This window comes from Pimephales promelas, chromosome 4 (assembly GCF_988280905.1).
Source record: "Pimephales promelas chromosome 4, fPimPro1.hap1.1, whole genome shotgun sequence".
In the NCBI taxonomy this organism is placed as follows: Eukaryota; Metazoa; Chordata; class Actinopteri; order Cypriniformes; family Leuciscidae; genus Pimephales; species Pimephales promelas.
The window spans coordinates 15,742,234-15,986,026 of NC_142772.1; the positions used below are offsets into that span (position 1 = coordinate 15,742,234).

At 42.1% G+C, this 243,793-nt stretch overlaps 5 protein-coding genes and 1 pseudogene across 8 annotated transcripts in view; 5 read left to right on the forward strand and 1 right to left on the reverse strand.

Moving 5' to 3' along the window:
* abr (ABR activator of RhoGEF and GTPase) overlaps positions 1–50,420 on the forward strand; it is a 490,118-nt gene extending 439,698 nt beyond the window's left edge. For all 3 annotated transcript variants that reach the window (XM_039662200.2, XM_039662201.2, XM_039662202.2), the window contains 7 exons: positions 20,176–20,235; positions 20,514–20,623; positions 37,977–38,116; positions 38,926–39,060; positions 39,213–39,318; positions 42,105–42,255; positions 48,930–50,420. In XM_039662200.2, coding sequence (XP_039518134.2) covers positions 20,176–20,235; positions 20,514–20,623; positions 37,977–38,116; positions 38,926–39,060; positions 39,213–39,318; positions 42,105–42,255; positions 48,930–49,019 — 792 coding nt within the window. In that variant the 3' untranslated portion in view covers positions 49,020–50,420. The remainder of the gene's footprint in view (positions 1–20,175; positions 20,236–20,513; positions 20,624–37,976; positions 38,117–38,925; positions 39,061–39,212; positions 39,319–42,104; positions 42,256–48,929) is intronic.
* LOC148981667 (uncharacterized) lies at positions 26,062–29,094 on the reverse strand. Its single transcript, XM_089130001.1, has one exon. The coding sequence runs from the start codon at positions 28,444–28,446 to the stop codon at positions 26,332–26,334; it is 2,115 nt and encodes a 704-aa protein (XP_088986127.1). The 5' UTR covers positions 28,447–29,094; the 3' UTR covers positions 26,062–26,331.
* Positions 50,421–58,434: 8,014 nt separating the features above from the next.
* On the forward strand, positions 58,435–59,062 carry LOC120472182 (uncharacterized; annotated as a pseudogene).
* Positions 59,063–59,610: 548 nt separating this feature from the next.
* On the forward strand, positions 59,611–68,768 carry LOC148981668 (uncharacterized). Its single transcript, XM_089129749.1, is given in 11 exon segments — positions 59,611–59,635; positions 59,638–59,994; positions 60,226–60,320; positions 60,402–60,988; positions 63,207–63,780; positions 63,866–63,981; positions 64,100–64,714; positions 64,785–65,016; positions 65,101–65,388; positions 67,602–68,331; positions 68,470–68,768. Coding segments are annotated over 11 exon segments (3,918 nt in total).
* A 58,663-nt stretch (positions 68,769–127,431) lies between these two features.
* zswim7 (zinc finger, SWIM-type containing 7) lies at positions 127,432–242,200 on the forward strand. Of its 2 annotated transcripts, XR_016168259.1 has the most exons (9): positions 127,432–127,577; positions 127,687–127,816; positions 131,979–132,084; positions 132,608–132,697; positions 144,595–144,616; positions 176,521–176,623; positions 226,465–226,569; positions 231,201–231,368; positions 237,283–242,200. XR_016168259.1 is itself a non-coding variant. In XM_039662214.2 (8 exons), the coding sequence occupies exons 3-8, from the start codon at positions 132,000–132,002 to the stop codon at positions 231,315–231,317; spliced, it is 522 nt and encodes a 173-aa protein (XP_039518148.2). In that variant the 5' UTR covers positions 127,432–127,577; positions 127,687–127,816; positions 131,979–131,999; the 3' UTR covers positions 231,318–231,548. The 2 variants fall into 2 exon arrangements, 1 of the variants encoding a protein (XP_039518148.2); XM_039662214.2 differs by lacking the exon at positions 237,283–242,200 and having other exon boundaries at positions 231,201–231,548.
* LOC148981669 (uncharacterized) lies at positions 170,951–174,170 on the forward strand. Its single transcript, XM_089129996.1, has one exon. The coding sequence runs from the start codon at positions 171,103–171,105 to the stop codon at positions 173,215–173,217; it is 2,115 nt and encodes a 704-aa protein (XP_088986122.1). The 5' UTR covers positions 170,951–171,102; the 3' UTR covers positions 173,218–174,170.
* Positions 242,201–243,793: the final 1,593 nt, after the last annotated feature.

Here is a 243,793-nt window from a genome sequence, read left to right on the forward strand (position 1 = left end):
TTAACTAAATCAAATCAATAGGTGTTTAGTACCCTTTACGTTTAAAACAGCTTTTGTCCAGGTATTGCACATAGTTTTTAGTTTTGCAGGTTTTTTCAAGCGTCTTTGGAAACGTTGCTGCAGTTCTTCTGGTCTTAGTCTCTGTTTTTTCTGTTTCTTCATATAATTTCAGATGCACTCGATGATGGTGAGATCCGACCTCCGTGTGGAGCATTGGCTGTTGTCAGAATACTTGTCCATTCAAAAATTTCACTGGATTATTACAATTAATGCCACAATTAATGTAACTGATATTTCCTACTGAGACACTACAACAAAATATATAAATAATGGCTTAAAACCATTTCTTTGAGGCGAAAATACTAGTGTGCCTAAGACTTCTGCACAGTACTGTGTGTATATATGTATATATATATATATATATATATATACACACAGTATATATATATATATATATATATATATATATATATGAGTAATATACATTTTTATAGTATGAGAAATACTACCTTTTAATTTTCTCTAAACCTTTGTGAAATTGCATGCCACAAACCTCTGGAGACAGAGAGAAAGAGAGGTAGAAAGCTCAAGCTGCCGAGAGCAGCCAATGCATCTTAATTGGTAATTATATCACTGACGTTGCAGTCGTTTCAATCCTTCTGTCTCCTTTTGGCCCATTAAAACTTCTTCCATGAAGCCCTGAGGCCAAAGCCATGCCCTCAGATTGGAGGCTATTTAGTATGCTCTACATTGGTCTTTATCTGAAGTCAGACATACAAATTCTTCAAAGTGTTTCCTGGTTTTCGTCAGGTCCATGGCTGGTTAACACACCTCTGACATAGTTGTGGTGCTCAAATGGGAAATTGAAGTTTGAATTTCCATGATTGAGTTGGTCAAAGCCCATTGGTCTTTAGCTTTTGCTAGATCAGGTCTTTTAAGCTACCGTAAAGACCCCCAAAATTTAATGATGACCTAAAATATACATAGATACATATAAATATAATATAAAGATATTATATAATAAATATAATATAAATATATAAATATATTTAATAAATATAATATAGCTTGGCTGTGCAGTTTCGTTGAGGCTAGCAATAACAAGCTAGCTTTGAAAGCATAAAAAGGGAAAAGATCCCACTGTCCCTTCAAGAGCTCTTTCCAAAGCCACACCTCTTCCAAAACACATGAACGTGCACACAGCCAGAGCGGAGTCTGCAAAGCAGCTTAGTCAACATTAATAGTAGCTGCTGTTCTGTTTTCATATTGCTGCTCTCCTTCTAGTCACTTCTGAACTTGACACAACTGAACGTCTCTTGATTAAAGTTCAGGGTGACAGATATCACTAAGACCCCATTTACACCTGTTATTAAAATGTGATCTGTGTTCAGATGAGTTATCCGGATAATAAGTACCTATTCCATTTACACCTGGCCACATAAATGTGTTTTTGCAAAACGGATATAAATCCGATCTTCAACTCCCGCGTTATATGCAGATTTAATGGATTGCACGCCATCAAAAGCAACAGATATGAACTGCATTTTATTGATCATCAGCTAATTTCCAAATCAAAGACATTAATAAGAGACAGTGGCAACAGCCCTGGTAAGATAATTTCGTTTCTTTACTTAAAGATGAATGTGTGTTAAGCGTCTGTGACTTACTTTCACTTTTATTTGCGATGTTTGCACATTGGCTTGATGAATAGACGCTCAGCTGCTCATCTGCGGTGATGCATGTCGCAGTAGCGCCTTCATATCTGACTATAACATGACATATAGTCTATATAACACGCTCTCACTCGTTTATTTTTTAGCATTTTTGGGAGGAGTAAAATATACATATGTGGTTTCAACAACCAGATTGCGTTTACACCTGTAAAGATCCGAACACAATGCGAGCCAGCCTACCACCAGATGTGGTCAGGCAGATCTGATCACAATCCGATCACAACGCATTTACACCTTGCATTAACATGAATTTTTTATTATCCGGATAACTTATCTGGATACAGATCGCATTTTAATTCCAGGTGTAAATGGGGTCTAAAAGAGCAAAATAAGCCCCTTAAAAACGCAGTATAATAAGCAGACATGGCAACAACAAAAAAATGTACCAGGGAACACATTTAAACATAATATATTATAGGCTAGTATTGCAAATATTATCCTACCAAATTAAAAGGAAATAGCTAATTTATTATGAATAGAATAGTTCAAAATAAAATTTTTAGATATTATAAACTGATTGATAAGGTAAATGCTGATTCCATGGGGGCCTGAAAAGTATGTTCAGATGACTTCTGGGAAACTGGATGTGCTTAGGTGCATGGTGCAGCACTAGTACCACTTTTTTTTTATTGTTCCTTGCATACGCCAGGCACAGTTCCTGCAGCGCCCGTGCGGTTTTCACAAAGAACTAGTAAAACAGTGTTTTTTCCCGGTCTTATGCAATGAGATTTGGAGAAAAGGTGGTATGAGGACAAATGGAAAGAAAGAGAAGAAAAATTACCTGGTAGACAGTATTGTGTGCAGCTCCGGAGACTAAGCACAAGGACAGAAGTAGAACAATCCCACTCCTGCTTACATAATCAACACACAGTCACCTAAAAGATTAGGAACACCTGTTCAATTTCTCATTAATGGAATTATCTAATCAACCAATCACATGGCAGTTGCTTTTAGGGGTGTGGTCCTGGTCAAGACAATCTCCTGAACTCCAAACTGAATGTCAGAATGGGAAAAAAAAGGTGATTTAGGCAATTTTGAGCGTGGCATGGTTGTTGGTAGCAGACAGGCTGGTCTGAGTATTTCACAATCTGCTCAGTTGCTGGGATTTTCATGCACAACCATTTCTAGGGTTTACAAAGAATGGTGTGAAAAGGGAAAAACATCCAGTATGCGGCAGTCCTGTGGGGGAAAATGCCTTGCTGATGCTAGAGGTCAGAGGAGAATGGGCCGACTGATTCAAGCTGATAGAAGAGCAACTTTGACTGAAATAATCACTCGTTACAACCAAGGTAGCAAAGCATTTGTGAAGTCACAACACGCACAACCTTGAGGCGGATGGGCTACAACAGCAGGAGACCCCACCAGGTACCACTGATCTCCACTACAAATAATAAATAGTGGCTACAATTTGCAAGAGCTCACCAAAATTGGACAGTTGAAGACTGGAAAAATGTTGCCTGATCTGATGAGTCTTGATTACTATTAAGACATTCAGATGGAGTCAGAATTTGACTTAAACAGAATGAGAACATGGATCCATCATGCCTTGTTACCACTGTGCAGGCTGGTGGTGGTGGGGGTGTAATGGTGTGGGGGATGTTTTCTTGGCACACTTTAGGCCCCTTAATGCCAATTTGGCGTCGTTTAAATGCCACAGTCTACCTGAGCATTGCTTCTGACCATGTCCATCCCTTTATGGCCACCATGTACCCATCCTCTGATGGCTACTTTCAGCAGGATAATGCACCATGTCACAAAGCTTGAATCATTTCAAATTGGTTTCTTGAACATGACAATTCAGTTCACTGTACTAAAATGCCCCCCACAGTCACCATATCTCAACCCAATAGAGCATCTTTGGGATGTGGTGGAACGTGAGCTTCGTGCCCTGGATGTGCATCCTACAAATCTCCATCAACTGCAAGATGCTATCCTATCAATATGGGCCAACATTTCTAAAGAATGCTTTCAGCACTTAGTTGAATCAATGCCACGTAGAATTAAGGCAGTTCTGAAGGGGGTCAAACACAGTATTAGTATGGTGTTCCTAATAATCCTTTAGGTGAGTGTATATACAGTGCACCAACACCCACAAGACACAGCCGCCCCAGGCTCCCAATGACACACACTGCTGAGATTACAGAAGCAGAGAATGTGCTCTGTAACAATAGTTTCAAATGATGAAATTCTCTTCTTTTAAATGAAGTAATTTATATAAAAAACAAATATTCTCAGTTAATGTAATTTGTATGAAAAGAGAGAGATGGCAGCTAATTATAGCGTATAATAGCGTTTGTTCCAATGCAAGCTAGGCTATATCAAAATAATGAATCCTTAGAATTGATTATTATTATCAGTGTTGAAAACAGTTGTTCTGATAGTTCTGTGTAAAACATACATTTAAAGGAAGAGTCTTTACTCGAAATAAAATATTTTGTTTATTTATCTGATCTAATTGTGGGAGATGTGCTAATTTGTTATAAAAATATTCTTCAAATAGGCTTTATTTTCTTTATGGATTTTTTTTTTCTTTAAATAATAGTCCTTTCTTTTGATTTGGGGTAAAATGTTCTGATGATACTGAGGTAACTCAGCACACAAGGACGTTACTCCTTTATGGCTCTGTCTTCCTATCCTTCCGTCGCACATCTGGAGACTTAAAAACTGCTTTGTGATAGAATCAGCTCACTCTCTCTCTCTCCCTCCCTCCCTCTCTCCTTTCCTCCTCCCACTCTTTCTTCCTCTCACTCTCTGTTTTCTGGGGATCATATGTTGAGGAGAGCACAGCAGGAGAGACATGCAGGCGGAGGAGAGCGTTACTGAAGGATCTATAGTTCAAATATTAAGCTTGAGAAAAGCCAAAAATATGGTAATGTTTGCCTACCTCCAGAAATGAGCCCTTTATTTCACAGGGTTAATTTTTCTGTCGATTTTTTTTTTTTATCATTTTTTTAATCACTCTGTCCTCAAAGGGGAATTACCACAAGAAGTGAAAATTGGGATCTCCAAGTAAAGGCACAAGGAAAAAAAAGCATTTTTATATTATTTAAAATTTTTTTTAGAAAATAGTTTTTTATCGTTTAGCTGTGAAGCATTTGGGAAGAGTTTGATTTTACCTTGGGAATCGTTGTATTGGTGTTCCGGGGCTCAGCGCCCCTCTCTCTTTCTCTGTGCGTGGCTGCGAGAAGAACAAAGTCAGGATGACAGAGATCGTGGTGACGGACTGTAATCTAAACTCAGTGTGTGAACGCGTGGAGCAGCAGTGCTGTGTGGATGATCATTCAGCCATCAAAAAACACACCAACAGCGGCGCCAAACTGTGGGGCCGTGTGCGCAGTAAACTGCTCCGGCAAAAGGTCACTCGCTCTTTCATTCTTTCTCTGACTGTTACACCCTCTCTCTGCAGCTTCTGGTCTAATTTTTTTTAATTAGTTTTCTATCTGTTTCCTGGCCTTTAACTCACTGAAAGTCACTGCAACCTGCAATTTTCCATGCTGTCTGTGTCGCAATGCAGAAAGTTGATCCTATAAATAGTTGTTCACTCTTGTTTTGAATTTTTTAACTACTATATTCTAACATTTAAATGAATGTGTTAAGTGTAACTGTGTGTGCGTGTGCGTGTGTGTGTGTGTGTGTATGTGTATATATATATATATATATATATATATATATATATATATATATATATATAAAGAATAGTAAGTGTTAGTATTAATGGGTCAAATGTTGGAGAAAAGCTTGGGTTGAGTTAGGCAGGTCATTCCACCAGCTTGGAACAGTCAAGATAAAGATTAGAGAAAGTGATTGTGAATATGTGTCTGTGGAAATGAAAATTTTGGTCATTTACATTTATTAATTTATTTGTGATAAACACTTGAAGTGGGCTATTGAATTATTGAATTATGCTCTTTAAAACATGTGCGCAGAAAGCAAGTTGTTCAAGACAACACCGCTTTTTTCGGTGTTCATTTTTATTTCCTGTTGCCCTTCAGGCTCTTTTATTGTATATGACAGTAAACCGGTATAGACCCAACCTAAAACATCTGTGTGCCTCTGTCTTCATCTGATCTGTATTAAATTTCAGAAGATTATTACGTATTACATCTTAACTGTACATTAAATATACTTTTTTTTTTTTTTTTCGTTTGTGTGTGTGTGTTTCTGGCTGCAGTTAGAGGTTAATAATCACTTTAACCTGCTGTCCTCAAAGCTGGTGGAATGAGCGGGTATCACCCACCCTCTGATGAAGATCAGTTAATCACACCTTTGTGATGACACAAAATTCTCATGCATTTGCAAAGGCTCTTATAGCCCAGAGAATGATTTATAAATTAATCTATGAATTTTTATTCACTGATGCAAAATCCATTTTTTTTTTCTCAGACAGTGTGAGGTTTTGATGATGGACCATTTGTGTTATTATGATAGAAATCCCATTTGAAAATAGAAATTATTTAAGAATTAATTAATTTCAAATTAAATGTGTAACAAAAAAACTTATTATTAAAACAAAACGATTATTAGTATTGATTATTTATTTAACATTATTCATATATTTTTTTAATAATTATTAATTGAATTTACTTAAAATATCAGGGTGTGTTTTGGGTTCTGTAAGAACTCTCCCATGCTCCCATGCATGTCTCCAAAACACACACACACACACACACACACACAAAAACTGGAAACCAGTGATAATGTGAAATATTATTAAATGGTAAATGGACCACATTTATACATCGCTTTCACAGACCCAATGGCCACCAAAGTGCTTTACATTTTGCCTCTCATTCACCCATTCACTCACTCATTCATACACCGATGGCGGTGTCAGCCATGCAAGGCGCCATCCAGCTCGTTGAGAGCAGCTAGGGTTAGGTGTCTTGCTCATGGACACCTCGACACATTACAATTTTACACATTACACCTCGATACTATTACAATTTTAAAAAATTGTTTTCTATTTTTATATATTTTAAAGATGTATTTATTCCTGTGATGGCAAATCGGAATTTTCATCAACCATTACTCCAGTCTTAAGTGTCACATGATCCTTCAGAAATCATTCTAATAATATGCTGATTTGATGCTCAAGAAACATTTCTTATTATCAATGTTTAAAATTGTTGTGCTGCTTAAGTCTTTTGTTTTGATTAATAGAAAGTTCAAAAGAAAAGTATTTATTTGATATTCATTTTGAACACAAAAAAAAGTTAGTAACTGCATCTCTTTAACTGTCCCTTTTGATTAGTTTTTATCAATGAGTAATTATTGATTTTTTTTTAAAAAAAAAAACATTAATAAATCTTACTGACCTACTTTAGAGGGAAGGAATGTGTGTCTTTTTGATTATAACTATAACAGTATTATATAACATTGATGGTATTGCACTGGTGAATGGCACATGATCCAATTAATTCTACTGTAGCTCTGCATTCACTGTTTCTGAATGATCGTCCTGTGATGAGATCAGTGCCTTCAGACTCTGCATGTAAATTGTGGAAGTAGGTGTGCAGTGTGTGTGTGTGTGTGTGTGTGTGTGTGTGTGTGTGTGTGTGTGTGTGTGTGTGTGTGTGTGTGAGAGAGAGAGAGAGAGAGAGAGAGAGAGAGAGAGAGAAATGTAGGTGTCTCCACATGGGGTATCTGCCCTGCCAGCACTTTGAGCAGTAATTTATGTGCATAGCCTTTCTGGCTGTAAAAACAAAACTTTTCTCTGCTGTACTTATTTGTGTCTTCTGCCCAGTTGGGTTAATCCTCTTCCTGATCCACTGACCCAGGACTGACCATAGAGACAGACAGATTACAGACAAAGACCCCTTGGTTATGATCCTGTAGCTGTAACATCATTTTTTTCACTATACACTCTTAAAAATAAAGGTTCTTTTTTTGCCATATATGGTTCCATGAAGAACTGTTGACATTCATGTAACCTTTCCTTTACACAAAAGGTTCTATGGATTAAAATGTTTTCAAGAATAAGATAAAACGGTTATTCTATGGCATCACTGCAAAAACCCTTTTCTAAGCCTTCATTTTTAAGAGTGTAGGATAGTGAATCACTTTTGGTAGTAATACACAACAAAGCACTCACTTCTCTTTCCATGTGCTGAGCCCAAGCTCTTTTGAAGTTCTCTACCTCTTTTCTTTTTTCCTCCTGTCAGTTTTTCTCTGACTACTTCTTCTTCTGTTGATTCTCCAACATCATTCTGTATTGTTTTGTTCTAGTAGCATATTCCTTTATATAGAGGAATTCTGCCTGTAAATCACATACATGTACATGTTGACACACCCTGCCTTTGTGTTCTCACAGGTACTGACACATAAAGACTGCGTGTCAAGGGTAGACAAAGACATATACTCATATAAACTCATAATCAGACACAGGTGTAATAGATACACACATAATTGCCACTTACTGCCAATTACATTTATAAACCAAACTCATTTTGCAGCGCTTGGAAACACATTTGTGAAATCTCTCACAGATGGCCAGTCTCATTGACTGAATATTGAATGAGTCTTTGTGACCAAGAGTGTGTGTGTGTGTGTGTGTGTGTGTGTGTGTGTGTGTGTGTGTGTGTGTGTGTGTGTGTGTGTGTGTGTGTGTGTGTGTGTGTGTGTGTGTGTGTGTGTGTGTGTGTGTTTATCTGTGTGAGTGTGTTCCTTTGATATGGTCATGAAGGATCCCAGTGTTGTCTCATGACCTTCTCATAATGTCTGACCTCCACAAATGCGCTTTTATTTGATAAACATAAACCTTATCAGAACACGCCGCCACTTTAACCCCTCAGACCAGAAACAGTCTGTCTGAAAGCACCCCCTATACCCTTATATAAGTGCACTATTTTGGGACAACCATTTGTAGAGGTGTTCAAACCACATGAGCACACATTATTGAGCGTGCTTATTCACACAATGGACTACAATAACGAGTGTACAATATACTCTCAAATGCGCTGAATGAATTCCCACTTCTCTTCATATGACGTCCGCAGCCCTTCTGATGCACTCAATGTCTGAATTCGCTAATTTTTTTTCACTACTTATGCAATGAAGTAATGTGGGGAATGTGTATTAAAGGGTGTGTGGAGTGATTTCAGATAAAGCCATACTCAATACAGCAAAGGTTCTGAACTGAATGGATTGTAGGTTTGTGGGTCTGTTTGGGGCAGCATGGGTAAAAGCAACGCATTCTCACCCCAAGGCGTCACCTTTGACCATGCTTCAATATTTGACGTTTTAGGCGCCCTTTAGCGTCACTTGCATGACGCGATCCTACGGCGTCATCTAACTGACGCTAAAGGAAAGCGTCAGTTAGAGGACGCGGTTAGGTTTAGGTGTGGGGTGGGGGTAGGGTACACGCGATCCTAGGGCGTCATCTAACTGACGCTAAAGGGCGCCTAAAGCGTCAGATATTGAAGCATGTCCAAATGCTTCCCAAGGCGTCAGTTAAGTGACGCCTTGGGGGTGAGAATGGGCTGGTAAAAGTGCTAAATGCTGTTCATATTTTTGCTACTGTGTTTGGTCACCACTCAAGGTCCAATGTAAAATCTTAGTCCTAAAGCAAAACCAGTCGAGTATCACTGCTCTTTATGCAAGCACAGATGCAAATACTTTGCTAACCTAATGCTAGTGTGATTCATTTGTACAGTATTTTGTGAGCACTTTTTTCCTTAATGTGACATTAAAGGGATAGTCCACCCAGAATTAAACATTCAGTCATTTACTGTATGACTTTCTTTGTTCTGCGAAACAAAAACAAAAAAAGTTGGGTCAAAACAACATTGGACCCCATTGAATTTCATTGACTTCTTTTATAAGAAGAAAATCTATACAGTTTTGGAACAAATTGGGGGTGAGGAACTTTTAACAGAATTTTTGTTTTGGGGTGAAATCTCCCTTTAATAAAACTCAGTACTCAAAGAGTGTGTGCTGTTGTACTGAATTTGCTAAATTGTTGCCACACAAAAGAGAAAACTGACTGTAGAAGAACGGAGTTTACACTAATGCTTGTTATAGTGACCCTTGTGGCAATTGTTCCTCTTTTGAAAAGAGAGAAAGAACAGAAGGAGGAAGGGTCTGTTTGAAAGAGATGTATTATGCACAAGAAGAAGAATATGTCCCCAGAGAGGTACCCCATCCTCTGTATCTTCCTTCCAGCCTATACTGTCTCACAAATGGTGCTCCAGGTCGTGCTAATGACTGAAGCACTGATGAACCTTGCTCCTCTTTAAATGCCAGTTATATGCTAATAGATGCTTGTATCACCCACATAAATCTTCTGCTGCCAAATTGCCAATGTTAGGGCACCAAAAATTTTTGAGGGGCTGCTGAACTGAAGGCCTTGCTTATTGGGCTAATAAAGTGGAGGAGGTCGATGGTGGTGTCTGAGACTGGACACAACGAACATTGACCTGCTTTTATTTCTTTTTATAATACAGTGCTTAGTCAGTACTGTGGTTCAGTGATGAGAACTATATATATTAAAATTGAATTTTATATATATATATATATATATATATATATATAATATTGTGTTTTTGTATGTAGCTGCTGTTGTGCGTTTCTAAATCATTTCTGCATTTCTTCAATGTTATATAAAATTTTAGAGGACTAACAGGCTAGAGTAGGCGCCCTCATGGAGAAGGCGAGCGGGGTAATATCGCGAGCGGGCGGGGGCGCCGTGAGCGCTGAGCGAGCAGGTGCGAGTAGTGAGTTGTCATCGAAAAAGATGGATAAAACAAAATGCTGTGGGGCTAAAAGTAGAAAAAGAAAGAGAGAAAAGGCATGTCAATTGATGCGACAGCAGCTAAATAAGTGCATGCTGAAAGCCAAGAGGTAGGATTTAAAGTGTGACATCCAGGCATGTAGGCTATTTATCTCTGTGGCCATCGGGACTACCAGGAGATTCCCGGTGGGCCGACGTGCTTTTTCGACGTGCTTTTTCATCTCATCCTTTTTTTTTTTTTTTTTTTTTTGTCTTAACGGCCCATAAAACTCATACGTCGGTGGCCCATTCATTTTTTTTTTTTTTTTTTTTTTTTTTGCTTAATTGGCAGCGCTGGGTTAGTGCCGATGTAATGCATTGGTCGAAAAAAGTCAGCGTTAGTTTTTTTTTTTTTTTTTCTGACACACCGGCCCATGAAACATGTCATTATGTTCTTAAATCTTTCAAGTAAAGAAATTAGTACAAAACTAATTATGAAAGTTTTCTTTATTTTTCAGTGCATTTGTTTTACAATAGCCTAAATGGCTATCATGGAATTAATATTATAACAGTTAGTATTATTTTGTAGTAGTGTAATGTAGACAGACACTTACTAAAAGAGGTTTGAATTTTTCTTTGTTTCATTTGCACCCTGAATGTGGGTTGTAGCTTTTAATTTTGAACTCTCAAAGTGCATTAGACTGCTGGATTTAACATTAAAGAACACAACATTTTTAAAATGCAAACATTGTTGCTGCATACCCCTCTGACACTGGATAGTTGCACCCCTGACTTACATTACAACTTACTTTGATAAATATCATGGCACTGGATGATTCGGCAACACTTTATTTTATTTTCCTTGTTACATTGTTTTTACATGTACTTTCTATAGTAATAAGTAGACTTAAGTAATTAAAGCATAATTACAAGCCTAAACCCTAACCCTATATTTAGTAGATGTTGTTAATTAACACCTTGCATTCAAGTTCTTATATTCCTATGCAGTGGCATTTACTCCATGGTACATCAAAAATTTCCACTGTAGCATGTTAAAAATACATAGTAATGCTGGTAGTTCTGTGTACATACTATGTACTTATTATAGTAATTACAATAACTGGGTAATAACTAGGCACTAACCCTGAACCTTAGGTAAGTGCCCTGTAAGTGCACGTTCTGTAAAATAAAGAGCAACCGTGATACGTTTTGGAATTCTTTAACTGGGATTCAATGGCAATTCAATCCTTCTTCCATGTTTTGTCTTATGATTTGTGCATTTTACAGAATGGGTCCATGAGGAGTTATTAATATTATTCATGGTTCTCTTTGAGCAGATGTTTAGCTTGATTTATGATGCTGTCCTCTTTTAGTTTAACTGGTTTGCATATTAGCACCAGAGACATTAGCATCTAATGGTAACTGCCATAATAAACGTCTGTTTAAAATATATCTTATGCTCCATAACTATCTGGGTATTTACGATAGTTTCTCGACTCCTGGGATTGTTGTTTTTAGTTGCTTTAGTTCTATTTTTAGTAGTCACACAAACAAAATCTATTTTATCATGTTTTTTGGACTTCTACAATCATGTTCTTTGAAGAACCTTCCCATAGAAAAACGTACTCTGGCAGTTATACATGCCCATGGCACTTTGATATTCATGAACCATGGTACTTAAATGGTACTCTATACTTCCAATGATACCATACAACATTCAAAGAAATAAAAGTAACAGTGCTTTTTACACACTTTTTTTTTTTTTTTTACAGTTAACATATGATATTCATTCAATATCATGGTGTATATCAAAGTTCTATTGTGATCTGACACCATGGTACTACCACAGTACACAGTGGCGGTTCTACTTTGAATTACACCCAGTGCGAGACCACCTTCGAGCGGTCACATACCGTTCAAAGACACAGTTAATAGAATCCAGTAATTTTGCTAGATTAATCTAATTAATCTAACTTTCAAGGGAGGAACCATTAGCACATTGGTTACTGCCTTGAATTATATGCATGGCACACTTTTAGTTATGACATGTTAAACTATGCTTTGTCACGAAATGGAGTTTTTAAAAGTGAAAGGGTCAGAGAGATACTTATGTAGTAACACAATACTTAGGCTATCTCTTAAATAATTTCGAACAACTCTCATATTAACAACTATCCAAACTGTTATAGACAGCTTTTGTAGCCCTATGCCACTTTTAAAATGTCAGAGAAAAGGATCAGAATTCACACAAAAACAGAAAGATCAGAAAAAAAATCAGAGATTATTTAGAAAATAGAACATTGTACTTTGCATATAGGCTACTATAAAAAAACACATAATTAAAGTTGATTTTAGTTGATCATTATGAAAATTGCATTTCATGAATATAGTGACCAAAATGATCACAAACATAGAATCTTGTTCAAAAAGCCTAATACACAATGAAATCAATTCACCAAGTTAATAACATTTAAAGATTTGTTTTAAAGGAGTGTCTTTTATCTTACCTAAACTTAAAAAAAGGTTAACACAAAAAAAGGTTTTATAAAAAGATAAACGTCATATTTCAGCATTTAAATCATCTCTATAAAAAAGAATGAGTCAATCAAGATACATTCCTGACATTTATAATGCACAGTAGCTTATCTTTTATTATTAATAGTAAAATTCGGTCTGACTTCCCCATGGCTGTCGTTGCTATACAACCATGCACTGCGCTCTCCACAACGACAGAGAAGTTTTAGTAGCTAATGTATTTCCACCTCAGAAAAACGCTTGCTGTAGCTCTGCTAAAAGATTTATTTATGGAGAAGAGAAAAACACCCGAATGTTTGGGTGCACGTGCTAAAAAGTTTATGAGCGCGCTTCCCGTGAGCGCATAATGAGCGCGCTTCCCGTTATTGCGCCTATTTGAAATAACGACCTCGAGCGCGCAAAAGACGCGATACGTGAACTAATCAAGAGACCCTCTTGACATCGCTTCTGTGAACGGCTCCTTCTCAGCAAGCAGGGGCGCCATTGCTAATAATTGAATCGAAATGATAAAAAATAGAAAACCTTCGCGGCACAGAGGATTTATTTAACTGCTCGTGCCGCCCCCCAGAAATGCCGCCCCAGGTGACTGCCCGGTTCACCCGTGTCTAAAACCGCTACTGACAGTACAGTATGGTCAAGTGTTGTGTTTACCTTATATGGAAGAGCTTTAAATATGCTATACAACAAAATGTGTACAATGATGGTGAAAGATGTGAGAATATCATTGATGACCATTGTTTATGAGTCAGCAGATTATTGACATTTCCTGTGTGATTAAGTTACATTTACTGAAAGAGGCCCAGCAGGCCTAGTCTGTGACATCAGCCTAGTGAATCAGAACACTAAAGCAAACATCAGCCTGACCTCCACGCCAAACTCTGAATACCACAGTAATTACAGCTTTTCCCTACACCACTCACTGAACAAACACACTCTCCTGCAAATGCCAAAATGTTTCCAAAGTGAGAGTTGTAACTACTGGTCTCATGTTAAAGAGAGATTTGTGTAGAGTAACTTTGGGTGTCTGGCTTGAGCATGTCATCTAAATAGGATGGTCAGGACATTATGAAACAGCTTGATATTTTACTAAGAGCTTTAGATTTACAATTTAATTTACAATTTAGGTTGAATATTTATTTAGCATTGAACGGTTGCCTGTCTGCCTATATTTCATATTTCAACATGTTTGCGTCAACACATTTTAGTCCGCCACTAGTTCAACTAGTAAAATGTGTACAAGTTTATGTAAAAATAACACGTTAACTAATGTAAGTTGGAATAAATTACTTACCTCCACTGGATCAATCGAGTTCTTCTTCTTCTGAGGTAAATTCCAGACTTATTCCTCACAGTGCATCTTCCGAACTGTGGTTCATGTGGATGATTAGCATGTACTGTAAAAGGATTTCCAGATTGTTGGTGTGGTCACATTAAAGATAATTAGCAGACCCTTTAAAACTGTACCTCTCATTGGTTTCATACCTGTACAGATTATATAAACAGAGAATAATTGTTTTCGATATGACTTCAATTTAAAAGTGGCAAGTATTAGCTGAGTTTCAGTTCATTTCACCCTGTTTGTTTGCTTTATTTTAAGTTTTGTTGCTATTGTGAGTGTACTCAAATAAAAGTAGACACTTAACAGTTTAGAATGATGTATAACATATGATTTTTTATACATTTTTGTCATACAGATACAGTATAACACAAGGCAGTGTGTGTGCAGCATGCACCTGCTGTATTTGTAACAAATAAACTGATATCATGTTCTTCCTCCCATTGTTCTCTGTAAGGATCCTCAATGCACAGTTTCTTTGAGTCTAGAGAGAGCAGAGAGAAGCCGGCCAGAGAACACTGTGTTCCTGCTCTGTACAGCAGTAGGCTGGCAGTACAGAATGACAAGGGGTGGGCAGGGGGATGGACACGCCGAATGAGAAAGAATGAGAGGAAAGAAGAGAACATAATCTGTATCTCCAAAGTTCAGTCTATGCGCTCTATACTAGTTGTTATAATGTTGTTTTTAGATTTATTTTTTGGTAATACTATGGTTTCTGAATATTTACGATGGTAATATCATGTTTATGTCCTGTGGTAATATCATGTTTTGGACATGTACTATGGGATTATGTTCTTTTTATATTTATTCTGATGATACTATGTTTTCTGTAAATTAATGCCATGTTGTTTTGCCCATGGATCATGTTGGTACCTTGGATGTTTGCACTATTGGCATTACCATCATCATTTTAAATCATGTAAATACCATGGTGTTCTCATCTGATACCGTCACTGCACCTACCACAATACTTTTTTTGGTTACACTTTATTTTAATGTGTTCTTGTTACAGTGTAATTACATTTGGTTTATAGTTAATTACTTGTAATTATGCATACTTTACTATTAGTACTATAAGTATGTGTAACATGTAACAAGAACACTGTTAAATAATGTTTTACCTTTTTTTCTTACCATATATTTCTGTAATCACTCACATATTCAAGATAAATCTCCTGATATTAGAGGGATTGTTCAAGGTTATGATGGACCAGAACTCCTCAGAAACTCGTTGATCAGGAAACATAAACCTCATGTTCATGTCAGCACAGGTCTGTCTTAAATTTAAACCAATTCAGAGGAGAGAAGCTCCCGTCTTTGTTTTGTATGTATAATCCCTGAACGATTAAATGAGGACATTGAAGATACTACTGACTAGTGTAATATCTTGAAGATATTACTTCGTGCAGAGAGTGATGAGAACAAGAGTTTCGTCTCTGACCTTCACCCCACCTCCATCTTGATATCCAGGCTGGCTTATAGGGAATCAATTGTGTACGCTGTTGAAATAATCCCATAGTATAGATATTCAGTTTGGACTCTTTCATCCCAAAATTTCCCAGAGGAAACTGAAAAGTGGTGTTGGTGTGGTGATCCCCCGGGACTTTTAATTTTTTGTAGGAAAGCACTTGGGAAGATGAGGCGAACCTTTGAGTGGGTAAGTCGTTTAGCGGTATGAACATTTTTTCTAGACATATCATGGAAAATTTCATTCCATATATTTTTAATAAAGTACTGTAGGAGGTGCCAGAAGGTTAGAGAAAGGCTCAAACAAGGTCACGTGTAGCATGTGAATGTGGGTGATGTTAGGCTACATTCACGGAAGAATATGGCTTTCAGAAATGTTTGGAGTGATAAAAATGGTTATGTTCATTAACAGTTCATGAAGCAGAGTGACATCCACATGTAATTGATGCGTTTATCAGTGGGTCAGTGAGAGGACTCTCACCTTTTTGTCCTGATTATTTTAGTTATTTAAAAAAGGGTTTTAAATACAGCTCCTCTATGATGAACATGTTTTCAATTTCTAAATGAAAAAAAAAACATTTAGATTTTTTTATTGAGGCATACAGTCAAAAATGAACTGAAAAAAAAATGAATTAAAAGAATGAATTTTATGAGAATTTTCAAACTTTTGTCCATCAAACTAGCTGTATCCGCTAGCTTTGAGCTAGCTGTATCCTCCCTATGTTGCCACTGATGGTCTTAAAATACCAATTACTCCATTGCTCTGCTAATTTGATTGGTGTAAACATGTCATATTGGTTTAGTAGGATATTAACAAGGCTCCAACATTCCATTAATATCCAATAATAATCTCACAATAGCCCTAATATGTGTATATAAATAGCATCAGTAATGATGATTGCCCATTAATTGCATTAATGGAACTTATTTTAGTAATACAAGCTAATGCAGTTTTATGTGCTTGACAGACTTTATTAGACATTCTCATAAAAAGCTATTCAACCTGGCATGTTTTCCTAAAAAATTTAATTTTATGGGAGTTTTGTCAGCATTTGTGTTATTTGTGTTCCCTTATGTTCTTACTTCCCATTGCTTGTTAGAGAAGTTTTATTAAATGCAATACTATTTCTAACAGTGATCAGTGGTAGAGAACTGGTTTGAGACATGGTCAAGACTGTCAGGTTGTTTATTATTGTGACTTTCACTTTTGTGTTTGATTGACAGGTTTGAGAGTAGGGAGGTTCTTCCCTAAAGAGCCATCCATCTTGTCTGTGGCATGTAGCTTGGGAAACTTGTGGAAGAGCTATGTGTGTGAGAGAGAGTGTGTGACTAAGTTTCTTCTCCTCAGAGAATTGTTTGTTAATGGAAACAGCACAGATTTTGCCCAGAGTAGTTCTCCTTATATGTTCACAGGACAGTAAAAGCACCTAAATATCGTAGTGCGAGTTCTTGTGAATTATGCATAATAGTAAACACACTCTGGAGTATATGACATTAATGGCTTAATCTTCTAATCTAACCAATTTGTGACTGTTACAAGTTTATTGCGGTAGTGACTTTTATTTCTTGCTTTGTTGATTCATATTGTGTTTATAGTGCTGTGTTACTGTGTTCATTATAGACCATTTCACAAGATGTAAACAACACTGGTCCAGAAACACTTCCTGTTTCAGTTTGTAACTGTTTTCTTTATTTCACATGTAAAGAAAACATCTTAAAGATGTTTTTTTTTTTTTACTTTTTGATTCAGTTTTAAATGTGCTGTTGGTTGTATTTTATCCCAGCTTTTATGTAGTGTTAACAAACTAAAACAGGAACTGCTTCTGGACCAGTGTTGTTTACATCTTGTGAAATGGTTTATAGAGTGTTCAGGTTTTTCATCCATGCTGGACTCTTATTCAGCAGTGTAGTAGAGTTAACTTGATCACATTTACGGTCTGAATATATTATATAACTAGGGGTAAAACTACTGTCCGTTTCCCAGGGTTTTTTATAGAAAGGACTGCCTGGGAATTTTTTTATTTTCTTTATCAAAAGAAACACACACACACACACACACACACAAAGAAAGCAAGAGAGGAAATAGAATAGAAAAAAATAAGGCTCTGTTGTATGTTTAAAATGGTTGCCTGGTGAAGATAATCAGTAAAAAATAATCTTCGGAAATACTACCGTTTCTCTGTTCATGCTCCACTTTATCTGCAAAAGAACTTGACGCTCGTATTAGCTCTGCCGCAGTCATTTTTTCAACACCTCAAAACACGTAACATAACACGTAAACTCGAGCCCCGCCTTGATGCAGTGATTGACAGGGACATTTCATGAAAAGGCAATCGCAAGTGTCTTGACTGTGAGTGTAAAGGCAATTAAGAAATTTTGCCACAGTTTTAGCTTGAACATGTTATACATATCTAATCATTTCTGTAATGCATTTTCATTTTGCCACTTATAAAGAGTTTATGTATATGCATATTAAAACTAGTGTATGAAATGGCAAATGTGAATTATGTAATTTCATTTTCATTTTGCACCAAACATTGCTAGAATGGTATTGTAAAATGTAAATTTAAATACAGAATGCAATGCCATTTTACATATTGCATTGACATTTTGCATATTACATTTCAAATTGAATATTGCTACCCATGTGCTTCCATACTGTCCATCATGGCCTACTAATCATCCCCATATATACTAATTCAGCTTTGGCTAAGCCACGCCCTAGAATGTAGATTGACTTTTTCACAGCGCTCCATTGACTTTCAACACAGGCGTCTCATATTTTTGGTCTCGGCAGGCCATCGTAGTTTTATCCAAAATATGGTTAAACGTTGTGCCTCGGGCATTTGTAACACAGATACACGTTTCCCAGAGAGGTTGAAGGGGATTGTCCGTTTTTTCCCTTCCCAAAACCGAAGTAAAATCCTGACAAGTGTCGTCTTTGGAAACTGTGTGGATGTCCTCAGTCAGCTAAACCCCGCAAAGATCAACAAGTACATTTTTTTTTTACTTCTAACCTTACTGTGAGTGTGAAGTTATACTAGTTAGACCGTTTTATAATGTTTAAGGTTATGATTTCGGTTCTCATACCGGTTGTTGATACGCTAGCATACGCTGCTAATAAATACAACGTTATACTCGTGTAGTCTGTTTGCTTTGTAATAACGATTGTAGAAGTGAATAGAGACCTATTGCATGAACAGTGTTGCTCCCTGATATTGTTAGTCCCAGCCTCCGTCTCGATTAGTAGGAAATGCGGTGGTTCATTTTTTGACTGTGACCGGTAACGTTATGCTTTTGCCTCTATTTTGGATGCCTTGTTTCTTGCGTTTCACCTGTATGTCTTGAATATAGCCTTCGAACGCATATTGCAGCCCCTTTTGCCTACTTCTATCGGACACTTTATTTGCTGCTTTTAGTGCTTTATAAAAGTTTGATAACATTTCAGCAGGAAGAGCTGTTACAGCATAAGCCCTGCAGAGCGCAGATGAAGTTTGACGGATGTAGCAACAGTAACTAAGGGGGGCGGGGCTTAGCCAAAGGTGAATTGGCTCTATCACTCTGTCTTGTCTCCACAAGTAAGCTGGTGTGTGGTGGCCTACTAATGGTACAATATGACGGCCATTGCATCATCCAGGTGGATGCTGCACATCGGTGGTGGTTGAGGAGATTCCCCCTTCAATATAAAGGGCAGAGAAAACAGTGCAGAGAAAAGCGCTATATTAATTTAATGAATTATTATTATTGTTATTAATGCGAACCAAAACTGTTTGGTGCCAACAATCTTCAAAAATATCTTCTTTTTCTCTTTTTTCTTTTTTTTTAATGACAAAGTCATAAAAACACTTAAGAAAGAGAGAGGAAATAGATGTGTAGAAAAAATAAGGCTCTGTTGTAGGTTTAAAATGGTTGCCTGAAGAGTATGGGTATCGGCTTCATCTGGAACAACATGAGAGTGAATAAATGATGAAAGTATTTTTATTTTTCATTTCATTTTATTTATAAAGCACAAATAAACACAACAGAAGTTGACCACTGTGCTGTACAAATGAAGAAGTAACAAACCACACACAATACAGTAATAACAGAAAATAAAACACTAGTTTAGGGTTTAGAGAAACCAAAATTATAAATGAAATGCAAGAGTAAAAAGAAAAGACTGTAGCTTAGATTTAAATTCATGTACAGACGTTGCAGGGTGGACTATGCATTTAATTTAATAATCCATCAACACTCATGGTCCACTCTGGTCTCCTCAGCACTAACCTTTGACCTATGACAGTATTCTGTGAGGCCATTGTGTTTGCCTTACATTGAGCAGCAATAATTGCATCATATATTTTTGGTGCTTAATGATGAAGCAATCCTCACTCTCATTTCTCTTTGTCTCTTTACAGCTGGACCCACAGACCGTGCAGTCCAAAAACTGGCATATGGACGTCATAGAAATGAATGGGGTACTAATATCTTTCTCATTAAACATATTGATACTTTTTGCATTATTGCATTGCATACACTCTAAAAAATGCTGGGTTGTTTTAGCCCAATTTTGGGTAAAATATGGACAAACCCAGCCATTGGGTAACATTTTTAAATGATAATTTTAACCCAATAGTTGGGTTTGTCCATATTTTACCCAAAATTGGGCTAAAACAACCCAGCATTTTTTAGAGTGTATAGTTTTCTGTGACTTATGTGGGATTTATCTCATTCATTACTCCTTATTATTCCTTAGATTAAAGTGGAGTTTTCCATGAAGTTTACAAGTCGGGACTTAAGTTTGAAGCGGACACCATCAAAGAAACAGAGTGGTGTGTTTGGGGTGAAAATCAGCGTGGTAACAAAGTAAGTGAAATGTCAAGCCTTATTGTGATCATACATGGGGCAACTTTTTGAGCAATGTTGCTGGGCAATGTTGCCGTCAACAGGTAACGAGGTGAGACAACAGGGCCCATAACCAATCTAAAGTATTCAGATAGAAAATTTGTTGCCCGATCTCAAGGGAATATATACATATACATATATACAAATACAACAGGAAACTTAGTAATACAAATTACAGTATAATAAAAAAAATTAAAATATAACAAATATGAGAATAAAAGTATCACAGTTGGGTTTATTCAGGATAAGCATTTACAGATTATGAGCGTATTTACAGTGTTTTTTAAATATTATAAATTATCTACATGTAAATACCACCTGAGTTTAAGATATTGCATTAAACAGTGGGAGTATTGCACTTAAGGCATATGTCTTGGGAAGTGTGTTTTACTGTTCAGGAGGGAAATGGCCTGTGGGAAGAAACTGTTCCTGTGCTAAAGACCACAAGTGGAACCAAAGTGCTGTACAAAAGGAATACAATAGAAAGTAAAATAAAGACATAAAAACAATGCAAGCTCATGACATATGACATAAAGACTTACAAAGCATTATCAAATGCTAAAGAGAACAAGTAAGTTTTAAGCGCACTCTGAAAAACACCCAAAGAAGGACAAGATTTTACAGACAGGGGAAGGTCATTCCAGAGCCTAGGAGCTGCAACAGAGAAAGCCAGATCACCTTTACATTTCAAACGGGATCGCGGAACCATGAGAAGCAATTGATCATTTGAGCGCAGAGATCTACTGGATTGAGAGCGGCTGATTAAATCAGTAACATACTCAGGTGCTAGGCCATTCAGAGACTTAAAGACATACAACAATGCTTTGTATTGAATTCTGTATCTTATGGGTAACCAGTGTAATTTAATTTAAACCGGAGTAATGTGCTCTCTCTTCTTAGTACCCGTTAAAAGTCTGGCAGCTGAGTTCTGAACGAGTTGTAAACGGGAGAGAGAAGCTTGACTCACACCCAGATACAACACATTACAGTAATCCAAACGGGATGACACAAAGGCATGAACAACCTTCTCCATATCGTCAAATCTTTCTCTGTTTTTAGGGTGACTGTGTAACATTCTGTCAAGGGTCTACGGATGAAAAATAGCCTCTTGGGCTAATTCTGGCACGTTTACACTTGTTTATTAATGTGCATTGACCCTGTAAATAAATGTAAAAAAAAAAAAAAACGACAGCATTGATTTGCCGGTCAAATTTAAGCTCAGAGTCAAAAATGACACCAAGGTTCCTCACACTAGACAGCTTTTTCCCAGGAAACAACCCCAGGCAGCCATCATACTCACACCCCTTATCTCCAAATAAAATCATCTCGGTCTTTTCCTCATTTAATTGGAGAAAGTTATTCGCAAGCGAACTTCGGCCAAACATGCATGCAGAGACTGGCACATTTATGCCCATGTTTCAATGGTAAATAAATTTGAGAATCATCCGCATACAGATGATAATGAATCCCAAATTTCTCAAAAATCGAGCCTAGAGGGAGCATATAAAGGGAAAATAAAATTGGTCCCAGTATAGATCCCTGTGGAACCCCACACACAAGAGGGGCAACAGATGAAAAATATTCCCCTAAACTGACTGAAAAGGTCCTATCCTTCAAATAGGAAGCGAACCATTTCAGGGCTAAGCCCTGAATACCAACCTGATTCCTAAGACGATCAATGAGAATGTTATGATCAACTGTATCAAAAGCTGCTGTAAGATCTAACAAAAGCAAAACAACATGGTTTCCAGAATCAACACCTCGTAGGATATCATTAGAGACCCTCAAAAGAGCAGATTCTGGACTATGACCAGCTCTAAAACCTGACTGGAATCTATCAGCGATATTATTCCTCATTAAATAGTCATTAAGCTGTGCATGCACAATTTTTTTCCAGTCTCTTCGAAATAAAAGGTAATTTTGAAATTGGACGAAAACTACTCATGTCAGAGGAGTCTAAGCCATTTTTTTCAAAAGGGGCTGAATAACCGCATGCTTAAAACTAACCGGAACAACACCAGATGACAAACTAGTAATCATAATAGACAGAATGGTTGGGCCAATTGAATCAAGTACCTTCTTAAACAGAGAAGAAGGGAGCACATCACCAGGAGACCTGGTGGGCTTCATATGAGCAGTTATATCACTTATCTGCTGCAAAGAAACAGGCATAAAACTGGTTAATTGGTTTGTAGGGTCAACATGAGTGATAAAATCATTGTCAACAGATGAAATCTGAGATCTAATTCCTTCAACCTTACCAATAAAAAAGTTTAAGAACTCTTCACATATCTTAGCAGAAGGAGTGAATGAAGGAGTAGCAGTAGGATGAAGAACAGCATTTATAGTAGAAAAAAGTACTCTAGAATTATTGCCGTTTCTCGAGATGATGTCAGAAAAATAATTTGATCTAGCCAATTTAACAGCTCTTTGATACTCATTCAAACGGTTCTTCAAAATCTCATAAGAGACTTGTAATTTATCTTTACCCCATTTGCGTTCAGACCTCCTACACTCCTGCCTAAGAGTACGGGTAGTACTATTCAACCAGGGCTAAGATTTGACTTTTTTCCCCCTGACTTTGACAGGAGCCACAACATCTAAAATCTCTAAACAAGAAGAGTTTAACTGATCAACAGTGTGACTCAATCAATGAAAAAAGAAGAGACATTAAAAGCAGCTGAAAAACTACTAGCTGTGCATGGATTGAGTATGCGAGATGAAACCAAGGCCGAAGCAATATTACACGGCGCACCACAAGGAAAGCTAGAATTTAAAATTACAGTCTTATGGTAATAAAAAACAGTATCGACAATTTTCACACTCTCAACAAAGAATCCCTTAGATAATACATGGTCAAGCGTATGACCACGTTCATGAGTTGGACCCAAAACACATTGCAAAAAATCAAACGACTCTAATAAATTAAAAAATTCTTTGACCAGGGGCTTTGAAGGGCAGCACACATGAATGTATATTAAAGTCCCCCAAAATTAAAATATTGTCAAAAGAAGGGACAATTCCAGATAATAGTTCAGAGAACTCCTGAATAAAATCCCCATGAAAGTTTGGGGGTCTGTAAATCAATACACATAACACAGATTTAAAAGAATTCAGCGTTATTAGCTGAGATTTAAAAGTGCTATAGGACTCAGAGGGCTCTATCTTGCACCCGGCGCAAATGACTTTATACACAAACGCATGTGTCATTCCTATTTTGCACACGCGCAAAGCGGGATTTTTCCCTCCACAGACGCACGTCGGTAAACTAGGAAATGAACTTGCGCTCCCTGGGAGGATCGCCGCAAAAAGGAGGCGTGTTCCAGAAAACAATTGCGCCACTGACCAGAAAAAACCTGGTCTAAAGTCAGTGGCGCATTGCGCATTGTTCATAATGTTATTTTAAGCGTGCATGCTTGCCTATAATGTAACGGGTACACAACGCGCATACACTGATTCTCTCATCAACACAGATGCAGTAGTTTTTAATTTTGCAAATCATACATTATAACAAGGAAAAATATTAACACATGAGGGAAATCATTGTGGTTTACATGAAGATGAAAAAACCTAATTACCCATAATTGTAGTACTGAAGGATCAGACCTGTTTGCCCAATAGTGGCAAGAAACATACTTTATAATGTTTAAACTGATGTGCGAGGGTTTCTCCCATCCCCGTACACCGTCACCTCTCTGTCTTTCACTGTCCTGACAAGAACGTCGGTCTCATCTGCTGTGAACGCTCCTGGCGCACGCCTGGTAAACTCGCCGTTATAATAACAATCCGTCCTGCAACATGCGCACCTGTTCTTAAAGGGTATGTTGGATGGCGCTCGGATTGGTTTATTTCACGTTACGCCCAAACCACACCTATGAAAAATGAAGCTACTTCAGACCAACCCCTTTTAGATTTGTGCCAGGCGCAAGAGGCATTTATCCCGCCGGGAAAATAGCAACACCGCCGGGATCCACCCACAAAGTTACTTGCACCATGCGCTTTGACACTTGCGTTTCAGATCATTAAAATAGGGCCCAGAAGGTGAAAGAACTTGTCTTTGTAAACAACTGCAAGACCCCCAACCCGGCCAACAGACCTAGGGGTACTAAAAAAACTGCAACCAGGAGGAGAAAGTTCAGAGAGAGAAGTCATCTCACCAGCATTAAGCCAGGTCTCAGTGACAAATAAAAAATCAATTTCTTGAGAAAGAAAAAGATCGTTCAAAATAAAGGTATTTTTTGCCAGAGATCTCGCGAAAGGTATTTTTTGCCAAAGAACACCATTGTCAATGGAGTGGGATCGGAAGAGGATTTCAGAAAGGAATCACAAAATGTTACTGGACTCCCGTCACGTAGTAGAGAATGAAGATTCCGATGATTAGCTCCTCGATCTGCAGACTTCCGCCTTACATACACCATCCGCGAAGACTGGGGCATCAACGCCGAAGACGGGAAGACGGGCACAATGTGTGAACAACTCACGACCACGGCCTCCGCCATCGAAGAAGCAGGTACGATGACTGGAAACTTCCCGATCCTCTTCGATCTCACAAGGACTCCAGCACGCTTCCCATGCCTCTTTCGCCGTTTCCTCCGCATGCACAGACATCCCGGCAGGTATTCCTTAATGTGACTGGCACAAAATAAGAGTGCAGATGCCAATCATCTCTGAGATCACAAAATAAACAATCGGACACAGCCGATCGAATATTCAATAGCGTCATGCGATCATATTGTAGATTTAAAATCTTCGTTTCCCCTTGTTATTTAATTTAATGAAAAGACACCAGTCATTCTGCCAATATATGTTATTTATTTTACCAATTTATATAAGACATAAGGGAGAGAGAGTATAATGGACCAGCTTCTCTGTATTTTCTCCCCTCTCTCTCTAAAACAAAGAACTTACACAGTACATATAGCTGCTAACATCTGCTCTCAATCAATCATTTAAATGTATATTCTGCTCCACGGAAAGAAACATAATACACTCAACTTCCCCCCAAGGTCCCCAAACTCTAAAAGTCTTCCACATACAGAATTCAGAAAAGTTTGATTCATAAAAATGTAGATTATAAATGATTATGAATATATATGAAAAGTATAAAAAATGTATATGAAAAGTGTAAATCACATGTATAATACTAATGATTATAATTATTAATAAAAACAATAAAAAACTAAAACAACATTAAAATGATGAGATTGTGAATCTTCAGTCCCTCCTCTGGAACTACGGCCGTCAGTTCCACACCATCATCTCCAGGTGGCCAACCTATTGAAGTGATAGTGCTGAGGAGAAATAGTAGACCAAGACATAGACATAGAAGACAAAAGAATTGAAACAGAAAAGGAAAGAAATAACAAACAAAAACCCAACCCATGTTATGTCCCCGTATGCTATGTGTTATTTAACATCTATGTGTAAGCATTTAAAATGAACCCCAATCATCTAAGAAAAGAAAAACTAAAAAAGTCTTCTGCCCGTGCCTGGACTCATTAATTAATTAACTCGTTAACTAATTAAATCCCCCAGTTCCGAGCCAAAATAAGAAATTAAAATAAACGTTGATGTTAAAAGGGTCCTATCCCTTGGGGTTGTAAATCAGTAAGCGGGTGTTCATTGTTTGTGAGGTTGTGTTTTGTAAGTAGTGTAGTGTATGAAATCTCCTATCTCACTCCGAATTTTCCATTCTCGGTTTTATCCATTTTGTCAGTAATAACCAATCTAAAAGGTTTGGTACTTCTCTTTCTTATCACATATATAATAAGTTTTATTACTAACAGAAACACAAAAACTCCTACCATAGTCAAAACTATCCATTCCAACCATGTTAAATTCCCTGGAATTCGAGCTAATTTCCTCTCAGACATCAATTTAGCTACTCCATTCGCTACGATAACATGACCCATTGCTTGAATTCCCTCCTCTTGAGCTGCCTTAACGCTTGCTTTAACTCTCTTGACCATTTCAAAGAGTTCATAATTCCTCTCTTCCACCAAATCATTATTCCACCACTGTGGATCTAACTGCAACAATTGTACATGTGGAACATGAATTCCACCCAATTGAAGAGGATAGAGAATCTCGACGCAAAATGGATCAGAAGGAATTGGACATAGCTTTCCTCCGTATATCATATTTTCATTTATTCCGTCATGTAATATACACCACTGTGCTTCTGACACCTGCCATGCACCTGTGGCTTGATCTAAAGGAACTACTTCCCAAACTGCAGATCCATTAAGAGACAGACTAAACATTGTAGAACATGAGCAAATTACCCACTCATGTTCCTCAATACAACAGTCTGTAGTAGAAATCATTGGTGTTTCACCTTCAGCCCAATATCCATTCCTTCCCAATCTAATTACTGAATTTCCTTGTCTAACCCCCATTGATTGGAATCGTCTAACTGTCATAATATTGCGTTTCCCATATTGAGGCCAGACCATAATCAAAGGTAATGTTCCAGAACCTGACAACGAATCTTCATTGATTGCGATTTTAACTAATGGAGCATGTTTAGCAGAAGTCAAATTAAGTTGTTTTCCAAAAACCCATAACAAAGATTCCGCTATTCGCTCAGGAACTTGCCCCATTCGAATAACCTGAATATCCTCTACCATTTGATCCTTCAAATTCTGAGCCAAAAATAAACACGCTGCACGATGTGTCTCAAAATTAGACGATTTCACTAATGCATCTGCCAATTCCCTCGCTGCGTCATTAAGATGCTGACCCGCTGCTATAATATGTAGAGAACCTTGAAGAGTCTCAGTAAGTCCTTTGCCGGTCATTGTTCCCACCCACTGAGAGTACTCACTTAATTGGTTCAGCTGAGCAGTATTACTAATTGAATTGACAGAGCCAAATACCCCCGCTATGTCTCCCCATATACTTCGAGGTTTGCGATTTCGACTTCCAAGAGGATCCTTAGAGGTATAATATTTAATTTCTTTTTCCAACCAGCTCCTAATTTTTGTGAAATTTCCACAATAGGACTGATCGTAAACAGTAAGTAGAGACATCAAGTTATAATTAATGCGTTGTCGCACCATATGAGCTTCGTTTATCAAGGTTTTGGTTTCCTTTGCTAACAATATACCATGAGCTGGTGCAATAGTTGTACTTGGGCATGTTTTAGCTTTGTTTGTCTTTCCCGCAGAAAGATAAAAACACCGTCCAATTTCCCCAGTTTCTAATTCAGTCTCACAATATTCATTCGCATCTTCCGAATGCCAAACTCGTATGTAATTTCCCTTGAATCTAGTTGTCCTGGAGGTAGCATCCCATAGAAACCCCTCGCATGGTAACACTATGGGATAGATACAGCCTAGGGCTAATGAATCCCATATTGTAAGCATGTGGGTACGATTCAAAATGAAATTAATTTCCACATCAGTAGATGTTATGAGGTTTAACCCCACAATTTCACATTGTTCTTTTGAACAAATTTCTCGTCTTTGAGCACTACCGGTATACCCCCCATCTTTCACCGGCCAAATTACTCTGCTTTTGTAACATTGGTGGTGAAAGTTACATCCACCGTAGATGCCCACTCGATATTTAGCAAGGTCTTTATCATTACGTGGCACCCAATCCCATAATCCCCATCTGGAAATAAAGGGTAGAGTAAAACGTTGGCCAGATTTCAGGGTTGCATTCCGAGTAATTTCTTGAACTCGAGGAGTCCATAAAGCTTGGCTTCCTTGGTAAATGCCAAGTAAAATTAAAAACAAGCATACCATTGTCGTTGTGTATCGAGAATAACTTGCGACCATCTCTAATCAATGTCAATGGAATTGATTCCTGAAATGGAAGCAGAAAAATAATTAATCATCACTCCTTTTTCCCAAAGTTAATGAGTGAACAGTGCTCAATCTCAGGTCCTAAGCCTTCATCATTTTGTTCATTCACTAAGCAAGGTTTAACTTGTGACCAATGATACCATCTATCTGTTCCTACACCCTTCCCTTTTAGGCAGACACTTGTATCTGTTGTTAAGAGTACCTCATATGGCCCCTTCCACCTAGGTTCTAAACCTTTCCTGGGAATACGTTTGACCATAACAAAACTGCCTAACTCAGGAATGTGTGGAATGTCAGTAGTGGTATGTTTTTCATCCCATTGCTGTTGAGCTTCTCGCACTTTCTTATTATTGTCTTTGATTGCTTTGTCCAGCATTGTAAGATAGCGTCGTAGCTTCTCTTGGAACAAAGTAGAGTCTCCTCCTGTTCCCGCAGGTGGCGGAGCATCAGGAGGCAGAACCATTGCTCTTCCAGTCATCAGTTCAAAAGGAGTCAGTCCCGTCACTCTGTTCGGGGTTGCTCTCAGATTCCACAAAATTGCGGGTAACAACTTATGCCATCCTTGGCCAGTTTGCAGAATGGCCTTGGTAAGAGCGGTTTTCAACGATCTGTTCATGCGTTCCACCAGGCCTGAACTCTGAGGTCTGTACGGAACTTCTGTTTAATCCCCATCAATTTCATTGCTTCCTTCATCAGTTTTCCAGTGAAGTGAGTTCCATTGTCAGAATCAAGTTCATATGGAAGACCCCAGCGAGGAAAGACTTCTTCAACCATCACTCGTGCGGCTGCTTCAGCAGTGCAGGTTTTTGTTGGGAATGCTTCCACCCATCTAGTAAATCTGTCCATGATTACTAGAATGTATTGGTACCCTCCACTGGGTGACAAAGGTCCTGTGAAATCGATTTGGAGATGTGTCCATGGACCTGTTGGTCTGGGTGCATGTGACATCCGCACCTTTACAGATTTTCCAACATTTGCTTTCAGACAGATCAAGCATCTTCTACAGTAATCATCAATGTCTCTCATCATTCGTGGCCACCACCACGTCTCGCTGATTTGAGCTTTCATTGCTTTTGCTCCAGCTTGTACTTTTCCATGATACAGCTGCATTAGTTCCCTTCTTGTTCCGATAGGCATCACCACTTGTCCTGTTGGAATTCTCCAGATACCTTGATCATCCTCTTTCGCTCCCGCTTTTATCCATTGTTCTTTCTCTTCATCTGTCTCAGTTTGATATGACAGAAGGCGGAGCTCAGGATTATCTTCGGTGTTTTCCTTTACCAAGGTAACAGGAGTAAGAGGAAGTAATGCTGCTTCTCTGGCCACTGCATCTGCTGCCGTGTTTCCTTGACTTTCTTTGGACTTGTCAGATTGATGTGATTTTACTTTGATCACGGCTACTTCTCTGGGTAGGTGACATGCTGCAATCAAACGACGAATTATGGAAGCATGTTGTATTTCGCTCCCATTGCTGGTGATAAGTCCACGTTTTTTCCACAGGGCAAGGTAGTCATGGACCACTCCAAAAGCATAACGACTATCTGTGTAGATGTTGACTCGTTGTCCTTCCGATAATTCGAAAGCTTCTGCAAGTGCTATGAGCTCAGCTACTTGTGCTGAAAAATGCCCAGAAAGAGCTCCTTTCTTCACGACATTTCCATCAGCTTCCACTACAGCCCATCCAGTATGTCGTTTTCCATCAACATAGTAACTGGATCCATCGACCCATAACTCCTTGTCTGGATTTTCAAGAGGTGTTGGACTAACAGGACCAAGACTTTCTTCTTCTACTTGTTTTTCACACTCATGTGGTGTTCCCTCGTGTGGTTCGATCATCATCGTTGCAGGGTTAAGGGATGTGTCTCTGATGATTTCCACTCTCAAATCCTTGTTCAACAAAGTTGCTTCCCATTTTGCTCTCCTTGCATCAGTAATGGTCTTGATGTTTGTGTTGTTCAGCAACGTCACTATACTGTGTGGAGTATGCAATATGATTGTTTGTGCTCCTATCAAATTTTCCACAGCATCCACTGCCCATGTGGCACCATCGAGAGCTTGTATACATCGTGGTTGACCAATCATTGTAACAGGAATCTTTGTGGAAAAGTATCCAACTGGTTTGTATCGATCACCTGGTTTTTGACACAGTACTGCTGAGTACGTCTCATCTCCCACCCTGGTCCACAAATGAAACGGCAATCGTCCATCAGGAAGTCCCAAGGCTGGGGCTGAAGTCAGTTTTTCTTTCATTGAAGTAAATGCTTCCTCAGCTTCCGGTGTCCAGTTTATCTGTTCCATTCCAGGCTTTCCTCCCTTGTACAAGTCAATGAGGGGGCTGGTGATGCTGGCAAAATCAGGAATATACTGACGACAATAGTTGAAAAGTCCCATCACTTTCCTCATTCCTGTAACTGTTAGAGGTTTTGGAAGTTGCCGTAATGCCTCCACACGCTCTGTTGTCAGTCTCCTTCCCTCGACAGATATTTCTTGGCCCAAGTAGATAACCTTGGTTTTGGCCAGCTGTGCTTTGTCGGGGTTGACTTTGAATCCTCCTTTCTTAAGGGCTTGTAGGACAATATTCAGAGCAAATATGTGGCTGTTTTCATCTGAGCTTGCAATTAACAAGTCATCCACGTATTGGAGGCAAACACTTCCTGAACTCTCAATTTCAGCTTTTTGCTCCATTAAGAACTGATCCAAAGTTCTGTGAAATACCACAGGAGAAATATTGAGTCCTTGTGGGAGTCTGTTCCAGACATACTGTTTTGCACCCACTGTGAAGGCAAGTTTCTCTTGAGATTTTTCGTCAATAGGTATAGACCAGAAAGCAGACAGTACATCTAGTACTGTGAAAATTCTTGCATTTCCTGGAATATCATTCAGAATGGTGGCAGGATTGGCCACAATAGGATGCGGTTTTGGTGTTACACTGTTGAGTCTTGTGTAATCAATGGTTAATCTCCATGAGTTATCCGATTTCTTGACAGGCCAGACAGGACTATTAGTGGTTGATGAAGTTTGTCTGATAATCCCTTCAGCTTCCAAGTCTGCCACTATCTCTTCCACGGCCCGTCTTGCTTCAGGTCGGATAGGGTATTGTTTATGAGGGGCATGTGTCGGCCCTTCAATAACAACAGGGTCAATGTTGGCTTTGCCACAATCAAATTTGTGTTTAGCCCAAACTTCTGGATGTAAACTGCACAGAAGACCCCACACACCGTCTTTGGTCCAGTCTCTGATAATTGGTTTTGCTGCACCAACTGAACTCAAATTACATGTGCGATCTTCGTGTGGTATTATCCCAGCTGTTGTAGCGATTTGACGACTGTCAGTGAAGATGATCATATTCAACAATGGAAGTATGTCCATGCCAATGAGGCTTCCTTGTGAATTCGGTCCCACCCAGAAAGATGTCCATACGACTTCATCTTCATGTATTTGTAGTGGAACTTGGATACTTTTATGAAATGTTGTGATACCTCCTCCAACTCCTTCAACTTCCATAGTTTCATCTGTTGTAGGTAGGTTCAGATCTGTTATTGAAATTGAGGCTCCTGTGTCAACCAGGATATCACATGGGTGGCCCCCTATTAATGCATTGATGAAAAGGCGATTGTCTCTTTTCTTACTAATACAGGGGGCCGCTGATTCCTATTGCGGACGCATAATTCCCTCTATGAGTTGACGGACTTGTGCTTCTGTCCATGTCTTCCCTTGAGAGGTTTCATCATGATTTTTCGCAGTGACTTGTTTAAATGATGGACCTTGACCTTCTGCTCCACCACCTTTAGCCCAGCAGTCTTTTCTTGAGTGGCCACGCTTTCCACAATTGCCGCAAACAACAATCTTATTCTTTGTATCCATGTTGTATTGAGCTGTCGCCACTCCTTTTCGATTTGTCTTGTTTCCTTCTTCCTTGTTTGATCTCATCGCCATCTCTAGACGGCCAGCCCATTGCATAATTTGGTCATATGTTTCGCCTGGATTGACTCCAAGTGATAACGCTTGTTGGTATTTAGAGCTAAACCCATCCACAAGTGTGTCAGTGAATTGTTCATCATCTCTGTCAGGTTGTTTCTTAGCGCAGAGAGCCCATCTCTCATAAGTGTTCCACTTACGCAGAGCATATTCGTCTGGAGATTCATCATCCTTTTGCTTAATCAATGTCACTGAAGTGAATGGAATTTTACCGCTTCCCAAGATTTCTTGGATTTCCTTTCGGAATACATCTAATGTTTGCCAAAGACCCAGGGGTCGTCCTTGGCCATCAACCCACAAGTCTACCCATTGGGCTGTTGTTATCGACGCTGGCAGGCGTTCCCATCGGTCTCTTGGGATTTTAGCTTTCACAATGGTGTGAATGTCTTTTAGTGTCATTTGATGTGCTTCAACCAGAGAGTCTAATTCTCGCCAAAACTCTGTGTTTGGATCTTGTCTCTTCAGAGGAGGCAAGGCTGAGAGAATGGCTTGTCGTTCTCCCGGAGTAAATGGTCTTTCTTCGGTCATCATCTCAGGTTGCGACTCTTCCCTTTTAATCACAGGTGAAGAAAATTCAGGACCGATTTTGTCAATTGTAATCACGTCATCATCTCTTGTCTCATCACCCCAGTCAGATCCATAATTATGAGCTGGTGTACATCTCATCATGTCTCTGCTTGGCTGGGCTGATTTAGATCTTGTTATTATTGGAGCTGCTTGTGCAGATGCAATATACATTTTGTCAACTGGACCTCTGTTTGATCTTGAAGCTTGAGGCTGCGTCAGAGGTTTAGATGAACTTGTATATTGTTCAGGCAAAGGTGGATAAATTGGTTTGTAAGGTGGAGGCGTTACTGTTGTCGCGGATTTCACTGGTGCTTGTGAATATTTCCTTTCAGCTTCAGTTATTATATTTGTCCAATCTGGATCAAATAGATCACCGGTTGTGTTTTCCTTCTCTGGACATGTGATGATTTACTATGTGCGTCTATGTTCAGAAACTGCAGCCTATGTGATGCGTCTGTGTGTGTGCTCAGAGCTGCAGGCTGTCTGTATATGTATGTGTGTGTGCTCAGAGCTGCAGGGCAATTCTGAAGGGAGGGGCTGCTTCGCTCTCTTTCTCCCTCACTCACAGAACAAAAGAAAAATTTAAAGAAAAGTTAACTCTAATGCTTTTCAGTATTTTAGTTTTCTTTTTAAAACTCAAAACGGTTCCTTTTTTTTTTCCTTTCTTTTCAAATACTTTGGATTTTATCTCAGATTAGTTTTTTTGGTATTTATTTATTTATTTATTTTTTAAAGTTAACTCGGATCAGTCTCCTCAAATATTTGAACAGCTTTACGGTCAGGTTCAGAATGCCCACGATCCTAGCTAGTTACAAGGGCGCCTTTTATACTTGTATAACTCTAGCGTGTTACAATGTTTTAGGGATTACCCTGCCATCGTTTTAAACAGTCCCGCCACATTTAACCGCTTTGGTCAATCAAGTATCGCTCGTGTTAAACTTTCCTCGTTTCCTTCTGAGAACGAATCTTCGGTGTGCTGGATGTTTTAGGGATTACTCTGCCTTCTTTAAACAGTCCCGCCACTATCCAACCACGTCGCAGTTATAACCAAGCAAATTTACTAGCTTAACCGATTTACAGCTAATTCCAAATTTCTGACTAGATGGTCTTTTTTCTAAAAAAGATCCACCTCTATCCCAGCATTTCAAATATTATTTGAGGTTTACTTTTCAGAGAACTTAAATAAGCCAAACTCAATTCAAATGACTTAATTTTTATTCATTTTGGTATTTATATTAATTTTACTATGTCTTATATTCATTGGCAAAACAACTGGTACCCAAAATCACACAGTTCTTTTCAGCAGTTTCAGTCACTGTCTCTAATCATCAGGCAGACTTAGAACTTTTTATGAAGCAAAAAGTCTTACCTGCAATGATTGAGACGAATGCCTGGACATGCATCCTGTTCCCGTGACGCCAAAAATGTAGATTTAAAATCTTCGTTTCCCCTTGTTATTTAATTTAATGAAAAGACACCAGTCATTCTGCCAATATATGTTATTTATTTTACCAATTTATATAAGACATAAGGGAGAGAGAGTATAATGGACCAGCTTCTCTGTATTTTCTCCCCTCTCTCTCTAAAACAAAGAACTTACACAGTACATATAGCTGCTAACATCTGCTCTCAATCAATCATTTAAATGTATATTCTGCTCCACGGAAAGAAACATAATACACTCAACTTCCCCCCAAGGTCCCCAAACTCTAAAAGTCTTCCACATACAGAATTCAGAAAAGTTTGATTCATAAAAATGTAGATTATAAATGATTATGAATATATATGAAAAGTATAAAAAATGTATATGAAAAGTGTAAATCACATGTATAATACTAATGATTATAATTATTAATAAAAACAATAAAAAACTAAAACAACATTAAAATGATGAGATTGTGAATCTTCAATATACCAGAGGAGAGCAAACAGAGCGTGTGATAAAACAAACAAGAAACATTAAAAATAAAAGAGACAAGGACAGACTGTGGCAAGCAGGCAAACATCCTGGCACTATCTTGTCAAAGTTTTGTGAGTCACGAATGGGCATGGATAAATCAATCTCTCAAGCAACTCTGCTCTGATTGGCCAGATGGCCCAGTCTGTAGTTATTGGTCTACTGCTTACAGCACATTTCCCATTACCATAACTTAGAGGCTTTCTAAAGCTCACTGATTGTAGTACACACTGTAAAGACAGTAACAATGACTTTGATTTTACAATATCAATCCAAGCACAAGTCTAGTGATGAAACAATTGTTTGTTAGTTATTTAACCCTAACCTCGCCATCGCAAGGATGACTTGAGCAGCATGTTTCTCTGTTATACACTACTCAGTTTGAGGTACATTATCAGATGTTGCAACTGTAATTTCTCACAACAGTATTAACAATGTCCATCAACAAACTGATGTGTATATTTCTAATTTATTGAGGTGCACGTGTGGGAACTGTATCAATAACAGTGCATACAAACGTTGTAACAAACGTTTGTAAAAAAAAAAAAAAATTGCTCCATCCTTTATCTTTACTCAAAGTTGTAAGAACGACAGACAATCTGCATTAATAGACACAGTTTTAGGTAATAGTGGCCCACAGCTGATTAGCAGAAGTATTTCAGTAAGACAGTAATAACGTGAGTTAGCTGGTTAGCCGGAAACATACACAATATAAAACACACAACTACGTATCAGGAACACCCGGTTGAAAATATATAAATCAATAATTATTCATACTTACAGGTTGTGATTGTGAGGAGCAAGCTGGTCCAAATAAACTGGGTACTGTTGAACTCTGTTTTGAACTCTGAGATTTGAGAAGCTAATTTTGAGGCAACTGAAATTGTTATTTAAGGCAACTGAAATAGACTGCGCCATTGACCAACAAAAATCTGATCTAAAGTCAATGGAGCAATTTATTTATTTTTTTGTTGTTGTTGTTATTTAAAGTTAGTAATGTGCGCCTATAGTCGGGTCCACAACGTGCGTACACTCTGCTTATTACACACACACACAGGAATAGCAGCACACAAACATGCCAAATATTAAAAGGATTACAATACAATAGGCAAGGCAAGGCAAGGCAAGTTTATTTATATAGCACATTTCATACACAATGGCAATTCAAAGTGCTTTACATAGAAGAAATTAAAATAATCAAAAGAAATCAGAATAATTAAAACAGTTTAGAATAAAAAAATAAGAAATAATGAAAAATAAAAATTATGATAAAAATAAAATACAGTAAATTAAAACAATTTAGAATAAAATGAAGTGCAGTAACAGTCGGACGAACAGTGGCACAGTGCTCATTCAGTAAATGCACAGCTAAACAGATGTGTTTTGAGTCTTGATTTGAATGTGACTACTGTAGGAGCACACCTGATCTCTTCTGGAAGCTGGTTCCAGCTGCGGCTGGCATAATAGCTAAAAGCAGACTCTCCATGCTTAGAGTGAACCCTTGGTATTTCTAGCTGATGTGATCCTAATGATCTGAGTGATCTGTTGGGTTTATATTCAGTGAGCATATCTGCAATATATTGAGGTCCTAACCCATTAAATGATTTATATACCAGTAATAATACTTTAAAATCAATCCTAAATGTAACTGGGAGCCAGTGTAAAGACCTGAGGACTGGTGTGATATGTTCATATTTTCTGGTCCTGCTCAGAATCCTGGCAGCAGCGTTCTGTATGAGCTGCAACTGTCTTATGGTCTTTTTTGGAAGGCCAGTGAGGAGGCCATTACAGTAATCCACCCTGCTGGTGATGAAAGCATGCACAAGTTTCTCTAAGTCTTGACTGGAAACAAAGCATCTAATTCTTGAAATATTTTTCAGATGATAGTATGCTGATTTAGTTATTGCTTTGACATGACTATTGAAACTAAGGTCTGACTCTAGTGACACACCAAGATTCCTGACTTGATTTTTAGTTGTTAGACCCCTAGCGTCAAGGTATGCATTCACCTTGAGAACTTCATCTTTGTTTCCAAATGCAATAACTTCAGTTTTGTCTTTGTTTAACTGCAGAAAGTTTTGACACATCCAACCGTTTACTTCATCAATGCATTGGCACAGGGAGTTACCCCTCCCTGTGCCAGTTACCCCAATACATAAATATATGGTAGAATCCGGCTTGTCGCCTAGATGGTCTGCTTGCACGCTTTAACCTCGCGTACGAGCAGATCCGTTGGTGGTGGTTGAGGTTAAATTCACGCTTTAACCTCACTCACGAGCAGATCCGTCCGCTCTGGAGACACGTTCAGTCTGGCATGGCGCAAGCGCAAATAGCTTTTAAAGGGAATGGGTGATGAGTCTCTGGTTGGTTTATTTCACGTTATGCCTAAAACATACCCATTACTCATTAAGAGAATAGAGATGACCCTTTTAGACCATGCCAAAACTGTGCGCAGACAGTTTTTCCCGTCGTTAAACTAGCAAAAGTGGATTCGGACTCGTCCTAAGTGCACTTGCGCCCTGCTCTTTAGACCATGCGCTTAGATCGTTAAAATAGGGCCCAATAACTTTATCTTTCGTGCACTTTCGACTTTACAACTTTGCAGAACGTTTACATTCACAGACAGCTAAATTACACACTGCCTGAAAGTGAGTATTCAAAAAAACATAATAGGGGGCACTTTAAATTACCATGCATATGAAACTGCAAACAGCAAATACTCCAATAGTGTAACGAAGTGGCACTACCCAATGCAAAAGTGTGACGAAGCGGCGCTTCAAACCTGAATGAATTTCTTTCTTAAGCCCTATAACCCAGCAAAACATTCACTTGGTAACTTGTGGGCAAGATGGGCTGGATTTGTCCAGGGCTGAATTATCCCCAGTCCAGCCCTGCTGAACCAGCAATATTTGTCATTCATAAAAAAGCCTGCATAGTTGTTCTCTGTATGTTTAGATTGTTTACATCTTGTAGATTGATTTTGCCTGTTGTTGTTCCACAGGCGCGAACGATCCAAGGTGCCTTACATTGTGCGGCAGTGCATTGAAGAGGTGGAGAAGAGAGGTATTGATGAAGTTGGCATTTACAGGATCTCTGGAGTGGCCACAGACATCCAGGCTCTCAAAGCTGCGTTTGACGCCAGTAAGAGACTCTTAGCCAATAACACTTCACACGCTCAAACTAGGATATGACAACTACTAGCAGAAGTACAAAATGAGCCTTAAAATCTAGTTTTTAATGTTGTTTATATGTCTATGGGATGTTTTTAATATGATTTAAGACACACCATGTGCAAATTCAACAGTCAACACCATTGCTGTGTGCTTTCTTCTGGTATCATTTGGCAATATAGCGGGTGAATTGTATGTATATAATGTATCACAGTGTTATGATGAAATATATCCCTTTGTCCACTGATGTTCTAAGTTGTTCAAAGCGTTTCTTAGGATGTTGATTTTTAGAAGGAAGCTGCCTGACTCAGATGGCGAATTGGAACATGGTTTGTGTAACATTAGCAACACATTATTAACTGTTTGTTAATGTAGTCAAGCCAAATGCTAATCATATCAATTAACGTTATGTGTCCGACATAGAGAGCGATAAAAAAAAAACGCAATAATTTGCTCTTCCTCTTCTTTTCTGTGTATTGAGTCTAAAAGCAGCAACAGTGTTGTGGGAAAGGCCATGCAGAGGTCTGACCCCCTCCAGCTGTCAGCTGGCTCAATAAACACACAAAGAGTCTGCAGGAAGTATCCAAGAGCCGTACCTTTAGCTAACATACATGTGTTACTCACTACTATGTCATATATATGTCAGGAGCTTTTTGCTCAGCCTGCATTTGTTATGGTGGCAAATCATTTACTCTTTCTTTCTCTCTTTCTTTCTTTCTCTCTCTTTCTTTCTCTCTCTCTCTCTCTCTCTCTCTCTCTCTCTCTCCCTCCCTTACTCAGATACCAAAGATATCCTGATGATGTTAAGTGATATGGACATTAATGCTATAGCAGGGACACTGAAATTGTATTTCAGAGAGCTGCCAGAACCTCTTCTCACAGACCGGCTGTACCCGGCCTTCATGGAGGGCATTGGTATGACTTTTCATCTTTGATCTTTCACATTTATTGTTTCAACATCTTAAGAGTATTAAAACATAATTGCAATGTGATATGTAGCAAATAGGGTCATTTCGAATGCATGTGATTGTGAAGTAATAACATCATCACACTCCTCTTCATCACAGCTTTATCAGATCCTGCAGCAAAAGAAAACTGCATGATGCATCTGCTGCGGTCACTACCAGACCCAAATCTCATCACTTTCCTCTCCCTACTGGAACACCTGAAGAGGTAAGAGTGCACATACAGTGTTTCTTGAGAACATACAATGATTTCTGAATTGATACTGAATCATAATAAGTAATATAAGATAAGATATTACATAATAATATAAGATTATAATATAACATAATAATATAAGATTGGACACATTGAGGCATTTATCCTGAAACGAACTTTGCCTTTGCCTGTTCTGTAAGTTAAAACACATCATCAGGCAGGCTATCCAACACTTTTTTACACCTTTATATTGTCCTAAACTATCCCTCCAAATCCCCCATATCTATTAGGAGCGTCTGAGGCTGACTAAAAACAAAGAGAATCACGCAAGAACATTTCAAGGTGTACTAATGCTAGGCGATCTGAACCGTGGCCAAGCACGTTTGACCCAAGCGGCAACATTCTAATCTGAAAGATGAAGCCTACCCGGAAGTGCGATAAACTGCAATCTCAAATCCGCTAGAGGCCGGTCCCAAAAGGAAGCAAATATCCATAGACGTCATGTTATAATGTCCGTTTTCACAGCATATATTCAATATGCTTCAATATGTTCCGCTTGCCTGACAACTGTGAGGGGGGTGAATTTTTTTCTAACTCGTTAGTTTAGATCATATTTAGATATAAAATGTATGACAAATAAGGGCGGTAAACTTCGATTGACAGCTGATAACGGGCTGCGCCGAGTGAATTTGACGTCTCGGCCATGATCTAACGCAACACATCATACCACCTCTGTATCCTTTCTGAAATTTTGTATTTTGTATTTTCCAAGATTTTCCAGTATGGCGCCACCCATACCCCCCATAAACAGCCTCAAACCCGTTCTTCAGAGAGTCTATGGGTGACGTCACAGACGCTTTGTCCATATTTTTTACAGTCTATGGTTTGACCCCGAAATTCTGGTTGGTTTGACTAGTGTGATCATGTGGAGTCTTGCCCAGCGTGAATAGATTGTATATCGCTATAATGTATTGTGGTTTGGTGTAGTGGTGCAACGGATCATCAATGATCCGTGATTCGTTCGGATCAATGTCTTCGGTTCGGCACACACGTGATCCGCGGATTGATTATGAAAAAAAAAAAATGTGCGCATGTTGTTCAGTCAACACACAGCTTCGTCATAGTGAGCGGAGGAACGGAGAAGCTTGAACGCCCCGCGTCATTTACATCACCTGTATGGGACCATTTTGGATTTCCCATCAAATATAACATTACGGAAAGAGGTTAGTAGATAAAACCAAGACGTACCATTTAAGCAGCCCCTAGTTGCATAATCAGACCGGGCTAAAGCCATCACAAATGCTATCGGTGTGTTTATAGCTGCAGACATGTGGCCATATTCGGTTGTGCAAAACAAGGGCTTTAAACACATGCTGAAAGTACTTGAGCCACGTTACGACATCAACTGTTGTGGATGAACTATCCCGAGCATCTGTTGCGCTCACGACAGACGGGTGGACTTCTAGGAGAACGGAGCTATGTGACGATAACCGTTATCGTCACATAGCTCTCACCACTCACAATTTAAAAGTGTTAATAATCAAAAAGACAAAACCTATATTTATTTGTCTTGTCTTTTATTTATTTTTTTATTTTTTTGCTGATCCGAAAAATGATCCGATCCGTGACTCTGATCCGAGAAACGATCCGATCCGTGAGTTTTTTGATCCGTTGCACCCCTAGTTTGGTGTGTTTAACAGTTTGAAGATGCACATCAGTGCTCTGCTTATAGATTTCAGTGTATCATTATTACAGTGGAACTGATGTGGTCTGTGAGCATGCGTTACCTGTTCAAATTCATTAGTGAATTAGGCTTAATTAGCTTTCACGAGTTCACACTTACAAATAAGTTAGATAGAATAAATGCATATTTGGCGTGCTGTCTGAGGAGAGGGCTCCGGGCTCGGTATGCGGCCCGAACACAGATTCTGATAGTGTTTAGGCCAGCAGAGAAGGCCTTGCTGGCCCTGACGGCCCACCACTGATATGTATATATGCTTCCTCTCGTGTTGATAGGGTAGACATGTAATTGTTTGGTGACGAGTTGATTGGAATGATTTATTTGAACATGCTCCTCCCGAACCTTGTTTATAAAACATCATTAAATGTAGTTTTGAACGTTTTGTATGACAAAGTAAATAAATCAATGTGTTAGTAAACTATAGCTCTGTTCCATCAGTCACATGTGACAGGGTTGTATTTAACGTTGTGAATAGGCATTTTGGGTGACTACCTACTGTAAATGCAGTCTGAGCAAGTATAAGAGAATTATTTCAAAAACATTAAAGAATCTTCCCGACCCCAAACTTCTTATCACAGTGCATTAAGCACAGCAATATTCAACAAATTTACTACATGAGGTCAAACCAAAAGAGGTCTGGATTAAATGTTGTTTACATGACGCTTTAAAGCCCGACACCTTATCTCAACATCAGTTCAGTCACCAAGATAAATTCACAGGGTTCTGTTTTATTTTAGTACGTGTGAAACTGCTGTCGCAATTCACACAAATCTCTCTAAAAACGTCAGGAATTAGCAAGCAACGCCTCGGGTTTATAAACACTGTCACAAATAATCTCTCTAGGGACGTTATTGCCAACTGTAACTGCCGCCAATTAACACATCACAGTCACTGAACATTATAAACACTGCTCATTGTAGACGCCTGCTGGCCAACTCTGTACATCAAACTTGAGTTACAGTGCATGTGTTGAGTCATCATAAACTGTGAAACATTCAACTTAATGATTGTTTAATGAGATGTGACAGTATTGATATTTGGTTTCCTCTCATTTTAGGGTGGCAGAGAAGGAGCCGGTTAATAAGATGTCTCTGCATAATTTGGCCACAGTGTTTGGCCCAACTCTGCTGAGACCCTCGGAGTCAGAGAGCAGTAAGGCCCACATTACGCTGGCCTCCGACATCTGGTCACATGATGTCATGGCACAGGTCAGTCCTGACTTATACAGTGAATCCTCAACGGCAAGAGTTTTACAGTGTATGGAAAGGACTTTTGTGGAGTCTTGCCCAGCGTGGATAGATTGTATATCATTTTGGGTTGTGGTTTGGTGTGTTTAACAGTTTGAAGATGCACATCGGGCATAGGCGACGCTAGGGAGGGGCTAGCAGGTGCTTCAGCACCCCCAAGAAAGACCAAAGCACCCCAATAGCACCCCCAACCCCAAAAATAATATCTGGAAGCAATTATATTTTGGCTGTATAGAAAACAGTTTACTAATAAAAATCAATGTTTTCGTATATACTAATTAATAAATTATAAAATAGTTTAAGACAAACATTTTACTCATTACACATATGCGACGTCCAACGTCAGGTCACATAAATTGCAATGTATTAGAATTATTTAGAAAGATGGAGCATTACCTTCTGCCAAGTAAGCAAACTCGTAATTCTAATTTAGTTTGTGAAAATTAGTAGCCTACATAAATTTACCTCAGCCCGAGGTTGACAACGTTTCAGAATCGGATTTTAACTGTACGGAGTCTGACAAAGAGTCCGTTAATGCGTTTGCCTCAGATGCAGAAACGGCAAAAGTTAAGGCGTTTCAAATGCACCTTCTTTGCGTAGGTCTGTGCTCTTTAAATGCTGTAATAACCTAAAATAAATCACTGACAAACATGCACATGCTCTGATTATAATCATATAGCCTATAGATCATTTTAGATTATGTTTTGTATGCTTTATTTTAGCAGCTTGCAAATTATTTATGCTATCTATGTTGGGGGAAAGTTATAGGCTTTTGCGGCTCGCGCTTCAATCTATCGCCGTAGCGATTGCATGTGTACAGGCCACCAGATAGTGTTGCTAAGAAGTTGAACTTGCAATAGCCTATATAAATATCAGACCGGCCCTCGCGGCCTCGAAACACTCGTGGCTCACCGGGAAAAGTCCCGACTTGGATTGCCACTCCGCTACTGACCGGCGGCCAAAGTATCACTTGTGCTCACGCATGTCTCATGAAGCTGCCGCTTCTTTGCTGCGTGCGTGAGGAGAAACACAGACCATAGGGAGGGACTGGAAGCGTGCGTTGCACGCACGATACGTCTCTTACAAATCTGGAATGCGGTTATTCATAAAAGTATCAATTCTAATAAATTTAGGTATCGTTAGGTTTTTTAATTTCCGAGTATCGTGATAGCCTACTTTTGAAGTAGGCTTATCGGTGCATCGTGCAACAATAGCCTATATATATAAATATATATATATATATATATATAATTGCGCAGCTCCCCCTGTAAATGATCTAGCACCCCCTCAGCACCTGCTTTAAAATTTTTCTGGCGCCGCCCCTGACATCGGGGCTCTGCTTAGCTTTCAGTGTATCATTATTACAGTGAAACTGATGTGGTCTGTGATTAATTCATTATACGGGTTTCCGTATTGTCATAACACACTGACCCCCCAGGCCATCTTCAGTTCACTCGTTTATTCATGCATTCATGTGTCAATTAAATCAGCGTGTTTACTCTAGACTAGACGGATTTCAGAAAAATGGCCTTCTATAAGAAGTGAGGAGCATTTATGGGTACAAGTTGGGAACCGGCTTACCTTACATATTTCAAGAGTCCAAAAAAGTGGTACCCAAGCGAAATTTTTTGTTTTTTACCTTCTAATTTGCATATCAAAATGGCCGCCAAATTGCCTATCTTGCTCAGTCGTTGGACCATTTTCCTCTATCGTTTTTTTGTAAGTAAGCAATCAAGATGAGGAAATTAAGTTTCTAGCTCGATAGTCAAGGGTCAGAGCAAAGATATATTGGAGGCTCACTGCCTTTTTTATGTATATATATTTGCAAACTACCAACATTTAAGGCGAGACGCTAGGTGAATAGGGTAAAAAAATTTAATAATAGATATCACCATGAAACTTCCTCAGTTGATTACTTACACAAGTATATTAAAAAAAATATATATATTTTTTTTAAGTTTTTGCAATTTGTATGTTTAATTATGCAAATTGGGCAGTGTCCCATTAAATATGCAGAATTTGCATATATTTTCGGTGGATCGATCTAACATATGATAAAGCCAGGTCCAAAATTCTTTTTTTTTTTTTTTTTTTCATTTTGTTTACAAGGCTTGGTGCTGAATCCTTTGGCAGTTTGTTAAAAACAGCATCAATGGGTATATATTGTGGCAGACAACAGCCAGAGTTTTTTACATGCTACGTGCGGTAAATGGGAAACCAGAATCAGAAGCACATCAGTGTTCCTATGACTGCCATATTGATGAATAAGTATGCTGGCCTTAAAAAATGACACAAATAATGCTTGATTTCACCTTAAGGCGAGACGCGGCAGGCAGAAACATCGATTTTTCATGCAGTGATCAGTTTTGAGATTTTGGGCTAGTTTACTCCTTCAATATGTGTTCAAGCTGCTATAAAGAAAATGTTGAAAATATACATTAAGATGTTTATTTTATTACATTTAGTTTACTTGCGGCAGTAAATTTCGCCCGAATTTACCAAGAAGTTAGCATTCCAGCGCGTCATGCCGCGTTCTGTCTGAAGTCTGTCATGACCGGTATCGTTGTAAAGCTCTCAGTCTCCTGCACAACGCCGTGTAACCCAAATATGGCCTTTCCCTTTCTATCAGTAACCAATCGTGAATGTCCAAAGGGTGATTTAAAGCTAATGACAAAATCGAATTGGCTACTGCTGGTATCTGCTAACGTAACTTGCTCAGACACATCATGCGGTGTACTCTGCCAATGTTCATACATTGATTTACTGCAGTTGTAGGCCTTATATGCCTGCCATGTTATTAAATAATCTGTTTTCATAAGCTTGAAATATTATATATTATTACTAAGGGCCTGAGCATTTATTCTGTTTTTGAGCATTTTTTTTTTCAATATCCATCCATCTTCTTCTGCTTATCCGGGGCCGGGTCGCGGGAGCAGCAGACTAAGCAGAGATGCCCAGACTTCCCTCTCCCTAGACACTTCCTCCAGATCTTCCAGAGGGACACCAAGGCGTTCCCAGGCCAGCCGGGAGACATAGTCCCTCCACCGTGTCATGGGTCTTACCCGGGGTCTCCTCCCAGTGGGACATGCCCGTAACACTTTCCCCGCAAAGGCGTCCAGGAGGCATCCGGAACAGATGCCCGAGCCATCTCAGCTGACCCTGCTCGATGTGGAGGAGCAGCGGTACTGGTCTGAAGGGGCCAACACGACAACATCATCCGCAAAGAGCAGAGACGAAATCACATGGTCCACAAACTTGACACCCTCCGGCCCCTGGCTGCGCCTAGAAATTCTGTCCATGAAAATGATGAACAGAACCAGCGACAAAGGGCAGCCCTGTCATGCACTGGGAAAAAGTCTGACTTACTGCCGGCAATGCAAACCAAGCTCCTGCTTCAGTCATACAAGGACTGGACAGCCCTTAGCAAAGGACCCCGGACCCCATACTCCCGGAGCACTCTCCACAGGCTGCCGGGAGGGACACCAAATCCACAAAGCACATGTGGATTGGTTGGGCAAACTTCCATGAACCCTCCAGCACCCTGTAGAGGGTGTAGAGCTGGTCCAGTGTTCCACGGCCCGGACGAAAACCACACTGTTCCTCCTGAATCTAAAGTTCCATTATCGGCCGTATTTTCCTCTCCAGTACCCTGGCATTGATTTTCCCAGGGAGGCTGAGAAGTGTGATCCCCCTGTAGTTAGAACACACCCTCCGGTCCCCCTTCTTAAAAAGAGGGACCACCGTGGTGGTCGGGGACAGTGCCTCTGGGATGGCAGTGTCCCCGACCGCCACAGGATGCTGCAGAGGTGTGTCAGCCAAGACAGCCACACAACATCTAGAAACTTGAGGTACTCAGGGCAGATCTCATCCAGAGTTTCTTGACTAGGGTGATGGGTGAGTCCACCTCTGAGCCCTCAGCCTCTGCTTCCTTGATGGAAGACGTGATGGTGGGATTGAGGAGATCCTCAAAATATTTCTTCCACCATCCGACGACATTCCCAGTTGAGGTCAACAGCCGCCCACCTCCACTGTAAACAGCATTGGTAGGGTACTGCTTTCCTCTCTCAGGCGCCGGACTGTTTGCTAGAACCTCTTAGAGGCCAGCCGATAGTCCTTGTCCATGGCCTCACCAAACACTTTCCAGGCCCGACATTTTGCCTCCACAACCACCCGGGCTGCAGTCCGCTTGAACTGCCGGTACCTTTCAGCTGCCTCAGGAGTCCCACAAGCCAACCAGGCCCAATAGGGCTCCTTCTTCAGCTTGACAGCATCCTTTACTTCCAGTGTCCACCACCGGGTTTGGGGATTGCTGCCTCGACAGGCACCGGAGACCTGCCGGCCACAGCTCCGAGCAGCTCCATACCGGTGACATCACGGTCCTTGTTTTTTCTTCACTCGTATGGTTTTTTGAACCGTTCTAAGTCTGACGTATCGCCTAGGACCTGTTTGCCTTGGGAGACCCTACCAGGGGCATATAGCGAATATATCGGGGGGTTTTTTTAGGGTATGGACAGTATATTTTGATTTCCTAGGTAATGAAAGCATATATCCTGAAATAACTCTGAACTTTTTTTGTTCATCTTGTGTGTAAACAAAATGAAAAAATAATTTTGCACCTGGCTTTATCATCTGTTCAGATCTATCTACCAAAAATATATGCACAATTTTGCATATTTAATGATGCATATTTAATGAGATAATGCATAATTTGCATCATTAAATATACAAATTTCAAAAACTTATAATACATTTTTTAATGTACTTGTGTAAGTAATCAACTGAGGAAGTTTCATGGTGAAATCTATTATTTTTTTTTTATTTTTTTTATAATTTTACCCTATTCACCTATTCACCTCCCCTTAAAAGTTGGTAGTTTGCAAATATATACATACATAAAAAATGCAGTGACGAGCCTCCAATATATCTTTGCTCTGACCCTTGACTATCGATCTTAGAAATTTAATTTCCTCATCTTGATTGCCTAGTTACAAAAAAACTAGGGGAAAATGGTCCAACGACTGAGCAAGATAGGCAATTTGGCGGCCATTTTTATATGCAAATTAGAAGGTAAAAAACTCAAAATTTCGCTTGGGTACCTTTTTTTGGACTCAGCATCCTTGAAATATGTAAGGTAGGCCGGTTCCCGACTTGTACCCATAAATGCTCCTCACTTTCACTTTTTGGGTACATGCCATCTGTCAGTGGAACTGAAGAGGCACTTTGACTGTTTTGCCCTTTGGTTTGTTAATGACATATTTTAAACTGAGCAATAATACTTATAATAATACTTCGCAAAAATACTTATTATTATCATATTTTAATTATAAATAGAAGTTATGCAAAAAAATAAATAAAAAAATTCATTCCATTAAGCTTGTCTAACTTGTATTAATTCATAAACTTTGAGAAATAAGGGCCCTATCTTGCACCCAGTGCAATTGACTTTATACACCATATCTGTACATGTATCATTCCTATTTTCCACCCGACACACAGCAAACTTTTGCCTCCACAGACGCACGTCTGTAAAATAGAGAATGAACTTGCGCTCCCGGGGGCGGTTCAGCAAAAAGAGGTGTTTTCCAGCGCAAAAGTTCCCTGGTGCTATTTTATACTTTCAGGAAAAAAAGTTTAAAGTCAGTGGCGCGTTATTCAGATGCTATTTTAAAGGGTGCATGCTTAGCCATAATGTATCATGTGCACAATACACTTTGCTTCTTTCATCTACACAGATGCAGCATTTCCCATTTTTTCAATCCATACATATTGGATTGGACACAAGGAAAAATATTACCACACGAGGGAAATCATTGTGGTGTCCATGAAGATGTGAAAATAATAGGCATACATCTAGCTTACACATTTACCCAAATTATTACACACCTGTTTAAACCCATCCCCATACACTTCTCTGTCTATTACGGCCCTGACGAGGACATCGGTCTCCTCAGCTGTGAACTGCTTCTGGTGTGCGTCTGGCAAATCGGCCATAGCTTAAACTTTTTAATTTATTTTTGAAATGACCGATCGTTTCGCTAGATATGATCCTTATTCATCATCTGGTAGCGTTTGAAGCTTTTTTTTTAAAGTGAACTAATCCTTTAATTAGAATCGTATAAGAAGTTTATGCCCTCTTTCTATTTGCTCTTTAATGCACTGAAAGTTTTAGGGCTTTGTTAATTTTCCCATGTCCTGCACTTTTTATTTTTACCATTTTGTTTTATTAGTATATTTTTATTTATCGGTTTACTTGTTTTTTAGAATTTGAAAGTGAGATCTCTGATTGTAGTTCTTGAAAGCCCTTATTGTTATTACTATAAATATTGTGGCCTCTTGTTATGTCTGGTTGGAACATATTGTACTCATTCCCTCTCCTTTCAGTCAGTACTGGTTCTAAACTGATTCTAAATAGATCTAGCATGTTTTATACTAAAAGGTAGTAGTTTCTAGTTTTTTATCAGTTTATTCAGAATAAAAGTCAAAATCAAAGTGGTGTTCATGCAGGAGTTGGAGCACCATCTAGTGGTACAGGTGAATAATGCTGATAGTTTTACATATGGTTGAGAATGTTAGAGTCAGGATAGTATAATCATTGCATCACTTTAGTCATCCTCTCTTTCCCCCCTCTGTCACAGGTTCAGGTATTGCTGTACTACCTGCAGCATCCACCAATATCCTTCGCTGAGCTGAAGAAGAATACACTATATTTCTCAACTGACGTCTAACCCACAACTTCTGTACAAAGCCAATGATCCAGCGGGGGGACACTGGGAGACTGTGCCCGCTCTCCCCTGCATTTGTTGTCTCCAGTCATGTTCATGTGTAAAGGGGGCTTAAGCTTCACTGCAGCATGGAGAAGAACTGCAGCGAGAGGACGGTGATCTGGAGCGAGCCCGGTATCACCTTATAGAAATGTACTTATCACACAGGGGTCCTCACAAACACACTTCCTACCACTTTAAACACCCTGTTTACCGTCCCATCTGAAGATTAGTGTCCTGGGATGTTGGTTAGTCAGAGTTGCAGATGGATGCTGGGATGTCTGCATCAGTTGTGACTGCTCCTCTAAAGCCCAGTTCAGTGAACCTGAGGCTGGAAGTGAACTGCAATTGCTTTCTTCCCCAAGAGACATTCCAATAAACATCAGCATTTCCATGTTTTATAAATATTATTGTTTTTTTGTTTTGTTTCATAAGCTTTTTTGCATTTGATACAAGGGCAGTGAGCTGTGTGTGTGTGTGTTTGTGTGTGTGTGTGTGTGTGTGTGTGTGTGTGTGTGTGAGAGAGAGAGAGAGAGAGAGAGAGAGAGAGAGAGAGAGAGAGAGAGAGAGCAAATGCATTTGTTCAAAATAAAATCTGCTGCAATTTTTTCCTTATGGGCAAAACATTGAAAATCCCAGACCTTCCTTGTCCAAGTACATCCAGGCCAAAAAATTGCCATATTTATTATGAATATACACTTTTAATTGTGCCTGTACAGTCTTGTACACTTTGAGACTCTATAGAGTCCTTCATTTGCAATTTTGGCCGTTTTTTGATTCATTTTATCTGATGGTATAGACTTGATTAAACTTTACAAGAGAGAAAATAACAGTTAAATTAGCCATCTTTTGGGACAAGTCATGATATGCAATGACTTGAACAGATTATACTTGGAAAATTCTAAACTTTGTCTTGATTTGAGGAAACATTGTCAGGTAACATTGTTAATGTCACTTTTGCAATTTGAAGTGTCTGGTGATGCTTCAGTGTATTCTGTAGAAAGATCTGTTAATGCCCTTTTTTGCATGTTCAGCTTGTCAGATAAAAAGTGGGCAGGAAAACACAAAGGTTCATTTTTGTATTATGATTTTATTTAATTATCATTATTATTATTATTACTCCACTGCTGAAGGACACTGGCAGAGCAGAGGGAAAAACAAAAAATCTGGTGACGTACTTCATAAGCACTGTTAGATTGCAAACTATCTGATATTTTAATATAAGATTAAAAGGAAATTAAGAACTGGTGTATTGTATTTCTGTTGGAAAGATATTGAGTATACTGTATTAACAAGGGTAAATGTTGATGTGACTTTTTTTTCCCCCGTTTTTAGTAAAATAAATAAAATTGTACCTTGAGCACAGCATGTCTTTTGTTTTATTAAACGGTCTTAAATCAAAAATCTTAAATAAATAAATATATTTCCCATTCATTTCCTATGGTCGGTCATTTTTGACCGAAGAGCACAAGTGTGACTATTTTTTACGACCACTTAGCCTGCTCGGATCATGACCTCATTTTTTTTTTTCTGTTCACATACCCAATCCCATAAAAGTCACCAAGTTTCGTAACATTCTGATGAAGCTGTGATTTTTAAAATTTCAAAATAGAAAATTTTTCGGTCAGAAATGACCGAAGAGCACCTGAGGGTTAAAAGCAATTCATTTCAGAAATATGAAGAAAATGGGTCATAAGCCAATTAATTAGTCAACAAAATATACATATAATTATAATAAATTAACAAACAGAGAATTAATCGAATTAATAAAGTCACCTCCAAACAGCCTGTGCAGCATGTGTCTCATTCTGCCACGCCAAGCTTTGGCTGTGCAAAGAACTTTGTACATAAAGTAAAATTATGTGAAAATCCTATCATTGTGCAACAGACACATTTTGCAGGCTGCCTTTTTCTGTAAAGGATGCTGTGTCTGTGGAGCTGAACCATCTGTTAGTGGCAGACATTATGGAAAGAGTAGATGCCTCGCCTTATTGCCTGATCAACTTATCGCCCATTGTAGTAAACATATCAGAATGTGTGAATCTCATGGAACCCAACAAAGCAATCGTCGTGGACTGCTCGTCATGGCTGCTGATACTGAAGGAGCTTATGTATGTATACAGTGATTGGCGTCGTATTCCTATAGGTAGACGTGGATCTGCTGAGAGTCAGCTGATGCGAGCTTGACTAACGTGACCTCCCAGAACTGACGCTACGCTTGATACCTAAATTACGTCTTATGCTCTCAATTAAAAATGCAGAACAATTAGTTCCATGCGTTCATGACATCAAGGATAGATTATTGTAATGCTCTTATGGGTGGTTGCCCTGCACGCTTAATAAATAAACTACAGCTGATCCAAAATGCAGCAGCTCGAGTTCTTACCAGAATCAGGAAGTATGACCATATTAGCCCGGTTCTGTCAACACTGCTTTGGCTCCCTATTAAACATTGTATACATTTTAAAATATTGCTGATTACTTACAAAGCACTAAATGGTTTAGCTCCCCAGTAGTTGAGCGAGCTCTTAACGCATTATAGTCCTTCACGTCTATTGCAATCTCAAAACTCTGGCCAGTTGATAATACCTAGAATATCAAAATCGACTGCTATTGGTAGATCCTTTTCCTATTTAGCACCAAAACTTTGGAACCATCTTCCTTCATAACACATTATAGACTTCTATAATTCAATGTTAGGCTGCATAGATCAGCCGGAACCAGGAACACTTCCCATAAATCCTGATGTACTTGTTACATCATAAGAAGGATGGCGTCTACGCTAATAATAGTCTCTCTGTTTATCCTGAGGTTCACCACAGTCCGCCGGATCCAGGACTTATCCAGATCCGATAAAGGACCATCGCCTTGACACGATGACAATGCAGTCCTGAATTGTCAACTAGTCTCTGCCCTAGGCCTCCCTACCTTTAACTCTTTAACAGATTAAACATTATCGGGATAATTCTGGTTCGCGTAGCTATGCAGACGCAACAAATATTATGTATTATCACCATTTTTAAGACCAGACAAGTAGTTGATTTGGGTTGATTTGTGAAGATGGACTACACGCCTGCGCCTGCGCACATATATATTAAAATGTGCATCCCTATGGACTGAACACGTGATGCACATGTGCACGCCGTCTGCGTTTTCGCGGGTTTGCATTTTGCGCAGGTTTGCGCAGAGATAAAGGATAATTGTTTGCACCTTCGAACCTATTTCAGGGAGTGCGTTCTCGAGACACTACACTCTTAGAAGAAAAGGTTCTATATAGAACCTTAAAAGGGTTCTATATAGAACCTTAAAAGGTTCTATCAGCGCTACGTATTTGGAACCCCTAAAAGGTTCTATACAGAACCTTTTTTAAGGGTTCAATAATAAGAACCCTTTAGGGTTCTTTGTAACCAGGAAAAAGGTTCTATATGGAACATTTTGGTTTCATTCATTATCATTTGTTTTGTCCTTTCTGGATTAAATATTTCATATTATTGACAAACATCAAGACCCTAAAATTTATTTATGAATGCATGTTAATGATCACAAAATTAAAGATATGGGGGTTAGAAAATGTATATATTTATATAATTTGATGTAAATCAATATCACACGAAGAGTTTCAGTTTTTCTCCTCCAAAAATCAGTATGATAAAAATGTGATATTAAGTTACTACAACAGTTATAATAAACAATAATTTAATTACAACTACAAAATGTTGCAGAATAATGTAATATATGAATGAACAATAGCCTATAAAGAACCTTTGTGCCAAAAGGGTTCTTTCTTGTCATTATGGAACCTTTTTAGCATACAAGGTTCTTTGGAGGCACTGTTTTGTGCGGATGGGCGGCCAGAGCGCTTTAAGAGTTTTACTGTTAGAGCGGTGTTGTGTTATAGCAGTGCCTAAGTTAATAACTTCATAACGGTCTTCCCAACGGAAGTGAATCAATCAAAACTTTAGCTGGACAAAAACTTTATGCTAATGCAGTTGTAAAGCCTAAACAATCTGTTACGGTAATAGCTATTATAACTGTTAACCTGCTTTGAAACAATCCATACTGTTAAAAACACTTTATAAATGAAGGTGACTTGACTTGACATTTCAAAAACTGATGTCTACAATTCTCAGAGATGTTTCAGGTGTCCATTTTTATCTGGATGATATAATTGTTATGATGCCCACCACAAAACAGTGCTGCACAAACTGCAAGAAGCAGGTTTGCATCTAAATGAAGAGACATTCGGTACTTTTTTTTACCGAGTTCGGTACTTTTTAGGTACCGACCGAATTGCCTCGGTACTACCGAGTATCGAAACATGTCTTGTTTTTCGATACCAAATATCGGTACCTAAGTGGTTAATCTCGTCAATGTCAGTGAAACAATAAGCACGCAGCATGATAGGCTGTGGCGGAAAACACTAGTTTATGCGGCTGCTCAGAGACGTAGCTCGTCGCACGTGAGTGTGTGTGTGCGTGCGTGTAAGCGTCCCAACCCAGATGGATAGAAAATATGTGGAAATGATCCAAAGTGTACCTGTGTGCCAGACTCGATACCAGAAGCATGCGATGCAATATTTTCGACAGGATAATTGCCGCCAAGACCAGTAAATCTGATAAGCGCACAGACACTTGTTGAGAGTACCGTCTTCCACTGCAAGAACTGGAGTGCGTCTCAGATGAACTGACACTCAGCATATGGGATACTTGCTTCATAGACATGAGAAATAGGCCTATAGTCGGTCAAAATATGTCTACTTTTAAACAAAACAATTAGAAAGGAATAGTTTGATTACCTGATCCATATACGTTAGGCGCGTGCATTAACTGCTGCAGGAATGACGAGTCAGCATTGCCATAATCATATTTGCTGCCAGCAGACTTAATAAACACTTGTTCATTAATAAATTAATAAATCATTAAAAATATATCCTTGCTGTTGTTTCCCGACACATCCATAATCATTAGGCTTCTGTTGTTAGTGCGTTGCGCAAGCTTCACGTGTGCTGAGCGCGAGGCATATATCCCGCCCCCCAGAAGCCTATATTTAATTCACATTTATTACATTTATTACATATAGCATTTTTCACAATACATATCTTTTCAAAGCAGCTCGACAGAAAATGCATGTTTCTGTCACATGAGGTTGAATCAGACGAGGTAGTAGGATCCATTTGCAGATTTACTTTATTTATACCACTCAAACTATACAAAGACATACTCAAGAATCAAGAAACAGTAATCAGGAACAGTAAAACCAGCAAACAACATTAAGGACCCACAAAGACTGAACTAGACATACAGGCTTAAATACAAGAGAAAACGAGCTAACAAGAGAGTGTGGCTAATAGGAAACACCTGTGACAGACTAATAAACATAACGGGGAACTACTTAACATGAAACAATACAGAAACAGACTAGACTTGTGACATGCATGAAACCTTACAGAAACAGACTAGACTGTGACAAACATTAAACTAGGCAGAAACACAGACTAGCCTTGTGACATAACCTCCCCTTTAAAGAGCGTATACCAGACGCTCTTCAAATTATTGTCCAGAGTGTTAGTGAAACGGAGGCATTCTTGGGGCAGGTGGGAGTGCCAGGTCAATGGAGCAAACTGTGCCGGCGGCCAAGGCGGTGCACGCCGCATTTGCGACCAGGGTGGACCAAATAGTTCAGGAACAGCCTCGGGAGCTCCCTCCTGGGCAGCCTTGGAGTGATGCGCAGGTTCGGCTGGACTGACGTGAAGCGACTCGGGCTCGGCTGGACTGACGTGAAGCGACTCGGGCTCGGCTGGACTGACGTGAAGCGACTCGGGCTCGGCTGGACTGACGTGAAGCGGCTCGGGCTCGGCTGGACTGACGTGAAGCGGCTCGGGCTCGGCTGGACTGACGTGAAGCGGCTCGGGCTCGGCTGGACTGACGTGAAGAGAGACAGGGTCGGCAGACACGACGTGTACAGTCTCAGGGTCGATGGCCCTGATATGCTTCTGGACCAACTCAGAAGCGCCCACCGTGGCCTTGGGACAGGTTAGGCTGAGGTTGGGGCTCAGCTTGATGAGGTTCGACGCAGCCTCCAGTGTGGTACCCTTTTCCTGAGGGTCCCGTGGTGGCTGTGGAGGTTTGCATTTTATTGATTCTCAGGTGCAGCATGAATGTCAAGTGTCAGGGCGTGGTTGATTACCGTAGAGGTACCAGACGCAGAAGGGGAGGAGCAGGGAGCGGGGGACTCGTGGCCATGGACGCTCGAGGCGGGGCGCTGGGATGAGTTGCCAGTGGGACGCCCGAGCTCGCCGCCGACCGCCTGGAAAATGGAGGGGCGGCTGCTGTTCGGGAGGGAGAGGAGGAGTCACCGCCGCTTGCCGTGGGCCGGAGCCTGCTGCCATCCGCCAGTGAAGGGGAGGAGCAGGGAGCAGGGAGCGGGGGACTCCTGCCGTCTGCCCAAGGCACCCGAGGAGCCGTCGCCGTCCACCGGGGTCGGGGGAGCATCGAGGCGTTCCCCGAGGGCCATCCAGCGTCGCCGCCGGGCACCGCGGAGGAGATCGCCCAGCTGGTGAGGGACAAGATGGCAGCGCGTTGTGGGAGCCGGACCAATTTTTTTATTTTTTTTCTCCTCTCTCCCCTCTCTCGTGTCCGTCGCTCCTCGTGCTTCCGTCTCCGTCTCCCTCGGCTCGTCGATCCATACCCCCTAGGGATCGCCGCCGCCGGGGGGGGAGTAGGCACAGTCTCGGGTGTACCCCCCGGCCTGTGAGGGGTGATGGGTTATGTGGTGAGCAGGACGGTCGAGGGACGTGAGAGAAAGTCGCAAGGCCGGTGGTGCGATTGCTAATTAGCAGCACCTGTGAAGCACACCGGTCTCGCATCTCTCACGAAGGAGCGGAGCCACAAAAGGGGGAGCGACGGAGTGGATGATCGAGAGAGGAACAGGCCTGCTTTTATCTGTATTTTATATTTTATTTGGTAAGCCAGCAGTCGTCCGTGAGGGGCTGCTGGCCGGTATTTATGTTTTATTTTGGGTAGCCAGCAGTCGTCTGCGAGGGGCGAGGATATAGCTACGTGTAAGTGCAGTAAAGTCATTTCTGCCTCACGCACCCGTGAAACATAGCGAGGATATAGCTACGTGTAAGTGCAGTAAAGTCATTTCTGCCTCACGCACCCGTGAAACATAGCACGCAAAATCCGCCTGGATTTTAACTATTGCATGCATTCAAATTTTGCGCGCGCCCTAGAAGGGACAGTGAAGTGGTTCTGATTGTAATTGTACTCCCCAACGCAAGAGCGCAGCCTAGCGCCTCAGAGTTTCAAATTACTGTCAGACCCCTTTTCATCGACGTGAGCAAAATAGCGCCATCGCGTGGACATTTTTGAATAGGTCTTGTTTTCCTGAATTTCCCTTCCCAGTCATTGTTAACTTTCACAGTTGAAGCGATCACGACGCTCGCCTCTCCTCGCGTTCTGTTTGAGATTTCAGTCTATTTTCAGTTGGGCTCATTCTGTGTCAACTTACAAGCTGATTGGCATTGAGAGTGATACCCATCTGTTAATTTTCATAATCTCATTCAGATTTGGTTTTGAGAAAACGTAAGAAGATAAACCTGAATTAAATTCTCATTTAATCTCATGCATTGTGTTATGGGCATTTCCACTTAAATTTCGTTTCCCTCCAAATAAGGTTATTGATTTCTCCCTCGGGTAGATCAATAAGTCTTATTAATAAATTACTTTTTCTCCTTTTTGATAAATTGTTTGGTTTGTTAATTCGTCTCAAGGAATTGATAACTTGTGTTGATTTGTTTTCAATAGATCAATAACTGTTATTAGTTTTGTGAATTGATAACGCTTATTAATTTTTCTTTAATAATTTTTTTTTATTAATTAATTTTTTTTTTTAAATTTTTTTTTAATTAAGTTTAACTTTTATTCATTTGTTTTCTCCCTTTTCCTTTTCTTCCCTTCAGCCTGTGATACCCTATCACATTGCCTTAGGGATTACGTAACATCCCTGCACACGCTTATTTGAATTTAATTTAAAACCTTTGAATTGCAATTTCAATTAAGTTTGTCTTTTCTACCAGGCTGACCACAGAGAACACGCCCTCTGGTGGCCCAAACCCGCCACTGCGCCTGTGTACTCCTGTGTCTCCTGCCCCACTCTCTGACTCTCTCTCTAGGGTATTCTAATAGTTAACAACATTGTCATAATTCCCTTTTTGTGTTTTCTTCTTTGCCCTTAGGTAGCAAGACTTTGTACTTTATACCCCACAAATACTCAATTTGGTTTAAACAAGGTCAACTTTAATTAATTTTAGAGCCCTTTTTCTGCCACATTTCAGTATTTTACAGGGAACATTCTCTTGTGTGTGGTGATCTGATCTTCATCCCTGGTTGGTCTCCAGTGGACGGATTTTCCTACCGGCGTAACCAGCGCTAGCTGTGGGTGAGTCTCGGAACCTCCTGTCTCTGTCCATTGGTGCGGCACGCAACAAGACATCAGCAATCTGGTAAATTCCACAAAGAGGGGTCACTCACGCTGCGACACAAGGCAATTTCGGAACGTCCTCACAAACCGGGGCCTAAAGAGGGGCCACCCCGAAAGGGAGGTTCTGGGGGGACACCCCTTTTGCAGTGTCGTAAGCAGGTGACATCCTCGGAATTGCCAGGTCGTGTTAAAAGTCGAAGTTGTTTGAGCGGGCGCACCGTGGTAGACGCACAGGAAAGGCCCGCGGACACCTCAGTTAAGTGTCTGGAGCGACGGGGGAATTTCCCTCACCATTGGCTCCAGCCAGGAGTGATTTCGGGTCACCCCAGGCAAGCTGAAATAAGGTAAAGAAATACAGATCATTCACTTAGCATAGGCCACAAGAATATTAGATATTCTCCCTTGTAATCTAAGTGCTACCCATCCGTGCCTCAGAAAACACACATAGCCGGCACAAGCCCTCTTAGTCCCCGTAACACTTTCTAAACTGTTATCCTTCTCTGTATTCACAGACCCATTAGTCCTAGTGCCTAACCTTTAAGTTCTCGTACCTTGCTGTTTTTCTTCTGCTCTCTCTGTTCTGTGTGAACTGTGCCTTTCAGGTCACCCAGAGACACAGCCTACAGAGACACCCCAGGAAAGCTAAATAACAGACTGACAGACGAGCCGTCAGTGGCAGCAGTGACCCACTGGCTCCGGCCCTGTCAAATCTTTATTTAGGCCCCGCGCTGACCTAAACAATTTGTCTCTCTCTCACCGTCTAACTGTCTCCATCAGTTAGCCAAAATTCCCGTAAACGGCATCGTCCGTATCAAAGGGATAGCGCCTAAATTGTTGAACAAACTTGCATTTGGTCTTTGTGTGTGTGTTGTGCTCCTCTCGCCTACAGTAAGCCAGTATGTCCCAGTCTCCCCACCCGGCAGCCCACTGGGACAGCCTCGAGACATGGCTGACCGCCATGACCGCCGCGTTCCTGCCCAAGGAGGACTGCGACGCTGAGCCCCGGAGCCAGGAACAGCTGGACGCCGAACTGGACACGCTGATGAGGCAGGACCCAACGCAGAGCTACAGCCACAAAGAATGGGCCCGAATCGTGGGAAAGCTGGCCCATATGCTGGTCGCACAAGCCCGCCTTCACGAGAGAACTGCCACCGACCTGGAACAGGAGACGGCAACTCTACGGCTCCAAACGGAGGAGGCCCAGCGCAACCAAGCAGAAACCCAGAGTCGTCTAGACCAGCTACTACGCAACGACGAGGAACAGAGCGAGGAGGAAACGGACCCAGACCTGCAAAAGGAAGTGCAAAGACTTCAAGAGGCCCTGGAACACCTCCGGCTGGACACCGACCAAAAGGACTTAAAGGAAAAGAAAGCCAGAGAGACGCTCACCGAAAAACTGGAACGTGGTGACGCTCTCCTTGCCAGAGCCAAGGCTGAATTGAAAGACAGAGACGCTAAAGCTAAGGCCTGTGAAAAACACTTGAAAACAGCCCAAGCTGAAATTGATAAGCTTTCCCAACAACTAGATCTCTATAAAGACGAGCTTGACGCCGTCCACCAAGAACTAAAACACTCCTATAAACTGCAGAGTGACCGAGTCAGGGAAACACACACTACAAAGTTTTCCCTGACCAGTCGACCCGCACACTTCAGTCAAGACTCCAGAACTGTGATGGAGGACGGACGTCCACCGTCTCAGACATCTGCGGACAGCCTGCCAGGGTCCCCGCCCTCTGGAAAAGGGGGGGCTTCCCCGTCAATCCCTGCCACTCACCACGGCATGGGCTTCAAAGAACTTGACAAGTTGGCAAGAAACATTCCTACCTTCACACCAAACCCTGCAGGAGGCCACAATGTTCATGCCTACCTGAAGGACATTTACTTTCATTTGAACACTGTTCCCCATGTCACCCCGTGGGACAGGTTGTATCTGGTCAGAATTATGTCCAGTCGGGACGTACGCAGCTTCCTGGATCGTCAACCAGACGCTGTCAAAACGGATTACCAGCAACTGCGACAAGCTTTCATCCGGGAATTCTCTGATCCAGAAATTGATCAAGGACTAATCACCACGATGAACCTCAAGCAGGGACGACTGGAACTTTGCAGGCCTATTATACTCGCCTCAGGCAAGCCTACTTCGGCGCACGGAACGAGCCTGGAATGGAAGAGGACTTTAACTTCCGAACTTTGTTCCTCCGAAATCTGCATCCCACTGTGAGCCATCACTTAGGGGTCCTGGCGTGCCCTCAAACCATGACAACCCAACAACTGCGAGATTTGGCCCACAAAGCTTTCATCAAACAGAAAATGGTTTCTGAAAAGACTGTTAGAACTCCCTCTATCTGCCCCATCACGGATCACCACTCAGAGCTGGCACTAGAGGGCGCCCAACAGCATCACACTAACAGATTGTTTAACAACGACTCCAGAACGTTTCAGGCCAGCAGAGGGCAACGCAACCGTGAGGGTGCACGCCCCAAGCAGCAAAGCCGACGCCCTGAGTCCTATGGAAACCCACGGCCTCCCCACAACCAAAGGGGTGGAGCCACGTGGGAAGCCAGCCAACAGTCAAGAACCAGCCGAGCTCCATCAGCAAGAACGCCTAGCCCAGAGGAGTGACAAAGAAAACCTTCACGGCAGGCCCCAAGCAAGTCCAAGTCCAAATCCGAGCCTGCCACAAAGACAAACAGTAAGTCTGTGTCGGAGACCGCAGAGATCCTGAAAGTTCTGAAAGAGCTTCTTCACAAGAAAGCTGACAAAGAGGACAAGCCAGACTCCTCATGACTAAGGGTGAGGACTGGAAACCTTCCTGACAGCTTTCCTACTGAACTAAGCGCCCCGAACACTGCTCTCCTGAAACAGACCGCAGAACCAGCTGTCACAACACCAAGCACGCACCAAGCACATTGTGCTCTATGGGCAGACAACTCTGCCATTAGCCTGTCACTTTTCACTGAACTGATTAAAGTCACACCTGATCTTCCTTCTGCAAGCAAGCGCACACGCTTCCCTTTGAATTCATGTCCATCAAACATGGTGACTGCAAAAGGTATCTGTGCTTTGAACTTGAACTGGAATAACAGGTGCCTCACTCATTACTTCCTGGTCCTACCGGACCCGCCTCACAACGTCTACATTGGAGCAGACATCCTGATTCGCCTCCAAGCACATGTGGACATTATCAAAGAGGTATTGTGGGCCCCGTTGACTTTACAGCCAGCTGTTGTTCCCACACACACTGACAACCTCATGTCAGGCCAGACCATCCCAGAGGTCTGCACCTTGATTAGCGAACAGGAAACTGTAGTACCTGCTAACACCAAAGGGGTCGCTGTTCGACTCAACATTCGACGAGGCCAAACTCTAAACCACACATTGGGTTTCTTTCAACAGTCACCTGAATGCATTGAACTTGGACTAACACTGGAAGCCACGCCCCTCACTGAACTGTCATCGCGTGCAGTCTACATCCTGTTCAACAATTGCATCGCAGTGGAGATCACAATCCCAAAAGCCTATCGGCTGGGATGGCTAGTGAGCCATGATTTCCCCGACTTTGAACTAACTTTACCATTCGTGGGACCCCTTCCTGTCGCCATGCTACCCAACGGGCACACAGGCGACACACTGCGCACAGCCCCTTTCAAAATCATCTCCCTTGCCTCAGTCATGCCAATGGACAAAGCTCAAGTATGCAGAACGGAACTGACGGAGGACCGACACCTCGCTGTCTACGCAGTCTCCAAACAGCCTACCTGCGAGACTGATGAAACCTCTGCACCTACGCTTGTCAACGCAACTGGTGACTCACCCACAGAAGAGCCCTATCCGGGATTTGAATCTCAAGTTCAACAAATCCTATCCGACGCTGATGCAATCCAGGACTATGCAGACCGATAAAAAGACTCAGACAAGTCCTTTACAAATTCAAAGCGTCATTTGCCAAAGACTCTTTAGACTGTGGTCTCACCCACCTTCACACCATGCGTATCCCAACGCACCCTGAAGTGCCCCCTACCTATGTGAAACAATATAAAATCCCAATTGCGTCACACGAACCGGTGCAAGAGATCATTGACTCCATGCTTGGAGAAAGGTGTAATTCGTCCATGCAACAGCACCTATTCTGCTCCCATCTGGCCGGTAATCAAACCGAACGGCAAGTGGCGACCAACGATCGACTACAGGAAACTGAACCAACAGGTGCCTCTGTCACAATGGCCCATGACCCAGCTGGAGCAAGAAATACCCCAAATCAGAGGAGCCACCATCTTCTCTACGCTCGACGTGGCCTCTGGATTCTGGACCATCCCAGTACATCCAGAAGACCAGCACAAGCTTGATTTCACTTTTGGCAACAGACAATTCACTTTCACCAGGTGTCCATTCGGCTATGCTAACTCACCTGCTGAGTTCAACATCTTCCTGAACAAAGCATGCCCCGATGCAAGAATGAGAGGAAATCTCATCTATGTGGACGACGTGCTGATGAAAAGTACCACAGTAGCCGATCACCTGAAAGAAATAGACTATGTTTTGAACCAGTTAACAACTGCAGGTGCCAAGATCGCCCTCCACAAAGGACAATGGTGTCGAACCAAGGTCAACTACGTGGGACTACTGATCGGGTCACAGGGCATCGAACCACAAACAAGTCGCATACAAGCTGTTCAAAACATCAAACCCCCCACCAACGTCTCAGAACTTCGAAGTTTTCTGGGGGTGTGCAATTACTCATTGCAGTTCATAGAGAACTATTCAGACATTGCAAAGCCTTTAACTGCCCTGCTGAAAAAAGACTGCCCGTTTGTCTGGACAACCGTCCAGGACAACGCCATGAAAGAGCTGAAACGTCACCTGTGTAAAGCTCCATGCCTGGCTTACCCTGACCCACTAAGAGAATTCTACTTGGAAGCTGGATTCTCCCAACACTGTCTCAGCGCTGGTCTGTACCAACGACATGACCAAGACAAGAGAGTAGTTGCGTATGCCAGCAAGACACTTCTTCCACCAGAGACTAAATTCTCAGACTGTTAAAAGGCGTTGCTTTGCACCGTGTGGGCCATACAAAGATTCTCCAACTACATTGGAGCGCAGAAAGTTATCATAGAGACTTGTCATTAGCCTGTCATGTTCCTCAACAGCCAACGCATCCGTGATGGTGTGGTCACAAACTCCCTCATCGCCACGTGGTTAATGGCCCTCCAGGGTCGCAATGTTGAAGCAAGATACGCACAAAACCACAAGTCAGCCCTAGGCAACGGCCTGGCGGCCTGCCAAAGCTGCTCCGACAATGTCCCACCTGCAACAGCCCACGTGGAAGAAACACAACCACTGACCTGTCACAGGTACTTTGAGGACAATGTGTGCCAAGGTATGCCAACAGCCTACGTCGACGGATGCTCCTACAACCAAGAGGGCACTCGTCAAGCAGGTGCTGGTGTGTTATGGGTAAATGATCTGCCTTGCCCACCGCAACACTTCAAGCTGGGACCCCAGTCATCACAATATGCTGAAGTGGCAGCCATTCTCATAACTCTACAAATAGCCTCGGCCCACAACATCAGAGAACTCCTTATCTGCACAGACTCGAACTATGCCAGACTAAGTTTCACATGCCACCTTCCAAGCTGGAAACAAAATGGCTTTAAGACCTCAAACGGCAAGCCTGTCACACATTTTGTCACAAAATTTGTTTCAAGCATGTGATAACCTGACTAGACAACACGACATGATTGTCTACTGGAAAAAGGTGAAAGGTCACTCCAAACAACCAGGCCTCGACAAGGACCTAAACGACCAAACCGATGCCCTTGCCAAGGCTGGTGCACTGCACGGTACTCCATGGGCACCTCCTGCCCAACCACAAGCCTTTGACGTGGCAGTGCTAACCCGCAGCAAACAAACTTTCCCTGCTGCACTGCCCACCTCGCAGCCTCACACCCTGACTCCGCAGATCTCAAACAACGACATAGCGGACATGCAAAACTCTGACACAGCAATAAAGACTTTTCTGCACCACCTCTCAGACCCCACCAACCACCCACTCACGTTGGATGACCTCACGGCCAACCCTTGTCTAAAGCGCCTGCACGCCATCAAGCACATGCTGCGTGTAATAGACAACATCTTGTGGTATAAACCTGATGACACCACAATGCCACGGCTTGTCATCCCACAGTCTTTAAGGGGGGTGATGCTGATGTTTGCCCACGACGCACCATGTGCCGGACATCACGGCGTCAGAGCCACTTAAAACAAGTGGCATATTGGCCATGCATGCAAAAACACGTGGCGGAGTACATCAAAGAATGTCTGATTTGCAGCCAGTTTCAACCAGCAAATCCACACCACAGAGCTCCGTTGCAATGCAGGAAAGTCACATTCCCGTGGTCAGACCTGCAAATCGACTGGGTAGGGCCTCTACCCCGATCAACAAGAGGCAACAAGTACTTTCTCACAGTCGTGTGCCAGTTCACAAAATGAGTAGAGTGTCTCCCAGCACCCAACGACACCGCCCAGACCACGGCATACCCCCTGATGAACCACATATTCTCCAGGTTCGGATTGCCAATGAGTGTCAACTCAGACAAAGGTACTCACTTCACAGCTGAGATAATGCAGCAGATATGGAAACTCTTGGGTGTCCACGTTCAACTGCACATTAGTCACCAGCCCAGCTCATCAGGCCAAGTTGAACGGTCAAATCGGACTGTGGTCAGTATGCTGAAAAAGTATGTGGCCGCCAACCAGAAAGACTGTGACGTGAAACTCCCAGTTTCACTGCTAATGGCCCTCAGAGCTACTCCACAAGACTCAACTCAAGTGTCTCCCTTCGAACTAATGACTGGACGACAGATGACACTGCACCTGTTGTACCAGCCAGGGGACTCAAGTCTCGTCACAGCCTGCACCACTCACCAGTACCTCGAAGAGCTACACCGGCATCTGAAATCAACCTTCGCCTTCGCTCAGCAACAGCTTCAAAAGAGCGCCGAGGGTCAGAAAGCGTACTACGACCGGAAAGCGTCACACCAGGAACTGGCTGTGGGTGACAGGGTCTGGTACTATAGCTTCGCACAGCCACTACAAACAGCCTCCCACCGGCTGTCAAAGAAATTCCTGCCACGCTGGACAGGACCTCACGAAATTGTTGACAAACTTTCACCAGTAGCGTACCGAATCCAACTAAGCCGGGGACAGAAAGACCCTGTGCTCAAATGGGTCCACTGCAACCAAATTAAGAGACATTCGGCTGCTGGCAGGGAGAGGCGGGGAGGGGCCAATGCAAACTAACTTGTTTCTCATCCTAGGAGCGAAAGACTGTCCTGCAAAACCATGGACAACTCCCGCTGACACACTGCCTCTCTCTCTCTCCCCCTCTCTTTCACCCCTCTCCTCTGTTACTGCTACTAGGATGCTGCTGTGGTTTACCATCCTGTGCCTTCAAGCGATCAGAGGGCAACCGCCACCCGACGTCATCTCACCAGGCCCAGCGTCAGGCATCGTGCTGAGGGAGCAACCAGGTCTCTTGATCACCAACTGTCGGACCCGCACCCAGAAAGTGTACGTCCGACTAGATCCCTGAAATGTCTACAGAGCACACTACCCCCGCACAGTAATCCAGTACAGCTGGGCTGGTGCCCGCTGGACAGAAGACTCCCTCTCCCATGCCGATGCTGACATCAGGCACATGCTGAACCAACTTGAAAAGATGACCGTCACCCAAGCGGAATTAAGCGGACACAACTGCCGCCCCAAACGGTTCCTTGGAGCCCTGCTTGGAGCCGCAGCTGCCGTGGGAACCCTGTTCAACATTGGTATGTCCAGCGTCAACGCAGTCAACCTAGCCACGGTAAGGCGACACGTGGCCGAGATTCAAACAGAGATCCCACAGTTAAGAGAGCAGCTCACCACGCAGAGTGCTTACCTGCAGACCATCGGAAAGACTTTAAAGGGAACTGTGGTCAGTAGCGGTTCTAGGCACGGGCGAACCGGGGCAGTCGCCCGGGGCGGCATTTCTTCATGTCACATGGGGGGCGGCACGAGCAGTTAAAAAAATACTCTGTGCGCAAAGTTTTTCTATTTTTTATCATTTCGATTCAATTATTGGCAATGGCGCCCTGCTTGCTGAGAAGGTGCCGTGCGCAGAAGCGATGTCAAGGGAATCTCCTGATTAGTTCACGTATCATGTCTTTTGCGCGCTCGAGGTCGTTATTTCAAATCCTCTATGTTTCAAATAGGCGCGCTCATTATGCGCTCACGGGACGCGCTTATAAACTTTTCAGTATGGGAGTGCACGTGCACCCAAACACTTGGGTGTTTTTTCTGTTCTCCGTAAATACATCTTTTAGCAGAGCTACAGCAAGCGTTTTTCTGTGGTGGAAATACATTAGCTACTAAAACTCCTTTGTCGTTGTGGAGAGCCTAGTGTAATGAGTGCATGGTTCTATAGCAACGACAGCCATGGGAAAATCGGTACGAATTTTACTATTAATAATAAAAGATAAGCTACTGTGCATTATAACTGTCAGGAATGTATCTTTATTGACTCATTCTTTTTATAGAGATGATTTAAATGCTGAAATATGAGGTTTATCTTAATATAAAACCTTTTTTTTGTGTTAACCTTTTTTTAAGTTTAGTAAGATGAAAGACACTCCTTTAAAACAAACCTTTAAAGCCACAATATGTATTTTTTCTGCATTAAAAATAGCACAAATAATTGTATCTATGTTATATATTTCTGTTAGATGTGTACTTACATTATCCCGACAGTTTCCACCAAATTTCAAATACGGAGAAATTTATAGTTTAATTCGAAGACACGGGACGTTTCTTTATTTCCGTTTCGTCGCCCGTCTATGGCGTCATATAACCTTTGACTCCTCTATTTTCTCTAACTTCCTTGCGGAACCCGGCGAAACCGCCAAACACAAAGGGGGACACTGGACTACCGCCAATAAAGAAAAGAAAATGACGAAGAAAAAAAAGTAGTACGTATTTTTATGTGTGTAAATCACGTGCCCGCTCACGAGCGCTCACTCTTAACAGACACACTGTCCCCGGTGCTGCTCGCGCATAAAGCGCTCCCCGTTCACAGTAACCATGTCGTCTCATTCAAAACAGCCAACTGTTGCTGTTAGCGAGCCTCGCACATTGAATACTCATATGAGTCAGGCTGCGAATGTATGTGCCCGCTTCAGCTCTCTCATGCTTACTAAATAAACGCCTCACCTCACCGCGCACTTACTACATTCCCTTTAGCCTTTAGCACATAGTGGATGAATAACGCAAACCCAGTCAAACGTTTGACTGCAGTATCTTATGTGCTTTATAATCCGGTGCGCTCTATATTTGAAAAATGTTCTAAAATAGGTCATTCATTGAAGTAGCGTAATATTTAATATTCGTCTGTATTATAGTTATGGACCACGATTACGCTTTGCCTGCACGTTCTGCTGCTACAGCCAGCTCATTAGCTAAAGCTCAAACATACCTGAAAAATATGACCCGGGAAGGGTTTGGGACAGGAGAAGCATGACACAGGTAAACATTGGGGTTGCATTTAAAGCTTCTTGACAAGCTAAATCTACAGAGAGATGCCATATATCCGTATATTTTGTGAAACGATGATGTCATGTCATGAGCTGAGCTGGTTGTCATTGACAGCGACAACAACTCCCGTGAGCCCACGCTCTTTCCCGACGTCATCAAAGTACGTCTTTTGTTATTATTCTAAACGAGTGACCCCTGGTGGCCAAAAATCGCATACTGTACGTTTAATATTATTAACTTGGTGAATTGATTTCATTGTCTATTAGGTATTTTGAACAAGATTCTGTGTGTGATCATTTTGGTCACCATATTATCTAATACTTTAATGATCAACTAAAATCAACTTTAATTATGAGTTTTTACAGTAGTCTATATGCAAAGTTTTTTTTTTTTTTGGGGGGGGGGGGGGGGGGCTCGAAGGGGGTCTCGCCCTGGGTGTAATTCAAAGTAGAACCGCCACTGACTGTGGTAATTCTCAATACCCACAGTGTCCTCCTGAACCAGACTGTGAACTCCATGAAGCAGCTGTTCACTGATTTTCAAACTGACTTTGCCCAAACGCAGCTTGTCACCGCCCTCATGACAGACATGCTGCGGGAGGTGAGCTCCTCCATCGACAGCCTAGCTATGGGCCGCATTACACCCTATCTCATACCTTTGAGCCTGGTCCAAAATGTGCTGGCTTCCGCCATCACCACGCCAGCCGACCCGCTCCAAGTCCACCTGGCCTACTCTCTGGGCAGCGCCATCCCACTCTACGTCGACCCCGAGCAGAGGGAAGTGGGATTCCTCCTGAACCTGCCCATCATAGAGTCAAGCCGAATCTACAGACTTAAGGACATTGTCAATGTGGGGTTTTGGAAAGGTAACACGCACATCAAGGTCCGCACCCCCGATGCGGTAGCCTACCACGACAGCGATCCACAACTGTACCTGGCTCCAAACCTGCACATGTGCACCTTGACCAAAGACATTCATTATCTATGCCCAAGCAAACCCTTCCTCAGAGACAACACTGATGGAATCTGTGGATTGCAACCCATGTCCAGTGACAACCGGTGCCCTGCTGAGGCCAGACCTCACATGCAAGTCCGCGAGACACGAGCAGAAATCATGGTTGACCGCTGGCTCGTAAACACCGCGGTGCTCACGGCTACTCTCATCTATGACCAACATGACACTGCCACTCGGGTCAGCCTGCTTAACCAGAGCATGTGGATTCAAGTACCTAAAGGTGCCATCCTCCACGTCGATGATCTGGCATTGTATCATCTCCCGAGCAGTGAATATGAATCCGAACTGGAAATCCCCTCCTTCTTCAAGGACCACAACTTCACCCTGGGTCCAGAACTGGAACTGGGAATTGAGACAGGGGGGTCACAGTTAATTGACATTGCTCCTCTCGACTCTGCTCTGCAAGCTTTGTCTCGACAACCTCCCTTGACTACCTCACCTGTCATCCGAGCCTGGAGCGCAGCCGACACAGCGCTGTGCATCTCCATGGTAGTCAGCCACCTCTTAACATTGGGCTTGGCCTTCATCCTATACAGGAGACTCAATGAGGTGCGATCATCTACCGTCAAGCTCACTAAAGCTGTACGAAACCCTCGAAAAGAAGCTCCCGCGCTGGAAGTTGCCAGCGATCTCATTGAGTTAAGCCCCCAGCCCTGATGATCCCCTGCTAACAACTTCATGATTCACCTTCCATCCTCCCATGAGTGATCGGCAGAGGACCTCTCCGCCGGGACGTCATCTTCCGATCAGGGGGGAATGTAGAGATTCTGAAAGGACAATCATTAACCAGTTTGCATGAAATCACTCAGAGAGTGGTTGGCAGAGAAGCTTTTAACACATTCCTACACCATATGTGTTTTAATTCAACTTTGACTTTTACTGCAGTCAGGCGCCCGAGTGTCTGGGGTTACCTGACTAAGTGTGATTTAGGACGAACACGGAGACATCGTGGGCCAGCGCCACCCGCCCGCAACGCAGTTAATCTGATTGCAATCAGAGCCAGCTCTCTCTCCTCTTTTGATCCTTTGACACCTTCGAAAGCGAGGGAATTCTGGAGACAAACCAGACTTTGTTTGTTCTATCGCAATATACATGTGGCCCGCTGACCCACACCTACGTGCAACAACGGTCACACACACACACACACGCACACACATCAACGCGTCCGCGCGCTAAACATTCCTGCACGCACACAAAAACGGACATCTCTGAAAAGCTTGTAAAAGAGTTACAAAAAATATCTAGTAGGCTGAAATACATGTAAAAGAACTGTAATTCACCAACCTAACTTCAAGTGTACTCACGAGTGACAAAGAAGTTGAAATACCTGTAATACAAGGCTTTAAAATGTAACTCAACGATGCTGTCAAAATAATTCAATGTGTTTGATGTTTTTGTAATCCTCACAGCATGATCTGTCTTTTAAACTGTATATCGATATTGTGAAATGTATACCATTATGTATAAGTTTGTTTTCAAAGTTAGCAGAACTTTTCCTTTGTCTTAAGAACCAAGATTAACGACGTGGTATGTTAATCAAGTGGGCGCGCGCTCCTTCATTTGTGCGACGCTCAATGGCCATCTGAGTTTTAAGGGGAGTCCCGTAACACCCTTGAAAAACTTGCGCCACAGAATTCTCTCTCTCTTACACTCTTGATCTCTTACACTCTTGATCTCTTAGGTCTTATTCTCTTACATCATCTCGCGCTTACACTTCGGTTCTCTTACACCTTACCTCCTTCCGGAATCTCCTTGGACCCTCTCGTCGTCTTCTGAAGCTTTTTAAAGTTATCAGTTTTCGTTACTTTTACTTCGTTTACTTTTGCGAATAGCCAGTTAAAGTTCGTAAGTGTGTCTTCTCCAACAAGAAGACAACATCCAGCACGGACTCGCTTTGAACTCCCGGGAAACACACCCACGTGGGGAGAACAAAGGAATCCGGTTCCAGCCTCCCAGACAACCGCACGCTTCCAGCATACAAAGGTCTGAAAAGCAATTTGTTCAATCAAATTTGAGACTCAAGATATAATCCTGTGGTTGTCTCTGAAGGTTTAAAGCTGTGCTAGTAACTGTAATTTTCTTTGTATTTCCATTTTTTTTAGTTTCACTTTCATTTTGTGTATATACATATATCGTGTGATTTTTGTAGTGTAACTTAGTCGTGTGCTTTTATTTAACTCATTTATACATTATTTGCCATTGTTTGTATTAATCACATAACAAAGCCTCTTAAATATTAGATCCTAACGCTACAATCTGATTTTGTTGAGTGCACAAAACATTGTCAGAAAATTAAGCTAAACAGACCAAGTGATTGATAGTTTTACAGATCTGCACGCTGGCGCGCTGACTGAGAAAGCTGTGTAATCCTTTGTTGTGTTTAAAGGTCAAACAGCCCCGATCTGTGGAAAATATATGCTCCAAATTAATCATAATTCGTTGTGTTTAATTTCGTCATATATACCTGAAGCAGACGTGTGTTGTGAAACACCCCTCGTTGGGTGATTTAATTTATGTGAGAAACTCGGTTTAACGAATATTCTATAAGTTGCTGATCCAGATCATTAATTTGGAATATTCTTCCCCTGAATTCAAATTGAGCTATAAACCTTAAGCCGAGATTCTTTACATATATTTGTATTGCAGATAGGATTTATTTTTTGCAGTGTAAACAATTGTAAGACAAACTGACAATTTTTTTTAAACAAACATATTTTACCATTTCCTACTGTCTGTTTGTGCGCGAAACAACTGATCCTGCGCCAAGCACTCCTGTGGTTAAAACATTAAAACATGTCAGAGGAAAAGTGCTCAAAAGCAGTGCATTAACTAAAATAAGTACTTACTACGTGTAAGTATTTTGTGAGGTTGATATCTGAAGAAAACGAATCGGTTACCTAACGTAACCTCGGTTCTCTCTAGATGAGGGAACGAGTATTGCGTAAGCTAGCTTACGCTACGGGAAAGATTCATCTTTGCTGAGAAGTTGAAGCCAAAAAATTATTCCATAATTTTGTAATCATTGTCAACGCAGTCTCTTCTGAGGCAGACCATGAGCGGGCTAGCTAGCGGCTCATTGGTTCGCTCAGAGAGAATGCACGAACCTATGGGAGAGCGGCGCTGAGTCCGCGGCCAATGAGCGGACGGCGCTCGCTCACTGCGTCACAGCCTGCCAAAAGGGGCGTGGCTACAGTGTATAAAGGTCGCTCTCCCAGCTCGTTCATTGATTCTGTAGCATGAAGCGAAACGCTAGTGGCGCAAGCACGGCCGGGAACGCAATACTCGTTCCCTCATCTAGAGAGAACCGAGGTTACGTTAGGTAACCGATTCGTTCTCTTACGAGAGGTTCTCTCGTATTGCGTAAGCTAGCTTACGCTACGGGAACACCTGGTCAACGCCGTGCGCGCTAAGTAACCACTAAGCATCCCAGGGGGAAAACACCGGGGGAATCTATAAGTGGATGAAGATAATACGGCGGCCAGCATAGCGGCCGTTATCATCTAGAGCAAAAACGCCCAAAGGCGGCCGGCGAAGCGGGCCGTGATGTGTAGGCTAATGCATAAGCACATAGGGGAACACAAGGGGTGAGCCGGTTGTGATGGAACTCCCGATAGTGCGGCTTCTATAGGAGGGCTGTGAGTACTAGACCGCCAGAATTTTAGCCTGTAAGGCTGGAACTTCCAAGTTATAAAATCTGACAAAAGTGGAGGGGGAGGCCCAGCCCGCAGCCACACAAATGTCGTGAATGGAAATCCCGCAGGACCATGCCCACGATGATGCCCATGCCTCTGGTGGAATGAGCCCTGATGCCCAGAGGGCAAGGCAGGTCTTTAGCGGCATAAGCAGAGGCAATCGCGTCTACTATCCACCTGGATAGGGTCTGTTTCGAGGCGGCTAGTCCCTTGGTGCGGCCACCGAACGACACAAACAGCTGCTCCGAGCGTCTGAACGCGGCAACGCGTGTAGTGTACACTCTGATAGCCCGAACCGGGCAGAGGCGGTCAGCGTCACGTTCGCTATCGGATGCAGGCAGCGCCGATAGAGAGATCACTTGCGCCCTGAAAGGGGTACCAATCGCGTTTGGAACATAACCGTGTCTAGGCTTTAGAATGACTATGGAGTCATTCGGTCCAAACTCTAGGCACGCGGCGCCCGAAGACAGCGCGTGAATGTCCCCCACACGTTTTACTGAGGCGAGAGCCGTCAGAAGAACGGTTTTTAACGAGAGGTATTTTAGCTCCACGGACTCAAGTGGTTCAAACGGTGGGGCTTTCAGAGCTTCTAGAACTATAGAAAGATCCCAGACCGGCACCGTAGGGGGGCGAGGGGGGTTCATCCTTCTGGCTCCCCTGAGGAAGCGGATGATTAGCTCGTCTTTGCCCAGAGACTGGGCGCGCCGGGGTTCAACGAACGCCGCGACGGCTGCCACGTAAACCTTAAGAGTGGATGGGGACCTGCCCTTATCCAGCATCTCCTGAAGGAACACTAGCAAAGACGAAACCTCGCACGTCCGTGGGTCCAAATTCTTGTCGGTGCACCATTTGGAGAACACAGACCATTTTGCAGCATAGAGCTTTCTGGTAGAATCCGCTCTGGCGTGTTTGATCGTGTTCAAAACCCCTTCTGGCAATTCGACGCGTAGTCGTTGGTCACCCATGCATGAAGCGCCCAGCGCTGTGGATGGGGATGCCAGATCGAGCCGCGGGCTTGAGTGAGGAGATCTGCTCTGATTGGAATGGGCCACGGGGCTGTCTGTGACAGCCGCGTTAGCTCCGGGAACCAAATCTGATTCTCCCAGCGCAGGGCTATGAGGAGCACCGAGTGGCGTGAGTCCCTGATTCTCTGAATGACCTGCGGTAGCAGAGAAATCGGGGAAAAAGCATAGAGCGGGCGGCGGGGCCAATCCTGGGCTAGCGCGTCCTCGCTCTTTGAAAAGAATATTGGGCAGTGAGCGTTCTCTTCTGACGCGAAAAGATCTATCTCCGCTCTGCCGAATAGGCGCCACAGCGTATGGACTGTTTGAGAGTGCAGGGACCATTCTCCGGGGGAGACCAGGTTCCTGGACAGCCTGTCTGGACCGTCGTTCAGATGGCCCGGTACGTGCGTCGCTCTGAGCGAGAGCAGGTGACTCTGGGACCACAATAGGATGCGGCGTGTCAGATGAAAGAGATTCTTGGATCTGACGCCGCCCTGACGGTTGATGTATGATACCATGGCCATATTGTCGGAGCGAATCAGGACGTGGTGACCGTTTATGCGCGGGAGGAAACACAGCAGCGCGTTCTCGACCGCGATCATTTCCAGACAGTTTATGTGTAGGGAACTCTCGTGGCTCGACCACTGGCCGGCGGCCGGTGAGCCCTCGCAAACCGCTCCCCAACCCGAGTTGGATGCGTCTGTCGAGATAACTTTCCGGCGAGAAAAGGTTCCCATGGTAACGCCCCTCTGAAACCACTCGCTTACTGACCATGGCTGCAGTGCAGTGATACATGTCTGAGTAATCTTGATCATCTGGCGGCCCGTCGTCCACTCGTGGTGGGATACGCGGCTCTTTCTTTAACCAGAGTTGAAGGGGGCGCATGTGCAGAAGACCCAGCTGTAGCACAGCGGAGGCTGAAGCCATATGACCCAGCATCCTCTGAAGCGATTTCAGGGATGTATGGGTACCCATCTGAAACGAGGCGGCTAGGCGCTGAACACGGCGCGCGCGCTGTGTGGATAAGCGAGCCGTCATAGTGATAGAGTTCAAATCTATTCCAAGGAACGAAATAGTTTGACTGGGCTGGAGAGAGCTCTTTGTCCAGTTGACAGAGAGTCCCAGTGCTTCCAGATGGTTGAGGAGAACTGTGCGGTGCGACAGCAGCTCCGTCTGGGAATCTGCTAGAATCAGCCAGTCGTCCAGATAATTCAGTATGCGCAGCCCCTGACTTCGCAGGGGGGCGAGCGCTGTATCCATGCACTTCGTGAACGTACGGGGTGCTAAGGATAGGCCGAACGGGAGAACGGCATACTGGTAAACTTTGGCCCTCGAAGGCGAAACGTAGGAATGGCCTGTGATGAGGGTTTATCTGGATCTGAAAATAGCCGTCTTTCAGGTCTAGAGAGATGAACCAGTCCCCCTGGCGGACGTGCGCGAGGAGTTTCCTGACTGTGAGCATTTTGAACGGTCTCTTCATGAGCGCTTTGTTCAAAGCCCTGAGATCTAAGATCGGCCTGAGGCCGCCGTCTTTCTTGGGAACCAGAAAATAACGGCCATAAAACCCCGACTCGTCATAGATGGCGGGACTCTCTCTATAGCGCCCTCTGCAGTAGCTTGGCTATTTCTAAGCGAAGCGTGTTCATAGCAGCCGGGCTGACAGTGGATTCGAGCCGCACACGCGAGCGTGGCGGGCGGCGACGAAACTGTAATCGATACCCATTCTTTATTATGCTTAAAACCCACGGGGAGATGCCGGGGATGGCTTCCCACGCTTCGTAGCATGCGGCTAGTGGTTGAATGGTGATTTCGCCCTGATTGCTGCACATAGCGGGCTGGACACTGGGTGTGGGCACGCTTATAATGTGGATGGCAACGGGACTTACACTCAGAGAGGAGTTTATGGGCCGTGTGACAGAGCGGGCAGAGGGGGGACACGCGCACGGGCTCGTGGGCGTGCTTATGTTCTCTGCTACTGGAGCGGATAGTGCACGCTCCGTGAGAATGGGCTCTGTGAGAGACCCTGGGCATAAAGTGCTTGTGTGTGTACGTGAGCACATGCTTGTGGGCACATTTTTTACACTTGAGGCTTTTATGCTCTTTTTGTGAACTCTCTGGGTAGCCGTGAAAACGGCTTTTAGTCGCTCGCAAGCGGGCAGGGAAACCGGCTTGTTTGTGGCGGTAAACACTACTGCAGTCAGCGGTGAGATGGGGACTAACAGTGGGCGAAGCTTTGACGGCGGTCCGGCCGCAGCGGGAGAAAGCCGTCTTTTTCTCAGCTGTGCTAGGCAGACTTCTGTTGATCGGGCTTCAGCGCGATCTTGGGTCGAGGCCCCCGGGGAGGAGGCTGTCTGCGGCGGCTGTCTGAGCGAGAGCGAGGGCGGCCGCCCTGTCTACGCTGGGGCTGCTGAGCTTGCTGAGGCGGGCGCTGCTGTGGGGTTCTGGCAGGCGGCTCGTGAGAGCGGCCCGTCGAAGAGCTCGAGCGGCGGGGCAGGAACAAGTTCATGGCCTGAGTCGCTTTTTGTACCTCGGAGAAGCGGTCAACAATGCCCGTGACGGCAGATCCGAAGAGCCCGGTAGGAGAAATAGGCGCGTTGAGGAACACGGCGCGTTCTGACTCTCCCATGTCGGTAAGCGTGAGCCATAAGTGTCTCTCGGCGACACAGAGCATCTCCATGCATCTCCCCAGAGCTTGTGCGGCGGCTTTAGTGGCGCGAAGGGAAAGATCCGTAGCGCTTCTCAGATCCGAAAGGACGGGCGGTTGCCTCCCGCTGCTCGCCATTTCGCACAAGATGTCGCTCTGGAGCACCTGGAGGACAGACATCGAATGCAGCGCTGAAGCGGCCTGACCGGCGGCGGAATAGGCGCGGGCATGGAAGTTAGAGGTCGCCCTGCACGCTTTAGAGGGAAGCGTATGAGAAGACCGCCATCTAGCAGAGGGCGGGCAGAGATGAGCGGCGACCGAGTCCTCGACGGGCGGCATGGCAGTATAACCCTTCTCGGCGGCTCCGTCCACTGAGCGCAGCGAAGCGGACACATCAGAGCGATTACGAGCCGAAAGAGGAGCATTCCAGGATTTCGTGAGCTCGCTGTGAAGCTCAGGCAGGAATGGTGCAGCCCGGCTGCAGGCGGGGGCCGGGCGCCGGTGCAGGAACTTCCCATCCATGCGGTTCGGTGGTTGCTCAGGGGGAGGAGACCACTCGAGACCCAGGCGGCTAACGGCCTGTGAAAGGAGGCGCGTTAGTTCCTCTTCGATGCCGGCGCGGGTCCCCGCAGACTCTCTCGTCGATGAGCCGATCGACGACCAATCCTCGCTGTCCGAAGCGTGCAGCGAACAAGAGTCCTTCTCATCCGCGGTGTCATCGGAGGCGACAGAGCGGCCACTCGGCGGCAACTGTAAGTCCGGCAGGGGCGGAGAGGGAGAGCGGTCGGTGGGCGGCGGCGGCGGCCCACATGGATCCGCAGGGGGCTCCGGCGGCCTCTGGGAGCGGCGTTTCTTTTTCCGCGGCGAAGTGAGAGGCGGCGCTGGAGCGGTTTTGACCGCCTGTAGTCGAGCCCGCAGGGTTGACAGCGGCAGGTCCTCGCAGTGGTCGCATCCTCCGTTGGCGAGGGCGAGCTCTACGTGTTCCACTCCGAGACAGAGAGCGCAGATGGGGTGGCGGTCTCCTTCGTCGAGTGGAGAGCGGCATGAGCCGCAGGAAATACGGCTCTTTTAGGAATATGGAATAGTAAAGGATACGCGTCGGATGGCGCTAGCTTGCTGGGCGGCTGAAGGTGGCAGACGGCCGGCTTCCTCAGACTCCGGAGCTCGCTAGAAGGTGCCTTCTCGACGACGGCGGCTTCTTCCCAGGACAGCGGATGCGTGTAGCTCGCTGAATGAAAAAGAATCAACGAACGAGCTGGGAGAGCGACCTTTATACACTGTAGCCACGCCCCTTTTGGCGGGCTGTGACGCAGTGAGCGAGCGCCGTCCGCTCATTGGCCGCGGACTCAGCGCCGCTCTCCCATAGGTTCGTGCATTCTCTCTGAGCGAACCAATGAGCCGCTAGCTAGCCCGCTCATGGTCTGCCTCAGAAGAGACTGCGTTGACAATGATTACAAAATTATGGAATAATTTTTTGGCTTCAACTTCTCAGCAAAGATGAATCTTTCCCGTAGCGTAAGCTAGCTTACGCAATACGAGAGAACCTCTCGTAAGAGAACGCTGTTATAGCCAGTGGTGTAGTCTACGTGATACGCAGGTATACGCCGTATACCCACTAGAAAATGTCAAGGATTTCCGTATACCCACTAGGAAATGTCAAAGATCTCCGTATGCTCACTTTAAAAAGCGTGAGGATTCGTAACAACATCATTTTGTGAAATAAATTTCCTACGGATCAGCCCCCCTTAATGTAGGCGACAGAATTTTGTGTTGCCTTAAGTTCTGTTATAGACCCTTTTACAGTTGTTAAACATGGTGAAATTTTTTTGTGGGCGGAGCTTAGGTGGAGGCAGAAAGATCCATCTGGCCGCTTCACTAACGATAGTTAGCAAGGATTGTTAGCTTGTTTTTTAACAATGACTGGAGAAAATCCGATATTATCTTAATGTGTAAGGTCACTCAGTGTCCAGGACCGTGATTGTTTTTTTCAAAAGTTATTTTTAACGGACAGAACCAGATTGGCCGACCCGTAGCCGCCTACACGCTCACTCAATGCATGGATGATCTGACAGGATTAACGTACGTTACCTCGGTTGAGGCTTTAGAATGACTATGGAGTCATTCGGTCCAAACTCTAGGCACGCGGCGCCCGAAGACAGCGCGTGAATGTCCCCCACACGTTTTACTGAGGCGAGAGCCGTCAGAAGAACGGTTTTTAACGAGAGGTATTTTAGCTCCACGGACTCAAGTGGTTCAAACGGTGGGGCTTTCAGAGCTTCTAGAACTATAGAAAGATCCCAGACCGGCACCGTAGGGGGGCGAGGGGGGTTCATCCTTCTGGCTCCCCTGAGGAAGCGGATGATTAGCTCGTCTTTGCCCAGAGACTGGGCGCGCCGGGGTTCAACGAACGCCGCGACGGCTGCCACGTAAACCTTAAGAGTGGATGGGGACCTGCCCTTATCCAGCATCTCCTGAAGGAACACTAGCAAAGACGAAACCTCGCACGTCCGTGGGTCCAAATTCTTGTCGGTGCACCATTTGGAGAACACAGACCATTTTGCAGCATAGAGCTTTCTGGTAGAATCCGCTCTGGCGTGTTTGATCGTGTTCAAAACCCCTTCTGGCAATTCGACGCGTAGTCGTTGGTCACCCATGCATGAAGCGCCCAGCGCTGTGGATGGGGATGCCAGATCGAGCCGCGGGCTTGAGTGAGGAGATCTGCTCTGATTGGAATGGGCCACGGGGCTGTCTGTGACAGCCGCGTTAGCTCCGGGAACCAAATCTGATTCTCCCAGCGCAGGGCTATGAGGAGCACCGAGTGGCGTGAGTCCCTGATTCTCTGAATGACCTGCGGTAGCAGAGAAATCGGGGAAAAAGCATAGAGCGGGCGGCGGGGCCAATCCTGGGCTAGCGCGTCCTCGCTCTTTGAAAAGAATATTGGGCAGTGAGCGTTCTCTTCTGACGCGAAAAGATCTATCTCCGCTCTGCCGAATAGGCGCCACAGCGTATGGACTGTTTGAGAGTGCAGGGACCATTCTCCGGGGGAGACCAGGTTCCTGGACAGCCTGTCTGGACCGTCGTTCAGATGGCCCGGTACGTGCGTCGCTCTGAGCGAGAGCAGGTGACTCTGGGACCACAATAGGATGCGGCGTGTCAGATGAAAGAGATTCTTGGATCTGACGCCGCCCTGACGGTTGATGTATGATACCATGGCCATATTGTCGGAGCGAATCAGGACGTGGTGACCGTTTATGCGCGGGAGGAAACACAGCAGCGCGTTCTCGACCGCGATCATTTCCAGACAGTTTATGTGTAGGGAACTCTCGTGGCTCGACCACTGGCCGGCGGCCGGTGAGCCCTCGCAAACCGCTCCCCAACCCGAGTTGGATGCGTCTGTCGAGATAACTTTCCGGCGAGAAAAGGTTCCCATGGTAACGCCCCTCTGAAACCACTCGCTTACTGACCATGGCTGCAGTGCAGTGATACATGTCTGAGTAATCTTGATCATCTGGCGGCCCGTCGTCCACTCGTGGTGGGATACGCGGCTCTTTCTTTAACCAGAGTTGAAGGGGGCGCATGTGCAGAAGACCCAGCTGTAGCACAGCGGAGGCTGAAGCCATATGACCCAGCATCCTCTGAAGCGATTTCAGGGATGTATGGGTACCCATCTGAAACGAGGCGGCTAGGCGCTGAACACGGCGCGCGCGCTGTGTGGATAAGCGAGCCGTCATAGTGATAGAGTTCAAATCTATTCCAAGGAACGAAATAGTTTGACTGGGCTGGAGAGAGCTCTTTGTCCAGTTGACAGAGAGTCCCAGTGCTTCCAGATGGTTGAGGAGAACTGTGCGGTGCGACAGCAGCTCCGTCTGGGAATCTGCTAGAATCAGCCAGTCGTCCAGATAATTCAGTATGCGCAGCCCCTGACTTCGCAGGGGGGCGAGCGCTGTATCCATGCACTTCGTGAACGTACGGGGTGCTAAGGATAGGCCGAACGGGAGAACGGCATACTGGTAAACTTTGGCCCTCGAAGGCGAAACGTAGGAATGGCCTGTGATGAGGGTTTATCTGGATCTGAAAATAGCCGTCTTTCAGGTCTAGAGAGATGAACCAGTCCCCCTGGCGGACGTGCGCGAGGAGTTTCCTGACTGTGAGCATTTTGAACGGTCTCTTCATGAGCGCTTTGTTCAAAGCCCTGAGATCTAAGATCGGCCTGAGGCCGCCGTCTTTCTTGGGAACCAGAAAATAACGGCCATAAAACCCCGACTCGTCATAGATGGCGGGACTCTCTCTATAGCGCCCTCTGCAGTAGCTTGGCTATTTCTAAGCGAAGCGTGTTCATAGCAGCCGGGCTGACAGTGGATTCGAGCCGCACACGCGAGCGTGGCGGGCGGCGACGAAACTGTAATCGATACCCATTCTTTATTATGCTTAAAACCCACGGGGAGATGCCGGGGATGGCTTCCCACGCTTCGTAGCATGCGGCTAGTGGTTGAATGGCGATTTCGCCCTGATTGCTGCACATAGCGGGCTGGACACTGGGTGTGGGCACGCTTATAATGTGGATGGCAACGGGACTTACACTCAGAGAGGAGTTTATGGGCCGTGTGACAGAGCGGGCAGAGGGGGGACACGCGCACGGGCTCGTGGGCGTGCTTATGTTCTCTGCTACTGGAGCGGATAGTGCACGCTCCGTGAGAATGGGCTCTGTGAGAGACCCTGGGCATAAAGTGCTTGTGTGTGTACGTGAGCACATGCTTGTGGGCACATTTTTTACACTTGAGGCTTTTATGCTCTTTTTGTGAACTCTCTGGGTAGCCGTGAAAACGGCTTTTAGTCGCTCGCAAGCGGGCAGGGAAACCGGCTTGTTTGTGGCGGTAAACACTACTGCAGTCAGCGGTGAGATGGGGACTAACAGTGGGCGAAGCTTTGACGGCGGTCCGGCCGCAGCGGGAGAAAGCCGTCTTTTTCTCAGCTGTGCTAGGCAGACTTCTGTTGATCGGGCTTCAGCGCGATCTTGGGTCGAGGCCCCCGGGGAGGAGGCTGTCTGCGGCGGCTGTCTGAGCGAGAGCGAGGGCGGCCGCCCTGTCTACGCTGGGGCTGCTGAGCTTGCTGAGGCGGGCGCTGCTGTGGGGTTCTGGCAGGCGGCTCGTGAGAGCGGCCCGTCGAAGAGCTCGAGCGGCGGGGCAGGAACAAGTTCATGGCCTGAGTCGCTTTTTGTACCTCGGAGAAGCGGTCAACAATGCCCGTGACGGCAGATCCGAAGAGCCCGGTAGGAGAAATAGGCGCGTTGAGGAACACGGCGCGTTCTGACTCTCCCATGTCAGTAAGCGTGAGCCATAAGTGTCTCTCGGCGACACAGAGCATCTCCATGCATCTCCCCAGAGCTTGTGCGGCGGCTTTAGTGGCGCGAAGGGAAAGATCCGTAGCGCTTCTCAGATCCGAAAGGACGGGCGGTTGCCTCCCGCTGCTCGCCATTTCGCACAAGATGTCGCTCTGGAGCACCTGGAGGACAGACATCGAATGCAGCGCTGAAGCGGCCTGACCGGCGGCGGAATAGGCGCGGGCATGGAAGTTAGAGGTCGCCCTGCACGCTTTAGAGGGAAGCGTATGAGAAGACCGCCATCTAGCAGAGGGCGGGCAGAGATGAGCGGCGACCGAGTCCTCGACGGGCGGCATGGCAGTATAACCCTTCTCGGCGGCTCCGTCCACTGAGCGCAGCGAAGCGGACACATCAGAGCGATTACGAGCCGAAAGAGGAGCATTCCAGGATTTCGTGAGCTCGCTGTGAAGCTCAGGCAGGAATGGTGCAGCCCGGCTGCAGGCGGGGGCCGGGCGCCGGTGCAGGAACTTCCCATCCATGCGGTTCGGTGGTTGCTCAGGGGGAGGAGACCACTCGAGACCCAGGCGGCTAACGGCCTGTGAAAGGAGGCGCGTTAGTTCCTCTTCGATGCCGGCGCGGGTCCCCGCAGACTCTCTCGTCGATGAGCCGATCGACGACCAATCCTCGCTGTCCGAAGCGTGCAGCGAACAAGAGTCCTTCTCATCCGCGGTGTCATCGGAGGCGACAGAGCGGCCACTCGGCGGCAACTGTAAGTCCGGCAGGGGCGGAGAGGGAGAGCGGTCGGTGGGCGGCGGCGGCGGCCCACATGGATCCGCAGGGGGCTCCGGCGGCCTCTGGGAGCGGCGTTTCTTTTTCCGCGGCGAAGTGAGAGGCGGCGCTGGAGCGGTTTTGACCGCCTGTAGTCGAGCCCGCAGGGTTGACAGCGGCAGGTCCTCGCAGTGGTCGCATCCTCCGTTGGCGAGGGCGAGCTCTACGTGTTCCACTCCGAGACAGAGAGCGCAGATGGGGTGGCGGTCTCCTTCGTCGAGTGGAGAGCGGCATGAGCCGCAGGAAATACGAGGCATCTTTAAAAAGACGCTCGGCTCTTTTAGGAATATGGAATAGTAAAGGATACGCGTCGGATGGCGCTAGCTTGCTGGGCGGCTGAAGGTGGCAGACGGCCGGCTTCCTCAGACTCCGGAGCTCGCTAGAAGGTGCCTTCTCGACGACGGCGGCTTCTTCCCAGGACAGCGGATGCGTGTAGCTCGCTGAATGAAAAAGAATCAACGAACGAGCTGGGAGAGCGACCTTTATACACTGTAGCCACGCCCCTTTTGGCGGGCTGTGACGCAGTGAGCGAGCGCCGTCCGCTCATTGGCCGCGGACTCAGCACCGCTCTCCCATAGGTTCGTGCATTCTCTCTGAGCGAACCAATGAGCCGCTAGCTAGCCCGCTCATGGTCTGCCTCAGAAGAGACTGCGTTGACAATGATTACAAAATTATGGAATAATTTTTTGGCTTCAACTTCTCAGCAAAGATGAATCTTTCCCGTAGCGTAAGCTAGCTTACGCAATACGAGAGAACCTCTCGTAAGAGAACGCTGTTATAGCCAGTGGTGTAGTCTACGTGATACGCAGGTATACGCCGTATACCCACTAGAAAATGTCAAGGATTTCCGTATACCCACTAGGAAATGTCAAAGATCTCCGTATGCTCACTTTAAAAAGCGTGAGGATTCGTAACAACATCATTTTGTGAAATAAATTTCCTACGGATCAGCCCCCCTTAATGTAGGCGACAGAATTTTGTGTTGCCTTAAGTTCTGTTATAGACCCTTTTACAGTTGTTAAACATGGTGAAATTTTTTTGTGGGCGGAGCTTAGGTGGAGGCAGAAAGATCCATCTGGCCGCTTCACTAACGATAGTTAGCAAGGATTGTTAGCTTGTTTTTTAACAATGACTGGAGAAAATCCGATATTATCTTAATGTGTAAGGTCACTCAGTGTCCAGGACCGTGATTGTTTTTTTCAAAAGTTATTTTTAACGGACAGAACCAGATTGGCCGACCCGTAGCCGCCTACACGCTCACTCAATGCATGGATGATCTGACAGGATTAACGTACGTTACCTCGGTTGAGTGGCCTGACTTCTACACCTACCTTATAGAGAAACCGATCGTAAAGAGAAACTGAGGGCGTATAAATCTTTAGATGCCTATATGGTCCTGTACAAGACTTGTGTGTACGATCCGCAGTTCTGCCGAGCCAGCGCCGAGACCACGACAATGTAAAGAGTGACATTACGGTGCGATTTTAATGATGTGAATATTTTCTAGAAATAAAAGTTCTAGATGGCATATTCATTTTTCATCAATTCTTGAACCAAACAACACAACAAGATGACATTTAATAATAGTAACAATTATTTAAGCTCCTTATTATGAAGCCGAATCTGTGCTGTTTTGTATTGGCCGCCTCCAGTTTTCACTTTGTTTTGCCTCCAGCTAGCGCCATGATGTAACTGTGACGTCAGCGCAAAAGGTCTACAATCAGATTTTTTTTTTTTTATTAAGAACAATCTTAGTACAGACATTTATGTATACATCAAAATTAACATATATTTAGATATTACAGATATTACAAAGTCTTTCATACTAGGGGGGTATTGTAAACTTATATGAAGATATTATAATATTTGCATATTTTCAATGTTTTAATTGCTTTTTGTTTCATAGAAAACCGGAGTGAATCAATATAAAGCTCAATTTCTTTTCGAAATAAAATAAAATTAGTTTTTTTACAGGAGAATTTGCATTTATGAATATAAAATTTTGCCATTAATAAAATTAGTAACCAAACTCCATCGCACACCTGCAGGTGATAGGTGCGTCAGATAATAAGACCAGCTAGTCATTCAAGCAGATAAGGAACTCCCGCACACTATCATTACTTGCACTTTTTAATCAAGTTTATTCACACACAACGTTTCGGTCACACGACCTTCGTCAGGAGTATACAAAATGTTCTATAACATCTCTTTTTAAATGTGTACATGACCACTCCACAGAACTCCATCTGTAAACAATTAAGCTCATTAGGAGTACATAATTAGCCCCACATCACAGACAACTACAAATTGTAATAGATAACAAAATTAGTTAAAGTCACCCCGTAGACAAAAAAAAAAAAAAAAAAAAAAAAAAAAAAAAAAAAGAAAATTCACTATAACATTACATTAAACAATGCTTCGTCATTCATACCCTTAGGTGATAAAGTTTGAAGAGTGTAGATCCAGAACAACTCACGTCTCTGTAGAAGTAATTCTATGTCGCCCCCTCTAGGTGGCAAAGTCACTTTCTCAATCCCACAAAACCGCAAAGAAGCAACATCGTGATTCAAAGTCACAAAATGTGCCGCAACTGGATAGTTCATATCTTTTCTTCTGATCGAACTTTTATGTTCGCTAATTCTTTGTTTCAATTGTCGTGACGTTTTCCCCACATAGCCGATACCACACGGACAACGAATCAAATAAACCACATGAGTGGAAACACAAGTGATCACAGATTTAATGCTATACTTTCTGCCAGTTCTAGGGTGACAGAAAAATGATGTTTTGAAAGTATTGTTACACTGGGCGCAATTACCACAACGATAGTTGCCCTTCTGTATAGGGCTTAGTAGGCTCTGAGATGTACGAGGACTAGTACTCTGAAAACGAGCATGTACTAAGCTGTCTTTTAAATTCCTAGCCCGTTTGTATACAATCAAAGGAGGATGTTTAAAGATATCACTCAACTCCGGGTCAGATGACAGCAAATGCCAGTGTTTTTTAAAAATTGATTTAATCATAAAGGACTTAGGTGAATGTGTTGTAATACAGGAAAAAGAGTACTTTTTAGATTTTTTTGTCTTCTTTCTTAACAGTTCAGAGCGTGTCTTTTTAAAGGCTGTATCGAATGCTTCCTCAACCCAATCTAAAGGGTAACCTCTGCTCAAAAAATTATTTTTCATGATTTTCGATTTCTCTACAAAATCGGAGTCAGAATGACAAATTCTCCTCAATCTGTAGAACTGACTCTTAGGCAGTCCTTTTTTCAGAAAAATAGGATGAAAACTGGTAGCGAGTAACAGTGTGTTACGATCAGTCTCTTTAGTAAACAGAGTAGTAATCAAACAACCACTGGCATTTACGCAAGAAGATGCGGATAAGATCCTTTTCCCAGAGAAGAACGTGGACTTTAACCTATCACAGGATGAACACCGGGTGCAACTTGAAAGACTGTACCATAACGAAATGCGGTTAAAAATGCATGGTTCTACACTGAGCGAATATTGGAGGAACAAGAGAATCCCACGCGGTCTGAGAATTCTAAAACCTCCTACATTGTGCAAACAGAACAAACTGTTTTTAAAGAGATGGAGCGAGATTCTTAATAAGTGTTCTATGGATTTGATGCTTCTGATTGTGGAACAAGTATCTGCTGATGTACATGAAACCCATGAAAAAATCGTCCTACTTGAAGAAAAGATTAAATCCAATTCCCACATTGACTTCGATTCCTTTCTTTCCTCCATCAAGTCGTCCACTGAGAAATACAGAGATTACTTGAAAGATATTAAGCTGAAGAAGTATAAACGAGATACAGAGGATTACCTTCGGAATGAAGTTTATCCATGGGATAAGAGACCAGCTACCGTGCCTGAAATGAGAGACAGCGCGACCCGAGAGACCAACGCACCAGTCCGTGGATCATCTTTTCGCAATCGGACGAGGAGAAATGGAGCACCCTTTTTTAATGGACAGAGTGACTCTACTGAAAGTGAGTTTACCATCGACAGTGATTCAAGTGCACATACTTCGACCTCTTTTTTGGACAGACGAGTCCATCCACGGAGACCGCAAAGAAGAAATGTCGAAGAGGTTCAAGAGCCTCAAAGAAGTTCACGACCGTGGACCCGCAGCTACTCAAAGAGACGGTAATCAATATTTCTCAAAAAGAACTATCTGATGACCAAATAGGGATTTTATCGAAAGGACTATCTTTTGTGCCTACTGTTGGTGTTAATTGTTTTGGGCTAAAAGTGGATCTGTTCAAATGTTTTAGACAAATGAAACTACGGTACTTTTTCTCTAAATCAGAGTCTGGTGCATCTAGGACACCCTTTAGACCTAAAAGTAATTTCTGCCCTAATGTGTCTAATCACACCATTCATACCTTTTGTCGTTTGGTCGAACAAGATGTGATGGGAACTTGTTCTTCTAGTAATAATATCTCCCATAATCTTTCATTGAATGAGAAAAAAGCTTTGACCGAATTGACAAGTGACCCAAGTATCATTATAAAACCAGCAGATAAAGGAGGGGCAATTGTAGTCCAAGATTCGGAAAAATACCAACATGAAATTCTTGCACAATTACAGAATATTAAGTTTTATAAAAAACTCCCTGGGGATCCTACCAATACCTATCGATTAGAGATATTGTCATTTTTAACAAATGCTAAAACGGAGGGTTGGATATCTCAATCGGATTTTAAATTCTTGTATTGTCAACATCCGATTAGACCAGTTTTTTACACTCTTCCTAAAATTCATAAGAGACTTATTGACCCTCCAGGTCGTCCGATTGTGGCACAGACCAATTCTCTCTTATCCCCTTTATCGCAGTACGTTGATTTTTTTATAAAACCTTTTGTTCATTCGTTACCATCTTACATTCGAGACTCTACCGATTTTATCAATAAGATCTCTGAGTTACATGATTTATCAGATGCCTCTGTATTGTTAACTTTAGACATAACAAGTTTATATACTAACATTTCGCATGAAAAAGGACTTATTGCCCTTAGACATTATCTTTCGTTACGTGAGGACTCTAGCCCTCCCTCGGACTTTATTATCCAGATGGCTTCCTACCTTTTGAAATATAATTATTTTAGTTTTGATAATGATTTTTTTCTTCAGATAAGTGGGACAGCAATGGGCTCAAACTTTGCCCCTAACTATGCCAATCTATTTATGGGTTTTTTTGAAGAAAGCTATATATTTAATACAGAGAAGAATCCTTTTCATTCACAGATCATCAAATGGTACAGATACATCGACGACATATTTTGTATTTTTTTGGGTGACCACGAAGAAGCTCGAGAATTTGTTACATTTTTGAACAACTTGGTTGATGATTTGGAATTCACCTCTGAAATCAATTCTGTTAAAGTACACTTCCTTGATATGTGGGTACAGAAGAACGAAGGTTGTTTGATTACTACTCTGTTTACTAAAGAGACTGATCGTAACACACTGTTACTCGCTACCAGTTTTCATCCTATTTTTCTGAAAAAAGGACTGCCTAAGAGTCAGTTCTACAGATTGAGGAGAATTTGTCATTCTGACTCCGATTTTGTAGAGAAATCGAAAATCATGAAAAATAATTTTTTGAGCAGAGGTTACCCTTTAGATTGGGTTGAGGAAGCATTCGATACAGCCTTTAAAAAGACACGCTCTGAACTGTTAAGAAAGAAGACAAAAAAATCTAAAAAGTACTCTTTTTCCTGTATTACAACACATTCACCTAAGTCCTTTATGATTAAATCAATTTTTAAAAAACACTGGCATTTGCTGTCATCTGACCCGGAGTTGAGTGATATCTTTAAACATCCTCCTTTGATTGTATACAAACGGGCTAGGAATTTAAAAGACAGCTTAGTACATGCTCGTTTTCAGAGTACTAGTCCTCGTACATCTCAGAGCCTACTAAGCCCTATACAGAAGGGCAACTATCGTTGTGGTAATTGCGCCCAGTGTAACAATACTTTCAAAACATCATTTTTCTGTCACCCTAGAACTGGCAGAAAGTATAGCATTAAATCTGTGATCACTTGTGTTTCCACTCATGTGGTTTATTTGATTCGTTGTCCGTGTGGTATCGGCTATGTGGGGAAAACGTCACGACAATTGAAACAAAGAATTAGCGAACATAAAAGTTCGATCAGAAGAAAAGATATGAACTATCCAGTTGCGGCACATTTTGTGACTTTGAATCACGATGTTGCTTCTTTGCGGTTTTGTGGGATTGAGAAAGTGACTTTGCCACCTAGAGGGGGCGACATAGAATTACTTCTACAGAGACGTGAGTTGTTCTGGATCTACACTCTTCAAACTTTATCACCTAAGGGTATGAATGACGAAGCATTGTTTAATGTAATGTTATAGTGAATTTTCTTTTTTTTTTTTTTTTTTTTTTTTTTTTTTTTTTTTGTCTACGGGGTGACTTTAACTAATTTTGTTATCTATTACATTTGTAGTTGTCTGTGATGTGGGGCTAATTATGTACTCCTAATGAGCTTAATTGTTTACAGATGGAGTTCTGTGGAGTGGTCATGTACACATTTAAAAAGAGATGTTATAGAACATTTTGTATACTCCTGACGAAGGTCGTGTGACCGAAACGTTGTGTGTGAATAAACTTGATTAAAAAGTGCAAGTAATGATAGTGTGCGGGAGTTCCTTATCTGCCATTAATAAAATGAAATTAATTAAATAATTCTGATTGTGCTTAATTCTACTGTTCTCCCAAACACCAAATAAAATATGTTTCCAAAACAACATAAATTGGTCATCAATGTTTTTTGTGATAAAATCACAGACACTTTGCCAAAATGGTCTTACAAATAGGCAATGCCAAAATAAATGAACCACAGTTTCAGGGCAACTGTCACAAAAGGTACAATTAACATCAATATCACATTTAAATTTTACAAAGTACTGTTTTACAGGATATATTCTATGTATCAATTTGTATGATACCTCCTTAACTTTGTTTGTAATTAAATATTGATTAGGTATAAGCCAAACCTTTTTCCACACAATACCTTCTGTAAAACGATTCCAGTATGAGTAAATATAAGGCAAAGACACATAATTTCTTTGAAATAATTCTCTTATAGTTATGTTCCTTGCGTTAAGGGAAGAACAAATATTACCTACATAAGTACTATAGAAGGTGGGGACAATTGTTGAGTATTAATTCTTTTTTGAAATTTAAACAGCACACAAATTTCAGGAGAGATTGCTCCAAACACTTTTACATATTCCCCTGGTGTTACAGGAATCTTATATTGGGCCAAAAACTCTGTGTAAGTAAAAAGAAAACCCTTTGAATTAAATAACTGATCTACTAATATGATGCCATTATCAAACCAATGTTTCAAAAATAACGATTTGCACTTATATAATATATCCCTGTTGTTCCATATATAATACTTATGTGGTGAAAAATTGTTTTTGAAAATCAATGACCATGATAAAAAGGCCTGGCGATGAAATTCTGAAAGCTTTACTGGTACTATCAATATTATAATTACAGCTAAGAAAGAAATGTATATTACCAAGATTAGAAAAAATATGTGAGGGTATAAAGTTCCAAATTGAATAAGGATTTCTTACAATCTGTCGAAGCCAATTAACTTTAAATGTATTATTTAACTTTTCAAAATCCAAAACATTTAGGCCACCATTTTCATATAGATTAGTTATAACTGTTTTCTTTATGTAATGTATTTTGTTCTTTATGTAATGTATTTTGGATGCTGGCATTCTTTAGCATTCAAAGGATTGATGTTCTCTTGAACATCATGCGCATGCGATCGGTTGTTTGTGTTTGTAGCTCCGGAGAATTTCTTCACTAATCCTTGATTTTCTTCTTTACCACTTATTTATAAACAATAACTTTCTATTTTATATTATGTGAACTTATCCTCGATACTATTCCTTATAAAAAACAATTGGATTGCTTTGATATCGCTACTTATATCCAACCTTCCGAATCCCGGCTACTAGCCTTTAGCCCGCTAGCATATCACGCGTGGCCTCTCGCCTATTGGCCGTCTCATTTTAGACCCGTTTCACTGAAACCTGGTTATTCTGGCATTTCAGTCCTAAATTAGTAGTGATAGTTGTAGTATCACTACTAATTTACTGTTCATCTGTTATAATGGCGAACATATCAGATGCGTGTCTAACATTACCTTTGAGTGCAGGTGAGGACACATTCGAGCTCTTCACGGTGAAGCAGGAGCTGGAATACGTTGAGAAACAGATCCGCGGTCTGCTGGTGAAGCAAGCCGAGCTGTTGGATCGGCGCTCAACGCTTGAAGCATCACGCCCCGACGCTCACAAATCAGTGGTTAGTAACGTTAACTCTTTGACTCCGACTTCGTCTACTCCGTATGTTACTCTGCCCAGGAGGACGCGATCATCTCGGGCTTCATTCACTCCGGCACCGAGACAACAACATGGACCATGGATAACACCGCGGAAGACACGAGCCAGGACCAAAGCTGCCTCTCCCCCCCTCCCGGTCTTCGAGATCTCCACCCGGAACCGCTTCTCCCCTCTTCGCGAGCTGGAACGCGACGACGCTGTGATCATCGGCACATCCATGGTTCGCCATGTCCGCGCTAATTCGGATAAAGGTAAGGTGTGCACTCACTGCTTTCCTGGTGCTCGTGTTCTTGATGTCGCTGGACAGGTTCCCGAGATCCTGAACGGGGACGAACGCGTCGGAGCTGTTGTGCTGCACGCGGGAGCGAACGACATCAGGCTGCGGCAGACGGAGGTTCTGAAGAAGGACTACAGGAGCCTGATCGAGACGGTACGCAGCACAGCGCCTAAAGCAACGATCATCGTGTCTGGACCGCTTCCCACGTACAGACAAGGACAGGAAAGGTTCAGTAGACTATTTGCATTAAATGAATGGTTAATGTCATTGTGTAATGAACAGAGGCTGCTCTTTGTAAATAACTGGCATCTGTTTTGGGAGAGACCCAGGCTGTACAGTGCAGATGGACTCCACCCCAGCCGAATCGGAGCGGCTGTGCTGTCGGACAAAATCTCCAAGACGTTACGCACCAGATGACTAATAAGTCAAACTCCAAATCACAGCCTTTGCGGTCCAAACTTAACTAATATGCATAGTGTGGAACACTATATAGAAACTGTGTCTATTCCTCATTTAGTGAAGCCAAACAATAAATCTAGTGCAGGATCTAGCAAAAATCTTATTGTAATTAAACCAGAAAATCTAAATATCAGTGAACAAAAACAATTTCTAAAGCTAGGTCTTCTAAACATTAGATCGCTCACACCTAAGGCGGTTATTGTAAATGAAATGGTCACAGATAATAACTTTGATGTTCTGTGCCTTACTGAAACCTGGCTTAAACCATATGAGTATTTCGGTCTAAACGAATCTACTCCGCCAGGATACTGTTATAAACATGAGCCTCCCCTGATCGGCCGTGGCGGCGGTGTTGCAACAATCTATAAAGATATTTTTAATATTACTCAGAAAACAGGTCACAGGTTTAATTCATTTGAAGTACTTGTGCTAAATGTTACGCTCTTAGATGTAAGAAGGAAATCCATATTATCTCTAGCCCTGGCTACTGTATATAGACCTCCAGGGCCATATGCTGAATTCCTAAAAGAGTTCGCAGACTTTCTCTCGGATCTAATGGTGAATGACGATAAAGCAATAATTGCTGGAGATTTTAACATACACGTAGATAATACAAATGATGCTTTAGGGGCTGGGTTTACAGACTTATTGAACTCCTTTGGGGTCAAACAAAACGTCAGTGGTCCCACTCATCGTCTAAATCATACACTAGATTTAATTATATCATATGTAGGGTTGGGAATCGTGAGAAATTTTCCGGTTCCGGTTCCGATTCCGGTTCCACCAAACGATTCCGGTTCCGATTCCGGTTCCCATTCAATTAAAAATATTAGTAAGAGAAAAATCCACAATCCTTTTTGTGTTTATTTCTTATAGTACTTGACAAATTAGTTTAACAGACTGGTAATGTAAACAAACTCAAAATATTATTAAAAAAAATTGTATATATATATATATATATATATATATAAAGGAAATAAAAAAATTCTGCATTCTCTATAATAATTTAGACCTCTCCTTTATTGTATCTCCAACAGTGAAGAATACCCTCTCAGAAGGAGTAGAATATGCTTTAACACACATATGTGTGTAGAACAGATTATTTTTTAAAACGGTTTGAATGATTGATTCATTAAGACTTTACTTATTTCATTACTGGATAAATCGGCGCTCTAGCAGTTAATAAACAGAACTGCATGCGTCTTGCGGAAGAACATTGTTGCCGGAGCTACTTCTCTCTGTTTATGTCCATGACGAGTCACGCAGGCATTGGGCTACTCCGCAGCAGCTGCGATCCGCCGGCCAGTCTAAACAAGAAGTCCGAGTATTAACGCTTATTACAGGCTTTACGTAGTGATTCAAGATAAGACAAAAACACGGTTTGAAAAAAAACAACATTATGATGCACTCGCTCATTGTATATATTTTGTAAATTCTGAACACAAAAAATATACGGACTGCATCTGTTTTGACCACTACCGTCAATGTTTACTCAAACTATAATCTCACTAATTCTGTAACGGAAATCATTTGAATATGTGAAACAAATAAATATTGAGACTGTGATTGTAAAGCAGTTTCATATCGACAACTGCTCTCTCTCTCTCTCAGCGCAAACAGATTTGAATGTAGGCTAGAGAGTGACTCGGCGGTCGGCGCGCCAGCGTGCCTGTGTCTGTGTGTGACAAATGCAGCGCGTGTGAGAGCAAATCGCAACTTCAGTGGTGAAGTTTTTGTCATTTAGGAATAAGACGGCGTCTTCTACTCCCAGCACTTCGCCCACATGATGATATCGCATCGGCATCAGAACCGTTTTCGGAACCGAAACTTAGGAAGTTTGCACGGTTCCGGTATTTTTTCAAAAACACAACCGGTTCTGGAAAAGAACCGGTTCTCGGTTCCCAACCCTAATCATATGGAACCGTTCCAACTGATATAGATATTATACCGCAAAGCGATGATGTCACTGATCATTACATGGTGACTTGCATAATACGTACTGCTGAAATGTCATGTTGCGCCACGTTATAGACCAGGCAGAACAATCCTTCCAACCACTATAGATAGATTCTCAAATAGCTTACCTGATCTATCTAAGCTGCTAAGTGAACCCAAACAAACAGATGAATTAGAGGAAATGACTAGCAGTTTAAGCACCATTTTTACTAGTACATTAGATATTGTTGCACCAATTAGATTAAAAAAGGTTAGAAAGAAAACTAAAGCACCATGGTACAACAGTGCTACGCATGCTATCAAGAGAGAAACTCGCAACTTGGAGCGTAAATGGAAACAAACTAATTTTGAGGTCTTTAGAATCGCGTGGAAAGACAGCATGTCACGTTATAAAAAGACACTAAAAACAGCCAGGGCTGAGCATCTCCGCAAACTAATTGAAAATAACCAAAATAATCCAAGGTTTTTATTTAACACCGTGGCTAGACTAACAAATAAACAGACATCACCAGAGCAAAATATACCGTTACAGTTTAGTAGTAATGATTTTATGAATTACTTCAATGAGAAATTAGAAAGCATCCGAAACACAATTATAAATGTACAATCCTCTATGGTGTCTTCTGATTCAGCTTCAATTATGGCCCCTCTAGAACAACTACACCGCTTTACAACGATAGGACAGGAGGAGCTAAATAAACTTATCATTGCATCTAAACCAACAACATTGTAGGAGCCATTTAATGGGAAAGTCATGTGACCAAATGATAATGGGTGTGTCGTTTATTACGTGTGGTTAAAACACCTGTTGTTTGTGTGTGTTAATATGGAAGAACGGGGGTGAGTGCTGGAGCACAAATCTTTGTTGACCGTGTAAAGCGTGCAAGCCTGTAAAAATAAAACATCATGCAAGCTGTACAAAGAAACGCGTCACAGAAGTTATTCCAGTCACTTAGTTCCTTAGCGGTCTTTGGTTCGTTTGTATGAGCCGCTACAAGTTAGTCAACAAAGCGTGTTTGTTTGAGAACGTGAACGTGTCGACTTTGGACGAACGAAGAGGCCTTCACACTTTTACAGGATTAAGAGCAGCAATGACTGACGGAGATTCGCCCTGCTCTCGCTTGTTTTAATGAAAAGGATTGCACATTGGACTTTCAACACAATAGGACCGACATTGGATATGTTTGCTGCTAACAACAATCATTGCACACTGGGACGTTCAAAGCAACAGGACAGATGTCTTTGGATACGTATGCTGCTGTTGAACTGGTAGGACATTGGGTTCTTACGTCTTTGAAGCTTGAGTTCGCGGATGATTTGAAATGGTCCGGCGGTTTGTTTACGATTGATGCAGCGCTGTTGGTGTGTTTGATTGATCGTTGTTAGACTGCTGGGCTTTGCGGATCTATTGATGTTGTGAGACATATCCGATGCGTTGTTTTGGATTGTGTTCGCTTGTTTGCCGTGGCCTGTTTAATTGCGCTGAGGTGTGCTTCAACTATGAGTGGGATGGAAACGGGTGCGGATGTTGAACCTGAAAAGGATGCATGTAAAAGAAAAGTTCAACTCACAGCAAAGGCTTTGGCTTATAAACTTGAGCAGCTTCAGAAAGAACGAAAAAGAAACGTAAATGTGATTAAAAGTTCAATACCAGCTATCAAAGAACTCATGCTGAAAAATGAGAACGTTTCAGCGGTACAGTCTGAACTTGAAACTTTGCTGCAAATTTTTGAAGAGACCGTCAAGCTTCATGATTCAGTGATCCCATTATTGCCTACTGACGAGCAAATTAAACAAAATGAGTGGTTCTCCAACATTTACAAGCACTGTGAGGAATTTATAAAAGAGACAAAGCAATGGATACATGGAATTGAGAAGTCAATTGACGATAACCAGGATCAACAGTTGACAACAGTCGAATGCCCTTTGGAAGATCCAAAAGATCAGAATATGTCACAAATTTCCAGCCATCAGGATGATATAAAGCCAAGTGACAGTATTTCCAATGTTGGAAGTAAAGGATTAAGTCAAGGATCAAGTCAACGCAGCTCAAGACGTTCAACTTCAACTTCGGCCCGCATTAATGCAGAGGCTGAAATTGCAGCTTTGTTGGTACGCCAAAATTTAATGAAGGAAAAACATGCAATCGAAGAAAAGGAACAGAACTTAAGGAAACAGAAAGAGGGTTTTGAGTTGCGTATGAAGATTGCTGCAACAATTGCAAAAGTGAAAGTGCTTAACTCTTTCCCCGCCAGCGTTTTAAAAAAAAGTTGCCAGCCACCGCCAGGGTTTTTGACGATTTTCGCTAAATTTGAATGCCCCGCTGAATATTTTCTTCCATGAATATATGAAGATGATATATATAAAAATAAAGATCTGAGCCTCTGCTTTTAGGCAAAAAAAACGTTTTTATTTTATCTTCATCTGTTCTTTTTTTATTGCCTCTTGAACAGAGGTAGGTTTTGTCAAAAACACAACATTTTGGACAAAAAACTGAGAAAAAGGTATTTTTATCAAACAAGTGCATTTAAAAGCAGAATACATTCAGATGTTGTTTCCTTCATATATAAAACTTTCCAAAATAAATTAAAAACATAAAATAAATGTAAAATATATCAAATTTCCCAGGATGTAAGGGAAATGTAACTTTTGCAATAAAACTTCTGCCTCTGCCTCTCTGTGTTCTACCTGTGAATAATGAATAATTGGAATTACAATAAACAGGCCTAGACACACACACACACACACACACACACACACACACAAATACATATTACAATGTGGTAAATGTGCACAAAGAGAGAAATAATTTGACAATTAACGTTACACCTTCATATTTAGACAGCCACACATAAATGCCTGCACACACACATACATATTATAGTGTCATAATATTATACGATCTATCTGCGGCACGTCCATGGCTAGAACTTTCTGTGACAACATGTGCATCTCTCTCACTGACTACTTTCGTCCCGATCAGATTCAGAATTATCAAATAAAGAGTGATCGGACTCCGAGTCCATTAACCTCCAGTACTTCAGCCATATACCTCTGCATTGTCTGTCTGATACATTCTCACTACTCCACTGTTTGAGACGATTGCAATCTGTTTCTCTGATCAAAGAGTTGCGCACTCATTCAGGACATGCGCGCGGGTCTTCCTTACCGTATACCACCTAAAACACGGATACCCGGAAAATTCCGTGTTTGGCGCAGATGCGTTTTTTCATTAAACCCGGAAAATTCCGTGTTTGGCGGGGAAAGAGTTAAAGGTTCTAGTGTGCATTATGTTAAAAGTGATGTGACTCATCGGTCTGATGGAATGAATTCCTATTTTGATAGAGGACAACAGGCAACACAGACTCTCAACGTTGATGCAATTTCATTTACTCCTACAGCTCGAACACCTCAAATTGTTTCTTCTAAGGATGGTGGTAATGCAGGTGTCAAGGCAAACAAAGGGAATGTTTCTCAGACAATTTATTCCCAGAACATCTCAAAGTTGAGTCAAACAATTCCAAGCGGAACTGTGAATGCTGGTCCAGGAAATACAGATCAAGTTCTTCATATTATGGATAAACAAAATGAAATTACATCTTTATTGATTCAACAACAGTGTTTGTCATCTTTGCCTAAAAGAGAAATTCAAGTGTTCGATGGAAACCCACTACAATATCATGCCTTCATGAAATCCTTTGAAAGTGGTGTGGAGCGTAAAACTGAAAGCTCGAGTGACCGCTTATACTTTCTGGAACAGTATACCAGGGGTCTTTCAAAAGAGATTATAAAAAGTTGCCAGCATATGCCTGCCGACCGTGGGTATTTAAGAGCCAAAGGTTTACTTGAAGAGCACTTTGGTGACCAGTATATATACCTATATGGAAAAGGCTCTTTCATGGTCAAATATCAAAAGTGAAGATGTCAAAGCTTTACAGGATTATAGTCTGTTCTTAAGAAGTTGTTGTAACTCCATGGAAGATATTCAGTATTTTCATGAGTTGGATACGCCCTCTAATATGTTGACTGTAGTAAAGAAATTACCATACAAATTGAGGGAAAAATGGAGATCTGAAGTCTGTGAATTGCAGGAAGCTGTCAATCAAAGAGCTACCTTGAGCGACATTGTTAACTTTGTTGAAAGACAAGTAAAAATAATGAGTGATCCAGTTTTTGGAGACATACAGGATAGTCCAGTATTAACAGGAAGAACAAAGGCAAACCTCAGTCTTATCTCAAATCTAAAAGAAGCAGTTTTGCTACTACCGTTACAGCAATGGAAACTAAATCAGAAATTGGAACCAGCAAAAAGGAAATCGTTTCACCTAGCAACAAGAGTTGTTTGTTTTGTAGACGTGGACATGCTCTGGAATGGTGCCTCTATTGGAAAAGAGGAGTCACGGGGAGAAGATTGCGTTCTTAAAAGAGAATGGCGTTTGTTTTGGCTGTATGTGCACAGGGCACATCAGTAGAGATTGTAGAAATCGCCTTTCATGTAAAGTGTGTAATCTTAAGCATCCAAGTATACTTCACATCTATCCTAAAGAAAAGGAGATCGATTCAAACCCCGTCAGGAGACAAATGGACACTGTAATGGGCAGTGTTTCGGGATCTGTTGAGTCCAGTGGATTTATTGGGGCTGGTGAATTTGAATGTAAACTTTCAGTGGTTCCTGTACAAGTGAAATCTAAAAAAGGAAATAAGACTGTTGTTACTTACGCTTTTCTGGATCAAGGTAGCACTGCAGTATTTTGTACACCTGCATTGATGAACAGACTTGGTCTTTCAGGTAAAAAGACTAACATTCTCTTGCGTACTATGGGACAGGAGAAAGTCACAACTACCCATGTGGTTTCTGGATTAGAAGTGGCAGGTTTGAACAAAGACGACTTTTGGGAGTTGCCTGATGCCTATACACAAAATACCATGCCTGTGCATAGCGGAAACATCCCAAGACAAAAGGATCTAAAGAGATGGCCTCATCTGAAACACGTGACTCTACCTGAAATTGACTCTGAGGTTGAGTTACTCATAGGAATCAATGCCCCAAGGGTTATGGAGCCAATTCAAGTGATCTGCAGTGTCAATAATGGACCATATGCAATTAAAACCAGGTTGGGATGGACAGTAAATGGACCACTAAGAGGAGATGATGGGGACCAGTCTGGCTTTGAGTATCCTGATGTTACAGTTAACAGGATTTCAGTTTCAAACTTGGGAGAGCTTTGGCAACAACAATTCAAGGTCGATTTTCCTGAATGTAAGAAAAACGAACAAGTTGGGTTTTCAAGAGAAGATCACAAGTTCATTGAGATGGTAACAGACTCATTAAAGCTTGTAGATGGGCATTATTCTATTGGCTTACCTTTGAGGAAGAAAAATGTTTGTATGCCAAACAACAGGTCGATTGTTGAACAGCGTGCTCTAAACCTAAAGAAAAGGTTGAAAAAGGATGTTTTGTTTCATTCAGAATATTCAGTTTTCATGAAGGACCTTATTTCTAAAGGTTATGCTGAGAGAGTGCCAATGGAAGATTTAAGACGCAACGATGGGAAGGTATGGTACATACCCCATCATGGCGTCCATCACCCACGAAAAGGAAAGCTCCGGGTTGTATTTGATTGTGGTGCCACATTTCGAGGGATATCGTTGAATACCCAACTGTTACAGGGTCCAGATCTCACCAGTTTATTGATTGGAGTGATATCCAGATTCAGGAAGGAAAGAGTTGTGATTACATCAGATATCGAAGCCATGTTTCATCAGGTGAGGGTGCCAAAAGATGATGCAGATATAATGAGATTTTTTTGGTGGCCTGACTGTGACCTTACTCAAACCCTGGTTGAGTATCGGATGGTTGTGCATCTTTTTGGAGCTACTTCATCACCCAGTTGTGCAAATTTTGCCCTCGGAAGGTGTGCTGAAGACAACAAATACTTCAGCAAGGAAGTAATTGAAGCAATCCTGCACTGTTTTTATGTGGATGACTGTCTGTTGTCAGTAAATTCAGAGGAAAAAGCTGTTTCTCTGTATCACGACCTTGTCGCTATTTGCGCGAAAGGAGGTTTTTCACTGTCGAAATGGATGAGTAACAATCGAAATGTTTTGACAAACATTCCAGAGGAATTAAGAGCAAAAAATGTGAAGGACTTGGATTTGGACCAGGATCCACTACCGGTGGAAAGAGTGCTGGGAGTACAATGGTGCATACAGTCCGATGCCTTCAAGTTCAAGATTGTGTTGCAGCAAAGACCTTTGACCAAATCCTGGCTACCATGAGTTCTGTCTATGATCCTTTAGGAATTCTGTCTCCTGTGATTTTATATGCAAAAAAGATCTTGCAAGATCTGTGCAGGAAGAAACTAGGCTGGGATGAAATTATTCCTGCTTCAAATGCTCAGGATTGGATCAAGTGGTTGGACGGATTACGTGAATTGGAAAACTTCAAAATTTATAGATGCTTCAAACCAATGGGTTTCGGAGAGGTGAGCACAGCACAATTACACCACTTTTCTGACGCAAGTGAAGATGGTTATGGAGTAGTTTCTTATCTGCTTTTGCATAACGTTGACTCACAATCGTACGTTGCTTTCGTAATGGGGAAAGCTAGAGTAGCTCCTTTGAAGCTTGTGTCTATCCCTCGAATGGAACTTACTGCTGCAACACTGGCAAGTCGAATGGATTCAATGTGGAGATTAGAACTGTGCATGGACTTTCAGGACTCTGTCTTCTGGACCGATAGCACTTCCGTACTTAAATACATCAAAAACGAAGTTTCTAGGTACAAAACTTTCGTTGCCAACAGAGTTTCAGAAATCCTTAAGGTCTCTCGATCATCACAATGGCGGTATGTGAACACTGCAATTAATCCAGCAGATATAGCTTCTAGAGGGTTGAGTGTGAAATCATTCTTGAAGAACAAGAATTGGGTGTTTGGACCTCAGTTCCTTCTTTTGCCTGAACAGGAATGGCCAGTTAATCCTATTGACCTGGGGGAATGTTCACCAGATGATCCAGAGATAAAAACAACTGTTACAGTCAATGCTGTACAAATAGAAGAGAATGTGGATGTTACAACATACTTCATCCAGTATTTCTCTTCTTGGACTCTTTTGAAGCAGTCAGTGGCTTGGATCCTCAGATTCAGGCAATTACTCTTCAATCTAAGTCAGAAGAGGAAATCACTGCGTATGTCTTTAACACAATCTTGCATTGACAAAACCCAACAAACTCAACATATGCAAGAGGAAATGGAGAAAATCAAGGCACAATGTTGCAAAAATGATCTTTCTGTGGTTGAGCTAAAGAAAGCTGAATTAGAGGTAATTCGTTACTGCCAAAGAAAAAGATACTCTAATGAAATCTCAAGCTTGTGTAGTGGGACCTCTCTCTTCGGAGGTAAAGCAACTATAGAAATGCCACCACCGGCTGAAACGTGACTACGCCACCCTGTTTACCAGGGAAATATTAACACTATAGGTTTACTGTCTCACACCCGGAGACACGCAGGAACGTGATTGTCAAAGGAGGGTCAGAGACGTGGATACAAAATATGCAAAAATTTTATTTAAATATTCACACCATTAAAAACATCAAGAAAGAAATAAGTCATTAGCATTCCCCACAAAAGAAACACAATAGCTAAAAGGGAACCGAGGCTTAATGGCAGACACCTCTCAGGGCGCACCAGGCTTCTATATAACTCTCAACACCTTGTGTACCACAGCAATGCACACACATCGCAATCCAGTCCAGCACAGCACTCTGTGACGAGCCCACCACCACACGTAAGGGTCTGATAGAGGACTGCCCTAAAGCCTCGGCTCCTGCAATGAGAATGAGAATTACCACCAGTCTCAATACTCACAAAACACTTACACCAAGTATACATACACAATTACATAAAAATAACAAAAAAAATAAAAGTCAAGGTTTGCCGTCTCCGCTGTGTTCCTATTAACTCACTGGCTTGCTACCAGCACATTAGAAGGACAACAGACCTCAACAGATATTTGCAAAACACCACCAAGCACAATAACAAAAAATAGAAAATACTCAAAAGAGAATGAAGGCAGTAAACAAACAACGATTTGAAAAAAACTAATGAAACCTCCAGCCGTACGGTGACTCGGGCTGGAAGCAGGTGACACACAAAATACTTAAACTCGGCACACACGTGTTGAAGGGGTTGTTATAAAAATCTGGAGGTAAGCAGCAGCGTCAACCAGCGTTTCCCACCAGGTCTTATTAATCCTAAAATACAAACAAACATATTTGCGATACAATACAGGATTGGCGCTACACAAAAATGGACGTGTCACATACCTTTTGTTCATAAGCCGACGCCCACCTACACCACGCCGGACATCATCATCCAATACACAAAAATGGACGTGTCACATACCTTTTGTTCATAAGCCGACGCCCACCTACACCACGCCGGACATCATCATCCACAAAGCACGGGAATGCGAGAGGGACATGCACAGGGAGCGCGGCCGCCGCCCGCAGCCCACACGACGAGCTATTCCCACCACTAAACCCCGCACAGTTATTATTAAAACACATCGCAATCAAGGTGTCGACTAATTAGCCAACACACACATACATTACCTCAAGTATCGGAGAGACGGGACTGCCAAAGAGACAGCAAGAGAGGCATGCAACCGGAAAGCTGGGGCCGCCAACAGCCGCGAATTATCCTGAAGCTATAAACGACACAATCGGTTATCCCAAATCCTGCACCTGTGTTCACTAAACGAGACAGGTAGCACATACCTCAAAGCGGAAACAACACCGAAAGCTGGAAGGGGCGGTCCCCGAGCAATGACGCAACTCAGACGGCACACGCACACAAGGGTGAACGATTCCTTTTTATATTGTGCCTCCTCCTGGTAATTGGCCCTCACTACCCCCAGCGCATCAATTTAATTATAGAGCCACAGAGCCCCACTAAGTCCACTACAATCTACCCCCCCAACCTCGGATCGTCGCCCAGACGGTCCCAGTCAACTCTACTTAATCCCATGGCCTAAAAATGCGTGTTATACCTTGCATTTGCTGAAGGGAGACCCCGCCCATCTCTCCCACCGGGCGGGGAAGATGATGTCGATTTGGATGTAGGCCTGCAGTTAAACGGCTTGTTCGGCGCAAGACAACCCCATCAGCCCTAGGCAGGCCCTCAGGCTGGGGTCCCCGGGTACTGGCCCTACTTCTTTCTGGATCCAGTTGTCCTGGCTCTATCATAAGAACTGGTTCTGTAGGTTCCATCCCCCCCTGTGGGCCCGGTTCCGCTTCAGGTGCCAGCCCTCTCAGTTGTAGTTTAACTGCGAATCGGTCAGGCTCCTGTACCACAGCCAGCAGATCCCCCTCATCCTCGTATTCACCTACTGGGTGTGTGTCCCCAACTGGGTCACAGAAGGGACTACTGCAGTCTGCGGCCTCAGTATCTTTACAGACTCGACTCTTTACCAGTGAACGTTGCACGTTCCTAGTCTTGGTAAGGTCGTCCACAGGCGCAATTGTGTACACGACACCACCCTCCTTCGGTGCCCTCGTCACTTGATAGACCACTGGGCTCCACAGGTCCTGGATTTTGTGACGGCCCCTTACCCCATAATCCCGGAGGTACACCAGCTGACCCTCCACCAGCGGTTCATCTCGGACATGTTGATCGTGATGGGCCTTGCGTCTGTCGGCCATCACCTGCAACCGTTCGCGTGCTCCTGCAAAGGCCACCTGTAGTCTGGTTTGGTGTTCCAAAACCCAATCATGCACACTACCCTCAATAGGCTGTGGCTCTCTTCCCAACAGAAAATCCACGGGCAATCGCGGCTCCTGCCCGAACATCAGGAAGTGAGGTGATTCCCCTGTGGACTGATGGGGGGTGCTATTATAGCTGAACACTACCTGGGGAAGACACGCTACCCAGTCACGTTTCCTGGACACTGGCAGTGTGCGCAACAGATTGTGTAATGTGCGATTAAAGCGCTCACACTGGCCGTTGCCAGCCGGGTGATATGGGGTCGTACGAGACTTCTCCACACCATAGAGGTTACATAGTTGACGGATTAACAAGGACTCAAAATTTCGACCCTGGTCAGAATGGACGCGGCCCGGAACGCCAAACCTATAAAACCATTCCGTCACCAGTACTTGAGCCACTGTCTCGGCTCGCTGATCCCTTGTTGGAACAGCCAGGGTATATTTACTAAACACGTCAGTCATTACTAAGACGCTATCAATGCCAGAGTGCGTAGGCTCCAGAACGGTAAAGTCCACAGCGAGGATGTCGTTTGGCCTAGACGACATTAACCTCCCCATAAATCCCTGGGCGAGTGGCTGGGTGTCCTTGGCTGACTGGCACCGCTCGCACTCCTGACACCAGCTTGCCACCTCAGAGGACAATCCCGGCCAATAGCACCGCTGTCTCACTAGCTCCAGTGTGCGCTCTCTGCCCTGATGACCATGTTGCTGATGCAACTGTCGCAAAACCTCGGGCTTCAAGACCGCAGGCAATACCAATTGCAACATCTCTTCTTTACCCTCGGGGCAGTAAACTCTTCGATAAAGCATACCGTCCCGCTCAACCAGACGGTCCCACTGACGGAGCAACGTTAGGGCTGCCTTAGTCAGCAGGCGTCGTTCCTCATGGCTCGGGCGAGTACCACGTCTCCAGAATCGCAACACTTCCCGGATAACAGAGTCGGCTTCTTGCAGTGAACCCAACTCACCAACTGAGTAACCGGGAAGCGTAGAGATCACGCATTGGGTCAGTACTCCAGCTGAGTCCAACCCGACCATTGGCCGCAATGACTCAGGAATTGCAGAGCCGGGGACCAGCCCGTCTAAAACCCCAGGATCCACGGGGTCCCGCCGTGAAAGTGCATCTGCGTTTCTGTTACTCTTACCCGAACGGTACTTGATGTCAAAATCAAAGGCCGCCAATTGAGAAGCCCAACGCTGCTCCGTTGCTCCAAGTTTTGCGGAGGCCAGGTGGCTAAGGGGGTTGTTATCTGTAAATACCACAACCTTACTACCCAACAAGTACTCGCGGAATTTCTCTGTCATGGCCCACTTGAGCGCAACAAACTCCAGCTTCATAGAGCTATAATTGGACATGTTGCGCTCCGTGGGCCGTAGACTACGGCTGGCATATGCCACTGGTCTTACCTTACCTTCATATTCCTGGGAGAGGACTGCCCCCAACCCCTGATAGCTGGCATCCACCTCCAAGATGAAGGGTTTAGAAAAATCCGCATACGCAAGAACAGGAGCGGTAGTAAGCTTCTCCTTCAACTCCTCAAAGCTCACCTGACATCTTTCACTCCAGGCCTCCTCAAAGTTCCTTCCTGTCTGTTTACCCTTTACACCAGCAAACTCCCCTACCAGCTTATGCAGAGGGGCAGCCACCTTGGCAAACTCCGCTACAAACCGCCGGTAGTAGCTGGAGAACCCCAGAAAGGACCGTAACTCTGTGACACTAGATGGACGAGGCCACTGGGCCACAGCCTCTATCTTACTTGGGTCGGTGGCTACTCCCTTGGAAGAAATGACATGACCCAAATATCTCACCTCCCGCTGGAGAAAAGCGCACTTATCCAACCGAGCCTTTAAGCCTTCCCGCTCCAGCCGGTCCAAAACTAGCCCCAACCTCTCCAAATGTTGAGCAATAGAGGTGGAAAACACCACAATATCGTCTAGATATAAAAGTAACGATTGGCACTGTTGGTCCCCGAATATCCTCTCCATAAGTCGCTGGAAGGTAGAGGGGGCATTGCACAACCCGAACGGCATGCGGTTCCATTCGAACAACCCAAAAGGTGTGCAAAAAGCGGTCTTGGGCTTGTCCCCCTCTGTGACCGGGACCTGGTTGTACCCACTAGCTAGATCCATGGTAGAGAACCAACAGGCCCCCGTCAACGCATCCAGCGACTCCTCAATACGGGGTAAGGGAAATGCGTCTCGTCTAGTCTTGGCGTTTAACTGGCGGTAGTCCACGCACAGGCGAAGACTACCGTCTTTCTTTTTAACCAACACAATTGGCGAGGCATAAGGGCTGCAACTCTCCCTGATTACCTGAGACTCCAACAGCTGGTTAATGTGGGCTCTAACCACCTCATACTCAGAAGGGGGGACACGGCGATGTCGCTGCCGAACGGGAATGTCATCCAGCACTGGGATATCGTGTGAGATGAGACTGGTGCACCCCAAATCGCCATCATGTTCCGAAAACACCGTCTGATACCTACTAAGCAAAGCTCTTACCTTTTCTTGTTCTACCTCTGGCAATGCAGATAAGTTCAGCGCGGCAATCTGCTCCGGAACAGTAGAACTGGCTACCTGAGTACCCTGGGAATAGGCACTAGCGGTACAAGGTCTGACTTCCGTAATACCCATGGGTAAACTAACAACATGCACCCTAACGAGGGTACCCAGTACTCGACGGCGAAAAAGCAGGACATCGGAATTGCCCATATTAACCACTGGCACATACACTGAACCTCCAATCACTCGCACCAAAGCGGGGGAGGCTAACAACCCCTCTGGTAACCCTGACTCAGAGGGCTCAAACAGCACTGTACTACCTGCCAGCTGTTCTGCACAAGTCGCTGCAACAAACTTAATGGTACCACCTGAGACGCGACATACCCGAGGACCGCGCACCCTCACCTTAGTCATATCAACCGATGACTGCTCCCTACCTTGATGGCAGTGTTGCAGAGCCTGGAAAACTGACGGGGGCGCGCAAGAAACTGGGGGAAAATTAAACAAAGCAGGGCCATGGTGTCCAAAGAGCTCCCGGTAGCATCGCCCGAGAACGTTCATCCCCAACACACCAGGGACTCGAGAGCGCAGGCCACCAGGAGGATCCCTGACCACCAGCACCCCGCAACGTGTCACCATCCTACCACAGAGCTCGATGTCCAACTCCATATAACCAATATATGGGATGGAAAGACCGTTGGCGGCCCTCAGTTGTAACCATGAACATGACCTCAATTGCTCTTGACCCCGCGACTCAAAATACTGAATGAAACAACTTTCCGTAGTAGTTGACACCATCGAACCTGTATCGATTAAACAAGGGATTAACACACCGCCAATTAAAACATCCAAATGGGGACAGGGGGACATTAAATTTGGACTAGAATTAAACTTGTTACCGTCTGAGTCTGCCTTTTCCCCAACCGAGCTGTGACTCTTCAGCACGGCGGGAATTAGTTTTCCGACGCAGCAGACCGCGACTGCCTCCCTTCCCCACCTGCTGCATCAACGTGAGGACGCAAAGGCGACTGGGACATGACGCGTTCCCCCCCACATTCCCGTGCAAAGTGGCCTGGTTTTTGACACCGCCTACATATAACGGGCCCACCCCGAAAAGGCTGGGTGCGGGAATGGGGGCCCTGTAACCGGGCAAAACTCTGTGTGAGCTGATTTAACTGCTCCTGTTGTAATTTTAGCATTTCTCTCAACTCTTGCATTTCAGATTTTTTAGGCAGACTACCATCCCCGTGTACTTCGAACTGAAAGCCATGTGCCGCCGGGACGGAAAGACTTCGACCCCTTGCCCCACCCGGCATTCCCTCCCTCTCCCATCGGATTGCTTCGCTCCGCACCTCTAAGAGGGTGGAATTGGGCTGGCGACGGACGAACTGTTTTAGTTCACGGCGAAGGGAAACGTCACAAACATATTCTACAAATTGATCCCTCAATAAAACCTCTGTATTTAACATGGTGGTAGGGGATTTCTGTTTAACTTTCTCTAGGAGCCCCATCAGGGCCAGGGAAAATTCTAGCAAAGTCTCCCCATCCCGCTGTCTCCTAGAGAAAAAGGCCTCCTGTAGGGCAACATGAGACTGGGAGCAACCATACAGCTCTTGTAAAATGAAATAAATTTTCTCTGGATCTCCGCGCTCAGCCGCAGGGCGATGCCGAATTTCCTCACGTGCCTCTCCTGTTAAGTGATCAAATAGAAAAAACGCTTGATCAGCCACAGACAGATGACGTGTTCTTATACAGGCTTTCGCCTCCTCTATCCAATCATTTATGCCAATACCCGGCCTACCGTCAAATATTGGACATTTTCGATCCCTTGGGATAAACACGAGCCGCTCAGTTAATGAAGCACCACCACTCGCTGATTGATCAGCAGGGGGTACAGACGACTCTCTAGAGGGACCGGCCATTGGACTCAAAGGAGCAGCTCGGCTCTGGTCTTGACGCAATTTCTCATTTTCGGCCCTCAGCTGAGCAACAAGATCCCTCAATTCCCGCATTTCCTCCTCCATTTTTATTTATTTTTTTTAAACTTACCAGAGCAACCTCTGTAAGCAAGTAGCACCAATACGGAATGCTCCCGATCTCCTGAGATGACGCTGCTGATTTGTCACCAACACTATACTTGAAAATACAAAAAAAAAAAAAAGAGAAAAGAAAGAAACAAACAAACAAACAAAACAAAACACTAATGCATTCATAAAATATACACAGTCAACAATTACCCAGATAACAATCAGTATCCACGTCTCAGCCCAACAAAAAAATTCTACAACCCTGCCGACTGCGCCAGAATGTAGTGGGACCTCTCTCTTCGGAGGTAAAGCAACTATAGAAATGCCACCATCGGCTGAAACGTGACTACGCCACCCTGTTTACCAGGGAAATATTAACACTATAGGTTTACTGTCTCACACCCGGAGACACGCAGGAACGTGATTGTCAAAGGAGGGTCAGAGACGTGGATACAAAATATGCAAAAGTTTTATTTAAATATTCACACCATTAAAAACATCAAGAAAGAAATAAGTCATTAGCATTCCCCACAAAAGAAACACAATAGCTAAAAGGGAACCGAGGCTTAAAGGCAGACACCTCTCAGGGCGCACCAGGCTTCTATATAACTCTCAACACCCTGTGTACCACAGCAATGCACACACATCACAATCCAGTCCAGCACAGCACTCTGTGACGAGCCCACCACCACACGTAAGGGTCTGATAGAGGACTGCCCTAAAGCCTCGGCTCCTGCAATGAGAATGAGAATTACCACCAGTCTCAATACTCACAAAACACTTACACCAAGTATACATACACAATTACATAAAAATAACAAAAAAAATAAAAGTCAAGGTTTGCCGTCTCCGCTGTGTTCCTATTAACTCACTGGCTTGCTACCAGCACATTAGAAGGACAACAGACCTCAACAGATATTTGCAAAACACCACCAAGCACAATAACAAAAAATAAAATAGAAAATACTCAAAAGAGAATGAAGGCAGTAAACAAACAACGATTTGAAAAAAACTAATGAAACCTCCAGCCGTACGGTGACTCGGGCTGGAAGCAGGTGACACACAAAATACTTAAACTCGGCACACACGTGTTGAAGGAGTTGTTATAAAAATCTGGAGGTAAGCAGCGTCAACCAGCGTTTCCCACCAGGTCTTATTAATCCTAAAATACAAACAAACATATTTGCGATACAATACAGGATTGGCGCTACACAAAAATGGACGTGTCACATACCTTTTGTTCATAAGCCGACGCCCACCTACACCACGCCGGACATCATCATCCACAAAGCACGGGAATGCGAGAGGGACATGCACAGGGAGCGCGGCCGCCGCCCGCAGCCCACACGACGAGCTATTCCCACCACTAAACCCCGCACAGTTATTATTAAAACACATCGCAATCAAGGTGTCGACTAATTAGCCAACACACACATACATTACCTCAAGTATCGGAGAGACGGGACTGCCAAAGAGACAGCAAGAGAGGCATGCAACCGGAAAGCTGGGGCCGCCAACAGCCGCGAATTATCCTGAAGCTATAAACGACACAATCGGTTATCCCAAATCCTGCACCTGTGTTCACTAAACGAGACAGGTAGCACATACCTCAAAGCGGAAACAACACCGAAAGCTGGAAGGGGCGGTCCCCGAGCAATGACGCAACTCAGACGGCACACGCACACAAGGGTGAACGATTCCTTTTTATATTGTGCCTCCTCCTGGTAATTGGCCCTCACTACCCCCAGCGCATCAATTTAATTATAGAGCCACAGAGCCCCACTAAGTCCACTACACTTGCAAAAGGGAGAAAATGTGAAAAAGAACAGTCACATTTATAAGCTCAATCCTATCCTAGAAGATGGTGTTATAAGAGTCGGCGGACGTTTGAGTAGGGCAGTTATGCCTGAAGAGACGAAACATCCAGCTATACTTGCTAAGGATTTTCACATCTCAAACATCATACTTAAACATATACATCAAGAGGTGGGTCATGGTGGTCGAAACTATATGCTATCAAGGTTGCATCAGAGATATTGGATACCCGGCGCCAGTGTAGCCATAAGGAAGATATTGTCCAAGTGTGTGATCTGCAAGCGTTTGCAAGCATCCCCAGGGCATCAACAGATGGCAAACCTACCTCTGAATAGAGTTTCTGAGGATAAACCTCCATTTACATACGTCGGAGTCGACTGTTTTGGACCCTTTGAAATTAAGAACAGAAGAAGTATTGTGAAGAGATACGGAGTTATCTTCACATGTCTAGCCATTCGTGCTATTCACATTGAAGTGGTGCAGTCATTGGATACTGATTCCTTTATTAATGCACTGCGACGATTTATCGCACGACGTGGACAAGTCTTGGAAATGCAATCTGACAATGGTACAAATTTTCGTGGAGCGGAATGTGAGTTAAGGCAAGCTATTGAACGTTGGAACCAATCTCGGATCAACAACATGCTTCTGCAGAAGGGAATAAAGTGGATTTTTAATCCCCCCACTGGTTCACATCACAGAGGCATATGGGAAAGAATGATTAGGTCTGTAAGAAAAGTACTCAATGCCACCTTAAGAACACAAAACCTTGATGAAGAAGGTCTTCATACAGTTCTATGTGAAGTTGAGGCAATTATTAATGGACGTCCCATTACTAAGGAATCTACTGATGCCAATGATTTGGAAGCACTGACACCCAATCATTTGCTGCTGTTAAAGACTACCCCATCATTGCCACCAGGAGTCTTTCAAAAGGAGGATCTATATGCTCGGCGTCGATGGAAACAGGTAGAGGCCTGCATTTCAGCCCGAGCCCGACGGGCCCCGACTTATTTACACTCCTCGGGCCGGGCTTCGGGCCAATTTTACCGTCATAGTTCACACGCGGGCCGGGCCTCGGGCCTGTTTTAGGCTTATCTTTTTTATAGCCTATTTTAGATATTACTTAAAATAAAATATGAGAAGATGACTATTGAAAAGCAAACATAGAAAGACGTTTTATAACCTATCATACTGACATATATGACTGGCAGTCTGCTCACGGCACGCACACGCGCACACAGGTTTCCCGGCAACGCGATCCGCGTGACCGGCTCGTTCTCTGTTTAGTGTCCCGCCAGCAGCAGAAGTAGTGAGCGTGACTTCAGCGCAGCTGGAAAAAGTACGACTGGATTAAAACTTTCCACGGTGGATGGTGCTTTTTCTGCACAATGCTCTGTAAGAGACTGTTTAGGAGGTTGTCTTGTTGTTTTTTGTTTGATTGGACTTTAGTTTCATGAGTCTGTTGGAAACTTTTGGAAATACGAATGGCCATGTTCTGTAGTGAAGACTTGATTTTTGAGGTAAGATAACCTGCATGTTTGTTTTTAATGTAGGGCCTAATTTATTTGATTTGTTTAGATTGCATTCTCTGTATTGTTTTGTATTGTATTGTAAATTGTATTGTACGAGCGCTGTTGCGAACTGTGGTCAAGTGGGCCGCGAGCAGCGGAGCAGTTTGCCTCAGCTTTTTAAAAATGACAATAAACGTTTAACAAACGTTTAAACTAACTTTAACTGTCTGTGTGAATATGTTTAAGTTGTTTTATATCTATGGATTTTATTGTAGCCAAGTAAAGTGTTGATTTGAGAAGCTATAAATGGATCAAACATGTTTAACTCGCTGTCGGCTGCTTGGTCGTCATAAAAAAAAAAATAAAAAGAAACATTTGTCTTAATTAACTTTATAAAGAAATGAAAATAATCTAAACGGTAACTACTTTGCCATTGAGGACAAAACATATCTGTTTAAATGACTGCTGCAACAGGGCAGGCTGTGTAAGGTGTTTTTTTTTTTTTGTTTTTTTTAAATAACGGGCTCGGGTCGGACTCGGGCTGATCATTCTGATGAGCTGTCGGACACGGGCCGGGCTAGGGCCTGGACGTCTCGGGCCAGGGCCGGGCTAGGGCCTAGATTTGAGGCCCGTGCAGGGCTCTAGAAACAGGCACAATATATATCAGATCTGTTCTGGAAACGATGGACAAAGGAATACTTGCCTCAACTGCAAGAGCGACAAAAATGGTCAGCTCCATCTCGTAACTTCGTTCCAGGTGATATCGTGCTTTTGGTTGATGACTCAGCACCACGTAATTCATGGATAACTGGAAAAGTGATTCAGGCGTTTCCAGATAGCCAAGGCTTTGTTCGTCAAGTGAGACTTAAGACCAAGACAAACTGTTTGATCAGACCAGTGACAAAAATCTGCCTTCTGCAAGAGGTGGATATGTGACATTTTTCCTTGAAAGGGAATTGACTTTTTAACACAGACATGGACTTATCACACTTAATCACATTGACACACTACATACTTCTCACTTCACATCGATGGTGAATTCACCTGGTGTTGATACTGTGTTATGAGCTTTACAAGGACTCGGTACTGAATAATTGATGTGCAAACATTTATGATTGTTAAAAAAAAAAAGTGTATTGTCAGATCTTGTATTTATAAATGTCTCCTATGTATATTTAAAATAATTATCGATTTATAATAATTATAGGGGCTGGTATGTAGGAGCCATTTAATGGGAAAGTCATGTGACCAAATGATAATGGGTGTGTCGTTTATTACGTGTGGTTAAAACACCTGTTGTTTGTGTGTGTTAATATGGAAGAACGGGGTGAGCTGGAGCACAAATCTTTGTTGACCGTGTAAAGCGTGCAAGCCTGTAAAAATAAAACATCATGCAAGCTGTACAAAGAAACGCGTCACAGAAGTTATTCCAGTCACTCAGTTCCTTAGCGGTCTTTGGTTCATTTGTATGAGCCGCTACAAACATGTTTATTAGATCCAATACCCACTAAACTACTGAAAGAACTATTACCTGGAAGAGCCTCTCCTCAATATTATTAACTCGTCTTTATCTTTAGGTCATGTTCCAAAAATATTCAAGCTGGCAGTAATAAAACCTCTCATTCGCCTTATTCACTTGGCGGCCATTTTGAAAATGGAACGCCGCTGAGGGGTACACTCACCCGGAGGGATGCATGCGACGCAGCAGCACCAGCAATGAAAACTCGCAGTGTGGACCACCAATCTTTCCTGTCTGCCCGAATTAACGATGCAAAATGTGAAGCAAAGTGCCAGTCACTGAAACATCCCCCGGGCTGTGTTAAATAAGGGATACAGTACCTGTAGGTTTTATCCACGACATTGAACGTAAGCATGGACGTCAATTTACCTCAGTTTCTGCAAGCTTGTAGGAAGTTGACTGTGTACTATTAGAATCTATACAAATCCATACCATCATTATTTTTATTCTTTATGAATCTATACATATATGTGAACTTGTATTGTCACCATAGCAGCTTATCATTGTCAGTGTGTAACAGGATCAGTCCCTGTCAGACCTTAAAATCACTTCTCCTCTTTCCTTTTACATACCTGTGAGTGATTTGATTGTTTTACATGCATGTGTGTGTATGTAAGCTACTGGATGTGTATCTATCTAAACAATAAAGTACAATTGTATTACACATGGATGATTTCCTTCATAACTTTATAATTTAATATACCGGAACCAGAACAAGTATAAGAAAACATCAAAAAAACATTAATAGGCACACTGGTAAAGGTTTGTAAAAGTAACTTTGTATATAGAAGTTGGTACAGGGGAATAATGTAAAATGGCCTGCTTGTACTGTAAGCTTGGAAAAGGAACATCAGAAAACAATTCAAATCAACTGCACGTTAAAAAAACAATGATAGGCAGAATAGTCTAGGTTTGTAAAGGTAACCTTGTACATAGAAGTATGGAAAAACAACCGGAAAAGCTCAGAACATTGGAAATTGCATTAGGAACAAACCATTTAAAAACATTAACAAAAGAGAACTAAATACATAAACAGATTATCAGTGATGTCTTGCTTGTTGTTGGGGGGACAGATGTGTAGCCCATCTTGGCAAAGTGAGCGAGAGTGTAGAGCAGCCTGATGAGATGGTTGCACTGTCCCAAGCCAGCTTTGCAGTTGCACTGCATCTGCCTTATAAATGACTGCTCAAGTGACAGCTCCACCTAAAAACATAATCAAACTTTAGATACTTGACACTTCAGAGTTGCTATTAACAAATATATGATGTATATATATATGATTGTGACACACACGATTGTGCCGCTAAGAATTAGGTACATCTGGCATTTAAATTAAAATACTGGCCATGAAAATATTACAGGTACATGCTGGTAATGGTAGGTTGTTTACAGCTGTGATGCTTGATAGTTATACTTCTCATTACACTATCATTGTCAACAAGCAATTGCAACATGCACCTAGCCCTGTCTGGCTTTGCTAATTTTAAACAATAATATTTTAGTAGATATCAATGAGGCTTATTTGATATTATATTAACTACAGATAACATGTTAATGAGATCAAATCAATATGTTATTTTCAGTCAGGCAGGGAAAGGTACATTGTTGATATGAAGTCACAATGAACTCTTAGCTCCTGTATGTTGTGGTGCCTCATTTTTCAGCACCGAGGGAAAATACCTATAGCCCTCACAAATATGTGAAGCTCCTAATAACTGTCGATTAAAGACATGTTAACTGTTAAATAAAATCTAACATAGTAACTTACACAGTCAACAACTCCAAATTACAGCTTAGCTTACTAACGTTAAGTTACCTCTGGCTGCTGCAAGCTCGCAGAAACTGGCAAATTGGCGTCCATTCCTACGTTCAATGTCGTGGATAAAACCTCCGATACAGGTACTGTATCCCTTAATTAACACAGCCCGGGGGGATGTTTCAGTCACTGGCACTTTGCTTCACATTTTGCATCGTTAATTCGGGCAGACAAGAATGATTGGTGGTCCGCATTGCGAGTTTTCATTGCTGGTACTGCTGCGTCGCATGCATCCCTCCGGGTGAGTGTACCCTTCAGCGGCGTTCCATTTTCAAAATGGCCGCCAAGTGAATAAGGCGAATTAAGAAACCGCAATTAGATCCAAATAACTTGGCAAATTACAGACCCATTTCAAATCTTCCATTTATGTCCAAAATACTAGAAAAAGTAGTGTCCGCTCAATTGTGCTCTTTTTTGCAAGAAAATGATATCTATGAAAAATTCCAGTCAGGATTCAGACCGTATCATAGTACAGAAACTGCGCTAGTTAAAATTACAAATGATTTACTTTTAGCTTCTGACCAAGGCTGTATCTCAATACTAGTCCTACTTGATCTTAGCGCTGCGTTCGACACTATAGATCATAAAATACTCTTGGATCGACTACAAAACTACACTGGTGTCCAGGGACAGGCATTAAGCTGGTTTAGATCGTACTTATCGGACCGTTATCATTTTGTCTGTTTAAATGGGAAAAAAATCAAAGATAACGTCAGTAGACTATGTAGTACCGCAAGGATCGGAAAGACCCTCTGCTATAGACGAATCCGGCGAAACTACCGGAAGTCAGCGGGGCGCCATTACTGAGCCATTACTGAGCTGTTGCTGGGTAGCGTTGCGCCATTGCAATCTATTGTTTTAGTTGCAACTTGCGTCCACTGGAATAAACAGCCCGTGATTTACGACTGTCACTAACGTTACAACGTTATCCCTTGTATAATGTCGAGTGGGTAAACAGTTTCCGTTATAAAATGTTTCAATGGTGGCAGTAAAATTTCAATTTTGAAGAGAAAACACTGTGAATACCGTACTGGTGCCGTACGGTTTACAGATTTCCTGGGCGAGTACAAGACGTGGACATTCGCGTATAATAACAATTATTTAATGACATAAGTAAAAAAAATATAATAAATATGTGATATAGTGATCAGCAAAATCTCCTCTCTTGCTATTTTTTCTATTAAATTTACATGCTATGGTCATTAAATGGCTTTCCTGAGCTAAATGTAACGTTATGTGACATAATTGTTCTCCTGCTGTTATATTGACCTCTTTCCATGGTTTAAAAACACTAATTGGTCGATATTATGTATACTTTCTAGCTGTAACGTTACCTTACCCTTGCCTGTTGCAATGTGAAAATGAGATAAATAATGGACACAAATGAAAAACATGAATTTGTTTATTTGATTTCATTCATTTATTTATTTATTGTTGCCAAATGGACAGAACTTTTTATAGTTTCCTCGTTAGCAAATGTTAGCCTAGCTAGCTTGCCAAGCTATTTTCATAAATAACGTTAATCTGTAAGATCGTTTGTACCTTCATCTGTGACTGGAGGCCACTGCAGTCACAGATCAACCCAACAAGTCATTCTGCCTGGCTGTAGCTGTCATCGAGGGTGAGTTCGCGTTATCACCGAGGTTTGTTTACATACCGGTGCATATGTCTATATGCCTGTGTAACAGCTCAGTAATGGCGTCGCCACAAGATGGCAGCCTACACAGAACGCTCGTCGGATTCGTCTATTCTCAATATATATGCTGCCACTTGGTAATATTATAAGAAAACATGGAATTAATTTCCAATGTTACGCTGACGACACTCAATTATATATTTCATCACGACCAGATGAAAACACTAACTCATCTAAAATGACAGAGTGTCTCAAGATATAAAATGCTGCATGACGCGTAATTTCCTGCTATTAAATTCAGATAAAACGGAGGTATTACTTATTGGTCCAAAAAACTACTCACAAAACCTCTTACAATACAACTTTAATATAGACGGATGTCCTGTTACTTTATCCACTACAGTAAAAGACCTGGGTGTTATACTAGACCGCAACTTGTCTTTCGAAAATCATATTTCATATGTTACAAGAACAGCCTTTTTCCACCTTAGAAACATTGCTAAGCTGGAATAGCCTTCCCGATACGGTCCGAGGCTCTGACTCGCTGACACAGTTTAAAACTAGATTAAAGACGCATCTCTTTAGTCAAGCATTCACATAATGCTTACCTATTAGTCCTCTGTTATGCCATACGGAACCGTTTGCTACTGAAACTGCTCAACGCACCAGTGGGGTTCGACAGCCTTTTAGACAAACTTGGTCGGCGCTTATGGTTGGGTTGCGGAGAGTTTGGGTTGCGGAGAGTTTGTGAGATAGTGGTTTTCTAACACCGACTCCCGTATAATGGAAATCATTATGAACATCAGCTATGCTTATTATTTCCCATCTGCCTTTCTACTGTTAAGCGTCCCGAGAAAAATGGCGTTCGTCAGGTCCAGTTTTGTGTCCAGCCTCTCACGGGGATTCGGATGCCCCAACGCCCATGATGAGAGGAACAACGCCTGTGAAGAGACGACTCAACGCCTGCGATATGTTATGGCTCCGTTTTATACATAAACAATATTTATATTTAATATTTATATATAAACAATATGAATGTAAGCCAGAGGAGAACTGGCCCCCGACTGAGCCTGGGTTCTCCCAAGGTTTTTTCTCCATCCAATCTGATGGAGTTTTGGTTCCTTGCCACTGTCGCCTTGCTTTTGGCTTGCTTTGAGCTTGCTCAGTTGGGGTTATTTAGTGTTTAGCAATGTTGTTGATCTGTGTTGTACTACTGTCATGTTATCACTGTGAAGCTGCTTTGATACAATCTGTATTGTGAAAAGCGCTATATAAATAAATGTGACTTGACTTGACTTTTTCCAGTTAAAGTCAAATAGTATTTTATCTATTTCTTTGCATATTTTTTTATTAAGATGCAAAGCCATTGCTGCATAAGTCAGTCTAGAAATTCCCTCTGCCTTTGTAAGTAAAACTCTGCCCCTTAAAGAGAGATCTCTTATAAGCCAGTGGTTTAATTTCCTTTTAGTCTTTTCAATAATAGGATTAAAGTTTAATAAACACCTTCTGTTCTGATCTTTAGTAATGCTTATTCCCAAATACGGAACCTCAGATTTTAAGGGAATACCATTATAAGATGCTTCAGAACATTCCTTAATGGCCATAAGCTCACATTTAGCCACGTTCAAGTAGACACCAGATGCCCTTGAAAATTCACATATTAATTCAGTAGCCACTACGATCTGGTCTTTGTTTTGAATGAAGAGCGTTTTGTCATGTGCCAATTGGGTTATTTTGATCTCTCTATCAAATACAGTGATACCTTTCATTGGACTTGATTTAATGTGAGAAGAAAGAAGTTGACTCACTAATAGAAAGGGGTATGGAGAGACAGGGCACCCTTGCCTAATTCCTCTAGTAATATCGAATCTGGGGGAAGTACCATTTAATAATTTGATAGAACAGTTCCCTTTGTTATAAAGGGTTTTAATTGATGTAGAAAAAAAAGTACCAAAATCAAATTTCTTAAGCGTGTCAAAGATGAACTGATGCTCTACCGAGTCGAATGCTTTATAAAAGTCTAAGAATATAAACCCATTATCCTTAATCAGTTCTGGATAGTCCAGGATATCCATCACTAATCTTACATTATTCGTTATATGTCGATTTTTCATGAATCCCGATTGTGATTAATCATTTACGGAATCCAAAACTTTTTTTAATCTTCTAGCTAAAATTAGGGCTAGCAATTTATAATCATTGTTTAATAAATGATGTTTTATTAACAAAGTTCGGGAGGAGCACGTTCAGATAATTAAACACATGTGGAGCACATTCAGGTTATCAAGCCTAATTAGACATGAGTGGAGCACACTCTGTTAATCAACCCAATCAACAAGTTAGAGGTGTATATATACACAACAAACTTACCTCAATTCATTGACAGTTTAACAGCATTTGGCGCCACAGTACCTTCCTAACATGTCCGAATCTAGCTCTTCTCGTTTGATGAAGAATCTTTTTTCCTTCTGAATTAGGAATCTTTGCTGTAATCCTCTGCTATTATCTTGTGAGCGTCAGGCCAACCAAACGGGTCTTTACCCAGGGGCGAAATATTTGTAATCTGCTTCCGAGAATTTCTTTAAACCGGACCATTAAATAATTCCTGCCATAGAGAAATGGACGACAAGGCTATGCTGTCCTCTTGACGCGAAGGAACAGGCCTTTCTCTAGCGCCAGGCCGCCGCAGCAGGCCCTAAGTAAGCCGCGCTGCAGATTCAGTCTCGGCCAGTCAACACTCTCAACTGCTGCCGGGTCAGCTCTGAGCTCTGTTTCTCTGGCAAATTTCCTGCACTGCCCCAACAGTGACGTCTCCTCGGCTCCCACAAGCGCTCTATTTCTCTGGCTAATTTTCTCCACTGCCACAGCAGTGATGTCTCCTCTGCTCCTGCAGGAGCTCCGTTTCTCCAGGTAAGTTTCTCAACTGCTGCAGCAGTGATGTCTTCTCTCCAGTACCTCACTTTTCAGAATTAATATATGCCTGTTAAAACTCCTAATTGATGATTTTCACTGTCCAGCGAGCATTGGTCTCCCAGCGGACGTTTCATGCATCTGTTTCCTCTTTCTCTGTCCAGCGAGCATTGGTCTCCCAGCGGACGTTTCATGCATCTATGTTTCTTCTTTCTCTGTCCAGCGAGCATTGGTCTCCCAGCGGACGTTGCATGCATCTATGTTTCTTCTTTCTCTGTCCAGCGAGCATTGGTCTCCCAGCGGACGTTTCATGCATCTGTTTCTTCTTTCTCTGTCCAGCGAGCATTGGTCTCCCAGCGGACGTTGCATGCATCTATGTTTCTTCTTTCTCTGTCCAGCGAGCATTGGTCTCCCAGCGGACGTTGCATGCATCTATGTTTCTTTTTTCTCTGTCCAGCGAGCATTGGTCTTCCAGCGGACGTTGCATGCATCTGTTTCCTCTTTCTCTGTCCAGCGAGCATTGGTCTCCCAGCGGACGTTGCATGCATCTATGTTTCTTCTTTCTCTGTCCAGCGAGCATTGGTCTCCCAGCGGACGTTGCATGCATCTATGTTTCTTCTTTCTCTGTCCAGCGAGCATTGGTCTCCCAGCGGACGTTGCATGCATCTATGTTTCTTCTTTCTCTGTCCAGCGAGCATTGGTCTCCCAGCGGACGTTGCATGCATCTATGTTTCTTCTTTCTCTGTCCAGCGAGCATTGGTCTCCCAGCGGACGTTGCATGCATCTGTTTCCTCTTTCTCTGTCCAGCGAGCATTGGTCTCCCAGCGGACGTTTCATGCATCTGTTTCCTCTTTCTCTGTCCAGCGAGCATTGGTCTCCCAGCGGACGTTGCATGCATCTATGTTCCTTCTTTCTCTGTCCAGCGAGCATTGGTCTCCCAGCGGACGTTGCATGCATCTATGTTTCTTATTTCTCTGTCCAGCGAGCATTGGTCTCCCAGCGGCCGTTGCATGCATCTGTTTCTTCTTTCTCTGTCCAGCGAGCATTGGTCTCCCAGCAGACGTTGCATGCATCTATGTTTCTTCTTTCTCTGTCCAGCGAGCATTGGTCTCCCAGCGGACGTTGCATGCATCTATGTTTCTTTTTTCTCTGTCCAGCGAGCATTGGTCTCCCAGCGGACGTTGCATGCATCTATGTTTCTTCTTTCTCTGTCCAGCGAGCATTGGTCTCCCAGCGGACGTTGCATGCATCTATGTTTCTTCTTTCTCTGTCCAGCGAGCATTGGTCTCCCAGCGGACGTTGCATGCATCTATGTTTCTTCTTTCTCTGTCCAGCGAGCATTGGTCTCCCAGCGGACGTTGCATGCATCTATGTTTCTTCTTTCTCTGTCCAGCGAGCATTGGTCTCCCAGCGGACGTAGCATTCTTCTATTTCCTCATCCCATCCAACATGTATCGATTTGCCAGCGGACACATAAAGAAATCTCCAGTCTGGGTTTTCAAAAAACGCACCACTCTGCCGTAGGCCAGAAGGGCCCACCAGCCCGACGCCGTGAGCTGCTCCCGGCGGAAGCTACACGGGCCCTCCTGGTCAGGCATTGCCAGATCTTGCTGCCCCTCATTCGTCAGCTAGTAGGGCCCGTCCGCCCAGCGCAGTGACCTGCTCCCGCCAGAGGCAACACGGGCCCTCCTGGTCAGGCAATATAAATCACGCTGTTCCTCATCCATAGGCTGGTAGGGCTCGCCCATCCGACGCAGTGAGCTGCTCTCGTCAAGAACGGTACGAGCCCCCGCCTCTCTCTCAAAACGCCAGCCCGCCAAATTTCTGCGTTTTGGGGGGTCTTTAGTGTGGCGGCTGTCCTTTGCTCTTTTGCTTTTGGGGGAGCACTCTGGGTTCGGGCAGAAATCCGAGCATCGGAGCCCTCCCCCCGGACAGCACGCCAAATACGCATAATCTTTTCTCTGTTTAATTGATGTAAGTGTGAACTCGTGAAATGATGTTTTATTAACAAAGTTCGGGAGGAGCACGTTCAGATAATTAAACACATGTGGAGCACATTCAGGTTATCAAGCCTAATTAGACATGAGTGGAGCACACTCTGTTAATCAACCCAATCAACAAGTTAGAGGTGTATATATACACAACAAACTTACCTCAATTCATTGACAGTTTAACAGCATCCCTCCACCACCCCATCTCCTCACTTCTTGTCATAAATACTCTTACAACAACGGGGGGAGCACTCTGGGTTCGGGCAGAAATCCGAGCTCGGAGCCCTCCCCCCGGACAGCACGCCAAATACGCATAATCTTTTCTCTGTTTAATTGATGTAAGTGTGAACTCGTGAAACAAATCTGGCGCCAATTATCAATATATAGCTTGTCTTTTTTTGGTTTAAGGAGCAGTGTAATTAAACCTTGTGTTAGAGTTGGTGGAAGAAACTGTCTCTCAATGCTTTCAGCAAATACTTCTACAAGAAAAGGAGCCAATTCTTTGGAGAATAATTTATATAATTCAGAAGTCAAACCATCAGTACCTGGTGATTTGGAATTTTTCAGATGACTAATTGCTTCCAACAATTCAGATATTGTAATAGGTTTATCACAAGATTCCCTTTCATGTTTCTCAATGGGTTTAATTTGCAATGAATTTAAGAAGGCATCAGCGGTCACCTGAGAGTAACTAGAGGTATATAAATTGTTAAAAAATTCACTTAAAAATACTGAGAAATTACTGTATGATCATCCGTTGTAAACCCATCAATGTTTAACTTATTAATAGTGTTACTAACAAAATTCCGCCTTTCTAAACTAAAAAAATAATGCGAGTTTTGTTCCCCTTCCTCAAGCCACTTTCTTTTAGAATGAATAAAGGCACCCTCTACTTTTTTCTTATACACATCATCTAATTTACTTGTTAAGTCAGAGCCATTTCTAATTTTTCATCCTCTAGAAGAGAATCTGGATGTTTCTGAGACAAATTTGTTATTTTTTGTTTCTTCAGATCTTTTACTTTTGGCCACAAAAGAACCATATTTTCTTATATATTTGCCAATTATACATTTTTAAAAGTTCCCAATTTGTACTGAAGGCATTTTCCATCTTGGCTTTTGTTCAATGACTAGAAATTAAATCTTTAACTTTCTTTTGGACCTCCTTATGCAGCAGAAGGGAATTATTAAGTTTCCAATATGAAGAATTAAAATTATATATTTTATGAGACAGCTTCACTTTTATATAAATAGCTCTGTGATCTGTTAATTGGAGTAGGTAAAATATCTACATCGATCCCATCTTTGTCAAGACTTTCAGAAACTAACCAATAGTCTATTCTGGACTGATTTGTGTCACAGAACAGAAGGACACAGGCTGGTGAGTATGAACAGAGTTTATTGAATAAGGAGAATAATGGTAAGTAGCGTGGTAGTTGAAGTTGCAGATGGATATAAACAGTCTGATGAAGGTTCTCTTATCTGATAAGGAGCGGGATGCAGTTGAGCAGATGGGAGCAGTGGAGGCGGAATCGGGGCTGAAGGCAGGAGCAGGCTGGAGACAGACGGGGACCAAGGACTGGAACAGACGGAAGGCTGACGGGCTGGAGTATCAAGCAGGTGAGTAACAACAGGAACGTGAAGTAGCGATAGGGAGTCTGTAGTCGTGGCAAAGACGAGACCAGACAGTGAGTGACTGAATGAGGTGAGTATGGAGTGAATGATAGTCCGGATAAGTGATGGCAGGTGGTGAGGGCAGGTGATGATGATTAGTAGTCAGGAGAACCGGAACGAGTAGGCGGGGTGACGGTATCTGGTGCTGACGCCGATGGATCCGTGACAGTACCCCCCCCCCCCCCCACGGCCAGCTCCAGCTGGCGGGCGGGACCGACGACGGGGACGGCCACGGCCCCTGGGTGCTGGGCGATCTGGATGGGCTGAATGGAAGTCCTGGAGTAGGGTGGGATCCAGAATGTCCTCCCGATAGACCCAGCACCTCTCCTCCACACAAAATCCTTCCCAGTCCACAAGGTATTCCAAAAGGCCGCCCCGTTGCCGGGAATCGAGGATTTCGTGCACTCGGTAAATGTTGTCATCCTCCGGATCCGTAGGAGGAGGGGGCACGTCCGCAGCACCAGACCCTGGGGAGGAAGGAGTGAGAGGATTAGTATATGGCTTGAGAAGGGAAACATGGAAGGTAGGTGCAATGCGGTAATGAGCGGGAAGTGATAGTTGATAGGTGACGGGGTTGATCTGCCTCTGTATGGCGAACGGACCTATGTATCTGGGACTCAGCTTACGACAGGGCTGTCGGAGACGGATGTCCCGGGTGGAGAGCCAGACCAATTGTCCAGGATGGTATTGGGGATTAGAGGTACGTCGAGTGTCGGCCTCGCTCTTGTCAGTCCCTCCAGGATTTCGCGATGTCGCGATCGCAACTATTAACGCAACTTCAACAAATCCACGTGAATTCAGTGCGCCTTGCAATTTTGAAAAATCACCGCAACTTTTCTGCAACTTTGACGAATCATCGCGCCGCGGTCTCCTGCAAAGCGTCGTCATACGTCAGCAAACTCACTTGTTTTGTTCAGAAGACGCAGCAGATGTGGACTGCCAACGTCTCACATTTAGGCTACCTACAAAAATAAAAGAAAAGGCCAATGTTGCCAACTTAGTCTTTGTCGCTATATTTAGTGATATAAAAAAGCGACTAGAGAAAAATCTAGCGGCTTTTTGGACAAACCTCAGTAACCAAATGTTGCCAGCACAATCCTGCGAGCGCGAGGTTTGCTTTCTCCCTGCCGTCACACCTCTCTCTGCGTCCCTGTTCAGTGAACGGCTGCAGTAGAGGAGCAGCACGGCAGCTGACAGACGCGAATGAGCAGTGTTGTTTCCACGGACTTATCACTTATCTGCTTCTCTTTTGTTTTATATTTAACGAATTGAGTTTGACCATTTTATTTTCCTTTCTTTTCTTGTGTTTATCACTTGTAATAGGCTACTCACTATCACAGTGCATTAGTTCACCCAGTTCCCGAACTCTCTCAATTCAGAAAATTTTACACATAAAAAATAGCTAGCCGACTCGTTCTATTATCTGACAAAAAAAAAAAAAAGCAAATGAGAACAGCTTTATTGGATATGCGGCTATATTATATTATATTAGCTATATTAAAATACATTATCAAACATTTGGTTTTTCCACCATTTAACTTTAGTGGCTATTCCTAAAACTGTATTTTGCACTTTATTAGTATTGGCATCTTTCAACATAAATGCTGCTTAATGTTTGTGAGGTTCTGCACATTGACTTTTTTGCAGGTGCAGATCTTGTTTAAAAAAAAAAAAAAGAAGCTTAGGTTTTGCTGTGTCTTTAAATCGTTTGTTTTGCCTTTTATGTTTACTAATGGTTAGTTAGTTTGTTCGTGTGTTACAAAGAGTGTGACTTTGTCGCTTAAGTCAATTCTGGACTACAATAGAGCAGATGCAGATGATGAACAGTGTTTTCTGTGGGACAGTCCCTTTGGGGTGGACTTTGGACTTTTCTCTCTTAGTAAACCTATAACAAGCACAAAAAAATATAACAACACAATAAAGGAAAGGGGAAAAGCCAAAAATCATAATATGGGCATTTTAAGTAAAAATCTATCTATCTTTGCCGTTTTAACCTATAAAAACATGCAGAAGAACATCGCAACTTTTATCGCAACTTTTTAAAAAAGCGGCCGCAACATCAGGCATTTTAGGCCGCAACAATCACAAAAAAGGCCCGCGAAATCCTGGAGGGACTGTCTTGTGTCTCCGAACAGCCCGCTGGAGGTGAGTATGGGCTGAGTCCTAGACCCTCTCGCTCGTCTGGAACCAGTGATGGACTGCTGGAACGTCGGATGGTTCTCCGGACCAGGGAAACAGAGGAGGTTGGTAGCCGAGTATTCACTGGAAGGGGATGAGTCCTGTGGTGGATTGACGGAGAGAATTTTGTGCATACTCGGCCCACGGCAGATAGCGACTCAGCAGTCCTGGTGGTCGTGGCAGTATGACCGTAGATATCTCCCGATTTCCTGGATCTTCCGCTCAGTCTGGCCGTTGGACTGGGGGTGGTACCCCGATGTTAGACTGACGGTGACGCCCAGGAGATTAAAGAAGGCCTTCCACACTCGGGAGATAAATCACACAACATCCCCAGGATTCCAAAATTCCAGAAGACGTGGTGGAATAAGGCTTCGGCGGTCTCAAAGGCTGTGGGTAACCCGGGGAGAGGAATCAGCTTACATGCCTTGGAGAAGTGGTCGACTACAACAAGAATACAGGTGTGAGTATTGGAACTGGGAAGATCGGTGACGAAGTCGACCCCCGGATGGGACCAGGGTCGAGTGGGTATGGGTAGAGGGATAAGTTTGCCTTCGGGGAGATTGACGAGGAACCTTGGCCATGGCACAGACTGAGCATCCCTTGATGTATCGGGAGACATCCTGGGCCATACCCGGCCACCAATAACGTTGTTGGACGAGCGAGAGAGTTTATTGGCTGCCTGGGTGTCCAGAGCCCAGGGAGGTGTGTACGCCATGTCCATGAGGGACAGGCGCAGGCGGGTCGGGACATAGACCCATCCCTCTGGACCTCCCGGCGGAGCAGGTTCGGTTTGTGTGGCTTCGGCGATGTGGTCGTCCATACTCCATTGAATGGGGCTTACGACTACGGCTGGAGGAAGGATGGTCTCGGGACTGAGAGGAGGATAACTGGGCTGGAACTGTCGTGATAGAGCGTCTGCTTTTACATTCTTGTGTCCTGGACGGTAGGTGACGGAGAAGTTGAAGCGGGTGAAGAAGAGGGACCAGCGGGCTTGACGGGGGTTGAGTCTTCTAGCCTCACGGAGATATTCAAGGTTCCGGTGATCGGTGATGACGGTGAAAGGGTGTTGAGCTCCCTCCAGCCAGTGCCTCCATTCTTCTAATGCCAGTTTGATCGCGAGCAGCTCTCGATTGCCGATGTCATAATTCTGCTCCGCCGGGGACAGTTTTTTGGAGTAGAAGGCACATGGATGGAGTTGCAATGGAGTCCCCTGTCGCTGGGAAAGAACCGCTCCTACCCCGGAGGTAGAGGCATCCACTTCAACGACGAATGGCAGAGCTGGATCGGGAAGGGAGAGGGTAGGAGCGGAACTGAAGGCCCGTTTCAAGCTTTCAAACGCTCGTGTGGCGTTGGTGTTCAAGGACAGAGACTTGGCCCCGCCCTTGAGGAGGTTTGTGAGAGGAGAACAGGTCTGACTGAAGTTTTGGATGAAACGACGGTAGAAATTAGCAAACCCAAGGAACCGTTGGAGGTCCTTCCGGGAGGTGGGTTGTGGCCAGTTGTTAACGGCGTCCACCTTCCTCTGGTCCATGGTTATGCCACGGGGAGTGATGAGGTATCCCAGGAACTGAATGGTGTCTTGATGGATGGGTCGATCGCACAGTACTCCTCCATGGCCTTCTGCTCAGGGATGGACAGAGGATAGATCTTACCTCGCGGTAGCACTGCCCCAGGCAGCAGGTCGATCGCACAGTCCCATGGCCGGTGTGGTGGTAAGGTGGTTGCCAGCTGTTTATCAAAGACATCCTGGAGTGCCCGGTAAGGAAGGGGGATTTCAGGTAGAAACTCGGTGGGGGGACTCTCCACGGAGGTGGCGGACAGAGGGATTTTCTTAGTCGGAGCGAAAGGGCGGCTAGATGGTTTGGGAATGATAGGCAGGCAACGATGATGGCATTCTTCACCCCACTGTAAGATCTCCCTAGAGGATCATTGGATATGCGGTGAGTGGAGTTCTAACCAAGGGCGTCACAGGATGATCTCGGCAGTCGAATCCCCCAGCACCAGAAAGGAAATTGTCTCCTTGTGAAGCCAGCCGATCTCCAACCCTAGATCTGGGCTGCGGTGTCCGATCCGACCACGGCCAAGGGGTTTTCCCACGATGGACTGGACTTGAAGGGTGTGAGGGATGGTACGTTGCCTGGTTTGGAGCCGATGAAGTGTGGAGAGTGAGATGAAGTTACCGGCGGATCCTGAATCGATTAGCACTTGAACTGGAAGGGAACGGTTCATATAAGTGATAGTAGCAGATGTATACTTCAGATTAGAAATGGGTAGGGGTAGTTGAACTGTACTCACAGCAGGTCGTGGTGGACGGATGGGACAGGTGGATAGCATGTGCCCCGCAGCTCCACAATACAAACATAAGCCGTTGGTGATGCGGCGATTTCGTTCGGAGATGGGAAGGCGGGCTGACCCAATCTCCATCGGCTCTGATGCTGGAGGGCTGTGAGTGGCTGATTGACGAGGAGGCGGAGGTGCAGGGCTATCCAGCTGACAGGCAGTGCGGCGTTGATCGATGCGGATTGATCGCTGGATGATGTTCTCGATACCCACTGAGTCGTCGTAGATGGCCAACTGAAGGCGAATGTCGGGATTCAGACCATGACGGTATACGGTAACGAGGGCTGATTCATTCCATCCCAGCGTGGCGGCGAGAGTCCGAAACTGCAGAGCATATGAAGCTACTGACGATCTTCCTTGTTTCAAACGGAACAGCTGATCTTGAACCGAGATAGAATAAACAGACTGGGAAAACACTTCGAGGAAATGACTGGAGAAAGTGGCGAATGTCCGGGTTACGGGCCCTCGATCCTTCCACAGGGCATGAGCCCACTGTAGAGCCCGACCACGGAGAAGGGAAATGAAGAAGGCCACTGTAACAAAGTTCAGGGAAGAAGGAGGCAGGAACCGGATCATAATAATAAAATAAACCTTTATTTAAATAAAATAAACAAACAAATTACCTGCCAGCAGCCCCTCGCGGACGACTGCTGGCTACCCAAAATAAAACATAAATACCGTCCAGCAGCCCCTCACGGACGACTGCTGGCTTACCAAATAAAATATAAAATACAAACAAAAGCAGGCCTGTTCCTCTCTCGATCATCCACTCCGTCGCTCCCCCTTTATGGCTCCGCTCCTTCGTGAGAGATGCGAGACCGGTGTGCTTCACAGGTGCTGCTCATTAGCAATCGCACCACCGGCCTCGCGACTTTCTCTCACGTCCCTCGGCCGTCCTGCTCACCACAGCCACTTTTGATTGTTCAGTGGGGAACAAGAATGGAATCATCTCCATGTAGAGCTCGCACTGCAGAAGAAAGCCACTGCACTCCTCCTCCTCGCCAGAGAAGGGCGCTGGTTGGGCCATGGGACATACAGAGGCAGAGGCAGAAGAAAAGGCTACGGTGGAAGTAGCGAGCGCAGATGCACTGGTCCGGGGAATGGGTGATGTCGGTAGGGGACTCGTCGTCGAGGTGGTAGTGGGCGGAGGTTGTAGCATTTTGTTGGTCTGGTCTTCTGTCACAGAACAGAAGAACACAGGCTGGTGAGTATGAACAGAGTTTATTGAATTAGGAGAATAATGGCAAGTAGCGTGGTAGTTGAAGTTGCAGATGGATATAAACAGTCTGATGAAGGTTCTCTTATCTGATAAGGAGCGGGATGCAGGTGAGCAGATGGGAGCAGTGGAGACGGAATCGGGGCTGAAGGCAGGAGCGGGCTGGAGACAGACGGGGACCAAGGACTGGAACAGACGGAAGGCTGACGGGCTGGAGTATCAAGCAGGTGAGTAACAACAGGAACGTGAAGTAGCGATAGGGAGTCTGTAGTCATGGCAAAGACGAGATCAGACAGTGAGTGACTGAATGAGGTGAGTATATATGGAGTGAATGATAGTCCGGATAAGTGATGGCAGGTGGTGAGGGCAGGTGATGATGATTAGTAGTCAGGGGAACTGGAACGAGTAGGCGGGGTGACGGTATCTGGTGCTGACACCGATGGATCTGTGACAATTTGAACCTGATTTGTTACTCCATGTAAAGACTATATTATTAGGACATTTAAACCTCCAAACATCTATCAGATTAAATGCATCCATGCAGTTTTTAAGATTAGTGTTTGTAGATTTAGGACGTCCTGGTGGCCATTTATCAACAGCATAATCCTGCACAATGTTAAAATCCCCTCCAATTATAATATAAGCATTTGGAAATTTCTCTAACCAACTTTTTAATGTATTCTCTAAAACCCCTAAAAGATTGTCATTTTCTGACTTCCTATTGTACCCATAGATATTACCTGTAATAATATATATTTCATTACAATTAAGTAGCAAACAAACAAAGTGACCTTCTGAATCACATAATGACTGCACAACTTCACCATTAAATCTATTCTTAAGTGTTATTACCCCTTCTGAATGTTCAGAACCATGGGAAAACCATATTGAAGACCCCCATTGACCACTCCAAAATTTGACATCATCATTAACCGAATGAGCTTCTTGTATATAACAGAAATCAGCTCTGTATTGCCTAGCAAACAAAAATAATGCTTTTCTTTTAATATTGTTACGCAACCCCCTAGCGTTAAAAGATATAAGAGATAAATCCAACAGACTTAACAGAACAAGTTGAACATACAAAATATAGTGAATGAAAACTTTAGAAAAATATAAGGTAACGAAAATCAAGATCAGCACCCATTAAAACAGGTAATTTGGGATACTTCCATTAGGAACTTTCTTCACTTTCGAATTTAAAGCATAACAGATAGCCCAATCAACAACACATGAAAGTTTTGGGGTTTTTTTTGCTCGCCACTTATCTTGAACCTCAGCACAAACCTTGCGTCTCGGATGGATTGTAGCATAACGTTTGTCTATTACTCATGTTATTTCCACGCCATCAACAAAGCCTCGACCTCCAACGAAGTATGCCGACTTGCCATCCTCTCTTGCCTTTTTAATCAATGGCCACAGTTTCTGCCTTGATTCCCTATCTTCCTTCGTTAAGTCTTCAGTGAAGTGCAAGCCATGATTCTGAAGGAATGGATTGTTTTTTGCAGCTTTCCACACTGCCTCCCTATATCTCCTCACAACGAAGCGAATGATGACAGCTCGCGGTCTCGATTCGTTCGGACGCTTGGAACCCACAAGGTGCGCGATATCTATCGCCGCTGGCAGCTGATCCCTATCTTGAGGAAACACTTCTTGGCAGATGCGAATCACTTCCTCACGAATATTTTCCTTCACTGCCTCTGGGATGCCGTGTAGTTTTATGTTCCATCTTCTGCCGTATCGCTCCAGATCAGTCACACGATTCATGCAAGTCAGGGTAGATTGTTTGCTCTTCTCCACACGTCTTTCAATACTGCACATCTTTTCTTTTAAATCCTTGATTTCTGTGCGTGTAGCTTTGACCATCTCTTCTAGAGCATCGCTTCTGGTGTTAATGAGATTAGCCAGTTTAGCAACGATTTCGTCAGACTTCAAGTCCGCACTGGTTTGTGAGAGCGTCGGTTTTTTGGCTAATGGAGGTTTACTGGGTGTTATGGCAAGTGGAGGAAATTCGTCTTTGTTGTTCAGGTCGTGAATCATTCCATCTTTGTAATCGTGATCAGTGATAACTTCAACGTCGTCAATGTTTGCTGCTTTGCTAAGAGCATTTGGGCGTTTCTGTGCCGATTTAGGCATTTTACATTAACAAAATGAAGCAACAAAGAGAAAAAAACCTTCAAAATGATATTCAGGTTTGCTCAACTCGAAACCTCTTTCCAAAATTCGAGTCTATCCTTCCTAACTAAAGTTGGTGCTGAGAGCTCGAAAATTCAGTCCATTCACACCGCCATCTTGGTCGGCCCCCCAGTCAGATTCAGCGCGCGGCGCGAGCAGAGAGCACGTCAAAACAGAGGACAGGGTGTGTGTATGTAGCTACAGTATGTGTGTGTGTGTGTGTGTGTTCGTGTTCATCTGAGCTCATTGGTCTGTCACTGCTCGTCAATGTCAGAATATTTGAGATGACAAATCAAAGCAAAGTAGGCGGGCTTTATTTCAAAGACGCTGCTGAGCGAAACTTAATATAAGTCTTCTCTGTTATATGCACAATGCTCTATTTAAAAACAATCCAAAATCTTTTGTAGACAAACTGGTTTTTAGTGGGTATTGTCACAGACATGTTACGCGTCAGGTGAGCTCAGGTGTGTTAGTGGTTCCATCTGCAAGGTCCAATTCTATGGCAAGAACTGTTTTATCTAGAGCATCATCTGCTTGGAATAAATTGGATTTAAAAACGAGCCATATATCAAACATATATAATTTTAAGAAGACTCTAAAACAGATTACAATTAATAGTATTACATCAGTTAATTTGTGACTGTTTATATGTACTGATATTATCAAATGCTGTATGATTGTGTATATGCGGATAAATGTATACATGTGGTAATGTTTATATGAATGTTATATTTATGTATGTTATATTTGTGTATTTTAATTGGACATAAGTTTCAGTACTCTTATGGGCCCCAGGAACCACATTGTGGAAGCTAATGGGGATCCAAATAAATAAAATAAATACATTTCTTATCCTTTTTTGGTCTTCAAACGTCTTGAAATGCACATATCAGAGAAATGAAAAAAACTGACGCACCAACCTCAAATTCAGGACCTCTTTGATTATAAAGCCCTGTCTACGGCCCTGTTTTAGGCATGAGAATGAGATCAATAATGAATGTGTAGCTTACATGTTTTGAATGCATTTAATAAACTTAATTACCCAGCTTTAGTAGCTTTCAGTGAATAAACGCGTCTGAGAAAAATTATTCATAGGCAAAATCAGTTGACCTTATGTTTACTTTCTTCACTGACAGACAAATCAAAAGCCTATATCAGTCAAAGCTCAGCTTTAGGAGGGGAAGATACAGGGCAAGATAAAAAACAAAGAGAAAAAGAGGATGATGCTGATGAGGAGAGAAAAATAATCAGCTGCCCACTGACATGGTTTTAAAGTTGCTATCTAATTTTTTTGGCCTTCAACACATGCTAAAATGCACATGTGTAAATCAGAAAAATCAAAATTTTCTGAAGGAAACCCTGAACCCCCTAACCTACCTCACATTCAGGACAACAGTGATTATAAAACCCTACCTTATCATGTCATGAAACTGGTTAATAGTGAGCATTAGATCCTAAACTTTTTTTAAATTTGTTTTTAGAAAAAAATCCTAAGTGATGATCAAAATTCAGTGATGCCACTGCTTCATGCAACCTGTCAAAATCAAAGTTTTGTATAACTTGAAGAAAATATAAAGAAATATATTACTATTGCACAGTAGAGTATACTTCAAGTACGCCTAATAATAATAATAATAATAGTTTATTAAAACACAAAATCTCAAATGTCTTTAATTTACAACCCACCAAAATAAAAGTTTATAGAGATAAATAAAGTAACTCAAGGAAATTATGAAAGAAATTGCATAGTAAAATGTACTTTTTAAAATAATAAATCTATTAAAAATAATTTTAAAGGAATATCACCCAAGTTTTTAAAAACTAGACTATACCACTGGTTATAGTTCAGAGAAATAAAGCACAAACCTGAGAAATATTTCTATTTAAATGAATAGCCTACCAAATATGATTTAATTATTAATAATAATGATTTCATGACATTTCAGTGCTTAACTCCATTAATGAGAGTGACGAGTGACATATTTAATTTTGTGCATATGCAACATTTTTAGGCTACATCAGGCACCAGAACATTTTCAGTGAGACATTTTACAGAGGAAATTATCATATTAAATAATTTAATTTGAACGAGAAACTTTTTCTCCTCAATGGTTTGTTTTATTATTTATATTTTTTAGTAGTTATTAATATTAAAATAATATTTTCTTTTTTAAAGGGTTTAAATAAATTGTCCATGCTGTCCAAATTCCATAGGTGGCGGTAAAAACCAACAGTATGTTTTACGTCTTACAAACTACTGAAGAAGAAGAAGAACGTCAAACGAGTGCTGCGGGAAACATATGCGGGAAACGCGAACTCGGTAAGTTAAATATCCTGTCTGTAAATATCAGTAACTAAACGCTGCACGTTAAATCTATATTCTGTAGATCCATCGGAGCTTCTCGAAGTTTTTGTTTAAGATACAATGTCTAGATGTTGATTTTATTGGTTGGTTTATTTCAGGCAGTAGTTTAGATAATTTAAGATCATTTTCCTGTGCTTCTCAAACCTTCCCCATCACTGCACATTTTGTACAGTCCACTCACCAGCTCATTAGAGCAAAATATGCTGCGGTGGAGACCCCAAGTTAGGAGAGGTTTGAGAAGCAGAGATGACATACTAAATATGATCAATTCTAGTAACGTTAGCTGTAACTCCTGTAACAGTTAATTAACTCCACATTAACGTTAAAGTTTTACAAGAGAAAAAGGATACTAAAGACAAGTCATTACATAGTATACTAACGTTATATAATATAAATAATTACAGATCCCAATGAAAAAATGTAAAAAAATAAAATAATTTACAGGCGTTATTATACAATGACAAATGAAACGTTTTAGTTTTCAGGTACATTATGGACTCATCTCTGCTTTCTGTTGCTGAGCAGCTTTTGAAAGACCTTCAGAGAACTTACTCAGAGACGAATAAAGGTAAGTTTTATGCTCAAGCTATTGACTGATGAAACATAGCCTATAGAGTTACAGAAACATTTGCAGTTCACTAGAAAACTAGTTGACATACACAGTACTACACATATTGCAGGTCATACACACAGTGTACAGAAGTCTTTGATCGCAAATGTACATGTGCATACATTGTGATTTTTTTTCTTATAATAATAATTTTTCTTTCTTTATAAATGATTATATCAAAGTAAATTGTGTAACAGGTTGAGGGGATGATTTTCAGTTCATTAATACAATACAAATATGAGTTTACACTATTTGGATAGTAGGTTTAGTATTTGGTATGACAATTATTTGCTCAGCACGATTTGATATGGTTCCAAAGAGCAACTTGTGCTTCACTTTTGACCTAAAACTAGACCCTAGACCCTAAAATTTTTGTTTATTTTTAGGTAAAAGATTTTCAATGTGGTCTCAGACATAAACGTAGCTTAGGCCTAATAATAAATATGTATCAAGTGAACAGTGAAGTTAGTGAACTTTAACAATAACATTTTGATTCTTTAGAAGACGAGAACTAAATAACTAAAGTTCTAAAAAGAACTAAATTACAGCAATAGCTGCAATTCCTAATACTGACACAGGGGAGCGCACTAATACCATGATCTATCTTTCAAGCACTGCTTGCAGTTCACAACTGCTTAAAACAGCAAACATGTACTGTGGGGTTGTTTTAATGTGTTTCTTATGGCCTATGGCATTGAGGGTTCCTTTATTATAGCATTCAAAATATAGGGACTTCAGTGAAAATATGTCCTTAATGGACATATTTTCTTGTTTTAATGAAAATATGTCCTTATCATGTTCCTCAGAACCTAATGACAATGATTTGAATCCTTGTATTAAATGTGTCAGAATGTCAATAAGTTCATAAGAGTTTTTGTGAAACCTTTATGTGTGTGCAGACAAGACCTAATGCAGAACATCTGGTAGTAATGAGTAATGAGAGTATTCTGCCGGAATTTTGATGTCAAGCATTGCCAGAGAGAAATATCTAGGGAGAATGATTTGAGGAAAAATAATCGCTGGAGTATGTTTGAGATTGAGATGTCGTTTCAATTTGTATTTGTTTGGGTCTCCAGAGAACATTGGTGAATGGTGACCAAAATAAACAACCAAATTAGGATGTTTTGGATGACTGATAATTAGTTATTATTACTATGTTTAACATGTACTTAACTATTAAAGGGTTAGTTCACCCAAAAAAGAAAATTATGTCATTAATGACTCACCCTTATGTCGTTCCAAGCTTGTAAGACCTCCGTTCATCTTCGGAGCACAGTTTACGATCTTTTAGATTTAGCTCAGAGTTTTCTGTCCCTCCGTTTGAAAATGTATAGACCATTTTGTAAGATGTAAACAACACTGGTCCAGAAACACTTCCTGTTTCAGTTTGTAATGGTTTTCTTTATTTCATATGTAAAGAAAAAATCTTAAAGATGTTTGTTTAACTTTTTCATTCAGTTTTATATGTTCTGTTGGTTGTATTTTATCCCAGCTTTTATGTAGTGTTAAAAAACTGAAACAGGAAGTGCTTCTGGACCAGTTTTGTTTACATCTTGCAAAATGGTCTATAGGCTACATGGTATACTGTCCTTGTCCAGAAAGGAAATACAGACATCATCAAAGTAGTTCATGTGACATCAGTGGGTTAGTTAGAATGTTTTGAAGCATTCATTGAAAGACAATACAACGTTTAATAAAATCATAGTTTTTGTTATCTTTGGACCAAAATGTATTTTCGATGCTTCAAAACATTATAACTAACCCCCACTGATGTCACATGGACTACTTTGATAATTTCTTTATTTCCTTTCTGGATAAATGCAGCCTTGGTGAGCAGAAGTGACTATCTAGTCTAAGAGACTAATCTAAATTATTCCAAACTTTTGACCACCTGTGTCTGTGCATGTTGCTTTTGTACTTAAATCACGCTTGGTGCTTTTACATTTTTCAGGTTTATAGAACGAATCGGTTACCTAACGTAACCTCGGTTCTCTCTAGATGAGGGAACGAGTATTGCGGAAGCTAGCTTACGCTACGGGAAAGATTCATCTTTGCTGAGAAGTTGAAGCCAAAAAATTATTCCATAATTTGTAATCATTGTCAACGCAGTTCCTCTGAGGCAGACCATGAGCGGGCTAACTAGGAGCTCATTGGTTCGTTCAAATGCACGAGTCTGTGGGAGAGGCGCTGAACCCGCACCCAGTGAGCGGCAGGCGCTCGCTCATTACGTCAGAGCCCGCTGAAAGGGGCGTGGCTATAGTGTATAAAAAGGCTCTCCCTAGGCTGTAAGTTGATTTCTTTCAGCGTGAAGCGAAACGCTAGTGGTGCAAGCACGGCCGGGAACGCAATACTCGTTCCCTCATCTAGAGAGAACCGAGGTTACGTTAGGTAACCGATTCGTTCTCTTATGAGAGGTTCTCTCGTATTGCGTAAGCTAGCTTACGCTACGGGAACACCTGCTCAACGCCGTGCGCGCTATGTAACCACTAAGCATTCCAGGGGGGAAAAACCGGGGGAATCCTAAAGGTGGACTGAGAAAATAAGGCAGCTAGCATAGCGGCCGTTATAGTCTAATGCATACGCCCATAAGGCGGCCGGCATAGCGGGCCGTTATCGTATAATGCGTAAGCACCAGTGATGCGCGGGTTGATCCGAAATGAGTGGGTGCCTGCGGTTACCCGCAGTTGCGGGTCATCCAAAAATGTTTTTAATGATATTCGGGTCGCGGTCGGTCGGGTCGTTTGAAAGAAGATGCCAATTAAACCTTTGTATTTATATAGTTGGCTACTAGACACAATTTTCGATGAAATATACAGGCCTACACATTATTGGCTGAATAACTGGCACGAAGATAACACACAAGCTCAGTCTAAAACAGTTCTCGGTTCTGTACTGGTGATTCGAGAACCGCTGTCCCTGTGCATTCGGTAGTACACAGTATCTATGCGCAGTATCAGCTGCTCGTGCTCATCACTTTTCTCAGCAGTGGCACCAACATGTCTCGGTTCAGTGAACTGTTGGAGTTACTGGAGTAAAACATAATTCAGGATATTGATTTATTTCGATTCGGAGGGACTGTCAGGCATGCCTGAAAGTGAGTAACTTTAGTAACTTGTGGATCATCAGCAATGACGCAAAACGCGAACTGTTTCGAACGATTCAGTTCTGTTTAGTGTACTGGTTCGACCGGTTCACTAAAAAGAACCGGTTCAAAAGAACGATTCGTTCACGAACCGCCCATGTCTATGATCACTACAGTCTGCAGAGAGATGGAGGCGGCAAGAGAAAAGGTGAAGACTGGGGAGTGGAAGCTCCGCAAATACACAAATAGAAAGAGTAAAAGTGTGGAAGACATTTGCTGAAATAATGAAAAATGATAACCAAAGTGCTGGCTTTGTTATGTGTAGACCTACGTCTTCTTGCGATGCTGTGTTGTTACACGTCTATGGCCCAATGACGCTACGATGATCATTTACTACTTTTAGTAAAGTAGTAAATTTCTCAGGAAGCGGGTCGGGTACAATATATTTTTTTTTACTTTTTTTTGCGGTCCAAGTTGCGGGCGGGTTGTTGAAAACGTCGGTCGGTTGCGGGTTGTTTATACATTGACCCACGCATCACTGATAAGCACATAGGGGAAGCACAAGGGGCGAACCGGTTGTGATAGAACTCCCAATTAGTGTTGTTTTTGGCGGCCTGTTTTAATTTTAGTTTTAGTCTAGTCTTTGTGTCAAGCTGACATTTTAGTTTTTGTTAGTTTTAGTCACCTTCATACTCTTTTTAGTCTAGTCTAGTTTTAGTCGACGAAAACTGATGACATTTTAGTCTAGTTTTAGTCGACGAAAACGGATGACATTTTAGTCTAGTTTTAGTCGACGAAAACGGATGACATTTTAGTCTAGTTTTAGTCGACGAAAACTGATGCCATTTTAGTCTAGTTTTAGTCAATGAAAATTTTATTTTAGTCTCTTTTTAGTAGGCAATTCTATTTAACCCAGTCAATGTATAAGAAGCCTACCTAGTAGTAGGCTAGCCTATACAAAACCAATTTTTTTTATTTTAGCCAAACCCATTTCAAACAATATCTTCTTATAGTTTTCTTCTTGTATTATTGTTAGCTTATAGACTCAAGAATACATCCAGGAAGACGCTCTGAATTTAATTTACAACATATTTATTTTACCAACCAAACATGTTAGTAGCCTACACACATGATGAAATGAAAGTTTTTCCAAATGTCATTTCTTCTTTTTCTCCCAAAGATGAATCCCTTTCTCTCTGTCAGACTTAACTTTGTTTGTTGTCGTTGTGTGCTAACGCCTGTTTCACACATACTCCAGTTGCAGTGCGTATGTTTCCCGCACCCATGTTACAGTTATAACAGTTATAGATTAGCGCTCATACCGCGCGCTCTAGGACGGGTGCGTGCATAACAGCAGAGCAGAAATCTACACAGTACCTCAACAACGCGACACAATGGATGTAGGCTAAAATACTGATTTGAAATAAAAAATAGAGAATAAATGTTGTGATTGTGGTACAGCCATAGATCAGTTGCGCACTGCAAACGCAGCACATGTGAAAGCAATAACGCGCGCTGCTCCTGCATACACACTGCAACACGAACCGCATACACGCTACACACGGAGTGTGTGTGAAACAGCTGTAACTCACGCAACTGCTTCTTCTAAATAATGCCGCGAGTGGGGCTTGAGGATCTGAAGTCGCATGCGTTTGCACAGTGCGATCTAATGCAGCCCCTGAAGTGACACAGGAAACAGAAATGCTGCATACTAATAATGCAAGTAGGCTAAACGAGACAATCTAACGTTAAAAAACATTTCGGCTCGTCTCGTTTTGGTCAACGAAAATGAAGAGACATTTTAGCATAGTTTTTATTTTTGTAAACCACATTTAGTCTCGTTTTTATTCGTCAACGTTATTGCATTATACATTTAGTTATAGTCATCGTCACACGACCAGCATTTACGTTGCGTCTCGTCTCGTTTTCGTCACGTGATAAAGGTTCGTTGACGATGATATTTCGTCATAATTTTCGTTGACGAAAGCAACACTACTCCCAATAGTGCAGCTTCTTATAGGAGAGCTGTATCGTACTAGACCGCCAGTAATTTCGCCTGTAAGGCGGGGACTTCCAAGTTATAAAATCTGACAAAAGTGGACGGGGAGGCCCATCCCGCGGCCACACAAATGTCGTGAATGGAAATTCCGCAGACCATGCCCACGATGAGGCCATGCCTCTAGTGGAATGAGCCCTGATGCCCAGCGGGCAAGGCAGGTCTTTAGAGGCGTAAGCAGAGGCGATAGCGTCCACTATCCATCTAGACAGTGTCTGTTTTGAGGCGGCCAAACCCTTGGTGCGGCCACCGAACGACAGAAACAGCTGCTCTGAGCGTCTGAACACAGCAGCGCGTGTAGTGTACAATCTCAGAGTCCGGACCGGGCAGAGGAGATTGGCATCACGTTCGCTATCGGATGCAGGCATAGCCGATAGAGAAATCACTTGCGCTCTGAAAGGGGTACCAATCGCTTTTGGAACATAACCATGTCTAGGTTTGAGAATGACAACTGAGTCATTAGGTCCAAACTCAAGACACACGGCGCTCGAAGAAAGTGCGTGAATGTCCCCCCACGCGTTTTACTGAGGCGAGTGCAATCAGAAAAACGAGAGATATTTTAGATTCACAGACTCGTGTGGCTCGAACGGAGGGGCTTTCAACGCTTCGAGAACTGTAGAAAGATCCCAGACCGGAACCGAAGGGGGGCGAGGGGGATTCATCCTTCTGGCTCCACTGAGGAAGCGGATGATTAGCTCGTCTTTGCCCAACGACTGGGCGCGCCGGGGTTCAACGAACGCCGCGACGGCTGCCACGTAAACCTTCAGAGTGGATGGGGACCTGCCCTTATCTAGCATCTCCTGAAGGAAAAGGAGCAAAGACAAAACCTTGCAAGTCCATGTTTTTGTCGGTGCACCATGTAGAGAACACAGACCATTTTGCAACATAGAGCCATAGTAGATGCCGCTCTGGTGTGTTTGATCGTGTTCAGAACTCCTTCTGGCAAATTCACACGTAGTCGTTGGTCACCCATGCATGGAGCGCCCAGCGCTGTGGATGGGGATGCCAGATCGTGCCGCGAGCTTGAGTGAGGAGATCTGCTCTGATTGAAATAAGCCAAATCTGATTCTCCCAGCGCGGGGCTATGAGGAGCACCGGGTGGCGTGTGTCCCTGATTCTCTGAATGACCTGCGGTAGCAGAGGGATCGGGGGAAAGGCATAGAGCGGGCGGCGGGGCCAGTCTTGGGCTAACGCGTCCTGGCTCTTCGAAAAGAATATTGGGCAGTGAGCGTTCTCTTCTGACGCGAAGAGGTCTATCTCTGCTCTGCCGAATAGGCGCCACAGTGTTTGGACTGTTTGAGTGTGCAGGGACCAATCTCCGGGGGAGACAAGGTTTCTGGACAGTATGTCTGGGCCGTTGTTCAGATGCGTGGTACGTGGGTCGGATGCGTGGTACGTGGCCCGGTACGTGGGTCGCTCTGAGCGAGAGCAGGTGACTCTGGGACCACACTAGGATGTGGCGTGTCAAATGGAAGAGATTCTTGGTTGATGTAGGAAACCACGGCCATGTTGTCCGAGAGGATCAGGACGTGGTGACCCTGAATGCGCGGGAGGAAACGCAGAAGCGCGTTCTCGACCGTGAGCATTTCCAGATAGTTTATGTGTAAGGGACTCTCCTGACTCGACCACTGGCCGGCGGCCGGTGAGCCCTCGCAGACCACACCCCAGCCCGTGTTGGATGCATCTGTCAAGATGACTTTTCGGCGAAAAAAGGTTCCCATGGTAACGCCCCTCTAAAACCAGTCGGTTACTGTCCATGGTTGCAGTGCAGTGATACATGTCTGTGTAACCTTGATAAGCTGGCGGCCCGTAGTCCACTCGCGGTGGGATACGTGGCTCTTTAACCAGATTTGAAGGGGGTGCATGTGCAGGAGACCCAGCTGTAGCACAGCGGAGGCTGAGGCCATATTATAACCCAGCATCCTCTGAAAAGATTTCAGGGGTGTGTGGGTACCCATCCGAAAAGAGGCGGCTAGACGCTGAACACGGCGCGCGCGCTGTGTGGATAAGTGAGCCTTCATTGTCATAGAGTTCAAATCTATTCCTAGGAAGGAAATAGTTTGACTGGGCTGGAGAGAGCTCTTTTGTCCAGTTGACAGAGAGTCCCAGCGCTTTCAGATGGTTGAGGAGAACTGCGCGGTGCGACAGAAGCTCCGTCTGGGATTGTGCTAAAATCAGCCAGTCGTCCAGATAGTTTAGTATGCGCAGCCCCTGACTCCGCAGGGGGGCGAGCGCTGTATCCATGCACTTCGTGAAGGTACGGGGTGCTAAGGATAGTCAGAACGGGAGAACGGCGTATTGATAAACTTGACCCTCGAAGGCGAAACGTAAGAATGGCCTGTGACGAGGATTTATCTGGATCTGAAAATAATCGTCTTTCAGGTCTAGAGAGATGAACCAGTCCCCCTGGCACATGTGCGCGAGGAGTTTCTTGACTGTAAGCATTTTGAACGGTCCCCTCATGAGCGTTTTGTTCAAAAGCCTGAGATCTAAGATCGGCCTGAGGCCGCCGTCTTTCTTGGGCACAAGAAAATAACGGCCGTAAAACCCGGACTCGGTCATAGATGGTGGAACTCTCTCTATTGCGCCTTTCTGCAGCAGCTTCGCTATTTCTGAGCGGAGCGTGCTCAGAGCCGCTGGGCTGACAGCGGATTCGAGCCGAACGCGGGAACGGGACGGGGCGGCGACGAAACTGTAATAGGTAGCCGTTCTTTTATAATGCTTAGAACCCACAGGGAAATGCCGGGGATGGCCTCCCACGCTTTGAAGCATGCGGCTAGCGGCTGGATAGCAATGTTGCCCTGATTGCTGCACATAGCGGGCTGGACACTGTAGCTGTGTCCCAATGTGAAGGCTGCATCCTCCGAAGTCCGCATTTAAAGGCCGATTGCGTCATCGCGGTGGGATGAAGGCTGTCCCAATTCAGTTATGCATCCTCCAAAGGCCGTATTCGAAGGCCGGTTGCGTCATTGCAGCGCGACGGAGGCTTACCTGATTCAAAAGCGACGCCAAATGCACCCTTCGTTTCTCCGTGAAAGGAAGGATACATAAATGGACACTTCGCAGACTATCCTACCTGATCCTACCTTATAAATCATTGCGCGGGTGATGACAGCATTTTTATTTAAAAAAGGGTGGCCGAGAGTTCAGTGGTGGACGGCAAATTCACATTTAAATGTAAAAGTATTATGTTTTTATTTACTCAAATAGCCAGAGAAACCAGTGTTAACAGCCAAAAGTTTTTTTTTTTTCGTTTTTTTTCTTTTCTTATTCATCTTGACTCATTCGTCAGCATTGCATGGTTTTGTCAAGTGGAAATGCGAAAACGGCTTTTATAGCCTTGTATTGTATTTCTTGTACATTGTATTTCTTTATTATTCATTATTTCATTATTTTATGCAACTTTAAATGTGTACACAAAAGAGAATTCATGGCTTTGGATATTTGCTTATTTTTGTAAGGGTCTCTGAGTGTTTGCAAGATTGATAGATTTAAACTATAATATACTTTTGTTTTGTGTCGTTTAATGTAAAATGTGTAGTGTTGTCCTGTGAGGGAAAAAAGTAGGCTACTTCACATTTGTACATGAATACTATCGCAGTATGAAGTTCCTTACATTCTCCCAGACTCCCACTGGTTATTTTAAAAATTAAAGGACCGGTCTAGCCTGCGGAGGATTGTTCTTGTCGCCTAGCAACTGTGACTGACAGCTGACGACGACGAGCGGGAGTAACGGCGTTTGCACTGGACTTTTTATATCCAACTGGTTTAAAATATTCAAATAGGATTGACAGCCTGTATAAATATATTCACCATGGTCCATTTAGACAATAAAAAGAAAACCCTACAAAATCGCATCAAGGTACGATTAACATTTGAATATAGGCTATCTATGTGCCCATGTTTTATCATTATTATTTTTTAGGCTATTTCATTACAGTATTTACGTAGATTAACACCCAATATTTGAACAGTTTACAGTGTAATCTGGCTATTCAGGACACAGCCTCTAGCATTAAACCAGCTCTGGGCAACTCTTGAGCCGAAAATACATGACTCGAAATATTTTTTTAGTGGTTATGTGAATTGAAATTATGTGATTTTATATATATTTCCCCTCATTTAAAGACAGGAAAATATGAAACATAAAATTTCCAGTAAAATATAAAACAACAAAATGACAATAGCCTGTCTCCATAGCTGTTTACTCAGTTTCATTAAATGAATGATCAGGGTGGCAGCTGTACTCTCGCTCCGTTGCTTGGCGCCAGGAGCAGTAATAGGGAACACCTGGTTGCGCAATTAGGAAATCCCACGAAGGCTACATGAAGCGTCCTTCGAAGGCCAAATAGGCTGCATCCTTCGAAGTCTACAGCCTTCGAAGTACGCAGCCTTCACATTGGGACACAGCTATTGTGTGGGCACGCTTAGAGTGTGTGTGGCAATGGGACTTACACTCAGAGAGGAGTTTATGGGCCATGAGACAGAGCGAGCAGAGAGTGGACACGCGCATGGGCTCGTGGGCGTGTTTATGTTTTCTGCTACTAGAGCGGGCTGTGTCCGCTCTGTGAGCATGGGCTCTGTTGGGGACACGGGGCATTAGGTGCTTGTGTGTATGAGTGAACACATGCTTGTGGGCACATTTTTTATAGTGCTCACCTGAGGCTTTTATGCTCTTTTTGTGAACTCTCTGGGTAGCCGTAAAAACGGCTTTTTGTCGCTCGCAAGCGGGCAAAGAGACCGGCTTGTTTGTGGCGGTGAGCACTACTGCAGTCGGACTAGCAGAGGACGAAGCTTTGACGGCGGTCCGGTCGCACCGGGAGAAGGCCGCCTTTTTCTCAGCTGTGCTAGGCAGACTTTTGCTGATCAGGCTTCAGCGTGATCTTGGGTCGAGGCCCTCGGGGAGGCAGCTATCTGCGGCGGCTGTCAGAGCGAGAGCGAGGGCGGCCGCCCTGTCTACGCTGGGGTTGATGAGCCTGCTGAGGCGGGCGCTGTTGCGGGGTTCTGGCTGGAGGCTCGTGAGAACGGCCTGCAGAAGTGCTCGCGTGGCGGGGCAGGAACAAGTTCATGGCCTGGGTGGCTTTCTGTACTTCGGAGAAGCGATCAACGATGCCCGTGACGGCAGATCCGAAGAAGCCGGTTGGGGAGATAGGCGCGTTGAGGAAAACGGCGCGTTCTGAGTCTCCAATGTCGGCGAGCGTGAGCCATAAGTGTCTCTCAGCAACACAGAGGGCGGCCATAGATCTCCTCAGGGCTTGTGCGGCGGCTTTGGTGGCATGAAGGGAGAGGTCCGTCGCGCTCCTTAAATCAGTGAGGATGGGCGGGTTCCTACCGCTCCTCGCCATCTCGCACAAGATGTCGCTCTGTAGCACTTGGAGGATAGACATGGAGTGCAGCGCTGAGGCGATCCGGCGGCGGCGTAAGCGCGAGCGTGAAAAAGTGGAGGTCGCTCTGCATGCTTTCTAAGGAAGCGTAGGGGGTAGAACGCCATCTAGCAGAGGGCGGGCAAAGGTGAGCAGCGACCAGGTCCTCGACGGGCGGCATAGCTGTATATCCTTTCTCGGCGGCTCCGTCCACCGAGCGCAGCTAGGCGAACACGTCGGAGCGGTTTCGCGCCGAAAGGGGTGCATTCCAGGACTTCGTAAGCTCATTATGAAGCTCTGGCAGGAATGGTGCAGCCCGGTTGCAGGCGGGGGCCGGGCGCCGGTGCAGAAATTTACCATCCATGCGGTTCGGTGGTTGCTCGGGGGGAAGCGACCACTCAAGCCCCAGGCGATCGACGGCCTGTGAAAGGAGACGCATCAATTCCTCCTCAATCCCGGCGCGGGTCCCCACAGACTCTCTCGCTGAAGAAGATCAGTCGTCGCTATCAGAAGCGTGCAGCGAACAAGAGTCCTTCTCTTCCGTGGTGTCATCGGAGGCGACAGAGCGGCCACTCGGCGGCAACTGCATGTCCGGCTGAGGTGGAGAGGAAGAGCGGTCGGTGGGCGGCAACGGCGGCCCGCATAGATCCGCAGGGGGCTCCGGCGGCCTCTGGGAGCGGCGTTTCTTCTTCCGCGGCGAAGTGAGTCCGAGGCAGAGAGCGCAGATGGGGTGGCGATCTCCGTCCTCGAGAGGAGAGTGGCAGGAGCCGCAGAAATTTCGAGGCATCTTGATAAAGACGCTCGAGCTCTTTTGTGAAATGGAATGTGAAAAGAATACGTCGTTGGACAGCGCTAGCTTGCAAGGCGGCTGAAGGTGGCAGACGGCCGGCTTCCTCAGTCTCCGGAGCTCGCTCTAAGGGGCCTTCTCGATGGCGACGGCTTCTTCTCAGGACAGCAGATGCGTGTAGCTCGCTGAAGATTGAAAGAATCAACGTACAGCCTAGGGAGAGCCTTTTTATACACTATAGCCACGCCCCTTTCGGCGGGCTCTGACGTAATGAGCGAGCGCCTGCCGCTTATTGGACGCGGGTTCAGCGCCGCTCTCCCATAGGCTCGTGCATTTCCCTCTGAACGAACCAATCTGCTAGTTAGAGCTGCTAGTTAGCCCGCTCATGGTCTGCCTCAGAGGAACTGCGTTGACAATGATGACAAATTATGGAATAATTTTTTGGCTTTAACTTCTCAGCAAAGATGAATCTTTCCCGTAGCGTAAGCTAGCTTACGCAATACAAGAGAACCTCTCATAAGAGAACTGTAACCAATATATCTCTTTTTTCCCCCCTCTTTCGTATAGTACCAGATGACCTACTAATAGCGTAAGTAATTTTTTTTATCCTCATCCTCTTAATTGGTAAATATTGGTTCCTTTTATGATTGGTAAATATTTTTGATGGTCTTGACCCTTTTGAGTTGAGAAAGGTCAATTGTTGACCTTTGTGTTATTCCGCACTGAACGCTGCAGAAACCAGGACGTACCTCTTAACCTTCTGGAGTCTAAGGTGTTTTTGGAGTCCTTGAGATGTTTTGACTTGCCCAGACATTTGTGCTTTTTCAGTTAATTATAAACATATTAATGTCACAGGTGAAATTACACTCTATTTAGCACAAACAGGGCTATCATAATATGTGAGCAACATGTATGTTTGTATTTTTGAGAGAATATTGTTATTGAAAAAAAAAATTAAAGTTTCTGAAATAAGGCCACAAAACACATACTAAATACTAGGGCTGAACGATTTTGGAAAATAATCTAATTGCGATTTTTTTAACCAATATTGTGATTGCGATTTAATATGCGATTTAAAAAAAAAAGAAGTTATTTACCTTCTGTATTAGTCGACAAAGACAAGCAATAAATCATTGTACAGTAGGAATGGGAATCTTTAGATAGCTCATGATCCGATCTACTTTTTTTCTTATTAATTAATCTTAATAGCTCTTAAAATATGTATTTAATTACATGTGTAAAAACACATACTTTAAAAAAAAAATATAAAAAAACATTTAATTAAACCAATTACATGTTAAGAATTTTAAATAGGCTATATAAAATAATATAGCTTCAAAATATAAAAGCTAGTAAATAAAGAGAAACAAAAAAAACATTACAAGCAATAAACAAAGAGTGGTCTCAGTATTTAGAAGTAGGCTGTCTGAATGTTTTTCATTCAAGAGCTGGAGTGATTTCCCCTCAGTTTAGATACGATAAGCTGCATTCACACTAATGCATATATCTCTTTTGAAATTGTAAATGTGGTTTGTCCTGTGGTTTAAGATATAACTGACCGTGTTTACATCAATTTCGCGTCATAAAAGCATTTTGACATGCACTTACCAATGAGTCGCTCACGGCCGCATGCACGAGCGCTCTTCACAAAGCACGCGTTAGTATTTTAAAATGAAAGCAGCCTTCTCAGTGATTTTTATGGTTTTAATATAAGCCAACTGCATTCCAAAATACATAAATAATGCCTCTGTGAAGCATTTGTAAAGAAAATACCCGCAGGAGAGAACGCGCACTGCAAGTGTAACGTTATAACATCAAGCAAAGCGGCTAAACCTGTTCAATGAAGCCCGCGAATGTCCTTGTAATTTGGTTCAACCCCGACCTTTATAAAATAACGTTACTATGTTTTGGAAGGTTCGAGCGGTGTCATGTGTGTGAGTGAAGAAGAGAGAGAGAGAGCGAGAAAATAGAAGCAAGCAGATTCAGAACACGGTTCGTTTCTAAAGCACGCGTTTTTAAAAACTAAGCTCAAACTCGATTCTGAAATTGTCTGAATCGATCCAGGATTGTTGAGGAGAGGAGAGAATAAATAACACAATAAACTGTTCTTTTCTGGACGCCAGACCGCGTGGCAAGTTGATGCTTTATCTTGCAGACTGCTTTTCTCTCGCGTGTCAAGTGACCAGTGTAATCGCAGCACTTGCGATTACAAAATCGCGTTTCATCATATCGCGATTTTATCGCAAATGCAATTAATCGTTCAGCCCTACTAAATACTCATACGCGAGTGAGAAGCATGATTTGATTTTTAACAAAACTTTTATTACAATACAGTATACAAGACATTACCTAGTATTTACCATAAAACTCCCTACACCAAAATAGTATATACCAAACTCACAGCAAAAAAATCAGTTCCCCCTCAAAAACAGAGCACGGAGCCTCCTTGTAGCACCAAATACATTCAAATGTAACAAAATCATCAATAGACTTATAATATAAAAAATCTACCATAACTCTTGACTTCACCAAGTTAAAAAACATGGCAACCACATTCTGATTTAGATTCTGTTCTATTTTATTTTTCCTACTTAAATAAATGGCCAGTTTTGCTTGGCCTAGAACAAAATTGAGAAGCTGACAGACAACACTTTTTTTCCTCACATACTTGTACCCCAAAATGAACGTCTCCAGAGAAAAGGTCTCATTGCACCTCATAAAAACATTGCTTACAACTTCAAACAAAGGTTGCAGTCTACAACAATTCATGAACGCATGAAATATAGTTTCTGTAGTAGAGCAAAAAGGACATCCAGAGTCAACCTCAGAGTTTAAAACTGAAACAAAAGCGTTAACCGCAACAGCGCCATGAATGAAATCACCTGTTCTCTTGGTCAACAGTGGTTTATACAAAGATCTCCACTCAGGCTTTACGCCTTCATCCAGTTTAAAAACATCACGCCAGGGAGTATCAACACTTACACTTGCTAAACACCAAAACACAAGACCTGTACAATGATCAGCACTTAAAAAAAAGTCTTTACATGCAGAATTAAAAAAAAGGGGAATTAATCCCTTCAACATTTATAGACAAAGATAAACAAGGAAAAGAGTCTTTAGGATTTGCAACACAAGAACCTTTACAATATTCTGTTAGCAATTCCAGTTCAGTTGTTTCAAGGGCAGCATTCCATTTCATGAGCAACTGGGTAACCAGACGAATAGACCTGATTCCCAAACGTTGAGCAAGAGCTACTTCATCTTTGAGGTCCGCCCCTACAATATTCAGTAGCTGACTCAAAGTGATAACATCATGTCCCATAAGCACCCTACTGAGTCCAGGAAAAAAAGAATTGTCCGTTAAGTCCAACCGAGCACCATAGATTAAAGGTTCTTCCAGCAACCAAAAAAAGCGAAGTTGAGTTTTCTGGATGTTGAACAATAAAAAGACTCCAAACTTTAATCCAAATATTGGAGCCAAATACTTCCACTTGTCAAGGCGTCCTTTGACTTTTTCAACTAAAACTTTTTTCAACAGTTTTTCTGTACAACTGTCTCCCCACCCAGAAAAAAAACCCAAATTACTAAAACCTTCTCTTCTCCACTGTAAACCAGAAGGGAGTTGTGGTTTTCCACTTTCCCAACTTCCCATCAGAAGGGCTTCACTCTTTATTCCAATTTACATTAGCAGAAGACAATGCTTTATAATCTCCAAGTATTTCAAATAAAACCTGCACATCACTTTGCTTACTAATCATAACTACTAAATCATCAGCATACGCTGATAATGAAAAGTTACAATTACAAGTTGGCAAAGAAATACCTTCAAGTTTCAACCTAATTTGTTGTAATAAAGGCTCTAAGGCCAAAGAATAGAGCATACCAGAAAGGGAACACCCCTGTCTAATGCCTCTGCAGGCTTTAAAGGGAGCACACAAACCACCATTGACCTTGAGAATGCTCTGAACGTCACTATAAAGAACCTTCACATGATCTATAAATGTTTTACAAAAACCAAAGGCTTCCAGAACTCTCCATAAATAGACGTGCTCAACGCGATCAAAGGCTTTTTCTTGATCTAATGATATTAAGCCACAATCTAGATTTAGCCTCTTAGAGACATCAAGAAGATCAAGAATCAAAAAAACATTATCAAGGATTGACCTCCCGGGGACGCAGTATGTCTCGTCAGGATACCTGATCCATAACCTCTGCCAATCGATTAGCTAAGACCTTTGACAGCAGCTTGTAGTCACTGCACAGAAGGGAGACCGGCCGCCAGCACCTGATGTCCGTCAGATCACCCTTCTTGGGTAGGAGAGTCAGGACCGCTCTGCGGCAACTCAACGGCAGAAGCCCTCGGGCTAAACTGTCATTCAGTACCTCTAGCAAGTCCTATCCAATCTCTGACCAGAAGGACTTATAAAAGTCAACAGGCAGACCATCAATCCCTGGTGCTTTTCCTAAAGCCATGCCTTGAAGGGCTTTAACCAGTTCCCCCATGGTCACAGCACCTGAGATCTTTGCATTCACTTCTTCTGCCACTTGAGGAAGATTTTCAAAAAAGCACTGTCACACCTATAGACCATTTCACAAGATGTAAACAACACTGGTCCAGAAGCACTTCCTGTTTCAGTTTGTAACTGTTTTCTTTATTTCACATGTAAAGAAAACATCTTAAAGATGTTTGTTTAACTTTTTGATTCAGTTTTAAATGTTCTGTTGGTTGTATTTTATCCCAGCTTTTATGTAGTGTTAAAAAACTGAAACAGGAAGTGCTTCTGGGCCAGTGTTGTTTACATCTTGTGAAATGGTCTATAGTTTGGACCCAGTTCATTTTTATATAAAATCTCTTAAAAATTGGCTGCTCTCTTACGAATTTCCTAAGGGTCAGTCAGCAAGGCTCCAGATTCAGAACATAAGGCATGGATAACTCTTTTCTGCCCATTTTTCCTTTCCAAGCTAAAGAAAAACCTTGATGGTGCATCCATTTCATTTATGCGTTACCAGAATTTAAACAAATACCACACTGCACCATACTATGATCCGAAAAACCTGATAGGATAATAGAACAGCTCTCAACAATATTGCCATGGTGTTTAAAAACATAAAACTTATCTAGTCTTGCTAAAGAAATTGTATTACCACGAACATGAGACCAAGTATATTGCCTTTGTTCTCCATTAAGCTGCCTCCAAATATCAATTAATTCATATGTTTTTTTTTAACTGAACAAGACGCTGACGTGAGGGTACATGAGGTTCCACATGATTCCTGTCCAGATCAGACTCTGTGCAATTAAAATCACCACCCAAAATGAAATACTCGTCAAGTACTTAAAAAAAGCATTCAACAACTGAAGTTGGTATATACACACAAATAAAAACAAAGACAACATTTTCAAAAGAGGCTCTCACTTAATAACCTCTTCAACCTGATAGGAGTGTGGGATAAATCCCTTAGTGAAGAGAACAGCAACTCCACCACTAACTGTGGTATTGTGACTTAGAACAGCAACCCCATTCCATTCCAATGCCCAATCAGCAGCGTTTTTAAAATCAGTATGTGTCTCTTGTAACAGCATAACATAAATTTTTTTCTGATGCATTACTTCAAATAATGCTGCTCTTTTATACATATCTCTGGCACCATTCAAATTCAGAGTAGCAACATTAACATGACACATACTTAAAGAGAAGGAAAAAAAGAAAAACAATATCCACAAAAAAGCTACGAGTAAAACAAAACCCACTACGAGTCGTGGAATTAGGTTTTCCCCCTGTCCTCATTACTACACTCAGGATTAAGTTTCCTCACAATTTTTTTTTAACCTGTAAACCTCTCTATTTGTAAAGGATCCCGCCATCATAAACGCCTTAGTGTTCTCAACAAATTGCCCAGTATTTGGAAAAAAATCATTAATGCACACACCCCTTTTGTTCTTAGTAGCTCTAAGAAATAATTTAATATCGTCAACCTCATAATGGCCAGATTCACTCTGAGAAAGACAAACACTTGAATCAGATGAAGCTCTATCACTTTCTGTCATCAATCAAAACACTTATATCTGATTTTTTTTGCGTTTTTACCAATCCCTTTTTTACTAGGCTTCCTCCTCTTTAACGGGACTTTAAAATCTGTCTGCACCGTTTCCATTGGAGTGACGTCATCCACAGTAGGCTGCAGCTCAACATCGAGAACATTGTATGAATGCTCCTCCGCCTCAACAACAGCTTCTCCAGCCTGAACACTAGACACAACTAACGTAGCACCAGAAGCTGTGCTTTCAATCACAGATTTTTCCGTTACAGCAATCACAGGAACAACATCACTTCTGGCCTCGGACTCGTGTAGCCCTGTTCCTGACCCACCCGGAGCCTCGTCAACCGGCTGTGTTTCAGCAGCACTAACATAATCACGTCTGACGTCTCACCACCACCTGACACATCATTTGATTTTTTTCCCGGGAAGTGAAAGTGAAGTGAATGTGCTATCCATTAAATGAATCACACACAGTAAACAAACCCTTAAGAAAAAAAACTTTGCAATTTAGACGCGCAAACTGGGTGCCGGTGTGGTGAGACGTACAAGCTCGGGCAGATTCGGCTTGAAGTCGTTCATCCCGGACGTGGCGCGCACTGTTAAAAAAAAAGGCTTACACACAGCCAGCCACAGTTTTCCTGGTCTTGCGCACCCAACACGTAATTTTTGCCGCGCGCACATTCGCGCTCGTGCTTACGTGTCGAGTATAAACCAGGCTTTAACTCCGTGTCAGCACGTGCTCTGATCAGTAGGTGCACGAGCTCTCCCGATTCATCTCCAGCAGTAGCAGCAGAGCCGGCCCGAGGCATAAGCGAACTAAGCAGCCGCTTAGGGCCCCCTGGCCACCAGGGGGCCCCCTAATCGGGGTTATTTTTTCTTTTTATTTTTTTTAGATTACTTAAACAAGTGACATAAATTAATGAATGAATGAATATGACTGAATGAATCATTCAAGACAACAAAACTCTGATTTAATGATCAATATACCTGCCTACAAGTTACAACTGCTGCTGTGTCTGCCAGCGTTTAAGTCATGCGCATAATCCTCTAGACACCTCGCGCGTGCATAGACAATTTGTGCGCAACTGTGCCTAGTCACGGTATCGGTATTGGAGAAAACAGCCCGCAGGGGAACTTAACCTTTAAGGTGTAAGGGTAGCAGTTTGAATAAATAATAAACATAGCAGTTTGAACTCTTCTCCACTTTATTATACCACACATCAGACCCGCGACACTCCAGTAGCCTACCAAGTGCGCAGTCTGCGCACGACCCATCTATGGCAAGCCCAGAGGGGAAAAATACATTGCATACACACATACAACGAGCGCCAGGACATCATTACCGGTATTATAGTAACAGACTTTGTTGGATTATGTCATGTAATATCTAACAAAGTCTGTTACGATAATACAAACCGAATTCCATAAAAGTTGGGACACTGTACAAATTGTGAATAAAAACAGAATGCAATGATGTGGAAGTTTCAAATTTCAATATTATATTTAGAATACAACATAGATGACATATCAAATGTTTAAACTGAGAAAATGCATAATTTTAAGGGAAACATAAGTTGATTTTAAATTTCATGGCATCAACACATCTCAAAAAAGTTGGGACAAGGCCATTTTTACCACTGTGTGGCATCCCCTCTTCTTTTAATAACAGTCTGCAAACGTCTGGGGACTGAGGAGACAAGTTGCTCAAGTTTAGGAATAGGAATGTTGTCCTATTCTTGTCTAATAAAGGCTTCTAGCTGCTCAACTGTCTTAGGTCTTCTTTGTTGCATCTTCCCCTTTATGATGCGCCAAATGTTTTCTATGGGTGAAAGATCTGGACTGCAGGCTGGCCATTTCAGTGCCCGGATCCTTCTTCTACGCAGCCATGATGTTGTAATTGATGCAGTATGTGGTTTGGCATTGTCTTGTTGGAAAATACAAGGTCTTCCCTGAAAGAGACGATGTCTGGATGGGAGCATATGTTGTTCTAGAACTTGGATATACCTTTCAGCATTGATGGTGCCTTTCCAGATGTGTAAGCTGCCCATGCCACACGCACTCATGCAACCCCATACCATCAGAGATGCAGGCTTCTGAACTGAGCGCTGATAACAACTTGGGTTGTCCTTGTTTTCTTTAGTCCGGATGACATGGCGTCCCAGTTTTCCAAAAAGAACTTCAAATTTTGATTCGTCTGACCACAGAACAGTTTTCCACTTTGCTAGAGTCCCACTTTAAATGAGCCTTGGCCCAGAGAAAACGCCTGCGCTTCTGGTTCCCGTTTAGATATGGCTTGACCCAATACGGCCTTGACCCTTATGCACAGAGATTGTTGCAGATTCTCTGAATCTTTGGATGATATTTTGCACTGTTGATGATGATAACTTCAAACTCTTTGCAATTTTTTTCTGAGAAACTCCTTTCTGATATTGCTCCACTATTTTTTGCCTCAGCATTGGGGGAATTGGTGATCCTCTGCCCATCTTGACTTCTGAGAGACACTGCCACTCTGAGAGGCTCTTTTTATACCCAATCATGTTGCCAATTGACCTAATAAGTTGCAAATTGGTCCTCCAGCAGTTCCTTATATGTACATTTAACTTTTCTGGCCTCTTATTGCTACCTGTCCCAACTTTTTTGGAATTTGTAGCTCTCATGAAATCCAAAAGGAGCCAATATTTGGCATGGCAATTCAAAATGTCTCACTTTCAACTAGGGCTGGGTATCGATTCACATTTCAATTTCGATTCGATTTCGATTCACAAGCTCTCAGTTCGATTCGATTTCGAGTCTAGATTCAATTTTCGATTTCGATTCCTGATTTGATTCTCGATTCGACTATAATGAAGATGTAATACAAATCCTATATTTATAAAAAATAACAGTGGACGTAAGTTTACTAGTGGTTAATTAATACAAGGAAATTAAGAGCCATAAACCTGTATATAAAACTCTTTTTATTTTAGGTACACTAAATGCATACAGAGAATAAACAGGATTTTGATGCAATATGCAAAAAAAGTCAGAACAGTCGCACAGCTTGATCAAACAGTATCATGTTATTTTATGTTTAAGATAGATATAGATAAATAAATATATAAATATTTAGACTTTTTTTTTTTACATTGATCTTACCTAAATGGTAATGTAATTTTTTGTTTATTTTTGTTTTAAGAGTTTATGTATGGAAGCTTGATTTCAATCTTTGAATTAAATTGAAAAAAGTAGCACAAATAAATACAATAGAATAAAGACACAAATTAAGAGACAGGTTGGGGTAGTTTTTTGGGTATGTCAGAAATACTATAGAAACTGAATAAAGTAATCCAATGTAAAATAACACTGGATAGTCTTTTTAGTCCATACAAAGGCTATTAATTCTGATTGCTTACAATTAATACTATATTCTGTTGTTATGACAACAGAATTAATGACTGACACAAATGGCTGCGTTCACTTTAAGAACTAGTGCGCGAATCCATTACTGTTTCATTAACTTTCTGTCACACGCGTTTAATGCTAATTTAAGACATTACCGACTGTCTTTAGGAGGTTACTCACCAAGACCAGAGTTTTGACATAATGTCGCATGTTTTAAAGTGTTAGTTTTTGCATTATGATTACAGTCAAACCTTTACATTGTGTTAGAAAGAGAATGCTAGGAAGCAAATTTTATACACATTTGTTTTTATTCTGAATTTGTACAAAAACAAAACAAAACAATGCAATTCATTCAATTATAACACTTTATGTAAAATAATATTTAATGAGCATGTCTATTTGTGTCACTGAACCGTAACAAATATATAGGTGTGTGTTTATTTGTGCGTGTGTGCGTCTGTTTGTGAGTGTGGGTGAGTGTCAATATCACAATCTTGATGTTTTAGAGTGTCACCCCTTCATTGTTGAGCACTTTTTTCTGCATCATGGCCAATTTGTAGATTGCAAATTGTAGTTTGAAGTTGTAGATTGTTGTTTTTGTCAATTTCCCATTCATTTCCTATGGTCGGTCATGTTTGACAGAAGAGCAGTGTATCTCATTTTTTTACGACCACTTAGAGTGCTCGAATCATGACCTCAATTTTTTTGTGTGTTTACATACATGTTGCCATAAAAGTCACGAAGTTTCGTAATTTTGTGATGAAGCAGTGATTTTTTAGAAATTCAAAACAGATTTTTTAATCACAATTTATTGGTGTTTTTGTGTATAAAAGTGTGTGTGTGTGTGTGTGTGTGTGTGGGTGGGTGGGTATGTCTGTTTTGCACTCTTGATGTTTTAGAGTGTCACTCCTTCAATGCTGAGCACTTTTTTTCTGCATCGTGGCCGATTTGTAGATTGTACACACAAAAATTCTCAAAGTTTTTATGTTTTTGTCAATTTCCCATTCATTTCCTATGGTCGGTCATTTTTGACCGAAGAGCACAAGTGTGACTATTTTTTTTACGACCACTTAGCATGCTCGGATCATGACCTCAATTTTTTTGTGTGTTCACATACCCAATGGAATAAAAGTCACCAAGTTTCGTAAGATTCCGATGAAGCTGTGATTTTTAACATTTCAAAACATAAATTTTTTCGGTCAGTAATGACCGAAGAGCACCTGAGGGTTAAAGGAGATGTGTGCATCAGGAGGATTTAATTTGACCAAGTGGATGTCCAACAGTCGCACCGTACTTGCATCCATAAGTGAGGAGAGCAAAGCTAAGACGGTGATAGACTTGCATCTGGAGAAAGACAAGTTACCATTGGAAAGAGCGCTAAGGGTTTAGTGGTGTGTAGACACTTTGCAGTTCAAAGTAACCCTACAGGAAAAGCCTCTTACAAGGAGAGGTATCTTGTCCATGGTCAGCTCCATTTATGATCCCTTGGAATACTTTCTCCAGTCATTCTTCCTGCAAAACAAATACTGCAGGAGCTTTGTAGAACAAAACAAAATTTGGACGACAGTATTTCAGAAACTCTCAGACATCAATGGAATCTGTGGATGGCTACTCTTCAGAACTTAGATAACTTTCAGATTGAAAGATGCATAAAGCCACGTAACTTTGGTGAAGTCACCTCAGTGCAGATGCCAGTGAGCTAGGTTTTGGCACAGTGTCATACTTGCTTATGGAGAACCACAGAGGTAACCAACATTGTGCATTTGTTGCTCCAGTAAAATCAGTTATCATGCCACGTAGGGCTGCACGATGTATCATTTTAGCATCGATATCGCGATGTGCGCATCCACGATAGTCACATCGCAAGAATGTGCGATGTCAATTAGGGATAGTATTTGATCCGTGATTCATGATCAGTAGGCTAAGTGCCAGCAGTAACACTTGTGATTCGCGGATAAATTGCAAAGTTTAACCATCATAGTGTGAGAGTTTATCAATTTGCAAGTCATGTCAGTTTAAACATCAAGCGCAAGAAGACTGGAACTTGCGCGCTGTTTTCTGAGAGAGTGACCCGGTCGCGCGTGCACTCTCACCGTCTTCAAACTGACTTGCTCTCTCTCTCACTCGCGCTTATTAATGAAGTGAGATGACTGAATATCTTTGAGAATACATGACGGTAAAAGGTCGGAAAACTACCACTGGTTGTGAATTGTGTTAAAATAAAGTTGCCTTATCTTCACTAAAAAGCGTTCCACACATTCAGATGACATAAACAACACTTTCAATAAAAAAAAAAAATTATCCAGTGATGAAATGCTTTCTGTGTTCACACAAATTTTTGTGCGATGTCCTAAACTGCCTGGATAATCACACAACGTGTGCAGTAGTCCGACTCATTTGAACCGATTCACTTTAATGAATGGTTAACTAATCTATTCAACACTGAACTCAAGAGATATCAATTGGAAACACTTTACAATAAGGTTCCATTTAACTACATTAGTAAAACCTACATTAGTAATTAGTTTTTATGTAGATTTACTCCATGACAAAACCACCCCAGTCATTCTAGAATGATTCATTCTTTCCAAATAGAGCTATTCAAGTCATCTGGAGAAATTGTTTTTATATCGCAATATATATCGTGGAAAAATAAAATATCACAATGCCAATTTTTACCAATATCGTGCAGCCCTAGTGCCACGTCTTGAGCTAACTGCAGCTACAATGGCTGCTAGAATGGACAATATGCTAAAATCTGAATTGAACATGATTCTTCAGGAGTCTGTATTTTGGACAGACAGTACTTCAGTCCTGAAATATCTCAACATCGAAAGCACAAGGTTCTGTACATTTGTGGCTGACATTGCCTCAAGAGGACTTGCTGTAGATGCTTTCCTAAAAGCAAATTCATGGCTCGCAGGTCCATCCTTTCTGACAAAGCCAGAATCAGAGTGGCCAAAAATGCCAAGTCACACTCTTAAGTTATATGTCAATGATCTGGAAGTTAAGGAAATCTGCGTCAATGCAGTGTGTGCAGATAATTCTGACTACACTTCACAGTTCTTTTCACACTACTCAAATTGGTACCATTTGAAAAAATCCATTGCATGGTTCCTCAATTCAAAAGCATTCTGAAGGCACTGATGGAAAAAAGAAATGAGCTGTGCCACAGTTTAAGGGACAATCTAGCAGTGAATCCTGTACTTGATGAAGAAATGAAAACTTCAAATCTTCACTATTAGGGGTAACATTGACTGTAAGTGACACTGAAGAAGCTTAGAAAGAGATCATTCGCTACACCCAAACAGTCATGTTTACAGAGGAAATCAAAGCCCTCCAGCAAGGTAAAGCTGTAAAATGTAGTAGCGCTTTTTACAGGTTGTCACCAGTTTTGCGAGACAAAATCTTAAGGGTAGGTGGCAGACTAAGTAGATCATCTATGCCTGAGGAATCCACACATCCTGCTATTTTAGCAAAGGACCATCCTGTTTCACATCTGATCTTAAGGTCAATTCATGTAGATGTAGGTCATAGCGGCCGTAATCACATGTTGTCAAAGTTACGAGAAAAATACTGGATTCCAAAAGCACAGACGGCCATTAGAAAAATCCTATCTCAATGCACAGTTTGTAAACGCCAGTTCGGCACTACAGGCAAACAATTCATGGCTGACCTTCCCCGTGACAGACTTTTGCCAGATGAACCTCCATTCACAAATGTAGGCATTGATTATTTTGGCCCATTTGAAATCAAAAGAGGAATGACATTGATTAAAAGATATGGGGTAATCTTTACTTGCCTGACGTTAAGAGCTGTTCACATTGAGATTGCTAGCTCGTTGGATACTGACTCATGCATTCATGCAGTAAGGAGATTTGTTTCTAGAAGGGGTCAAGTAAACAATCAGGTCTGACAATGGGACAAATTTCATTGGGGCAGAAAGGGAGTTACGAAAGGCCATTCAAAGTTTGAATAATGACAGGATTTAAACCACATTGCTTGCAAAAGGTGTACAGTGGACTTTCAATCCCCCAACTGCATCCCACCATGGAGGAGTTTGGGTACGTCAAATACGGACTGTCAGGAAAATTCTCAACTTCATTGTAAAATAGCAGCCTCTTGATGAAGAAAGTCTTCAAACGCTCTTATGTGAGGTGGAAGCAATAATTAACAGTCGTCCCGTCACTAAGGTGTCCAATGACCCAAACGACTTGGAGGCCCTCACTCCAAATCATTTGCTGCTGTTGAAAGTAAAGCCGTCCATGTCTCCTGGGGTTTTTCACAAGGCAGACCTGTATTCTAGACGTAGGTGGCGCCGAGTTCAGTATATGGCTGACCTATTTTGGAAGCGCTGTGTCAAAGAGTACTTACCAGACCTGCAAGAAAGACAAAAATGGCAAAGCCTAATGAAAAAGCTCAAGCCTGGGGACATTGTATTGGTTGCTGGCAATTCTGCACCGCGGAACTCTTGGGAAATGGGACGTGTGTTACAAACATTCACAGACAACAAGGGTCTTGTGCGGCAGGCCCAAGTGAAAACCAATACAAAAACTCTTTTACGCCCTGTTACTAAGCTTTGTTTACTTTCAGAGGCAGACTTATAGTCTCTTATGCGTAATCCTAATTGAAGAATCTGTTATGGGTTTATCGACTAAAGTGAGGCTTACATTTTATTGAAAGGAAAAAATTCCGAGGTTCAGTTGAGACTATGATATCTTTAATTTATGTTATGTGTTTGGCTCTTTGGTATAAATAGGTTGTTAATTGTTTTGTGGAACACAAAGACATTCAGGGGCTGGTGTGTAAGAGCTAATTTTAATATTTCTATACTTTGTGTATTAGTGGTGGAGTTGGAGTTTTGATTTTGCAAGCACTAACTGAAAGTATCATATTTGTATCTTTCTTTGAATTTTGATATTTCCTGTTTTCTGATGTACAACTTCTGTTCTGTTTCTTTAATGGTTTCGCCCTCTATTGGGGGTAGAGTGAGGAAGTTAGGTCGCACAGAAGAAAAAGGAGAAACTCTTTTCTTACCGTTTTGGTTTGTCATTTATGGATAAAACTCATGTTTAACGTTGGGTGTTACCTGTTTTAACGTTAAGGTAACATAAGTTAGAGGTTTAACAAGTGACATCATAGGCTACAGGAGTCAAGAGGATTTTGTATATTTGTGTAATTTTATGTTTTGATTAAACTCGCCAGGGCTCCAGACTAACTTTTTTAACCTCCGTCCTGGAAACGTCCTGAATGACAATTTGAACCGTCCTAAAGTGAATGTCAACCGTCCCAAAATAAAACTTTTGTTTCTGTACCTGCTGTTATCATCCATAGCTGTTAGTTAACTAAAACAATTCAGATGACTAAAATATAATGGATTTAGTTCTACTGTAATGCATTAATTTAGAATTTAGAATTTCTCCAAAATTTCCAAACCTACATACTTCCAGAGAAAAAAAATCTATTAAGCAGTTAATATGAATGATTTTAAAGTTAGAACATGCAATACAGATACAGATTTAACTACTGTGACTTACGTAAAAACGTAATTTTTTTCCAAACAAAATTATTGTTTATCTTGCCTGAATGTTTGCGCTCATTGCATTTTTACAATGGGGAAATGTTGTTAAGAATTTACACAACACAAAGCTTGATTTAAATAGTTCAAATAAATTGAAAAAAGTTGCACAAATAAATACAATAAAGATACAAATAAAGAGAAAAGTTTTTGAAGGTCTAACACTATTTTCACACTATTTTCATAGACAGAAACTGAATAAAGTAATCAAATGGAAAATAACACTGGATATGATTTTAGTCTAGAATAAATTAAATAGGCCTACATAAGCTATCAATCCTGATTCCTTTAACTTTAATTCCTTAAACTTGTTGTTTTGATGACAAAATTAATGACCGAGACATATGGTTGCTGTCTCTTTAAGAGCTAGGGCACGGATTCTGTGTTCATTATTCTGGCATGCGTTTTATGCTTATTAAAGACAAAACCGACTATGTTTAGACTATTATACTCACGAAGATCGAAATTGACACAGTTTTGCATGTTAAATGCAATATAATCCGTGAAAAATTATATTGAATATATTCATATTATGTGTTCATCTGCTTTTCTTTAGTATGCATTATTAGTATGGTGGTTTACTAAGTTTGATATCATTTATTTCTTTTAATATCAGTCTAATGCATTAAAGCCACACCGTGGAACTCTTCAACCTTTATAATATATTACCAAAACCCATTGAGATGGTAGATCGACTTACAATAGGTTGAATGATGCACCTGCCGTCTCCTGAAGGTGTCTGTATCACTTTTACTTGCACTTTGTAACTTCGAGTTTCGGGTAGGAACCCGAGCACAAAAAGAACTACAAAATTTGACCGCTTTACGGCATACTTCACTTCCCCCACCACCCACAACTTCCTCAGAATCTAACGCTAGTGCTCAACTCGCGTTTGATTGCCGTCCGTATGTTTTTGTCATGCCGAACAACAGCTACAAGGAAGAAGGCAACGGTTTTATCAGAGGAAACTAAAAAAGAAATAGGGAGAGTGACAAATTAAAAGCCAGGACAAGGATTAACATATTGGTCCAGCTTTCGCTTCACTCGCTGGCGTGAGCTAAAGGAGGAGGGGTGCTCGACCGATGCGGACGCTTGCCTGCACACAAATGCCGTTTCTAAGGTAACCCAGATAAATTCAGATAAGCAGTGTAGTATTTTCTAGTATTCCGGCCACAGCCGATGGTGTTATGAGTGCAATAAAATGCCCACAGCCCAGTGTTCATTTCTACAAATACAGCCCGCCTCAGTGCAGGGCTCGCACTAATAAAATCGGCTCTTGTCAACGTGAACGTGCCCGCGACTCAGTAGTACCCACAAACACTAACATTACACACCACATGTCCCACGGTTTCTGTAAAAATAAACCAACACACATAACGTTACAGTCAGCTCTGGCCGACGGTGTTTTCCGTGCAGTGAATGTGTCCGCGCTGTCCCGCGCCCACATTCACTCACAGACATGATAATCCCCACGTGGATCACCTCGCTCGCTCTCTCAGCTGACTGCTATAAGGGAATCAAGCGCGGCAAGGCTGCCCGGCCCGCCTCATACACTGCAAGCACACACAATCTAAAGACACGGGAGGCTGACCGGTTGACTGTTTGTTGACTTTAATTTGCGACAGTGCTGCGGAGCTTGTGGCCTCTAGGGACGTTGGATGTGAAAATTACATGTTGAGCACCATCTAGTGGCCAAAAAGTTCCACAGTGTGGCTTTAAGGAATTACAATCCATTTCCACTTCAGACTATCCACTTCTTTACTTCGAACCACCCATGCTTTTCAAAGTATTTCCTTAGATGTGTCGTAAAGATTGCGCCGCAGATTTCGGCCTTTACGGGATCAAACTTCAATTCAAGTGGTGGTAGTTTGGATTTAGACTCAACTGGTCTAACAACCACTCCTTGGCTTGAATTACAACTGAGATATGATAGTGCACCATACGTTTTGTCTCTCCCATTCGAGAACATGACTCCCCATGGCTTTCCTCTCCAGTTGACAGGCATACGATTTCTGTGGAACCTGACTTTCTGGAGTCATACATACTCCTCAAACAACTCGATAGCTTCTCTCCGAATTCCTTCTGAGACTGCTGTGTACCACGTATGCCTTGTTAGACCTCTGCTTCCAGCTTACTGGAATGCTTTTTTGGATGAGAATTGTCCCCTTCTGCTTAGCTGGTGTGACCAGGCCGATTGGGTCGTAGAGTCCTGCCACCTCACTCAATATGTGTCTTCTGGTCAATGGATTTGGTGTCCTCAGCCTCACCTCCTCTTCAAGGAGATCTTCATCCATCCTTAAGTTTTTTTTTTCCTTTTGGTAAAATTGACAGAAGTCATGATATACAACCTATCCTCCCCTGTTAGGCATCTAATTCCCAGGGCCGTATCATCCTCTTCCCCCAGCTAATTAGGAAGTACAACAATTTTCTCAGGAATCAGGCTTCAAGACTCTGTTTATCTTTTTGGATACAGACCTCCCACTTTGACCAGACCAGATCCATGACTTCAACGAGAATCCACCAGCTTTCAGGATTCACTATCTAAAAGAATACAAAAGAAAAAGAAAATCATATTGTGAACTTGAGCATTATAGACTTTTTTTTCCAATCAGGCATTTTACTAAGCTGCTTTTCCGTTCGCAGAAAAGTTGATTCCACTCCACTTCGGTTATATGGAGAGGAAGGCTCTTGACTTGTGCCCTGTCATGCTTACTGCCTCAAACAAGTCCAGATGAGCTCCATCCACCATCTTTCCAAGCGGGCTGTCCCACAGAACAAGGTGTTCTACGATTTTCACCCTTTGCTGTGCAAGTTTTCCATTGCGATGACTGAGAATTTGTTCTATTTTTTTTAGGCCTCCTAAGCTCTGCCAAGTCCACTTCTGGAAAGAACCCTTTCAGTCGCTCTGGACACTCATGTGCACTCTTGCGACCTCTTCCTGACCATAACAGACTAACTGGTGCCTTTCTTTTCCCACTGGTGTTTTCACTCGAATTCGGAGAAGATGCCTTTTGGCTCTTACATGAGCTCCTATCGTCTCCCTAACAAGTTTAGTCAGAAAATCAATTTGCACTTCATAGCTTTCATAATCATTGCTGCCAGTAGCTATACTTGCTACTTGATCGCCGTTTTTCTCCGCTGCAGAGATTGGGCCAGTCACTTCATGCGGTCCATATCTTGACCAGAGACTATCTTAAACCATTTATTCAACTTCATTCAACTTTGTGTCACACTTGCGTCTTTGCTCTCATCAGCCTCCATATTGGTGAGAAGTCCAGTTCTGTAATCATCATTAGTCTCAAACCCAACTTCTTGAACTCTTTCTTAAACTCCTCTTCTGTTAGCCTGTGAGCTTTTCTGCTAAAGATGTTTAACATGTCTAGTGAAACTGATTTTTGCTGCAGTCCTTTCTTTTTTAAGCTATTGGTTTTCCCACTGCTTCTTCAGCCATTTTCAACTTATCCACTTGACACTCAAACAGCAGCAGCAACTTTTCCACTGATGTTATGCTGATTGTCAACTGTGTTTGCAAGCTGTGGCTGTCAGCTGTGGTTATCAACTGTCGAGTTATTTATATATATATATATATATATATATATATATATATATGTATGTATATATGTATATGTATGTGTGTGTGTGTGTGTGTGTGTGTGTGCGTGTTTGTGCGTGTGTATGTAAATATATAATAATTTATAATAATTTATTTATAATGTATAATATAATATTTACATACATACATATATACACACACAGACATATATACTGTGTGTATATATATATATATATATATATATACGCAGTGTTTCCGCTACATTCATTCTCCCGTGGCGGGCCGCCACACTTAAAATCCTCCCGCCATGGCTGCAGCTTCTCAGTGACGTCCGACATTCTGCATATTGTGTTATTTTGTTAAGCCTCACTAAAGGCATAAAAAAACTTTGTAAAGCACAATCAAGTTTTCACACTATACTCCAAGACTTCTAAAGTCATTCAATAGCATAATGTGTGGTAAAATTAATATTTTAGTCTCCAAGTTAAAGTTAACGGAAAGTCATCTCGCCTCAGTCATTCTCCATTCAGAATTCACACAGCGCGTCGCGTTCGGTTGCGACAGTAACACGACGACACTCTCTTCAAGATCAATGTTCCCAATATTATACTTTATTTGTAGATAAAGCATAAAGGTCTATGATTTGCATAAAATGACTATCTTGCTGGAGTGGAGTTTATTGCCCTTTCTAAATCACATTCCCTTCTCCCGGGTGTAGCTATGTAAGATTACAGCACTGGAATCGAGAGAGTGCGCTATTGTTCTTGCGCACTGAAATTTAAAACTGTTAAAATAAAAGGCTCAAAAAACTGTTGCATAGATATAATACACTAAGCATTAGTGCTGCAAGATGAATCATATCGCAATCGTAATAGTGATCTCAAACCTATGCAATTTTATAACGCAAAATGCCGCGATTTTATATTAAATAAACAAATTAGGGCTATTAACGCAGTATCTCTTCTTTTTTGTCATCCTTTGACTAGTCTTACATGATCCCGCTCTTATTCGTGCAAATGCCTTTTCGCATTTTGCACGACAAGAAGTGAAAAGCTGCTTGTGAATGCCCTAGAATATGAGACTCGCAGAAAGACGCGCGCCATAATGCGCATGCACTGACCGCGTGCCAGAATACAGTTCTCTTTCGAGCTTGAACGAACAATAGCACACACAATTATGCCAAAATGTCGTTTTGTCTAGTATCTTCATAACATAAGAAAAGTCTTATGGACGAAAAGAGTTGTGCGCTATGAGGCGCGTGTGAGATCCGCGTCTCGGCAACGGGTCCGCGTCAAAGCGCCAGCAGTGAATAAAGCGTTCTGTCGGTAAAGTTAATCAAAGAACAAAGGGAAATTAGAAAATTACTGACTGATCTTGACTAAAGAACTTTTGTAGCTTTAATAGCCTAAGGATTATTCTATATATAATTTATGATTCATGCAGCGCAGACTGTTTGATAACTTTATTCAATTTCTGTACCTGTTAAGACAGGAAGGGCACAATAAATATGTTTTTTTTATGGGTTTATGTGGGGATTATTCACAATCTCATCATTTAATGTTGTTTTTAGTTTTTTTATTGTTTTTATTAACAATCATAATCATTAGTATTATGCATGTGATTTACACTTTTCATATACATTTTTTATACTTTTCATATATATTCATAATCATTTATAATCTACATTTTTATGAATCAAACTTTTCTGAATTCTGTATGTGGAAGACTTTTAGAGTTTGGGGGACTTGGGGGGAAGTTGAGTGTATTATGTTTCTTTCCGTGGAGCAGAATATACATTTAAGTGATTGATGAAGAGCAGATGTTTCTCTGGAACAGCTATATGTACTGTGTAAGTTCTTTGTTTGAGACAGAGAGAGGAAAAATACAGAGAAGCAGAAGGACGATCTTTGCTGGTCCACTCTCTCTCCCTTATGTCTTATATAAATTGGTAAAATAAATAACATATATTGGCAGAATGACTGGTGTCTTTTCATTAAATTAAATAACAAGGGGAAACGAAGATTTTAAATCTACATTTTTGGCGTCACACGAAAAGGATAGCATACCCAGGCATTCGTCTCAATCATTTCAGGTAAGACTTTTTTTCCTTTCTCAAAGTTTTAAGTCTGCCTGATGATTAGAGACAGTGACTGAAATGCTGAAAAGAACTGTGTTATTTTAAGTACCAGTTGTTTTGCCAATGAATATGGGACATAAGGAAAAATTATATAAAAATTAATCAAATTAAATAATCAAACTGAATTAGGCTTATTTAGGTTCTCTGAAAAGTAAACCTCAAACAATATTTGAAATGCTGGGATAGAGGTGGATCTTTTTTAGAAAAAAGACCATCTAGTCAGAAATTTGGAATTAGCTGTAAAACGGTTAAGCTAGTAAAATTTGCTTGGTTATAACTGCGACGTGGTTGGATAGTGGCGGGACTGTTTAAAAGAAGGCAGAGTAATCCCTAAAACATCCAGCACACCGAAGATTCGTTCTCAGAAGGAGACGAGGGAAGTTTAACACGAGCGATACTTGATTGACCAAAGCGGTTAAATGTGGCGGGACTGTTTTAAAAATGATGGCAGAGTAATCCCTAAAACATTGTAACACGCTAGAGTTATACAAGTATAAAAGGCGCCCTTGTAACTAGCTAGGATCGTGGGCATTCTGAACCTGACCGTAAAGCTGTTCAAATATTTGAGGAGACTGATCCGAGTTAACTTTAATAAAAAATTAAATACCAAAGAAATTAATCTGAGATAAAATCCAAAGTATTTAAAAAGAAAGGGAAAAAGGAACCTTTTAAAACTTTTTGAGTTTTAAAAAGAAAACTAAAATACTGAAAAGCATTAGAGTTAACTTTTCTTTAATTTTTTCTTTTGTTCTGTGAGTGAGGGAGAAAGAGAGTGAAGCAGCCCCTCCCTTCAGAATTGCCCTGTACCTTCACACACACACATCCAGTTGGAAAGGGAGAGAAGCAGGGAGCCCCATACACACATACTTCCACACACACATAGGCTGCAGCTCTGAGCACACACACACACACACACACACATACATACACAGACAGCCTGCAGCTCTGAGCACACACACATACGCATCACATAGGCTGCAGTTTCTGAACATAGGCGCACATACATAGCCCCCCCCCGTATAACACACACACACACACATATAGGCACACATACATTCCTGCTGTTCTGAGCAGAAACTTTGAAACACTTGAAGATGGCAGCAAGTGTCTGTACCAGCAGCACAATAGCTGAATGGTACCTTGAAAAGAAGAAGAACAAGAAACTAACTAAACTTTTGAAAAAAGGACTGGACATTAATGCATCTATGAATGAGCAGTTAAGCTGGTTCGAGTCCCAAAAAGACAAGATAAAATCAAAAGCATTTCCAATTTTAGCAGCTAATTGGATTGTGAAACAAGGTGGAATTTGTTGCGACTTACATGGAGGTCCGGTACCGCTTGTTGAAGTTATGAAGCCTCAGCTTGAAGCATACCACAAATTAAACAAAATCATGTCCATCACATGTCCAGAGAAGGAAAACACAACCAGTGATGATTTATTTGATCCAGATTGGACAAATATAATAACTGAAGCTGAAAGGAAATATTCACAAGCACCAGTGAAATCCGCGACAACAGTAACGCCTCCACCTTACAAACCAATTTATCCACCTTTGCCTGAACAATATACAAGTTCATCTAAACCTCTGACGCAGCCTCAAGCTTCAAGATCAAACGGAGGTCCAGTTGACAAAATGTATATTGCATCTGCACAAGCAGCTCCAATAATAACAAGATCTAAATCAGCCCAGCCAAGCAGAGACATGATGAGATGTACACCAGCTCATAATTATGGATCTGACTGGGGTGATGAGACAAGAGATGATGACATGATTACAATTGACAAAATCGGTCCTGAGTTTTCTTCACCTGTGATTAAAAGGGAAGAGTCGCAACCTGAGATGATGACCGAAGAAAGACCATTTACTCCGGGAGAACGACAAGCCATTCTCTCAGCCTTGCCTCCTCTGAAGAGACAAGATCCAAACACAGAGTTTTGGCGAGAATTAGACTCCCTGGTTGAAGCACATCAAATGACACTAAGAGACATTCACACCATTGTGAAAGCTAAAATCCCAAGAGACCGATGGGAACGCCTGCCAGCGTCGATAACAACAGCCCAATGGGTAGACTTGTGGGTTGATGGCCAAGGACGACCCCTGGGTCTTTGGCAAACATTAGATGTATTCCGAAAGGAAATCCAAGAAATCTTGGGAAGCGGTAAAATTCCATTCACTTCAGTGACATTGATTAAGCAAAAGGATGATGAATCTCCAGACGAATATGCTCTGCGTAAGTGGAACACTTATGAGAGATGGGCTCTCTGCGCTAAGAAACAACCTGACAGAGATGATGTACAATTCACTGACACACTTGTGGATGGCTTTAGCTCTAAATACCAACAAGCGTTATCACTTGGAGTCAATCCAGGCGAAACATATGACCAAATTATGCAATGGGCTGGCCGTCTAGAGATGGCGATGAGATCAAACAAGGAAGAAGGAAACAAGACAAATCGAAAAGGAGTGGCAACAGCTCAATACAACATGGATACAAAGAATAAGATTGTTGTTTGTGGCAATTGTGGAAAGCGTGGCCACTCAAGAAAAGACTGCTGGGCTAAAGGTGGTGGAGCAGAAGGTCAAGGTCCATCATTTAAACAAGTCACTGCGAAAAATCATGATGAAACCTCTCAAGGGAAGACATGGACGGACGCACAAGTCCGTCAACTCATAGAGGGGATTATGCGTCCGCAATAGGAATCAGCGGCCCCCTGTATTAGTAAGAAAAGAGACAATCGCCTTTTCATCAATGCATTAATAGGGGGCCACCCATGTGATATCCTGGTTGACACAGGAGCCTCAATTTCAATAACAGATCTGAACCTACCTACAACAGATGAAGCTATGGAAGTTGAAGGAGTTGGAGGAGGTATCACAACATTTCGTAAAAGTATCCAAGTTCCACTACAAATACATGAAGATGAAGTCGTATGGACATCTTTCTGGGTGGGACCGAATTCACAAGGAAGCCTCATTGGCATGGACATACTTCCATTGTTGAACATGATCATCTTCACTGACAGTCGTCAAATCGCTACAACAGCTGGGATAATACCACACGAAGATCGCACATGTAATTTGAGTTCAGTTGGTGCAGCAAAACCAATTATCAGAGACTGGACCAAAGACGGTGTGTGGGGTCTTCTGTGCAGTTTACATCCAGAAGTTTGGGCTAAACACAAATTTGATTGTGGCAAAGCCAACATTGACCCTGTTGTTATTGAAGGGCCGACACATGCCCCTCATAAACAATACCCTATCCGACCTGAAGCAAGACGAGCCGTGGAAGAGATAGTGGCAGACTTGGAAGCTGAAGGGATCATCAGACAAACTTCATCAACTACTAATAGTCCTGTCTGGCCTGTCAAGAAATCGGATAACTCATGGAGATTAACCATTGATTACACAAGACTCAACAGTGTAACACCAAAACCGCATCCTATTGTGGCCAATCCTGCCACCATTCTGAATGATATTCCAGGAAATGCAAGGATTTTCACAGTACTAGATGTACTGTCTGCTTTCTGGTCTATACCTATTGACGAAAAATCTCAAGAGAAACTTGCCTTCACAGTGGGTGCAAAACAGTATGTCTGGAACAGACTCCCACAAGGACTTAATATTTCTCCTGTGGTATTTCACAGAACTTTGGATCAGTTCTTAACTGAGCAAAAAGCTGAAATTGAGAGTTCAGGAAGTGTTTGCCTCCAATACGTGGATGACTTGTTAATTGCAAGCCCAGATGAAAACAGCCACATATTTGCTCTGAATATTGTCCTACAAGCCCTTAAGAAAGGAGGATTCAAAGTCAACCCCGACAAAGCACAGCTGGCCAAAACCAAGGTTATCTACTTGGGCCAAGAAATATCTGTCGAGGGAAGGAGACTGACAACAGAGCGTGTGGAGGCATTACGGCAACTTCCAAAACCTCTAACAGTTACAGGAATGAGGAAAGTGATGGGACTTTTCAACTATTGTCGTCAGTATATTCCTGATTTTGCCAGCATCACCAGCCCCCTCATTGACTTGTACAAGGGAGGAAAGCCTGGAATGGAACAGATAAACTGGACACCGGAAGCTGAGGAAGCATTTACTTCAATGAAAGAAAAACTGACTTCAGCCCCAGCCTTGGGACTTCCTGATGGACGATTGCCATTTCATTTGTGGACCAGGGTGGGAGATGAGACGTACTCAGCAGTACTGTGTCAAAAACCAGGTGATCGATACAAACCAGTTGGATACTTTTCCACAAAGATTCCTGTTACAATGATTGGTCAACCACGATGTATACAAGCTCTCGATGGTGCCACATGGGCAGTGGATGCTGTGGAAAATTTGATAGGAGCACAAACAATCATATTGCATACTCCACACAGTATAGTGACGTTGCTGAACAACACAAACATCAAGACCATTACTGATGCAAGGAGAGCAAAATGGGAAGCAACTTTGTTGAACAAGGATTTGAGAGTGGAAATCATCAGAGACACATCCCTTAACCCTGCAACGATGATGATCGAACCACACGAGGGAACACCACATGAGTGTGAAAAACAAGTAGAAGAAGAAAGTCTTGGTCCTGTTAATCCAACACCTCTTGAAAATCCAGACAAGGAGTTATGGGTCGATGGATCCAGTTACTATGTTGATGGAAAACGACATACTGGATGGGCTGTAGTGGAAGCTGATGGAAATGTCGTGAAGAAAGGAGCTCTTTCTGGGCATTTTTCAGCACAAGTAGCTGAGCTCATAGCACTTGCAGAAGCTTTCGAATTATCGGAAGGACAACGAGTCAACATCTACACAGATAGTCGTTATGCTTTTGGAGTGGTCCATGACTACCTTGCCCTGTGGAAAAAACGTGGACTTATCACCAGCAATGGGAGCGAAATACAACATGCTTCCATAATTCGTCGTTTGATTGCAGCATGTCACCTACCCAGAGAAGCAGCCGTGATCAAAGTAAAATCACATCAATCTGACAAGTCCAAAGAAAGTCAAGGAAACACGGCAGCAGATGCAGCGGCCAGAGAAGCAGCACTACTTCCTCTTACTCCTGTTACCTTGGTACAGGAAAACAGCAAAGATAATCCTGAGCTCCGCCTTCTGTCATATCAAACTGAGACAGATGAAGAGAAAGAACAATGGATAAAAGCGGGAGCGAAAGAGGATGATCAAGGTATCTGGAGAATTCCAACAGGACAAGTGGTGATGCCTATCGGAACAAGAAGAGAACTAATGCAGCTGTATCATGGAAAAGTACATGCTGGAGCAAAAGCAATGAAAGCTCAAATCAGCGAGACGTGGTGGTGGCCACGAATGATGAGAGACATTGATGATTACTGTAGAAGATGCTTGATCTGTCTGAAAGCAAATGTTGGAAAATCTGTAAAGGTGCGGATGTCACATGCACCCAGACCAACAGGTCCATGGACACATCTCCAAATCGATTTCACAGGACCTTTGTCACCCAGTGGAGGGTACCAATACATTCTAGTAATCATGGACAGATTTACTAGATGGGTGGAAGCATTCCCAACAAAAACCTGCACTGCTGAAGCAGCCGCACGAGTGATGGTTGAACAAGTCTTTCCTCGCTGGGGTCTTCCATATGAACTTGATTCTGACAATGGAACTCACTTCACTGGAAAACTGATGAAGGAAGCAATGAAATTGATGGGGATTAAACAGAAGTTTCACGTCCCGTACAGACCTCAAAGTTCAGGCCTAGTGGAACGGATGAACAGATCGTTGAAAACCGCTCTCACCAAGGCCATTCTGCAAACTGGCCAAGGATGGCACAAGTTGTTACCCGCAATTTTGTGGAATCTGAGAGCAACCCCGAACAGAGTAACGGGACTGACTCCTTTTGAACTGATGACTGGAAGAGCAATGGTTCTGCCTCCTGATGCTCCGCCGCCTGCGGGAACAGGAGGAGACTCTACTTTGTTCCAAGAGAAGCTACGACGCTATCTTGCAATGCTGGACAAAGCAATCAAAGACAATAATAAGAAAGTGCGAGAAGCTCAACAGCAATGGGATGAAAAACATACCACTACTGACATTCCACACATTCCTGAGTTAGGCAGTTTTGTTATGGTCAAACGTATTCCCAGGAAAGGTTTAGAACCTAGGTGGGAGGGGCCATATGAGGTACTCTTAACAACAGATACAAGTGTCTGCCTAAAAGGGAAGGGTGTAGGAACAGATAGATGGTATCATTGGTCACAAGTTAAACCTTGCTTAGTGAATGAACAAAATGATGAAGGCTTAGGACCTGAGATTGAGCACTGTTCACTCATTAACTTTGGGAAAAAGGAGTGATGATTAATTATTTTTCTGCTTCCATTTCAGGAATCAATTCCATTGACATTGATTAGAGATGGTCGCAAGTTATTCTCGATACACAACGACAATGGTATGCTTGTTTTTAATTTTACTTGGCATTTACCAAGGAAGCCAAGCTTTATGGACTCCTCGAGTTCAAGAAATTACTCGGAATGCAACCCTGAAATCTGGCCAACGTTTTACTCTACCCTTTAATTCCAGATGGGGATTATGGGATTGGGTGCCACGTAATGATAAAGACCTTGCTAAATATCGAGTGGGCATCTACGGTGGATGTAACTTTCACCACCAATGTTACAAAAGCAGAGTAATTTGGCCGGTGAAAGATGGGGGGTATACCGGTAGTGCTCAAAGACGAGAAATTTGTTCAAAAGAACAATGTGAAATTGTGGGGTTAAACCTCATAACATCTTCTGATGTGGAAATTAATTTCATTTTGAATCGTACCCACATGCTTACAATATGGGATTCATTAGCCCTAGGCTGTATCTATCCCATAGTGTTACCATGCGAGGGGTTTCTATGGGATGCTACCTCCAGGACAACTAGATTCAAGGGAAATTACATACGAGTTTGGCATTCGGAAGATGCGAATGAATATTGTGAGACTGAATTAGAAACTGGGGAAATTGGACGGTGTTTTTATCTTTCTGCGGGAAAGACAAACAAAGCTAAAACATGCCCAAGTACAACTATTGCACCAGCTCATGGTATATTGTTAGCAAAGGAAACCAAAACCTTGATAAACGAAGCTCATATGGTGCGACAACGCATTAATTATAACTTGATGTCTCTTCTTACTGTTTATGATCAGTCCTATTGTGGAAATTTCACAAAAATTAGGAGCTGGTTGGAAAAAGAAATTAAATATTATACCTCTAAGGATCCTCTTGGAAGTCGAAATCGCAAACCTCGAAGTATATGGGGAGACATAGCGGGGGTATTTGGCTCTGTCAATTCAATTAGTAATACTGCTCAGCTGAACCAATTAAGTGAATACTCTCAGTGGGTGGGAACAATGACCGGCAAAGGACTTACTGAGACTCTTCAAGGTTCTCTACATATTATAGCAGCGGGTCAGCATCTTAATGACGCAGCGAGGGAATTGGCAGATGCATTAGTGAAATCGTCTAATTTTGAGACACATCGTGCAGCGTGTTTATTTTTGGCTCAGAATTTGAAGGATCAAATGGTAGAGGATATTCAGGTTATTCGAATGGGGCAAGTTCCTGAGCGAATAGCGGAATCTTTGTTATGGGTTTTTGGAAAACAACTTAATTTGACTTCTGCTAAACATGCTCCATTAGTTAAAATCGCAATCAATGAAGATTCGTTGTCAGGTTCTGGAACATTACCTTTGATTATGGTCTGGCCTCAATATGGGAAACGCAATATTATGACAGTTAGACGATTCCAATCAATGGGGGTTAGACAAGGAAATTCAGTAATTAGATTGGGAAGGAATGGATATTGGGCTGAAGGTGAAACACCAATGATTTCTACTACAGACTGTTGTATTGAGGAACATGAGTGGGTAATTTGCTCATGTTCTACAATGTTTAGTCTGTCTCTTAATGGATCTGCAGTTTGGGAAGTAGTTCCTTTAGATCAAGCCACAGGTGCATGGCAGGTGTCAGAAGCACAGTGGTGTATATTACATGACGGAATAAATGAAAATATGATATACGGAGGAAAGCTATGTCCAATTCCTTCTGATCCATTTTGCGTTGAGATTCTCTATCCTCTTCATTTGGGTGGAATTCATGTTCCACATGTACAATTGTTGCAGTTAGATCCACAGTGGTGGAATAATGATTTGGTGGAAGAGAGGAATTATGAACTCTTTGAAATGGTCAAGAGAGTTAAAGCAAGCGTTAAGGCAGCTCAAGAGGAGGGAATTCAAGCAATGGGTCATGTTATCGTAGCGAATGGAGTAGCTAAATTGATGTCTGAGAGGAAATTAGCTCGAATTCCAGGGAATTTAACATGGTTGGAATGGATAGTTTTGACTATGGTAGGAGTTTTTGTGTTTCTGTTAGTAATAAAACTTATCATATATGTGATAAGAAAGAGAAGTACCAAACCTTTTAGATTGGTTATTACTGACAAAATGGATAGAGCCGAGAATGGAAAATTCGGAGTGAGATAGGAGATTTTTTACACTACACTACTTACAAAACACAACCTCACAAACAATGAACACCCGCTTACTGATTTGCAACCCCAAGGGATAGGACCCTTTAACATCAACGTTTATTTTGATTTCTTATTTTGGCTCGGAACTGGAGGAGTTAATTAATTAACGAGTTAATTAATTAATGAGTCCAGGCACGGGCAGAAGACTTTTTAGTTTTTCTTTTCTTAGATGATTGGGGTTCATTTTAAATGCTTACACATAGATGTTAAATGACACATAGTATGCGGGGACATAACATGGGTTGGGTTTTTGTTTGTTATTTCTTTTCTTTTCTGTTTCAATTCTTTTGTCTTCTATGTCTATGTCTTGGTCTACTATTTCTCCTCAGCACTATCACTTCAATAGGTTGGCCACCTGGAGATGATGGTGTGGAACTGACGGCCGTAGTTCCAGAGGAGGGACTGAAGATTCACAATCTCATCATTTAATGTTGTTTTTAGTTTTTTTATTGTTTTTATTAACAATCATAATCATTAGTATTATGCATGTGATTTACACTTTTCATATACATTTTTTATACTTTTCATATATATTCATAATCATTTATAATCTACATTTTTATGAATCAAACTTTTCTGAATTCTGTATGTGGAAGACTTTTAGAGTTTGGGGGACTTGGGGGGAAGTTGAGTGTATTATGTTTCTTTCCGTGGAGCAGAATATACATTTAAGTGATTGATGAAGAGCAGATGTTTCTCTGGAACAGCTATATGTACTGTGTAAGTTCTTTGTTTGAGACAGAGAGAGGAAAAATACAGAGAAGCAGAAGGACGATCTTTGCTGGTCCACTCTCTCTCCCTTATGTCTTATATAAATTGGTAAAATAAATAACATATATTGGCAGAATGACTGGTGTCTTTTCATTAAATTAAATAACAAGGGGAAACGAAGATTTTAAATCTACACCTGTTAAGACAGGAAGGGCACAATAAATATGTTTTTTTTATGGGTTTATGTGGGGATTATTTGAAGTTCACTTCATCTAAAAGCTGCTATATTTTTTTAAGCCTATAATTTTTTTAAAAAGTTGATAGTTTTTAATTGTAATGATGGAATCACTGTAATGTTGGTTTGGTTGATGGTTTATTGATCATTATAGGTGTTATCAATAATTTAGTTGTTGTTTTTAGTTTAAGTTGAGAAATAAACATCAGTACACAGAATGATCACTATCTGTGTGTGCATTTTACTTTAGAACCAAGCAAGTTGGACTCATGAAACCATTTTATTATATCGGAATCGCATATCGCAATTGCAATATTGGCTCAATAATGGCAATGACATTTTCCCCAAATCGTGCAGCCCTATGTAACCCCACACACCCGGGTCCTACTCGCCCCGCTCCGAGCGGGCCTCGAACCCGGGTCTCCGGCGTGAGAGTCGGGCGCTCTAGCAAGGAGGCTAAAGACTGCAGCCTCTAGCGTCTGTCGCTAGAGCGTCTATTGAGATCGGGGAGTGAGGTTTACTCGCACAGCAACTACTAGCTGGCCTCCGTTACACCTACTAAGCATAGATATAATCCATTCGCTATGTTCTTTTCAATGTGAAGCGTTGCGTGCTATGACTTGGTGTTGCTTCAAGTGCATCATTCTGCACACGGGATGCGCATGATCGCTTATAATACTTTGGGGAGACAAGGGGGCGTGGCCTAAGGGAATATCACTCGTGGGCCACGCCCCCTCCCCCTGTGGAAATGGGCCTGCCCCCACAGCTTGGAAAAATCCTAGAGGAAACACTGTATACGTATATATATATATACACACTCACCTAAAGGATTATTAGGAACACCTGTTCAATTTCTCAATTTCTCATTAATGCAATTATCCATTCAACCAATCACATGGCATTTGCTTTAATGCATTTAGGGGTGTGGTCCTGGTCAAGACAACCTCCTGAACTCCAAACTGAATGTCAGAATGGGAATGAAGTGATTTAAGCAATTTTGGATCCAAAACATGGATCCATCATGCCTTGTTACCACTGTGCAGGCTGCTGGTGGTGGTGTAACGGTGTGGGCGATATTTTCTTGGTGCACACTAGGCCCCTTGGTGCCAATTGGGCATCGTTTAAATGCCACGGCCTACCTGAGCATTGTTTCTGACCATGTCTATCCCTTTATGGCCACCATATACCCATCCTCTGATGGCTACTTCCAGCAGGGTAATGCAACATGTCACAAAGCTTGAATCATTTCAAATTGGTTTCTTGAACATGGCAATGAGTTCACTGTACTAAAATGGCCCCCACAGTCACCAGATCTCAACCCAATAGAACATCTTTGGGATGTGATGGAACGGGAGCTTTGTGCCTTGGATGTGCATCCCACAAATCTCCATCAACTGCAAGATGCTATCCTATCAATTTGGGTCAACATTTCTAAAAAATCCTTTCAGCACCTTGTTGAATCAATGCCACGTAGAATTAAGGCAGTTCTGAAGGCGAAAGAGGGTCAAACACAGTATTAATATGGTGTTCCTAATATTCTTTTAGGTGAGTGTGTGTGTGTGTGTGTGTGTGTGTATATATATATATATATATATATATATATGTATGTACTATTTACGTGTGTGTATATATATGTATATATGTGTATGTTTTATATATATATATATATATATATATATATATATATATATTTCAGTGCACGCTCTTTTTCTTCCATGATTCATCGGCTGTTTTCGACGGCCTTCACAGTTTTCCGTAGCTTTTCCTCTGACGCAACAGATTCGCTACTCTGAATAAGTCTCCAAGTTCACTTAAATTGCACCTAAATCGTTTCTGACTTTACAACAGGATGTTTAAAAGCATTTTAGTTTATTCTCATCATGAAAGTGCATTAGTAGAGGGAGAGACAGGTGAGCAGCGGGAGAGTGTGTGCCTGCAGCTTTTCTGTGTAAGAGATCCAACGAATGCCCGAAAGTGTGAGTGTACTGCATCAAACTAAATAAAAGTTTACAGATATTCAGTGACAGGAAAATTAAACTACAACAAACTAAATTAAACCACTACATATATGTTGAATATAATGTATAATGTATATAATGTATAAGTGCAAGCAAGCTCTTTTTTATTTTGGCAAGTATCGCGATAGTTGTGTACCGTAAATTTTAACAAATTTTACTATTGTGTTTATTACACCCCTAGAGGAAATTGCAACATTGTAACAATAGTAATCCCTGTTTTGGAACAAAACAAACAATCTACTGGTGTTAAAATGCCCTAAGTATATTTGCTGTTGTTCTTTCTCTGTTTCAGATTGCGATTTGTGTTTGGCCCATGTGCTCTTCAGGCATTGGATCTGGTGGACCAACGGTCTGTCACATGCATGTCATCTCCCAGCAGTCGAAAGGCTTTTCAGGTAGAAGGGAGTTTACTGCCCAAAAATGTCTGCAACAATATAAAATAACTCAAATAAAGTTTTTCCTCAGCTGCTGAAAAAAAAACAACTTATATTAAAGGTATAGCGGAGGATCTTTCCGAATTTTAGAGAAGACCCGCCCTCTCCAATTTTTAAAAATTAAAAAAAATGGACAAACACAACACTCTTGCTCCCGAGAGGGAACGTCTATTACGCCTTGCACAATTATGTTGCAAATTCTAAACTAACTCAAAAATATTCATAAAAAAGACAACATGTAAAATGCCCTTCCGTGTTTTATTTACTTATTATACTGATCGATTGAGTGACCGAGGACTCAAGACATGATATGTGCAACCCTGTATCACACGAAATACGTTCTGAGGAAACTATTTTGCAAATCGCAATTACGTTACATAGCAACATATAAGCAGTGCTATTACGTTGGTCCATAACCTAATATCTCTCATTGTTAATACGTTATTTTTATACATACTGTAGTTGCATATGGAGAAGTAGCTTGTTGCATTTGTGTAATAATAAACACACAAGATTTTAGAATATTTCAGCGTGATACCATTTACCATTTTGGTCAAAAGGCTACTTTAGAAAAATTGAGATGTTTATCGTGTCTATGCGGTGCATGACTCGTGCCAGGGCTAGCATTGTAGCTTGCATTAACTTTTACTAGTGATTTTAAATGGATTTCTCCAAATAGCGTGACAAACTTTACCTGTCTGGTAGAATCTTCGCGACTGCGGCATCAGTGAGAAGCCCAACCTGTGCTTTTAGCGCACGCCAGCGTGTGATATTCACCCAAAATCACTCTGGTCTTGTTTCTATATTCTGCGGCCTTCCTCTTCTTATCATACACTTCGTAAACATTTTTTCTCTTTCGACCCTCAGCCATTTTCAAAGGAATGGCTGAAACCGTAACTCCGACATAATACACCTGAAAGTGAAAACTACATAGGGATGAGCACGTAGCCTACGACGGCCTTACGTAAACATATCACCAGAATGATTGACACTTAGGTGGACCAATAGTATAGACTACCCACCCGGAAAAAGAAAATCCTCCGCTATACCTTTAATCATGTTTGGCTGAAGGTGTGACAAAAATTTTGAAGAAGTAATGCATTGAAATTTCGGGAACTGAAAATATTTGAAATGTCAAAAATACAGAATTTGGGGTTTCATCCAGAAAAGTTGTGGAGGGCCAAAATAATCTACAGAAACGGCGATTTTTAGGTGACTCGTTTTGAATGTCACCATCTATTTCGTGCACACAACAGTTAAACATCAGCAGTGTGGACACACTTCAACATGACCAAAAATGATGCTAGACAATTAAAATCTAAAACAGTTTTGCCTGAAATATTAAAAGAATATTTCAGAAGTGAAGAAATAACTAACTGGTTTGTCACCTGTGAACACAACACCCTGCACAGAATAGTTAAATTACTTCATTACAGAAACTTTTATTTTTGGTTTTGGTTTGACTAAACGTATATTTTTTTTTGGTGTTTCAGCAAAAAATTATTTTTTGTGCATTACTAGCTAAAATACCAGTTTGTTCTGATTTTAAAGGAGTAGTTCACTTTTAAAAAAAAACTTGTGGTGTTAATTTACTCACCCCCATGTCATCCAAGATGTCCATGTCCTTCTTTCTTCAGTTGAAAAGAAATTAAGGTTTTTGATGAAAATATTCGAGGATTTTTTCTCCATATAATGGACTTCAATGGGAACCAAACGGTTCAAGGTCCAAAAGACAGTTTCAGTGCGGCTTTAAACGACTCCAGACAACGAATAAGTGTCTTTTCTAGCGAAACGATCGCTCATTTAATAATAAATAACAAAGTTTAAGTTTTATAAGCCAAATGGTCGCCTTGCTCTGTTCTGTGATGCGCGTTCGTGACTCTCCTGTTCACACTCCTTCATCAAAATGAACAAATCGTTTTTCGAGGCATGACTCGAACGGTCTTAGATAAGACCCTAATTCATCGTCTGGTGTCGTTTAAAGCCCTTTAAAGCTGCACTGAAACTCTGTCTTTTGGACCTTGAACCGTTTGGTTCCCAATGAGGTCCATTATATGGAGAAAATCCTGGAATGTTTACATCAAAAACCTTAATTTCTTTTCGACTGAAGAAAGAAAGACATGGATATCTTGGATGACATGGGGGTGAGTAAATTATCAGCAAAAGTTTTTTTAAAAGTGAACATCTTTAATGATCAAATTATTGAGTCAAGTCAAATTAAAATATATTAAAGGTATAGCGGAGGATCTTTCCGAATTTTAGAGAAGACCCGCCCTCTCCAATTTTTTTAAAAAAATGCACATGCACAAACACAACACTCTTGCTCCCGAGAGGGAACGTCTATACGCCTTGCACAATTATGTTGCAAATTCTAAACTAACTAAAAAACATTAATAAAAAAGACAACATGTCAAATGCCCTTCCGTGTTTTATTTACTTATTATACTGATCGATTGAGTGACCGAGGACATGATATGTGCAACCCTGTATCACACGAAATACGTTCTGAGGAAACTATTTTGCAAATCGCAATTACGTTACATAGCAACATATACGCAGTGCTATTACGTTGGTCCTTAACCTAATATCTCTCATTGTTAATACGTTATTTTTATACATAGTTGCATATGGAGAAGTAGCTTGTTGCATTTGTGTAATAATAAACACACAAGATTTTAGAATATTTCAGCGTGATACCATTTACCATTTTGGACAAAAGGCTACTTTAGACAAATTGAGATGTTTACCGTGTCTATGCGGTGCATGACTCGTGCCAGGGCTAGCATTGTAGCTTGCATTAACTTTTACTAGTGATTTTAAATGGATTTCTCCAAATAGCGTGACAAACTTTACCTGTCTGGTAGAATCTTCGCGACTGCGGCATCAGTGAGAAGCCCAACCTGTGCTTTTAGCGCACGCTAGCGTGTGATATTCACCCAAAATCTCTCTGGTCTTGATTCTATATTCTGCGGCCTTTCTCTTCTTATCATACACTTAGTAAACATTTTTTCTCTTTCGACCCTCAGCCATTTTCAAAGGAATGGCTGAAACCGTAACTCCGACATAATACACCTGAAAGTGAAAACTACATAGGGATGAGCACGTAGCCTACGACGGCCTTACGTAAACATATCACCAGAATGATTGACACTTAGGGGGACCAATAGTATAGACTACCCACCCGGAAAAAGAAAATCCTCCGCTATACCTTTAATTTAGCGCTTAATACAGATTGTATCAAAGCTGCTTCACAGTACTCTCACAGTGCTCTACTTCAAGACAACTTAACAGTGTTTGTTTTTTCATGAAAAAAGACAATCAAGTTTGGTAGAGCTGATCAATGGTATGATGGGTCATTTAATTTGAATATCCCCAGAAAATCATGGGTCGAGAATATTTCTACTGTGAATATTTGAGATGTTGATGTTAGACTAATACCAGTATGACAAGTAATCATACAGCCTAAGGGACATTTTCACATTCCACTGCTTTGCTTATCCATTGTTTTCCGTTCACATAAATGTGCTAAATAGACGTATTGGACCGCAAGCGGGAGCAGCGTGTTTTTTTTTTTTTGTTCGGCGTGCATGTTAATCAGTGAGAGCATTCACACTGGGAGCCGGAGCAGAATGTGAGCATGTTAATCAATGAGTGCATTCACACCGCGAGCCGGAGCGGCGCGTGAGCAGCAGTTGAAGCACTGTTTCAGTGCCCAGTCTATTTTTGCTGCGCTCAAATAAAGTGAAAGCACGCTTTTAATTCATACAAAAATGTGCATGTCTGGTGTGTTTCAACAAGAACTGAAGTAGGCTAGTCTATGTCAGAAAAGAAAATGAAGACTTATTAATATTTATAGAAGATGTACGGTCCATTTAAACTGTTTTTATTATTCCCCAATCGTTCCCCTGCACATTCTCCACTTGTCCTGTTTAGCCTGGCTGGACATGTGTCAGATGAGAGAAGAACTGTTTGAGAAATATAATTTGCCATTGATGTACAAGTGAATGCAATAGGCCTGTGTGTGTGTGAGAGAGAAATATCTATATACTGCAAGGCTATGTTTATTTTAAATAAAATGCTATTAAATTTAAATTTAAATGCTAAATATATAAAACAAAATTGTTGGTTATTGGATGTGAAAAGGAAATGGTTCTTACATAAGACTGCACTTTAGATGTGTGTGAATTTCCCACACCAGGAGTAATTTATATAGTTCTGTTTTATAGTAATTATCTGTTCAAAATGTTCTATGCAAACTGTTCAAGTAAAGAGAAGATAGAAAATACATTTTGTGCTGTAAAGTGGTTTAAAAAATGAAATCGGAATCGCTTAAAATCTGTATCGGCAGGTCAAACTCAAGGAAAAATCGGAAATGGGGATCGTCCTAGAAAACTGTAATCGGTGCATCTCTAATTAGAAAATTTATTTAAGTGTAAATCTAAATTATCAATACATATATAAATGATAAATGATCACACTATATGCGTATTTGTGTAATGTTCTGTGAGCTTATAAACCCATGTTTAATATATTTGTTCATTTTGATGTGTGCTATGGTGAATTGCAGCTGGCATATTTTGAAGTACGCTGATGTTTTTACTTAATAAGAGTGACTGGATTAGAAGCCGCTGTTGTGCTATGTCTCCCCTTCACTCCACAGCCTACCACAGAAATGTTTATTACATTTTTCACAACTGCCATGATGACTGCCATGAGGAGTTCACAAATGTTCTGTCAGTCAGAGTGACCTTACTCCCCTTAGTTTGCTATGACAAGTTCATCTCTGATAGTGACCACACCACGACCCATGATCATACATCCCAACACCACCCACAGTGAACTCGTCATGTTGAACTCTCAGTTCCTGAGTGTCTAGAATGATCAGCCAATGTCCAGGAGGCAGTTGGTGGGTGGAATTGTCTCAGTTTCCTCATAATTCCTTACATGATTGACCGCAGATCTCAACATATGTTTGTTAAACTGGATTAAAGTCTGTTAAACGCCTACTGCGAGACAGCACAGAAGAAAAGCAAACATAAAGAAAACTATCAACAATATAGTAATAAAAAATGATCGGCCCTTTTTATGACCTGCTGTGATTCAGCTTTGGATAGTCAATGTTGTCTCTGTGCATTTATCATCTCTATTTGCCATCTGTAATTCTAGGCTTTAGTTGTTTAATTTTAAATGAAATAGAAGTATTTTCTGTAATTAAATGTTTTTTATGGTAGTTTCCAGGAATCATTTGTGTTCTTGTTCAATAATGGGGCAACATTGAACATGTTTTTCTTTTTCTTTTTTTTTTCTCTCCCATTGGATTACTTGCACAACTACTATATCGGGAGTTTCCGGTTCATTCCAGTTTTTAAAAATGGTTGAATGAGGGAATGCTCGTGAGGTGCCTGTAACGATGTTAAATAGGCTAGGCTATAGACCCCTTTTCAGTTGGCAAACATGGTGACGTTTTTATGTGGGCGGAGCTTAGGTGGAGGCAGAACGATCCCTCTGGCCGCTTCACTAATGCTAGTTAGCAAGGTTTATTAGCTTGTTTTTTTAACAATGATTTTCTGAATTTATCTTAATGTGTAAGGTCACTCACTGTCCAGGACCGCGATTGTTATTTTCAAAAGTTAATTTTAACGGACAGAACCAGATTGACCGACCCGTAGCCTTCACACGCTCACTCAATGCATGGACGATCTGACAGGATTAACGTTAAGTTACCTCGGTTGAGTGGCCTGACTTCTACACCTACCTTATGGAGAAACCGATCGTAAAGAGAAACTGAGGGCATATAAATCTTTAGATGCCTATAACTATATGGTCCTGTACAAGTTACATTTTGATATTTACCTTTTCATTTTATAGCAAAACCGTTCTATTTGGTTCCATGTCCTGAAAGATCTTAATAACCTCATCTTTTATGATTGGGATTTCTTTTTCAATGGCCAGATTTGATTAGACACGCAGCTAATTCTAAGAACGTGGATATGTTGTACAAGTTGTTAGCAGTAGTAGAAGACCAAGAGAAAAAACATTGCCGACATAAATTAAATAAAGAATACCAAATGATAATTTTGCAGATTCAACCACTGTCTTGCATAGCCCCTTATTAATGCGACAGCTTCCGTGAACTGTCGTGTTCACTCTCAGTTTCAGGGATTTATCTTAAAAGGGATTTATCTTAAAACAAGGTTAGTGCCCCATGATCTTTTGGCGTTTATATGAGTCAATAAAAATTGCCAAATTTTTAAATCATATTGCGGACACTCATTTTAGGTTGCGTTTGTTTGTTCAACCACAGTACATTGAAAGGAAACATACCGGAATTAAAACTGCAAGCAGCGATGAAAAGGGCCCTCGCACCTGTGCTATTCCCACCCGGTGGCTTTAGGAAGACAGAGCACGGTGGGCAATGTGCTTTTATTTAGGCAAATATAGGTGTAATATGTAGTATGACACTTATAAAACATGTTAAATTTGGAGCACATTGGAAATTGCATGCTTAAGTTACAACAACTTCCTCTTGCATGTATAGTATGTGTTAGCACTTAGCTAAGTGTTTGTTAGCATTGTAGTATGTTGTTAGCATGTTTATCATTTGGTGGCACTTTTTATATGTGTATTTGGAGTCCAAAACAGTGTTAATGTCCTTTCCTGTTGCCCGTAGGTGGCGCTATTGCTGTAACTAAATATTATCATGAAGATGTGTTCAGGCCATGACTCTTATCAAACGTTTGAAGTTTGGGGAGATCTGAGAGAAAAAGTATTATATAATTATTAGAATGAAATATTACAATGTCATGTTTTTTTATGTGTGTGTGACATGTTTCAATATCTTCTTTATCGTGCTGTGGTGAGACAGCAATGTTTTTAAACTCCATTTTCTCATGCCAGATGAGCCTCACTGAATTTAAAGTGACTGAAGTAAAATACAGGAACAATGAAATGTGAGAGGGATGTATTGAGTACCTTAGTATGCCATCTAAAATATTATTTTAGTTTTGGTGTAAAGATGTGGCACAGTAATTTTTAGGGTGATTGAAATATGAGGGTGATTGGGATATTTCCTGCATTTAATCTCATAACTGTGTTATGTTAATATCTGAACAAACTGAGTGATTATTATGTAGAGCCAATTGCAACATTTTGTGCTGAGCAGAGATCAGGGGGCGCATTACATAAAGATCCTAGGGGTGCTCCGATCAGGATTTTTGGGGCCGATCACCGATTACTGGAAGCTGTATCACCCGATACCGATCACCGATTGCAGGGTCTATTTGAAGCCTTCTATTTATCATGTAGCATTATTATTGAACTATATTTAACAACAATGTACATTAAGTATTACATTTAACAACAATGTACATTAAGTATTACATTTAACAACAATGTACATTAAGTATTACATTTAAGAGAAGACAATGTATCATGAATTTACACCTGTGTAGTTATTTGCAAGCTACTTGTCCAGCATATTATCTTGGCAGCTTGTGCTTGGTTATTGGGAGCAGCTTAGGACTTGACATACAACTTTCTTGTAGAATATAAAATAGAATAACTAAAAGACAGAACATCTGAGTCTTTAAATTTAACCTTAGACCACGTTAAACTAAAAACTGCAACCAAAAAAAGGCTATAGCCAAAATAATGTTTTGAGTCAGACAGCCATCAGTTTTTCTAATACACTTAAAGGGTTAGTTCACCCAAAAATGAAAATTCTGTGAGTATTTACTCACCCTCATGTTGTTCCAACCCCGTAAGACCTTTGTTCATCTTCGGAACACAAATTAAGACATTTAAGATATTAAGATTGCTCCTGCATACTAGTCCATAGGCTTCTTGAGGGAATGACACTTGCTGGCATCTAAAAGTCATTAAAGGGGTGATGACCTGAGAAATCAAATTTTCCTTGAGCTTTTGACATCTAAGAGGTCATCATATTATAAGAATATACTGTAAGTTTCAGAACTGAAAACGTCCTTGTTAGTCCAATAAAAGCTTTTATTGACACAGCCTCTAAAAACGACTCGTTTTTAAAAGTGGGGAACTATGACGACAAAGAGGATAAAACACCACCCCCGCAGATGATGATTAATGCCTGCTTCACCACGGCAGGTTTAGCCCCGCCCACCGATTTGCGCATTACACACATAGCTAAGTAACATACATGTGCTTACCTCGTGATGACAAACTGGATCGCTACCGAGCAATACAGAATATTGTGCAGTGCCTGGTTGTGGAAGAAGACAGTCGCTGCATAAGCTTCCTCTGGATTCCAATAGGACTGCATGGATAAAATTTATTTTTAATGACGTTCCAGCTGATGAGGTAAAACATCGTCGTCTGTTCGCTTCATTTCACTGAGGATTGTTTTGTCAACAAGACTGGATTTGCAGACCGATTAAGAGTAAAGAACGTGCTGTGCCGTCTATATTGGATCTGACAGGAATATTGTGCAACACACGGACTGGGTCGAACATGTATGGGCGAATCCGGTTGCCATTTTACAACATTGGACGTTTTCCCCCATGTGCACCGACGGGTGAGTTAAACTCATTATAATATGCAAAACTGTTCTCCACTCGCAGCAGTGGGTGCAGTCTTCAGTGCGACACGCCCATAAAAACCGACTGTTTTTTAGGTAGGCTCACAACCAGGGTACAAAATTACCCAGGTTGTGAGCCTACCTAAAAAACAGTCGGTTTTTATCGGCGTATCGCACTGAAGACTTGGAAGTTAACGCCCACTGCTGCGAGTGGAGAATAGTTTTGCATATTATAATGAGTTTAACTCACCCGTCGGTGCACATGGGGGAAAACGTCCAAAATATTTTTCTATATAGCCACTAGGCTACTAGTTATGCTAGTACTTTGTGTCTACGACAGACGCGTACAAACATTATGGACCTGAATTTTGTATAAGTACTAATGTTGTAAATGTATTTTTCATATATGCTTTATGACGTTATTTTTGATATGATCAAGAACGTAAACTTGCCAATGCTGTTTGTGTTTAACATTAATAGCCAGTCAGTTGCTATCGTTGCCAGTCAGATGCTATTGTGTAAAACAAAAGTGCATATGGTTAAAAAATGTAGCAAATTATCATTCAGAAACGTTTAGTAAGAGTGTGTGGTGAGGTTCTGCTTGACTCGATTCATCGCGGCTTTCTCGGTCTGATTCTGCCTCACTGATACTGCAGTCTCGACATCATTATTTACGTGTCGTGTATCCACCGTCTATGGTATACACCTTTGGCATGCCCGTTTCGCCCGTAAAGGTAATGGGCGTTAACCTTCCGGACAACGTGAGCGACAGTTTGGCCAATCACAACACACCGGGGAAAGCTAACCAATCTGAGCCCACTGACCATTTCTGAGGGAGTGGTTTCATAGAATCAGGAAGTCAACAGCTCGTTCAGGGACAGAGGAGAGCGCGGCTGACAATAAAGGTGAAGTTTATGAAAAATAAGACTTTTTAAAAAAGAAAAACCACGAATACATGTTATATTGCACCCCATAAACACAATCATGCAAAGAAAAAAAGCAGTCAACCCCCCCTTTAAGTTTATCAAACGACGAGAATACTTTTTGTGCGCCAAAACAAACAAAAATAACGACTTTATTTCAAATATTTACTTCCTTCTCTATGGGCCTGTAGTCAGTTAACGTAGTGTGATAGCGTAGAGCTACGTCACACGAAGGCTCACTATTGACCAACGCTGGTCATGTGTGTGATGCGTGTGACGTACAATAACAGAAGCTTACGCTATTAAACTAGTAACCTGACTCGAGGCAGAGAGAGAAATAAACGAATAGTTGAAATAAAGTCGTTATTTTTGTTGTTTTTGCGCACGAAAAGTGTTCTCGTCGTTTGATAAACTTAAGATTGAGCCACTGTAGTTGCTTGGACTATTTTAACGATGTCTTTAATGACTTTTCGAGGCCATCAATTGTCATTCCCTCAAGAAGCCTATGGACTAGTATGCAGGAGTGATCTTAATATCTTAAATATCTTAATTTGTGTTCCGAAGATGAACAAAGGTCTTACGGGGTTGGAACAACATTAGGGTGAGTAAATACTGACATAATTTTCATTTTTGGGTGAACTAACCCTTTAAAGGACCACATGTATTAAAGTGCAGAGCAAAAAAAAAAAAGTACAAATAACTAACAACTTCCATATCTGTATATATATCTATTACTTTGCTTTTTTTTCCTGGGATGCTTAGTTAGATTTTGTGGGCATTTAGAGAGGAAGAGAGAGATAGATAGAGAAAGAGAGAGTGGGGATAGAGATTATTCGATTAATTTCTCTCCCAAAGCTTACTTAAGCATCAATATTTTGGTAAAAAAAAAAAAATATATATATATATATATATACCTATATGTTTGCAAGAACCATTGCTGAATTATTTTAAACAGATTAGGAAAGCCACCACTGCTGGTCACATGGTTAGATTGATTTGTTTAGAGCTAGTGAAGTAGTCCTACCACTTTAAGGATCGATATTGTCCCCCACCAATTTTTATAACATTGAGGCACGGATGTACCTAATACAAATAAGTAAAGCATGCAGTTAACTTGCAGACGATTAAATATCAAATCGAAATCTAGCTCTAAAATGTGTTTGTTTGTTTTTGAACTCAAGCTGAGCGCTCGTTGCCGCAGTGATCAGTGGATACAGTGTTGTCTGTAGCTCGCGCAGTCTTCACTCGGACGCGCGCTTCAATCTATCGCCGTTGTGGACGGACTCTATTCTTTCCGGTGATTTTACGGGTTGATCAGAGAGGCTGGACAGTTTGACAAGCAGACAGCGGCGTGGTACACATATTGCAGATGGATTGCTAGTGAATTGCTTTTTCACACACCTTGTACAATTGCCAGACTGCTGAAGCCATTTTTACCAGGGCATAAAAAATTGTCTCGAGTTAGTCATCTTTCTGGATCGGCCTTTATAGACAACGCCGATCACACATCCCAAAGCAATTATCGGCCGATTGTGATCAGCGACCGATCAATCAGAGCACCCTTAAATAAGATCCTAACATTAAAATCCTGTCTTATCTGTGTGGTAACCATGGCAATTTCAGTTAGGATCTCATTTAGGAAAAAGCTATTACAAAATTACATTTTGTAAATGCATAATCTTATATTAACTACAGATTGGAATAACTCCACAAAAATTCCTAAAAACTGTCTTAACTTTAGAACAACCCCAGTGGTGTCCTAAATTCAAAATGGTTTGAAAGCCAACTGTAAAAATCACTCAAAATAGCCCTGTCTGAGAGTGCCGTCACATTAATGATACAAGATGAAGAACAGTGATGTTTGGTGGTGGAAAGACTTTGTGAACACCCAAATAATGAATCCATTGCACACTGAGTCCGAAATTTTCCGTGCGTTTTTTCGTATTCGTCATTCGGTGGCTCTGAATTGTCAAAACACCTTTCAAAATGCTTGCTGTGGATGCGAAAAACACAGAAAATCTAACCCGATCCGATTTTTTTAATGACGGACGAAAGTTTCGGAGGCAGTGTGTAAACGTGATTGACAAAACATGGTCGTATTTATTCTTTTACGTGCAAAAATTCCGGACACTAATTTCGGACTAAGTGTGCAAGGACCTAATGTTGGATTTTTTTTTTTTTTTTTCAATAGCATCTTCATTTCTGGAGCACATTCATGGTGAATGTGAATTTTTGTTTTGTAATTTATGTGATTTAATACTTGATTAACACTTAACAGTATTTGGTCTTTTAGTGAAGAGGAACTGCACAAAAGCAGGGATATTCAGGCACACAGGAATCTGTACCCACAGTACTCGGTAGAATGTGCCGTATGTAAATATTTAGGCAAAACTGTGTTTTAAGCACACCTCAGAGTGTGGTACAACCAGATATATTTTTCATGTTTAAAGTTTTCTCCGAAATAAGCCTCGAGGTTGTGTTTTTGCAAAAGCGTGTTTTTTAAGAGTAAATCTATGGTCCACTCAGACCACAAATCCACCAGATGCATTGCTGTAGCAGAAATTCACCTGTGGGTCGTTCTGCAGTGGTAGGAAATGTTTCCAGTTGGTCCAGTAGCCAATATCCTGTCAGTCAGCCCCTCTCTGGGGAAAGAATCTTCATTAATATGTCATTGTGACTGTCATAATCTATTAACATCAGCTGTGCTTAATAACGTCCTGCCTGGGGCTGCAGTACAGCTGCCATAGTGTTCAGTGACCATCACTTACAATCTTTATTGAGTCCTGACCTACAGTAGCGTAGGTGGAGTCAAGAAATAACATAGACATGGATGTTTTTCTGACACCATAAGGTAGTTTCCGTGTTGATTTGATCAAAAATACAGTAAAAATAGTAATATTGTGAAATATTATTACGATTTAATACGATTTTAATACGTTTTAAAATGTACTTTTATTTATATGGTGGCAAAGCTTAATGGTGCTGGTAAAGTAGCTTACAGTTAACCAGTTGTCCGTTTTTTGTTTATCATTTATTATACTTTTAGATTTATGTCCCTGGCATTTTTCAGTGATATTATAATCTCGTTTACATGTCATACTTTGCCTCTGATTTTGACTGTCTGCTAAACCATAAACGAGTAAACAGGACATGGGCAGCTTATCCATTGGTCTAATGGTGAAATTCCCTTCCGCTGCATAATGTAGCTCACACTGGCAGATCAGTCCAGGCTGTTGTGATAATGCTCCACTGACACTAATGACTCTACTGGCCTTTGGGCCGCTGGGAAATAATGGCCAGTGTTTGTCACACCGGCTGCTTTACAAGCCTATGTTGACTTTTTGTTGTGCCTTAATAAGGTGGTATGTTTCACTGAAGGACAAATGTGGAAAGATAATGCAGGTAGTTTGAAGCAAGAGGATTTGGGTATTTTTAAAAGGTTATTTTTTTTTATTGGTAAAAGCAACGTTGTTAGTTGATATTCTTCTAAGTGTTAGACAAGTATATGTTTTAATATTAACAACTACTCATGTAAATTACACAAGACTTTGAAATCCTCTGTTGTGCAGACACCACATGGTCACTTCTGTGAAAGTAAAGTTTGAGCAAGACTGCTTGCTTGCGCTGTTGTAATTTTTTTTTTTTTTTTTTTGTGAGTGTGTGTTATGAAAAACACTCAAGAGGCTTAAATAGGGACACTTGTAAAACAAGCATGAAATCAAAATCTTACTTTTTAATATTTTAACTACTTTTTTAATGCATTTTCTTATTCTTATTGTATTTTATCACCCATCCCTAATCACCAAACAGTCAGTTATCATGCGTTTGAACAGATTTTATTCCTTAAAAGACATGAGAAGCATCCATGGAATGTCAGCATGAAATTAAAACTTTCATTGATGAATATTATTCCAAAGAAAAAAGTGTTTATAATCTTCAATCAAAATGTAATTGTTACCTGCTCCACCTCTGAAACAACCCTCGTTTTTGGATGTCTTCACGCATTCATTTCACTTGAACCCTTTCCGTCCCATCCACCTGACTTCAATCTTGTAACAACCACTTTTCTGAATACGATCTATTCCAAATTGATATAATCCTATTGTAAATTTTCAACATGTTAAAATTCCTGTTTTGCTGAATCACGTCACATGGGCTTAAAATGAGGAGACTTCTTTTTTTTTTAATTTTAACTCATGCTGAGATTGTTGCTAATATGTACCTGTAAGGGGGACTCACATTATCACTTGAATTCAAAAGAAGATTCAAATCACTGTGCTATGATTGCTCTCGTGGTGAGTGAGCTCAAACATGAACTAGGGCTCAAGTCAGGAAGCAGACAGTTTCACGTCACTGAGGTCAGATAAATCCCATCGCATAGACTCTTTCACCTAGATATCATCATATAGAGACTGTTCCCTGAATTAGGTAATACAAAAAACTTCCAAACCCATCTAATGTTATTTTTTTTATTGATGTTCAACAACAACAACAAAAATAGATATAATACACAACAAAGCTTGGGTTGCTGAATATTCGTTTTCTTACTTCAAAATCACTTATTGTTAATGATATGATTCCATACTATAACCTAGATGTATCGTGTTTGACAGAAACTTGGCTAAAACCAAACAATTACATTTGTACTGGCTTCGTACCCAGCAAGCTAAACACATCCACTCAATAAACAGTCTTGACACCGGAGTCGTCGTTCAGCTTTACTGAATAAATGTGTAAAACTGTAAAACAATATAAAATATAAAAGAATACATAAATAAATGGTCACATGGTAAATGTCAAGTCCAACAATTTACAATGAGAGAAAATAATACAAAATGTTTACATAATATAAAGCAGAACTATTAAAACAATTACTTTTATATGCACTCCCTCATAAACATACAAAATGCCATAATTAAGAATAATCAAACTCCACTTACAAGCAGTGCCTCGTTTAAGATTTGTTGTTATGGACTGACGGCAAATTCAACATGCGCTACCATGTGCTGTGTTGTTCTCTTGAACCCAACCCCGGAAACTGAATAAAACTAATTCAAAGTGCAGAATAAAAAAAAAAAAAAAAAAGAAAACGCTAAGAAAGGCAAAGCCAGAACACTCCCCGTCTGGTATCTCAAAGATACCATTTACACTAACAGCCACTGGACTAAACGTCCTGATCTGAAGACAGGAGGTATCTAATTCAGATATGGGTCTGCGATAGGTATTGGTTGTCCCATGTTGAACAGTTTTCACCTCCACTTTCCTCACCACACCGTCCGTACTGGGAACGGCCTTCACAATGATCCCCATTGGCCACTCATTCCTTTTGACTTGTTTGTCTTTGAGCAGTACAATGTCGCCTTCTTTGATGTTTGGATGTTTGTGAAACCACTTGCAACGGCTCTGAAGTGTTGCGAGATACTCCTTCCTCCACCTATTCCAGAATGTTTCTGCTAAGGCTTGAACCCATTTCCATTGAGATCGGAGCATGTCTTTCTTACTGAAATCTTCTTGTAGAGTTGGAAGATTACCAGCTTTTTGTGTCAGAAGCAAAGATGGCATTAGGATGAAAGGGAATTCAGGATCTGTGGAGACTGGGACTAGAGGCCGTGCATTAATGATGACTGTGACCTCAGACATGAATGTCACCAAGACTTCGTGAGTAAGCTGTGTGTACCTGTTTTCTAGGAGCATTGAATCCAGGATTCGCCTTGTTATACCAATCATACGTTCCCAGGCACCACCCATATGAGAAGAGTGTGGCGGATTAAAGACCCAGGAACATCTTTGCTCAAGCAGATATTCTCTCACCCTTGATTGTTGGTTCTCACTCATTTTAAGCTCTCTAGAGGCACCCACGAAGTTCGTCCCACAGTCGGAGCGCAGCTGCTTGGCAGGACCTCTAATAGAGAAGAATCTTCTGAGAGCATTAATGAGACTTGAGGAAGTCATTGACTCAATCACCTCTATATGAGCTCCCCTGGTACACATGCAAGTGAACAACACTGCCCACATCTTGCTATTTGCTAGACCACTTGTGCGCCGTGAGTTCACCTCCCATGGCCCAAACACATCTAAGCCAACAAAGGAAAAGGGTGGATCCATTTGCAACCTTTCCGCCGTCAAGTAAGCCATCTGTTGTTCCTCCATCTTGCCTCTTAGTTTACAGCAAGTAACACACCTTTGGATAATACTGCTAATGCATCTTTTAGCCCCAATAATCCAAAAGCCATTAGATCTTATGGTGCCCTCCGTAAGATGTCTGCCCTGATGCTGCACACGTTCATGAAAATGTCTGACCAGTAGGACTGTGATATTATGATGAGCTGGGATGATGAGGGGATTCATTTCTTTATCTCCTAGCTTTGCTTGTCTGATGCGTCCACCAACTCTCAGCAAACCATTGCTGTCAATGATTGGATTCAACTTTAACAGTGAACTATGTGAGGGGATTTCACCCGTGGAAGTGATGCATCTCAGCTCCTCTGAATACACTTCATATTGTACACTTTTGATGATGATTTCCTCTGCTTTCAGGAGATCACTTACAGATAAGCCTTTTGAGCAAAAATGCCAACCAGTGCACTGACTATCATCACTCGCTTTAGTGAAACAATGAGCAATGTGGTGCAGCCGCGCCACGGCTCTGACGACTGTTCTCCAGTCTGAGAATTGCTCAAATCTTTTGGTACCTATCTGATCCACTTTGATGTGGTTAGACGAGACTTTAACCTCAGAGCAAATTTCAACATCTTTCTCTGCATCAATCAGGTCATATATGCTTGGATTATCAGGGAGCTGCTCTGAAGGATAGTGCAAAAACGAAGGTCCTGTGAGCCAAGTTGTGGACTCAAGCTTTGCAGATGAAACGGAACGAGAGCCATGATCAGCAGGGTTTTGCTCAGAAGAAATGTACCTCCATTGTTCAGGCTGAGTAGACTGTCTGATGCGCTGCACTCTGTTGCTCACATAAACATGGAACCGTCTTGACTCATTGTAGATGTAGCCTAACACTACTCTACTATCCGTGTAGAACCTTATTCTATCCGGCTTCAGATTAATCTCTTCTGTAATGAGTTCAGTCAATTCAACAGCTAGGACTGCAGCACACAGTTCCAACCTAAGTATAGAGAGATCAGGTTTTGTAGCCAGCCATGCCTTGCCAAGAATTAAGCCAACCTCTGTATTGCCAATCTGATTAGAGGCTCTCAAGTACGCAACAGTTGAAATAGCCTTCATAGAAGCATCCAAAAAGACACATATTTCAGTGTGTTTGGCTTCGGAAAAAGGAATGGATACATACATGCGTGGAATGTTCAGACTTCTCAACTCTTGCAGCGAATGACACCATTTAGTCCATTCTTCATGTTTGTTTTCAGGTAGTGGTGTGTCCCACTCATGTGTCTACGATGAGAGTTCCCTTAAGAGTAGACGGCCCTGAATTGTGATTGGTGCCAGGAATCCGAGAGGATCGAATATGCTGTTCACTGTTGAAAGAACTCCTCTACGTGTGTATGGCTTTTCAGTATCTGGCACTTGGAAGGAGAAGGTATCCGACATTAGATTCCACTGTACGCCCAAACTTCGTTGATCAGGCAAGTCATCCTTTAAGAGGTCAAGGCATTTGATTTGATTAGCCAAATCATCAATTGGAAAAGCATCCATTACTTTGACTCTGTTTGCAGCAATTTTATGAAGCCTGAGGTTTGAGGCAGCTAGTGCCCCTTGTGCCCTTCTAAGTAAATCGATAGCCTCTTCCTCAGTAGGAAATTACTTCAAAGCATCATCTACATAGAAATCTTGTTCAATGAATTTACTCACATCACTGCCATACTCTTTTTCTTCTCTGGCAGCTCGGCGAATTCCATAAATAGCCACTGCGGGTGAAGGGCTATTCCCAAATACGTGAACTTGCATCCTATAGTCTACAAACTCCTTAGTCAGATCATTGTCACGATGCCACAGAAAGCGCAAAACATCACGACAATCCTCACGTACCAAGAAGCAGTGAAACATCTGCTGGATGTCGGCTGTGATGGCAACAGGATTCTTTCGAAATCTTATGAGGACCCCTAACAGGCTATTGTTAAGGTCGGGGCCAGACAGCAGTACATCATTGGGGGATACCCCATCAAACTGTGCACTAGAGTCAAATACAATTCATATTTGACCTGGATTCTTTGGATGGTACACGCCAAATGATGGAAGATACCAGCTCTCTTGGCCATCTCGTAAAGGAGGTGCTAGCTCTGCATGGTTGTTGTCGAGTATTCTTTGCATGAACTCTGTGAAGTCATTTCTCATCTTTGGTCGTTTGTCAAGATTGCGACAGAGAGACATGAAACGTCTTTTAGCATACTCTCTGTTGTTAGGCAAGCGTCTCCTTGGCTCACGAAAGGGCAATGGTGCTACCTAGCTGTTACTCGAGTCCTTGAAGAATTCCTTTTCCATGATGTCCAGAAATAACCGATCCTCTACTGAAGGTGCCAATTTATTGTCGTCTTTGGTCTGCTGAAAGACTGACTGGCCAAGTCGGCAGCTTGATGTACTTCCTTGAAAGTATGACAAGTGAGGTGGTTTTTGAATCAGTTTTTTCTCATTGAACATCTCCTTCAATACAATGTGGTTATTGCATGGACTGAAGTAGCTTGTTCTGCCATTCTCTAAGATGTGTGTTCTCATGCAATTCACAGGAGAGGGCTTGTGACACTTTCCTAGACACACATCTCCCACAATGACCCAACCAAGGTCCAATTTTTGGGCATAAGGAGCATCGTGAGGACCGTTGAGTTGCTGGCGGACTTTATGTGCTCTTATTATGTCTCTTCTCAGCAGGAGCAGTATCTTAGCACTTGGGTCAATAGGGGGTATCTTGTCTGCTATCACTTTTAGGTGTCTATGATGCAGGGCAGCAACAGTAGTTGGTATTTCATCTCTGTTATCTGGCATACTATTACATTCAATAAGAGTAGGAAGTGGAAAATGTATCTCACCATCTGCAGATTCAACAATGAGCCCATGAGCTCTTCTTCCAGTTGCTTGCACTACTCCTGCACATTGTGTATGGTCCAGAGGATCCTCGCACACTGAACATGTCAAAAAATTAAGATCTGGCCAGAGATCTATTGCTCTGCTCATCGATTATGGCAGATCCGCTTGCTTTGGTTGGGGTCGCCAACAGGATAAACATTAACAAGGCAAATTTTGGAACATGACTTTTCGCTGAACCCTTTGCCACAAACCTTGGTGCATTTTGATGACACATCTTTGCCATAGGACTCCTCTTCCTTCCCGCCATGCAGTGGAAAAGGTGTATAACCAGAACGCCATGGCGCTGGTCCCAGGTGCAGGGCAGCCAGGTGTTCGTCACTCTCACACTCTGAGCATTGACACGTCATAATTCTTAGCCACATGTTTGTTCGATGAGCAGCATCTAAAACAGACGAACAACTCCTTTAAAAACCTTTTTCTTTCCTCTAATGGCTTTTCTCTGATGGCTCTGCATTTCTTGAGAGGATGAGGTTTACGATGTATTGGACATTGCTTATCCATCTCATTAGTCACTCTCTGAAGACTCTTTTCATAAGAAGGATTAAAGAAGGGCATCACATCTGTTTTATGGACTGCGACAGGTTTATGAACATGAGTGTGGCTTTCACTATACCGATTCAATCCACCAGGGTTTGTGAAGAGTGAAGAAAAATGGAAGCTTATGTCATTGCGTGCTCTTGCTTTACTACACAAAAACTCCACAAAGAAGGAGAATGGTGGGAAAGAAACTCCATATGTGTACTTGTAGTGTGAACCCTGCATCATCCACTTTTCTTGTATTCCAAAGATCAACTTTTGCACAATAGGATTAACACCTCTGGCTGTATCAAGATAAGTGAGCCCGGATAGATCACCCCCTCTCTTAGCAGCTTCTATCTCCAAAAGCAAGTCTCCTAATTTGCGAAGCTTATGATGATCTTTAGTTGTTATCTTTGGAAAACTCTCTATTTTTGTGAAGAGAGCGTTTTCGATAGCTTCTGGAGACCCGTAGGTTACATCTAGCCTCTCCCATATTAGTTCAAGACCAGCAGGTAAATTCCTTACATTTACAGACTTAATGCGACGAGCATGATCTGCTGAATCTCCCCCAGCCACCTAATCAGTAAATCAAATTCCTCACCTGCTGTAAGATCAAGGTCCTTGATGGCATTGAGAAATGATGATTTCCAGGCCAGATAATTTTCAGGACGGTCATCAAATTTGTTGAGCCCTGATGTCAGTAGCTGATTTCGTGCTAAAAACTTAGCTAAGTCATATCTGGCTGCATCATAACCACAGTGTTGAATAGGATGCTTTGTATTTTTTTTTTTTTGGGATGGTGCATGGGAGCAGTTGGATTCTTTGAACGGAGTGAGAAGCTATGTGAAGACTGAGGAAAAGGAGGCTTGCACTGTTCTTCATTCTCACTGCCACTGTATTGACTCACATTCCACGAGGACAGTACACGATACACAGATGAAGGGTTTTTCTCATCCTCTAGATTTTGAGGTAATTCAGTTTTTGAATTGCCTTTGGTTGGTACAGTGTCACTGAGTTCACTGTGTTGTTTTACATACTCATCAATACGTTGCCCAGGACTTTGCAGTGGAAGGTGAATACTTGAACTATGATGTGAATTTTTCACCTCTAGATCTGCGACAGCAGCTCCCATGACTGCAGCTTCCGCCATTGCGGCTTCCGCCTCTCTCTCTTTTTCCATTGCGTCTAATGTTGCTTCGAGGCATGTAAATGTAAATATGTGTCGAACTGCAGTATCAGTTTCAGGCATAATCAGACCGAGAAAGCCACGATGAAGAGAGTCAAGCAGAACCTCACCACACACGGCTCTTACTAAACGTTTCTGAATGATAATTTGCTGTTTTTTTTTTTTACTTTATACACGTTTATTTTACACAAAAGCATCTGACTGGCAACAATAGCGACTGACTGGCTACTAATGTTATACTCCAACAGCGTTGGCATGTTTACGTTCTTGATCAAATTGAAAATAACGTCATAAAGCATATATACATGAAAAATACGTTTAAAACATTAGTACTTATAGAAAATTCAGGTCCATAATGTTTATACACGTTTGTCGTAGACACAAAATAGCCAGTGCTGGCATTTAAAAAAAATAAAACACAAGGCTACGTCTGGAATTATACATGCAAATACATTTAATATGATGAAGTCTTAGCCTAGTTACAGATTGTGGCCCAACACTGCTGCCTCTTGTTTTAAAGTCGGAACTGCTTCATGTTTTAGTAACAGTTTTTTGCTGAATCCGGTGTTAAACTCGTGGAGATTCTGGAAGCTGTCTTCCGTAAAATGCGCAGCACATAGAGCTAAATTACGATCGTCATTTTTAGGAACATAATCAAACATAAATTGTATCCATTGTTGAGGAAGTATAGCGTCCATGGGAAGCCCGAACACAGAAGACCTGACAGCTGCGTGAACAACACACTCGACGAGTCGACGTGCCTCAGAAATATGCGCATGCCATTTTCTGCATATTCTGAGGGAGCTGTTGATGCAAATGTGTGGGTTAGTGACATCTAAAACCCAGCTGTAGTCCCAATCGAGTCGTTTTTGTAGGGAATATACTTCCTGATTTTTAAAAGATATCTTTAGCAGATATCTCTGATTACACTAAACTTTCAGCGCTGCAACTTTGCAGATACTGTTCATGCACCAACAGCAACATTACACACTATTGGTCATACACCGTCGGTGTATGAATGTGTGTGAGAATGGGTGAATGTGAGGCAATATGTAAAGCGCTTTGGTGGCCATTAGGTCTATGAAAGCGCTATATAAATGCAGTACATTTACCATTTACCATTTATTTAAAATGAAAAAATTGAAATCGCAGTCAACCCCCCCTTTAATCATGTAATAATGTAGGGCATAACATATCGCCGGCGTTGAGTCGTCTCTTCACAGGCGTTGAGTCGTCTCTTCACAGGCGTTGAGCCGTCTCTTCACAGGCGTTGAGCCGTCTCTTCACAGGTGTTGAGTCATCTCTTCACAGGTGTTGGGGGATCTGAAGTCTCCGTGAGAGGCTGGATACAAGCTGGAGCTGACGAATGCCATTTTAACAGCAGGAAAGAAAATGGTAAATAATTAGCATAGCTGTAGTCGGGGAGCCAAAGTCTCAAAAGCTCTATAAAATGGATTGAACCTGACATGGTCTGCCATACTTTTTATTTGTGTGTTTTCTGTTAACTTTGACCCTAAGAACAAATAATTAGAGGGTCTGCTCTGCCGGAAATATCGCGGAAAATTTTTTTTGGGACATTTTAGTGTACGCACCCTTTATTTTTGATCAGAAAAATATGAAAAAAATTTTCATCAAATTTTTTTCATCAAATCCTCAGTGGGTTGTGTAGGTTCTCAATAAATGCATTCGAGATACACAGAACACATGTGTGGACAACATCCACTGAAAAAAATAATTCTTAAAGGAACACTCCGACTTTTTGGGACTTTAGCCTATTCACCTTATCCCCCAGAGTTAGATAAGTCCATACATACCTTTTTCATCTCCGTGCGTGCTATAAGTCTGTTTGACGCACCCACCGCTAGCCTAGCTTAGCACAAAGACTGGATGTGAATGGTTGCAGCTTTCATACTAATCCAAATGAGTGGCAAAATAACGCAAACGTTTTCCTATTTACATGTTGTGATTTGTATAGTCACAGAGTGTACAAATAACAAAGTCAAATGAGACACAGACATCTTTTAACCGTATAAAACCTAGGAAATATTCTCTGAAGGCGAAGCACTGCTACTTTGAAAAAACGAGCGTGTTGAACTTGCGCGCGGCGCGCCTAGTAGCCTAAATTTGAAATAACCATGGAAATAACGAACTTGAACGTGCAAAAGGGTACGATAGGCTGTGAGTTCATTGTGCAAAAACAATTTGTGCTATTACTTTCCCCTTATTCTATCCGATAGTAATGCAATTATACTGTATATTATATGCTGTTGAATGCATTTGGTTCAGCTAATAAATTGCATTTAAAATATTAATATATATTGATTCCTGTAATAATAATTATTTATTCATGTTCTGTGATATTTATAAATCTGGATGCGTTTTTGGTTGGAATTCAATAAAACATGGTACTGTATTACCTGGTCTCCCCTGTTTATTGTCACAGCTCATACAATAAAGCAAACACCCATGATAAACTATGCTTTTCTATCTAACGTTAGTAAATGCTGACTCTTTACTCTTTACTCCAACACTGAGCGAACTCTCTGCTCCTCGTCACGGTGCGTCCCAGGTGATGGTTATCACTCTGCCCAAGTAGCAGTGCTTCGCCTTCAGAAAATATAGTATTTATTAGGGATGCAACGGTCCCGGAAAAAATCCCGGACCGTTCGGTCAGCCCTGCACGGGACAATCTACCCTCGTGTCCCGCGGGACTTCGGTTTTGCCATAGAGTTCGTGCTGATCCTTTTCCCGTATTTTCCGCACTATAAGGTGCACTTAAAAGCCTTTAATCTTCTCAAAAAACGACAGTGTGCCTTATAATCCGGATCGCCTTATATATGGAATTAGTTAACAACGCTCCGCGTTATTAAATTCGTCCGCGAACTCGCGCTCGTGTCCAGCATATGCCCGCTTTGTCACACGGCGCTGCTCGCGCGTCACAGATGTTCAAAAAAACGCTCCCCGTTCACAGTACCGGGTGGTCTCATTCAAAACAGCGAGCCGTTGCTGCAGCGAGCCGCCGCCAGTCAGGCTGCGAATGTACGTTGTGCCCGCCCCAGCGCGCTCACGCTTACTAAATAAACGCCCCACCTCCGGCTCCGCGCACTCGCTACATTCCCAGCACATCTAGTGGATGCATAACGCAAACCCAGTCAAACGTTTGACTGCAGTATCTTTTTGCACAAGAATCTCTCAATAGTGGATGAGTAAATAACATTGCACTTTGTATCCTGAATGAAGTTTTTTTTTTATTATATTATTTTGCTCGGCTCTTTTTATTCAAACCACAAGCTAATTTATGTTTGTTAAAGGTAAAAGTGCACTTTTTCTTTCACATTGATCACTTTATATACCAGTTATCAAGGTTTGGAATTGGGATCCACTTGAATATTCTAAAGTGTGTTTGTTTACATTTTGTATTTTATAAGTGGTAGTTGAAGAGGTTGTATTACTTAGTTCTGTTCAGTACAGACTAGAGTGTTAATTTATTTCATACACATTGATGTTCTTCCTACTGTGACATTATGTTAATGCATAAGAAAAATAAAACATATTTTTGGGATGAAATAGCAGTCTCTTTCTGCACAAAACATGTACCGAAACCGAACCGAGACCGTGGCCCAAAAACCGAGGTACGGACCGTACCGTGGGCTATCTGTACCGTTGCACCCCTAGTATTTATACGGTTAAAAGATGTCTGTGTCTCATATGGCCTTGATATTTGTACAGTCTGTGACTATACAAACCACAACATGTAAATAGGAAAACGTTTGCGTTATTTTGTCACTCATTTGGATTAGTATGAAAGCTGCAACCATTCACATCCAGTCTTTGTGCTAAGCTAGGCTAGCGGTGGGTGTGTCAAACAGACTTATAGCACGCACGGAGATGAAAAAGGTATGTATGGACTTATCTAACTCTGGGGGATAAGGTGAATAGGCTAAAGTCCCAAAAAGTCGGAGTGTTCCTTTAAAACACATTTCTACATGATTTCGCATAAATTTAATGCAAAAAACAGGTGTGTTTTTTTTTCACTTTTTTCCACTATTTTCAGCTTTACTTCATTGGCAATCAACTATTCTCCTAAGTTATGACATCAGGCAATATGCCATTCTTTTCACCAAACACTATACTCATTACACAGAAAAAATTATAAAAATCCAAACAAGATCAATGGATCTGTGATGATTTCACTACTAGTTGGCAATCAACAGGCTCAGAAGTTCAATAGAATTTTAGACTACTTTCAAAATTCTCAAAAACATGCTGGATATTTAGCATCATGGCTCACTTAAAAACACACACACACACACACACACGTGATCTTAGTAATTTTTATGAGTTTGGAACAACCAACCAACGGTTACCAACGGACTTCGAAGCTGCTTATCATTCTCTTTGGTAAGTGATAGTGACTAATATACCGGTGTCTGCCCCAGAGTTTTGGGAAAAGAATGGTAATATGGATATTGTAATGGTAATTAACTGAAAGGACCACGCCAGTCTTAAAACAATAATATTTCTGATGATTCCTCATCCCAAACGTATCCCTGTAGCAGCAACATTCATTCTCTACTAGTTTACTTAGCTAGCGTTAGCCGTTTTAGCTAATTTTGGTGGTTTCTTTAAACGGCATTACTCCTCACAGGTATGGGGTAGAGAGTAGAGACTTACTTTCTTTAAATGCTCAGAATATTATGCTCTAACTAAGAGAGGTATGTTTCCTATATGTTCAATAAGCTTCGACCGGAAGTTGAGAAATTGCCAAAATTTCAACTGGACTTGTTAGGTAAAGAAATAGATATGAGAATAAATGCTGCTACAGCATTTGTGACTGTGCGATCAGTGGTGGCCTCAAGGATTTTACAGCTCACAACTGCTGTTTTCACAGCATTGCTTGTGTGTGTGTGTGTCGGTGTTGGTGGGCGTTCCTCTTTGAGAGTGTACCCCGATTACACCGCGGCTATCCTTGGGTACTTTGGCACTGAAAGAATTTCTATTTCTATTTTTTTTTGTTTTCACTAAAAGAGCAACACAAGCGTGACCCTGCGGTCTTTTCAAGATGTCTTTCCGCTTGTGCGTTTATGGATGCGGTCATTCCCTGGCGCCAGCAGATGGTCACAATAGTTCCTTTTCGTGTTAGGCATTCAGCACACTTAGGCAACTTTTGTGAATAGTTCATGTTTTCATTGCGGGAATATGACTGACTGTGCTGAGATTGAGAGTTGCTTACCTCAAGGGAGGTGCAGTCCCCTCGCCTATGCCCTGATCTAGCTTTTATTTTGGACCTCAAAATAAACCTACTTCTGTGCATGGTCTGGGTAATCTGAGGATTGATGTGAGGACTTCTCCGCTGAGGCAATCTCTTTGGGTCCCTCACACCTTACAAGCGCTGCAACAACCAGCCATGTCCTTTGGGGCTCCGCTTGATGATCAGATGTCGATAGCAGCATCGTAAGGGGAGCTTCAGTCCTATGGAGATGAGGATTCGGCTGTGTTGCCCCCTTCGAAGGAAACCGCACGTTCCATTGGTCAGGCGATGTCCACCTTGGTGGTCCAGGAGCACCACCTTTGGCTCAACCGCCCCGGACAAGTCTCACTTCCAGTCGTTCTATTCTCTGACCGAGGGGACCGGATGCTCTGGCACACAGATGTGTCTTATCCACTGTGCCATCACCACCCTAATACTCTGCATACTTCTTGCACAATATGAAGAAGAATGTGAGTTGATACCATAGTCTCTTCCTACAACACTGCAATTAGAATACGGAAGGAACTCCAGGACCAACGTAAGCAGGCTCTGAAGGAAGCAAGACAATCCAGAACAGCTCAAGCCAGAGGAAGTCACAAGATCGCTGGCAGTATGACTGAAGACCCGACACAGCAGCAAGATATCATACCTGGAGGCATCCAAAAGATTGACCTCTAACCTGTATAACCACCTGGCATGGATGATAACATATGCATCTCCAGAGTTAGGTGAAGACGGCCGGGTGAAAGTTAGTCCTAAGCAGCAAGAACAAGTTCTCAATCTTGCCCAGGATGTCTGCCAAGCAGTTGCCAAGATCCCAACACCGAAACACGTTGGGACAGCCGTTAAGGAAACCAGAAGCAAGTCAACTGTGTCACTCCTAAATAGATTTAGGAACAGCATCAGCTACAAAGAAGTACATATATTTTACAACAATGTCAATGGCAGTTGAAGAGCAGACAACTAGGGATGGTGCCTTCATACCAACGAACCTGAAGGTTGGACAATTCACACAGTTTGATAATCTTGACTTCCCAGAGTACACAAAGGATGGACGAACACTGCATGGCAGTTCATTCCAAGCATTTACCATTCCAAATACCATCCCTGCAACTGTGATCAGTTATGGTCCCATCTTCCCCAAGTCACCAACAAACTATTGGAGGACCTGGAAACAAATTGCACTGCTCCTACATGGAAATCATTCCAAGCATTTCTCATCCCAGGTACCATCCCTGCAACTGTGATCAACTGTGGTCCCTTCTTCCCCAAGGCACAAACAAACCACATCTGATCATCACTGAGCAGGGTGGTTATGGTGCAGTGGATAAGACACATGCCTTTGGTGTGAGAGGCCGGGGTTTGAATCCACTGTGAGACACCAGTGTAAGCAAGACACTTAACCCTTAGTTGCTCCAGAGGTGTGTGACCTCTGACATTTTTTCATCTACTATTCTTCTCTCTTGTTCAGTCCACCCCTGTCCTCTTAACTCTACTCTCCTCATTCTACTCTTCCCTTCTGTTCAATCCTCCACTCCTCTTTACAGTCCTTTCCAATCATCTGATGCCTTCTCTTCTCGTTACCTTTTCCTCCACAGAAAACCCAATAAGATCAGAACCAAATCTGCCAACATCTAGATGTTTGACACTACTAGGTAACTAGCTTTTGACAAATCACTCACTCTATATACTGTACAGTACTATATACAAAAACAAACTATGCATAATATATGGTATGTTTACATTTTACTGAACATTTGTATTGTTTAGTATTGTGTACAGTCTGATATCCAATATAGCTATATATATATACGTATATATATATTTTGTGAGTGTGTGTCTGTGTGGCCATTCATGCCACAAGCTAACTAGCTAAACTTTCTAAACCTAAATGTAACAACTAGCCATGTAGCTAATTGCTAATGGCAGCTAACATTTAGTGTAGCCTTTAGTTACCCTTACTAGCCTACTATCTGTCTGACATGAAAAACACTTCAAGGACCACATCAGGCTTCATACAAGTTTATTTCCAATGATTCCTCGCTCCAAACGTATCCCTGTAGCAGCATTTATTCTCATATCTATTTCTTTACCTAACAAGTCCAGTTGAAATTTTGGCAATTTCTCAACTTCCGGTCGATGCTTATTGAACATATAAGACACATACATTTCTTAGAGCATAATATTCTGAGCATTTAAAAAAAGTAATCTCTACTCTCTACCCCATACCTGTGAGGAGTAATGCCGTTTAAAGAAACCACCGAAATTAGCTAAAACGGCTAACACTAGCTAAGTAAACTAGTAGAGAATGAATGCTGCTGCTACATGGATACGTTTGGGATGAGGAATCATCTGAAATATTATTGTTTGAAGACTGGTGTGGTCCTTTCAGTTAATTACCATTACAATATCCATATTACCATTCTTTTGCCAAAACTCTGGGGCAGACCTACCAGTATATTAGTCACCATCACTTACCAAAGACAATGATGAGCAGCTTCGAAGTCCGTTGGTAACCGTTGGTTGGTCGTTCCAAACTCAAAAAAATTACTAAGATCACGTGTGTGTGTGTGTGTGTGTTTGTAAGTAAGCCATGATGCTAAATATCCAGCATGTTTTTGAGAATTTTGAGAGTAGTCTAAAATTCTATTGAAATTCAGAGCCTGTTGATTGCCAACTAGTATTGAAATCATCACAGATCCATTGATTTTGTTTGGACTTTTTTTTTTTTTTTTTCATTTTTTCTGTGGAATGAGTATAGTGTTTGGTGAAAAGAATGGCATATTGCCTGATGTCATAACTTAAGGGAATAGTTGATTGCCAATGAAGTAAAGATGAAAATAGTGGGTAGTTTTTTTGCATTAAACTGATGCCAAATCATGTAGAAATGTGTTTTAGGAATTATTTTTTCAGTGGATGTTGTCCGCACATGTGTTCTGTGTATCTGGAATGCATTTATTGAGAACCTACCCAACCCACTAAGGATTTGTTGAAAAAAATATTTTTTCACATTTTTCTGATAAAAAATAAAAGGTGCATACACTAAAATGGCCACAATTTTTTTCGCGATATTTCCGGCAGAGCAGACCCTCCCAGGGATCACTCTGGCATCCCTGAATGTAGTGTTTACATGAATGCTAAACAAGTGAAAAGAATAAAATTCCCGCTCCTCCGTGAGAGATACGAGACCGGTGCATCTCACAGGTGTCGCTCATCGGTAATCACGCCACTGGCCTCGCGCTGTTCTCCCGCGACCCTAGCCTCGTCCGGCTCGGCACAGTAAACATAATGAATGGTGACTGCAGAACCATAAAAGCAGAATCCCGGACATTTTGGGTGATCTCGAAACATATTTTCTGACATTCTGTAGATTAAAACAGTGAGAGATCGTGGCTGCCCTAACGCTTAGTAAGAGCCACGAGACGCGCTCCAATACAGGCAAAGGAGCGAATTAAATATAATAAGATGAAAAAATGGTAAATAAGAGATGGATTGCACTTTATGTGCCCTCATCGGAGTGATGGTTCATCACGTTCATGTAATCAGTGAGAGATCTTGTGGCAGGCGCGACACTAATACAGTAGGTGACGTGACGCGCGCTCCAAATGGACAAAAAGAGCGAATAAAATAGCCTATAAAATAAGATGACAAATACCCCTACTGTACGCAGCCCTGGATAATGGCCGAGACAATTCACGTTATAACACAGAAATTAACAGATATCATGGTAGAGATGTAATTTTTAATTTACAATTGCTGAATTTTATTTATAATTTGTAATTGGGTTGTATTTAATGATGCTATAAATAAAATTGCCTTTGCCATCATGTAGCTAAAACCCAGCCATCAATTGAGTATTCCGTCATAGTGACTAAAACGGCGAGAGACTTTAGTTTAGCAGTGGACAAATCACCTTACTTTGCACGGGGGTAAAAATAAGTCTCATAAGACAAGGGTCTTATGAGATAAGGGTAAGATACAAGATAAGATATGAGATAAGATAAGGGTCGTGTGTTTTGTGTCTTAATCAACCTTTTCCACACACATATAAATTATAACTGGTACTCATCGCTCTGTCCATTTCAGCAAATGACGTTTTGTGAAGGCCTCTGCTGTTGCTTTGGTGCTTGTCAACACGCACTTGCACCCCCTGCTGGTAAAGCCGACTAACAGCAGATGGAGAGTGTGCTCGGTAATCTATTGCTTTTCCTGCAGTTCCTGGACGTCACTGTTGAATTTACTGTCGAATTTGAACCACTGAATTTGTGGACGCGAATTTTCAAGACGAAATGAAATGGACCGAAAATCGCCTGTTGAATATTATAGGTTGTATTTTTAAACAGTTTGAAAATTTTGAAAGTGAAATATGAAAGGTGAATATGGATTATTAAATTTTTAATAATGAAAATGTGTTTGAAATGTTTTTAATTGGAATATTCACTGCTTAACTCTTTCCCCGCCAGCGTTTTTTAAAAAAAGTTGCCAGCCACCGCCAGGGTTTTTGACGATTTTCGCTAAATTTTAATGCCCCGCTGAATATTTTCTTCCATGAATATATGAAGATGATATATATAAAAATAAAGATCTGAGCCTCTGCTTTTAGGCAAAAAAAACGTTTTTATTTTATCTTCATTTGTTCTTTTTTTATTGCCTCTTGAACAGAGGTAGGTTTTGTCAAAAACAACATTTTGGACAAAAAACTGAGAAAAAGGTATTTTTATCAAACAAGTGCATTTAAAAGCAGAATACATTCAGATGTTGTTTCCTTCATATATAAAACTTTCCAAAATAAATTAAAAACATAAATAAAATGTAAAATATATCAAATTTCCCAGGATGTAAGGGAAAATGTAACTTTTGCAATAAAACTTCTGCCTCTCTGTGTTCTACCTGTGAATAATGAATAATTGGAATTACAATAAACAGGCCTAGACACACACACACACACACACACACACACAAATACATATTACAATGTGGTAAATGTGCACAAAGAGAGAAATAATTTGACAATTACACCTTCATATTTAGACAGCCACACATAAATGCCTGCACACACACATAAATATTATAGTGTCATAATATTATACGATCTATCTGCGGCACGTCCATGGCTAGAACTTTCTGTGACAACATGTGCATCTCTCTCACTGACTACTTCGTCCCGATCAGATTCAGAATTATCAAATAAAGAGTGATCGGACTCCGAGTCCATTAACCTCCAGTACTTCAGCCATATACCTCTGCATTGTCTGTCTGATACATTCTCACTACTCCACTGTTTGAGACGATTGCAATCTGTTTCTCTGATCAAAGAGTTGCGCACTCATTCAGGACATGCGCGCGGGTCTTCCTTACCGTATACCACCTAAAACACGGATACCCGGAAAATTCCGTGTTTGGCGGGGATGCGTTTTTTCATTAAACACGGAAAATTCCGTGTTTGGCGGGGAAAGAGTTAAATATTCAACCATGTTGAATTTCAGCTCATAAAAATGCAAGCCTTAAAAATACAATGGATTAAAATGCAAGCATGATTAATGCAATACATTTTTTTTTTCAATTGGTGCAATTCAACATCAATTTCACTTCCATAGTGCTCTCTTTGGCTCATTAAAGACTACTCTGGCTGCAGCATTCTGGATCAATTGTAGAGGTTTGAGAGAGCAAGCTGGAAGACCAGCCAGGAGAGCATTACAATAGTCCAGTCTGGATAAAACAAGTGCTTGGACAAGGAGTTGTGTAGCATGCTCTGTAAGGAAGGGCCTGATCCTCCTAATGTTGTGCAAGGCAAATCTGCAGGACCGGGCAGTTCTAGCAATGTGGTCTGTGAATTTCAACTGATCATCAATTACAACCCCAAGGTTCCTAGCTGACCTTGGAGTTATGGATGATGAGCCTATGAATGGAGAATTTGTGATGAAGTGTTGGGTTGCCCGGGATCACAAGTAGTTCTCTCTTTGCAAGGTTTAGTTGAAGGTTTAGTCCTTCATCCAGCCAGAAATGTCTGTCAGGCAGGCTGAGATATGAGCAGCTACCGTTGGATCGTCAGGCTGGAATGAGAGGTAGAGTTGCGTGTCTTCAGCGTAGCAATAATAGGAAAAGCCATGTTTCTGAATCACATGATGTCATGTAGATGGAGAAGAAGAATGGTCCAAGCACTGAGCCCTGAGGCACCCCAGTAGCTAGATGTTGGGTCTTGCCACACCTCTCCACGACACCCTAAAGGACCTTCCTGAGAGGTAAGACTCAAACCATTGGAGTGCAGTTCCTGAGATGCCCTTCATCTTTAGGATTGACAGGAGGATCTGGTGGTTAACTGTGTCAAAAGCAGCAGACAGATCCAGCAGGATGAGGACTGAGGATTTGGAAGCTGATCTTGCTAGTCTAACTAGTGAGTAGCCACAGTAGATACTCGTTTGAGGTTGAATGATGCAAGCAGGGTGTGGAAATCGGCAGCCTGAGGTTTTTCTAGGTGGATTTTGAAGTCTACAAGAATTACAAGATGAGTACCATCTTCAGGGAAGGATGAGAGTAGCACGTCAAGCTCCTTCAGGAAACTGCCAAGTTGACCAGGGGGACGATATACAACTACGAAATGGATTTTAATAGGACTACTGATGGTAATTGAATGTGATTCAAATGAGCTGTTGTCAAATAGAGGTGGTAAAGGATTAAATTTCCAGTCATTTGAGATGAGCAGACCAGTATAGGGCCGCAGCGACGCGTCGACGTCATCGATTACGTCGACTATAAAAATACGTTGACGCGTCACATTCATTATTTACGTTTAAATATCGAGTAATGGCAGCTTCTGCTCCAGCTCATGATGGAAATGACAATCTGGCTTTATCACATAAAGCCAGACCACGATCATCCAAAGTATGGGAATACTTTACAGCCGAACAGAAAGGTGCTTTTTTCACTATGCAAAGCAGAAATGTCATACCATGGCAGTGCAACCGCTATGAATGAGCATCTTAAAAGGAAACATCCTGTGACTCTGCAAACTCAAAATGACGAGCCAGCTGGGTAAGTAGGCTTTATTCCAGTGAGTTGTTGCAGTTATACCTTCTTTTTTTAGCTATTACAGCTTTATGCTAGGTAATAATGTTAATTGCTAACAATGCAGATGTAATTTATTGCCCCATTCGGCGACAATAAAATGGACTTTTACTTATAACTTCAACTTAAATCTGTCAACGAAGCTTTCAGTCAGTGCATTTAAATTGTTAGTTTTAAAAGTTATGTATGTACGTGTAGACTAAAGACTTGCACTCCCGCGCGAACCAACTCGACAGAATGAGCTTTTTGGACTTTTTGTTCAGTGCTGAATTCTGCGTACTGGCAAATCGGCATTATGAAAGATTCATTGTGCAGTCAGTTTCATTGCTAATAACAGATGTCAGCTTTATAAGAATTATTAAGGGGGGATTCCGAAATCATTAAAAATAAACGATAACGTTATATTTACATATTAACAGTAGCTTAGGCTGTAATCTAGTGTATGTGAACCTTTTTGCAAAAAAACAAGTGCATTTCGAACAAGTTAATTGAGTAAATCATACTCCCACTATAGTAATTAATTACACACTATAATAAATGCATTTCCTGTGATTGTATACATCGTACATTTTATGAAATGGTACCATTAGTTAAAAATAAAGTTTAAGATATTTGCATATTTCATTACCCTTTCTGAAATACTTTTTTTGTCATTCATCATTTCATGTTAAAATAAAATACAGATGCACTACCTACTCATTCATAGATTTCATGTTTAAAAATGTTTATGATATTGTTGTGCTTGTTTTATTACTCAGGAAGAGACAAAGCTGTGTGCAAGATTTCTTCCATAAAAAGGACGTCACTGTTTGCACGCCCCACATGGCTTCTGGACTTACCGACAGCATTCTGAACATGATTGTAAAGGATATGAGACCTCTTTCTATTGTAGAGGGTCAGGGCTTTCGTGAGATGATCAACGTGTTCTACCCTGGATACACACTTCCCTCCAGATTCCACTTCACCAAGTTGATGGAGAAAAAATATGAGGAGAATTTTGAGAAAGTGAAAGCTTCACTCAAAAAAGTAAAAACCAAAATCACTCTAACCACAGATGCATGGACCAGTATTGCCACCGATGCATACTTGGGTGTCACCTGCCACTTCCTTAATAAAGACTGGGAGCTTACTTCATTCAACTTGACCACAATGCCACTTGAAGATCGGCATACAGCTGAAAACATTGCTACCTGGATGGAAAAAGCAGCCGAGAAGTTTGAGAGATCCTTGACCAATGTAATGGCGGTTGTACATGATAATGCTGCAAATGTTGTTGCTGCTCTACGAATTTTGGAAGAAAAGCATGGGATTGCTTCTCTCAGGTGTGCTGGTCATACATTACAGTTGGTTGTCAACCATGCTCTAAAGGATGTCCAGATCAGCAGGGCACTGAGGGCTGCGAAGAGCCTTGTGGAACATTTAAAAAAAAAGTGAGCTGGCCAGCACAAGGCTGAAGGCAAAGCAGCAACAAATGGGTACCCCTGAACATACGCTAATTCAAGATGTACCCGTAAGATGGAACAGCACTTTGCACATGATCAGCCGTCTGCTTGAACAGAGGTGGCCTATGACAGCAACGCTTTCAGATCCTGATGTCACGCCACAAGGGAAGCGCTTCCTGGATTTAAAAAATGATCAATGGAGCCTACTTGAGGAAGTGGAAAAAGTCCTGAAGCTTTTTGAGTGTGCTACTGTCTTCCTGAGTGGAGAGTCCTATGTGACTGTTTCTACTCTACCTCCGCTGGTGAAGGGCTTACAGAAGTCCATTCAGAGCACATTATTTGAGAACGCAGCTGTCAAGGCTTTCCAAGCTGTTGCTGCACAGGAGATGACATCAAGATGGGAGTGGGAAACTAAATTCAGAGATGATGGACAAAATGTATGCATTATTGCAGCAGCCCTTGACCCCAGATTCCGCAAACTAAAATTCCTGCAAGCAGAGGACATTTTAAAAGTTCACCACAAAGTTCAAGGTCTTGCACTGGAAGAGAAAAGAAGAGAAAGGGAGCAAACAGGTTATCATCAAGGAGGGGAACAGGATGACTCAGCCAGTAGAGATACAACACTTTCAGAGAGAAAGCCAGTGTCTCTGCTGGACACTTTGCTCGTGTCGGATTCAGACGTGCACAGTGAAGACGACACTGGTCACATCCAAGATCAGGATTCTCACAGTGAAGCAGCAAGGAATGAGATACTCATGTACTTTGGTGAGCAGGCTATCCCAAAGAATGAAAATCCATTTAAATGGTGGAAAGAAAATGAAGCAAGATTTCCCACCTTGGCCATGCTGGCAAAGTCTTATTTGTCTATACCAGCAACTTCAACCCCATCTGAATGCCTTTTCTCGGTTGCCGGCTTAATGCCTTAACTTAATGCCTTCATATTAATGTATTTTATTGCACTATGTTTGGCAGAATTTATGTGAAATTGTTACATGATGCACTAAAGTGTTGTTTGCAATATAATTCTGGCACTTTATTTTTTATACTAGGAAATTTCAATGTATTTTTCAGAAAATGAATTAATAAAAGTTTGAAATACTAATGGTAGAAGTTGTACTTATTATTTATTGGAAATTTTGCCAATCCAAATCAGGTAATCCAAAAAATGTGCATGAGATTAATCGAAATTATACTGTTAGATTAGTCGACTAATCGCAAAAATAATCGATAGATTAATCGACAACAAAAATAATCGTTAGATGCAGCCCTAGACCAGTACCACCACCCCTTCCGGTCAGACGGGGAGTGTGTGAGAAAGTGAAGTTGGTGTGACAGTATCCTCTGGTCTGATCCAGGTCTCAGTCAGGACCTGAATGACTTGAAAAAGACTAAATGAAATGAGCTTTGTTAACAGCGGACTGGCAGTTCCAGAGACCAATAGGAAAAGAGAATAAAGTATTAGAAGCCACCGGAAGGGTACGGAGATTGTTAGGATTGTACCGCCTCCGACGTGTGACATTTGATTTATGTATGTTAGTAAATTAGAGATTTGAAAACATAGTGTAAAGGAGCTCACAAACAGAAAGATGTGACAAGTCTTTACACTCTTTGGTCTTTACATGATGAGGGCTTCACCAGTGGTGGAACGTAACAAAGTACAAATACTTTGTTACTTTACTTAAGTACATTTTTCACATATCTTTACTTTACATAAGTAGAATAAATAGTGCATACTTTTTACTTTTACTTCGTTACATTTTGCAGCAATTATTATACTTTCTACTCCACTACATTTCTACAACTAAGGTTACATTTTCATTACATTTTCTGATCAGTTTTTCCCCTGCCAAAACGTAGTCTGACCGTCCGTTCGTTGCACGTTTGTCTCACAAGTGACGTTTGGTTGCCATAGATACATCAACTAAATGCGTCTCGGACGCAGTGTGTTTATCCTGCAATTTATACGCTAAAATTTGTTTTTACGTGCATAGGAAACAGACTGTGTGTAATATATGTTTGGTTAGGATTATACAAGCCAAGAGGTTCAGAATTACACCATAAATTAATCGTGTCTACTGCCAAACATAGTTATTATAAGCATGGTTTATATTGCCTAATTGCAAGCTTGTTTCAGAAATGGTGACAACAATTTTTTTCCATCATTATTGAACATCATTATAGGAGTATTAGGTTGAATGAGTTAGAATTAAATGTTTTATTAATGATTAGAAAATAGTCATTAAGAGAATCAATTGTTATGCAAGTACTTTTACTTTTAATAATTAAAGTACATTTAAAATAAGGTACTTTTTACTTAAGTATGGTTGTCATTGTGTTACTTCTACTTTTATTAAAGTAAATATTTATCTGGTTATTTGTACTTTTACTTAAGTACTGAGATTCAGTACTTCCTCCACCACTGGGCTTCACACAAGGGCAGCCGCAACCGCTGCCGCGGTGCACTAACCAGTTATATACACGCCTAATATCCAATTTATACAATTAATACAGCGGTCCACGCCCAACTATTCAGCCAGCGAAACTGTCAGGGCGCAAACAAACACACACACGTTTTTACCATGGTAAACACAGTAACGAAGAGCCGCGCTAAAATCAAATGAGAAAGTAAAACACTCACAGACTGATGTTCTCTCCTGTTGTTCTAATGCTTCTTCTAACAACTATTAGCAAATGCCTAGAATAAGTACTTTAACCCTTATGTGCTGTTGTGGCTTTTTTCAGCCACTAAGGGGTATTTTTTATTAATTTGGCCATAACTTTTTCCTTGTTTCAGCAAATGGAATGATTTTTGGTGACAAATCTTATTTTGACACATATTTTGGGAAAATGCTTTGAAATTTTTCAAAAACTCAACAGTACACTCTGGGCAAATTCACTACCCTTTCGTTATGTTCGTGGCTGAAAAAAGCCACTACTTTAAACTGCTGTAAAAATGTATCAGATAAATATTTTTTTCAAATTCTTTTGCATAAATCTATTAACCAACCTCAGTCCTGATCAAAACTACTAAATGTTTAAAAAAAAATCAGGATTTTAACTCTTTAATTGCCAAATTCATAAATGATGTCACTGATTTGGGAAAAAAAACACACAAAATGACTTATTTTCAATATAAAAAATGATTGTGGACTGGATTTTTTTTTACCTTTTATCACAGTCTTGGACATGTCAAAGATTAGAAACAACATTGGTTTTGATGCATTGTTAGTTTTTGTGTAGCATCAGATTTTAACTTTTTCTCCCTCATTTACTGTTCGTGGCTGTTTTTGCCCCATTGACTTCCATTATAACCACATTTTTTGATTGCAAAGCCATGACACCATAAAATCATGCATTTTTTATTGTTGATGGTTTTCCCTGTTGGGAAGAGGTACAATTTGTAATTTTTACTGTTGATAACCAGGTGGAACCATTAACCCTTTAGACAGGCCTGTGCAGAAAAAAGCTTAGTTTCTGGCTTTTACATGGAGTTATATGGAGTATAATAGCATATTACAGTGTGTGTGTGCGCGTGAGTGTGTGCGTGAGTGTGTGAGAGAGTGTGAGAACTCACCTTGATGCGTCTGAGCAAATAAAAATATACACTTCAGCTCTCAAAACTACATGGAGTAAACTAAAACAAAGTAAGTGTATTTATGCATCTGCTGCCTTTTGATGGTGAGAAATGCAGACTAAACAAAAACAAAGCAAGTGGATATAAACACTTGTCATTTGATGGTGAGAAGAGCAGCAAGCAACATGAGAGAGGGCTTGACTTGTAGTGAAGTTTTAGCGATGATTATGCAGTCTGACCCCTCCAGCGAGCTGCAGGAGGTATTGTCTTCTCACTCTGACCGCAGACTCAGGACAGTCAGATCCTGGTTTGGATGTGGCACCCTCATCATCATCTCAAGCTTCCACTGAAGGCGAGGAGGATTCAGAGGATCCTGGATCTGGGTGGACTGGGAGAATCTTGAGAGTGACATGGTGGTTCTGAAAATCGCACGACCACTGCGATCATCCCACAGGCAACGTGTGGACTCCCCTCTGGATCTGTAGATGCTGGCCAAAATCAGTAGCCCCATATAGGCACAGAGATCTGTGGAGTCCACCCCAGTCCAGTTTATCATTGTGCGGTGCCCATGGAGGTTGGTCATGCTGACAATCAGGTCAGTCATCTCCTCCGTAAAAAACAGATTGAACACAGAATCCATGTTCTGGACCCTTGCGATAGCATAGCGTGTCGGCCCTCGACTCACGCCTCTTGCAGACTGAAGAAAGGGAGTTGTCTCCGCATTGGTGGAAAACCATACTTCACCATTTCTCCCAATCTACCCAGATCCAGGATCCACAGAATCCTCCTGCTTTCAGTGGAAGCTAGAGCTCACTGAAGACGAGGAGGATTCAGAGGATCCTGGATCTGTGGACTCCACAGATCTCTGTGCCTACATGGGGCTACTGATTTTGGCCAGCGTCTACAGATCCAGAGGGGAGTCCACACGTTGCCTGTGGGATGATCGCAGTGGTCGTGCGATTTTCAAAACCACCATGTCCCTCTCAAGATTCTCCCAGTCCATCCAGATCCAGGATCCTCTGAATCCTCCTCGTCTTCAGTGGAAGCATGAGATGATGATGAGGGTGCCACATCCACACCAGGATCTGACTGTCCTGAGTCTGCGGTCAGAGTGAGAAGACAATACCTCCTGCAGCTCGCTGGAGGGGTCAGACTGCATAATCATCGCTAAAACTTCACTACAAGTCAAGCCCTCTCTCATGTTGCTTGCTGCTCTTCTCACCATCAAATGACAAGCGTTTATATCCACTTGCTTTCTTTTTGTTTAGTCTGCATTTCTCACCATCAAAAGGCAGCAGATGCATAAATACACTTACTTTGTTTTTGTTTACTCCATGTAGTTTTGAGAGCTGAAGTGTATATTTTTATTTTCTCAGACGCATCAAGGTGAGTTCTCACACTCTCTCACACACTCACGCACACACACACACACACACACACACACACACACACACACACACATATACACACTGTAATATGCTATTATACTCCATATAACTCCATGTAAAAGCCAGAAACTAAGCTTTTTTCTGCACAGGCCTGTCTAAAGGGTTAAATGGTTCCACCTGGTTATCAACAGTAAAAATTACAAATTTTACCTCTTCCCAAGAGGGAAAACCATCAACAATGAAAAATGCATGATTTTATGGTGTCATGGCTTTGCAATCAAAAAATGTGGTTATAATGGAAGTCAATGGGGCAAAAACAGCCACGAACAGTAAATGAGGGAGAAAAAGTTAAAATCTGATGCTACACAAAAACTAACAATGCATCGCATCAAAACCAATGTTGTTTCTAATCTTTGACATGTCCAAGACTGTGATAAAAGGTAAAAAAAAAAAAATCCAGTCCACAATCATATTTTATTTTGAAAATAAGTCATTTTGTCCCCCCCCCCCCCCCCCCCCCCCCCCCCCCCCCATAATCAGTCAGTGACATCATTTATGAATTTGGCAATTAAAGAGTTAAAATCCTGAGTTTTTTTTTTTTTTTTTTAAATTAGTAGTTTTGATCAGGACTGAGGTCGGTTAATAGATTTATGCAAAAAAAAAGTGAAAAAAATATTTATCTGATACATTTTTACAGCAGTTTAAAGTAGTGGCTTTTTTCAGCCACGAACATAACGAAAGGGTAGTGAATTTGAACAATGCACAAGGGTTAACTGGCTTTGGCCACACCCAACTATTCAGCCAGCGAAACTCAGTCAGTTTCGCTGGCTGAATAGTCTGTATGGTGGCCTGTATACAGTTTGTATTCGCTGGCTGATAAAGTCTGTATGGTGGCCTGTATACAGTAGCCAGCTCAAATCTCAAACGTGATTTATCATTTACTCTAGATATTGTTACATTAAGCACCAACACTTCAAAAGAATTATATTTGAAACTACACTTCTCAGTAACACTGAAGATATTACTATAAATTACAGCAACATCTCCCCCTTTCCTTGACATGGCTCGTGTTTATAACAATAATCTTGGGGGGTGGACTCATTTAAAGAAATAAAATCAACTGTTTTTTTGCCAGTTTTCTATCAAACAAAGCACAGGTTATGATCTGTTATCATATCATTAACAATGAGTACTAAATACTACTAAATATTTCATCACTCCGGCGAACGAGAAGGAGGCCAGAGCACATTACAGTGTCTGACATTGTACTTGCGAGTTCACACTTAAATGTTAATTTTAGTGATCTCCGACTGGTGAAGTCGAACATCATTAGTGGCGACGTGAATAATAATAATAATCTTAATAAGCCAACACTTTTAAATTTGCTTTGATGTCAGGTGCTCTGGCTTCTGACTATGGTGGTGTCTCTATTTTCACGCTCCGTGTTACAGAATCGCCAATAACTAGGGCACTTTCAACAGGATTCTCAGTAGGTGCGTCACTGAGTTGGGAGAACGTGTTTGATGTTCTAATCGCAACGGAAGAGCGATGATTTGTCCCATGACTATGCCTTCTGGTGCCCTATTGCAAGGGCTCTACAGCCATAACCGAAGAATGTACAGAGTAAAATATTTTATCCCTCTATTTAGACTCTTTCATTATTTTAATGGATCCTTGCTGAATTAAAGTATCAGTTTCTTTAAAAAAGACCCCAAACATTTGATTGGTTGTGTAAACATAATAATTGTACTAATTATAATAAACAGAATTATTATAAAAACTACATTTTATTTGATGGGGCCAGTTAGGGACTTTGATACATGGAAGGAGGACGCCGGCCCATAAAAAGGTTGAGCACCACTGTTATACAAGGTCAAGAAATTTCAAATGCACACACCATTAGGGAGCTGATTCTTGTCTCTATAGATAGAATATAGCAAGTTGCATTTGCTGACAACCAACAATGGCACTTCAGTGTATTATATAATGTTGTAAACACTGTTGGCTGCAGAAGCATTAAATATGCTTTATGCTGATGTTGTCATATTTTTTGTCTATTTTAATGAATACCGAAAGGGTGTAAGCATCACCAGGCCTAAAACAAATGAGACCAGAATTTTGATGGTCTGTGTACGAACTCTGCCACGTGTTTCCCTTGCCCGAACGACCCGCGTTGTGTTAGTATTCGTTTCGTCATGTTTAATGTTTGTTAATACATGTATCATTGTAACATAGTGCTTAAGTAGTTATGCCTTATTAAATTCATTATACTGTACTCATTTTTGACTGAATCATTGTCTATTGCCCATGATACTAGTCCCTAAAATGTCGATTAAAGCTACAGAATTTAAAGATGCCTTAAAAGGGTACTTGTTTATAGAGCAGAAAACTAATTCTTGTGGCCACAGAATTTGTTTTCACTAACTCTATAAATTAATTGAGCTACTTAATTTTACCTGTCTTGTAAAACGTGGTCCGTTTAATTAATTACAATTAATTTGTGGTTAATTGCAAAGATGCACATGCATGCATGCGGGTAAAATTGACAGCTTCCCTCAATGGGAGATTTATTAACATGTAAGACTGGGCTGATCCAAATCTGTATGAATAATTATTAATTACCAATTATTAATTATGATATGCAAATTCCTCCTTGATCAGACCCAAACAGTGTCTTTACAGTCTGTCAGAATCTTCCTCTGGAAGCCAAGACAAAGTGTATTGTGAAAAAGACAGGAGTAATGTTCAGTGTTAACAATAGAGGCACTTAGCATGTGAAATTAAGCAGTGTGCTGTATCATCCTGTAAGTATTACGTTTTGTCTGCGACTCCTGCTCTCTCCCACTGCGACGGCTCTGGCCTTTGCACTGCTTTCACTCCTGTGGCTCCATGTTTATAATTATCTTCCCTGTGACTCACCGCAATGAGGTTGTCAGTCTTTGACAAAGCGATGCCTTTTTTCTTCATAGGGCAGAGGAGCAGCTTCACTGCAGGGGATTTATCAGTGTTTGCCTGATAATCGAGTGCATGGTCTGATAATAAAGTATGTGGTCTGATGAGTTTTCCCCTACACTAAGATTTATTCATCAAGATAATACCTTCATAAGTTATATTCAGTACCGAGAATTCAGCTAACACACATGGATAGCAATAGACCTTATTCAGAGCAGCGCCATGACAGGTATGAAAGTGAGGCTGTGAGGGATAGACTTACCGTGTTTCCAATGGCATCGACTGTAAAAAGCTGAATAAAGCGGCTAGATTACTTACAATTTTCCACAGCTTACATTGTCGGGAGTTTTTTGTCATCTGACATTTCTTGGAAAGATATTTTTCCATTGTTTCATGAGCAGAACAATCCGAAAACACATTAAATAATAGTACAGCCCATTGAAGAGATGCAAGTCTATCCCTCACAGCCTCGCTTTCATTCTCATTAAAAATCAAAGATGGCGCTGCCGTGAATAAGGCGTATAAAGGAGCTTATAGAATGTTAAGTCATGATTATAGAGGACCAGTTTGTAGAAATGCACCTGATTTAAAAATTCCATTAAATTTTATTGCTTTCTTTAAAATATATATATATATTAAAGAGGCTGTTGAGTTTTGAGAAAATTGTGGCAGGGAATTCATTTCGGGAAGACAAAAGTAAAGAGAAATAAGGAGCACAAAACTTGCACTGCTGTATTTTATCATATAGTGGGGGAAATAATTATTTGATCCCCTGCTGATTTTTTTTAAGTTCGCCCACTTACAAAGAAATGAAGGGTCTATACTTTTTATCGTAGGTTTATTTTAACTGATAGAGGCCGAATATCAACCATAAAATCCAGGAAAACACATTATATAAAGGTTATAAATTGATTAGCATTTGATCGAATGAAATAAGTATTTGATCTCTTACCAACCAGCAAGAATTCTGCCTCCCACAGATTGGTTATGTGCCCATGTGGAACTCAGATTAGTCCTGTCACTTTAAGAAAGTACTCCTAATGTCAGTGGACATTAGACATCTTCCATTCCAGCCTCTCCACCACCATGGGCAAGAGCAAAGAGCTATCAAACGTCAGGGACCAGATTGTAGACCTGCACATGGTTGGAATGGGCTACAAGATCATCAGCAAGAAGCACGGCGAGGAGGAGACTTTTGTTGGTGTGATTATTCAGAAATAAAATAAATACGAAATGAAAAATCAATCGCCCTCGGTTTAAGGATGATCATGAGAAAGGTGAGGGATCAACCCAGAACTACACGGGAGGAGCTTGTCTGTTATCTCAAGGCAGTTGGGACCACAGTCACCAAGCAAACTATTGGTAACACGCTACGCCACAATGGATTGAAATCCTGCAGCACCCGCAAGGTCCCCCTGCTCAATAAGGCACAAATAGAAGCCCGTCTGAAGTTTGCCAATAAACATCTAATGGTTCAGAGAAGGCTTGGGAGAAAGTGCTGTGGTCAGATGAGACCAAAATTGAGCTCTTTGGCATCAACTCAAGTCACCCTGTTTGGAGGGAGAGAAATGCTAACTATGACCCATAGAACACCATCCCTATAGTCAAGCAAGGAGGTGGAACATTATGCTCTGGGGCTGTTTCTCTGCTGAGGGACTTGACTTCACTGTATTGAAGGGCTGATGGACGGGTCATGTACCGTAAAATCTTGGACGAGAACCTCCTTCCCTCAGCCAGAACACTGATGAGTGTATGACCACACAAATGAGCATAACAGCACACACACACAAAAAAAAACTCACAGAGAAACATAGTGAGGTATTTATAATATACACTCACCTAAAGGATTATAAGATAGACCTGTTCAATTTCTCATTTATGCAATTATCTAATCAACCAATCACATGGAAGTTGCTTCAATGCTTTTAGGGGTGTGGTCCTGGTCAAGACAATCTCCTGAACTCCAAACTGAATGTCAGAATGGGATATAGGGCTGGGCGATATGGCTGAAAACTTGATATCACGATATCAGTGTTTCATATCGGTCGATATCGATAATTGTTGATTTTTTTTTTTATGAGCCATTTAAAATAAGGACCAGGAGTCAAATATATTACTTTTAAACATTTTTATTTTAAACTTAACCTTCCTCTGATTATAATCCCAAGACAGAAATGTCAACACAACCATGGAAAACTCAAGTAATTAAAATGTAAACATAAGTCTAAAATCACAATCAGACCTGCAAACTCCTCAGAGTAAAAAAGGTGACAGTGGCATGGTGCGGTGGGACAGGATTAATTTTCTGCATTTCCAATCAATATATTCGTTTTCCTTAATTTAAGTAACCATAACTTTATTCTCATCGGAATTATAAATAATTAATTTCCGTATTAAATAATTTAGGGGTTGGATAAATATGTTTTGCTTTTAAAACGGTGTGTGTGTGTGTGTGTGTGTGTGTGTGTGTGTGTGTGTGTGTGTGTGTGTGTGTGTGTGTGTGTGTGTGTGTGTGTGTGTGTGTGACAGTTGTAGGTTACAGTTTGACAAGAAATACAGTGTGACAAAAGCACAATGCTGTATTTTATTGCGAGTATAGGCCTACACAAATATAAGTAAACACTTTGCAGACTGAATGATGTCCTGTATTAACAAAATGACAGAGTTTTTATGTCTGATGCAGATGAAGGGCACTCATTTTCTGCTTTTCAATCGCCGGTTACTGAAGAGAAATCCAGCAGCACAAGACAATGATATGGCGCAACCAAACTGACACGTTAACTTACATGATTGCCTGTTAGCATGTCACTCCCTACGTCGCTAGGTTACCAGAGAGTGAGTGCCTTTGTTAATGCAACCAAACTTGCTTTGCAACCTGTGGTTTCTTCCGACGAAAAAAAAAAAATATTGGGCGTTTTTTCAAACACATTTTTTATTGATATCGATCACGTGTCTATCGCGATACACATCGTTATCGTGTTATCGCCCAGCCCTAAAGGGAAAGAAAGGTGATTTTAAGCAATTTTGAGCGTGGCGGGGTTGTTGGTGCCAGACGGGCCGGTCTGAGTATTTCACAATCTGCTCAGTTACTGGGATTTTCATGCACAACCATTTCTAGGGTTTACAAAGAATGGTGCGAAAAGGGAAAAACATCCAGTATGCGGCAGTCCTCTGGGCAAAAATGCCTTGCTGATGCTAGAGGTCAGAGGAGAATAGGCCGACTGATTCAAGCTGATAGAAGAGCAACTTTGACTTAAATAACCTCTCGATACAACTGAGGTATGCAGCAAAGTATTTGTGAAGCCACAACACGCACAACCTTGAGGCGGATGGGCTACAACAGCAGAAGACCCCACCGGGACCCCACCAGAAGATCTCCACTACAAATAGGAAAAAGAGGCTACACTTTGCAAGAGCTCACCAAAATTGGACAGTTGAAGACTGGAAAAATGTTGCCTTGTCTGATGAGTCTCGATTTCTGTTCAGATGGTAGAGAGTCAGAATTTGGCATAAACAGAATGAGAACATGGATCCATCATGCCTTGTTACCACTATGCAGGCTGCTGGTGGTGTAATGGTGTGGGGGATATTTTCTTGGCACAATTTTAGGGCCCTTAGTGCCAATTGGGCATCGTTTAAATGCCACGGTCTACTTGAGTGTAGCGAGTGCTACATGATACTCACTCAGGCAGGAAACGCAGGTGAGGCGGTCCCCATCGCTGAGTGTGGTTCTTTAAAAAGACGCAGCTCTTTTAGCAGAGTGTAAAAGGATATAAACGCCGGATAGCCTAGCAGGAAGCGGCGACTAAAGGCGGCGAGGTGAGGCCAACGGCTTCAGAAGATGGCTCGTCCTGCAGAGGGTTTTTTTTTATTGGCGCGGCTTCTTCACTCAGGATCCAGTGATGCAACTCAGGATCCAGTGATGCAACTGTTCGCTTTGCTGAAGAGATGAAAAATCAGTAATATCAGCCTATCGAGCTATGTTTACAGGGCTAGGCCACGCCCGCTTTGGCGGAGCGTGACACAATGGGTGTGAATCGCCCCATTGGACCGTCACCAAAGGGCCGCTCTCGATAGGCTGCTGCAGTTGCCACAGGACAGCCAGTTGGCACGCTTAGCTGCTTGCCTATGTCTGCATGATGCCGCAATGCATTTTGCAATAATTCAAAATTTAGGATAATTTTTGGACTTCAATATCTCGAGGAAAAGATGTTTTCCCCTAGCGGAACATATTACGCAGTACGAGAGAACCTCTCGTAAGAGAACAACATGCCTAAAAATCTTCAAAATGTTTCATGCAAACTGTTTTACTTTTGTTAAAGTCAATTGAAAGGAATTTTTTATTAAAAGCATTTTATCATCTCAGGACTAAATTATATCCTCAAAACATTTTACGAACATTGATTTGATAATGTTCCTCCTCTGTTATTATGGAACATTGTGCCAATGTTTTTTTTTTGAGAATATTGTATAATCTGTTATCTCAACAATATGTTCAAAATGGTACATTTAAAATGTTCTTGCTTTGTTAACACGCCACATTACAAGAACATTTTATAACAAAACATTCCGTCATCTCAGGCCTCAATGATATCCTCATAACATTTTACATCGGTAATTTAATAATGTTCCTCTTCTGTTATTATGGAACATTGTGCTAATGTTTTATTGAGAACATTGTATAATCTGTTATCTCAACAACATTCCCAAAACATCCGTAAAATGTTACAGTTAAAACGTAATATCTTAGTTTACATTTAACCTTATAGCAACATTATTTTAAATTAGAAAACATCCTTAAAACATTCTTTAAACATTACTGTAACGAGACTCTAGACGGAGTGGAATCCATTTGCAGCTTTATACAGCAAAGTAGGGTTTTCAGAGAGCAGGCACAGAGAATAGTCAGATAACAGGCAGTAGATCAGGGCAGGCAGCAAACAGGCAGAGGTGATATCACAATCCAAAGTCGGTACACAGAACAGGCAGACCATGGATAAACGCTCAGTCATTACAGGCCGTGGCAATGCAATACTTCGCACTGAGTCTGTGTTTGAGTGTGGCTTAAATAGGCAGTCTGAATGAGGTGCAGGTGTGTGTGTAATCAGTCCCAGCAATGGTGCATTATGGTAAACGGAGTTCTAGGGAGAGTTAGTATTCTGGAGACGGCTCCCTCTGCTGGTGAAGAGGAGGCGGTGCGGGAGCCTGCTCCGTAACAATTACATTCAAATGTTTTCTTTAAAACATTAACCAAACTTGTAGGGAATGTTAGCCAAAGTTCTGAGAACGTTCCCTGGTAGCTGGGAGCTGCTCATGTGGATGAACATCAGCACTTTGAAACACAAATGAAACAAATGTTTTATTTAATGAAATCAAAACCTTTGTGATTTGATAAACGCACAAGTCATATCGCATTTTTGGATTTATTTTGTTTAATCATGCAGCCCCATCATGTAGGTGTTGTTGGACTGGATTGTAGAGCTGTATGATTGTATGACAAACAAGAAATATGTAGCTATTTTTTTTTTAATATGTCCCCATATTCCAGGATTGTAGTGATCCCATATTCACTGCTAAACAAATCATACACATTTCATGACCTTGCCGGTCATCAGATCTACACACCATTAAATCTCTCTGGAACGTTCAACATCCAACGTTGAGTGCAGAATGCAAATGAGATTTCCAACTACTTCATACCTCAAACAACTGGAGCCTTTTCCTCTATAAAAATAAAGATGTATCCCAATACATGCAATGTCAGCGTTTTAAGAAGGAATTGAAGCTGTTCTGCATGTCCTACTTGTTAGATTTTGTTAGTTCTTATTACACTTTTTTGAGAATTTTTTTTTACTTACTTTAATGACCGAGGCTGGGCTGGGTTTCCCGAAAACCTTCTTAGCGCTACGTCGTTCTTAAGTTACCTTAAGCTGTACCTTATAGTTAATACGCGTTTCCCGAAACGTTCTTAGTTAAATATAGCCTACCTTCTTTTAGTCATATGTTCGGAAGGTTGGTCTGGACCACTCTTAACTTTACTTCATCACTGTTGCAGGTCTATACGAATATAATTCTGAAGTTTTAATACACTCAGACAGTGTTCAATAATGCTAATTCAAGTGTTTTCATGCAAATAATAAGATTGTCATTACACTGATTTTTTTATTATATTATCCAAAGGTACATCAGCTGGCAAAGGTACATTTAAAGGCTTAATAGTCTATTTAAAGGGAAAGCGAATAGTTGTTCCAAAAGACGGCGCCGTCTGCGGAGCACTTTCAAAGGCCAGTGAAAGCATAATGTCAGTTAAGTCCTATTCGGACGCTAATTGTTTCTCATGGGCTTGTATGGTATTTTAAACATTTACAGGGGTACTGTAAGTCAGTGATTTTATTGCCATCCTAATACATAATGTGAGTGTTTTTTCTCACCCTACCCGTGTAAAAATCCCTGACCAAATTACCTGTTTTTTGACAAGCAGGTCGGGCCGAGAACCGTAGTAAGATGTAGGCTACACTTTTATTACTGAAATGCTGATAAGTATTTACAAGAACAATATTTCATTGCAGCTCCACCTCAGCGAACAAAAATGGTAAAGACAAGAAAGCACGTAAAAAATTGAAATGGTTATTGTTGCAGCAGTATATACACTTTGGATTATTTTTTATAATATGCCATGAGTCTTAATAAATGCAATTTCAACTAATTTTGAAGTGCTTCTTTTATAAATAACACCACTTAGCACCTGCACGAGTGAATAATTGATTCTTGAGCCATCGATATCAACCAATTCAGCACCATCGCCATGGACAGCACCTGGTAATGTCGCACGTAAGAAGCGACGTTACCAGGTGTTGCAAGAAGCTGCAAATCTTAAGCAGCTTCCTAAGGTATGGTTCGGGGAGCACGCCTAGAAATGGTAAACCTTTATTTAAGTTATACCATAAGAGTCTTCGTAGCGCACTAAGAGACAACGTCACACAGTTGCTTCAGGGACTACAGATGAAAAATAGCCTGTATTGCTAAATCTGCCACATTTACATGATGGACTTGAGTTCTCATGTTAATGTGCATTGTCCCTTTTAAAATAAATAAATTCAAATTCAAACGTTATCGGGAAACGCAGCCCAGATCTGTTGACAGACCCCGAAGGGAATCAGCAGTGCAATGATCCTTTTGAGAGCAGTTCTGCATTAAGTTTGCAGTAAATGGTTTATTGAAATGTCAAGCTTGACATTCTTATTCTAATTAGTTCTAATTCTTTTATTTGTTTATTTTATCATTATTTTTTTTATTATTTCATATTGAGAGACTACATGAAATATTTGTTCTCTAAAAATGTGTCACTATGCAGGACTATTACATGGAAGTATAGTCCACCCAAGTCATTCAAATACTTTGACTTTCTTTCTGTGGAACTTTAAACAATGTAATTACAATGAGTCTTAGAAGTAGGATCCATGTGCAGTTTGTTAATGTCATAAATAAGAAGACAAAAAGACAAAGAAGTTGTCTAATTCTGGCTCAGTTTCAATACACAGGAAATCCGCAAGTCTACAATTAAAAATCCAAGAGTAATCCAGAAATGGGTGAAGAATTTGGGTGAACCTGTGATAGTTACAGCACATAAAACATACACTTTTCCTTAAATGGACCTAGATAAAAGTAGAAAAGGTATGGCAATACATACATACATGCATACATACATACATGTAACTCACTCACCCCATAGAGACCTAACAGGGCTATCTGTCTGCCTGTATTGTTTGACACTGTAAAATCAAAGTAAGTATTTTTGGAAGACGAAATCCTCTAGAGATGCAGCTGTGATGGTGCATAATACTCAGCATAATACTCATCTCACATTTCAGTTTTGTGTCTCTCTCCGTTATCTCTCCAACAGGTATTAGGTGGATCAGGGCATCTGTACACGTGCTTCACGTCCTGTCACTACTGCCCATGCCCCGCCTTCACTTTCTCTGTGCTTAGGAGAAATGAGAGTCTGATGGTGAGGTCACTTCCTCTTTCTGCTCTCACACACAACTACACAGCTGCATTCACAGACCCCCAAGACCCTCATCCTTTTTCTGCTTGTAGGGCTGATATCAAACCATAATCATTAAGACAACAGGGAAATTGATGTTAAAAAAATAGTTGACAACTTATATTATTACCAATTAGTTGACTAGCGATTGTGTTTAAAAACCTTTTTGCACTTACATTATTTAACATGCGTTTGAAAAGATATGGATTTTTTTTAATAATTATTAATTTGTTTATCAAAGTTAACAATTTGGTCATCAAATAGATTTTTAGAATTTAGAAAAACTTTATTGTCTATCACACACTGGTAATATACATTTTTCTTAGGTTAAAAAGCTCTTATTCAATACAAATCAACAACACATACAATTCAACAATAAGCATAAACATGCAATTCATTATTAAAACGGACATCTAAAAAAATGTAAATGGAAACTACAATTATGCACATTTCTAAAACCCACACACATTTACTTGACCTTGTTTAAAGGGTTAGTTCACCCTAAAATGAAAATTCTGTCAGTATTTACTCACCCTCATGTTGTTCCAACCCTGTAAGACCTTCGTTCATCTTCGGAACACAAATTAAGATATTTAAGATATTAAGATCACTCCTGCATACTAGTCCATAGGCTTCTTGAGGGAATAATAGTCCAAGTGACTACAGGGGCTCAATCTTAAGTTTATCAAACGACGAGAACACTTTTGTGTGCAAAAACAACAACAAAAATAACGACTTTATTTCAACTATTCGTTTATTTCTCCCTCTGCGCGAGTCAGGTTACTAGTTTAATAGCGTAAGCTTCTGTTATTGTACGTCACACGCATCACACACATGACCAGCGTCAGCCAATAGTGAGCCTACGTGTGACGTAGCTTTACGCAATCACACTACGTTAACTGACTACAGGCCCATGGAGAAGGAAGTAAATAGTTGAAATAAAGTCGTTATTTTTGTTTTTGTGCACAAAAAGTATTCTCGTCGTTTGATAAAGTTAAAATTGAGCCACTGTAGTCACTTGGACTATTTTAACGATGTCTTTAATGACTTTTCGATGCAAGCAAGAGTCATTCCCTCAAGAAGCCTATGGACTAGTTATGCAGGAGCGATCTTAATATCTTAAATATCTTAATTTGTGTTCCGAAGATGAATGAAGGTCTTACGGGGTTGGAACAACATGAGGGTGAGTAAATACTGACAGAATTTTCATTTTTGGGTGAATTAACCCTTTAATATAGTCACTGCTTTGGGCACAAACAAATTCCTATTCCCTCTTCCTAGCTAAGGGAGTTCCGAACCGGCAACCTGATGGAAGTAGATGAAAAGAAGAGGGTGGGTGGAGTCTATAATAATAGAAGCTGCTTTCCTCTTTACTGCCTTATTATAAAGGTCTGAGAGGAGAAGCTGTGAGATCCCAATAATCTTAGATGCCTGCTTAATAATTCTTGATAATTGTAGCTTATTTTCAGCTGAAAGTAAGCTATACCAAGAAACAATGTGGAATGTCATGACTGATTCCATAAGTGAACCACACACTGTTGTCAAAATGTTCTGTCTAACATTAAATCCTTTCAACCATCTCAGAAGAAATACACAATGATGAGCCTTCTTGCAGACACAGTTCACATGTTGTGCAAAGGAAGTTCATATGTTGTGCAAAGGACAGTCGGCTGTCAATCACAGTACAAATATGTAAAGGATTCAACCTAAGCGTCTTCCTTTACTCTCTTCTTCAGCTCCCTGTTGCTGGTTTTCTCGGTAACACTTTACTTGAAGGGGTGTGCATAAGACTGACATGACACCTTCATAATCATGACATGACACATATCATGAATATGAAAGAGGTTTTTTATGCATGTTTATGACAACTGTCATTGTGTCATTCGCTCAATCATGACATTTTGAATGCAAATATGACATTGCTTGAGATGTCTTTGTTATGACAACTTGACATAAACCAATACACCATAACCTGTCAGTGTCTTGGTAATGACAACTTGACATTATCAAGACAACATAAATTGTCATAAACATGACATGGCAGATTAATTATCAAACTTAAGAAACCACCTTTATTGGTTAACATTACATTAAACCGTCAGGTGGTTGGTTTTGACTTTGGCTGTCATTAGGCTATTATAACGTTTTAATGACAAATTAAATTTGCACCACTGTAGTTGAGGTCAAGAAAAATATTCATGACACAGTTATATTGGCCTCATGACAGCCAATGTCAAAATCAACTACCTGACAGTTTAAAGCTGCAGTCCGTAGCTCTTTTGTGGTTAAAAATTATCCAGAATACATATTTGAGAAAATACATAACCAGCCAGTGTTCAAAACTATCTGCTTGCCTTAGCTCGATTCAAAGCGGTCAGCTTGTAATAATGTTTTTTAACTCCAGTGTTACTGGTGGATTTCCATGGGAGATTCGATCATGTCTTTGCGTCATTACGTCACATCTGTCGACATAAAGGAGTCTTGGCTATATTGCGTGCGAGGATGCTGGAGGTGGAGATTTATAGCCTTTTCTCACTGCACTTGATATAATTAAACTTAGCAATTTGATGGTGGATCCAGAGAGGTTCAAACGACAATCACCAGTGACAACTAGAGATTCACCCACTGTAAAATGCAAAAGACTTCGTTCGGACTGCGGAGTGGCTTCAGAAATAAAGAGACCGCAACCGGACCCATGCGAAAACAGGATAGGATACACAAGGATACATATCGGAAGGACATTACATGTAGTCATGCAATGCTTACGTTGTTAACATTAACAATTTGAGGACAAAGTATAATTTGCATTTTTTTGCGTGATATGATAACTTATAAGCGATTGTTAGATTTAATCAGCGCGATTTACTCCAATGTCAGAACCAGAACAAAGGTGGATGTTTCTTACTAGTTCAGATGACATTTTCCGGTGAAAATTCTTTTGTTGGTCATACTTCCAAAAATAATAATCTGTGATTCTGAATGACAGTATCCACACCGGCACAGTGACTGACAGCCTCATAGTCTCATAGGCTATGATGTATTGGTTTGTCAAGTTGGCATGACAAAGACATCTTAAACAATGTCCTATTTGCATTAGAAATGTCATAATTGAGCGAATGACACTTAATGACAGTTGTCATAAACATGCATGAAACCTTCATATTCCTGACATGTGTCAGTCTTATGCACACCCCTTCAAGTAAAGTGTTACCATTTTGTCTTCTCCATTGACTGTCTGTTTCAAAAGGAGACCCCAGTATCTGTTGTCACACAGTTGCATGTGCATCAGCCTGCTTTTGAGCCCAGGGGAGGGAATGAGACTAAAATTAGTTCTCCAGTCTGAGAAACAAAAACCAGAGACAACCCTCACTCTGATAGCATGACCTCCCTTTATTATCGAGCTGGAAAAAAAATATAAATGCATTTTATACCCATGTGATCTGAGAAGAATGGTTTCCTTGTTTATTTATAGTCCTCTGTGTAATGCAATAGAGTTTAGTTGATGCGCTAGAATACGTCTTAATGTGATAAACCTGCCTTCTCTGCCAAACTCCAGAAGAACATGACGTGGGATTCTCATCAGTTGTGGGTTGGTGAGGTACCCTGGTTAAAAACCAGACCATTCTCAATCGTAACAGAGTTATGGTCTGACAAAGCGTCATATACAAATCATTTCCAGAGGGGCGTCACCAACAGACGTCGCGGATAGACCTAAAACCAATCAGACCAGTGAAGGAGATGACGTATGCAGAGCGGCGGAGAAACATCTCCGAGTGTTGTTCTTTGCTCGGTTTTTAACAAAAAGGAAACGTTCAAAACGCTTAAAACAGACACGATAGCTGATTCGAACGAGTGATGTTCGAAGGCGGCATCCATCTTTGTAATGTACTGTAGGCTACAAAATCTGCTTCAAAATCCCAGCGCTGTCGTCATCATGTAAAGCCCATCCCAACGTTTCTGATTGGTGCCTTGATTTCGACGGATTGGAAATGGGCTTTAATGAGCTCTTTGCCAGACTAACTTTCAGAGCTAATCTAAATTTGCCGGAAGTTGTCTGGGTTTTCCCAGGCTATTAGTGAGGCTCTATATCGGAGGTCTGGAGTGTTGGGAGAGATTCCAGGCGCAGTCAAGCATGTAGACCAACATGAATGTAAATAATAATGAAAGTACAGTATAATGTTTCATTGTATAATGCCGCCACGGTAATACATCCTGTTAAGTGCATGTTTTATTCCCCTTTCAACCATTTCATTGTCAATCCTATCTTTTTGGGCGGCACTAATATTCTCCTTCATTGTGATCCTTTGACTGTTCATCCCGCTGATGCATTTTTTATGACTGCAGTGCCAGTGACTGTAAATTGAGAACAGATGGGTGCTTTGTGCATTTACTATCATTCATTACACACAATAAATATTAGTTTGAAACATATCTGACCTTGAGCCTATACAGTGTCATTCTTATATAACCAAACTGGTGAAAGAATGGTTCAGTTGTATAACCTCCATGTTTATTTATGTCAAACCTAAGCTCTTCTCTTACCATTATTTAGTGCCATTTTATTAAAATGTGTTTTCTATATCTGTGTTCTCTAGTGTAAGCACCTCCTGGCGGCCTGCTTGAGTCAGGCCATGGGATTGTGCCAGCAGGAGCAGGTCTCAGATCAGCAGATGACCCACATTCTCTCAGGGCAAACTGAGGCCAGCACATAAATAGCTGATCCTGAAGTTGACTTTAATAAGAACTACCTTGCAGCAATTCAGGTATTTTATTATGGATTAGACTGGACTTAATTGTCATTTGCCTATGAGATTAAAAGTTTGAAAATTGTTGTGTACTTGCATTAAAACCCAGTGTTTCTTATCGAGAGATGATCTTTTGTAGAATATATATTTAAAAAAAATGCTGTGAAAGTAAATAAATGCGCAAAGCTGAACCCTAAATACCAGATGTTTGTATATGTGTTCGCAAAATATTTTATCTGTTGCCCGAGAATGTACATCTGTTCATTGAGCATGATTGCGTTTATTTTTGGAGTTTCCGTTTGTTTGAAGATTATGCACTCTAGACTTTCAGAGTCTCAGCAACAAACAATGAGACTGAAGCTTTGCTCTTTCAAATACTTTCCTTTTGGGGTTTTGTTCTTAGTAAATCTGTAAACCATTTATTAAACATTTGTGTAGTTATATTTTGTCATGCATTAAAAAAATTGAAAATTAACTTTTTATATTTTTTATGACAACCTCATTACAACAACGTATTACAACTGTTATTGTTGCTATTATTATTGTATTCATACTAATTGGTATGTCCAGAGAGTTTTTCCAAATGTATACAAAATCCAGATCTCGTGTGTCAGATGTGAGTAAAAGATTGGATTTTAGTGTAAACACAGCCAAAATACCTATAAGGAGAAAAAAACACTACAAACTTACAAGCAAACCCTTTAGTCTCCAAATTGATGATTTGCCCATGCTCTGCTGCCAATAGAAATAGTTAAGAGTTTATACATTTGGAAAGACTTTCTGGACTTACCAATTAGTGTGAATACAACAACGTATTACAACCTATTATTATTATTTGTCTAAGAGGCTGTCGAGCCCCACTGGTGCGTTAAGCAGTTTCAGTGGCAAACGGTTCCGTATGGCATAACAGAGGAGTAGAAAGAGCATAGTCAATATCTCACATTATTATTAGGACATATAAGCCTAGAGGTTGTAAATAGTGTAATTGAACAGAATTTGCTAACTATTATGATAAATTGTAATAATCGTGTCTAATGAAATCATAACGGCCAATGTTATGAAATAATGCGAAGTACATTTAACTTTATTGATGTCATCTGACATTTTGTAATGTTTACATTACAATCAAAAACACAAATGAAATTTTACATTAGTCCTACACGATAGGCTATTTACTTGTGATTTAGCAGAAATCATGTAAAAACTTTATAAGCCAGCAAACGCGATAGGCAACTTTATTCTTATTCCAAAGAATTGACAGTAGTTCAGTATGCAGTAACAGGGGAATAACGGTTATTTACGACAGTGCAAGTACACCACAGTGGCTCTAGAGGTCACTGTTTTACAAAAAAACCGGAGAGTGCATTGTGTGCCTTTAAATGTCAATACAATGGTGTTTAAAGAACCTATTAAACTCTCTGCATATGCAGATGACATCACAGTGTTAATCAGTAATCAGAGTGAGGTTCAATCTTTAAAAGGAGCTCTAGAGAGTTACGGGAAGGCATCTTCGGCTAGAGTTAACTGGGGTAAAAGTGAGGCTCTTTGGTGTGGTCTTGGGCTGAATAGTCCATCACTTCCTGGTGGATTACAGTGGGGGAGAACAGGGTTTAAATATCTTGGGGTGTTTTTAGGAGTAGAGGAGTATAAAAAGAGAAACTGGGAGGGCCTAGTGGAGAAAGTGTGTGGTCTGTTGTCTCACTGGAAATGGTTGCTGCCTCGGCTGTCCTACAGGGGGAGGGTCCTGGTCTGCAATAATCTGGTGGCCTCGTCGCTATGGCACAGGATGATGATTCTGGAGCCTGATCAACTTTTTCTGGTCGGGACAGTATTGGCTGAGGGCGCCCGTACAGTATCTGCCTATACTCAAGAAGGAGGGCAGGGGCTAATCGACATTGGTTCCAGGATCAGAGCTTTCAGACTGCAGGCGGTGCGGAGACTACTCTACGGGGAGGACGTGAGCTGGGCCGAGGTGGGCTGTGCCCTTCTGAGGAGAGCAGGCAACATGGGGCTAGACCGTCACTTGTTTCTTATGGACATCGAAAAGCTGGACTTAACAGGACTGACAGCATTCTACCGGTCAGTAATGAGAGCGTGTACACTGTTAAAGATATCTCGAGAGCCAAATGGTGCGCTGGAACTGTGGAAGAGGGAAGAACCTCTGCTATTTAACCCAGCACTGGCAGTGGACATTTCAAATGTCCTCAGAAGAGCTTTATGGACTGCAAATATTAAAAAATTGGACTTTTGATCTCTGAGGATGGTTGGATATCTGCTGAAAATTTGGCTAAAAAGCTGGACATTAGATCAGTTCGAGTGGTGGAGAGAATGCTGACTCAAATACGTGAGTTTTTGCCCCAGGACTATAGACTGTCATCTGGTGTGGGAGGAAGGGACTTCTACTTTTCAAGAATTGTGCTTTTCAGCAAATACTGGAATATGGCAAGAGACTGAGGGAGGCCTGCTTTTTTTTAAGACCCCCAGTTGGACTTTTTTAGCAACACTGGGAAAAAAGCTCTGTATGCACTGTGTGTGAAAGTGTCACATCCGCACTCACTTGAGAGTGTGAGAGAGTCCAAGTGGCAGGAGGTGTTTGGGCCAGGCGCTTCCCCCAAAGGCTGCTGGAGGTCACTGTACAAGCCTCCAATAGAGAAAAGGTCTGGAGACCTTCAGTGGAGAGTAGTGCATGGGATAATAGCCACAAACAGTCACAGAGCACACCTTGACCCTGTAACGTACGGACGGAGACGGTCGGATCCATGTGCAGCACTTTATTATACTTGAACATAAACTGAAATCAAGCAGGCACACAAACAAAGCAAGGGGCAATCCAGAAACTCGTGGTCTAAACAGGCAATGGTCGAGGCAGGCAGTACAGATTCGTTTACAGTCCAGGATACAGGCAAGGGTCGAGAGTCCAGGAAAATACGGAGAAACTGAACAGGGAATAACGCTCGGAATTGCACGCTTACAGTGTAACAAGACTTCGCAAGGGACACAGGGAAAACTCAGGCTTAAATAAGGAACTCAATAACCAATAATGAAACACAACTGAACATAATAAAACACAAAGGGTCCATGGGGAAACATAACATGGGGAGAGAGTGCCCTCTAGTGGCTCTCGAGGGCACCACAGCTGCTGTCACATAACCCCCCCCCCCCCCCCCCCTCTAAGGAGCGGCTTCCAGGCGCTCCTAAGAGCTCCGGGGGGAGGTCAACGGGGGCTGGGATGGAGGGCCAGGCCCATGGAGAGGGCTGGGGCCTGGGGACCAGAGCAGGGCAAGAGACTATGGGGAAGCACGCTTGGAAGGGTACCAGGATGGAGCAGACTCAGGCAAGGGCAGAGCAGACTTGGACAGGGCAGACTCAGACAGAGACGAGGGCGGAGCAGACACAGGCGAGGTCCATGACAGCTTCGCCTCCATGGCTCTCACAGACTCAGACGAGGTCCATGTCAGGATCGCCTCCATGGCCCCCACAGAGTACCTACTGCCCCCCCCAAAAAAAAATACTTGGGGAAATTCACGGGAGGAACCTCTGGGTGTTGAACGGGTTCAGGAAAGGCCTCCCGGAGCTTAAAGGGTGCAGGCAGAGCGAGGCGCAGAGGCGGGGCCGGCAGGGCGAGGCGCAGAGGCGGGGCCGGCAGGGCGAGGCGCAGAGGCAGGACCGGCAGGGCGAGGAGTCTGGGTACGCTCACTGGAGCCTGGCGAATCAAACGAATTCCTCCTTCTCCTGCGGCGCCGTCTCACTTGACTGGATGATTCACTCACTTGACTCGAAGAAACACTGGACAGACTAGATTCAACACTGGACACACTTGATTCACTCAGCTCGGCATTTGATTCACTCGACTCGGCATTGACTCTGCACTTGACTCACTTGATTCACTTGGCTCGGCACTTGAGTCACTTGGCTCAGCACTCGGTTCACTTGGCTCGGCACTCGATTCATTTGGCTCGGCACTTGACTCACTCGAGTCGGCTGGCACGCGCTCAAACTCCGGTTCGACCCGCGACACCTCCGCTGTCTTTGAAAACAGCAATTTTAACAGGGCCAGTGCGGGATACGGGCTCGAGGGGTCCGACGCGATGAGTGGGTTTGGCAGGAACGATATGCTTAGAAGCTCCTCTGATGGTCCTTAAGGGAGGATCAAACAGTTTAGCGAGCTGAGGCTTAGGTGGCGTGTGGAGTGAGTGAGAGAAATCCGCCGCATACGAACCTCCCCGGCGCAGGGACTCCTTTTCTGCAGGGAGTTCAAAAGCCTTTCTGAACAGGGCGGTTAACACGCCGAAAGAAGGAAACGACATCTGACCTGGTTCCCAAAACGCACCTGCCCACTCCAGAGCCTTTCCAGTTAACAGTTGTAAAGACCCTGGGTCGGTTCTGATCAGGGGGGGAATTTGCATATCATAATTAATAATTGATAATTAATAATTATTCATACAGATTTGGATCAGACCGGTCTTACATATTAATTTATTAATTTTACCCATATGCATACATGTGCATCCCCGCAATCAACCACAAATTAATTGTTATTGATTGCAAGGACCACGTTTTACAAGACAGGCAAAATCAATTAGCTCAATTAAGTTATATAGCTTGTGAAAACAAATTCTGTGGCCACTAGAATCTGCCTTCCCTGCTCTATAACCAAATACCCTCTTAGGTATTTATAGTTCTGTAAAGCGTGTAGCTTTAAATTGACATTTCATTGACCCGTATTATGAGCAAGACAATCAGTCAAGGTAAGCATATTTTGTATTTAATAAAGTTACTACTTAAGCATTTACTACGTTACAATGATACATGTATTTACAAACATTAAACACAAACTAAGACGACGCAGAGCGTTTAGACAATGGATACGCGTAAGTTGAGTGAGTTGGAGAGAGAGAGAGAGAGAGTGAGATAGAGTGAGTTGTAGAGCAAGTGAGAGAGAGTGGGTTGTTTGCCACACAGTCAGTTAACCTTTCTGAACACCACGAAAACACTTTAATGCTTCTTAGAAGCTCTAAAAGAAGGTATACTTGCAGGGCACATTTGGTCTGTGTGAGTCGCGGGCTCGTTGCTCGGCCCGTTCTGGCCACGTGTCGGCTGGAGGTGCGCCGTGAAGCGCGGCCGCGGCGTGTTTGCGCGGCCCGTCCCGGCTCGTTCATGGCTGCTTTGTTCCGTGGGGAGTCACGTGGCGTTCGTCGGCATTTAGCGCCAGTGTTTGAAAGGCTGAGAGTCTTTGAGGTGACGTTACCCGAGGAGATAGTTCGGCAAAGTCCACTTCCTTTCCTGGAAGACGAACTTGGTAGTCCACTTGAGGAAAAGATGAAACTTTTAGACGAACAAAAGGAAAGATCCATGGTTGGATCAGAGTCCCGTGAGGTTTACATGTTGAGCGCTGGAAAGTTCAGAGGAGAGCGAGGGCGGACCTGCGTTCTCACATTTATCACCTTGGAGAAATCCATCCCCTTCCTGTTGGCTTGAGCCAATCGGAAGCCTTCTTTTATGGTCCTTTGTTCCTCAGCGCGCGCTTCTCGTGGAAGGGGGTGTGTTCGATGAGGGTTTTGCAATAACAATTTGATCTTCATTGGCAGTAAAACGAATTAAAAATACACTTTACTTTACATCTCTATGCATATTCGAGTGTTTCATTCAATAAGCATTCTAGAGATATCAAGGAACATTATGTTATATCAAAGGAATATACACTTATGTTTCAAATGCATGACGAAGGTATTTTTAATTCCTATTTAAACTGTGACCAAACAAAGTTATTTCACTGTGACATGGGGAAGACACATATACATAAAAACCATTGAAAACATTTTGTTGAATGTTTTTAAACACCAAAAGTCCTTCTCTTTGTTCAAAAACATTCCACACATTCCGATGTGTGGGGGAAGTGAAAGGTTTGTGTGTGTGTGTGTGTGTGTTTCAGAAATTCGCCTGGCCAAAATCCTTACACAGTGAACAGATGAAAGAAATGCGGTCGATATCCGAGGCGTAAAACAGGGGCTGATGATTCATATACAAGCTGCACTGCTGAAAAAATCCTTCACACACTTCTGGTGAGCCATTAAACTTCTTGGGAAATGGCGTATTAGTATCACTGGATGCGGTACTCACACTGAGTTGCGGTGGAACAGGTGCAGCGGGAGTTTGGGCTTGATTAGCTGCTGTGCTTGTGCTCTGCGGAGACCATGACTGCACGGAGCTTGCTAGTTCTTCAAGGAGAGAAGTTAGTCTCGCCAGCTGTGAACTATGAGAGGCTAGCATTGAAGCTCGGGTCTTGACCACGGCGGATAGATGCTGAAAGTCTGCTGGATCCTCGTGTGGCGAAGTCCTCTATAACGTACGGACAGAGACGGTCGGATCCATGTGCAGCACTTTATTATACTTGAACATAAACTGAAATCAAGCAGGCACACAAACAAAGCAAGGGGCAATCCAGAAATTTGTGGTCTAAACAGGCAATGGTCGAGGCAGGCAGCACAGATTCGTTAACAGTCCAGGATACAGGCAAGGGTCGAGAGTCCAGGAAAACACGGAGAAACTGAACAGGGAATAACGCTCGGAATTGCACGCTTACAGTGTAACAAGACTTCGCAAGGGACACAGGGAAAACTCAGGCTTAAATAGGGGAATGGGGAAACATAACATGGGGAGAGAGGGCTCAATGCGGACATTAAGGACGAGATACTTGCCCGGGAGACACCTACTCGACTGGACCCTCTTATCGACTTGGCCATCCGGGTGGAGAAGCGTCTTGAGATGCGCCGTCGCAGCCGCGGTCTGGAGAGGGTACCACTCACAACTCCGGCTTCCTCTTCTGCACCGCCTCCCACCTCTGACTCTGAGCCCATGCAGCTGGGAGGTTTACGGATCTCCGCAGCCGAACGTCAACGCCGAATTATGGCTCGCCTCTGCATGTACTGTGCTTCTGCTTCTCACCGTGTCGCCTCGTGTCCAGTAAAAGCCAACGGTCACCAGTAGAGAGAGGGTTACTGGTGAGCGCGTCAGTCCTGGACCCTCCGACACGCACGCGCACTGCTTTTCCCGCACTACTCTGCTGGCCTGGGTTTTCCACCTCTTGTCAGGTTTTGATCGATTCTGGAGCCGAGGGAAATTTCGTGGATGAAGGTTGGGCTAGAGAACAGGGGATCGCCCTGATAGAACGTAACCACTTGATGGTAGTATCCTCACTAGAGCCCGCTTTGCCACTGCCCCGGTGAGTCTCACCATCTCAGGCAAGCATCGAGAGACAATTTCTTTTTTATTTTTGCATTCTCCTTCTAGTCTAGTAATTTTAGGACATCCTGGACATCTGTTTAGTCGACATAATCCCCAGATTAACTGGGCCAGAGGTTCAATTTTGTCTTGGAATTTGTCGTGTCATGTTAAGTGTTTGATGTCTGCTGTTCCTCCTGTCTCTTCTGTCTCTGTTTTTCAGGAAGAGCCGGGAGATTTGGCTGGGGTACCCCGGGAGTACCATGATCTTCGAGTGGTCTTTAGTCGTTCCAGGGCCACCTCTCTTCATTCCTCACCTGCCGTATGATTGTGCCATCGATCACCTGCCTGGCACCACCCCTCCCAGTGGGAGACTCTATTCGCTCTCCGCGCCAGAACGCGAAGCCCTAGAGAAGTATTTGTCTGACTCGCTCGAAGCGGGTACCATCGTTCCCTCCTCCTCCCCTGCTGGTGCGGGTTTTTTCTTTGTTAAGAAGAAGGATGGTTTGTTGCGACCCTGCATAGATTATCGAGGTTTGAATGACGTAACGGTCAAGAATCGCTATCCCTTGCCACTTATGTCTTCAGCTTTCGAGGTCTTGCAGGGAGCTAAGATCTTTTCAAAGCTAGATCTTCGTAACACTTACTACCTTGTCCGCATTCGGAGGGAAGACGAATGGAAGACTGCGTTTAATACGCCTCTTGGGCACTTTGAATATCTTCCTTTCGGGTTGGTCAACGCTCCAGCCGTGTTCCAAGCGTTAATAAATGACGTGCTCAGAGACATGTTGAATATTTTCGTTTTCGTCTATCTTGACGATATTTTGATTTTCTCCCCCTCTCCAAGTTCACACTCAGCACGTAAGACAGGTCCTCCAACGTCTTCTCGAGAACCGATTGTTTGTTAAGGCTGAGAAGTGCACTTTCCACGCTCAGTCCATCTCTTTTCTGGGGTCAGTCATTTCCGTGGAGGTAGTTAGCATGTATTCCTCGAAGGTCCGTGCGGTCACGGAGTGGCCCGTGCCGGAGTCGCGTGTTGCTCTGCAACGGTTCTTAGGTTTTGCGAATTTTTATCGTCGCTTTATCCGCAACTTTAGCCAGATTGCCGCCCCGCTCTCAGCTCTCACGTCCGCTAAGGTCCAATTTTCCTGGACGCAGGAGGCTCAGACCGCTTTTGAAGTCTCTAGTCTCAAGTCTCTTTTTTCCTCTGCTCCTATTTTGCTTACTCCTGATGTCTCTAGACAGTTCATTGTAGAGGTTGATGCATCAGAGGTGGGCGTTGGGGCTATTCTCTCCCAATGCTCATCTTCTGATGAGAAGGTTCATCCCTGCGCTTACTTTTCACATTGCCTTTCTCCCGCCGAACGAAATTATGATGTTGGCAACCGCGACTTATTGGCCATTCGTCTAGCTCTCGGAGAGTGGCGTCACTGGCTAGAGGGCTCAGCGGTCCCGTTCGTGGTCTAGACAGATCACAGGAATCTTGAGTATATCCGCTCCGCTAAGAGGCTTTGCGCGCGCCAGGCTCGTTGGGCGCTATTCTTTACGCGTTTCAATTTATCCATCTCCTATCGGCCCGGGTCTAAGAACCTCAAGCCAGACGCTCTTTCGCGACAGTTTACTTCCCCAGAGGTTGTTCCCAATAAGGAGGAGATCCTTCCTCAGGGCATGGTGGTGGGGGCAGCTGTCTGGGGAATAGAATGTTTGGTCAAGCGCTCTTTAGCCCACGCCATTACCCCTCGTCTTTGTCCCAGGGGTCTTCTGTTCGTTCCTCCGTCTGCTCGCCTCGCGGTTCTTCAGTGGGGCCACTCATCCAAACTATTTGCCCATCCCGGCGTTAGGGGCACCATCGCCGCCATCCGCCAGAGATTTTGGTGGCCCTCTCGTGAGCGCGACGTCCGCCGTTTTATCGCTTCGTGTACGGTATGCGCCCAGACTAAGTCGGGCAATTCGCCTCCGGCCAGGCTGCTGCGTCCCCTCCCATTACCGTCCCACCCTTGGTCACACATCGCCTTGGATTTTATCACGGGTCTTCCCTCCTCTCAGGGGAACACCGTGATACTGACCGTCGTTGATCGCTTTTCTAAGACTGCTCGCTTTATTCCGTTACCCAAGCTCCCGTCTGCTAGGGAGATGGCCCAGATTATCGTCGACCAAGTTTTTAAGATCCACGGTCTCCCCTCTGACGTCGTATCCGATAGGGGCCCCCAATTCTCTTCCTTGTTCTGGAGGGAGTTTTGTCGTCTTATTGGTGCGTCGGCTAGTCTCTCCTCCGGGTTTCACCTACAGACCAGCGGTCAAGCGGAACGTGCCGACCAGACCATCGGTCGCATCCTTCATAGTCTCGCCTTTCGCAATCCGGTTTCGTGGTCAGAACAGCTTCCCTGGGCAGAGTACGCTCTCAGTTCCGCTCCATCCTCTGCCACAGGTTTTTCTCCTTTTCAGTGCTGTCTCGGGTACCAGCCTCCACTCTTTTCGTCTCAGGAGACTGAATCTAAGGTGCCGTCCGTTCAAGCCTTCATTCAACGTGCTAAGCGTACTTGGAGAGAGCTTAGGTCCGCTTTAGTTAAATCTTGTTCTCGTACCCGGCGGGCCGCTAATATACGTCGGGCCAAGAGTCCCCGTTATTCTGTGGGTCAGAGGGTTTGGTTAACTACCCTTAATCTTCCTCTCCAGTCCACTTCTCGCAAGCTGGCCCCTAAATTCATCGGCCTTTCCGTATTCTTAAGATACACAGTCCTGTCTCAGTCCGTCTCAAGTTGTCTGCCAATATTCGGCGCGTCCACCCGGTGTTTCAAGTGTCATGTATTAAACCTGTCATTCGTGCTCCCCCTCGGCCTGTCACTCCTCCTGTCCGCGTCGAGGGCGCTCCCGTCTATAGGGTTCGCAGACTTCTCGATGTTCGCCCCCGGGGTCGTGGTCATCAATTTCTGGTCGATTGGGAGGGATACGGTCCGGAGGAGAGATGTTGGATTCCATCCCGGGACGTCCTGGACCGCTCACTGATCGATGACTTCTACTGCTCATGCCAGTCCTCCTCCGTTGCACCAGGAGGCGCTCCTTGAGGGGAGGGTACTGTCATGATCCTGGCTCTTTCTTTCTTTCTCTGTTCCTTTTCTGCCCTCTTCTGGTCACTCTCTTACATTACATTACACACACTACTCATTCATTATCCCGGTCACCCTCAGCTGTGGCTCATCTTCTCATTACCTCCTCGTTACCTTCCCAACTGTTTCTCACTATCCCTGATTAGACTCTCTATTTCTTGGCTTCTCTCTCTTTTGTTCTTTGTCAGATTATTGCTCTATGTTACATACCTGTGCATATCGCTCCTGATCCCGTCGTGTCCTGTCTGGTACTAGCTGTTCTGTACTCTGTGTTACCTCGACTCTACTCTGCTACACTTCCAGCATCGTGAGTGGTTCAGGATTGGCATTCCCGTGCCAGCTACGGACCCAGCCTGTCTCTTCCTCTGAGTGACCGTCCGTGCTGATCCAGACGGCAGCTTTCTGTTCTGTTATTAAGAGACTTTCTGTCTGTCCATTACCATTGAGATCCCTTTGTTGGATTTACTCGCCTGACGGCTCCTGTGTTAACTCTTCTGAAACATTAAATCACTCATTGACTGCCCTTTGCTTTTGGGTCCTCTTTCTCATATGTGACAGTCTCCAAATGTATGTATAATCTTTTTCAACAAGACTTTTCGTATATCCAGAAGGGCTGCAATTAGACTTTCTTTTTTTCAGTGTGCAGCACATTGTGAAACTAGAAATGCTCACAGCATAGTCCGCTTAAGGAGTCTCTATTTTTAAAACGGAGGTGCCAGTATGTCTATCAATTGTGGGTTTTTTTACTTTTTTCTGTGCTCTCTTTTTAATTGGAAAAAAAATTGCTAAAAATATTATACCTTTAATGTTTTTGTAAATAAAGTGATCTTAAAGTCAAAATTCTCTCTCTCTCTTTCTCTCTCTCTCTCTCTCTCTCTCTGTGCGCGTGTGCGGAAGTGAGTGTGGAAGGAGCAGGTTGTTGGAGTGAAAGTGTCCCTCTGTTTGACTGAGATTTCTTTACGTTTTTCTTTATTTATATTTTTTTTCTAGTTAGATAATAGTAGTTTAGGTTTTTTCCCCCTGACTTCGGTCAGAGAGTGGGGATTATGGGGTCGGAAACGGGGGATCTCTCACGGTTAACAATCAAACATGGTTGTAAATGCATGCCTGAGGCCGCGGTGTCAGTGATAGCCGTGAGTGCGGCGATCGGTGGTGCAAACATCAAATCAGCCTCCCGTATGAATAAAGCCATTGTTTTCTTTCTCAGTGAAAGTCAAATGGTGGACGAATTTGATTGAAACTGGTTTGGTAATTAAGGACAATTTTGTGCCGGTATTGCCTTTGTCAAGCCCGACCAAGAAAGTTATTTTGTCAAACATACCGCCGTTTGTTAAAAATGAAAAATTAGAACAAATACTTCAGAGGTATGGTAAACTAGTGAGCACTATTAAAATGATCCCTCTTGGATGTAAAAATCCAGAGATTAAACATGTTATGTCTTTCCAGCGTCAGGTTTTAATGATTTTAAACTCCATTGAATCTGTCCGTGAAATTGAGCATTGATGGCAAAGACTACACTGTTTTTATTAGTTCGGAATCGATGAAATGCTTTGTGCGTGGTGAGTTTGGACATGTCAGACAAACTTGTCCGGGGCGAGACAGGCCAGCTTCGGCTGCAGATGCGGAGAACAGCGAGAGGGCGGCCGACACAGATGTTGCTGCGACAGCTGTGGCGTCAGATCCGCAGCTGGACGGAGCGATCTCTGCGGCCGGTGACCTGCCCGAGGGGGGACCGGTGCTGGGAGCCTCTGGAGACGGCCTGTAGACGGCTGTTGAGGAGGAGACCGGCCCGAGTCATGCTCCCGCTGTAACGCAGACAGAGTCTGGCCCGGACAGGTGTGTTTGCCGGCAATGTCTGAAAATGAGTTGATTTTTGTTGGAAAACAAACAAAGCCTGATGGAATTGAGAACGATACAATTAACCCTACTGATGATTCTTTAAAACCAAGTAAAGAGGATATTTTATCTCAAGAATCTGTGGATTTAATGGATGACTCTGACAATGAACATGACTACACAGAGATGATGGGAAATGACGCGGAGGATTTGGAGTTCGTCTCTGGTAAGACAAAACTTTACTCCACTCAGCAGATTAATCATTTTTTAGATACAACG

Excerpts from the sequence above, each read along its gene's own strand:
- LOC148981669 (XM_089129996.1), top strand. The coding sequence starts at position 171,103 with ATGGTCGCAAGTTATTCTCGATACACAACGACAATGGTATGCTTGTTT.
- zswim7 (XM_039662214.2), top strand. The coding sequence starts at position 132,000 with ATGTTTTACGTCTTACAAACTACTGAAGAAGAAGAAGAACGTCAAACG. Across the intron at positions 132,085-132,607 it reads ATGCGGGAAACGCGAACTCG|TTTTCAGGTACATTATGGAC; the intron begins GTAAGTTAAATA and ends GAAACGTTTTAG. Across the intron at positions 144,617-176,520 it reads CCAGATGACCTACTAATAGC|ATTGCGATTTGTGTTTGGCC; the intron begins GTAAGTAATTTT and ends TCTCTGTTTCAG.
- LOC148981667 (XM_089130001.1), bottom strand. The coding sequence starts at position 28,446 with ATGGTCGCAAGTTATTCTCGATACACAACGACAATGGTATGCTTGTTT.